The sequence below is a fragment of the Lytechinus pictus genome, chromosome 10, assembly GCF_037042905.1.
Source record: "Lytechinus pictus isolate F3 Inbred chromosome 10, Lp3.0, whole genome shotgun sequence".
In the NCBI taxonomy this organism is placed as follows: Eukaryota; Metazoa; Echinodermata; class Echinoidea; order Temnopleuroida; family Toxopneustidae; genus Lytechinus; species Lytechinus pictus.
The window spans coordinates 13,716,578-14,004,935 of record NC_087254.1 but is presented as its reverse complement, the minus strand read 5'-3'; the positions used below and the strand labels follow the sequence as shown (position 1 = coordinate 14,004,935).

The window sequence follows — 288,358 nt, the reverse complement described above, 5'->3', positions numbered from 1 at the left end:
ATGTCACTACATAAAACAATATATACTCGAAGTGCGAGGAAATATATTTGGTGTATATTGACTTGAAAACGGGAGGTTTCAGTAAAACATGATTATATATTTCGTTAAACAGATAATGCGAGTACCGGGAACAATGAAGACATAAGCCCTGAGCAAATTATTATGTTTCATAAAGTTATGAAAATATAACATAACATAATCAAAATATATTATAACATTATAATGAACAATGATTTCTTCTTTCCCATTACAATTATATTCCTTTCTCCCTCTTTTTCTCCTTTTCCCCGTTTTTTTTGTTTTGCCAGCAGATGGGGGGGGGGGGGGGGAAACGTGCCCCCCTCATGTCCCCGTAGTTACGTCACTGTGCGTGGTATTACACTTTAAGAAATGTACATGTATGTCAGTCTAAGTTGCATGTATAGTGTTATGTAGTATATATTTAACTTTCTGTTATACTCTCAGTCATTCACCTAATTCACTTAACAGAATGAAGAAAGTAATACATTTCTAAACCGTATCTTAGTCTAATGTTGTAAAATAAGATTGAAAATGTAAAATTCTAGGGAGGAAAATTTCGAGGATTCGAGGATATACACGACAATAAAACACGAACGTAAAAATGTAGGCCTTTTTTAGAAAGTGAACTTCAACCTCGAGAAAAAATGTTAAAAATTGGATATCGGAAATACCATTCAGAGTAATTAACAGCTTGATAGGATACCTTTCGTTACATTAAAGGTAGCGTAATGAGCAAAAAAAAAATAAGGGGCACACAGCATTGCGCGTGAGGCAAAAGTATTCCTTAAAAGTCCCGAGTGAAGCGAGTAACAAAATAGACATATACCTTTTTAGGATGATGATCTAATTTGTGATAGATTTTCACGTGATTCATAAAATGTCATATAATTACCTTTTTTTTTCTTTCTCTTTTTTTTTCTTGGTCGTGGGTCATGGAGCTCCGTTTTTTTTATGGGGGGGGGGGTGATGGCCCCGCAAGCCCCATTCCCTACCTGTACCCCAGTGATTATAGTTGACTTTTGAAGTTTACATTATTTTATTTCTTTTCAAAAACAGGATATGTTCAGGGATGGATCTAGGTTTCTTTACCAAGCTACTCGAAGGCGAGTCTTCTTCAAAAATGTCACCATCCTCATTCCATCTCACTGGACCCCAAAATCAGAATATGGATCTCCAGGTCGACTGACCTTTGACACAGCTGACGTCATTGTTGCCGAACCGAACCCAATCTGGGCCCCTGAACCATACACCCAGCAAGTCCTCGGGTGTGGACAACCAGGAAGTTTTATTCATTTTTCACACAATTTCCTTCTTGATGACGGAGTGACAGACATTTATGGAGAATTAGGTATTTATCCGCATTCCCTTGATATAATATCTTTATCCCGGTTCTTAATCTCTCTTTTCTGGCATAGAGTATTGATATTTTGTTTGTTCGTTTCTATAATTTTTCATAATGCATTACAAAAATAAATTTACAGAATAGGGGAATGCGAGGTAAGTTGAGCCACCAGCTCCAAGCAGTGGCGTACCTAGGATTTTTCACAGGGGGGGGGGCAAAACCGTACACCAAAAAATTTGACAAGCAAAAAAAAAAAGTCTTCGATCACAAATTAAGGATTTCGTACCAGAAAAAATTTGACAAGCAAAAAAAAAAAAAAAAAAAAAAAAAAAAAAAAGGTCTTCAAGCTCGTCAGGGGGCATTGAAGGTCTTCAAGCTCGTCAGGGGGGGCAAAAAAGGTTTTTCAAGCCCGTCAGGGGGGGGCAAAGATACGTTTTTGCATGGGTTGTGACTCGTCAGGGGGGGCAGAGTGCCCCCCCCCCGTAGGTACGCTAGTGGCTCCAAGCTAATAATGAATGAGTCAGACATTGTGCTGGTGTTATGCATTGATGACCCATTACATAACCCTTAGCCCCACCACATTGTTTTCAACTTTGAAACAAACAGTACTTTTTTAGAGGGAAAAATACAAATTTCAGCCTAAAAAGTAAAAGAAAAGGTGTGAAATAGATAAGTGCTTTTTACCCACACTCGTCTTTAAATATAATAAAGACATAAGAACAATATTGTTAGTCCTAGTGTGGATTCTCATTCTTGTCATAGTCTTTTACATGATGGATGCATAAAAAAAGTGTGGATGTGAAAATATCGCATTAAGTTCGGACTCGGGTATTTTGAACCGGCCAACATGGGGCAAATTGAGCCATGGTAATTCTTATGGTGATGTATAGAAAAAAAAACTTTAAAAAATATTGATATGCAGGCAGAAAGGAGCGAATTCACATGACAACTCTTTTCCTTTTAGAGGATGTTAGTATTTTTAGAGAAGTAGCAAGTGAAAAGACCTTGAATAAAAAAATGACATGCTGGTTCTTCCCCCATACATTTTGTACATAGTTTTTGTGACTCAACTTACCCCAGAAAGAAGCTCATCTTTTAGTTAGGATATTATCCGATGTGCCCCATTTATGATCCGTAAATCCTATGAAAATATAATACCTTTATCTTAGGGGCAGCAACCATGCAGTGTGCTTTACAAATTTATTTCATGAGAACATATAAATGTGTCCTTCATTTTGAACAATGAATTTCCTCAAATAGATCGGTGATGAATGGAACGTCATTCCGTATTATGTGCTCGTTTATATTTCGCATAAGAAAAAAAAATGCTTGAAGACCGCAGGCAACTAGTATTCTCCGAATACTAATCGAGAGAAAAATTCACTCCTCACAAGGATTGACATTTCAATAGAATAAGAGTGATTTCACTTTCTTGTTTTTAAGTGAATTTAACCGGTTTAAATATGAAATTTGTGTAAATATTAGTATATTCACTCCATATAATGATCCTTGACGTCACTTCCAAGAGGAGTGAAAGGGAGTGAAAATTCGCTCTTATTTTAGAGAGAGGGAGAGATAAAGAGGGGGGAGGCGAATAGAGTGTAGGCCCTAATAATGTAGGTTGATCGTATTAACAACAATGATCATGATGATGGGGAACAAGCTACATAATACCTCGTTCACATTTGCTCTACGGCGGCCGTACGGCGAGTCGAGAACAACCGTTTTCACATTTTGTGTACCAGCTACATATAGGTGGTTTGAATAAAAATGAATAAACGGCTGTTTTCGACTCGCCGTACGGCCGCCGCACAGTGGGCCAGAATGAGTTGAAAGTGCGCCAAAATTATATTCCGTGTTAGATTTTTACTTTAACATGTTGATTATGGGTAATTTTGGGCGTAGAATCGACTGAAAATAATCTAAAGCCGATATTACGTCACCTTGATACCAAATTTTTATTGGTTACTTAAAAGCTATCTGTGAAAAGACAAACTACGCTAAACGATGTGTAGTATATAAATTTTGTGTTATGTGCTACTTTAAGATTGACCAGAGTGAATGTTGGTTGCCTAAAAAGTGTGTATGAGATGCCGAAAATAATTTTATGGCATCAAAATGATCATTAATTAGATTTATAAAAAAAAATTAAAATCTGAAAAATATATTAACCGTGCTTTATCAAGCTGTGTTGACTTGTGTAAAACGCAGAGTATATAACACCACGAATGTATCACTATGAGGAGGGTTTTTGGCTGAAATTATTCTACAAGTAAGTTTTAACTCTGGAAGAGTTGTGGGTATAGCCCTTATTTGCGTTAGCAACCTTTATTTTGTTTACATTATGCCCGGAATTCATGTCATTTTCATGGAATGGAAGGGGAATCGTCCTCGCCGTGCAAAAGCGAACGGCAATGTACACCCATACGGTGCGCTACGATGACTGCGCAGTATAAAAATGACCGTTTTTGAACAGGTTTTTGGGAGTGTTGTGTCAAGTAAAATCGGCTCTAACATGACAACGGGCAAAAACAGGCAGCTAAATTTGGTATCGACTTAAAGCTTAGACATCGGGAAAAATGATGCTTATAGAATTTAGACAGAAATCCACGAAAATCTAAACGTTTCTAATGTAAATGCAAAAAACATGGATTTTCAGCCTATTTCGAGGAATAATCATCCTATAAACCTCCTGAAAGGTGTCTTTTATATACTTTGAACCCTTTCACACGAATAAAAAATATATCAGGATTATGTGGGAGCCATTTTAGATTCCTACATGAAAAACCTCCTGTGAAATGGCCTGTTTTTCAACCAGGTTATCATATACGCGAAATTTCGCAAAATGTCACATTTTACGATTTGAGGTAGGAAATCAACAACCTTTATGCAAATTTCGGAATGAAATATTTTGCTGAAGTGTTCTTCAAAGTGTTGTCTTTCAGCTGGGCATAACAAAAATTAAAAATCTGAAATTGCCCAAAATGACTTTTGGCGCACTTTTGTTTCGCCCCGGCCCACTGTGCGCCGTAGAGCAAATGTGACCGAGGTACGAATGAGCACATTTTTCATGAAAGTTGACACACTCATATGAAAATCCGGGCATTGCAGGTACAAATCAAGAACTTCCAAGAAAAGCGTTTATTTGTAATCACAGACACACACAACCACCCACCCACACACACAAAGATCTTTAAGCCGAAATAATATGAAAGCGTTTATATGATGGTATTATTCTGATCATTTTTTTATTCAGGTCGAATTCTTGTACATGAATGGGGTCATTATCGTTGGGGGTTATTCAACGAATATCCGGATGAGGTAGGGGATGCAGATCACGTGGTACATTTCTACCAATCAATGGTGGATTTGCTATGGAAGCCAGTTACGTAAGCAGTTGACTATCATTATTACCATCATAGCAATCGAAGTTCAAGTCCAATTATAGATTTAATAGGTTAAAGGGCAAGTTCATCCCCCAAAGGTTGATTGGAATAAAAATACCAAAAAAGCACAACACTGACAATTCATCGAATTGGAGACGAAATTTACATGATTAATTAATTCTAGAAAACAGCAACTTGGACATTATATTGTAAGAAATGTGAACTATTTTTTTTTTCATTCTCATTTCTCAATAAAATTTTAACAAGATTTGATTTCTATGTGATTTGAAATTGCCATTATTGCAACCCCCCCCCCCAAAAAAAAAAGACAAGAAGATTGGAAGTTCCTGATAATTATAGACCACAATTTATTCCAAGCTTTCGGCTTTAAGCCTTCTTAATGGGTTCTATATAAGCAAACTAAAATAAAACATATAAATATCATGAATCTAAAACGTTAGAATGAATGGTTCTAGCAGTATGACTTCACATCCAAGCAACGATCCACTTGTCTTATATTAATTCTGACAATCAATATTATGTCAGAAAGTTAATTTTCACATGATTGTTTAATATTATTATTATTATATTGACCTATTTCATGATTTTTTCTCTTCCACTTAAGTCAAAATAAATGTATTTGATCATATCTTGACCTCCCATATTCTAGAGTTAAAGATTCAAAGTGCCCATAAACTCAGTCGGTAAGTAAACTGTTAGACATCTGCAGGGGCGGATCCAGCTTTCAACAATAGGGGGGGGGGGCAAAAAAATGTTCACCCATATTTTCCCCGACCGGCCGCTCAAAGTTGGTTTTTGTTTGTTTCTTTGAAGGGGTAGTCCTAATGGTCACTTCTTAGCTACATGAATTAATCTAAATATTCAATAATCTCATAATCCATGTTTAAATATACAGTTTAGTGCGGGCAGAATTTTTTTTATATTCGTTCTAGTCTAATCGAAAATGGACCTGTTAAGACTGTTTGCAGTTATCCTTGAATACGATGCCTATTTCAACGATCAAATAATATAAGCGCGAGCTGAAAATGTTTGACATTCCGACTTAAAACAATAGACATTCTAAACGCTTTTTGCAATCCGGGATAGGTATAAAACTAAACAATGCAAGCGCGAAGCGTGAGCGGGGGGGGGGGGGGGGGTGAGAGTTAGACCTGAAAACGAGACACTCTATTCATGTTTTGTAAATCATGAAGAGGATGGGTAATTGGGTATGTTCCTAGATTAATAATGCGAGCGCGAAGCGCGAGCAGAAAATGTTTGATATTCTGATCTAAAATGGGTAATATAAGCATGTATTAAATAAAGAACAATTTTCAAATCTCAATAAACATGCTTGCGCGTGTTTTAGATTTAGACTTAAAATCTTGGCATTCTAAATGCATTTTTGATCATGAAAATTAATAATACGAGCGCGAAGCGCGAGCTGAAAATATTTGATATTCTGAAAAAAGGAACAATTTAATTGTTAGGAATTCATGAAAATATTATTGTCTTAATTACTGCTGTAATAGATCTAATTTGTTGATATTAAGGCCTGAAAACTATTTATTGAGCAAGAAATGTATCTCATCGAATATGCAATGCGAGCGCGAGCGTAAATTCTATATTGCGACATGAAAGATTTTTAAAATTATTTTCCAAGTCTTTCCCTCACCTTATTTTATTCACTCGTCTTCCTCCTCTTTTCCCTTATTTTTCTTTCTTTCCCGTTTTCCCTTTTTTTTCCTCCGCAAATAAGGGGGGGGGGGGCGGGATCCATATGCCTCTGATGGTCGGATTTGTACCTTGTTAATTAATCTTCGATATCACAATTTTCTTCTTTCGAGGCTAATATGACTTTCATTGAATTGTACAGTCAGAGGCGGATCCAAGGGGGGGGGTGAGCCGATCGGGGAAAATGTGGGTGATTTTTTCCGCCCCCCCCCCCCTATTGCCGAAAGCTGGATCCAACCCTGACAGTTTTGCAAATCCAGCTAATTACGTTTTGTAATGTTCTTACTTTTAGTTGCTCTCAGGAATACGAATGGAATCCAACGAGAATCGTTCAGATAATGGGTGTCAATTTTTATGGAGTGTGCGATGACAAGTTGGCGAATGGATATGACAACGAATGCATTGTGCTTACAACATCAGCAGGACAAGCCACCGGATCTATCATGCACGGCCCATTAACATTCCCGGAGGTAACTGCTATTGTTAATGAAATTTCTTGGTAGGCCTACCCATTGAAATGAAGGGACTAGTTTCAGTTAAATTCCTCGTAACAATAGTAATGAGATATTCTTAGAAAATGCATTAAAAAGAGATAATATTGATGTATACATGACGATAATATTGATAAGAAAGGTAAACCAAACTTTGGCGTGTTAGGCCTAATTATCTTTACATAGGGACGTACCTGCACGTACCCCCGCTCCCAAACAAAATCCTGTATTCGGTGCATCCTAGCTGGACACACACACACACCCACACACACACAATAATCTATATAATATCTCGGAAGAAATTAAGGTCAATAAGAAAGGATTAAAGGATTAAAACATAAAACTTTTAGGGAATCATTTCTAAACATGGATTTAAAAAAAAAAAAAGTTCACACCTAGTTACCAATAATGCATATAGCATTTCCATTTATTTGAAAGCAGGATAAAAGAGCATTGTAGATTAATTGCCTTGCTCACGGGCATAGCTGCCGCGTCCGGGGATCGAACCCCGGACTTTTTCATGTATATATAGCCATGCAGGCGCTTTAGACCACTCGGCCACGGCACCTCCAGCCAATATGGCTCATTCTACGGTTACGGGCCAACATTTTATTATTATTTTATCGTAGGATTACGCATTCAAACTCCTTCTTGATGGGTATTGACCTACCGGCCCTTTACATCAAAATTATCTGTTGAAAATAACAAGGGTATACCGGGCGGGGCACACCCTGTTATAAAAATAGGAGTAAATCTCCCAGTGTCTTAATCATTTATTTCCAACCGTTTCTATATCTCTATTCCATTTTCTTCTTTTTCTAATTACTATATTCCTTTCCTTTCATTTAGATAATTAATTTCTGCGACGACAATTCCTCTGATACTGGAAACCTTCATAACAGGGAAGCACCAAATAAACACAATCGACTCTGTAATGCAAGAAGTGCCTGGGAAGTCATGAGAGAACATGAAGATTTTACTGCAGGTGCGTCATCACTTCAAACTTTTTTTTTCTTCGAACTTATCGTCTACGCACTGGTGTACAGTGGGGGGGGGGGGAGCTTGGGGCCACGGACCCCCAACATTTTAACGAAAAAGAGAGAGAAAAGGGGAAAAGGGTGATATATTTTTTTCTGAATATTATGTCAAAATCTATCACAAAATGAGATTCTTGATATTTATAGGTCAAAACTTCTGCTCCTTCGATTTGCTCGCTCGCAACTTTTTACAAATTCTGCCCAATACGCCATATCTGGCCCCCACAAAATTTTGAACCCCTCAAGCCACTGCCTCTACCCCTCCAACATTCCTACCCACTTGTCATTCGGAATAGGTGAACGCCGACGACTTAGAAAAGAACGGTGTTACATTATACAATTTTACCTACATATTTCATACACACTTTCCACACTTGCCCGGGAATAGAAATAATTGTCAATATTTCTATTAGATGTTTCCTTTTACTCATGGGCGGAAATCTGTGCCCAAAGGTAGGGGGGCATGCAGGACCTGGAAAATTTGACAACCCCCCCCCCCCCCCCAAAAAAAAAAAAAAAAAAAGTTTATCACCTAAAATTTAAGGTCATTTAGTCCAAAATACATGTATTATTTCGATTGTGAAGTGATGTATTTTGCTCCATCATAAAAGAACAAAAATAGTAGGGGGTACATTTGATATTATGTCCCCCTACTATTTTTGGTAGTGGGGACGTTTCCCCCCTAGGATTTCCGCCCATGCTCTTACTGTGTCCAGAATAATAACCAAGGTCTTTTAATAAGAGGAATGGTGATATAAAGGGGACGTATTTTTCCTTAATTATAAAACAGTTTCCAAATTCATAACTCTGTCTTTTGATAATCTTGTTTCTTCCTTCCACTCTTGTCTATTTTCTAATTAAAAATTATTATATGAATTACTAAATCTGGGCAACGGTAACTTGCATAAAATCCTTGATTCTGATTCGCTTTTGATCATCGTTACCATGGTTGTTACCATTGGATGGCAAAGTTACCACAATAGTAACTCTATATAACGGGGCCCTGATCTTATACTTTTTAAATACTTGAACGTTTCCTTAATCATCTGATCCGGAGAAGATTTGTATCGTTCGATTATGGTATATTTACCTATACATTTAAAAGTACACATTAATACTGTATAATACCTATAATGCCAATGAATCTATTTTGCATATACCAATACATGCTTTTCCTCCTCGTTTATTGTTTCGACAGATAATTATTCTTCCCCTCCTTACCTGAGTGATGCCCAACTTGAGCCTAGTTTTCATTTGGTACAAGCAGGTAGCGGAGATGAATGTCGGGTAGTCCTCGTTCTAGACACATCAGGTAGCATGGGGGTATGTACAGGACCTCTTCAAAATACTTTGTGTGGTAAAATTTTGGAGCAATAATCTAATCCAATGATAGAACTCCAAGGTAAAATCCAATACTTCTAGACTTCTAGACCATGGGGAAAACTAGGGCGTCGATCCATATGTTTCAGATGGTGGGGAGGGCAAATGTGTGTGTGGGTGGGGGGGGGGGAGATGTCCGAAATTTTCGGCGCGCTTCTAGTGATGGATAAAATCCTTCATTGATAAGCACTACATGAAGTTGTATCGGAAATAGAATAAGAAGTGGTGCTAATATTGGCCACGTGTGGAATTAACCGGCACAGTTATAATCTTGGCTCATGGATATGGCATTGCTTGATCTACAGTATATAAATATATATATATATATATATATACCCTTCTTCATGTTCCACTGTGTGCATCAGAGCGCAAATCGAATTGGCAAAGTGAACAGTGCTGCCACTGCTTTTGTGAACCTTGTTGATGACGGGCTATGGTTAGGTGTCGTCACTTTCACACGCTCACCGACGACCGAAAAAGAACTGACACAGATTACAACTCCAGCTGAGAGAGACTCGCTGCGTGGTATCTTTGACCTGACTGCCAATGGAGGAACTTGCATTGGCTGTGGACTTGAAAGAGGTTTGGAGGTAAGACAATATAGAGAAAGACAATAAATGTGCTCTTAATGGATGGAGCCATTAAGTTTAACAGAGTTTGAAAATACATGTGCAGAGGTGATTTAACAACAAGGCAAAGCTCCAGGTATGCCAGAATCGAGGTCGTAAATTTACATGTTGAACTTATTAAAATCAATGATGTAATGAACAAAAAAAGGGGAGAAAGATATGCACGAAATCCTTTAATTTCACTTGACAAAATGCAAAACGGCTCAATTACAAGCTCGGTCTCATTGCTCCCTAGCTTTTGAGTTTTTTTTTCGAAAATGTTTACACATGCTGTCACCCAGCAAAATCATTTTCTGCGTACGGCTTTATATATATATATATATAATAATAATAATTACTTTACATAATATTCAGAAAAAAAGTATCATATTCATTCTTTGCACTTTCATTTTCTCCACTTTTTTGTGAAAAATTTGTGGTCCATGGCTCCACAAGCCCCCTTCTGTACACCAGTCAACGATTTTATCTTTTTTCATTTTGATGTGATCAGGTTTTAATGGGGCATCCGTCTGGAACGGCTGACGGTGGACTCATTCTGTTGATGACTGATGGGATTGATGGTGGAATAGACAACCATCCCGTCCGTCAAACCTTGATGAATATTGGCGTAAGGGTTAATACAGTGGCTATTGGAGAAGATACCAATGGTGAACTCAATATGATTGCACAGGAAACGGGTGACTATCTCCCCACTCTCCGGAATACCTTAATTCCCTGATAGCCTAAACAGGGCACAGCAAGAACAGGGAGACGATGGGCCATCGGGGTTCTGAAGAAAGACACAGACAGGCCTTGATAGCATTAGTCAACTGAGAACAGCCATGCTGGATCGAGAGGTCTGGAAGCGCTTCAAATGGCATAAGCTAAAGCCAAGCCATGCCCTCCCCTCGAATTAGAAGTAGTAGAAGTAGTAGTAGTAGAAGTAGTAGTAGTAGTTAAGGGCATCAAAAACACCGATTTTCAAGAAAAAGGGTGGTTTTGAAAGACTGGTCAATTGCGGGGTCAAACGAATTTAGGGTATGTTTTTCCCCCAAAGCCTTTTTTTAAGACTAGCCAAACGTGTTTAGGGTATGTTTTTTTCCCCGAGGTCATATTTTGGCGACAACTTGTTTATGGGCCAAAATGTGTAAAATAAAGCCCGCGAAAAACCTTTTTAGGGGGTTATTTTGCACACAGAGAAAAACTCGTTTAGGGTGTGTTTGGAAATTCCTTGGTCACGCGTGTGTACAGCAATATATTTGACTGCCCCCCCCCCCCCCCGGGCAGCAGCAGCAGTAATAATAATAATAATAACCAATTTTTATAAAGCACTTTTCCCAGAATGGCTCAAAGCGCAGCAGCAGCAGCAGCAGTAGTAGTAGTAGTAGTAGTAGTAGTAGGAGTAGTAGTAGTAGTAGTAGCAGTAGTAGTAGTAGTAGTAGTAGCACCAGCAGAGTAGCAGTAGTAGCTCATTGACCGATTACAATTATGATTGTAGCATTTAATCATTGTCTTGCCATTCTACAAGGTCTATATTATTATTGTTGTTTTATGTAAATTATTTATATCATTTATAGGTCAGTCCAAAATTAATTTCAAGACATCAGTTTTCCGACCTTCTGCCCATTCTTGCCTCTGTCATTTCCATTCATGCACCACAAAGCCGCCGGCTTTCAGTGTATTCTTCTTATTATGTAATTACTTTGAGTGCAGCTGTGTATTTTCTCTCCATGTTGTATTTTTCCCCTCCCCTATTATATCTCTTTCCATCTGTTTCCCCTTTCTTCCTTTTCTCTCTTCCCTTTCTTTACTTGCCACTCTATGTCTCATTTTTTGCTATACAGTTGACTTCTTTCTTTTCGCTTTTATATGGTCTCTTCCATCCTTTCTCCTCGGTTATCTCTCTTCACACGTTCTTCATTCTGTCGTATGAGTAATTATTTCGCTAACATGTTCATTCATATTCCTTCAATGTTAAATATTTGTAAATTTATACATTAATTTATTAGTGTTTATATATATATTTCATATTTTAATGCACTGCTAGTGGAGGACAAATATCTATGTTTTTAATATGGACCAATAAATTAATCTTAATCTGAATCGTCAACTCTATTTCTTATTGCTGCCTACAGGAGGGACAGCTATATTTTATCCAGATAATGGTAACTCTGACATTGTTAGTGCCCTGACACAAACCGTGGAGATGTGTACAACAGCAAATAACATCGGTATTCAGGTGAATATAATGTAGGTGTATTTCATTTATCTATATTTATTTCTGTATCAAAATTTATTTTAGTATTCATACATTTATCTATTTGTGTATTCATATTTATTAATTCATTTTTTATTTTTTCATCTTTTGGGATTTCATTTCCCCCAAGGTAGTCATACGCAACTCCGAGCCCAGCATATCAAGAATACACTATGAAAGAAAAGTTAATTATTTTTAGGGGTACCTCCTGGAATTGGCAATCTTATTTTACCCAAACCACGAGAGAATTTAACTGGACTAATTTTTTCTTTCTACATGTAGAAAAATAAACAAACAGCAGGGCGCCTTTAGTCAGTAAACCAGTTGATAAACATGATAAAACTGGACAGGCCAACCCTGCAGTATGACATACAGGTGTATATATATATATATATATATATATATATATATATATATATATATATATATATATATATATATATACATATATATATATATATATAAACGATAATTTTAAATAATGATAACAACACTAATAATCAGCCTATCGAACATCTATAAACAAAATGGAAAGTTAAGAAATACTGTGTTTTGCATTGTCTGTCAAATTCTCTGACTCAGTTGGTTGGTGAAGGATTCTCACTAGAAATTGGAGGTATTCAAACAGGCAGTCTTAATTTTGATATCTCAATCGGCAACAGGACGCAGTTCATTGTTACGTATACGTCTTCTTCTAGTTCAACTGCTCCAGGTATACTATTTCTATAAAATACATTTTACAACTTTTTTTTTATTACTTTATACATACGTGTATATGATTGCCACATGCATTTCAATTTGGATTTTGCTTAATATAGCTGATAAGAATGATTATCATGTTTATGAAGGCAAATAAAAAAAACCGCATTGATATACTATTTTGTTTAAAGATAGCATGAACATTGCTTTGTATTTTGCATTCCGATCAAAATGATAACACTTATGCAAAGTCATGCTGTGTTTAGCGTACTGTAGATTGACGAGGAAAACAAGATCCTGAACAAGTTGCGTATGTAAAAAATAATTACTGTAATCGTGAAAAGGATATGTATATAACTGTACAAGTGATGCGAGTGTGAAGCGCGAGCGGAAACAAAATTGAGATTTTCGTCTTTTGTAAATCAAGAAAAGGATTTAGGTATCTTCCAACATGAATAATGTGAGCCCGAAGCGCTTCATATAAAGAACAAGCTGCTATCTCAATAAACATGAGTGCGCGTATTTAGATTTAGAACTAGAATCTGGGCATTTTGAATTTATTTTTTTGTTTGTTATGAAAATCAATAATGCGAGCTGAAAATATTTCATATTCCCATCTGAAATTAAGCACTATTTCAAGCACTGTGTAGGGAAATTCTGAAGTGGATATGGATCGCACTTAATAAATGATGCGAGGGCGAAGCGCGAGCTAGGACCGGAATTCTCAGGATATTTTGTCGTCTTATGAAAATGATGACCATCCTGTTATTTCTAAGCTTGAGATAAAACTTATCGATATTACATTCTGAAAAAGGGACAACTTGATTACTAGGAATCATGAAAACGTTATTATCACTTATAAATCTAATAAGCCTAATGAGAGCGCGGTATTTGTTAATTAAGGCCAAAAAATTGACATCTTAAACACTTTTTATAAATAAGATGCATGGGTTAATATGTTAAAAAATAATAATGTGAGCGAAAATCGCAAAACGAAAATTTGATAAAATGTCATGAAATGGTGGTTTTAAGTAGTTCAAATAAATATAGTTATACATAACTCGCCAATCAAAATGCAAGCACACAGCGCGAGCTGATACGTTTTGACAATCAGACCTGAAAAGTGATTTTTAGAGCTTAATGGAATACACGGAGAGAATAGGTTCTTGACAAATCAAATAATGCTAGCGCACAGCGCGAGCTGAAAATGTTGATATTCAGACCATAAAACGGACATTTTACAGAACACTTTAAAATAATAATTTGTAAATCAAGCAAAATACTGAAAGCCCGATGTCCGAAAAATGTTTTGTTTATTGACTTCAAAACTTGATATTGCTCCATATCAGCCTATTGAGCAAGATAATGTATCTTACAGAACAGGCAATGTGAACACGAAGCGTGATCAAACATTTTATATAGTGACATAAAATATGTCTTCCGTCACCTTATATTGATTCACTCGTCTTCATTCATTCTCTTATTTTTCCTCTTCTGTTTTCTTCTCTCTTTTCCATTTTTCTTTTTCTTCTTTTTTTCTTTCTTTTTTTTGCTCCTTCCTCAAAAGGTGTGTGTGTGTGTGGGGGGGGGGGCGTGCCCCCCTGCCCCCTGTGTTTCTGTCCATGTGTGTTGGAAGAAATTAATTACGGGTGCGATGGAAAGACCTCACATCATGACACGACAGTCCGAGGATTTACTTTTTTTTTCAGGACACATCCTTTACGGAAGGGGAAAAGGCGGGGCCAAAATTGGCTGTAAACTGTATTTACATCAGAAATATTTTTCTCAAATGTTGAAGCGTACAAATCATTTTGAATTATGAGTAAAAGGTGCAGCTTAAACTTAACCAGTATTGATACACAGATGGAAAAAAGGATAATGAATTACACATATTTGAAAAATTTATTAATTCATCAAAATTACTAATTTATGAAATGAAAGCGTTGTAACCTCTCCCAACAACATAGGCGCCATTCCTGCCCATTACATGTATAATGCACGCGTCTGTGAGCATAGCCGGCGCCATGTATAGCTGCATACACATTGAATTCCACCTTGAATTAAATCGTTCCTCTCTGTATAACATAACATCTTCTGTACCTATACACTTCCATCAATCCGATATCTTCATTCTATGTATGCCTTTTTACTCCTCATAATCTTACTGACTAGGCCTACTTTACATTACGATATAAACAAAACGTAACTACAATTTCGAAAAGGAATCGACTTTAACATAGCAAAAAGTGGTGCATGCTCACCTGTAACTAATGATGGAGTGGGGTGAAGTTATAGATGACTCTGATCACTGCAACTTATGGCGGCCATAACGGGGGGGGGGGGGGGGGGCTTTTAAAGAAGAATAAAACACTCAGTGGGTGTTATGCAATTAGCCAGGTGCGTTACTATGTCAGTGCACACTTTATATTTTGTTAGGTACATGTATACATAAAAGCTCCCCAGTGAGAAGGTTCCATAAATCAGCATCCAAACTGAATTGGTTTATTCATCGATGTAATTGGGGGAGCATGCCACCAGCAAACCATTTACGAAGATACAAGCTTCTTGAAATTCATGGATGTTCTAAAATTATGAATATGGTTAAATACTACTAGGGATAGGTTTCTCAATGCGAATCTCATCACTAGACATTTAGAGGAGTAAAGAAAATACTGCCAAAAATGATCAGTTGGACTAGTGCGCACTTTTAAGGAATTCAGGTCATTTAAGCATTTCCAGGACACATCTGACCATATTCCTGGTCTTTATTTTAAACTCAGAATGGAGTGTGTGTGGCCTCAAATCAAGATTGCCTATATCATGTGACTCGCTGACAATTTAACTATTATCCCCTCTTCTTCGTGTCCCTCCAAACATGTAAACCTAAAACCTGTGGAAATCTCAATAAATGAATTAGTTTGTCTATATTACAATATTTATACAAGTTTACATTGCAATGTCAAAAGATGAATGTTAAATCGATTGTCACTGTCGATTTAGTATAAAAATGATTCATCGTTTAGTCTTAAAATACTAATGTAAAGATGGTTATCTTAATTTCCCTCAATAGGAGTAAATGTGGTAATTACACAACCAGACAGTTCGACGATCGCAGAAGATAATCAACAATATACTGTCGACACAAACAGAAATGTCATCACCATAGCAGTCGATGGACTGGCCATGGTAAGGATAACCAACGCTCTGAATTATTCCTCAGACATGTCTAATGAAAGCGCGTCAACACACTGAGAAACTTTTGCACCCTACGTAAAAAAAAGGTTGAAAAATGCACCTTTATCATTTCCACCAATAAATTCTCGTTTGCACCCATATAGATGCAACTTTTCACATTTTAAGGTGCAAAATCCTTGATTTTAATGGTTCATCTCTGCGCCCTATAGGGTGCTTAATATAGCTATGTGAACCCTGAAAAGGTGCACAAAGCACAATTGCACTCATTAGCATCCCGTGAGGTGCTGCTATTTTGTACCATCTTCTGGGTTCAAATTTGAAAGTCTATTTCTTGGTGTGTATGGATTTCGGGTCTTTCACAAATCAGAGTAAGCTGCCAAATGGAAATGAGATAATACATTTTAGAGAAACACTCCACAATCCCCCTAGATTAGCAAAACTATATTCGAAATGAATGGATTTTTGTCAGAATGGAATGAGACACTGTTAAAAAAAACCGATTTTACAGAAAAAAGAGAAGATTTTGCAGAAAGCAATAACAGAATCATTCTGTAAATTCATAAAACAGGATTTTTTTTTGCAATTTAACAGAACAGGTCTGTTTAAAAAGGGGAAAAGGGTGTTTAATTAAAGGAAATTTGTAAGGTTCCATACACCAAATACCAATATCCTGTAATTTTACATGATATAATGTAATATTCCGCAATCTGGTAAGATTACAGGTGTTCTCGAGACTCTACTACAAAACTTCTTTTATTTTAAGGATAAATTTTCTAACAGTGTATGCAAGATTTTCACACAACTCAATATTCATTTTGACTTTGTAGAGTGGCGAATGGTCGTATTCAATAGAGAATGCGTTTTCAGGACTTCAATCTGTGACCTTCTCCGTGTTTTCAAGAATCAATATGGATGTAGATGAAGAGCCAATTGTCATGACATCAGGTGTTGGTAATTCGGTCCTCGATTTATCTGCGGGCGTCAAACCACTGAGCGCCTTCGTCAAACTCAGTAAAGGTTTCCGACCTGTCGTGAAGGCAATTGTTCGTGCTATCGTGGAAAAACCCGGTGGATCTGTAGCTGATCTCATAGAGCTTCGTGACGATGGTGCAGGTATGCCGCCACAAACTCGAGTTCTGAACTGATTTTAAAAGTTAGGATAGCATGCACTTCCAAGTTTATGACAGGATAAACCATAAAATCCAAAGAGTGATGAAACACTAAACAATCTAAAAGAAAATTCATAATAAACCACACCTTATTAATATATAATGCTTTTCCTTTACTGAATATGGAGTTTCTCCAATCACTGCGAAGACCCTTTCTATATCGCAGGGTATCTTTTGTCAAAAGCCCTTCAATCACAATACAGCCTTTGTTGAAAATCGGTGATTCGTGATTCAAACCAGCAGTGTCGTCCCAGACACTGGGCAAACGATATTTGTTTGCGATTTTTTTCCGGTCCGAATTTTAGGATGATCTGCTGCCCCGGCCGGTCCATCAACTTTCGACACAAACTTCTCAGCTGTCCAACATGTCCATTGTGATCTGGGCCCCATCTTACAAAGAGTTACGATTGATCCAATCAATCATAATTCTATGGAAATCCATCAGTGTCATAATTTTTTTCCTACAGGAAATTTGTGCGATGTCCTTTGTAAACAACGAGAAGCACAGTGAATTTTCAAGAAAACAATGAATGCATGAATCTACATCATAGCTAGAAAATATTTTGAACAAACATGCATAATAGATGTTGACGTCGCTGGCCCGCCATAGTTGCGATTGATCGGATCAATCGCAACTCTTTGTAAGACGGGGCCCTGAATTGCATTTTCAAAGGGATTGGTGCATTGTAGAAAATGTCTGCGTTGTGATTGCGAAAATTCCCTTTTGAAAATTTCACGGAGGTGTTTCATCAACATTTATCATCTGACTAGAAAGTTGTCTGATCTGATAAATAATTCAAACAACGCTGTTTTTAAACATTTCAAACAAGTGTTTAAAATCTTACAACAAAGTTTAAATTCAAAGGTTGTTTAAGATTTTAAACACTTGTTTGAACTGTTTAAACAACTACTATGCGATTCACATAGTAAACAGCGTTGTTTGAATTATTTTGAACAGTGTATACACTTGAAATTCCTTTCTGGCATGACGAATGCTAAATACTGTATTTTCCCTGATGTATGCGATGTCGATGTATTATTGAACACACACCTGCCTTATTGTTTACTACGGTTGGTTGGGTGCTCGAGCTATATCTGTCGATCGAATACTGTATTAACAATTTCTCCTCTATTCATTATCCGTCACACAGGCGCTGATATAACAGCCAGTGATGGCATCTACTCCCGTTTCATTACGAACATCACGGGAACAGGGTTCTACGGTATTCGTGCAATTTCTGAGAACGACGGATCAGCGATCATTTTGACCCGTGCTCGAACAGGGCTATCGAGGGTTCAAGCTGCCCTTCGAGTGGCTGATGATGGGACGATAATTTCTCCGGGAACTATTGGTCAGGAAATAAGAGAGTCGATGTTTTAATTATTTCACCGATTCAAAACATAAAAGATATGGGCTTACTCACTTTCATATTTATTTATTCTTCTTTAAGGAACAAATGAATATCAATTGCTGGCTGGGTTTGGGTGATTATTTGTCCCTGCTGCCTGTATTGGTTTTTTATCATCATTATATTGAATTAACCCAAATTGCAATTTTCACATTAGTTCCTTTGAACCTGTGTGGCGGATTTAACATTTTTACAAAGAAACTGTTTGAAATGTGCAGGGTTAGTCAATAATAAGTTTACGCCAACTGGGAGTTTCAGTTGGAACCCGTAATCTTATCTTTGGCCTCAGTTAGGCCAAGCAATATTGATGCATAGATCTAAACGTTCAGGGTCCAGTTCGCATACATAACCATGACAACCAGTTCCTTTATATTCAATGCCTCGGGCGAGTTTTGATGCTTCCAGGAACAAATTTCTTTAAAGGATATAGTTCATGAAATCTAAAATTATTTAATTCTAATAAAGAACTAAATTGCTAGAAATGCTCGCCCTACAATGCTTTTGACACCAAAAACACGTTGATTGGTCCAGATTTTCGTTAATTTTAGAATGTTTGTGGTCTCTGGCTACTGCATGTTTTAAAATAATTGTCGTCGGTGTAGTAGTCAAGGCATGAAATCTGAAGACCTAGACTGAGGCTAAGGCATCAACCCTCGAGGCCAAGGCCCCAAGGCCAAGGGATTAATTAAGACTTTAAAAGAAACGATGAGCTCTGCGCAGCAGATGCATATAACATAGAAGTTAACATTATCGTCTTTGTCATGTTTATGTGCTTATTTTAATAGTGAAACGTACATGCAGTATTATGAAATATCAAAATAGTCTGAAATAGAGTATTTAAGTGAACTGCAATTTGCATATCTCACCTGCGAAAGTTAGTATTTTTTAAAGCTGAGACTCGTTCTTTTAATCTGCACTACAGTGAACATGGTTATTGGGCATGGTTGGCGAAGGAGCATGTTTGTTTTATATTTCACCATGCATAACAAAAAATGAATTGACAAAATATGTTACATTGATAGTAATACTTATAATAATACAGCACAGTAGGAACTAAAATGCATCGGCACAAAATATGTTTGAAGTGCAGATTCTCTAAAATAACATCCAATGTATAGCGACCCAGTGAGCGTAAACAAATCGAATTTTTCTATTTAAAAAAATACAATAAAAAGTGCAAAGAAGTTGCATTTTCAACGATAGAGTGATCGCAGTGACCAAACTTCTTTAGACGTTTTAACCAGAAAAAAAAATCAATCATGCGTGTCATTGGACTAAACTAGCTTTTGTGTTACGATTGATATAGGCGCTTACGAAGTACGTCTTCCTGGAGTTGAGTCCAGCCAGAGCCTACAAGGTGTACCTGCACCAGCATTTACTAGGAGTTCTTCGGTCGGTTCAACAACGATTAGAAACCTCCCTGCTGGATTTACTCCGGGCCAGGACCTGTTCCCACCAGCTAGGGTTCAGGACCTACGGGTCACAGTGACGTTTGTTGGGAACTCGACTTTGGTTCTCACTTGGATAGCTCCTGGCGATGACCTGGACACAGGAACGGGTATGATATTTTTATCTAGAATGACACACCAGGACGGATTAAAAAAATAACAAGGACATTTGTGTTAGTATTCATTTCGTTGCTCTCATTGTCACCTCGTGGATTATTTTTGCAACACGTCATATGTTCTTCTTCTTTTTTTTTTTTTTTTTTTTTTTTTGGGGGGGGGGGGGATAGTTGTCCTTTCCAGACGATTTGTTATGGATGATATCAACTCCGAATAATATGTGTATATATATGTTGTCATCTTTCCATCCTAGCAACATATTATGATATCAGAGTTGGTAACTCTTCCAGTCAGCTCCTAGGTGATTTTTCCAACGCAACTGAAATAAGCCAATCCAGTATTCTCGCGGGAAACTTATCCTCGCCAATGCCATCAGGTTCAGTAGAAACATTCATCATCGAGGTACCGGATATGACCGAGTTAAATTCCTTCTCGTACAGCTTCGCTCTACGCGCAGTAGATGATGATGGGAAGTCAAGCCCGATATCGAATGTTGCTATAGCAACCTTCAGACGCTTTATACCGTCTCCTACTTCTCCTACTCCTCCTGGTCCATGTAACGGTACAGCATGTATGAACGGTGGAGAACTTGAAGAGTCTACCTGCACCTGTTCATGCACAGATGATTTTCAGGGGAACCTCTGCCAACGTACGTAGATTGTTCTAAATCAGGGGCGGTGTCGGGGTATTTATATAGAGGGTTTGACAAGACTGCCTAAAGATGGCGTCATCTTTTATTAACTGAATGAAGCGATATGTGGTTATGTGGTTTTTATATTCCCCATCTACTTGTAGCGCCAGCCCTCAACCATGCGTTATCCAAGTATATATATAGTTCAGTTTAATCATGGCATGAGCTGTAATAGCTATTCAGAATAACGAAAATAATTGCTGACTGTCAGAGATGTGTATGCATGATTGAAATGGAAACTATTATAGATGTGATTTTTAAAATAGCAACTATTGTTTAGTGATCAGTTTAATTGATAAAAAAAATAGCAACTATTGTTTAGTGATCAGTTTAATTTGTTTAATTGATGAAATCGATCTTTCCATCCGGTCTGGGTTTTTTCTACCTAGATAACAAAACGCAGTTGCGGTACGGTGTGCAGATTCATCTTCGAGCCAACATTAGCCAGGTAATATTAATGAATACAACGGGTTTTTTTTAAGAAAAAGGTTTTCTAAATTTCAGGTACGACTAGCTAATTGAATTTATCATCTGTTTTTATGAGAAAAAATACATATTCTATTGTTCGAAATAAAATAGCATCAGCTTAGGTTAAAATGTTATACATGTTGAGGTCATGGTTCCATTTAGGATTTCCAGTTGCCCAACTGGTTCCAGTTAGGATTTCCAGTTACCCAACTGGTTCCAGTTAGTAGTCATTTCCAGTTTCCCAACTGGTTTCAATTGGTTTCAACTGGAAATTGTTAAATTACAGTTAAAACCAATTGAAACCAGTTGAAAATCCAACTGGTTTCAATTGGATTTTGGTCCTGGGAGGTTAAAATGCTATAGATGTTGAGGGAAATTCGTAGAACATTTGAAGTGCGCATATGAAATACAACTTGTTTGACTCACATTGGCGTTCAACGATTAAAGGGATAGAGCCTCGTCGATCTGGCGCTGCAATGCGGCTGCCGGGCCCACGATCAATTCGGCAAAGCAAATTTTCGAAGTATTTCATTTCGTGTCTATTTCGAGCAATAAAATATGGATTTTCATCTTTTTTAAAATTTTCATTATTGAAACATGAAATTTCATTCAGTTTGAGAAAATGATTTGTAGTTTACGGTCGTAAAGATACAAAGAGTGTCATGTTGGAATTTTAATATACCCATCAAGAGTGCCATCGGCATTTTTTGTGATGACTTTGATATTCCAATATAACTTTAAATTTGTGATTCTACCTTGTAACTCTTTGTAGTGTGGCCAGCTTCTAGATTCCCTCCTTACTGCATCGAGTGACCAGCTCAATGATTATTGCCTCAACGAGTTCGAATCTTGCTGCCCTGGAGAAGGGATCGTGAACAGGTATATTCAATTTCATAAGGATCTTTGCCATTACAATGTTTGCCATAATTGTTACAAAAGCCTATTATAGTTTCCACAATAACTACCATAATCATAATTTTTCTAAGATTGATAGAGGGTTCTAGAAAAAAGTGTTAAAGTGAGGTTGAATTCCATGGCCTGGTATGGTTGTATCCCTGCGAAATCTGCTTAAACGTTTGTTCAAAGCGCGCACATGCACCAAATGCACAGCCCCGATGGTAGTGAGGGCTTCAAGCTAAGGTGAATTCTAAATCCTGTTGTCTGTCTAAAGCAGCTTCCACCGACATGGGACGAGCGGTTATGGGTTGAGTTTATTGGTTCGATTCTGGTTAATTATTCTAGGACTCTTGACAATCAGACACAAACCTGAACGAATCAAACATTGCAACAAAATTCTTGTAGTTTTCAACTTCAATGCAGCAAATTAGACATTAATTACCTAGAGCTTATATCAAATGAAATAATTTGAATAATTGACGGACGTGAATACAGTCTAATTATGTTTTAGATTCTATTTCAGATCTCCTTTTAAAATAAAAATAGATACGTTTATAATTGTATTTTTCTAATTAAATTACAGACCTCAAGGAAATTACGTAACTGATGGAGGAATGATGATAGCAGATGGTTATCCGATATCGGCAGACCAATCGGATGGTTGCTATGTGGTTCTTTTCGCCATTCGACCGAACGAACCAGAGTTGTGCGGATCGAATAGACGAAGAAAAAGAAGCAAGATGGAAATACGAGTGAAGAGACAACTGCCAGGTATAGTTCTCGCTTAAGAACGGGTACAAATAATAAAAAGAGGGATGCACTTATAATCATGATACTAGACCAACGGAATAAGATTAATCTCAACACTTATTTTTTTCCCGCTGGTGAAACTAAATAACGAAAAGCACCAAATCCTGTCATAGATTACAGTACTCTGTATTGGCTAATGGTTGAATCCGAGTGGTATTTTTCATGAACTAATGATTGATATGTGTTATTGCTTTCATTCTCAGTACAATCAGTTTTCGTACCCCAGGGCCTGCTCCTTGGTGCCCTTTCTTTACGGGAATCAGCTATAGAGATCGCTATCGGTACATACATCTACAGTATAACATCACCTCACGTAGAAGGTGATCGTGGAAGTACGGTGCCAGCATTCGTGATCGGCGTTGCAGTCGCAGCAGTGATCATCTTCATACTTCTGATCCTCTGTCTTTTCGTTTGTTGCGCGAGAGTGTAAGTAGGACTATTGTAAATCTCACCTCATAAAATAATTAGAGTCAACCATCTTAAGAGGAGGCCGATTTCCATATCCTAGAATTGTTCTCTTCTTGTCTAACAGTGTTGGTTGTGCTCATTTTGAAACCGGATGGGCGAACAAATAATCCCAAATGCAATGACCCTTAAGTCTATAAAGGTTCTAATACTTATAGTTTTGTGAAAACCCTAAAGATGTTCAGCTTCCCGCTCGTCGAATTAATGCACATAACAAGTGACGTACGGGGATATAGACCCGTTGTATAAAAGCTATTATGATAACTTTTCCATCCAATGGTGACATGGTAACGATAATCAACAGCCAATCAAAATCAAGGATTCCAAGCAGGTTACCATTGCCTATTCATATTTGTTTTGTACTATGTTGATTTGTATACTCTATATGAAAAATGGACGAAACGGAGTTTGCGTCAGCATTTTATTTTGTGAAACTAGAGGTTTTCCTTTGTTATCTTAATAGGTCTATCCGAAATGAATATTTGAAGGAAAGATATTACAACCAAGACCGAAAGACGAGACAAGGGCCAAGTGAGTACAAGCGGAGAAGGCGCCATGGTATTTTGATAATGTAGGGGGAGGGGGAACTGGTGACGTCATATTTTTATCAATAGACATTGCGTTTCACAAAAAAAGGAGACCCGTTTTCAGAGATATATTTCACAATTATTGAATATGCTTTTATTATAAATTTGATATGGTAAGAGTGGAATCTCATCCTCAATATGAGACCAACATCTTAGCAAATCGTTCGCGTATGGCAGATTACGAACAATTAAGTATTAAGGCATGTCATAAATGATTTCCGCAGAAACTCACATGTGAATCTGAATCCATGCTCATTTCAGGGACCAGTAACAGAAGCTTATAAACGAAGAATATACAAGAAATGCTAATGACCCAATCGTCAAATTTATAAGCACGGTCGTCGTATCACGAACCAATCATGTGCATTTTTTTCTGCACAACCTGGTTTTGACATTACAATTTCAAACTCGTCTTGCTTATTAAAGCGTGAACAATTCGTCTTATCTCAGGTATCAAAATATAGAGAAATAATTGAATTGCATGATGATGTAAATCAAATATCAGAATTCATTTTGAAGAAAAAAACATGAGATTTCCGTTTTTTTTCTGGGACGCACACGTTTTGGGACACGTTGAACGACCAAAATCCATTTTTTTTAAAACGATTTTTTCAAATTTTCACTCATTATTTCATATTCTTGAATATAAATCACAAATGGGCAACCCTTATAATTAATAAGTCTTGAGTTACAAGTTAACGTACACAAACTATTCTTCAGCAATCATCTATATAAATCTAGAAAAAAAATCTATCACCTTTTCTTCCTCACCTAATGAATCTAATGCTGAAATCTGCTACATATTCATGCCTAGAAGAAAGGAATACACATGTATGGTATTCATTCAATACATTTATTTCAAATTCTCATTAAAACATTTTACAAATGAAAATGGAGACAGAATGCACTTTATACAAATAAATGTCATTAAAAAATGTACGAGAAAAACAATGTAAGTATGATGGAGCCAGCATAGGACAATGGCCTTTCAAAGGCTGGGCTCCCGCAACCATAACATAATCACAATAATAATACAATAGAGAGAAGTTATTATAGACATCTACATATGTGGGTGGGTTATAAGGCATTTTATCATTACATTTCATAGGAGTCAGTAAAGTGTTTTTAAATGCTTTTAAACATATTTATTTTATTCTACACATAAAATGTTATCTGTATGAAATCTATTTGTTAATGGAATTCTATTTACAAGTCCTTGTTACAGTACAAATTTGTTTTTGCAAAAGACAATTGGATTACTCTGCTTGGGGGCCTGTTCCAGAAAGAGTTGCGATTAAACGTAAAATAAATCGCAACTTGATGTTCAACCAATGAAATGCGCTTATTATTATAGCATACATGTGCTTGATTTTCAAGTTGCAATCAAACACAACTTGTTTTGCAAAGGGTCTCAGATCACGTACAATTTTTCCAATCATTTATAATCATATGGCTAACGTGATCTTCCTGCTTTATCCGTGTTTATTTTCGCCGCCCTTCTTATCACATAATATATTCATGTTTAGTTATATCGTTTTTCCTCCCCCTTCTCTTTTTTTATTTGCACTCATTTTACTCCCACAAGGATTCGTTGGCGAAGACCCTACGGGAAGGAATATATCCACGATCAGCGAAAGACCTCATTTACGAATCAATCCTGTCAATTCACGTCGAAAGCCTGATGGTAGTCAATTGCGACATCTAAATGATCCAGGAGAAAATATTTACCGAATGGAATCATACCCGATGTCGATTTACCATAGACCATACGAAATGTGAAATTTCCTCTACGACTAATCAATAGCACATTCAGATAAAACCACTGATTCTGACACTATGTGCACGAAACTGACCGTGATTTCAATATTGACATTCAGTTCGCATTCGGTTTATTTCGAAAGATTTTAACAAACTTAGTATACGATTTAGCATTGAATTAAAAAGTTAAAACAATGTAAAGTTTATATATGTTATTTGCAGTTATATTCCATGTTGTTTAATCCTAGGCTGCAAGCATGCAGTCGTCTATCCATCTTACAATACGGACGTATTAAAATGTAATGACTTTTTCAGGGGCGGATCCAGCCTTCGCCAATAGGGGGGGGGGGGGGGGCCGGAATTTTTTTTCAGCCATATTTTCCCCGATCGGCCGCTCGAAGATGATTTTTGGTTTCTTTGAAGGGGTAGTCCTAATCGTTACTTTTTAGCTTTATTCTTATTAATCAACATAAATATATAGTATCATAATCCTTATTTATATAATGCGAGCGCGAAGCAGAACATTTTTGATATTGTGATCTGAAACTGGATAATAATAATGTCCTTAGGACATGTCATCATAATTATGAAAATGAAGACTGTCTTCCTATTCCTCTTGTCAAGCGCGAGATGAAGCAAAAGGGACAATTCAATTATTAAATTAACATCCTATTCATTAATGCCTAATGAGGGCGCGAAATCTGATGATATGATGGCCTAAAAACTGAACATATCAAGCACTTTTGTAATTATAAATAGGATGCATCAGTTAATATATTATTATCCATTAATTCGAGCGCAAATTGCGAGCCTAAATCTTTTATACACTGTCATGAAAAGGGGATTTTAAGTAGTTTTTTGTATAATCAATATTGAGACATACATAACTCGCCAATCAAAATACGAGTGTGCAGCGCTAGCTGATACGTTTTCAAGTTTTGACAATCAGTCCTGAAAAGGGATATTTTGAAAACTTTATGGAATACACGAAATAGTTACCTGATAAATCAAAATTTGCGACCGCGCAGCGCGATCAGAAAATGTTAATAATCAGACCATAAAACTGGCATTTTTACAAAGCACTTTTTAAAAATCAATTTGTAAATCACACAAAATAATGAAAGTTCGATTTTCGAGATGAAATATGTTTTGTATATTGACTTCAAACTTGATATTTAAACTCCATATTGAACAAGATATGTAAATCCCCTAAAAAGCAATGCAAGCGCGAAGCGCGAGCGAAAATTCTATATAGTGACATGAAAGATTTTCTTAATTATCTTTTAAGCCTTCCCCTAGCTCATCTTATTTTATTCACTCGTCTTCCTCTCATGTTTCCCCTTCTTTTTTCTCCTCTCTTTCCCTTCTTTATCTTTTTTTTCTTTCTTTCGCCTTTTTTTTTTTTTTTTTGCTCCGCCAATAGGGGGGGGGGGGGGAGGGGCCGGGCCCCTCGAGCCCCCCTGGATCCGCCTATGCTTTTTATTGAAATATATGTTGCCAAATATATGTTATAGTGGAATATCACGTGATTAGTTGCCACTCTAAATATTTGATAACTCTATATTGTAACAAGTCCAAGACATTCATTTGGATTGACACAAAAGTCAAGGAGAATGTACAAATACATATTCCACAACCATCATAAACATAGTCACGCATATTTTTTGTTTCTGGGGTGAGGGCAAGACGTGTAAAAAAAATCGAGGAAACTTAAAAAGTGAGGGATCGAAGCGACTTAACTTGCCATGGGGGCACAATCACTATACATTATCATATTGAGATTAAAGGAATTTTGTGGAAATTATCATGAAAAGGGTTTCCAAAATTTCTGGGGAAGGCTAATGCCCTCAGCCCGCCCTCTCCACTGCATACGGCCATAACCATGGGCTATAGCTGAGAATATATCTGTAATTAATGGATGTATGAAAGCGATTGGTCAATATATGTTTTCTTTATTTTATACTGCAGGGTAGGCCTGTTTATTATTATTTATTTGAATTTATTTATACAGGATAAAAAAACATGATCAGCACAGCTGTTTTACATCATGGTCCTGATACAACAGGTTAAAAAACTAAATATACAAAAATCATCAGATTAAAAATAACAAATACAATTCAATTTAACAAAATGACAAGGGAATTTATGATATAAAGCTACAAAAAAATAACATAGTAATCTAAAAGAATTACAAGTAACAAACAAAGTATATATTAATAATTCACCCCCCCCCCCAAAAAAAAAAAAATGTCGAATTTAGACAAAATCAATATTCAGGAGGTAAGGTAACAATTGATAAAAAGAAGAAAACTGACATTAGTTAAAAAAAGCAGCTTTATATACACGTTTAAAAGATTGCAGGGATTGGATATTTTGCGTTGATGTTTGCAAAGAGTTCCAGACTTTTATAGCAGCATATTTGGATGAGAGTTTAAAAATTTCCTTATTGGGTTTTGGCAAGACTGCGCTTAAGGAGTTGTAATTTCTAGTATTGATGCCATGTCTGTCAAAATACATTTCGATTTCATTACACAATCTAGAAGGTGCATGCCCATAAATGCATTGATATGCTAATATATGCTAATATACTAAAACAAATGTTCAGTTATTCAAACTGCTTTACAAATGCGCCCTGCAATAAAAAAAAAAACTCAACATCATAGCAATTCAATGTAGGTAACATATAATCAAGTAAAACATAATACATTATACATACAACGTGAATCAACAAGCATCATGGAATCATTACATCAAGTTATTCAGTGTAACAGTCAGAATTTGAATGATTTACAGTGATTTTTTTAATGCATGGGGGATGTGCATTTTTTTATATCACAAGGGAGCGAATTAAACAAGACGGCAACAACATATTCAAAATGTTTTATTGTATAATCCGTCCTTGGGCAGGGTGTTTGAAGGGGAAATTCATATTTAGACATTCATTTTGGACATTCATTTTTAGACATTCATATTTTTCATCAGTGTCAATAATTATCGAAATACCTCTGTTGAATCATGATGAGGAAAATAAAATAAAGATACTATGAACGGATTGAAGGGAATTCATAGATCAATGCATCCTTGTCTACACGTTTAAACGTGCGTGGAACTCATGACACTTCCAATTTATTGAAATATTTGTTGAAAGAATGTAGACAATCTTTGTTTTGTGGAGGCTTAATCTCTTTTTACTCATTGTCTGAGATATCATTAACCCTAAGAAGACGGGGGGGGGGGGCTGATTCAGCCCCCCTCGACATTTTCGTGATAAATCCGCCGCTCGGAAGTTTTTGACCGCGTCGCTCGCTGTTTTCTTTCAAGTCTCGCGCAACTTTTGAGACCAAAATTGTGATCCCCGGATACGCGGTTCCGAAATCACGCAACATTTCGTAAGTGCATGCAAACCCAAAATTACTCAAAAACGTGAAGTTGTGTACAAATCCAATGCATTAGTGTTTTTAGCCAAAATTCATAAAATGTTTCATTATTTTTTATTTTACTGCTTAATATCAATTAATTTGATCTTGTTCATGGTCAAAATTAAATCCATCGAAAATGCATCGAAAAAAAAAAAAAAAAAAAAAACGTCGAAAAACATAGAAAATACATAGGATATTTAGAAAACGATAGAATACATAAGAAAATGAATGTGATGTTGAAATTTTTGAAACATAAATTTGATCAGATGCCTATCTAGAGTATGTGAAATACAAATTAGCATTTTAGAGGCATTATTTTATTAATTGGAGCAAACTTATGATTTTATGCATAAATTAACATAATTAATGAGCAATGAGATTTTTCACAGCATTTGATATTATAGTTTTGTAGATAATGTCATGGGTAACGCGCGTGCCGATTTTCGTCGCGATCGCGCGATTGACGGCCGAGATAAGGGGGGCTGAATCAGCCCCCAGTCTTCTTAGGCGTCGAAATAGCCTATGCAGTCTATTTAGGGTTAAGTAATGAACATACCTGCATAATTATGTCTTGAGGTAGCAGAGCGGATGTAGAAACGTTAAAATGTATTAATTTAATAATAACTTAAAAGCAATCGCCTAATATACAATTCACGTTAAATGGCACACTGTAGCACTAAATTGACTGGCATTCATTAACGATAAGAAGAATGGCAGTTTGCTGGTAAATTCTTTGAAGTCCATCAACGCTGAAATTGTGATTTATTTTGTTTCATAATGGTTATATTTTTTTGTTTCGTAATGGTTGTATTTTTTGTTTTTGTAATGTATGAATTGTTTTATATTGCATTTTTTTCTAACAACAAAAATTGCAACGTAAGATCCCTGATAAAACCATGTTGTATAAAAAGATCCAATGCAAATGAATAATATTTACAATCAATACTATATATACACTAATTGAATAAAATGTTAGACTTTATATTTTGTCACTTCAAAGTATGTCTCATCGGGCTGATGTTTGTGTGTTCAGGCTCAGATCAGATTTGATTATTTTTTCATTAAAAAATACACATTTTAAAGCTGGTACTACATGTAAAATCCATGTTAAGAGCTGTAGATAGTGTATATGATCTCCTATAAATTTACAAAATCACAAATATTATTGTGTACGTTTTATATACTCAAATACAATTTCTATTCCGTGATTCATAGTATATTTCATAAACATGGAAACTAGTTTCTGATATAATTTATTGATTAAGAAATCATTTCATTTCAAATTTTCAAGAAAATTACAAAGGAGAAATATAATACAACATAATGAAATGAGAATCTCCTGGAAAGCGTAGCTTAATAATGAAGGTTCAGTATTGAAGCAACATATTGATACAAAAATAAAAGGAGTATCTATGAAATACCAATCAAATCTTGGTTTGTGTAAAAAATAAATATATCTTGGATTATGTTATTCAAATATAAATGTCTTAAGAATATATTCATAAGGCTATTTCTCATATTCTTCCAAACAAAAGACAAATGAGGCTATAATTGAATCAGTATGATGATTTACTATACATGTATATTGTATCGTCCTATCATGACCAAAGCTGTAAAAGTTGGAATAATTATTTTTGTGTAATACATGTCGCACTTCTACTCGACTTGTATGGGTTTTCCGTCTTTATTATAATCTAATGTGCTATTGTGATGTGTGCACTACATGTATATGTTTACCCAGACTTAAATTGTATTCTTGACAGCTACATGCATACGAAAATAGAACTGAAAATATATCCCTTTTCGCGTATTTACAGTAGCTAATCTTGTTTTTATTTGTATGTTACAGGAGTTAATCTTGAGATTCGGATGTGAATTAAAGGTCATTCATTTTTGCAACATCTATTGCACGACAATATTTCTTTCAGAGTGTTAAAACGGAAACCCTTCTCTGCTTCCCTATGCAAAGTGAAAACGCGGTTTATAATTTTATACATCGCTGTTTAGTATAAGAGATTTACAGTTACAGTACTACAGTAGTTGGTAAAATCTTGAACAAAACTTTTAATACCAAATCTTCAATAAATTAAGCATGGTTGTTAAAAATTCTAAACACTTGTTTAAGATGTTTTAACTAACTTTAAGTTCTTACAGTTAACAGTGCTATATAAAAATAATAAACTGTGTTTTTTTAATGTATGGGTAGGTACGCATATAAACGGCTACAAGGTCTCTATGAAAACGATTTCAATGATCGTTTATTACCTTGCGATATTATGACACATAGAAGTAGGTAAAGGCTTGGTCCCACTGCACATACGGATGCAGAAAGGATGTAAAACGGAAAAGAATCTTGCCATATGTTGTGTACTGATGGAGAGGCCCTTCCCTTCATCAACACTCATCTTTTACGATGATAACCTGCATGTCGGACCTCCTTGAATTGTTGATCAAGATTCCCAGTTTTTACAAGGATATTACACCTATTCTTGACCTTCTTCGAGATCAGATTTCCTTGCAACGTGGTAAGAAGGGTCCTTCCTCAACCTGTGCCTAATTACAAATGAAATAAAGTCAATAAAATATTCAGTAAAGCGATCGATTGATTTATTATAAGATGAATACGAATGAATCAAATTAACAACAGAATGTTGATAGAAATCTGAATAAAGACCTAAAAAATACCAAGCGTTTAAACTTCATTTATGGCAGTTTTAAGTATCAACAAAGACTAAAAGCCCTCGATGCATTTAGTGCAATAAAGCTAAGCAAAATTGATAACAATAAAAACTTATACATCACTCGGCATTTACCTTTTGTAGTAATAAGCGACTCCCAGAAGAAAAATGGTAATCAAGATGATCAAAATGCAGATAATGACAATAATGCCTGCGGAAAGTCCTGATCCCTGTGGTTTGTTCTCTGTTGGAACAGTATCATCCTCTACGACAGGCAGGGTAATATTACCAATAGAGATATCCCCTGATGAGGCGTTTGCAAGGTGGGTAGATATGGCTAGACGGCCACTCAAAATGGCTTCAAACAACAGATCTTGAGAGACGAACGTAGGCTCGACTGAAATGAAATGTTAAAAGCAATGGAACTCACCAGTCTTTCTGAATTTATGAGTGAATGTTAGGACAAGATACACTGAATTTTTGCCTTCATGCACTATTTTCACCTGAAGCAGTTTAGATGATGCAATTTATGTTTGAACGGTGTGGAAATCACATAATATTCTTCAAATATTTCTTGTTGGTGAAATTTAATTTCTAGATTGGTTATGTACATCCAGTCTTAAGCAAAGATGTAAACCAATAATTTTGGACGTTTTTCACACTACACAATTCTTAGAATAATATCTCCCCGCATTCATGAAAAAATGAGAATACTGACCGGATCGTCTCTTGATATTTGATCTGACTTCTCTTTTCCATTTTGACAGTATTCCCGAAGCGTCAGAACAAATATCTTTAGCAGCTTTAAGAGCATACACAACAAACGAGCACAATTCTCCATCATCTGCCGGTCCTTTGATAACCGGATATCCGTCAGCAAGCTTGACATCACTTCCCGTCACAAACACGATCCTCGTAGTTTCACTGCCAATTGCAAAAGCATTTAAGAATATATGCGTTTATCATAATTATCCCGTCTATTATTAATCCAAGTTAGCAAACTTTACATAATCGTATAATTGATCATTAAAAGGAATAAGAAACAAAATAGTTGTGTTCTAATTATAAAAGTGTTATTCTAATACTGTCTGTGCCCTCCTACCTCATTTTGCTCGGTGTATTTTTTATTCGCCTTGCCAACAATATGGTGAGGGGGAAGGGGGGAGGGGTCGGCCCATTAAAAATTCTGATATAAATGAAATGTTTACATTCAACACGTTAAATTTTATTAATGTTGAATGATACAACTGTGTATATCCATTTGGTCTAAAGCCAATCATTTGGTCTAATTCTCTGAAGAAGTATTTTTTCTAATTGAAATGATTAATCACGAAATATACTGTAATGATTTGTGGAATATGAATAAATAAATGAATGAATAAATTAATTGATTACTAAATAAATGAGTGAATTAATTAAATCATCTAAATTCACACGGGCTAAAACGATCTGGTCTACGATCAATCTGGTCTAAGTGCCACTTGAGCTAGCTGCTATTTTGCCTAATGTCCAGATGGTTAAATTTCATGATTCGTTAATCTTAGAGAGACAGAGTTGATAGACCAAGGGGGCTAAGTGGATAAAAGTTTGATAAGCCTAGATTGTTGTAGGCAAAATGTGATGAGACCAACTGGGAAGAAATCAATGAAAAGTACACAAAGCGAGTGTAGACAAAGTGGCAATTTACTGATACAACTGCAGTAAGATATTATTCATATTTTTATTTCATGTACTCGGTATATATTGTGACGAAAAATCCATTCAAAATGGTTGTATACCTGGAAATATTTGCCCTGCCTTGGCAGCAGACGGCGAAATTACTGTTGCAGAATATGTTGAGCTGTTGTGTCACTGATTCGAGTAGAGGAGCCACAATGTCCGTCCACTGGAGAGATTTTTCCCGGAAGCATAAAGTATGTAAACATGTCCAACGACATGTAATTTAAAGTAAATACAAACATAATTACATAGGGAAACAACGTGAGATTATGATTTATTAATAAGCATATTGTTGACTTTGTATGTACTACTAGATAGGCCTACATGAGACAAAAATAAAACCACACAACCTAAACATATGTTTGATAGTTCGTGAAAAGACATGTTGAGGATATGTTGTAAAGGAAATCTTACCAGGAAATTGGAAGCATTGAGCGGTATTCTGAACATCAAACCTAGCTAGGCTTAACTCTAGTCAAACTAGAATTTTAAACCACACTTCTATGGAATATCGGACTTTTACATCTCTTCCACATCTGTGGCAATTTAATGTATCAATTGATTCTTTTAAATTCATGATATAGTTTTTGTTTTTTCCTACTCTTCCCAAATTCACAGTTATTTTTGTTTACAACTCTTCGCAGCAGGATCAAAATAATTTTAATTGGTGAATGAGTTGACAACTGGCAATCCATAAAAATATGCACTCTTAAAAATGTTGGGCAACATACGGTCCACACAACAATTGGTTAAAACTTTATCCAATTCTGGGTAGTTTTACACCAATACTGTGTAGTTTTCACCCAAAGCACACATTATTGGTGTAAAACTACCCAGAATTGGATAAAGTTTTAACCAATTGTTGTGTGGACCGTATGTTGCCCAACATTTTTAAGAGTGTGGTCTAAGTTAATGCAGGTTTATATAAACCCATTTGCTTTTAGATTTCGTTACGGACTTTGTTTGAAATAATTATTGGCTCAAATCCAGTATTCATGAATATGTCTCATAAATAAATCGATGTCAATTATCTAAATTGCTTATTTTCACGTTTAACTAACATGCTTCATCTATTTTTTAAGACATACAATATATATATATATACATGTATATATATATATATATATATATATATATATATGTGTGTGTGTGTGTGTGTGCGTGTGTATGTATGTATTTATTTATTTACAAATCTAAGAATGGAACGAAGCGAAAGGAACTAGAAATTAAAGGACATCGTTCTGAAATATTGGCTCAGCATTTTCACTAATCTAAATCATTCCTGGTATGTGCATACTATTTTTGTTTTTGTTTATTAAATCCCAATTGTTAATCAATTACTTTATATATACTATGTCATTTGGAAATTGATACCATCATGTCACAAAGCAAACAATAGCAATCACTTTTGAATGCATGTTACTGCTTCATTCCCATTCATTCCAGGTTGTGACCACATATTTCTTCCGGACTGTGCGTGTATTGTAGGCAGTGTTGCAAGGTCCAAGCTGAAGAAATCCCCCCACAGGCACTTTAAAAATCCCCATTTTTTTTTCAATTCACAACAATATGCTAAAAAGTTAGGACTGATATCATGGTTATTGCCCAAAAGTAGCTAATGCACCTCATATGCTCACATCGCGGCAGATTTTTATTTTTTATATTTTTTAGGTTTTGATGCAATGTCGATCGGGCACACTACCATTGCATCGTACAAGTAAGACAGTGTACTGGATTCATTGGCTAAATTGCGGAGGACATGACATTACATGCATTAGCCATAGAGTTAATACCCCCGAATGGCATTAACTATCTACAGTAGACCGTTTACTATTCGCGTTATATTATGAATAAAAAACCTTCAAAAATCTCCTCAAAATGAACGAAAAAATCCCCAAATTTTAATCCCCATATGGTTTTTTTATAATTCCCAAAGCTTTTAAATATCAAAAAAATTTCAAAATTTGGTGATGAAAATCCCAAAATGGCAACACTGATTATAGGCTACATGCATTCATCCTCACAAAGTGTGTACCCACTGCCACACACATATAAACTCACACACCCAAAGCGTAGAGTATAATACGGGCCTTCCTGAAAAAGGTTTGGTAAAAACTTATTAGGGCCTATGTACCTGAGCAGTGTTCCCACGAAGATCGATCTGGACTCCATTTCTGAGTTGTGACTTCACATCTAAAGAAGATAACACCGTGATGTGTAATAAATAAACAGAAAAAACGCCCTTTCCATTTTTTTTACGTTTACCATATGACTTTTACAGTAATATTTGTAACAGTTAAAAGAGTCATGCTAATTCATTTAAGATTTTAAACACTTTAAACTATTAAACAACTATTGGAGAGTTCAAATATTAAAAAGCGTTGTATATATACATATATATATATATATATAAACATGTTTAGTTTGTAGGATATCAGTGTAAATCATACAAATAAGTCCAACATTTTGGACATGGAAAAATGAAATATCCAAATTCAAAGCAGGGGCTGCAAAGTGGTTTTGAATGTAAGGGGATGGGGGGCTAACCATGCAAGTCAAAATCAGATAGCCATTTAACGTTTTGCACGAACATGTTTATTGAAAAAGTGGGGGCTGGGTGCCTGAAGCAACCCAGCTCCCGTTTTCGCGGCCCCTGCAAAGAATACACCTGTATTAGGGGATTGTCACAGGCCACAATCAAATGAAAAATGAGTTAAATGAACAGATGATAACAATCAGGGTTAGATTAAATGAACTATAAAAAAATAGAAAACTCAAATTCTAGTGGGACTATATAAAGAATAATGGATGTATAGCTATCGAACTATGAGACCAAACTTTTTTGGGCTGAAATTTAAAATTGACTTTGGACCTATAACCAACCACACTTCTTTACTTATTTGTTTTCTATGGAACTCTTTGAACATTCCTGTCAACCGCATATCTTTTAGAGTTTGGTCTCAAACCAGGTTAACAATAAAACCATTCAGTGTGTTTAACATGTTTAAAGTTGATTGAATTCAGTACAGGTTGATATAGCCAGTCCCATTTTGGATTCATCCTAAACCATAGTAGAGTGAATGAGACTTACATTGGCAATTCTCCCCCTGTGACTGATCTGAGCAAAAACATGAGCAGCTACTTTCATTCAAAGTGCCTCCATTATGACACAGCATGCCATCGCATGGACCAACGGTTGGGGCAGGTGTTGTAGGAATCACCCTCCTGAATGTTGCCATCACGACATTAGAAACTGGACTAGTCAGACCCGCGTCATCCGTGGCTTGGAGAGCAAATGCGTACGAGAATGATGTGACACCTGGGACGTCCTCAATCCTGATCACGTATTCTTCTACCGATCCAAACGGTTTGGGCCTTGACATGTTCCCTTTCAGAAGCTGATGGAATTCCACTCGGGTTGCATCAGAAAAATTGGTCGAAATCAACGCTGAAGAATGTGATAGTCTGATGTCATAGGAAATAGCTTTATGAAGAAAACGAGTAAGAAAACAACATGAGCAAATTGTAGAGAGAAGTAGCACGATACTTATAAACCTTTCCGATTAACATGGTGTGAACATCCATGAAATGAGAGTTTTGTTATTAACATGAATTTAAAGGATTTCATTTTGATTTTTTTAAACTTAAAATGTTCTTAATGATTTATGCGTACATATTCTAGGTTTGCCATTTTCACATTTTCGCATATTCCTGCCAGGTACCCATTCACCTCCTCTAGGTTGAGAGCAGCAAAATGTGGATCAATTTCTTTGCTGAAGAAAAATACCCATGGCCAACCTACGACCTTCCTTTTCAACATCCGAAGAATAATTAATCCACTTGACTAGAACGCTCCAAAGTATGATAAATTAATTATTAAAAAAGGTTGAAGAGGTATTCTTTTTACCAGTTCCCGTATCTAGATCATCCCCCGGTGCAGTCCAGGTAAGAACCACGGACGAATCATTAAGAGATGTCAGTTTAACCCGAAGATCATGGACTCGGTTTGGTGGGAACTGATCTTGGCCCGGTGTAAAATTCGGTGGAAGAGTCGGGACATTGGTCGAACCGGCTGACGAGCTTCTGGTAAAGGGCGCCGCTTTCTCCAACACCAAGTTATCGAATATTTGGTCTCCAGGAAGTCGCATGGTGTAGTTACCTAGATTAGATGAACATATCCAAAAATGATTTACGTGACAGGCGCATAAAATGTACTGATCGAGAAGTGACTTGTCTTCTAAAAGTACATGATGAGCTTTTTGGTTATCAATCTATAGACAAATATCATGAAGTGATTCTCTGTTTATGATATCAATTAAAAAAAACATATCCAAGTTAGCTGGTAGTTTTCGTTAAGTCTGCGGAGAAAATTTTCTATTCATGATTTATCAAATAATGATTTTGCCTCGAACACTTCCGTCTTTATCATACTTGTATGCATGTACACGCATTCCCTTAAAGATGGTTAGAAACATCATGAAACTATTGTTGATTTAAAGCTTTTCTATTTGAAGATTTGTTAATTTTGCAATGATTACCAGCATTGTCATTCTTACGATTACTTTTCTTGAAAAAATTCTTAACAATGTTAATATAATTATAATCATAATTATCAAAGTTCTTCTGGAAGGGGAGGATGTTGCTCGTCTCGTGTAGCGCTTACGCTGCATTAAAATAAATAATAAAACCTCGCCGTTTAAAAGAGTAACCCTTCTTGTATCACGTCTTGTTTAAATACGAACTCATATAAGACTCAATTAAACACGAAAAAATATATTCTTATTCAGAGTAAGATAGAAGAAAATGTTAAACTATGTAATCATTATTCCCTCAAATCATTTCACATTCGTACATCATGAATGCGGGTTAGCATGTATAGTATTTTAGAGGGAGAATGGCTATTCTTTTAACACGATGTATAACGGCTATCACAATAGGGAAAGGTCCATGACACTGCCCTAAAGACTGTATACTTTAATAATAATACAAAACATTTATAGGGCGCTTAATACGGGCGTTTCTAAGCGCGCTGTGTTCTGAATCTAACTTTACATGGGAAAAAAATTCAATGGGCATAATAATAACTCAAAGTGTGACAAAATCATTAAGAGAGAGAGAGAAAAATACTAACAGATTAAAACTAAACCTGGTGTGCACCTGCAATGACCGACCCACAACTGGAATTCATTGATTGAAAAGGTATGTTTTGAGCAGGTCCTTAAACTGACTGACGGACTTGGCACTATGCATGTGAGAGGGTAACTTGTTCCAAAGAGAAGGGGCAATAGAAGAAAAAGCACGGTCACCATATTTTGTAGAAGTTCGCGGTCCAGGAGTTAACTGCATTGTAAATGATGAACGGAGGGATCTTGAGGAGGTTTGCGATACAAAATAAAAACAAAAATGATAATGTGATATATTAATTTATATTCACCTTGGCAACCGATAAGGCGGTTCATATGGTTTTTTTAATAAGTCGAAAATAAATCAAATTATATCCTATACCTATAGTTGCATCAGAGACCACCTTTCCATCGTCTGTGATGTTGATAAAGGGCGTGGCTGAAGACCCTACTGAATCCGTCAAGACAACAGCATTGCCATCGTTCTCTGCTGTGATTCCGATACCATAGTAACCTTCCCCAGTGTAGTTAACAAATGATCGGCTGTACACACCATCATTTGCAGTGATATCGGCACCTTTAAAAGAATAATCAAACTCAAAAATATCATAAAATCAAATCACAATGCATATTAGAAAATTAAATTGAGTCGCATAAGAACAAGATTTCTACAAAGGGAAGGACAAGTTTAATTGACTTTAACGAAAGCTAACTTATAACAACCAAAACAAAATACTGATGTAAAGTTTGGTGGCAGCATGCACTGATGTAAGATATGGAGAAATCAGATCTAGCCTTTGAGTTATGGAGTCACTGGTTATATGTAGCAACTGCTTCAGGGAACGAAAATAGAACTTAAATTTTACCTGCACCATTGTCTAGAAGATCAAATGTCATAATATCTCCTCCTGGTCGTTCCACGCTTGCTTTGACGGTTGCATTTATAACCGGCATGGACCCTTGGGTGATCTCAGCGTAAGTGAATAGTGGTTTTAAATTTTCAGATTGGTTTAAGATCGAGGTGCTGGTGTAGGACTTCACATTGATAACATTCCCTTCTTCTACATCTTCGAGATTTGGTGTGGAGAAGACGGAAAATGTAACAGACTGAGGGCCAGTGTACACGTTTTCAATTCGATAAAACCATTTGCCAGTCTGTATAAAAAATGAAGGGTAGAGAAATATGGTGTACATTTTTGGGAAATGAAAATTCCTGCTTTGTGATAACGCAGACCTTATGTAAATTTGTATACACCCGTTGATTTAAGGAAGGAAAGCATCATGTATGATTGACATATTTTATTGAAATATATTTATTCTCTAAAACACAAGATCAGCATAAAAACAGTTTTACATCAAGGTCCTTAAAAATAATATTAAAAAAACTTGCATAAAATTCGAAACTGATCAAAAGAGTAGGAACAGCTGCATAATCATAACAATCAAGCAATCAAAAATGACTCAAACAAATCATTAGTTACGCAATTTATTCCTCCTTCTAGCAAATGATGATATTTATTATATCTATTTATTCAGTACACTCTTTTATTTGTTAATATGGCGTTTTGTGCTGGATCATTACTTGCGGTCTTAAAGGGGAATCCAGCCTTGGCCATAAAATGTTGTGTTGGGATGGAGAAAAATAAATTAAACATAGAATGGTGAAAGTTTGAAAGAAATCGGACATGCAATAAGAAAGTTATAGCTGTTTTAAAATTGAGATCACTAATACTATGTAGATTTCAAATTGGCAACTGGGGAAGTAAATTATGACAAGAGGCAAGGACAACTTTCCCATAGGCCATGTACTTTATTATCAGGGATTTGTGGTTTTCTCCTAAGTACCCATTCCCCTGGGGCAGTAATCTAAATGTAACCCAGGTAGTATATTGTTTTATGTCCTCATGAAAGAAAAATATAATTTGAAATAAAACTTTCAGGAAAAATGACATTTTAGCCATAATATGTATTGGAGTACACAAAAGAGTAGTCCTTGCCTTACATCACTATGACATCCCATATGCGGCCAATTTGAAGTCTCCATGGGTATTGTGATTTACACCTTTTAAAAATTCATAACTTTCTTGTTGTTTGTCCAATATTGTTCAAACTTTCACCTATCAACTTGTCTGATTTTTCATTTGGGTTGGATTCCCCTTTAATGTCGGGATGATAAAGAATTGTTCTAGATAGTTAAATCATGTATTATTAAGTCAGTATATTGAATTTACATGTCATAAATTTTCTGTAATGTGTAATTTACTGTGGAAATGGGATATGGCAAATTAAGATAGACCCATACGTAACGGGGGCCGGGGGGGGGGAGCACATCAAATTTACCTCTGCTTTACCGTCGATTACAACGTTGATGACCTTTCGCTGGACGTTGTCATTATATTCAGAACTACCTGGCGATGTAGTCTTGCCACTTGGCTGGGTGATGATAAGTGTAACTCCTAGATAAATAAGGGCAGTAGAATTGCAGTCATGGTATGATGATGATGATGATGTTGATGATGATAGTAATAATAGTATTGGAAAATACAAATGATAACAATGATGGTAATAGAAATTATATTCATGATAATGACAATGGTATTGATAACAACAATGATGGTTATATGGTAACAAATTGATTAATGGTATAAACATGATTATCAGTTCAAATTACAATTGAAATACCCTAATATATGCTTCATTTTAAGGGGAGGGGGTAGGTTGGGCAGACGCAATTTGCCAACCCCTAACCCCCCCCCCCCTGATCGATGCATGTTTTATGCTGGAGAGGTCTCAGTCAGACCGCAGGTCCCTATAGGCCAGATTCATCCAAATCATCTCGTGGCTAAATATTTATACTGCAAAATCTAGTGAATCGTGAGATTTTCTTTTTTTAAGAATTTACCTTCTTTATCATCAAGTGAAATTAGATATAATTGCACCATTTGACAAAGTAAATGTTTAATTTTGTACTATTTTGATGAATAGATTAATTTCAGGCCTGAAAATTGGCCTGAAAACTGAATTTTCTTCCTCTGTTTCCTTTTGCAAATTGTGCAAAACTTTTTATTTTGAGCCTCGATGATATCCATATCACCACAGAGCGGGAACTTTATTAGATTGTTTTAGATCAAAGGTTTCACCTACATTTCCGAATCTTTAAATAAACTCAAACCTGAAAGAATGATTTTTCTTCTTTACAATAACATCAAAATTATGAAATTGATATATATTTAGAGCAGCAATGACATAATTAACTGGCACATCAATGATGTGGAGCTCATCCGGCATCTCGCAACAAAATTTAACACAATTTTAATTTAAGCCCAGTTGACACTGTAGTGAATTATATTGGTGACATAAATTGAGGATATAGAATTGAAATTGATGAAGAAATGACATAGAAGCATTTTTTGTGATCTATAAATAAATTTCATATAAATTAAGCATAAATAATTTTCCAGTAAAAATTTCTTAACTCTGTATAGAACCTTGGTGAACCTCATGTAGCTCTCAGGTGGAACAAAATAATCAAAATCAATCAACAAATAAATAAGTATTTTTTGTGAGTTTAGAAAATATATGAATAAATTAGCATATTTAATGAGTTTCAAAATTTTGTGTTGAAATTTTGTATCACCACCTCGAGCTATCATATAAAGCAAACAAAATTGAAATTGATCAACAAATGAAGAAAAAAAAACATTTTTTGTGATTTATGAATAAATTTTGCATACATTAGCATAAATAATTTTTTAGACAAAATTTCAAAATATTGTGAACAAGTCTGGTGTACCTCATGCAGCTCTTCCAGATGGGAGAACAAAAAATCAAAATCGGTCAACAAATAAAGAAGAAGAGGCATTTTCTGTTAATTTTTTAAAAATACGCATAAATTAACATAAATAATTTTCTACTAAAAATGTCAAAATTCTGTGTAAAAGTTTAGTGAACCTCATGAAGTTCTACCAGATGGAAACAAAAATCAAAATCGGTCAACAATTAAAGAAGAAAAAGCATTTTATGTGAATTTTTAAAAATATGCATAAATTAGCATATTAATGAGTTTCAAAATTATGTGTAGTAGTTTTTAATCCCCCACCTAATGCTATCATATAATAAAAGCAAACAGAATTGAAATCAGACTTGAAGTGACGAAGAAGAAGCATTTTGAAATTCAGTCAACAAATAAAGAAGAGGCATTTTCTGTGATTTATGAATTTCGCATAAATTAGCATAAATAATTTTCTACTCCAAATTTACAAATTCTGTGTGGAAGTTTGGTGAACCTCATAAAGCTCTACCAGATAGAAGAAAATCGGTCAACAAATAAAGCAGAAGAAGCATTTTATGTGAATTTTTAAAAATATGCATAAATTTATTTCGCATAAATTAGCATAAAAATTGTTCTAGTCAAAATTTCAAAATTCTGTGTAGAAATTTGGTGAACCTTATGAAGCTCTACCAGATGGAAGCAAAAAAATCAAAATTGGTCAACAAATAAAGAAGAAGCATTTTTGTGAATTTTGAAAAATGCGCATAAATTAGCATATTTAATGAATTTCAAAATTCTGTGTAGAAGTTTTGAATATCCACCTAGGGCTATCATAATTATAAAGCAAACAGAATTGAAATCGGACTTGAAATGGCGAAGAAGAAGCATTTTGAAATTGTGGACTGACGACAGACAACGGACGCCACGGCACGGCAACTCATCTGGCCCTTCGGGCCGGATGAGCTAAAAAGGTGTTTTAGTCCACATCAAGCTAATTAAATATGCAAAACCTCTCGAGTCATGAACATCACTTGGATAAAAGAAGCTACTTTTTGAGAACCTGCCTACTGACTGGTCTGCGTACTAATAAGCGTTGCCATAGCAAATCTTGATCCCGTTTAATAAAGACGTGTTATAATAACAAAATAATATACATTGTCTAAAACAAATTTACTATCAGCCAACCAGATAAAAATATTTCAGTACTTTAACTGTTACTGTAAATTTGTTATTGTAACAAGTTTTATGAAATGGATCCCAGTAATAAAAAAATGCGTTCCGCTCAATGAAACCGTCGGGAGAAACTTTATTTGAATTTTTTCAACTAAATTGTATTTTTTTTCCGAATACCTCGAAACCCCATGGTGAAGGATGTTTTTGCCTTGAATACTAGCGAAAAATTGGGTTCTTTCATATATTTTTGTCTAAAAGTGATAAGAGATTTTTTAAATTTAATTCTTTAAAGAGTGTAAGGGATAAATTATTGCCATTCATTGTGTACATTCTCGCTTAGTGTCGTGATCTTCCGCGATGATTTAATACCACGTTTGATGTATCCTTTCCGTGATAATACACACCTTTCGCAATCTCGAGTACGGCGCCATTAGATCTGCGGTTTGTGTGCAAAATTCTTGTTAATGCTACATGTATGTTATACAGCGACATCGAGATCAACGCATATGCGCCGACACAATGCATGCCTTTCGCAAGTTGTGAGATGATCAAATCCCCTGCTTTCACGTACGTACGATTACTCACACAGCATGCCCCCGGCCGCTGGGCTGGAGATGTCATGGGAAACACTAGGCCTACATGGTGTATTATGACATGCATAAGAAAGTGGCTTTTCAAACAAATCGAATACATATTAAGTGAGCAGAAAAACTTACTGAATTAAATCTTAGGTATATATATCATTAAAGTCCATCGAATCAATATTGCATCTAACGTAGATTATTGCTGGATCGCTGGCAAGTAGATCCGTTGGTCATATATTCACCTCTTCAGCTAAACCATTTCGCATGCGTTGATATCTGCACAGCAAAGTCTGTCTGAAAACGATACAGATTTTTTTTGTCTTTTGCTGGCTCCTCCTACACAAACGGCAAGCAATCTCGCACACTATGTGAAGAACATATGCCCCGTGCGCATTATGATTTACTTTTCCCCGAAATGGGGGATTAGATTTCAAATTCCGGGGGGCACTTCCATTGACGAGTGGATACCAGGCGCGACCATGGGGTTTCCAAATAACAACTAACGTCGTAAAGGTCATTTCCGGTCGTCCTGCGAAAAGTCCGAAATGGCCTCTCCCAGGAAGTCGATCGATAGTTTCCCTGTTTATATCTTTTTCATTAATTGTATGTCCATGCAACAATTAAACATTCTGCATAAAATGAATTAACAATAACGTTTCATCGTGGTAAAATATGTATTGTGCACCATTGAGTATGCAACTAGATAATCGGCGCCTCATAAATACTATATCATAAACATTACCATTAAAATATTAACAGTCTTTGAATTGGAACGGACTGTTTATTGTGTTAGCGTGACGAATTAAGACAGCGGACGAATCACAATTTAGATAAGCTGTAACGATAATATAGTAACGTATCAAATACAAACGATAAATGTGCACATTACCTGGTGTGACATCTGAGCCTTCAGTGTAAGTTACTATGAACTGGGTCCTAGAGCCTATCGAGGGATCAATATAGATGTGTCCTGATTTCACATCTCCGTCACCAAGAGTAGCACCTATGGCGGAAAGCTTTGGGGGGAAAAGTAAGATGTCTCAGAACTGTGTATTTCATATAATTATACAATGCGTCCCAGAAAAAACGAAACCGAGATTAGGGCGAAGATTTATCATAACTTAATCACAAATACAATAGACAAATGACCTACCAATGTAAAGCTTAAAATCTCCTCTTTCATCTGATATCAGATTATTCCCCATTCACGCATGAGTGAGCAAAAACAAATTGAAGAAAGGATACCAAAAACTCATTTGGCGGGGTATCTGAATTTAAAAAAGAAAATCACATGCCTAAAAAGTTCAATATTTGCTCTTTTGTTTGATACCTTAATCACAAAAAATGGTCACGAAGTAAAAAAGTTATGTTTCCTCGAAACAATGCTTGTATTTTCATAATTTCATTAAATAAATGCAGATACAGCCCGCCAAATGACTTTTTGGTATCCCCTCTTCAAATTGTTTTTGCTCACTAATGCGTGAATGAGAAATAATCTAAGTAATTTCAGATGAAAGAGGAGATTCTAAGCTTTACAATGGTAGGTCATTTCTCTATTGTATTTGTGATTAAGTTATGATAAATCATCGATAAATCTCGGTTTCGTGTTTTGTGGGACGCACTATATAACAATCGATCACACAATCTTTAATAATAAGCGTCTACATTAAACATTTTCGGTTTTTACACTTTCACAATTCAGCACATGCTGCTATTCTGAAATTAAACACTATTTCTAAGAATTTAGAACAATTCGTTCCTTGTACCATATTTGTAATGAACTAGGCCTAGACCCTAATGCCTTTTCAGAATCATAAGAAACTGCTAACCCTCGCAGGAGAACAAGAATTTGTTCTTCTCATACCTATATATAAAATAATCGTCCAAAACATCGGTTCACTGGTTCATTGAGAGGCGCAAAGTGACAAAATAATTACCCCATATGGTTTTCTCCAGGTTAAATTGTATAACGTGCATCCCAAAATACCTGTACGCGTTCTTTGGAACGGTCTCCCAAACAGTTCTGAGCAGTTTGACTTAGAGAAGTGGTCAGACTAGCAGTGCCATCATTATCACCATAAGAAAACGGTCCTCCTCCTATTAAAAAAAAAAAGTAATGAATAGATCAGTTCGCAGTTACCTCATGAGTAAGTTTGTACAATACTACTGTTCCCCTCTTTCATTGGTAGCGGCAAATTTTAAGGCAAACTATTATGTAAGCTAGCTTGGCTTACCATGATGCACTGATTGCATAGATCAGGTGACTAGAATAGCTAATCAATGAAGACTTTATGAAGGTATTTCTTGCATTTCTACTTAGAATGCATTCGCATGTTGCTCAGAGTTGGTGCTTATCTCATTGAATATTATATCGCCATGCCATTCGAGTACAAATAACCTTCTACTGGTCATGCGCACAACGGAACTACGAACTGGCGATTATTGAAAAATGTAAGTTTGTATATTAATATGTTCGTCAGGATACGACATGAAAGTACTCTTTTAATAACTTTCTATTTCCCCCTCTGATTCCTCTCTTTTTACTGACACACACACGCCCCCACACCCTTCCTCATGCTTCACTTTTTTCACACACACACACACACCCTCACGCACCCTACTCCATCACACACACCCGGCCTTTCACGCACAAGCACACCCACATTCACTTACGCACCCACATCCACATACGCGGCTCACACATACACACACACGTACCGCCTCACGTGCGCGCACACGCATACTGTCATCCACATTTGACACTAATTTTGACCCCGATATCCCCTCCCCATCCTGAACAAAGTATGATTGATATTTTCTGGGAAGTTCGCATTGCATTTTCGCACAAATAAATTGTCAAGTAAAATAGCTTAGCGTTCGTTGGATCCGTCCGACTGTTCTGTGCTCTGCGCTGGTTCTGACTCAAGTCGCCAGACCGAACGTCAAGCTACTACGAGTGACGTCATATTTTGCCACTACGCATGCCCGAAAGCTTGCTCTCACGTCGTCCCCCGATTCTGACAACGGGAGTTGGGGGAAATTTCCCTGATTCTACGTTGCGGTGAAAACGACAACGTGAGTGCGATTTCTTCGATCTTTACTTGTCCAAACAATCAAATTAGGTTGGTTTATTTTGTTTTTTCTACTTCTTGCATCATAAAATATTTTGTTGGGAGGGCTCTAGATATGAATCAATCACCATGCGATCATATTTTTCATGAAATCGTTTCTTAGATCATGTGAATTGGAGTGAAAGTTTTCATTTCCATGATAGCGTAAGTCATGTTTCCCAGCGGAAATCGACGAGGCTGGCCGCCGTGGCTGCCGGGCAGCACGTCGGCTGAGTAGCCTATAGCCAATATACTTTTAGCTATCGGTGCAACGCAGGTATTTCGTTCATGAACATTGTTAGGATTGAATTTTGTGTTTATGGGTATTTTAAAGAAAATACTTGACCCTGTAGGCTTAGTATTTTCTTAGCCTGCAGCAATTATATCCCGATTGAGGAGTTTGCCTTGCCTGCAGTAACAGGAAGAAGAAGAAGAACTACTTTAACTTACTTAGGCCTAACAAAATTTAGTATTTTAAAGAAATATCTCTAGCTCTGTGTAAGTTCAGCCTGCGCCGGCTCCTGATGTTCGCCATTTCGGATGGATTCAGCGTATACGATGTAAATTTGGTCACCTGATCTGAACACTTAGTCACGTGATATCGTCGAGGGCCCCGTAGTGAAAATCGAAAGCGCTTCTGCGAGAGAACGAACGAGGTCTGCACAACCTCGATACGCACCAGTTAACTCGTAGTAGCTAACGTTCGGTGTGCGGGTAGAAAGCTCCATATTATCTACAACATCGAGCGGATCCCACGGATGGAGGTGCACGACGGGTTGTAATCAGCAGGGGCCGCAGAACGGTTTTGAAAGTGGGGGGGGGGGGCTGAGCCGAAAGTGTGGGGGCTGACCATGTAAATAAATCACAATCAGATGGTCATTTTTACGTTTTTGTACACTATTTTTCCGTGGGGCTTTAGGTTGCTTTTATACTAAAAAATTGCATAGGCTATGTGTTCGACAACCAATCATTGACGTACTTGAAAACTGTGCCCTGACCAACAAAGAATTTGGTCTCATCCAATGCGAACTGAAACATTGACAAGCGCCGTCGAAATCGTTCCTTCCTACATAATTATGGCCGCGCGTTCCGCATGAGCTCGGGATTAGCAATGAAAAAAGCCGTTTCCAAACTCGTCTTCAATGGCTTCTTTCTCTGTTCGGCCGGGGGACTTAGGTTTTTTTTCTCTGCTTCCTTCTGATCCCTCCCTTTCCTTTCCCTTTTCCCTATCTCACCCTATCCCCTATAATGACAGCAAGGATTCGATGATAGCAGGCGTATATTGATAGTCGTATAAACTGTACTTTTATATACGTACCTGTTTCCAGAGATACTGTATTTAATTCACCGTAAGCGTCATCTCCTATAGCCACTGTGTTGACCCTCACCCCTTCCGCCAGTAAAGTCGGTCTTACAATGTGGGTACCAAAATCGCTGTCTTTTCCATCAGTCATCAATAAAATGTCTGATCCAGCAATGTCTCCTGACGGATGTTCTCGCAACACCTGCAATAATTGCAATTTGCAATGCAAATTTATTAGATAATAATAATAACAACAACGGAATAATTTACTACGATATTTCTGACCATCTACCAATCTTTACGATATGCCGAGATTATAAACATTTACATAAACCACACAATAAAGGAAAAGTCACCCGGCGAAAAGAAACTAAACATAACATAGATGCTCTTAAAACTGATTTGAGTGCAGATGGCTGGGAAGACGTTTTTAGAGAAGATAATGTTAACAGATCATATGATATATTTCTAAATAAACTTCTTCATTACTATGACAAAAATATACCTCTGACGAGAATCAACCCAAGTAAAAAGAAGAATAAACAACCATGGATCACCCAAGGTATAATTAAATCAATATTCACTCGTAATCGATTATATAAGATATCGCTTAAATCTCCCACTCAAGAACATGTACACAAATACAAAAAATATCGAAATAGATTAACATCAATAATCCGTCTAGCTCGTAAATCGTATTTTTCTAACAAAATAGAAAACAACAAAGATAATAACAAAACACTGTGGAACACAGTCAATGAAATGTTAGGTAAAAAAATGCATGATCTTAATAATGTTGATTTCCTTCTAAACGGGCATAAAACGCAAGATCCTTCTGAAATTGCTAATGCATTCAATTTTTTTTTCACCAATGTTGGCCCTGACCTCTAAAATAGTAACTAATGCAAACGACTTTACAAAATATTTAGACAACCACACTGAACATTCCTTATTTTTAAATCCCACTAATGTTTATGAAATTTTAGAAATAGTTCGATCATTGAAACCTACTAAATCTAGTGGTCATGACGGTATCAGTGTACATTTACTTAAACAAATAATTCATTTTGTGGCTTCTCCACTTTCACATATATTCAATTTATCTCTCACAAATGGAATTTTCCCGGATCAACTAAAAATTGCAAAAATAATTCCCATATACAAAAAAGAAGACCCTTGCCAAATCGCCAACTACCGCCCTATTTCATTATTAACCAAGCATATCTAAAATACTTGAAAAAATAATTTACAAACGACTATATTCTTTTTTGGACACAAATAAATTATTAATTCCTAATCAATACGGTTTCAGGTCAAATCATTCAACTGACTATGCAATTTTACAACTATACGACAAAATAACAGATTCAATTAAAAAAAAAGAGCACACTGTCGGGGTTTTCATGGATCTATCGAAAGCATTCGATACTATCGATCATCATATACTATTGAATAAATTAAAAACATATGGAATCAGAGGGATTGTTTTATCATTGTTTAAAGATTATCTATACAATAGATATCAATATGTTTATTTTAACTCTAAATCTTCTGAAGTTTGTAATGTAAAGTGTGGAGTACCACAGGGTTCTATCTTAGGCCCTTTGTTATTTTTAATTTATATGAATGATATAATCAATGCTTCACCCTTACTTACTTTTGTTCTTTTCGCAGATGATACCAATGTATTTTTTTCACACAGTAACTTAGACACGCTTGTAGCAGTACTCAATAATGAATTAAATAAATTGTCCATGTGGTTTAAATCAAATAAACTCTCCTTAAACATTAACAAAACAAATTTCATGTACTTTAAACACATCAATTCTAAGCATATATTTCGTGGCTCCATTAACATTGATAACATCCATCTTGCTGAAAAACAAGAAACGAAATTCTTAGGCGTATTAATTGACTCTAATTTAACTTGGAATAGCCACATTCGTTATATTAGCACACTTGTTGCCAGAGGTATTGGCATACTATTCAAACTGAAATATTGTCTTTCCCAAAGATCACTATTTATGCTTTACAATTCTTTTATTTTGTCACATATATCATATTGCAACATATTGTGGGGGTAATTGCAACAAAACAAAAATAGACTCAATTCTACGCCTCCAAAAGAAAGCACTACGCATTTGCTCCCACTCGCAATTTTTAGCACATACTGATCCTATTTTTCGGAATCTGAAAACATTAACAATTCATGATATTCATACTTTCCAAACTGCCATTTTCATGTACAAGTTCTCAACTAAATCTATACCTACACCCTTTCAAGATATTTTTGTTTACAACAGCAACATTCATTCATATCCTACACGCCACTCATCCAACATCCACCTCACAAACCCGATAACAATATTAGCACATAAAACGATCAGACATCATGGCCCAGACATCTGGAATGATTTGCCCAATGATATTAAACTCACTGCATCTATATTTTCTTTTAAAGCTTCATTAAAAAAAATTCCTGCCAAAAAAAAAAAAATATTTCCGTTGAAACATTGCAATGAGTACACAAATTACATCACTTTCGCAATTTTCTGCCAGTGGCGTAATATGCGGGGGGATTTCACCGGCGGATTACACCGGGAAAATTAAAAACAACGGGAAAAAGAGAAAAGGGAGAAAAAGAGAAAGGGAAAGGGAAAAAGAAAGAACCTAAATAGGGAAAATGGAAGGAAAGCGGGAAAAGGAAGGAAAAAAGGACATGTGAGGAAGTACAAAATATCCTGAAATACTAATACATTAGCATGATTAGCAAGAGGGATATAAAATCAAAATATATGACTCAATGGCACGGGCAAGAATGGCGGGAAAATGAGAGAAAGAGACAAAAAAAAAACGGAAAATGACGGTAGGGCCAGAAGCTAAATTGGAAAATCAGAATATGAAGAAAAGGGACAAGAAACACAAAAAAGAACTTAATAACACGACCGGGCTGCCGAGGAATGAAAAAAATGTTTACTTTGGCTAAATTTTCAAAGCTGCTATCACATAATTATAACATAATTTAATTTCAAAATCATTCTAAAACGCCAAATTTTTCTTGCTTGCTTCGCTCGCTGGCGACTTTCCAAATTTTACCACATAATCATTTGCTACGTTGTGCTACCTCAAAGTATTTTGTTTGCTATCCGCAACAGCAATGAAGTAAATATGTGTTGTGTATGTACCCGCGATTTGATAAAAAGTGGCAATCTGCAATATTTAAAGATATCACGAGGTTCCGGGGGCTCCGCCCCAGACAAGTGACGTCATCAAGGGGGAGGCACGGGGGACATTTGCCTCCAGTGAATTAGCCCCCCCCCCCACTTGCTCCCCCCCCCCCGAAATTTTGAAGAAAAAAAATGCATAGTAAATGTTGTCATTGGCATCCTACTAAATCTGTAAAGTATACAGTAGTCCAAAACAACTTTTTCGTTCTTTAAATTTTGAAAATTTTCTCATCCATTCTTGTCACTAACATAAAACTTTCAGGTCATTATACAAAATTCAAAATTCAAAATTCGCTCGCGCTACGGGGTCGCAATATAACTGTTGATTGAGAGAAGTAAATTATCTGTTGACATAGGGCTTAAAAATCCAATGTTTAAGTCAATATGCTTCTCGCGATTAGAGTTTTCATTATTCGTTTTAGTATTTAGTGTTCATAATTTTCATAAATCAAACATTTTCAACTCGCGCTACGCGCTCGCATCAATTGTTTAGTAAGATAGCCATCCAGTTCATGATTACAAAAAGTGCTTAGAACATCCAATTATCATCTCAAGATATCAAAAATTTTCAGCTCACGCTTCGCGCTCGCATACGCAAATAGCTAGTCCTTAACAGGTCCCTTTTCAAGTCAGTAGGGTCTACATTAAAAAGAATTAATAAGCTCGCGCTTCTCGCTCGATTTTGTGAAATAGGCAAATTATTTGTGTGTTGCCCCCCCCCAAAAAAAAAATATTCTTTTGCCTCCCCTAGGTTAAAACTGAGAACAAAAAAAGAAACGATGAAAGAAAAGGGAAAGAAAGATGTAAGATATGATGTTATTTTCTGAATACCATGTCAAAATTAATCTCAAAGTTAGATTCTCGTGAAAAGGTGATTTTTTTTCTTGTTCGCTTCGCTTGCTCGGGACTTATATTAAGCAACTTTTTGCCGCGCGCGCCATGCTGTGCCCCCTCTTTTTTATACTTATCACGCATTGAGCTTCGTCCTAATGCCCGGGCACAATCATAAAAATCCCTGTTCATACCATTATGACCGGGAAATGTTTGGCACTTGCCCCGTTACGCCCCTGTTTTCTGTCTCCCCCACCTGTTAGCCAGTATTTAAGAACTAAAGTATAATTAGAAGAATCAATTATGTGAGACTGGAATGGAAACAAAGTGACCCAAAAATGGTGATGGAATAGAAATCGAAAAGAAAAGAAATTTAAGACGAAGGAAACGAAAGAATGGGGAAAAACTAGAACAGAACAATAATAGTAAACAAAATTGACAACAACAACAACAAAATATATATACGAATAGTACCTGTAGTCCAGTCTCTAAGCCACATCCGATACATGTCCCGCCAGTGGCGACAAGATTCAAGCTGTCACGTAACGAAGATCTTTCGACCGGCGAAGAGACCTGTATCAATCGATGTATTATATCAGCGGTGTCGGTAAAACCAACGATACCAACCCATGTTCCTTCAGTGACTAAATCAATAAAAGCAGTGGATGCACTCATCGCTTTCGTGATTCGGTCATTCGTCTGAATAAGAGAAAATTAATTTTGAGGTTATGACATTGATTAAAAAACAGCTAGGTTCCGATAAATTTATGTACCTATTGAAACATATCCCGCAAACATTTTATATAGAACAATTAAAATTATAATTAAATCATTATTTTAGCCATTTCGGGGTGTTTTTTCCGCACGTGGCCTGTAGCGTAGGTGATCCGTGCCCCAAATTAAAACAAATTCAAAACAACACAAAAAGAGCAGAATTGTAAAGAAAATGATAAAAAGAATTAAAGCTGGCAAATGGGTAATAGAGTAAACATTTGATACATTTTAAGTAGGGGATGCCAGCTTGCAGCTCCTCTTTTTTCATCATCACTTTATTCAATATTCAAAATCAAACAAAGGAACATAGGAGAATACACAATAAAACGGAATTTAGCCCAGGTCATGAACTAATAAATTACATGCAGGGCAACATATGTAAATTACAGAAAAAACAAATCACAATATAAACAATTACAAGAAAGAAAAACATAACAAAATATAGAAGATCAAGTTTTGAGCAGAAAAAAATATATATATCTCATAAGTTTTGTGTATAATGCTACATAATAGATAACCTTAAAATGTAATTGTAATTTTTTGTTTGGGTATAAAGTTCAATGTAGAATGGCAAGACATTGCATTATGAATAAAAAGTGAGAGAGAGACAGAGATAAGAAAATAATCTATAAAGGAAGTCAAAACAAAAGAAGAAAAGCTGTCCCGTCGGAAAGAGTAAAATGAGAGGAACAATCCAGAGCAAGCCTCATCAGAATCGGCGACGAGATAAGCAAGCCATGGAAGCCCAGAGTCCCGCTGCACTCCCCATGCTTGGGGACCCCCAAACCGACCAACGCGCTCCAGAACCACAGACCCCGCCGACAACTCCCACCCGCTTCGCACACAAACCCTCGTATCCTCCCCACTATCCCTCATTTGGAAGAAAATGAAAAATCCGAAAATCCGTGCACAAAAACAAATGGAGAGCCGCCCACAAAGTCAGCTATTCCGAAGTACGTTCGCCAATCCGAGGACCCCCAGGGAGCACGACGAGACCCTCCAAACCTCCACAGCTCGCTCATCCAATAACCGACCCCGACAAAACAAGCCCCAGACCGCCCCTCCCACTCCACTCCCTCCGACAGGACCCCCTCCCTGTATTTTGGCTTCCTTTAAGTGAGCGGCAGCCGACACTACCATTGGGGCTCTTCCTTGGCTTTGTATATCACAAAGGAAGACACGATAGCGAGTTTGGATAACTCTCTGCTGAAGATTTTGAGAGAGATTGGCCTTTTGCAGAATGACAACAGTTCTTTTAACCTTGCAAAGTTGTCATTCGAAACAAAGCCACGCGAACCAATTTCAACTGGAAGAAAAAAACTTTGACATTTTCTTCTTTCGATGTCCGCGACCATTGCTTTTGTAGTTGTGTGCTTTGTCGATATTCGTTTCAAACGGAACAGACAATTCGAAAATTAGCATTTGGTTTCGTTGCTTAGAGACAATACAGAGATCGGGAATTAGGTCGGTTTGTGTGAACTCAACGGGAATCTGCCACGTGAACCAACGGGAGTGTCGAAGCCAAGATCACAATAAATTGCAATATCGTCAATACCAAATCCTCTCTCTATCCCGCTTGACACAATTGAGAGGTGTATCTACCTTGGTCTAGTTGCTAGGTTACCTTATTACATGTACCTTGGAAAGCCGTCTGGTTTACAAATATGCGATAATTAAATGTAATAACGTAGCCACTACATAGACGAGGTGACATTTTATTTCATTTATTTCACTTTCAACAAAATATAAATCAAATAAATACAATCATAACAAGTCAACATCATAAAAAAATATACCAATGTCATAAAATCAACTTGAGACGTACATGTTATAAGAAAGTTACATACAAAATAATCATATGTAAAGGATTTGTGATTTATAATTTGTGAAAATGGAGGATCCCACTAAAAGGCAAAGCTTGTACATTGTGGGCTCCTCAAAATATGACAAGCGAGAAATAAATTATATATATACAAATCAAAATAGAACCAGGACTTGTAGGTTGCTACAATTTCCAATTGAGAAAGCTTTTAGTACAATTGACACTTTAAACTAATTGGCCATGTGGCATTCAGCCGGTTGCCAAATACCAAACATGACTGAATACCTTGTAGTTTTTCTTTCTATGGAGTAACACGTATATTTCAAACTACATTTGAATAATCATGCTTAGCTCAATCCATGATGTAAAAAGCCCTGTTCTGGTTACGCCCAATGGACCTTCATCTGCTCATGCGCAAATTGTAATTATGAAATTGCTTATAAAACAATAATAATAATAATATAGAGCATTTCTAAAGCGCCAAATCCACATTGATTATGTGCTCAAGGCGCTGCGAAAAAAATAAGAGAAAAATTACATGTAGCAGGAAGGGACAAGGATAAAAGAAGCAGTCATGACAATGAAAGGAAACTACTGGAAGGCAATTTTAAACAAATGTGTTTTTAGAGCAATTTTGAAATTATTAGCAACATTTGGATTACTACGAATGGAATATGGCAACTGATTCCACAAGGATGGTCCAGTATGTGCAAATGACCGATCCCCCATGATTTCTTGGATTTAGGAACTGCAAGCAATTAAAGGACAAGTCCGCCGCAACGAAACATTATTATGAATAAAAAGAGAAAAATTCAACAAGCGAAACACTGAAAATTTCATCAAAATCCGATGTAATAAAAGAAATCTATAATATTTTTAATTTTCACTTAATTTTTGAATACCGGTCGGTATGCAAGTGAGGGGATTGATGACATCACTCACTTACTTCTTTTGTATTTTATTATATGAAATATTCAAATTTTCTCCTCATTTTCATGTGAAACAAAGTTTCATTCCTCACTGAATATGTAATTACAATTCAACATCCTATGGTTCAGTCAAATTGGTCCTTATTGTCAATTCTGTCAACAATGAAATGTTGTATAATTCAAACAATAAAAAAAGGAAATAGTGAGGGACATTATCTACACTCTCATTTGCATGTTAATGAGTTGGGTGCATAAAACTGTTTTGTGAAAAATATACTAAAAAACTTAAAATGTCATAACTTTCTTATTTTACATCCGATTTTGATGAAATTTACAGCGGTATGCTTGATTTATTTTTCTCAGTTGATTTAAATTAAGATTTCACTGAGGTGGACTTGACCTTTAACAAAAGTAGATGAATAAATTAACTTACACTCATGCTCCCCGAAGTATCAATGACTAAGACTATACGGCAATCATCACTACTTCGAGCTTGTGCCAGTGTAAACGATGGCATAATGTCAGCGTCACTCAATTCCCGAGGCGGCGAGTTGTTGTCTGTTAATACCAAATCAGAGCAATCATATCATTTAATTACCAGACCCGTAAAGCCGAAACAATGTAACCGCCATTACTCAATTTATTTTGCATGCATGCATTAGGGACATTGTCATTCGAAATAGTAAACTTCTTTATTTGATAATTCGACAATTCATTATGTTTATTGCATAGGGGAAGGCGGGGTAAGTTGTGACACTTTTTGCATTTTGCATGATAGAATTGATATGACTAATAGTATTGTAGAAATAATTACCTTGCATTTAAGTTTGATTCCTGGGAAATCTTTTTCACCTATGTACAACTTTCTACCCCCACACTGAAAGTCGTTGTGACCTTTGAAAAAAAAACGATGTCAAGTGGCACAACTTACCCCATCTGTGGGGTAAGTTGTGCCACCTTCTATAAGTTGAGCCACAAAAACTATGTACAAAATGTATGCGGGAAGAACCAGCATGTCAATTTTTTATTTAAAGTCTCTTCACTTGCTAATTCTCTATAAATACTAACATTCTCTAAAAGTAAAATAACTACCATTTAAATTTGCTCTTTTCTGCCTTCATATTTAAGGTTTGTTTGTTTGTTTTTATTTACATTACCATAAGAATTACCATGGCTCAACTTGCCCCATGTTTGCTGGCTCAACTTACCCCAGTCCGAACTTAATGCGATAATTTCGCATCCACAAATTTCTTATGCATCTATCATGTAAAAGACTGTGACAAGAATGAAGATCCATACCTGGACTGACAGTGTTGTTCTTATGTCTTTATCATATGTAAAGACGTGTCTGTGTAAAAAACACTTATCTATTTCACACCCTTTTTCACTTTTTTGGCTGAAATTTGTATTTTTCCCTCTAAAAAGTACTTTTTGTTCCAAAGTTGAAAACAATGTGGTGGGGTTAAGGGTTATGTAATGGGTCATCAATACATGACACTACCATAATGTCTGACTCATTCATTATTGGCCTCGGGGTGGTGGCTCAACTTGCCCCTATGCTCAACTTACCCCGCATTTCCCTACTACTTATGCATCTTCTCGGCTATTTCTAGAAATTTAAATTCTATTCATTTTGGCAATGATAATTCATTTATTATCAGGAGTATTTGTAGAAGTTGTAGAAGTAGTAGAAGTGGTGGTAAAAGTAGTAAAAAAAGGTTAAGATTATTATTGCTATTATCATCATTATCGTGCATTTAGTCTTGATTCTGTGTGCAGCTAAACAATCAATAATATATTTTCGCGCAAATTGATTGGCAACACAATGGCTGCTAGGTCACGCTTAGCTAGCATCTACTATTATTGAAAACCACATTTTTACTTTCGCAATATCGTGTTAAGCACTGACGAACGAAGAGCAATCCAATATTTCATTTGTTTTGGAAAAAAAAGCTTATAATTGGCAAAATGCATCGACGTATTAACTTTAATTCAATATTCTATTATTCATTGATATATGCATTTGTGCACACTATGTACATATTATACATGGTATCAAGTAGCAAAATGAGCCCAAAAATGTAAATTGAGGGGGTCTGTATATGACGTATGGGGCAATTTAATAAAATGCTCCAAGTAAGCGAAATGAGCAGCCCCAAAAATGACCTGTTTAATACTAAAATCGTACTTGTGATAGATTTTGACATAATATTCAGAAAATGATATTATACTTAACCTCTTATCTTCTCCTTTTCTTCCTTTTTTCTTGGTCGTGAAAATTTGGGGTTCCATGGCACCCCAAGCTGTATACCAGTGTTATCAAGCAAGCAAAAAGAAAGAAATAAAACACCTACACTATACCTTTAAAGTCTTCATGCTCCCTCATAACTTCCCATGCACTCCTTGATTCACAGAGACGATTGTGTTTGTTGGGTGCTTCTCTGTTGTGAAGGTTACCAGGATCGCTCTCATCTTTGTCGCAGAAGTTGCTTATCTAATAATAGAGTGGGGATAATATACATACATGAATATATATATATATATATATATACATAAATGTGATAAATTATACATGTACAACAGCTTTGGCAACTCTTGTATTTAAATGTGTTGTGAAAAAAATGAATGAAGAGAAAAATGGTAGGCGTAGCTTAAATCAACGTATCAAGCTATCTGCCCTTTGGAAAAATTGGTGATGCCGAAAAATGTATCTGCCGGGAATCTAACCCGGGCCACCAGCTTTGAACGCTGTTGCCTTAACCACTAGACCACAGAGACGGGTTAGTGGCTAGAGCGACCCCGATCCGATTGACCATCAGATCAACATATTTTCGACACCACCAATTAAAATTTATTTTGTCGGGTGTTGGTGAGTTTTGAACAATGACAAGCCGCCATGCCTTAGCTTAACAACAAATTTGTTTTCATGTAAAAGGGACTAAATCCATAATCCAAAAAATAATAAATAGAAAAGAATCATATACAATAAGAGTCATCTGCAGGATTTTTTTAATTGTCATTTTTGTTTGACAACTCTTAAACAAAGTGTAAGACCTTCCTAAAAGAAAACTTAGATTTGGGTGAAGTAAAATAAAATATTAGTTTATGAAGAATGAGCAAAACTGGCTTACGTTCCTTTTGTTTGTAAACTCGATTTCTTCCTCTTTATTATATCAAAGTTTTTTGTTTTCTTTTTGCTCTATTGTTGTTGAAATTTGAGCTATCGCAATCCAAGCTACTATTGAAATTTACCTCTTGAAAGTTTAGCATTCCATACATAATAGATCCAGTGGCAGATCCGGGATCTTTTGGTATTGCCATACACCCTTCTTCGTACCCATCGACTTCATTTCCCCCACATTTTCGATATTCAGAACCATCCTCATCTGATCTGATCAGTGCCCTAATCTCAAGTTCCTGGCTACATCTATAAGGGAAAATAGCCATCACAATTTTAGAAGAAGTCAGATTAAACATGTCTTGTTTTGTAAAAAAAAAATCACAATAGGACTACCTTTATTCATCATAATATCGTATGTAAATATAATTATCATTCTTAATATCATTCATATTACTTTTTTATCGATCATCACCGTTATGATTATTACCATTTTTTTTAGTTTTTATTATTATTGTTCTCACATTTTTCATCACCATTATTATTATTGTCATTATTATCATAATCATCATTATTATTATTTGTTAATATTATTATCATCATTATTATTATTATTGTAATCATTATTATTATGACCATCATCAAAATCAGATTTTTATTGTCATTGTTTATCATTATCATGAATGATTTTGAACATTGATTTTCTGCGCGCATGATGAATGCACGTGTTGTATATTTCATTTTGACAATTGAAAATATTTTTGTCACCTTGATGTTGATAATCTGCTGACAATATTACCCTTCATAAATCTAATTTCCATATAGCCCGGGTTATTATTTTTTTAATTAGATTCTACCCTCGTCAGATCTCGTCTGACAACAATAGCAAGTTTTCGCAACCGCGGCGGGGACCTACTCTACAACATCATCTACAAAGTCAATTCACAATGAACAGCTGAGAGTTCTTTGTCAAAAATCGGTGAACCGGGACAGATCGTAAGAGTTTCTGAGCTGAGGAAACTTGAATATTTAACATTTTTCCCCGAGTCAAGGACGAAACTGCCGTTTTGATTCACCAAGGTCGACAAAAAGAAGGGCTCTTGACAATAGAATTTCTATGTTGTAGAACCCGTCCCCGTCGCGATTGGGAAAAATACACAGCAAAAGCTGTGGTGTTAACCGGTGTACATAAAGGACCACACCAGTTATTTTACATCAGTGTTAAAATGACCTATAGGTGTACAACTCCTTAGGTTGTTGCATTTACACTCTTTGGTGTTATGTTCAATCTCTAGTGTGTAATTCTAACATCTCAGGGTGTGGTCCTCTATTAACATCAACTGGTGTCAGTTTTAACACCAAAGTTTTTTACAGTGTACCTTGCAATCGCCTCGAAATTCAGCATTCACGTCGTCAACGCCGTAACCTACACAATTACAAAATTAATTGTGAACAAGAATATGCATTTTATTCTAATTCAAGTAATTATGTAAAATTATCCATAATTGGCATTTTGTGGGGTTTTGCTTTTCTGCAAGCTCCCTATCCCCGGTATCAACGAATTGAAATACACGTCGCTCAAGCAAAGTACAATTCCAGTAAAGTGTTTGAACAAAGAACAGGTTTTTTCCAATTTAATGGAGGAGTCTTCCAAATGCATTTTGAATAATAAATGGCTCCTGAAACTTACGTCACGGGCTTGTATTTTTCATCCTTCATTGACTGGTAGAAATGAATTATGTCCTTCTGATCACCCACTGCATCCGGGTATTCATTGAATAATCCCCATCTGAGATGTCCCCATTCATGTACCAGCACGTTTCCTAGATTTAAAGGAAAGATGAAAATAAGACTGGTTTAAAAGATTCAACTCATCTAAGTTTTCCCGGATTATACATAAAGCAAACATCGCTATCTGGCTTAGAAATCTATTTAATAAGGAAACGTTTGAAAGCAATCCTAAAATGTTTATCATACGCCAGAATGCCTATTCGAACAACAACGATTAATTAAACTAATTCAGGCTTGATATTTATTTCATTACCATGTCTTTTTCGTGGTGTAATTAACACATGAAACAATATATGAGACCACACTACAGTGCGTCCCAAAAAACTATACACTTTTGAAATGGCTGCCAAATAAAAAATATATCATTTTTGGGGAAAAGACTTATATATATGGAAAGCCAATAAAGTAAACTTTCAAATGACACCAAAAAGTTGGAAAACTATTCATGCTTGAGAGAGCACTGCCACTGAAACAAAGGGCATGAAAATTAGACTGGGCTGGAATTAGCTTTCCAATTTCTTTCAGGTTTTTTGTTTGGAACTTGCAAAGTTGAGGGTTTTGCGACGAATTAATGATCAGTTGTGAACAGTTTGTTGTTTGAGAAAACTTCATTATCAAATTGAAATTTAATGAATGAGTGATCATGAATTGCAATTTTTTGTGAAGCATTTTGACACTATCATGCTTGTGGATCTCAGCTATGTGTTCATGGGAGTCAGGAGAATAGGGGGTAAGATAGGACTTAAGTAGGTGAAGTTCGTTGATGGGATAAAGGTCAACAGAACATTTAGTAACCCCTCCCTCCTGAGAGACTAAGCTCGGCTAGACTGGGCAGGAATTAGTCAGTTTTTTTTAGTGGTTAGTCCTTTAGAACTTGTTAAGCTAAGGGTGTTATGCTAAATTAATGAGTGAGATAAGTTTTGGTTTCTTAGGCAAATTTCATGAGATACTAAATTGAAATTTAATGCATGAGTGAACAGGAATTGTAATTTTAATGTAGGATATTCATCTTGCGGACCTCAGCAGTGTGTTCGTGTGAGTCAGAGTAATGTGATGGTACCTGTTACAAGCAAGATGGCAAGATATGGTAAGACTTGGTTAAAAGGGCATCCCTCTTATTTTTGCCATTTTACAAATTAAAAGTCACATATACCCTCTCCACTCCATTTCCCTGCCCCCCTCTCTCTCTGTCTCACTTCCTGGATTGTAGCCTTTTCAAAACTTAACTGCCAAGTGACCGGTGGCTGATGGTCAGGTTTTTTTTCATTGGATGATTACCAAGAAATTGACTGATTATGATTCATGAAATAATTCATTGAAAAAAAACAGAATGTTTGATTGATCACATTGAACATTGAATGAGTTGATTTATTGATAAATTGTTGATTAAATGACTGATAGGAAAAAGTTGATGGCCCAAATTCAGAATTTATCATTAAATCATTTTTCTGCTCTGGGCTTCACAATAGCAATCAGTTTCTCAACAGGATGGGAGGGCGGGAGAGAGGGGGGGGGGCTAAATGTTCTGTTGACACGTATTCCATCAACCTCCTTCTCCCACTTAAGTCCTATCTCACCCCCTATTCTCCAGACTCCCATGAACACATTGCTGAGAGCTACATGATAAAGTTGAAATGCTGCCCAAATAGTCTAATTTGTGTTCACTCATGCATTAAAGTTCAATTTAATAAATTATGAAATTTGCTTAAACAACCAAAACTAGTCACGGTTGATCATTAATTTATCACAACACCCTTAACTTTGCAAGTTCCAAAGGATTTGCCTCTCAAAAACTGACATAAACTGGAAGGCTTATTCCAGCCCAGCCTAATTTTCATACCCTTTGTTTCAGTGGGCAGTGCTCGCTCAAGCATGAATAGTTGTCCAACTTGTTGGTGTCATTTGAAAGTTGACTATATTGGCTTCCATATATAAAAGTGTTTTTCCCCAAAGTGCTATATTTTTTATTTGGCATACATTTCAAAAGTGTATAGTTTTTTATGAACGCACTGTATAACAGAAGGGCATTTTCAGTGACTTGTCTGATCTTCATCTGCTCATTACTCTGTAATTATACATTTTGCTGAGAATCGTTCGGTGGATATTATTTATTTATTTGTTTATATATTTATTCATTAACTCATTGTATGAGAATGTGTACGTTTTGTTTAATTCTGTGAAAATGTATTTTCTGTTGTTACCAGTACCATAAGATAGGCAGCAGATAAATTGTCCATATCGTTTAAATTCAAATTTGATAAGAAAGGAGTACGTGTGATAAACATCATAACGCAACAATGAATGATCATCACCTAAGGGTCCATATGAGTCTTTGGTTTTAGGGCTCGTCAGGAATTCCTCTATAAAATGAATGTAGCTTCCAGGCTTTCCGCATCCCTGGACCTGATGGGTGTAAGGATTTGGCGCCCAAAGAGGATTTGGCTGTGCCACCCGGATGTCAGCCATGTCAGAGGTCAATCGTCCTGGTGATTGATACTCTGATTTTGTTGACCAGAGTGATGGGATAAGGATAGTGACACCTTTGAAGTAAACTCGTTTTCGGGAGGCCTGGTATAAAAAACGTGATCCATCGACGAACATTTTCTATGAATTAAAAAAATAGGACAGAATACTTCTGTTATTCGAGACAGTGGCATACAGATGGGGGGGGGGGGGGGGTGGCTCCTTTTGCCTCCAAAATGTTTTACGACAAAGAAAACTAAATATAAAAAGAAAATAGAAAAGGAAATAAAGGAAAAGAGAAGGGTGAAATATGATATTACCTTCTGAATATTATGTCAAAATCTATCCAAAGATTTGATTTTTTTAAAGTGTCAAAATTTGTGCTTGCTTGTTTTGCTCACTCGCAACTTTTTATAAATTTTGCCTGATACTCCATATCTAACCCCCTCAAATTTTATGGTTCATCACGCCACTGATATGAGAAAAAATGGAAATAATAAATAAGCAAACTTTTATTACTGAAAAAAATGAGAATGCATCATATCAATATGAAGGAGCAACGAAATCAATGTTTTTTAATGGAATAATAGGAAATAGCTGACCAGATAAGGGTGGATAATTAAATGGATGATTTTGAAAGGGAATGGGGTGAGTTTCCGCACTCTTTCTTCTAGACAACGGAGGGGGTGGGCTTCTGTAGAAATGATGCAAAGAGAGTGGGGTGCTCAACTCGCCAAAGCGTGAAATGCGGGTGAGCAACGGCCCCTCTATCCCACTCAGGTGGTCATCTATGCCACATGCGTGTTCCCAAAATTCCAGGGTAAGGTGTATATACAACGAGCTTACTTCTAGAAAACAAAAACAAAAACAAACACTGAAATAAGGAGTCGTATAACATTTATCTGAAAATATTTGTGCCCGCTCAATCCTTGTGATTTTATTCTACACTGCATTTCGATATTATATGTTTTACCGTATTCCCCCACCCGGGATGGGGGGGGGGGGGCACCTCCATTGACGAGTGGATACCATGCGTGACCATGGGGTTTCGGAGAGCACCCTAAACAAGTATTTCCCATGTTCTGAAAATGCACCCCTTAACAAGTATTGGCATGTAAAACCCTACCCTAAACAAGTATTGGCACACGTGGGAAGACCTTGGAGTGGTTCAGGAATAACCTCTCTAACAGAAAACAATTTGTTTTTCTTAATGATCATTCCTCTAATATTTGTAATATTAATTGTGGTGTGCCACAAGGAAGTATTCTGGGACCTCTTTTGTATATAAATGATTTTAGCAGAGCATCTAAAATTTTGAATTGGATCAGAGCTAACAAATTATCAATTAACCTTTAAAAAATTGAATACATTTTATTCAGTAATACTATAGATTCGTTACCTTTTGGCATTTGTCTTGAAGAAATTCAACTGGAAAGTGTCTCATCAATTAGATTTTTGGGTGTTCATGTAGATAACAAACTCTCCTGTAAATGCCATATTGATATTTGTAAAACAATATCCCGAAATATAGGCATCATAAATAGGTTAAAAACATTTATTCCTGTGACTTCTCTACTTACATTATATTCTCCTCTTATATTACCATATATCAACTATGGGATCCCTTTTTGGGGCAATACACACCAAAATTTACTTTAGAAATATCATTATTACAAAAGAAAGCCTTTTGTATTATTTCATTATCACACCCCCTTTCTCACACTGATCAGTTTTTCCTTGATTATAACATTTTAAAGATGCAAGACTTATACCAATTTCAGCTAGGACAGTTTATGTACATGTATAAGAACAGTATGGTTCATTTCGCATTTCATGATTATGTTTTCTCAAAATAACAATTTTCCTACTAGACAGCCGATAACTTTCATCTACCTATCCTAAAAACTTGTTTTGCTCAAAATACTGTTATTTTCACCGGCCAAAACTTTTGGAATTCCCTCCATAAAGATATTGAACAGGCCCCCTCCACCCACTCCTTAAAGAGAAAACTAAAAATATTTGTTACTGTCTTACCAAAGTAATTAATAATTAGTTTGTATATTTTTAGTATCGTCTAAGCACGCTATTAAGTCACACTCTCTTTGATCCACGTTTGCACTCTCGTTCTTGTCCCCCCCTCTCTCTCTCTTTCTGACCCTTTCTCTCTACATATCTATCTGTGTGTGTGTCTCCCTCTCTGTCTGTCTCCTCCCCTTAGCCCTCAAGTCTCTTCCTCTCTTGCTCCCCCTTCAGTAGTTTATTTCTTCTCTCTCCCCTCTATTCTTCATCGTGACTGTCTTTGTTTTCTTTTGCGTTTTTAGTATCGTCCCGTATCTCTGTCATCTTATTATTATTTCTAGCTATTACTCATCATCTTATTATTATTCTCATAATTCTGTTTTAACTTATTGTATTTTCTGATGCCTACACTTGCGAACGAGTCCCAAATTTTCCATTGTTTGATATATTATCTTAGGGATCCACGCTCCACAGCAATGCTTTTTAGTGGATCCCCTCATTTCCATATTTAAGATTTTGTTAAAACTATTTTACAAATGTTTTGGAATTGATTTGTAATCATGATTGATTTGAATTTGTTTATAATGTTAATGGAAATGAAAATAAAAACTTGAACTTGAACTTTAATAAAACGGTACCCTTGACAAGTATTCTCTGAAGTGACACTTAAACAAGTACAACGATGTCACGGACGTGATCGCCACGGACGTCGGCTTTACATTTACTTTCATTGGGTTCAGTACTACCCCACACAACTCGCTCAAGTCACAACTCGCTCAAGTTGGACCCTAAACCCTAACCCTATGGGCAAAATGTACATCCATAAAGTATATATTTGTATTTTAATACCCTCGCAAATTGGACCGTAAACACGTAGTTTTCCTAACGAAATATATACTTTTTTTTCTTCATTATTTTAGTGTTTTTGACACCCCTCATACACGTGCCCATTCACAGATGTAATTGCACACTCACTCTCCTAACCTGGGTACCTAATTACACATATATCAGTTGAGCTTTATGCTGTTATAGGGATTATAAGGTACAAGGTCCAAAGTATGGATCCTACTAGAACTAATATAGTACGATCCATTGCACAATCGTCTATTGTTTCCTCTCTTTTTTGCCAATTTCCTGTTTTCCTTTCTTTCCCTTTTCTTTCTTGGTTCTTAATCTCTTTACTCTTTTCCCCTTAATAGTATTACCAAAAGAAAAAGAAGTATAGAAGAAATCAAATAAAAAACAGCTCCCCCCTCACACACCCACATTACAAGATTCATCGCTTCCAGTATCCACAGAAATTATTTTCCTTGGTCTAAATTTACTTAAAGGTCAAGTCCACCCCAGGAAAATGCTTGCTTGAATAAATAGAGAAAAATCAAACTAGCATAGTGCTGAAAATTTCATCAAAATCGGATGTAAAATAAGAAAGTTATGACATTTTAAAGTTTCGCTTATTTTTCACAAAACAGTGATATGCACAACTAGGTGAGTCAGTCGATGATGTCCATCACTCACTATTTCTTTTGTTTTTTATTGTTTGAATTATACAATGTTTCATTTTTTAATAGATTTGACAATAAGGACCAACATGACTGAATCATATAGTATTAAACAATGCTAATTCCACATGTTCAGGGAGGAATTAATCATTGTATCACTTGACAATGAGGAGAAAATTAGAATATTTCATACAACGGTTCTTGAACGTGTTTTATTTTTTATTTATTTATTTTTTTCTTTGGGGGGGGGGGGTCCTAAAACTGTTACTAGTACAGCTAGGCATCATATTGGGTTCATGATGTAAGAATCGATGTAAGAACATAAAAAAAATGGTATGCTTTCTGTGGTGCTCCATCATAAAGAACATTAGTGGGTTTTTTTGGTACAACCAGAAACTGTCGTAAAATTATGTTTCCTGTTTCATTAATTAACCTAAAAGGTTCCAATTACGCGACAACGAATTATAATCAGCACCCTGACTTTCCCTTTCCTCTATTCATTATTTATTGTCTTCCATATTAAAGAGAACACCAGCAGTGTCCCGCAGTGAGTGCAACTGCAGTGTATTCACAGTGTGGAACACAACGTGAAATCGCCTCCACACTGTTAAATTTGAGCATTTGAACAGTGTGAAATAAATATTCGCATAGCCGACCATGTGACACGTTGTGAACAGTAACGCTGTGGAGGTGTCCAGGGTGTGAAAATATTGTCACACAGTATAATTTGAGCATTATAACACTGTGGATAATATGTTCACATAGTCTACTATGTGACACAGTGTGTTTCCCAGCAGAGCCACCTCGTTCCTTATTGGTTTGCTCACCCTCTCTCTTTCCATCCCGCACTATTTTTCTTGCCTGTGGGCAACATATTCTCAATGCATCCGTAATACTTTCGTGATAATCGTATATTACATCATTCCACCTGTTTCCTCAATACATGTGTTATACATCAGTAATTATTCGTTACATATCCCCAATGTTTGCAATACATTCGTCAACATTTACCACTTATTCTTCACATTCGAGAGCATCCGCATCGTATTCGCTTTATTTGTGAAATATCCGTGAATACCTTCATGATGTATTACAAATTCTACCCCTGGTAGAACAGTTTTCAGAACCGAGGTGGCTACCCAGGGTTATTATTATTATTATCGTCGTCGTTATTATTATTCCTCCGTCATTCATACGAGGAAATTTGTAATTGTTGGTCAGTTTTGTATGTTTTCTTACAACACTAAGATCCCCAATGGATTGTTTTTTGTAGATCCATTTTCTGCTTCTTTGGTGAACCTACATGTAAAAGGTTCCAAATACGGGACAACAGCATGTGCTAATCAGCACCCTATTAGACTTTTTCCTTCCTTCATTATTTCTTTTCTTCCCCACTGGAAAGAACACAGTGTCCCATAGTGTGTGCCACAGTGTCTATTCACAGTGTGGAACACAATGTGAAATCACCTTCACACAAATCTGAGCATTTTAATAACGTGAATCACATATTCGCATAGCCGACATTGTGAACATGCACGCTATGAACAGTCACACTGTCGAGGTGTCCACAGTGTGAAAATATCTTCACTCTGTTGATCTTGAGCATTTTAACAGTTTGAATTATATTTTCATATAATCCACTATGTAAGCACACTGTGTGCTTTCCAGCAGGGCCAACTCGTTCCTTATTAGTTTTTCTCCTCTCTTTTTCTCTCTCAATCCCGCACTATTTTTCTTGCCTTTGCACTAGGCTAGCTCTTGGGTAAATTGCTAATTCTTCCACTGCCAACTCATCCACTCACCACATGGTCTACCTTCATTAAGTATAATGCTATTCCGTCCATCAATATTTTGTCTAACAACCATTTGGTCCAATAACCATGTGGTCCAATCAACACTTCGTCTAATCACCAGTTCGTCTGAGACCATTTCGTTTCATAACCAGTTGGTCACATATTCGTTTTATTTTCATTCATTTTGCCCAATAAGCACTAAGTCTAATTAGACCAAATGGTATATGGACTAAATTGCTATTGGGTAAACTGGTTATTAGACACTGGCGTAAATCCGTGTTGAGGGGTGGGGGGGATGACTGAAATATTTTGGCATTTTTTTTGCAATCATGTTTTTAGATATGCAAGGAATTGTAATTGATATGTCTACAGTGGCGTACCGTGGGTCACGGCATTGTGGGGGCACCAGCAAAATCTTTGAATCACTGAGTGAGCGCGCGAAGCGCGCTCAGTTGCTAGTTATTCTGACCTAATAGATACATTTTAAGGACAATGTCATTGAACGGATATGTATCTCACTGATCAAATTATGCGAGCGCGAAGCGCGAGCTGAATTTTTTAAATATTCACACATAAAAAGGGACATTATAATCAAATTTGCGTAATCATGATAGTTACCTGTCTCGCTAAACAATGCGAGCGCGAAGCGCGAGCTGAAATTTTCGTATATTTTGACCCCAAACAGCGAGATTTTAAGGAATATATTTTAGGAATCCATTAAGAGTATGCATATCTCACCATAGTCATCTAATGCGAGTGCCAAGCGCTTGCTGATTTTAGTAGAATTACATCTGAACACATGAAACACTTTTTGTAGTCATTGCAATCATGATTATCATACGCATCTCACTAATCAAATATTGCGAGCGTGAGGCGCGAGCAGAAAATTTAGATAAGTTAGATAATTCAGACCTGAAGTGGGGCATTCTAAGGTTTCTTTGTAGGAATTAACTTGGACCATACGTATTTCATTAACCAAATGATGAGAGTGCGAAGCGCGAGCTGAAAATATTTGATATTCATATCAGAAAAAGGGACATTTTAAGGACTGATTTTAGGAATTCATGAAGAGCAGACATATCTCACCAATCCACTAATGCGAACGTAATCACGGACAGGAAATGTTTTTATATATACGAAGACCTTAACATGGGGCAATCACTTTTTGAGTCATGTAAAAGAAGCATAGGCCTATGTCACTACATAAAACAATGATAACTCAAGTGCTAGGAAATATATTTGGTTTATATTGACTTGAAAACGGGATGTTTTAGTACAACAGGATTATCGTTGAACAGACAATGCAAGCACCAGGAACAATGAAGACGTAGGCCCTGGGCAAATTATGTTTCATAAAGTTATGATAAAAATGTTTCTTATGTAATGTAACATAACATAATTATAATATAATATAACATTATAATGAATAATACTTTCTTCTTTCCCACTACGTTTCTTTTCCTTTCTCCCTCTTTTCTCCTTTTCCCCATTTCCCCGGGTTTTTTTTGTCAGCCGATGGGGGGAGCATGTGCCTCCCATGCCCCCCCCCCCCGTAGTTACGCCACTGTATGTCCATATGGCAAATACCCCTCCAATATTATTATTTTTTTACCCCATGATGGTTTAATGGTTTTATTAGAGATTACATTCAAAATTTTTTGACATTCCATCTTAATCCCTTCCCAAAGACCCCAACATTGATGAATTGGAAGAAACGGGGGTTTCTCTTCAATGTTATAATAAGGACATAAGTATATCAATTGGAAATGGTGAACTGGCTCTTTATTTGCATTTTATGATTCAATAATATTGTTTTATTTGTTAAGCGGTATTTTAGGAAGAATTTTCACCAATAAAACAATTATCTCTTGTGATTTTTTTTTATTTCTTTCGTAAAAAGTGGGGGGGGGGGATGATTGTACAGGCCATCCCCCCCTCCTCGAAAAGTGGGGGGGATATATCCCCCCCCCATCCCCCCCGGGATTTACGCCAGTGTTATTAGACGAAATAGCAATTAGACCATGTGGATAGTGGACGAACTGATGGTAGACCAAATGATAGTAGAGTTGGCAATTGGAAGAATTGGTATTGAACCGAATGAAAATAAACCAGCTGTTGCAGGGAAAGGAGAGGAGAGGGCTGGGCAACAGCCTCCAGAGGATCTAGCAAGACTCTTTTTTCCCCTTTTACCCTTTCTCTTGGCTTTCGGTCCGTCCTCCCCCATCCTTCTCTCTCTATACCGCTCTGTGGCCTGTGGGCGAGACCACTTGATTTTTTATTTACTTGATTGGTTTGTGGCATATCTTACGACGCCGTAATATAAATTACCATATCTATGCCGACTACATCCCGCTCTATATCTCCTTCAGGCTGATGCAATAAATGCAATCACCCTTTTTCATTAAAATTCATTCATTAAAATTGAATCCCTCCAATACTGGGCTCCTTCCATTTGGGCATTTGGTTCACGGGCTCAACTCAGGTCAAGTTGTCATCCATCTCTTTTTTTTTCGGGATGTACCATTGATCATGTTAATGCATCCCTTACGTATCGTTACCTATGGGTCATATTAGATTGTGGAATGTCCATGTTAAATCAAATAACCATCACCTGTCGATCTGAAAGGTATCAGCTCCGCAATATTGGGTTTATCAGAAAATATGAAAATCTGCCACTGTTAAAAATATTTTAGTGCGTGCACTGATTTTTTACGACTAGATTTCGGGAATGTCTCGCTTCTACAATTTACCCAACACCCCCCAACACCCAGTTGTCTAAACTCCAAAAGCTCCAGAACGCTGCAGCAAGTATGGTCACCCTATCAACAACAAAAAACATGTTCATATCACACCCATTCTGAAATCTCTTCATTGTTTAAAGGTCAGCGATCGCATCACCTTCAAAATCCTTCTCCTTGTATTCCATGCAATAAAACGATTCTGCTCCACTCCTGTCAGGTCCCTACGTTTATCCAACACTGGTTCCCAAGTTTTTCCCAAATCTGTTAAGACATGGGGGTATGGGCTTTTGCTCACGCTGGCCAAGTTCTACGGAATGATCCTCCACTGGTTATCCGTGAATGCACTTCCATTGACACATTTAAACGTTACTTTGTTCTTGAATCTCCATTAGTACCCTGATTCCTATTGATAGTATACTAGTATTGTAGGCCCCTACTTCTTTTTCTCTCTCTCCCTCTTTCTTTCACTGCGCCTTAGACGCTCAGCTAAGTGGTTTGGCGCACTACATATCCCACATATTATTAGTAGTAGTATTACTAGTATTATTATTTGCACTACTGTAGTTTGTTGTAGGGAGGAGGGCAGGGGGGGGGGGGGGCTGATGCAACAGCTTGCACAGAGGATCAAGCAAGACTTTTTTTCCTTTTTACCCTTTCACTTGGCTTTCGATCCGCCCCCTCTCTCCCCTCCTCCTTTTCTCTCCCTCTGTGTGTGTCTCTCACTGTCTCTACCTATATATCTTCCCCTCTCTGTCTCAGGCGGTTAAAATGAGTTTGTCTATACTGACCTTTATTGCCGATATCAAATCATCATTCTCTCCTACACTTTCATCAATAGCTAGCACAATATTGGTATATCCCCCGTTTTCCAAAACAACAGACGACTGCGATATCATTGCTCCTACTTGAATCATCATCAGACATGCTATTCCAAGGATGAAAATATATAAACCTGGCTTGGAAGCCATTCTGCGTCAGTAATTTGAAGTACCGATGGATATATATATATATATATATATATGAATTCTCAGCCAAAAAAATCAATTCACAGAAATGGTGTGTGTCTCTTTAGCTCCTACGAATGATTTAAATACATTTTCTCTCCATTGTTCGCAACGCCACATTGAAGGACGTCACGTACGCAACTAGCATGACTAGAGTTTGCCATCCCATAATGTTACACACTCGGCGCCCCATCGTAACGTGGATTCACATCCAGAGACCATGATCTGAATATTTACTACGTTCATTGTGCACTGCATTTTTTCTTTCCGAAACATTCAAATTCCCAGGGTTCTTCAATTGCGGGTTCGTACTGTTTATGTGCCCATACTACTACTAGCTAATATGTAATCGGGGAAAACCCCGATCGTCTCTCTCTCTCTCTTCATTTCTTCCACTCCATTTGTAAAGACCAGTGTCAATATTGTTGATCATGTATTCTCTATTGCTGCCCCCAACGAAAGAATAGCATAAGAACAGCACATATGATATCATTAGAAGTTCTACGCTTCTACATGTTCCAGAGTTATATTACTTTCTTTAGTTCACAGAATTCAGTAATTAAATGCTCTTAAGCAGTGCAGCTGAATAGATTTTGTATCAAAGTTGCGCTATGCAAATATAATGGTTATGATTATCATATGATGATTAGTTTTTATACCCCTTTCATAAACCCAATTATGCGGCTAATAGCAGCATAATTTGGTCGTAAAATCGGAGGAGGACCAGAGTTATCCGCATTATTTTGATGCTGCAATTATCCGCATAATAGCAGCATCGGGACAAGATTTTGAGTTTATGAACGTATTTCCAAATAATGCGGATAATTGCCATGGTGCGGTAACAAGGTCACCCTTTTCCAACACAACCGCATCGGAGGGGGCGTGTCCAGTTGTCATGACGATTATCCGCCTTTTTCAGGACGGGCGCTCGTAAAAATAATGCGGATAATTTTCGGAGTTTGTGAACGCAATTTTTATTGAATTATCCGCATTACTATTAGGCGGCTAATTGGAGGATAGGTTTATGAAAGGGGTATTAATCATTATCGTCGTCGTCATCATCATCATCATCATCAAATTTGTTAATGTAACAGTTATTGATGATGATATGTTGATAAATGATGGGCATTTTCATTGCGTCATGAAATTATCTTCTTGAAATAAGTTATGGGGATCATAGCATTTCGGCAATCGAATTATCATTTGAGCCTGATCATAAAAGTGTTTATTCCATTCGTTCATAATACTCGCCGTTAGCTGTGTGGAGATCTTCAGCCGTTTTTTTAATACATAAATTCCAGAATGGTTCATTTTCACGAAGAAATTCTAACATGGGTAGTGTTAAAATGCATATTCTTTTTTTCGAAAAAAAAAATCGTCCGTGACATAAAATTTTCCACTTCCGGTACGAATTATGCCTTTGAATACAGTTTAACTAGGATGATTATGAAGGTTATTTATGTAGACCCTTACTCATGTGGATACAAATTTCAAGAGTCCGAAAATGTCAAACACAAATTTAATCTCTATTCGTCTGTCAGTGACACTCGGTCACTCTTTGATATGCATTTGAAAAGAAAACCATCGCAGCCACCAAACCCCTCTTACAATAGCCATGATAACCATAAATAATACAAGCTACTGTAGTACATCACTTATCTATCCGTCCATGACAAATTGATCACGATCGTCTCCATTAACAAATGGCTTACAGTGGCAGGTTAAGAGGGTAAGGGGTTGAGGGGGGAGGGTCTAGCCTGCTAAGGGTTTTTAATCCCCCTTGGTCTCCCCTTCCCTGCTTTATACGAGGGTCGTGCAAGCAGAACAGGTGCGGATCTACAGGGGATAAGACGCATTACTTTGCAGCTCAATGCGATTTGGTCAAAGCAACTGGTTACCCCCCCCCCCCCTTCTTAGCAAAAAGCTAGACTCGCTACTGGCTTAGGGGGTGTTGCAAGAAAATATTTGCGATCAATTGAAAATATTCTGTTGCAATTTTACAGCTAATAGATCAACGTAAGCTGTAGCAAATCGGATTAAACTTCTTGTTTCAAAGAGCAGATCAGCAATCAATCACTAATTTGCAATTAACTGCAAGACATATGATTGATTTAGGGACCAAAAATAGATCGCAAGTTTCTTGCAACACCCCATTAGTCTTACAATTAAGGAAGTTAGAAATTGTAACAGCGAGAACCCATAAAAAATCAATATCGTATAAAAAATGAATTCATCATTTAGGTACTGATTTATTGATTTTTAACCTTGCTAGTGGCGATTCTGTCCACCACAACACAGAACTGATTGAATGCATAAAGAGAGTGTGGTAAAAGGTACGTATTTGATAGAGTTGATCTTATGAGGCAAAGGGAAGGCATGGCAAGTAACACCAGAGAGGTTTTTTCTTTTTCAGTGTTTTCCCCTCTATAAATGTGAACAGCTATTTGATACTATTGAATTATAAAGCTAATTTTGTGTGTGTATTCTTGGGTAATAGGACGATCATGGATTATATCATCTACTGAAGATGTTAAATTATTCTTCCATTCTTGTTCTTCTTAGGTACAGCATTAGATCAGGTAAGATATATTGTATATGCATCGATATGTATATACATAGGCGTACATCCGTCTCTCATGAATGAAACGAAACCTTATATTCTATAATGCTTGAATGGGCATTAGCATAAATAATGGACAGTGTTTGCCATCCCATAATACACACTCGGCGCCCCATCGTATAGTGGATTCAGTATACACTCTACATCCAGAGACCATGATCTGAATATTTACTGCGTTCGTTGTGCACTGCATTTTTTTAATTTCCAAAACATATTCAAATTCCCAGGGTTCTTCAATTGCGGGTTCGTACTGTTTATGTGCCCACACTGCATAGACCTATCCACGGAGGATTAATATGTTGTTACTGGGGTGCTGAGCATTGTCGCAGCATCCCCAGTAACAAAAGATAACCCTCCGTGGCCAGGTCAATGCATATCTAGCTAAAATGTAATCGGGGAAAACCCCGATCCTCTCGCTCTCTCTTTCCATTTCTCCCTCTCTTCCACTCCATTTTGTAAAGACCAGTGTCAATATTGATCATGCATTCTCTATTGCTGCCCCCAACGAAAGAATAGCATATATGGTATTATTAGAAGTTCTACGCTTCTACCTGTTTCAGAGTTATATTCCCGGGTTATATTACTGTCGTTAGTTCACAAAATTCAGTAATAAAATGATCTTAACCAGTGCAGCTGAATAGATTTTGTATCAAAGTTGCGCTATGCAAGTATAATGGTTATGATTATCATGATGGGTACTATAATGATGATTAGTTTTTAATAATTATTATCGTCGTCGCCACCATCATCATCATCATCAAATTTGTTAATGTGACAGTCTTGATGATGATGTTGATAATGATGAGCATTTTCATTGTGACATTAAATAATCTTCTTGAAATAAGTTAAGGGGATCATAGCATTTCGGCAATCGAATTATCATTTGAGCCTGATCATAAAAGTGTTTATTCCCTTCGATCATAGTACTCGCCGTTAGCTGTGTGGAGATCTTCAACCGTTTTTTTTTTATACATCAATTCCAAAATGGTTCATTTTCACGAAGAAATCCTAACATGGGTAGTGTTAAAAATACATATTCTTTTTTTCGAAAAAAAAAATCGTCCGTGACATAAAATTTTCCACTTCCGGTACGAATTATGCCTTTGAATGTAGTTTAACTAGGATTATTGTGAAGGTTATTTATGTAGACCCTTACTAATTTTTAAGGACTTCATCGAAGTCACTTCATGTAGATACAAATTTCAAAAGAGTCCGAAAAATTCAAACACAAATTTAATCTGTATTCGTCTGTCGGTGACACTCGGTCACTCTTTGATTTGCATTTGAATAGAAAAACATCGCAGCCACCGTCTTACAATAGCCATGATAACCATAAATAATACAAACAACCATAGTACATCACTTATCTATCCGCCCATGGCAAATTGATCACGAACAGTGGCGGATCTACGGGGGATAAGACGCATTACTTTGCAGCTGATCGCGATTTGGTCACACCAACTGGTTACCCCCCCCCCCCCTTCTTAGCAAAAAGCTAAACTTGCTATACTGGCTTAGTATTACAATTAAGGAAGTTAGAAATTGTAACAGCGAGAACCCAGAAAAAAATCAATATCGTATAAAAAATGAATTTATCATTTAGGTACTGATTTATTGACTTTTAACCTTGCTAGTGGTGATTCTATCCACCACAACATAGAACTGATTGAAATGCATAGAGAGTGTGGTAAAAGGTACGTATTTGATAGAGTTGATCTTATGAGGCAAGGGAAGGCATGGCAAGTTACACCAGAGGGGTTTTATCTTTTTTGTTTTTCCCCTCTATAAATGTGAACAACTATTCGATAGCATTTAATTATCAAGCTAATACCGACATTTAAGTTAGTTATTGTGTGTGTATTCTTGGGTAATAGGACGATTATGGATTATGTCATCTACTGAAGATGTTAAATTATTCTTCCATTCTTGTTCTTTGTAGGTACAGCATTAGATCAGGTAAGATTTTTTTTTTCTCTTTAAACCTCTTTCGATGGACTTTATTTACATCTCTATAATACAATTTACAAATCACAAAGTATATACAGTAATCAAATTAATCAATCAATAAATGAGTTCCAGCAATTTGTCAATTTCTTTTGTATTCTTAGTTTTGGTAACATATTTTGAACTTAAATACCATCTTAGTTTCATTTTCAAATTCATCCATAATCTATTAACATTAACAAAGTAATAACCTTTTTTCATACTCGTTTCAATATAATTTCTGTAAATGGTGTATTGAGTAAAATTCAACATGATATTAATTAACCAGTATTTCGGTTCCTGTATATTCCAACCTAAAATTACTATGTTTTCATTAACACAGACCTGTACTTTAGAAACAGAAAGAATTGTGTCTTCTACCATTTTCCATAGAGGTTTTATATTCTCACATTTTATCAACATATGCATAATTGTTCCCTTAAGTAAACAAAGATTACATTTATCATCATTTTTTAAACTCCATTTAAATAAATTTGATTGGGACGGAAGTATTTTATGCAGGAGCTTAAAATTAAATTCTCTAACCTTGTTATCTTTTATTTGTCTAACTTTAAAATACAGGACTTTGTCCCAATTAATTTCTATCTGAAGTCCCAAATAATTTTGCCAAAACATAAAGAAAGATGCTTCTGTTTTGTTATGTTCTAAATAATAATGATAATAATGCCTAGCTTTCAAGATATTTGCATCAATTAAATCACCATTTGATATTTCAATAAGATTAGGTATAATCGTTATTTCCTTTTGTTGTGCATTTGATCTATTTTCCAGCCAGGTGTTGGGAAATGCTTTCTTCAACTTTTGTAGTTCAAAATTGTATAATAATTTTCTGTTTTCAAAATCATCAAATACCGTATTGAGGTTTTTCCATTTACCTTCTTTTATAACATGATTTACCATCAATACACCAGATTTCCTCCATTTATTAAAACTTAGTGTTTCATTTTGTATTTTTATATCACTGTTATTCCATAAAACTTGTTTTGGAATATCAGTAATTTTTAGAAAATTCTGGTATCTCAAATTTGCCCAAACATATAGAAAATCGATAAAAAGGAGGGTAGATTATAACTTTTCCCTAAATGAACAATGTCTACACTATTACAATTATAATGTAAACATAATGGAAAACCACCAATCTTATTTGTCCAATAGGTAAAAAGAGTTTTCCATGCTCCCTTTATTTCATCCATATATTTATAAATCCATGCTAATCGAAGTGATGAAAATTTGGCTTTCATATCAACCATGTTTAACCCACCATCAATTTCTTTGTTTAAACATACATTTCTCTTAACTTTATTTTTTTTTGAATTCCATAAAAATGTATATAATTTTTTATTCAATGCCTTTGAAATATGATCGGGCATAGGAACTGCCGAAGCAACATAAACAAATTGTGATGCAATTAAAATCTTAATGACAAATATTTTCCCAAAGTAAGTCAGATTTCTCATTTTCCATGAATTAAGTATATTTTCGACTTTTCCAGGTCTACCTTCCCAATTTCTTTTTTCTACATCAACATGGTTTTTACCAACATATATTCTAAGACACTTTACTGGATCGACCGTGCATTCTAGGTCATTTAACTCTATATTTTTATCTAACTTCATTATTTTAGATTTAGACCAATTATTGACTAGCGGCCCTGCTATATTTCCAAATCTATTAATCTCAGTCATTATATTTTGTACAGAATTTGTTCCATTGGCGAATACTATAGTATCATCGGCGTACTGGGCTAGAGATATTTCTTTAGTTGGTACAGCTATACCTGTAATCATTGGATTTTGTTTAATTTTTTGAGCTAATATTTCAGAAATTACCAAGAACAATAAAGCCGACAACGGGCATCCCTGCCTTACACCTCGATTAAAATAAAAAAATTTGTGACAACCAACCATTGTTCAAGACATTACCATTTGCATTTGTGTAAAACATTTGTATCCAATGAATAAATGACTCTTTATATTGCATCTTACGTAAAGTAGTGAACAGAAAATCGTGTCTAACGTTATCAAACGCTTTTTGAAAATCTATGTACATGATAACACCTGAAACATCTTGTACAGGTCGCACATTCTCTAATGCCGACCTATGTTTCCTAAATCCCGATTGATCATCCGAAATAATATGCGGAATAATTTGTTTCATTCTTTTTGCCAATGCACCTGCAGCTATTTTATAATCAATGTTAAGGAGTGATATTGGTCTCCAATTTTCTAATAAAGCTTTGTTACCCTTTTTATATAACAATGTGAGAACAGCTTGACTTTGGGAGGATGACATTTTTTTCTCCTCATAACCAGTATTTAAACTACTAATTAACATATCTTTTAAATCATTCCAAAAGCACCTGTAAAACTCTGCACTCAGGCCATCGCTACCTGGGGCTTTGTTCGTGTTCATTGACATGAGTATATAAAAACACTCCCTTTCCGTTAATAAACCTTCAGGTAAGATATATTGTATATGCATCGATATGTATATACATAGGCGTACATCCGTCTCTCATGAATGAAACGAAACGTTATATTCTAAAATACTTGAATGGGCATTAGCATAAATAATGTACAGTGTTTGCCATCCCATAATACACACTCGGCGCCCCATCGTAAAGTGGATTCAGTATACACTCTACATCCAGAGACCATGATCTTAATGATATTTACTACGTTCGTTGAGCACTGCATTTTTTATTTCCAAAACATATTCAAATTCCCAGGGTTCTTCAATTGCGGGTTCGTACTGTTTGTGTGTCCACACTGCATGGACCTGTCCACGGATGATTAATCTGTTGTTGCTGGGGTGCTGAGCATTGTCGCAGCATCCCCAGTAAGATAACCCTCCGTGGCCAGGTCAATGCATATTTAGCTAAAATGTAATCGGGGAAAACCCCGATCCTCTCGCTCTCTCTTTCCATTTCTTCCACTCCATTTGTAAAGACCAGTGTCAATATTGTTGATCATGTATTCTCTATTGCTGCCCCCAACGAAAGAATAGCATAAGAACAGCATATATGATATCATTAGAAGTTCTACGCTTCTACATGTTCCAGAGTTATATTACTTTCTTTAGTTCACAGAATTCAGTAATAAAATGCTCTTAACCAGTGCAGCTGAATAGATTTTGTAACAAAGTTACGCTATGCAAATATAATAGCTATGATTATCATGATGGGTACTATAGTTTTTAATCATCATTATTGTCGTCATCATCATCATCATCAAATTTGTTAATGTGACAGTCTTGATGATGATGTTGATAAATGATGGGCATTTTCATTGTGACATAAAATTATCTTCTTGAAATAAGTTAAGGGGGTCATAGCCTTTCGGCAATCGAATTATCATTTGAGCCTGGTCATAAAAGTGTATATTCCCTTCGTTCATAATACTCGCCGTTAGCTGTGTGGAGATCGTCAACCGTTTTTTATACATGAATTGCAAATGGTTAATTTTCACGAAGAAATTCTAACATGGGTAGTGTTAAAAATGCATATTCTTTTTTTCGAAAAAGAAAATCGTCCGTGACATAAAATTTTCCACTTCCGGTACGAATTATGCCTTTGAATACAGTTGAACTAGGATGATTATGAAGGTTATTTATGTAGACCCTTACTCATTTTTAAGGACTTCATTGAAGTCACTTCATGTGGATACAAATTTCAAGAGTCCGAAAAAATCAAACACAAATTTAATCTCTATTCGTCTGTCAGTAACACTCGGCCATTCTTTGATTTGCATTTGATTAATAGAAAACCATCGCAGCCACCATCTTACAATAGCCATGATAACCATAAATAATACAAGCTACCGTAGTACATCACTTATCTATCCGCCCATGACAAATTGATCACGATCGTCTCCATTAACAAATGGCTTACAGTGGTAGGTTAAGAGGGTAATGGGTTGAGGGGGGGGGGTCTAGACTGCTAAGGGTTTTTAATCCCCCGCCTTGGTCTCCCCTTCCCTGCTTACGAGGGTCGCGCAAGCAGAACAGTGGCGGATCTACGGGGGATAAGACGCATTACTTTGCAGCTGATCGCGATTTGGTCACACCAACTGGTTACCCCCCCCCCCCTTCTTAGCAAAAAGCTAGACTTGCAACTGGCTTAGTCTTACAATTAAGGAAGTTAGAAATTGTAACAGCGAGAACCCAGAAAAATCAATATCGTATAAAAAATGAATTTATCATTTAGGTACTGATTTATTGACTTTTAACCTTGCTAGTGGTGATTCTATCCACCACAACACAGAACTGATTGAAATGCATAAAGAGTGTGGTAAAAGGTACGTATTTGATAGAGTTGATCTTATGAGGCAAGGGAAGGCATGGCAAGTAACACCAGAGGGGTTTTATCTTTTTTGTTTTTCCCCTCTATAAATGTGAACAGCCATTTGATACTATTTAATTATCAAGCTTATACCGACATTTAAGTTAGTTATTGTGTGTGCATTCTTGGGTAATAGGACGATTATGGATTATGTCATCTACTGAAGATGTTGAATTATTCTTCCATTCTTGTTCTTTGTAGGTACAGCATTAGATCAGGTAAGATATATTGTATATGCATCGATATGTATATACATAGGCGTAAATCCGTCTCTCATGAATGAAACGAAACGTTATATTCTATAATACTTGAATGGGCATTAGCATAAATAATGTACAGTGTTTGCCATCCCATAATACACACTCGGCGCCCCATCGTAAAGTGGATTCAGTATACACTCTACATCCAGAGACCATGATCTGAATGATATTTACTACGTTCGTTGAGCACTGCAATTTTTATTTCCAAAACATATTCAAATTCCCAGGGTTCTTCAATTGCGGGTTCGTACTGTTTGTGTGTCCACACTGCATGGACCTGTCCACGGATGATTAATCTGTTGTTGCTGGGGTGCTGAGCATTGTCGCAGCATCCCCAGTAAGATAACCCTCCGTGGCCAGGTCAATGCATATTTAGCTAAAATGTAATCGGGGAAAACCCCGATCCTCTCGCTCTCTCTTTCCATTTCTTCCACTCCATTTGTAAAGACCAGTGTCAATATTGTTGATCATGTATTCTCTATTGCTGCCCCCAACGAAAGAATAGCATAAGAACAGCATATATGATATCATTAGAAGTTCTACGCTTCTACATGTTCCAGAGTTATATTACTTTCTTTAGTTCACAGAATTCAGTAATAAAATGCTCTTAACCAGTGCAGCTGAATAGATTTTGTAACAAAGTTACGCTATGCAAATATAATAGCTATGATTATCATGATGGGTACTATAGTTTTTAATCATCATTATTGTCGTCATCATCATCATCATCAAATTTGTTAATGTGACAGTCTTGATGATGATGTTGATAAATGATGGGCATTTTCATTGTGACATAAAATTATCTTCTTGAAATAAGTTAAGGGGGTCATAGCCTTTCGGCAATCGAATTATCATTTGAGCGTGGTCATAAAAGTGTATATTCCCTTCGTTCATAATACTCGCCGTTAGCTGTGTGGAGATCGTCAACCGTTTTTTATACATGAATTGCAAATGGTTAATTTTCACGAAGAAATTCTAACATGGGTAGTGTTAAAAATGCATATTCTTTTTTTCGAAAAAGAAAATCGTCCGTGACATAAAATTTTCCACTTCCGGTACGAATTATGCCTTTGAATACAGTTGAACTAGGATGATTATGAAGGTTATTTATGTAGACCCTTACTCATTTTTAAGGACTTCATTGAAGTCACTTCATGTGGATACAAATTTCAAGAGTCCGAAAAAATCAAACACAAATTTAATCTCTATTCGTCTGTCAGTAACACTCGGCCATTCTTTGATTTGCATTTGATTAATAGAAAACCATCGCAGCCACCATCTTACAATAGCCATGATAACCATAAATAATACAAGCTACCGTAGTACATCACTTATCTATCCGCCCATGACAAATTGATCACGATCGTCTCCATTAACAAATGGCTTACAGTGGTAGGTTAAGAGGGTAATGGGTTGAGGGGGGGGGGTCTAGACTGCTAAGGGTTTTTAATCCCCCGCCTTGGTCTCCCCTTCCCTGCTTACGAGGGTCGCGCAAGCAGAACAGTGGCGGATCTACGGGGGATAAGACGCATTACTTTGCAGCTGATCGCGATTTGGTCACACCAACTGGTTACCCCCCCCCCTTCTTAGCAAAAAGCTAGACTTGCAACTGGCTTAGTCTTACAATTAAGGAAGTTAGAAATTGTAACAGCGAGAACCCAGAAAAATCAATATCGTATAAAAAATGAATTTATCATTTAGGTACTGATTTATTGACTTTTAACCTTGCTAGTGGTGATTCTATCCACCACAACACAGAACTGATTGAAATGCATAAAGAGTGTGGTAAAAGGTACGTATTTGATAGAGTTGATCTTATGAGGCAAGGGAAGGCATGGCAAGTAACACCAGAGGGGTTTTATCTTTTTTGTTTTTCCCCTCTATAAATGTGAACAGCCATTTGATACTATTTAATTATCAAGCTTATACCGACATTTAAGTTAGTTATTGTGTGTGCATTCTTGGGTAATAGGACGATTATGGATTATGTCATCTACTGAAGATGTTGAATTATTCTTCCATTCTTGTTCTTTGTAGGTACAGCATTAGATCAGGTAAGATATATTGTATATGCATCGATATGTATATACATAGGCGTAAATCCGTCTCTCATGAATGAAACGAAACGTTATATTCTATAATACTTGAATGGGCATTAGCATAAATAATGTACAGTGTTTGCCATCCCATAATACACACTCGGCGCCCCATCGTAAAGTGGATTCAGTATACACTCTACATCCAGAGACCATGATCTGAATGATATTTACTACGTTCGTTGAGCACTGCAATTTTTATTTCCAAAACATATTCAAATTCCCAGGGTTCTTCAATTGCGGGTTCGTACTGTTTGTGTGTCCACACTGCATGGACCTGTCCACGGCACTGGCGTAAATCCCGGGGGGGATGGGGGGGATATATCCCCCCCCCCACTTTTCGAGGAGGGGGGGATGGCCTGTACAAACATCCCCCCCACGTTTTACGAAAGAAATTGAAAAAAAATCACAAGAGATAATTGTTTTATTGGTGAAAATTCTTCCAAAAATACCGCTTAACAAATAAAATAATATTATTGAATCATAAGATACAAATAAAGAGCCAGTTCACCATTTCCAAACGAAATACTTATGTCCTTATTATAACATTGAAGAGAAACCCCCGTTTCTTCCAATTCATCAATGTTGGGGTCTTTGGGAAGGGATTAAGATGGAATGTCAAAAATTTGTTGAATGTAATCTCTAATAAAACCATTAAACCATCATGTGTTAAAAAAGATAATAATATTGGAGGGGTATTTGCCATATGGACATACAGTGGCGTAACTACGGGGGACATGGGGGGCACATCCCCCCCCCCCCCCATCGGCTGACAAAAAAAACGGGGAAAGAAGGGGAAGGAGAAAAGTGGGAGAAAGGAAGAGAAACGTAGTGGGAAAGAAGAAAATATCATTCATTAGAATGTTATATTATATTATAACTATGTTAAGTTACATTACATAAGAAACATTTTTATCATAACTTTATGAAACATAAATTGCACAGGGCCTACGTCTTCATTGTTCCTGGTGCTCGCATTGTCTGTTTAACGAGATATATAATCCTGTTGTACTAAAACATCGTTTTCAAGTCAATATAAACCAAATATATTTCCTAGCACTTGAGTTATCATTGTTTTATGTAGTGACATATGCTTCTTTTTCATGACTCAAAAGTGATTGCCCCATGTTAAGGTCTTCGTATATATGAAACATTTCCTGTCCGTGATTACGTTCGCATTAGTGGATTGGTGAGATATGTCTGCTCTTCATGAATTCCTAAAATCAGTCCTTAAAATGTCCCTTCTTCTGATCTGAATATCAAAAATTTTCAGCTCGCGCTTCGCGCTCGCACCATTTGGTTAATGAAATACGTATGGTCCTAGTTAATTCCTACAAAGAAACCTTACAATGCCCCACTTCAGGTCTGAAATTAAGTTTTCAGCTCGCGCTCGCATTGTTAAGCGAGACAGGTACCTATCATGATTACACAAATTTGATTATAATGTCCCTTTTTAGGTGTGAAAATAAAAAAAATTCAGCTCGCGCTTCGCGCTCGCATTATTTGATCAGTGAGATACATATCCGTTTAATGACATTGTCCTTAAAATGCCTCTATTAGGTCACTCACTCAGTCATTCAAAAATTTTGCTGGTGCCCCCCCCCCAATGCCGTGACCCACGGTCGCCACTGTGGACATATCAATGACAATTCCTTGCATATCTAAAAACATGATTGCAAAAAAATGCCAAAATATTTCAGTTATCCCCCCCACCCATCAACACGGATTTACGCCAGTGGTCCACGGATGATTAATCTGTTGTTGCTGGGGTGCTGAGCATTGTCGCAGCATCCCCAGTAAGATAACCCTCCGTGGCCAGGTCAATGCATATTTAGCTAAAATGTAATCGGGGAAAACCCCGATCCTCTCGCTCTCTCTTTCCATTTCTTCCACTCCATTTGTAAAGACCAGTGTCAATATTGTTGATCATGTATTCTCAATTGCTGCCCCCAACGAAAGAATAGCATAAGAACAGCATATATGATATCATAAGAAGTTCTACGCTTCTACATGTTCCAGAGTTATATTACTTTCTTTAGTTCACAGAATTCAGTAATAAAATGCTCTTAACCAGTGCAGCTGAATAGATTTTGTAACAAAGTTACGCTATGCAAATATAATAGCTATGATTATCATGATGGGTACTATAGTTTTTAATCATCATTATTGTCGTCATCATCATCATCATCAAATTTGTTAATGTGACAGTCTTGATGATGATGTTGATAAATGATGGGCATTTTCATTGTGACATAAAATTATCTTCTTGAAATAAGTTAAGGGGGTCATAGCCTTTCGGCAATCGAATTATCATTTGAGCCTGGTCATAAAAGTGTATATTCCCTTCGTTCATAATACTCGCCGTTAGCTGTGTGGAGATCGTCAACCGTTTTTTATACATGAATTGCAAATGGTTAATTTTCACGAAGAAATTCTAACATGGGTAGTGTTAAAAATGCATATTCTTTTTTTCGAAAAAGAAAATCGTCCGTGACATAAAATTTTCCACTTCCGGTACGAATTATGCCTTTGAATACAGTTGAACTAGGATGATTATGAAGGTTATTTATGTAGACCCTTACTCATTTTTAAGGACTTCATTGAAGTCACTTCATGTGGATACAAATTTCAAGAGTCCGAAAAAATCAAACACAAATTTAATCTCTATTCGTCTGTCAGTAACACTCGGCCATTCTTTGATTTGTATTGATTAGAAAACCATCGCAGCCACCATCTTACAATAGCCACGATAACCATAAATAATACAAGCTACCGTAGTACATCACTTATCTATCCGCCCATGACAAATTGATCACGATCGTCTCCATTAACAAATGGCTTACAGTGGTAGGTTAAGAGGGTAATGGGTTGAGGGGGGGGGGGTCTAGACTGCTAAGGGTTTTTAATCCCCCGCCTTGGTCTCCCCTTCCCTGCTTACGAGGGTCGCGCAAGCAGAACAGTGGCGGATCTACGGGGGATAAGACGCATTACTTTGCAGCTGATCGCGATTTGGTCACACCAACTGGTTACCCCCCCCCCCCTTCTTAGCAAAAAGCTAGACTTGCAACTGGCTTAGTCTTACAATTAAGGAAGTTAGAAATTGTAACAGCGAGAACCCAGAAAAATCAATATCGTATAAAAAATGAATTTATCATTTAGGTACTGATTTATTGACTTTTAACCTTGCTAGTGGTGATTCTATCCACCACAACACAGAACTGATTGAAATGCATAAAGAGTGTGGTAAAAGGTACGTATTTGATAGAGTTGATCTTATGAGGCAAGGGAAGGCATGGCAAGTAACACCAGAGGGGTTTTATCTTTTTTGTTTTTCCCCTCTATAAATGTGAACAGCCATTTGATACTATTTAATTATCAAGCTTATACCGACATTTAAGTTAGTTATTGTGTGTGCATTCTTGGGTAATAGGACGATTATGGATTATGTCATCTACTGAAGATGTTGAATTATTCTTCCATTCTTGTTCTTTGTAGGTACAGCATTAGATCAGGTAAGATATATTGTATATGCATCGATATGTATATACATAGGCGTAAATCCGTCTCTCATGAATGAAACGAAACGTTATATTCTATAATACTTGAATGGGCATTAGCATAAATAATGTACAGTGTTTGCCATCCCATAATACACACTCGGCGCCCCATCGTAAAGTGGATTCAGTATACACTCTACATCCAGAGACCATGATCTGAATGATATTTACTACGTTCGTTGAGCACTGCAATTTTTATTTCCAAAACATATTCAAATTCCCAGGGTTCTTCAATTGCGGGTTCGTACTGTTTGTGTGTCCACACTGCATGGACCTGTCCACGGATGATTAATCTGTTGTTGCTGGGGTGCTGAGCATTGTCGCAGCATCCCCAGTAAGATAACCCTCCGTGGCCAGGTCAATGCATATTTAGCTAAAATGTAATCGGGGAAAACCCCGATCCTCTCGCTCTCTCTTTCCATTTCTTCCACTCCATTTGTAAAGACCAGTGTCAATATTGTTGATCATGTATTCTCTATTGCTGCCCCCAACGAAAGAATAGCATAAGAACAGCATATATGATATCATTAGAAGTTCTACGCTTCTACATGTTCCAGAGTTATATTACTTTCTTTAGTTCACAGAATTCAGTAATAAAATGCTCTTAACCAGTGCAGCTGAATAGATTTTGTAACAAAGTTACGCTATGCAAATATAATAGCTATGATTATCATGATGGGTACTATAGTTTTTAATCATCATTATTGTCGTCATCATCATCATCATCAAATTTGTTAATGTGACAGTCTTGATGATGATGTTGATAAATGATGGGCATTTTCATTGTGACATAAAATTATCTTCTTGAAATAAGTTAAGGGGGTCATAGCCTTTCGGCAATCGAATTATCATTTGAGCGTGGTCATAAAAGTGTATATTCCCTTCGTTCATAATACTCGCCGTTAGCTGTGTGGAGATCGTCAACCGTTTTTTATACATGAATTGCAAATGGTTAATTTTCACGAAGAAATTCTAACATGGGTAGTGTTAAAAATGCATATTCTTTTTTTCGAAAAAGAAAATCGTCCGTGACATAAAATTTTCCACTTCCGGTACGAATTATGCCTTTGAATACAGTTGAACTAGGATGATTATGAAGGTTATTTATGTAGACCCTTACTCATTTTTAAGGACTTCATTGAAGTCACTTCATGTGGATACAAATTTCAAGAGTCCGAAAAAATCAAACACAAATTTAATCTCTATTCGTCTGTCAGTAACACTCGGCCATTCTTTGATTTGCATTTGATTAATAGAAAACCATCGCAGCCACCATCTTACAATAGCCATGATAACCATAAATAATACAAGCTACCGTAGTACATCACTTATCTATCCGCCCATGACAAATTGATCACGATCGTCTCCATTAACAAATGGCTTACAGTGGTAGGTTAAGAGGGTAATGGGTTGAGGGGGGGGGGTCTAGACTGCTAAGGGTTTTTAATCCCCCGCCTTGGTCTCCCCTTCCCTGCTTACGAGGGTCGCGCAAGCAGAACAGTGGCGGATCTACGGGGGATAAGACGCATTACTTTGCAGCTGATCGCGATTTGGTCACACCAACTGGTTACCCCCCCCCCCCTTCTTAGCAAAAAGCTAGACTTGCAACTGGCTTAGTCTTACAATTAAGGAAGTTAGAAATTGTAACAGCGAGAACCCAGAAAAATCAATATCGTATAAAAAATGAATTTATCATTTAGGTACTGATTTATTGACTTTTAACCTTGCTAGTGGTGATTCTATCCACCACAACACAGAACTGATTGAAATGCATAAAGAGTGTGGTAAAAGGTACGTATTTGATAGAGTTGATCTTATGAGGCAAGGGAAGGCATGGCAAGTAACACCAGAGGGGTTTTATCTTTTTTGTTTTTCCCCTCTATAAATGTGAACAGCCATTTGATACTATTTAATTATCAAGCTTATACCGACATTTAAGTTAGTTATTGTGTGTGCATTCTTGGGTAATAGGACGATTATGGATTATGTCATCTACTGAAGATGTTGAATTATTCTTCCATTCTTGTTCTTTGTAGGTACAGCATTAGATCAGGTAAGATATATTGTATATGCATCGATATGTATATACATAGGCGTAAATCCGTCTCTCATGAATGAAACGAAACGTTATATTCTATAATACTTGAATGGGCATTAGCATAAATAATGTACAGTGTTTGCCATCCCATAATACACACTCGGCGCCCCATCGTAAAGTGGATTCAGTATACACTCTACATCCAGAGACCATGATCTGAATGATATTTACTACGTTCGTTGAGCACTGCAATTTTTATTTCCAAAACATATTCAAATTCCCAGGGTTCTTCAATTGCGGGTTCGTACTGTTTGTGTGTCCACACTGCATGGACCTGTCCACGGCACTGGCGTAAATCCCGGGGGGGATGGGGGGGATATACCCCCCCCCCCCCACTTTTCGAGGAGGGGGGGATGGCCTGTACAAACATCCCCCCCACGTTTTACGAAAGAAATGGAAAAAAAATCACAAGAGATAATTGTTTTATTGGTGAAAATTCTTCCAAAAATACCGCTTAACAAATAAAATAATATTATTGAATCATAAGATACAAATAAAGAGCCAGTTCACCATTTCCAAACGAAATACTTATGTCCTTATTATAACATTGAAGAGAAACCCCCGTTTCTTCCAATTCATCAATGTTGGGGTCTTTGGGAAGGGATTAAGATGGAATGTCAAAAATTTGTTGAATGTAATCTCTAATAAAACCATTAAACCATCATGTGTTAAAAAAGATAATAATATTGGAGGGGTATTTGCCATATGGACATACAGTGGCGTAACTACGGGGGACATGGGGGGCACATCCCCCCCCCCCCATCGGCTGACAAAAAAAACGGGGAAAGAAGGGGAAGGAGAAAAGTGGGAGAAAGGAAGAGAAACGTAGTGGGAAAGAAGAAAATATCATTCATTAGAATGTTATATTATATTATAACTATGTTAAGTTACATTACATAAGAAACATTTTTATCATAACTTTATGAAACATAAATTGCACAGGGCCTACGTCTTCATTGTTCCTGGTGCTCGCATTGTCTGTTTAACGAGATATATAATCCTGTTGTACTAAAACATCGTTTTCAAGTCAATATAAACCAAATATATTTCCTAGCACTTGAGTTATCATTGTTTTATGTAGTGACATATGCTTCTTTTTCATGACTCAAAAGTGATTGCCCCATGTTAAGGTCTTCGTATATATGAAACATTTCCTGTCCGTGATTACGTTCGCATTAGTGGATTGGTGAGATATGTCTGCTCTTCATGAATTCCTAAAATCAGTCCTTAAAATGTCCCTTCTTCTGATCTGAATATCAAAAATTTTCAGCTCGCGCTTCGCGCTCGCACCATTTGGTTAATGAAATACGTATGGTCCTAGTTAATTCCTACAAAGAAACCTTACAATGCCCCACTTCAGGTCTGAAATTAAGTTTTCAGCTCGCGCTCGCATTGTTAAGCGAGACAGGTACCTATCATGATTACACAAATTTGATTATAATGTCCCTTTTTAGGTGTGAAAATAAAAAAAATTCAGCTCGCGCTTCGCGCTCGCATTATTTGATCAGTGAGATACATATCCGTTTAATGACATTGTCCTTAAAATGCCTCTATTAGGTCACTCACTCAGTCATTCAAAAATTTTGCTGGTGCCCCCCCCCCCCCCCCCCAATGCCGTGACCCACGGTCGCCACTGTGGACATATCAATGACAATTCCTTGCATATCTAAAAACATGATTGCAAAAAAATGCCAAAATATTTCAGTTATCCCCCCCACCCATCAACACGGATTTACGCCAGTGGTCCACGGATGATTAATCTGTTGTTGCTGGGGTGCTGAGCATTGTCGCAGCATCCCCAGTAAGATAACCCTCCGTGGCCAGGTCAATGCATATTTAGCTAAAATGTAATCGGGGAAAACCCCGATCCTCTCGCTCTCTCTTTCCATTTCTTCCACTCCATTTGTAAAGACCAGTGTCAATATTGTTGATCATGTATTCTCAATTGCTGCCCCCAACGAAAGAATAGCATAAGAACAGCATATATGATATCATAAGAAGTTCTACGCTTCTACATGTTCCAGAGTTATATTACTTTCTTTAGTTCACAGAATTCAGTAATAAAATGCTCTTAACCAGTGCAGCTGAATAGATTTTGTAACAAAGTTACGCTATGCAAATATAATAGCTATGATTATCATGATGGGTACTATAGTTTTTAATCATCATTATTGTCGTCATCATCATCATCATCAAATTTGTTAATGTGACAGTCTTGATGATGATGTTGATAAATGATGGGCATTTTCATTGTGACATAAAATTATCTTCTTGAAATAAGTTAAGGGGGTCATAGCCTTTCGGCAATCGAATTATCATTTGAGCCTGGTCATAAAAGTGTATATTCCCTTCGTTCATAATACTCGCCGTTAGCTGTGTGGAGATCGTCAACCGTTTTTTATACATGAATTGCAAATGGTTAATTTTCACGAAGAAATTCTAACATGGGTAGTGTTAAAAATGCATATTCTTTTTTTCGAAAAAGAAAATCGTCCGTGACATAAAATTTTCCACTTCCGGTACGAATTATGCCTTTGAATACAGTTGAACTAGGATGATTATGAAGGTTATTTATGTAGACCCTTACTCATTTTTAAGGACTTCATTGAAGTCACTTCATGTGGATACAAATTTCAAGAGTCCGAAAAAATCAAACACAAATTTAATCTCTATTCGTCTGTCAGTAACACTCGGCCATTCTTTGATTTGTATTGATTAGAAAACCATCGCAGCCACCATCTTACAATAGCCACGATAACCATAAATAATACAAGCTACCGTAGTACATCACTTATCTATCCGCCCATGACAAATTGATCACGATCGTCTCCATTAACAAATGGCTTACAGTGGTAGGTTAAGAGGGTAATGGGTTGAGGGGGGGGGTCTAGACTGCTAAGTGTTTTTAATCCCCGCCTTGGTCTCCCCTTCCCTGCTTACGAGGGTCGCGCAAGCAGAACAGTGGCGGATCTACGGGGGATAAGACGCATTATTTTGCAGCTGATCGCGATTTGGTCACACCAACTGGTTACCCCCCCCCCCCCTTCTTAGCAAAAAGCTAGACTTGCAACTGGCTTAGTCTTACAATTAAGGAAGTTAGAAATTGTAACAGCGAGAACCCAGAAAAAATCAATATCGTATAAAAAATGAATTTATCATTTAGGTACTGATTTATTGACTTTTAACCTTGCTAGTGGTGATTCTATCCACCACAACACAGAACTGATTGAAATGCATAAAGAGTGTGGTAAAAGGTACGTATTTGATAGAGTTGATCTTATGAGGCAAGGGAAGGCATGGCAAGTAACACCAGAGGGGTTTTATCTTTTTTGTTTTTCCCCTCTATAAATGTGAACAGCCATTTGATACTATTTAATTATCAAGCTTATACCGACATTTAAGTTAGTTATTGTGTGTGCATTCTTGGGTAATAGGACGATTATGGATTATATCATCTACTGAAGATGTTAAATTATTCTTCCATTCTTGTTCTTTGTAGGTACAGCATTAGATCAGGTAAGATATATTGTATATGCATCGATATGTATATACATAGGCGTAAATCCGTCTCTCATGAATGAAACGAAACGTTATATTCTATAATACTTGAATGGGCATTAGCGTAAATAATGTACAGCGTTTGCCATCCCATAATACACACTCGGCGCCCCATCGTATAGTGGATTCAGTATACACTCTACATCCAGAGACCATGATCTGAATGATATTTACTACGTTCGTTGTGCACTGCATTTTTTTAATTTCCAAAACATATTCAAATTCCCAGGGTTCTTCAATTGCGGGTTCGTACTGTTTATGTCTCCACACTGCATGGACCTGTCCACGGAGGATTAATCTGTTGTTGCTGGGGTGCTGAGCATTGTCACAGCATCCCCAGTAACAAAAGATAACACTCCGTGGCCAGGTCAATGCATATCTAGCTAAAATGTAATCGGGGAAAACCCCGATCCTCTCGCTTTCTCTTTCCATTTCTCCCTCTCTTCCACTCCATTTGTAAAGACCAGTGTCAATATTGATCATGCATTCTCTATTGCTGCCCCCAACGAAAGAAAAGCATATATGATATTATTAGAAGTTCTACGCTTCTACCTGTTTAAGAGTTATATTCCCGGGTTATATTACTGTCGTTAGTTCACAAAATTCAGTAATAAAATGCTCTTAAGCAGTGCAGCTGAATAGATTTTGTATCAAAGTTGCGCTATGCAAATATTCTGATTATCATGATGGGTACTATAATTATGATTAGTTTTTAATCATCATTATCGTCGTCGTCATCATCATCATCATCATCAATTTTGTTAATATGAATGTCTTGATGATGATGTTGATAAATGATGGGCATTTGTGGAGCGTTGTGGCCCAGTGGATTAGTCTTCGGACTTTGAAACAGAGGGTCGTGGGCAGGGACCTGGGAACGATTTTTTCAGTGGGGGTGCTGAAATCTCTCCTCAGAGGTGGGGGGGGGGGGGGACAGACACAATTGAGTTTAACATTATTACACACACACACATTATATATATATAAATATACATATATATGACAGTCACTTCTTGGCTTTCTTCTTATAAAAGAACATAAATAAATAATTAGATGATTCGAGCGCGAAGCGCGAGCTATTTTTTGTGGAAATTTCATGTATTTTGTCCTGAAAATTGAACATTTTTAGCAATGTTTGTGGTCCAAGATGCGTATGTAACAAATAATAATTGTGAGCGCGAGCAGATATTTTTTTATATACGCTCTGGCCTGATCGAAAGGGACGTGTTATAAGGACTGATTTACAGTTACCCATGAAGACGATACATATATCAACAATCAAATAATGCGAGCGCGAAGCGCGAGCTGAAAAATTTGACATTCCGACCTAAATACTGGACATTCTAAGCACGTTTTTTTAAATTATGAGCAGGATAGGTATATTTACAATTGATGCGAGCGCGAAGCGCGAGCGGAAACAAAATTGAGATTTCATACCAAAAAAGCGAGAGATTCTTAGTACTTTTCTAATCATGATGAGTATAGGTATAAAACTATACAATTGATGCAAGCGCGAAGCGTGAGCGGAAATAAAAATGAGATTTCAAACCTAAAAACGAGACATCAGTGCATTTTTCTAATCATGAACAGGATAGGTATGTAACTATACAATTGATGCGAGCGCAAAGCGCGAGCGGAAACAAAATTGAGATTTCAGACCTGAAATGTAAATCAAGAAAATGATGGGTAATTGGATATATTCTTAAATTAATAATGTGAGCGCGAAGCGCGAGCAGAAAATTCTTGACATTCTGATCTGAAACTCCACACTGAATGTAAAATGGTTTGAAGAGATAAGGAAAACTCAGACGAACATAAGAATAAAGATTTGATCAAAATCAGACAAAGAATCACAGTTATTGCATTTTAAAGATTAGCATTATTCCCCACTTGTTCTTTTGTATTTTATTATATAAAATTAGGTTTATTCAATTTTTTCCTTTCAAGAACCAAAACAGTTGAATTGACAACTGATTTAGTCCATTAGATATTCTCTGCTGCAACTTATTCCATTATAAGGGAGACATATCATTCATTCTGGTATGAAAAAAATGAAACAATTTTGATTCCACAAGGAACACCTAGGATAGTGGGGATGTGACAGCATTGATCAGCCCACCTATTAAATATTCATGACGACATGCATATCACCATTTTCATAAAATATTGCTAAACTTTAGAATTAAATAACTTAAGAAATCGTTATCAGATTTTGATAAAATGCATTTATTTTGATAAAATGTATTTGATATAAATATTTTCAGCCCGGAGTACACCCCCCCCCCCCAAATCAAGCTGCGCATCTGAATAAAACATGCGTGCGCGTGTTTAGAGTTAGACCTAGTATCTGGGCATTCTAAATACATTTTTTATGATAAAAATAAATAATGTGAGCGCGAAGCGCGAGCAGAAAACATTTGATATTCCGCTCTGAAAGAGTGTGAATTTAAACACTATTTCAAGTAATGTGTCGAAAAATTCTGAAGTGGGGGGGGGTCTACAAAACGTCGTTCATTTTCATTAAATTTCTGTCATTTATCATACCTACCACTAGATTTCTAGGAGGTGCGCTGCCTATATATATGGAAAATAACACACGCAGCACCCCCAAATTTTTGGGGTGCTTCACCCCGAACACCCCCGATTCCCAGCCCGTAGGGCCATGGGGGCAGGGCGAAAAAGACTGTGAAATTTGATTTCTATTACTTGTAATTTTTGTATACAATACACGGGCGGTCGGGCGCGCGCTCACTAAATTGATTCGACATAAAACCCGGAAGTTTCAAGTCCAACCACCCCAGTGTGTATCACGTATTGCGCGCGACTACGTCTGTATCGGAGTGCTGCCCCGCTGGAGCTTGATTGAGTCGCGTTATATAGGAGGGATGTTATTGGAATATGTGAAAGACTATGTAAATGATTTGCGATTGTCTGATGTGATAATTATGTATATTATAACATATAAAAAAAATACAGGGGGAACCTGATTTCGTGGGGGTGCTGCCTATGGAAAATAATACACGCAGCACCCCTAGGATAATTTCTGGGGGTGCTTCAGCACCCCCAGCACCCCCGCTTCTCAGGTCCCTGGTCGTGGGTTCGAATCCCAGCCATGGCGTAATTTCCTTCAGCAAGAAACTGATCCACGGTGTGCTGCACTCAACCCAGGTGAGGTAAATGGGTACCGGTAGGAAGTAATTCCTTAAAAAGCTGTGTGCGCTATGAACGCCTAGCTTAGCCAGGTAATATAGGAGCGCCTTGAGCACCTAACAAGGTGGATATGTGCGCAATATAAATATCCTATATTATATTATTATTATTTTCATTGTGACATAAAATTATCTAATTGAAATAAGTTAAGGGGGTCATAGCATTTCGGCAATCGAATTATCATTTGAGCCTGATCATAAAAGTGTTTATTCCCTTCGTTCATAATACTCGCCGTTAGCTGTGTGGAGATCTTCAACCGTTTTTTTAATACATAAATTCCAAAATGGTTCATTTTCACGAAGAAATTCTAACATGGGTAGTGTTAAAAATGCATATTCTTTTTTTCGAAAAAAAATCGTCCGTGACATAAAATTTTCCACTTCCGGTACAAATTATGCCTTTGAATACAGTTTAACTAGGATGATTATGAAGGTTATTTATGTAGACCCTTACTCATTTTTAAGGACTTCATTGAAGTCACTTCATGTGGATACAAATTTCAAGAGTCCGAAAAAATCAAACACAAATTTAATCTCTATTCGTCTGTCAGTGACACTCGGCCATTCTTTGATTTGCATTTATTAGAAAACCATCGCAGCCACCATCTTACAATAGCCATGATAACCATAAATAATACAAGCTACTGTAGTACATCACTTATCTATCCGCCCATGACAAAATTGATCACGATCGTCTCCATTAACAAATGGCTTACAGTGGCAGGTTAAGAGGGTAAGGGGTTGAGGGGGGGTCTAGCCTGCGAAGGATTTTTAATCCACCGCCTTGGTTTCCCCTTCCCTGCTTACGAGGGTCGCGCAAGCAGAACAGTGGCGGATCTACGGGGGATAAGACGCATTACTTTGCAGCTGATCGCGATTTGGTCACACCAACTGGTTACCCCCCCCCCCCCCTTCTTAGCAAAAAGCTAGACCTGCTACTGGCTAATTAGTCTTACAATTAAGGAAGTTAGAAATTGTAACAGCGAGAACCCAGAAAAAATCAATATCGTATAAAAAATGAATTTATCATTTAGGTACTGATTTATTGACTTTTAACCTTGCTCGTGGTGATTCTATCCACCACAACACAGAACTGATTGAAATGCATAAAGAGTGTGGTAAAAGGTACGTATTTGATAGAGTTGATCTTATGAGGCAAGGGAAGGCATGGCAAGTAAACACCAGAGGGGTTTTATCTTTTTTGTTTTTCCCCTCTATAAATGTGAACAGCTATTTGATACTATTTAATTATCAAGCTTATACCGACATTTAAGTTAGTTATTGTGTGTGTATTCTTGGGTATAGGACGATTATGGATTATGTCATCTACTGAAGATGTTAAATTAGTCTTCCATTCTTGTTCTTTGTAGGTACAGCATTAGATCAGGTAAGATATATTGTATATGCATCGATATGTATATACATAGGCGTACATCCGTCTCTCATGAATGAAACGAAACGTTATATTCTATAATACTTGAATGGGCATTAGCATAAATAATGTACAGTGTTTGCCATCCCATAATATACACTCGGCGCCCCATCGTATACTGGATTCAGTATACACTCTACATCCAGAGACCATGATCTAAATGACATTTACTACGTTCGTTGAGCACTGCATTTTTTTAATTTCCAAAACATATTCAAATTCCCAGGGTTCTTCAATTGCGGGTTCGTACTGTTTATGTGTCCACACTGCATGGACCTGTCCACGGAGGATTAATCTGTTGTTGCTGGGGTGCTGAGCATTGTCGCAGCATCCCCAGTAACAAAAGATAACCCTCCGTGGCCAGGTCAATGCATATCTAGCTAAAATGTAATCGGGGAAAACCCCGATCCTCTCGCTCTCCCTCTCTCTCTTCATTTCTTCCACTCCATTTGTAAAGACCAGTGTCAATATTGTTGATCATGTATTCTCTATTGCTGCCCCCAACGAAAGAATAGCATAAGAACAGCATATATGATATTATTAGAAGTTCTACGCTTCTACATGTTCCAGAGTTATATTACTTTCTTTAGTTCACATAATTCAGTAATTAAATGCTCTTAACCAGTGCAGCTGAATAGATTTTGTATCAAAGTTGCGCTATGCAAATATAATGGTTATGATTATCATGATGGGTACTATAGTTTTTAATCATCATTATCGTCGTCATCATCATCATCATCAAATTTGTTAATGTGACAGTCTTGATGATGATGTTGATAAATGATGGGCATTTTCATTGTGACATAAAATTATCTTCTTGAAATAAGTTAAGGGGGTCATAGCATTTCGGCAATCGAATTATCATTTGAGCCTGGTCTTAAAAGTGTTTATTCCCTTCGTTAGCTGTGTGGAGATCGTCGACCGTTTTTTATACATAAATTGCAAATGGTTCATTTTCACGAAGAAATTATAACATGGGTAGTGTTAAAAATGCATATTCTTTTTTTCGAAAAAGAAAATCGTCCGTGACATAAAATGTTCCACTTCCGGTACGAATTATGCCTTTGAATACAGTTTAACTAGAATGATTACGAAGGTTATTTATGTAGACCCTTAGTCATGTGGATACAAATTTCAAGAGTCCGAAAAAATCAAACACAATTTTAATTTCTATTCGTCTGTCAGTGACACTCGGCCATTCTTTGATTTGCATTTGATTAGAAAACCATCGCAGCCACCATCTTACAATAGCCATGATAACCATAAATAATACAAGCTACTGTAGTACATCACTTATATATCCGCCCATGACAAATTGATCACGATTGTCTCCATTAACAAATGGCTTACAGTGGCAGGTTAAGAGGGTAAGGGGTTGAGGGGGGGTCTAGCCTGCGAAGGATTTTTAATCCACCGCCTTGGTTTCCCCTTCCCTGCTTACGAGGGTCGCGCAAGCAGAACAGTGGCGGATCTAAGGGGGATAAGGCGCATTACTTTGCAGCTGATCGCGATTTGGTCACACCAACTGGTTACCCCACCCCCCCCTTCTTAGCAAAAAGCTAGACTTGCTACTGGCTTAGTCTTACAATTAAGGAAGTTGGAAATTGGAACAGCGAGAACCAAGAAAAAAATCAATATCGCATAAGAAATGAATTTATCATTTAGGTACCGATTAATTGATTTTTAACCTTGCTCGTGGTGATTCTGTCCCCCATAACACAGAACTGATTGCAAAGAGATTGTGGTACGTATTTCGATGGAGTGGATCTTATGACGCAGGTGAAGGCATGGCAAGTATCACCAGAGGGGTTTATCTTTTTGTTTTGTTCCCCTCTATAAATGTGAACAGCAATTTAATACTATTTAATTATCAAGCTAATACCGAAATTTAAGAAAGTTTTTGTGGGTGTATTCTTGGGTAATAGGGCGATCATTGTTTATGTCATCTAATGAAGATGTTAAATTATTGTTCCATTTAATAGACGTACAACCGTCTCACATGGCACGATATATTACATTATATAATACTTAAATGGATATTGGTATATATATTGCTGTTTGCTATGCGGTTTGATTTATGTTGGGTCTAATATAGGCCCATGTCTGATTCAGAGTCTAACTCCAAAAATCAAGCTTAGAAAAAAAAACTACGCGCATATCACTGCTTGAAAGTCAAGTTGAGATATATTTTGTTTTCGTGTTTCGTTTGATCATTCTTCAACGACCCAAGCAAATCCTGTAAATTATCTCATTAAAAACACCGTCATTCAGTCAGTCACCATGCATGCATGCGTTTTTTGTAATCTGCTTTAGGTATTAATTACATTACAAACTAATCAAGTTTATATCGCACTAACTTGTTCACCTTATTCGGAGTATATTGTTATACACCTGCAGTCTATGGCCTCATGGTGTGTTGTTTTTCCGCATCTCTACATATGCAACGAAGATGAGTGATGGAGGGCGTTAGAAACATTTACCTACCACTATTGGTGTTTTCAGGTACGTTACACAATCGTAAATTGCTTGATATTGTTTCCTTTTATTTTTCAAAAATGATATTATAACAGCAGAACCAAATGATAAAATATTACATTCAATAAGCTTGTTTCTCTGGGCTTGCCCAACATTGTAGTGTTGTTTTCTACATTCAACACTAAGCATGGAGAAAGGCATTTTGTGGTGGGGTTCACTGACTTTTTTAGCACAACTGTGATTTGTTAATTTGACTATTTGTCAATCGTTTTATTTTTGTTTGGTACTTTCCAATTAAAACCAAGCTCATAAAAAAAAGAAATTTCAGCTGTGCAAGTATGAAGATGATGTCAAAATGTCGGAAAAATCAATATATTCCAATAACAAGTCATATTCATTTATACTAGCATAAAAAGACATAATGTGACCTCTGGATATGAACCTCACTTAATCCAGATAAGATCAAGGACATGTTTGATATAAAATATTATAACAATAGATTTGCAAAAAAAAAAACAATTTAAATCGACTGAAATCATCGAATTGGATTGGCTGATAGTAAACTTGTTATAGAAATTATGCACGTGTTATCATAACAAGCCTTTATGAAACGGGGCTCTGATCATCATGATCATTACTCCACTGCACTTTGGTAGTGGCCCGTTGCAGAAAAGGTTGCGTTTAAACGCAAATCAAAAAATCAATCGCAAGTCAAAAATGCGCGCTGTTGATTGGTTGAAAATCAAGTTGCGCATGATTGTCTGAGTTGCGTTTGATTGCAACTCTTTCTGCAACGGGCCCAGGGCTCTCAACGCTGAGTAGTATAGTAAATGGCGGAGTTACACTTACATCCTACAAGCATGAGGCAAGTTTGAAGTTGGTCCCTAAAACAGTTCATCTTTGTAAAACAACAACAAAGACTTAACAAACCTAAAAGATGTTTAAATTTTCATCGAACCACACAGTCCCTCTTGCTACGATAGTAAACGGAAGCAATTGTGGAGATGGATACTTTCTCAACTATACCTTACCAATCTTCGGTACGTGCTTGGAGAGAGAACATCCGAACAGTGGCATGTGGGGGACCATACCAAAACTTATCCCATTTTCATCCGCTATCCCTGCCCCGGCCAAAGGAAGGGACGCAATGGGGATACCACCAGGCTTTCGCATCTGCAAATTTCCCGGTAGGCTTAAGTCTTGAAATTTGATCGCATATTTTCAAAGTATTTGAGTCGTCCACCTTTGTTAGATGAGGATTTATTACTTCAGACATTTTGAAGGTGATTATTTCCAAAAAAAATCAAACATCAATTTGTGGTGATGAAACCCACATCATATAAAGCAAATGGGTGAATATCTCGCAATGTCATGAGTGCGAGGATATACATTTCATGCAGCGCAGAATAGTAACGCGCAAAAGTCATAAGACAAAATGGTTTGAGATGAATAATTAGACCACATTAAAATGGAGTTGGAAAATAGACCAGGGCCCCGTCTTACAAAGAGATACGGTTACTGGAAAATCACAAAAAAAATCGGGAAAATTTGCAGGATTTCCTTTGTGAACAAAGATAAGCACACTGAATTTTCAAGAAAACAATGAATGTATGATTATGCATCACATCTGGCAAATATTTTGAACAAACATTCATTTTAGATGTTGGCGTCGATGGCTTGCCATGGTTGCAGTTGATAAGATCAATCACAACTCTTTGTAAGACGGGGCCCAGTGGTCCACATGGTAAATGGGTGAGATCCCAATTAAACGAAACGATATCAGACTCAGTGGTTATTGGATAAAATGGTCAAAAGTGAAAATATGACCGTTTGTGACCCGCCACCCCAAAGGATAAGTATAGTGTAAATAGCCAAAATAATGATTTGGTCCCCAGAATGTAACAATTGGCTGATCAATCTTTTTCATTATACTGTCAAAATTTGAAGTTGTAAAGTTGGATAAAAAAGGGAAAATAAAAGATACATATTTTGTTGTTTGAGATAGACATTTGAAGTAGAGAAGAAAATAGATACAGTTGTTTGCAGACTCCTTGGTGTTGAGTTTCTCTGAGGCTGCACAATGGGCTCATTTTGAGTGAACCTCGAACTTCAAACTGTATTTTGTCGTTTTTCTTTGAAGTTCTCATTGAATTTCTGTTTGGTGATCACATAAAGCGTAGGATGTTATTGTTGGTTTGGGGTGTCAGGTCACACTTGTACGTTTGACGAAGCGACGACATAAATGATGTGTGTAGGCCTATATTACAGTGGGCCGGATGGCATTGGACCCGCCAATCTGCATTATACCGGATTCAACTTGTTCACCATATAAGCGGTCTTACCTTGGTAGTGAAATATACCCCGGTAAACATGGTAAAACACTTTATTTACACTCTTGTCATAACGTACAGGCATATGTAGCAAAGTGGGCGCTTCAAACAAATATTTTTTGTGAGGGGAGGGGTGGATTTAAGGAAAACAAATGAATTTGGGGATTTTTTTATCACATTTCTTGATTTCGCATGAGACTGCATGATGGTTCCATGTAAGCCTGGCCGGTGTGAAGAGACGATGGAAAGCTTTGTCTGTCACTGCCCAAGTGGAATTACAGGGAAAACATGTGGAATGAGTAAGTGTGCAACGAAATCATTTTTCACGAAATAGTATACAAATATACCAGGCTTTGAGTAGGTATAGCGGGAACTATATCCTACATAAAGTAAATCCTGTATGCTGATTGGTTTAAATAACAAATTATGTGACCAAACATATTCTCACTATTTTGCGATGATGTTGAAAATCAAAACGCCCACCGAAGAAAATTGACTATTCCGCGACGTCAATGATGGAATAGTGCACTATTCCATTATTGACGTCACAGATCATTGACACAGATCATGCAATATCTCGGGCGCACTGCACCAGACAGCGAGATGACTCGACTATATACCGGGCAAGTCCCGTGAAAGGACGGCGCAGGCACAAATCCACGTCTGTAGGTCAGTCAGCGCAGCGCGTTATCTATATTTTGGTTCAGATTTAAAAAAAAAGATGAACTATGTGTACAAGAACTAGATTATCAAGATCAGTTGTTCGAACTTATTAAATGTAGGATATAAAACAAATATACCGGGTATATTTCGAAAGTATAGAGGGAATTATTCACCCTCGGTTGTAATGGCAAAATTACTATTTTCCCTCGATAGTAATGCCAGTCCATCCTCGGACAAATCCGGCTATACTTACTCAAAGCCCGGTATATTTGTATGATATACTAGTAGCAAGAATTAATGGCCAATAATGCTGATATGGGCTTGGTTCTACGAGGAAAAGTGTTGACGTTCATGTGCAATCACAAAAATTAATATATCAATTACATTGGTCGGCAAAAGGGAGGTTTTGAAGGGTAGTCTTTAACAAAGTAGCAGGTATATAAGTTCTACACAAATGCCTATTTCGTTTCTTATATTCTCATAATAAATATGGGAAGGGAATGACGTAGTCCTATTATTTTCTCAAGATATAAAACTTTTAAGCCATATTTTGTCAGTTTATTGAGAGAAAATAATCCCAATTAGGTCTTCCCTGTGCAAATCAAATACTTCGTAAAAATATATATTATATACAACTGTCAAGATATGAACAGGTCCTGTCTCGTACACATACAATGATGATTCCTTTTTCTAAATTATTTGTGTGGACATTTTTACAGGTACGGGGAGAGAAACAAATTCTCCTGAATCAACCGAGACTCTGGTGACAGAAGGTTTGTAATAAGTGCATGGTGTCGATCCACTTATATCCCGATGAAAAAAATACGGGGAAGGGATAAAGGTCAAAAACATTTAGAGGATAAAAAGATGAAGCTTAATAAAAGAAATACGGGGTATATCGTTCGTAAGTAGGGGGGGGGGGCAAGTCGTCTGAGTTACTGAACTATGTCATGCATAATTTTATTGACAGAATAAAAATCGAATTAGGTCGTCCCCCCGTGTAAATCAAAGACTTCGTAAATATATATATATTGCAGGCGTTAATCCTCTAAAAGTGTCGAGATATGAACAAGTCTTGCATGTCTCTGCAAATACAGACAACTTTTAGATTTTGAAATATTGGTGTGCCCATCTTCTTTTACAGGTACGGGGGTAGTAACAAGTTCAGCTGATCCAACCGAGACTCTGACGACAGAAGGTCAGTAATAGGTGGGGTCGACCAACTTATATTCTGATAAAAAATACGGGAGGGGTCACCGAACTCCAAATATTTTGTGGTCATAATCCATTTGTAAAGGATAAAAGGATGAAGCTTTAAAGAAGAACGAGGAGCATATCGTTCGTAAGGGCGGGGGGGGGGGGGGGGCTAGGTCACCTTGGTTTTTGAACTATATCATATATTATTTCATTGACAGAAAAAACCCAATTAAGTCGCCCCCTTCCCCCGTGCAAAAGAAAGATTTCTTAGAAAAATGTAAGCGTAAATCTTGTCGCTTTGCATAGAGACGACTTTCAGATTGTGAAATATTGGTGTGGTCATTTATTACAGGTACGGGGAGAGAGACAAGTTCGGCTGAACCAACCGAGACTCTGACGACAGAAGGTCAGTAATAGGTGGGGTCGACCCACTTATATTCTGATAAAAAATACGGGAGGGGGCACCGAACTCCAAATATTTTGTGGTCATAATCCATTTGTAAAGGATAAAAGGATGAAGCTTAAAAGAAGAACTAGGGAGCATATCGTTCGTAAGGGCGGGGGGGGGGGGGGGGCTAGGCAGCCTTGGTTATTGAACTATATCATATATTATTTCATTGACAGAAAAAACCCAATTAAGTCGCCCCCTTCCCCCGTGCAAAAGAAAGATTTCTTAGAAAAATGTAAGCGTAAATCTTGTCGCTTTACATACAGACGACTTTCAGATTTTAAAATATTGGTGTGGTCATTTATTACAGGTACGGGGAGAGAGACAAGTTCGGCTGAACCAACCGAGACTCTGACGACAGAAGGTCAGTAATAGGTGGGGTCGACCCACTTATATTCTGATAAAAAATACGGGAGGGGGCACCGAACTCCAAATATTTTGTGGTCATAATCCATTTGTAAAGGATAAAAGGATGAAGCTTAAAAGAAGAACTAGGGAGCATATCGTTCGTAAGGGCGGGGGGGGGGGGGCTAGGCCGCCTTGGTTATTGAACTATATCATATATTATTTCATTGACAGAAAAAACCCAATTAAGTCGCCCCCTTCCCCCGTGCAAAAGAAAGATTTCTTAGAAAAATGTAAGCGTAAATCTTGTCGCTTTACATACAGACGACTTTCAGATTTTAAAATATTGGTGTGGTCATTTATTACAGGTACGGGGAGAGAGACAAGTTTGGCTGAACCAACCGAGACTCTAACGACAGAAGGTCAGTAATAGATGGGGTCGACACACTTATATTCTGATAAAAAATACCGGAGGGGGCACCGAACTCCAAATATTTTGTGGTCATAATCCATTTGTAAAGGATAAAAGGATGAAGCTTTAAAGAAGATCGAGGCAGCATATCGTTCGTAAGGGCGGGGGGGGGGGCGCTGGGTCGCCTTGGTTATTGAAAATGATATTGTCGCTGCACATACAGACAACTTTCAGATTTCAGATAAGGGGGCATCGAACTCCAAATATTTTGTGGTCATAATCCATTTGTAAAGGATAAAAGGATGAAGCTTAAAAGAAGAACGAGGAGCATATCGTTCGTAAGGGCGGGGGGGGGGGGGGCTAGGTCACCTTGGTTATTGAACTATATCATATATTATTTCATTGACAGAAAAAAAAAACAATTAAGTCGCCCCCTTCCCCCGTGCAAAATAAAGATTTCTTAGAAAAATTTAAGCGTAAATCTTGTCGCTTTGTATAGAGACGACTTTCAGATTTTGAAATATTTGTGTGGTCATTTATTACAGGTACGGGGAGAGAGACAAGTTCGGCTGAACCAACCGAGACTCTGACGACAGAAGGTCAGTAATAGGTGGGGTCGACCCACTTATATTCTGATAAAAAATACAGAAGGGGGCACCGAACTCCAAGTATTTTGTGGTCATAATCCATTTGTAAAGGATAAAAGGATGAAGCTTTAAAGAAGAACGAGGCAGCATATCGTTCGTTAGGGCGGGGGGGGGGGGGGGCTAGGTCGCCTTGGTTATTAAAAATAATATTGTCGCTGCACATACAGACAACTTTCAGATTTCAGATAAGGGGGCACCGAACTCCAAATATTTTGTGGTCATAATCCGTTTGTAAAGGATAAAAGGATGAAGCTTAAAAGAAGAACGAGGCAGCATATCGTTCGTAAGGGCGGGGGGGGGGGGGCTAGGTCACCTTGGTTATTGAACTATATCATATATTATTCATTGACAGAAAAAACCCAATTAAGTCGCCCCCTTCCCCCGTGCGAAAGAAAGATTTCTTAGACAAATGTAAGCGTAAATTTTGTCGCTTTACATACAGACGACTTTCAGATTTTGAAATATTGGTGTGGTCATTTATTACAGGTACGGGGAGAGAGACAAGTTCGGCTGAACCAACCGAGACTTTAACGACAGAAGGTCAGTAATAGGTGGGGTCGACCCACTTATATTCTGATAAAAAATACGGGAGGGGGCACCGAACTCCAAATATTTTGTGGTCATAATCCATTTGTAAAGGATAAAAGGATGAAGCTTTAAAGAAGAACGAGGCAGCATATCGTTCGTAAGGGCGGGGGGGGGGGGGGGCTAGGTCACCTTGGTTATTGAACTATATCATATTATTTCATTGACAAAAAAAACCCAATTAAGTCGCCCCCTTTCCCCGTGCAAAAGAAAGATTTCTTAGAAAAATGTAAGCGTAAATCTTGTCGCTTTGCATAGAGACGACTTTCAGATTTTGAAATATTGGTGTGGTCATTTATTACAGGTACGGGGAGAGAGACAAGTTCGGCTGAACCAACCGAGACTCTAACGACAGAAGATCAGTAATAGGTGGGGTCGACCCACTTATATTCTGATAAAAAATACGGGAGGGTGCACCGAACTCCAAATATTTTGTGGTCATAATCCATTTGTAAAGGATAAAAGGATGAAGCTTTAAAGAAGAACGAGGCAGCATATCGTTCGTAAGGGCGGGGGGGGGGGGGGGGGCTAGGTCGCCTTGGTTATTGAAAATAATATCGTCGCTGCACATACAGACAACTTTCAGATTTTGAAATTTTGGTGTGGTGATTATTACAGGTACGGGGAGAGAAACAAGTTCGGCTGAACCAACCGAGACACTGACGATAAAAGGTATGTAGTAGGTGGGATCAACTCCCTCTAATTTTGTTAAAGTCGTGCGGGGAAACAGGGGCATTGATCCATTTTTCAGATGAGGGGGAGGGGGGCAAAATCATGAATAAACGTTCCAAAGGCGCTCGATCACACAACTCACCCCCCCCCCCACACACACACACACATAGATTTATAAAGAACAAGTTGTGTATCTCAATCTCGCCTGCCGATTTCTGTGTCACATTACAATCTTATTTTATGTTTTCACATCCGGAATTATGGGGGGGGGGGCAAATCGATATGTTTGCCCCCCCCTCAATATTTTCATTGGTGGGGCGATCGCCCCCCCCCCCCTCGGATCGACGCCTCTGCGTGGAAACATGAAATGATAAACCACGGAAACCTAGGCACTAATATAAAGCCGAGATAATACATTTTTGTGTATATTCCAAAGAACAAGCAAACATGTTTTCTCCTTGTATTTTCGTTCCCGAGACATATAAACATGGGGAACATACGCTGGGTTCCAAAGGAAACTGAACAAACTATACGAGGGCACTGCATAAATTCATATCAGTCAAAATTATTTTATTTTAATGTTCATTTAGTTTGCCACTTTATTGTTACATTTCGATCATTCTATCTATTATGTATTTTAATTTGATATGTATGCTTTTGAATTTAATTTCTTTTATATTGCATGTAGTTTTTCTTTTTAATTGCATTGACGCCATCAATGGAGACAATGCCTTGTTGTTGTTCCGTATTCCTATTCCGTCGTCTTCTGTCTGCTTCTTCTTCCACAGAATCCCATTCGTTTAACACGTGGTTCTTGGAAACCCTTCCCAGGATCCGTCCCTTATCTAAATTCTCCCAAATTTGGTAGCCATGTTCTCCATGACCCATTGCTGTGCACCTTTTATTTCATTTTCCAAAGTCACTCATGCATGACCGTGCAGGCGCCATTTTGTCCATTTTAAGTATATTTGCATACCATTTTTTATTCTTTCATATCTCCGTTATCCTGCATGCTATAGACTTTTAACAAATTGCTATAGATAGGCAAAGAGTTGCTCCATCACTTGCGACCATAACCTGCTCTTCAAAATGACACCTTCATGCCCTTAATTCAAATACAAGTCTTCCTTTAAAAACTGCAAATTTATTGAAATGTAAAGTCAGAAAATCATAAAATGGCCATAACTTTCTTGTGTTTATTCATTTCGATCTCATATGTACAGGAATTGTTCATTGCATTATATCATGCTAGTCAATTTACGCATCAATAATTTTCCGTTATCGAGATAGCGCCCTCTAATATTTATTCAGTTCAATTCATTTATTTCCAATTAAAAATCACAATATAAAAATTCATAAAAATACATAATTGAGCAAATGTAAACCATATTCATGTACATGTATTACAAAAGTCTTCCACATAAAATATATATGTATACAATAAGTTAACATTTTAAACATCAGAGGAAATAGGGAAATTATTTTTTTTTAAATAGAGTTTGTCTAGATAACCTCCCCTAAAGGAATTAGACAAAATATAATTGACAAAGTAAGATATAAGAAACTTATTTGCCCACAATAAAACACAAGATCAAACAATAAAGGGGAAAAAAAACCTACACAAAGGTAAAAGGTGGAAAATAAATCTACACAAGTTGAAGATTGATTAAATGCTCCTTTATACTTATTTTAAATGCATTATAATTCTTTATTGATGTTATATTACTTGGCAGGTCATTCCAAACTGTTGGTGCTTTGTGACTGAATGAAAATAGCAGATAGGAATTTTCGACTGCCCATAAATGATATTTATTTTTGTTCCTTGTATTATAGTTATGTACTGACATATTTAATGAAAGCATATTATTAAGTAAACAAGGTAAAAACCCAATTTTATGTTTGAACAATAAAATCAAGATGCAATATCTATTCAACTGATAAATGTCTAGAATTTCGAGTGATTTGAACAGAGGCCTACTATGGGCATAATGTGAATTCAAAGAACATATTCTAACAGCCTTCTTCTGTAATAAAAAAAAGGGACTTCAACTTAGATTTGTGTTTGCCCAAACAGCATTACAGCAAGTCAAAAATGGTAAAATAAATGTATTGTAAAGCAGTCTCAGTATATAATTTTAGGAATACTGTTCGCAGTTTACCAATGATACCAACACCCTTTGACACTTTATTTGCAATATACATAATGTGATCAGTCCATGGCATGTTTTCATTTATAAAAATACCTAAAAATTTAACAGAGTGGACTCTCTGGATAATCTTGCCGTTCATTGATATCTTTAGTTGTTCAGAAATATTTGTATGAAATTGAGATTTTTTACTATGAAAGTAGATTAAATTAGACTTTTCAGCATTCAATGATAATCTGTTACAATTAAACCAGTATGAAACATTGATTAATTTGTCATTTAAATTGTTGTTTATTGATAAGTAATTTTTGTTGAGTAAAGAATGTTGGTATCATCGGCAAACAAAATATATTTCAACTCATCAGAGCAACTAGGAAGATCGTTAATAAATAGTAAAAACAACAGGGGGCCGAGGATTGAGCCCTGCGGCACGCCACATGTTACGTTTAGTGAATCGGATGTGTTTTGATACAGAACGTGTTGACTTCTACCATAAAGATAATTCTCAAACCAAGATAAAGATAAACCTCTGATTCCATAAAACTTAAGCTTGTGTAATAAAATTGAAAAATCAATAGAGTCAAAGGCCTTTGTTAAATCTAAGAAAACCCCAATAGTATGCGCTTTTTTACTAAAAGAACGGGTAAAAAAATCATATACATCAATTAATGCCATTTCAGGAGAAAGATGCTTCAAGAAACCATATTGACAATGAGTAAATAGTGACTGAGAGGAAATAAAATCATTTTTGAGAAGGAAGAATTGATATTGGTCGGTAATTTGCTATATTATGAATATCATTTTTCTTATGTATGGGCACTACTTAAAAATATGACATAGTGGTTTTGAAATTACATGAATAACATTTTTTAATACTTTAGGATTCATATCATCTATTCCACAACTATTTGTAGCCTTTAACTTTTTTACAATATCTACAATTTCACTCTCAGTAACCGGCTTGAAATAAAGAGATTTTGAAAAAGATTATTTTGATTCGTCGTCATTGCGTTATGGATGGTCAAATCTGTAACCTTTCTTGGATTTAGGTACTTCAAGATATGCCCTTTCAAGCCATTATATACATATACCTTACTGCTGACGAAATATCTGAAAAATGCTCCCGAATATCACCAAAATACGCAAATATACACTATAATGTAAAAACAACTTCAACTTGCTCTTATTTCTTAATTATTGAAGCTAATTCTTCCCAACTTGGCAGATATCAGTATTGCCAGGATTAAAAGTATCACTCTCGATCATTGTCAGGATTAAAAGTATCACTCTCGATATCACTGTCAGGATTAAAAGAATCACTCTCGACCATTGTCAGGAGTAAAATTATCACTCTCGATCATTGTCAGGATTAAAAGTATAACTCTCGATATCCTTTTCATTATCAATACTATCATTCATCATGTTCATGTCATAATCATCGCGATTTATTGATAACAATTTTCTTTCCTAGATTATGCCGTGACCCCTTCAGTTATTGATTGTCCATTAAATATCAACCAGTCTACAGAACTGGGAAATGTCGGTTCAGTCGTTACCTGGGCACCACCGAGGGTCGCCCATGCATCCGGTACACCTACCGTCATTGCCAACATCAACCCAGGATCTGTTTTCAATGGCAGTGATGAGAACGTGGAAGTTTTCTATACAATATCTGATGGGAGTGGATGGATCGATGAATCGTGCTCATTTCGAGTTTCGTTGTATTACGGTAACAACCTCTAGACTTTCCACTTCGATTTCCATTTTCCCTTCTGATGTACTACTACTACCTCAACATTGATTTCATTTCTATTAGAAAGTGGGTCTACAGTGATATGCTAGGGGTTCTTTTTTCTGATCAATATCCAGATATTAATAGATAATGAACCTACAATTAAAGCAGAGCCGTTTGATGATTAATTCATGCCTTTGAAAATAATCAAGTGATGGCTTGTTATAGATGTAACAGAGCACTATATTTGATCGATGAATTTTACAAAGAGTTGTGATTGATCTGATCAACCTCAACTATGGAAAGCCAGCAACGCCCACATCAAAAATGCATGATTGTTCAATATATTTTCTAGATATGATGTACTGTATATTACATAAAATCTGTGTTTTGTGTGAACATGATAAAACACGTAATTATGAGCACTTACTGCATGCTCCTGTTAATGGTGAACAATGCTGTGCAGTTTACAAGTTATACTTACTGAATTTACATTAATGATTCAAGTGAAAGATTTCATTCCCTCTCGCAATAAAGACAGCAACGTTAGCGTGGTACAATGTAAATGAAACGATGGCATACGAAATTTTGTCATCTTTTTAATTCAATAACGAAGGGGTTTCTGCTATTTTTTTAAAGAATGAAATGTGGACGACTTAGTCCCCCCGGGGGGGGGGGTACTTTCATTGACGAGTGGATACCGTGCGCGACCAAAGAAACGCGTAAAAAAGATCTCGGGAAGGAGGATCTCTTTTTCAAGATTGGGCACGTTATAGGTATAGGGGTGTCAAAAACACAGACACAAAAAGGTATACATTTACGATATTTCGCTATAGAAAAGCTACGTTTTATTCGGTCAAATTTGCGAGGATATAAAAAACTAAAATGTTCTATAGATGATGTACTTTTTACCCAACACTACGTGTTTAGAGTCAGATTTCAGCGAGGTGTGGGAGGTGGGGCGGCAGGCCTACTAAACCCAATGTAAGTAAAGGTAAACCCGACGTCCGTAATCACGTCCGTGACATTGTATAGGGGGTAAATTCAGGGAATACTTAAGGGTACCGTTTGTTTCCAATACTTGTAAAAGGTGCATTTTCAGAATGGAAAATACTTGTTTAGGGTGCTTAGTAATTTCGAAATTCCATGATCGCGTCTGGTATCCACTGACTCGTCAATGGAAGTGCATGCCCCCCCTCCAGACTTATATCAGTGGTTTTGAAATCGGTTTCATAAAGACTCCAAGGCAGGTCACAAACAACCGACATACAGCTATTTTATTGGATTAGAGTCAATTTGCCTGTATATTATATATTTATTTTTTAAAGGTAATCAATCAATTACTGTATATATGATACAAATACAAGGGATGCATAGCCGTTGCAATAACCCTGCTTAATTTGTCTCCAAAATCGGCCTATAAACCAAGATTGCAAAACGAATGACTTTTACACTTTATCACTTTTTGAAAATAATTGTAGTTGGCAACCATGGTAGGCCTAGCAACCAAAAGTTAGACTTGCAAACAACCAGGAACCCGTTACTCGTCTTCTGTATGCAGTAGGCTATCGTACCTTTGTGAAATAAATTCTGACTCGGGAAGCTTACCACTTTATTAGATCTGGATTATTTATCAATTTATTCGCATTCCACAGTGGACACCACGCCCCCTTTAGTTACCTGGTGCCCAAGAAACAGGACAATCCTGGCTAGTGTTGATACTGTCACAGCCCCAGTTTACTGGGAAGAACCAAATGCAACGGATGCGGCTGGTATCGCCTCAATCACCTCCAACCATGAGCAAGGATTTGAAGTCGCGGTTGGAAGTTCCATTACGATCACATTCAATATTACGGACAGATCTGGATTGACCAATAGCGACTGCTCATTTACTCTAGAGGTTCTTACGGAAAGTAAGTCCTTAAAAGCAAAACTATCGTGTTATAAGGCCTGAAAGCTATCCCCAAAGACTTAAGACACTTGGACCATCGATCGGAATAAGCTCCTTAGAGATGTCTAGCTGTAGGCCTTGAAAGCAGGATGGGATTTTAGGTGCATGGAGAGGTATTATGTTGAAATTATGATGTAATTTATAAAATCATGCCAATGTTTTTCTGCTTGAATAAATGAATATCAAATTTGATGTCAATCAATATAGTTCACCCACAGCATAAACACACTCGCGGCCACATATATGACTTATCTAATAACAGTTTCTTTTGCACTTTCACTTATCTTTAAATATGATTAAACCTAGAGTCAAAATCACGAATGAATAATCATATGTCCCAAATTTTTTCTCTATCGTGGTTACTAAATCATTTCACTCTTTTGATGCGAACATTCAGCTCAGGAATGGAAATGCACGTCATCAAAATGTTACAATCTGGACGAGCAGCAACGTAAGTGGGCAGTTGCTAAGGCATTCTGTTCAGGATTAGACCCGGTACTTACCGTTTCTGGGTACAGATCGCCATCGCTTCTCTTTCATAACTCTAACGAGGAGGCCGCCGATCTACGGAACCTGCTCAGTTCCCATAGCGAATGGGTGTGGATCAACTGTAACGACCACTTCAAAGAGGGAGATTTCATCTGTGATGTGGATGGTGCCGGAACCAAGCAATCCTCAGAGTGTAAGTGCAACTCCATAATCAGATAATGGTGGCGTATCGTAAGGCAATAGCGCCCTGTCTCCTATTTCCCAGGATTTGAATATTTCGAGCGACTTAAAGGGATGGTCCAGGCTAAAAATATTTATATCTAAATATTAAATAGTGTAAAATTCACAGAGCGAAATGCTGAAAATTCCATTAAAAACGGACAACAAATAACGAAGTTATTGAATTTTAAAGTTGATAAATATTTTGTGAAAACAGTTATATGCACATCATCATGAATATTCATTAGGTGGGCTGTTGATGTCATATCCCCACTTTCCTTTTTCTTGTGTTATTACATGGAATCATAATTGATTCATTTTTTTCATACATGTGTAAATGATGTGTCTCCATTATGATGACTTGCGGCAATAAATAACTAATGCAATGCGATTTTTTTTTTCTTGGTAGAAAATTTTTGAATAAACCTAATTTCATATAATAAAATACAACAGAAAAAGTGGGGATACGACATCATCAGCCCACCTAATGAATATTCGTGAAGACATGCCAAGAACTGTTTCACCGGAATAATGCAAATCTTTAAAATTCAATAACTTGTTATCCGATTTTGATTAAATTTTCAGCATTTTACTCTGTGCATTATACTCTTTTTAAATATCTCCAGCCTGACCATCCCTTTATAGAAATCCTTGACAAAATACCTAATATCTGATTTTCTTTAGCAACGGCAACAAACCACTGACCTCTACAACCACTAGCGTACCTACGGGGGGGGGGGGGGGCAGAGGGGGCAGTCTGCCCCCCCCTGACGAGCAACAACCCATGCAAAGGACGTATCCATGCCCCTTCATTTGTGATTGAAGACCTTTTTTTTTTTTGCTTGTCAAAAATTTTTCTGGTACGAAGTCCTTCATTTGTGATTGAAGACCTTTTTTTTTTTTTTTTGCTTGTCAAATTTTTTGGCGGACGGTTTTGCCCCCCCCCCCCTGTGAAAAATCCCTTATAAAAAATATACGTGCGAGCTAGGAAACGGGCTCATGAGCTTTTGTGGTATTTTACACTCTAAATAATATCAAACAATCCAAATGAACTGTAGTTATATAAGGACCAATCAAATTCTGGATTTAGTTTTAATCATGATTCATTTTTAAATTTCAAGGGAAATCCCAATCTTAATTCAAATACCTTGAGATATAAAAATGAATCTTTCGGATTAAAAACATTTCAAATACCTAACTTGAGATACAAAAATGAATCTTTAGGATAAATCAAGAATTCGATTGGTCCCTAACTACAGTCCATTTGGATGTAATTTAAATTCCTGCAATTTAGAGTGTTGACCTCGGGGTTAACCCTAAATAGCTTCGTTTTTCGTGCATTTATCTCATGGGTTAATTATAACGATTCTTTTCTTCATTCCCTTTCCCTTTTCCTCGTTTGTGTTTTCTTCCCCTTAAAGATACCCGCACTGCGAGGTTATATTAATCTAAATTTGGTGCAGAATATACTTATCCCAATAGTGCATAATGAATGTGTTCTATACGAGCAAAACTATGTGGTTCAGGCAGGAGTAATGCGTTGAAGCGAAGCGAACAATCTTTACATAACTATAGTCTATAACTCCCTCCATGAACTGGTTTTAACATGTTGATATTCCTTTTGGGAGGAGGGGCGGGGCGGATTAAATCCCTAGATACCCCTTTTTTTCTCGTGACACCCGCTGCACTTGCCCAATGTCCCCCTAGATACGCAACTATCGATTGATATATTTGGAGCATGATAGAAATTCTTCTCTCTCGTCTCATGCTTAAATCGAACTCAATCGAACACCTGTCCGATTTTCGATATGAGATAATAATAGACTACCGTGAGATGGAAAATTAAGCGAGGGTAGGGAGCAAATTATGCTGCTAAAAACGGAGCTTGTAGAGTGCAGCCCCCTAGTAAAACAATGTTATAAACATTTACAATTTCAGACCAGAATATATTTTTCAGCTCGTGCTTTGCGCATTATTTATGAAGGAAGATACCCAAATTACCCAACCTTATACTTTACAAAACATGAATAGAGTGTCCCCTTTTTTAGGTCTGAAATGTCATTTTTTCCGCTCGCATCAATTCTTTAGTTATATACATCTACCTATCCCGTTTATGATTTTTAGGTCGGAATAAAAAAAAATTCAGTTCGCGCTTCGCGTTCGCATTATTTAATACTTGAAGTACGTATCATTTTCATAGCTAACTGTAAATAATGCTTAACAGGTCCCTTTTCGATCAGGCCAGAACGTATATTAGAATTTCTGCTCGCGCTTGCAGTAATTATCTAGGAACATACGCATCTTGCTCAGGATCACAAAACATTGCCCGGAATTTTCAGAACATACATGAAATCCCCCCCCCCCCAAAAAAAAAAAAAAAAAAAAAAAAAAAAACGTAGCTCGCGCTTCGTCACTCGCACTATTTAAGTAGGGATTATCAGATTATTACATATTTATGTTGATTTAAAAGAATATAAGAAGCTAAAGAAGTGACTGTAATTAGGACTACCCTTTCCAAGAAACAAACAAATATCAACTTTGCGCGGCCGATCGGGGAAATTAGGGGTGAAATTCCCCCCCCCCCCCTCATTGGCAAAAGCTCGATCCGCACCTGGTGGTTCACACTGTTGACATTTATCAGTGTGAAGGTGAATTACATTTCCACACTGTGTTCTTTCCAGTATGGATGTTTAAAGGATGTAAAGTTTTCTTGAAATTAATATTTTTTGTGATTTGTTATATTTACCAGGGTGGCATAACGGTGAACCAAACAATTTGCTTGTCTCTGAGGACTGTGTAATAGTCAACTATCCGCTGATAACTGATCGTCTCAAATGGTTTGATGTACCATGCTCATCCCAATGTCTCACTGTTTGTCAGTTGATACTCGGGCAAACCAAGACCTAGGAAAGCTTTAAAGTGCCAACGAATTGTCGAGATGCCGACTTGATAACGATATGTTATTTTGCCAAGTTGACAAAAAGTTTTATGTCAACATGGCGAGATAGCGAATATGTTCATGGTGACATGCATATAAAAAGTAAATGACACGATTTGATAAAGTAAATGACACGATTTTATTTTATATTCACATCATGCACGCACCCTATACAGTTGGAAACGAATCCAGGTTATGTTTTGTTTGTCGACTTGGCGAGATAATATACATGTATGTCAAATGATAGCATTTTAATAAAACCAAGGGAACAAGAGTCGTACAGGGTTTCAGGAAGCCTGTCATCACTGTTTGAATTATAATTATAGAGCGATTATTGAAAGAGTCAATGACTTGTCCTTCTCATTCACTATCGAATTGTAATCTGGAGTCAATAGCGTATTCTTGCAATCACTAGGCAGACGCTTTCTATAACGCACCAATTCCTTTGAAAATGAAGGTTGAATCACAAGCGACAGCTGATAGACTATTGTAGAAAGTTGGTGGACCGGGATAGCAGATTGTCCGAAGATTCGAAAGTGACGAAAAATTGCAAATATGTCGTTTGCCCACAGCCCAGGACACTACCGTTTTGATTCATCGATATTCGACAAAAGCCGTTTGTCATTGAAGGGGTTTTGACAAAAGATTATCCGCATTATAGAAAGTGTCTGCGTAGTGATCGATGCGTAGCAAAAAATGCCTTAATACTACTAATACTCAGGAGAACAGATTCAAGAACATAGAAAATGTATTGTTAAAGCCCTTCATAAAAAGGAGCATCCAAGAAAATTGATGGACCATACCTGTTCTGACCTGGACAAACGACAAATTTGCATTTTTTCGTCAGCTCCAAAACTCACACATTTTCGACAAAGACCTCCCTGCTGTTCTGTGTCATTTGGCGAGCAATCCCAATATATTTATCGTGTTCTTGAATCCGTTCTGAGTCGCCGTGTGAAAAATCCCTACTTACAATAGATACAAAGTTCTCAATTGCTAGGCTAGAAGTGATGAGGATTAATCAAACTGATACTGTCATCCGAGCCGGACATTTAATTTTCTTGATGTCAAAAAAGAGATCAGCCAAACACGTTAATAATCATTTTGGATATTTCATTTCATTTTTATTGCACCTGATTATAGAACCATCCGTAGATGAAAGTACTGGTGTTCTTTAAAAGTTTTTAGAAACCCCTTCAAATCTCATAATGTTGTATTTCTCCCATCTCTAAAATAAATCTTACGGCATAAACTAATACTTGTGAAAGTTTCATGCTTTAGTAAAATTTGCACAATTGTTTTTTTTTTTGAGCTTATCCGCTCTACTATATATGGTCCAGTAGGCCCTACGGTTTATCCTACGTTGATGTACTTCTTATTTTTGTATTCGTTTTAGTTGGTATTTTTTGCATTGAGTGGTTTAATACGCACAATCCTTCATTTGAAAGTAGGGCTGTCAATTTTGAAGAAGTAGAACATTTGGGATATCGCCTGCATACCCATTGGATTCCTAATATGGTAACCATTTGTCTCATTTAAATTCTAAATAAATAATTAAAACACCTTTTCCAGAGAATTTATTTTATACAATTAAGTGACTTCAAATACTATTTGAATACTAATTTTTCATAAAAATTGAAGGCTTTGTTCAGTAGAAGTAGTTCGAGATTAAGAAAAATATGCCAGCCTGTTTACTGGATTTGGAGATGACATAGTAAAAGTAGAAACAGATGTATAAAGAAGTGTTGTTCCCTGTAACTAAACGAGATGAAGAGATGTGTGAAATAATTGTGGTTGACAAGATGTTTTAAACAAGTATTCTTTCAGAAAAAAGGCAGCCAGTTAGGTTTCATTCTACCAGGGAAAGTAGGAGACTTTTCGGTTGTACTATTAGTGCGTTCCGGTAATACTGTTGCAATTTTCTTTTTGATGAAGCAATGGAATTAGCATAGGCTAATGCATTAAAGCACATTTTAAGTTTTGTTAAGTCTATTTAAAGTGCATTTCACAACTCAAATTCATACCTTGATTTACAATTTATGCCCTGAAACAATTACAGATTGGATGAAGACTTAACCCTATCTAGACCAACTTTCAAATGTTCAATGGCTAAAAAAACAAAACAGTTTTGACGGTCACTAAACTTTTGTAGAATAGGATTGTTAGCTGATATTCTGTTATAAGTCACATTATTGTCTCTGTACCATAAGTCTATATGGGCAATCCAAGATGATGAGGGTATTTCTTTCATATTTCAAATGACTCCTTCATAAATGAGTTATGTTTTCAAAGTTCACTGCATTTTAAAATGTGTAGGAATTACACGGTTTACTATATAACTACCTCATTTTCTTCTGTTATGTCTCTGTTTAAGAGTATCAGAATGAAAAAAAATAAATAAATATAGGGCTTTTGCATTGGACAGCGGACAACCGAAATGCATTCAAACTGGAAAGTCTTGGTAATGTATATATTTTTCAGTGTTTTTTTTTTCATTTTGGTTATCATAAGCAGTCTAAAATATGAGACATCAGAAATAGAACTTCTTACTCGCCATGGCTGTGTGCAGGGACGTGTCTAAGGGAGTGGTTACACGGGCACCACTTTCAGGGGGGCTTAAAAAGGGAAAAGTGTTTATAAATCCTACAACTAAAGTAAATGTAACGTCATTTACTGTATTTACTGTATTCAGTGAAAAGTTCATATCTTTAAAAAAAATATCCAATCGATGTATTATCAGGCACAAGTATTCTCTGGGACCAACTGTCATGCCAAAATATGATTCCAATAAGTTTGGGACATGAGCCATTGCACTTTGATTCTACACCAGAATTTGTATGTTGTTTGACTAAATGTAAATAGATATCTGAATGTTTGACTTGCTGTTGTAATTGAAATGCTCATTTGGCCAAATTTTTCTCACTAGTTTCCGTCTGTTCATCATGTCCTTTGTGTTAAACTTAATCAATGTTTTATTGTTGCGTGAATATCCGTAGACGATCATTTCATTAAAGATCACTTATCCCATGTGTATTCACCATTTCATGGATTGCGATGTAATTTTGTTGTCTTCAATGTTCTATTAAAGTATGAAAAACGGAAAATAAAAATATCATTGTCAAGGAAATCAATGGAGGAACTAGAGATGCTCGGCGGGTCGCGCAGCCGAGCACATGTATCCCCCGAACCCACCGGGTCATCCATCATTGCGATATATAGAGCTCACACAGAAATTTGACAAATAAATACAATTATCATGGCGACAATGACCTTAGCATGCAGGTCCCCCAAGCCCATCTACCATCCAAGTGTGGTTGAAAAGTGACTTATGGTTGCGGAGAAAGAGAGTCTTGCATGTAAACTTCAACGTTGACCTGAAAATGACCTTTGACCTTATCATGTGACCTCCGACTGCAGCATAACATGCAGGTTCCCCAAGTCCATCTACCATCCAAGTTTGGTTGAAAAGCAACTTACGGTTGCGGAGTTAGGTGTCATAAGACAGTCTTGCATGTAAACTTTACTGTTGACCTGAAATTACCTTTGACCTTACCATGTGACCTCCAACTGCAGCATAACATGCAGGTTCCCCAAGTCCATCTACCATCCAAGTTTGGTTGAAAAGTGACTTACGGTTGTGGAGTTATGTGTCATAAGGTTTGTGACGGACGGACGACGTTTGGATCCCTCAGTCTCGACAAAAAACTCTTGTTACCATGGCAACAATGTCTCCGTCCACACCAAAATCAATAGGCGACTTTGCTTTACCATAATGGACCTTCATGCCAAATTGGAAGATGATCGGAAAAGAAATGCAGCTGATAGAGCGCTCACAAGGAAATCTCTGCGGCGGCGCGACGAGGCCAAATCCATAGTATCCTCCGAACTCTGTTCGGGGGATACAATAAGGCAGTTCTCTAACACTTCACAATTTAAGCATCAAATCACGGTCGAGAAAAAAGCCTTTCCCTCATGAGATAAGATTAAAAATATCACAATTAAAAAGGACAAAAAAGCAGAAGGGGCTAATGATAGTGTGGTGATGCCGAAACGTCCAATTCAAAATGTTTAACGTTCTTTTAAATAGGGGCTGCAGAACATTAATCAATTTTACTTACAAACAAAAAGCACAACAGATATTTTCACTGAATTATATTTCATTTATTTATTGGACTAAGCGGTCATCATACATACAAGACTTTAAAAAGGAATAGTTTTTCAGAGTGTCGTTGTAAACTAGTGTTGTTTTGTTGTTTTGTCTCTCAATATAAAATTTATATGATCAGAGGCTTTTAATGTAAAGCTTTTTGTATCTTCTTTCAAAAGTCTGTTTTTGGATGTTTAAACAAGTGTTCACTAACTCCCTTCTGTTTGACAGATTTCACAGTAAAAAACACCTATATCTACAGTCCCTATGTTAATTTCAACAGACACTTCATCTATAAGATCAATACTAAAATATTTGAAATAATCATCATAACAACAACAAAAATAAATTAAATATTTTTGTAACAACCCATATGCAACCAATTATGTCAACCAATTATCAAATCTCCATGCATCAACAGTTAAGATGCTGAAAATCACAGGATCGAACACTGTTATTTTCAAATATTTGTTACTTGTAGGTTTGCAGGCAGTACCATGACTACATTGTAATTTGTTTCGATGCATCGGCCAAACACGCCAAAGGCTACTTAAAAGTAAAAATTGCATTTCAAGTTGTTGCTGATCTCAGCCAACGTCTATTGACTACGTATACCCTTGCTGAAAAATCAGCTTCTAGGCACAAGGAGGGGTGATGTATCAAGAAGATAATCCATCCATAAGACATGTGATACGAAGAAGCTTAAACGCGATAGATTGTAGACAATTAGTGAAATTTTTGGAAAAAAAGTATTTTTCAATAGCATACATGCACACGGCTTTTATTATTGTTGAAGTATAGGACACTGACAATGTTATAAAACAGATCTATATATCTCTCCCTATTGTTAGAAAGTTTGGAATATATGGTATTTAAACACCACATGTACAAATCCACTCAAGACAATCGATCTCTGTGCTACTTGCCGATGTCATTTCCTTGTTACGTGCAAATGCAAGCCCTTGACTTTAGTTGGCACGGATTGTATCGATAATGAAATCCATAAAACTTGAGACACGGGTCTGACCAGCAGGCTTGTACCTTCCGCCGCAGACCTCACCCCAGCTGGTAACACCAACAAGAGTCCATCTACCACCAAACTGCTGAACGACAGGTCCACCGCTGTCCCCCTGCTTGGTTGAATCATTCAATGTTTAGTTATTAACAGCAGAATACTAGGCATATCTGAATTGGAGGCAGTGGGCGAAGGTTTGGGGGTTGCCCCTTGACAAAATTTTGATGGCCCCTTTTTTTATTAGTTGCCCTCTTGACAATCATTTTACAAGTATGCCCCTGTATCAGAACCACTGAACTTGTACAAATATTTTCAAAAATCTTGAGTCCCATGTACGTCATGACTAATGATGGAGCAGTCGCATTCCCCTTGCAGTGGCCATATGGCGAGTTGGAAAACATCAGTTTCAACATATTTTTACCAGTAACATGTAGGGGGTTTGAATAAAAATAAATAAATCGGTTGATGTCAACTCGCCATTCGGGCACCACGAGGGAAATGTAACAGAAGCATAAGGGGAAAATATCAGTCCAATCATAACCCTGGAACGGTTCCAGTTTAATTTGAAAGGGGACACCGTCACTACTTGATGAAGGGGATTATTGCCGCCGCGGTTCATGATTTTTTAAGTTTCTTGAAACTACATGTATGCTTAACTAAAGACACAAATTCATCTATTATATCTTTTTTACTTGATAGGGTGGAATAGCAATTCAAATCTTCATACCAAATAATATATTATGTTTGTAATAATATTGACCAAAATTTGATAGTAGGCTAATTGCGTACTGTACGATCTTCTTGATGGTCTAAAGAGGAACAGTGAGTGATAAGTGATGAAAAAAAAAGCGCCATCTTACCGTACAAAGGCCATTGTATCCGTCCGGGTACATCATACAGAACATTGAAGGTAGGACACGTAAAATATCAATGTTTCTCTGACAAATGTCATTTGGTATCACAGGCATACGAGCTACCTGAAGATAGTCAGGTTGGGGGCCTATGAGATGAGAAATCAAAGGTTTATGCCTATAAGTGTATTCACTGTGTTGACTATTATCAAATAAAATAATAGTGACATCTATATAGCGCTTATCACATTCTGTTTCTAAGTGCTTTACATTGCGATGAGCATTACCCCTATCATCGGATCCTGACATGCCGGCACACAATGTATACCCTTTCTCCACTCCCTGGGGAGCATTCCAACAAGAGCTCTAATACTACATAGGCTTTCACATCCCACCAGGTACCTTTTTAACACCTGGGGGTAGAGTGTGGGTTGACACCTTGCCAAAGGACGCAAGGCCGCTGTGAGATTCGTACACGTACACGTTTCCACAAAATATCTTCATGTATTCAAGAGGTAAGTTGGGTCAGGCCTATCTTGCGCGTCAATCATGGGACTAATATCTATTTGTCTCTGTACATGAAAAATGATTAATGACATGACAAGTCTTTAAATTTCTGAGGAAAGAAAAAAACGACTCGCAGCAGAGAAATTATGCTTGTGTTGAAAGTCTCTTCACAACGAGCTTTTATTTACCTGCTGCTTAGATACGTTTCCAAATGCATCTACATACTTTTGAACGCATTGGCACTCTGTATAAGCCATACATAAAGTGTATGTATGTGGTGGTGGTTGTGTGGGTGTGTGTGCCTGTGTCAGGTGGGGGGAATAGAGGGAAGAATTCCATCTCCCTGGGCCAATGAGAATCACCAGTAAAAATATATCTGATACACCACTCAAGTGCATCCAATATCATATAAACAACCAACATTTCTCTTCATCCTATGCTTATTGTCTTTCATTTTTTGTCTACTTTATTCAGCAAGTTTGAGACTTGACAGTTCAAGAGCTTTGTACGTTCCAATACTTTCATATAAACTTGCACATGTATTTCAGTCTGGTATGAAGACAGAGGGAGTCTGTATAATGGATCATAATTTGTTACAATACAAAATGAGAACATTTTTTCTTATCACACAATCACAAAAAAAATTTACGGTCCTATTCCCCATCATGCTGCATCAGCAACAGCGCCAGCGACGACAAAGGTTTTAAGAAGCATGCAGCATAAGCAAGTGAAAGCTTGCAAAGACGGGCAATTTTTCATGACTGTGGAATAAAGAAATTTTGTTCATGTCTACACACCGATGAGATGAACCTTTTCAGTGAACAAACATACCAAGTTACGGCTAAAAACTTAGTAATGATGTTTTCAAATGTGAAAACTTTGAAAGTGAAAGGTTGTACTCACTGTATCGTCTGGTGTAGCTACCCCATCCAGTGAAGGTGACATAAGAACCCACTTCTAAAACATCATCAGGAGACGGGAGGCACACCGGTCCAATCTCATCGGTAAAAGTAAGCGGTTGCTTTAACTTGATGACTGCAATGTCATTGATCAATCCTTCGCGGCTGTAGAGCGGGTGTTGGAAGAATTGCCCAACCTCGTGGATGGCGCCACCAGAGTTCAGTAGGGGGGACAGGGATCCTGCTTGGATTGTGAAGTTACCAGGTGGTAAATCACTGGAAAATGAAGAAGCAAAAGACGAAATAAACCCCATCGATTTGATCAACGGGATAATTTCACAGAAAAAGGTTTATTGACATGGCTGAAGGATTTATCCACTTCTAACAGTCTATCTGTTATAAGTGTAAATTGGGCTGACTTTTCGTATGATGAATGGTACACTAAATGATTCTATTTAAGTAGATATTCTGGTACTGTTCAGTAAACTGGCGAATGAAAAGGGAGACCACCATGACAAACACGACTCGTATTGATTGAATCATTCTTAACGTACAATGAACTTCTATGTTAAAATGTTTACACCGATAGCTATTGGATTTAAAATTCTCTGTTAAGGCGTTTGATGCGTCCCCCCAAATTTGATCCACTATCTTTGATATTGTATCTGTGATAAATTTGAATGACCAATGGAAGAATCAGGGGGATGTTTCATAAAGTTGTTTGTTGAATGAGAGTGACTTAAAAAACGACTGGTGAACCTTTCTTACATGCTACACCATTGCCAATGAACATTTTGGTGTATATCATATATCACAAGAAATGATCACCAGTCGTACTCAAATTCGCTCTTAACTTACGAACAGCTTTATGAAACACCCATCCGTATTTGTAATATTGAGGGGTAAATAACCCCAGACTTACACACAGTGAGCAGCAGTTACTATCCAGTCTGGACTAATGATGCTGCCAGCACCAAGAAATATATCATTCCAGTAGAGAGAAATCTGCCACGGCCATGCGCCTAGACTGGTTACGTCCTGTCCATGTGTTATCCGATGCAATTCGACAGCCGGCCGACGACCACAATCTTCAAATATCAAGGAAAAAACAAAATTGCTTAATAATTCCCCTAAAATGCTAATTTTTACTACACAGACTCTTGGTTTGGTCCCAAGAGTTGCGCGAGTCTTGAAAGTAAGAAATCTGTGAGCGATGCAATCAAAAAATTTTGCACGGCAGATTTATCGTGAAAAATATCGAGGGGGATTCAGCCCCCCCAGTCTTTTTAGGGTGAAAGTGATTTCTAGTATCTTCGTAGGTGAGGTTTAAAACCATGCATATACCTTGTTCAGGTGCCCAAGTGGGCTCGGATACTGGTTCGGGTTCGGGTTCCGGCCCCCATGTTGGTTCAGGTTCTGGTCTCTGCGTACCTTCTGGCCCAGGCCCCCATGTTGGTTCTGGTTCAGGTTCCCATGTTGGCTCCACTATGGATGCTGTTGTATGCTTCGGTTCTGGTCTCAAAGTGGGTACTGATTCTGTTTGATTAGTGATTGTCCCATTCAGAGTAGAGTTACCAAATTCTGACTCATCGCTACCATCAATGCAATTAGGATAACCATCGTCGATCAGGTCAACTGACAGACAACCCGAAAAATCCAGGCACTGGAAATAATTTCCAGGACAGTCTATAAAAATGAGGTAAAAGTTAAGGATATTAAATATCACACATTATTTGAAAGTATACAATCATGGAATATTTCATAATGAATGCATTAAACACAAACTTACTATAAAATAATTATAACATTTAATGGCATTCCACTGAAAGAATGCTTCACAATGAATGTGTTTAGCAGAAACTGTATAGGCCGGTACTATAATAATAATAATAATAATGCTCAATTCTTGTATAGCGCATCACACATAGCATAGCATGTCCCTATGCGCTTAAAGAAGGAATAGTGTAAGGTAAGAATAAAGTAATCAAGATATTGATATTGGACCATTAGTTCAAAGTTGGTATTTTATGCATTGAATAGATATGTTTTAAGGGATTTTCTGAACCTGCATAAATCACTCTGATATCTCATTGAATTAGGTAAAGCATTCCAGAGGACAGCAGAGACATGAGTAAAAGCACGCTCACCATATGACTTTGTAGAGACAGAGGGAACAATGAATAATGCTTTTGAGCTTGATCTAAGATTTCGGGATGGCTGGTAATAGGATACTAAATCGAGTAAATAGGATGGGGCAATTTTATAAAAACAGTTGTGTGCAAAAACTAAAAGCTTGAATACAATGCGGGAACGGACAGGGAGCCAATGTAATTCTCTGAGAACTGGAGTAATTGCTTCATACTTGCGGGTTCGTGTTACTAATCTCGCAGCTGAATTTTGAATGGTTTGCAGTTTTTTAATTTGTTTAAGAGGTAATCCTGAAAGGAGACTATTGCAGAAATCAATGTGACATAAAATAAAAGCATGTACCAATTTTTCAGTGGTGGGTTTGTCCAAGAATTCACGAAGTTTACCAATTTTGTATAAGGCATATGATGCAGAGCGACATTTTTGGGATATAAATTCATCGAATGTCAATTTATCATCAAATATAACTCCTAGATTTCTACAAGAAGTACTTGCGCGTATGTCCATTCCACCAAGTTCTAATATCTGGATTGATTCTGTTTCTCGAAAACGTGAGGAAATGTGTAAAAACTCTGTTTTTTCACCGTTTAGTTTGAGGCTATTCATCTGTGACCATTCTTTGATCTCTTGAATACATTGTGTAATTTCAGCAGTGGGGTCAGAATCCTTACACTTATTAAGGGTAACATACAGTTGTGTATCATCCGCATAAAACATTTTTTGTATATTGAACTTATCAATTATTGCCTCAAGTGGGGAAGTGCACAGTGTAAATAAGATCGGCCCCAGTACAGATCCCTGAGGAACACCTTGAGTTAAAGAGTGGAAAGTTGATTTCTCACTTCCAATGACGACACGATGGCTTCGACCTAAAAGATATGAATGAAACCATTGCAGAGCCAGATCACGTATCCCAAATCTGTACTCTAAACGTTTCAGTAGAATGTCGTGTTTAATGGTATCAAAAGCTGACGAAAAGTCTAGTAATATAAGAATTACTTCTTCACCTTTGTCTAATGATATCAAAATATCGTTTGTTACCCTAAGAAGAGCTGTTTCTACACCATAGTATTGGCGATAACCTGACTGAAATTTGGCATGTAAATTATATTCGTTAAGATAAGCTTGTAATTGAGAAGCAGCTAATCTTTCCAAGATCTTGGCAAAGAATCTTAGATTTGAAATGGGGCGATAATGTTTAAGCTCTTCCTTGTTCAAAGAATTTCCTTTTAATTTGGGAATGATGTTAGCACACTTAAATTTACTAGGGAAGCAACCAGATACAAATGATTCATTTATGATTTCTGTCATAATAGGCACAAGCTCAGGTAGCAATTGCTTAAGAAATGATGTCGGGATGGGGTCGAGATCACAAGTTGATGTAGAGGACTGCATGATTACCCTACGTACTTCTTCATCTGACACTGTTTTGAAGTGTGTAAATGATGACTTGCAGTTGGAAAGCCCCTCACCAAAACAGATGCCACTCGGCGAAGATGTAGCCGAAGATGCAACCTTTAGCTGATCGGTTATGCTTGTCACTTTCTCTTTGAAGAAATTAACAAAACATTCAGCTACTGAGTCACAGTTATTTATACTGGGAATGACTGAAGAAGTGGTAGGCTGCGTTAACCGTTCAATCTTCTTGAATAGTTCACGCGGAGTGCAGTCTCTGAGCTGGTTTCGATGATACAAACTCTTTGCAGATATCAGCTTGTTACTGTAGTGATGGGCTGCTTTTCGGAAACGCTCCCGATCGATCTCCAAACCACGTGGGAATGCTTTACGTTCTAATACCCTTAGTTCACGCTTAAGCTCTCGCAGGTCATCACCATACCAAGGAGATTCAGGTCGGCTTGTAATGACGCGTGTAACCACCGGGGCATGCTTATCTAGGAGAGTAGAAAGCGTAGACTCAAACCGGTCAACCTTTCCATCTATGGTGTCCGAGGGGGTAGAGTATAGCTCAGACACAAGAATGTCTTGACGAAATGCCTCAAGATCAATATTTTGGATTTTGCGAGTTCTGATCTGTACCTTTTGGGGCTTTGGTTTACGAATGTTCAAAGAGCAAGTGACGGCTACATGATCGGATGGTAGATAACCTTCTTTTGATACATTACTAATGAGGGCCTCATTTGCTCGTGTAAGGACCAGATCTAATGTGTGTCCATTTTTATGTGTTGGGAAATGGACGTGTTGCTGAAGGTTAAGAGCTGCAATATCATTCAGGAAGTTGACAGAGTTTGAGTCCGTAGCAATGTCCACGTGATAATTAAAATCACCAACAATCAGCAACTGATGTGTTGAAGATACAAGCTGCTCCATAAGTGTAGAAAATTCTTGAAGAAAAAGCTGATCAGTAGACTGTCCAGAAGCGGTTCGTTGTGGGCGATACACGACCAGAAGTCGAACCGGAACATGTCCATGAGCAGTAACGAGTACATCCATGTATTCAAATGATGTGAAGATATTGGCTGATTGAAACCTCTTGACTTTGAAGGATTGATGTACACATACAGCTACACTATAAAATCATATCAAAATTTAATGACATTCCATTGAGAGAATTAAAAGAAAATGTTTGCTTTACAATGTAAATGTTAATATCAATTCAAAGAAATGGAATAGAAACCTACACATCTTTTTTTCCCCTGAAGATGACGATGATCCACAGCATTTATATTGCGCCATATTTCTGTTAAAAACATTCATAGTTGCAGGCTCATTCTACAAGTTAACTACTACACATCTGCTGAAATAAGTGAACTTACCTCTCAAAACCTCTCAAAATTTCTGATATGAAAAATAGTTATAAGGCTTACATCTGCAATTTTCTCGTTGTTCATCCGAGATGTCGTCTTCACAGTCATATTTCCCATCACATAATTTCCAGAAAGGCACACAAGATCTGTTCCCATGGTTCCCACATTCAAACTCAAAACTAGAACAAACTGCATTGGGAAGATGAAGGCAAGGAGAGAGGATTAGAAATGTGAAGATAAATGGAGAAGAGTCAAATAGAGAGCGAGTAAATAGAAAAGCATATGATTGAACAAATGACTGAGATAGTAAAAGAGTGGGGAAAAAGAGAAATGCTCTTTTGATGTTTTTTATACATGTACATTGTATATCACTCTAACATAAAAAGATAATAATATTATGATAATAGATGAAGTCATGGTCAAATGAAAGTAATCTAAGACATAGTCAAACTTAAAGTGGGTACACATCTAAAAAGAACACTTCTATATTAATCTACTCACATTTAATATTATATTTCAATTATCTTGGGGCTCTTTTCCGGAGATGATCACCTAAAACTATTGACCTTTGAGCATGGGTTTTTCAAGGCTATGACTTCGTAGGAGATGGACATGTTTCAGCAACCTCTCCAACTTTACAGTTATGTGAGGAATATACTTATCAAGCTACAAGGAATTTTTAGACATGAGCCAAGGAAAAATAATTACAACTAATGTAAACTACCAGATCCAAAGAAATCAGTGAAAAACTCTGCACTTTCGAACAAAATGGAATATACTCCCACCAAATTGGTCAAGAGAAAGCTCCCATAAATGACGCCAGACCCACAAGATTACAATCACGTGATTCATGACCCGCCGAATGCTGACTGATTTGTCATTCATCGAAGCTATTGGAGAGTTAAATCCATGTTCACCGGATTGACGATGGAAGTCAACAAAAGTCAACTCTAAATTAGATAATGCAATCGACAAACTAAATGCCATCAAATGAGACCTCTCATCTACCAAGGACAGTCTCCAAACTCAAAGTGTTTCATTTGCTCATGACAAAATAACTAACATTGAAAAGGATAACCTCCCAGTACTCAAAAGTGAGATAGACAAAATCATGGAAAATTTGGAAACTAACCTCAATTTACTGGAGATACATGACAGAAAGCAGCATTTATTGTGCTACGGTGTGCCAGAAAAGAAACCTGAAAATATATTTGCTGTTGGTCAAGACATATGTCATTTTCTAAGGATAACCCGGGAAGAAGCTGCCCAGATTCCCATTGCAAACGCACATAGGATACCATCTTCAAAACATCACAATGGAAATCGCAACGTTGCTACGCCTGATCCCATCATCATCCGATTCGTGAAGATGCCGGAACGTGATCGCCTCAACGCTTTCGAATGCCAACCTAGACGAGCCCGATCGGATCGCACTGGAGAACAGATGCTCGTGGACGCCTCAACCGACGCCCCTGCCACACCCCTTTCAAGATACACCACCGCAGTTTCCGCTTCCCATTCTCCTCCACAGGGTCCAGTTCCCAACGCCAACCCTGCCTTTTCCCATGTTACCATTTGCACAGACCTCCCACCAAACCTGAAGAGGGAGAGAGGGAGAGAGGTCGCCTGGCTTCTATTGCCTGTAATCATCGACGCTAGCAGAATGTATCAACTAGAATACGGCTAGTAGGAGCCAAATTATTCCCTCAAACGCGAAAAATCAGCAGAAACAGAAACCCTCATCAAACAGCATGGAGTAACTGGTCACCCTTAACACAGATCAGCCCAAGGAATTACATTCAGACAGAAGTTAGCGGGCTCTGTCATCTATTGAAAATAAAAAGATGCCACCACTATGTTAGCCTGCCTGTATGAAATTACAATACCATCCCATTTTCTTTAAAAAAAGGACGATGTCTTTCCATACTTCAATCATTTACCATCTCTTTATAGTCATTTTCTAAAAACATTTTATGAAACACTTTCACAAATAATGTCAATATACATGTAGGTAGCTATTGTGTTACCACCAAACTAGAAATACTGTCTTTGTATTACTTACAGCAGTCCTCTTCATCTTTGCCATTGGCACAATCCACATAGCCATTGCATACATCATTCTTTAGGATACATCTCTCTCCACAGTCAAACTGATGGGAAGCACAGGCTGTAAGAGTAACAATTGATCACGATAACATTATAACCCCATCAAAATAAATGACAATGATGATTGTACTGTATTTGTTTTGGTCAATTGAAAAAAAATGATGAGTTTGATAATTACTATAATGATGCTAATGGTAAAAAAGACCAATGTCTACTATAATTTTGGTAGTCATAATGATTTTGTTGAATAATAATACATCTAATAAGAGTTCCACCAACTATAAAGTAACAACAGTGTCTTTTACTGACATAAGTTTATACCTGTATTCCTATTCTTATGTATGTCTGATTCAAATAAATGCTGGGAAACAATGATAAAGATTTAATCTCTTCTCTTTTAGAAAAATACAGCCACATACCCAAGCTGTTCATTAAAACAAGTACACATTGTCAGTCCTCAAATTGGGTATTAAGTAATTAGACAATATAGATTTATGGCAGTCACTTGCAAATTGGAAACAGGGAGCCAACAACAAAGACAGTATCTTTTGATTAAAACAAAAACAAAAAACAAAAAAACCTTAAATTTCAATATCTTGAAACCAAAAGTAAATTGGGTTATAATACAGCATTCTATTTCTCGGTAATAGATGGAGCTGAACAATATTTTCCTTTAATTGACTTTATTTTCAGTTAAATAATATTTATTTTATATTTTATATTACATGTATATTATATCACATTATAAAAAAGGTAAAAAGTCATGTAGGCATATATAATAGAAAAGTTTTTTCTCTGATTGCCGTTCATATGCTCAAAACCCTGAATGAATAATCAAACTGATTGATACCACAATTCTGATGTTCATCCGTGCTGTCTCCACAGTCATTGAATCCATCGCACACAAACCTCTCTGCAATAATCCTCCCGTTGTCACATTCAAAAGCTATATGAGATAAAACATAAAATTGCTGATTTTCATATTCTGTTTTAAAAACATCGGGCAATTTGAGAATTCAAACGATTGTCTCTTAGGAATGTTGTTGAGAATCATATTTCTGAATTAGAATATAATTTTTTTTCTTTCTTGAATCTTTATTGCTTCAATAAAACAAAATATATGTACAATATTCATCGTGTATAACAAGATACATCAAGGTACATCAATATTCATCGTAAAGTACATCATTAAATACATAACAAATAAAAACAAGTCTCAACTTAGTTTAAAAATTAGTAAATTAGAATATAAATTGAACGAAATAACCATGGTCCATCGCTTACATTATATTGCTTAATTGTCAAATATAACGATATGTACCATTTATACAGCGCAGCTACCATACTAACATACTCTACTGCAATTTACATTTGGTATCATAATATAATCACCCCGGCTGTAGCCGAGCCGCCATATAGGCGCTCAAGCATTCAAGGAATTTCTTCCTACCGGGCACCCATTTACCTCACCTGGGTTGAGTGCAGCACAATGTGGAAAGAGTAAAAGAAAGAGAAAGTGTAAGAGAACAAAAAAGAGTAAGGGAAAAGGAGGGAGACAGTTTTTGAAAAAAAGAAGACTTAAAAGATGACCAAAAATCAATATGCCAAATATCTGTCATCAATAGCAAATTTTAACTACTAGAAGAACATCATGAACATCTTGCTTGGAATGCACAGCTTGGTTGATATTTTCCCTGCCATGTAGGCACACATATCCAGATGCAAGATGCAAGAATTATCAAAAGGAATCACTGAGAGGAATGTTTCCATACTAATCATAAATCCACAAAGTATTCTTAAGCTCATTACAAATAACTAGAGTATAATCATTATGATTAAATTGGAGAATACAAAAATATCCAATCACCCATTACGCGCATGCATAATGGAACGCCTCAGTATTATGTCTTCCTATTGGGCAATGAAATTTCTAACATTGCCATTTTTGCATGCTTTTTTCAGTCTTCGTTATCCTCTGATTCCCATCGTATATCACATATTCCCTATTCATTTAGAGGATCCTAAATCTACTTCTACTGTTCTGCTCTTTCCACAGCTGTGGAAAGGAAAGGGCCTCTGATTTGAAACACTTACTGCAATCAAATTCATCATCAATGCACTGAGGATGTCCATCGCAAAAGTCAAGACGGTGAAGGCAAACACTTCCTAAGGTCGGTAGGGTGCACCTTACTTCCCAAATACTTGGACACTCTTCAGGAATAGGAATGAAGAGATAGAATAAAACACATTTAATTAGGTAAGAAATTTTAACAGGAGGAAAGAGTAAAAAAAAATACAAAAATTATCATGTAGGGGTTCAAAATATTGCAATCACCAAGAAGCTTGCTTAGGCATGCAGATAACATGTAGCCCTTAACTTTAAAGAGACTGAATTATCTCTCAAGTTTCTACTCTAGAAACATGAGAAACGATATCTTTCAGAGCTATCAGCAAATGGACTTATAGGAAAAAGGAAGAAAGCATATAATGAATAATGAATAATAGTAAACTTATTTCAAACAGTAAAGAACTCATCATCTCTAAAATGGGAATTATTGTCATGATTCAAAACTTACCACAGCCATCTTCGTCCTGCCCATCGAAGCAATTGAAAACCCCATCACATGTATCTTGCTCATTGTAGCATCCTGCGAATACTCCAGAACACGGTATTTGATCAGCTTGGCACATATCTGTGAGTTTATCAAGTTTAGAACGAATAATGGTCCTCAAGAATGCATGAAGAGAGACATCATTTCCATTTTATGACTAGCTAATATTCAGGTCACAATACATGTAGGTTATGACTAAAGGCCATCGCACAACTTGCGACTGGTCTATGATCCGATTTTGAAACAAATCGCATTTTCTTTATTTTGAGAAAATATGAATGAAGAGAATGTTTATGCTCGAGGTTCAAATTAACTTTAAAAATACCAATTCCGAAATTCTGGATGATAGCAAGGCTTCAATTTAGATTGAAGGCCAAATATGTTTCCAATTGTAGCAAATCGTATGGTTGCTGGATGTGATGTCATTGCCATTAGATATTTAATTTACTTTTATTCTTCTATAAGAAGAGTACTATTGTCACAGATTTGAACATCAGTGTACATTTGTAGATAATGATTTAGAACTTTCCAAAGTAAGATAATCCGATTCTGGAGATTCGGCATGAATGATAGACGCTTTATTCTGAAATCAGTTCGCAGCTAAATAGTAAGGTCTGCGGTGCCCTTAACGGTCCTTATGAATAGTGGTTATTTTAATTAATCACTAGTGGCAATGACCTTTGATATTTAATTATAATTTTCAAAGGTGTTTGGGAGTTTTGAAAAAATATAAGACCTGAAATTAAAAAATTTAGTGATGATTACTTCATGCTGGGTAATTTGTACATTGCTGTAACTAAGACCAGAATTCGATTGGCAAGATACATGTACGTGAGTTTGTCACTGTGTATCCCAATCAATATTTATTTCTATGAAGTATAATGTAGATCTACAATAACCACTTGAGTTGTAAGCAGTCATTTCATTTCATTTTATCTATCTACCTATTTTTTTATTCATATAATTTTTATTACTTTCAATGTATATAAGGGGGGGGCTGACTGCAGAAACACATATCACACCGATAATGGAGTAATCAATTCCTTCAATATTTCTGTACTATTCTGGTAAATGAAAAAGAAAAAGTTATTACATCTACAAAAGAATTACAGACAAATAGTGATTTACATGAATCAGCGCTGACACCGAGGACCTCAAAGAAAAAGCTGTCTACTGAACAGCCTCCAGAGAACCTCTCATATCGAAGCCAAAGAGATTGAAGTCGGAGTACAATATCCGGTAAGGATTCTCTTGAGGCATTAAAATACGTTGATTCAAGCTGAAAATGGAATGTTCATATAAATAGTAGGAATCAACATTTGTTTTTCAATAAGATATCAGTGCAAATTGTAATCAAACTGAATTTTTTTTAAAAGATTAGGAAAAGAGTAATCATTCCATGTGTATCCATGTTAATAACATGTACATTGAATATGTCCATAAAATATGATGTTGATACATTGCACTTATTTCTTTCTATGGTTATTTCATCAAATTATGATTGAAAGTAATGCCAAATTTAAAGTAAGCAAAGGTAGGTTTTATATCCTTTTATCACCCGTATCAGACATCTAAGCTGGTCATTTACAAAACCGTATTTCCCTGTATTTTATTATTATCAGGAAGGGATAGGTATATTGTTTGTATTTTCCTCGGTCTCAATGCGCGTATTGACTTTGCATGCAGAGACGACGCAAAATATACCTTTGTATTTTCCCTGGTCTCACATCCGGGTCTTTGAGGATGCGAATGAAGTGATACGCTTCATAATGTTCCGCGCACCAACGATCTACGTCATAATAAAGACAACGCTGTATCTGAGCGCTTGCAAGTACGTCATAATGGTAAAGTGCAGAGCCTAGACACTGATATTATCATGACACAACAGAACTCTATTCTTAAAAGATATCACTGTTATCATAATTTTTGCTCTAGATATCTGATTTGGATGATAATAAAAATATTGACTGCCCTTCTTTCTGGGAACATCAAATATATTGCCCTTAATAGACCCATATTGCCCTCATCTAAAGACTCGGGCCAATATGATTCTTTTGCTGGCAATATATTTGATGTTCCCCTCAAGACCAGTCAATATTATATAAATATTAGCATGAATATATTACTTATTCTGCATACAAGATACACTATAATATTGATGAGATTATAAATTATTTGATGTTTACAAACTTAAAACAGAATTCAATCCCACTAAATTTTGTATTTGCTATATTTTTTGTCTTTAAACAATCATAAATTGTGATCTAATATGCAATCACATCTAAGCGATTGTTCTATTTACATGTATAATGATAAAATGAAGAATTTTATTATGAACTCACACCAAAAAATCTAATATTTCAATTTAAATGATTTATTTGATATTTCATAAAATGAAACAAACAGTAAATAAAAGATGTTTGACTTTAGTGGTCCTACTTTTGTGATTACTTTTTTGCTAAATTGAACAAATCCTTTGAAATAACATCATACCTTAAAAATGATGCTTTCATGGTTCTGTAAATCAGTTCCTGAACCTAATGTCATTGTATCCTCAGGCTCAAGAACGAGACCCCGAACCTTGATAAGTAGATTCATATTAGGACTTGCTCCTAAAAATCTCCAAGTGATCTGGAAAGGTTTGGTCGATTCGAAGTATTCATTAAACCATGTCGGCAATATGATAAACCTGCCCCCAATGCCAATTTTTAGTTCTGTCGTCGGATCTGGATTTGCAAGTGACAAAAACATGCTTTTTTTAATGTCAAATCTTAAAGTTTCCATGGCGATGAATGACCCGGTACAGAGATTTCAGGGCACACAGTGTGATCTTTTGTGGACGTGTGTGTAGTCTTAAAAAGGACCACCAAAATTTGACGTTTTGACTGAAGTGTGTTCTTGACAACTTCAGGAGAAGTCCCCATGTTCAGGAGAGTGCATATCTTTTCACATGTATAAAATTCAAGTGATTAATTTCAAGGAGGGAAAATATCAGTCATGATAAGTTATGAAAGAACAGAAAAGTAAATTATGGCATATCAAACGGCACCTGGTTCACATAACACCAACTTACTGAACTAGAGATGCTCGGCGGGTCGCGCGGCCGAGCACATGTATCCCCCAAACCCACCGCGTCATCCGTCATTGCGATATATATAGCTCACTCAGAAATTTGACAAATAAATACAATTATCATGGCGACAATGACCCTCCCCTCATTTTGCCTGTGGGTACCAAATTTGATGACAATAATATGAAGCAGCAGCGTGACTCTGCAGAACCTAAAGTATTGTCCAGTATCACCTGTTGGGGAATACAATTATAGAGTAATCTGGATATATTTTGTAAACCTAACCCTAAGACCCCCCACCAAAAATGATAGGCATCTTCGCTTCACCTTCTAATATTGCTTCTGAGTGCCAACTGTTATGACAAACTGGAAAAAAAGCAGAAGTTACAGGTTTTACCAAATTTCCACATAAATATGGTTACCATGGCAACCATGTCTCCACCCACTCCAAAATGTTTAGGCGGCTTTGCTTAACAATAAAGGACCTTAATGCCACATTTGAAGATGATCGGAGAAGAAATGCAGCTAGTAGAGCGCTCACAAGGACATCTCTGCTATTCCACAAAAACTCTTGTTACCATGGCAACAATGTCTCCGCCCACACCAAAATCAATAGGCAGCTTTGCTTTACCATAATGGACCTTCATGCCACATTTGAAGATGATCAGAGAAGAAATGCAGCTAGTAGAGCGCTCACAAGGACATCTCTGCTATTCCACAAAAACTCTTGTTACCATAGCAACGATGTCTCTGCCCACATCAAAATCAATAGGCGGCTTTGCTTAACCACAATGGACCTCAATGCCACATTTGAAGATGATCAGAGAAGAAATGCAGCTGGTAGAGCGCTCACAAGGACATCTCTGCTATTTCCACAAGAACTTGTGTTAACATGGCAACGATGTCTCCACCCATACTAAAATCAATAGGCGGCTTTGCTTTACCATAATGGACCTTCATGCCACATTCGAAGATGATTGAAGAAGAAATGCAGCTGGTAGAGCGCTCACAAGGAAATCTCTGCGGCAGCGGCGCGAAGAGGCTAAATCCATAGTATATCCTCTGAACTATGTTCGGGGATACAATAACCATACACATACATCTTTGTGATCTTTGATGTGTGAAATGTCCTACATGTATATTAAGCTAGTAACTGCAGTACAATATAAATATCTATATCGTTTAATAAAAGAAAATAAATAACTAGCTTTTTCAAGTTCTTTACCTCTTGTTGCACTTTTTACTGAAATTTTACCAAGTGTTCTAATTCAAAATGACTGCAGAACCATTTCCCAAATAACTGGTATGCTTCCTTATTAAGCACTGCACCTTCCTATCATGTTATATCTTAACAATGTCACAAATAAGAATGAATTATGCTGAATTACTAAGGAACTGCGTTTTCAATTCAAACGATATATTTAAAAATATGTTGATGCCAGCAATGAAATTATGCAAGCAAATAAAACAAGTGGAATGCCTCTGGCGGTCTCACCTGCATCACGCGATTCAATATTGCAGCAGTGCTGACTTTGAAAAACACCATTTAACTAATTATTCACAAGAAACACCATTCATATAATGATACAATACTGTACGTTCATTGACATTGGACCTTGATCATGTGACCTAAAACTTGTCAGTGATACTTGATTACCCCTATATCCACATTTTATACACTATATCTATAAACTTTGAAAGTTATGACAGCAATCTAATAATTACCTCTAAAATGGCCAAAGTTCAATGACCTTAAATGACCTTTGACTCGCATGAGATGTTCAGTGATACTTGACGACTCTTATCTCCAAGTTTTATGAACTAGACCAATATACTTACAGAGTTATGATGGTAATTCAACATATACCCCCAACATGGCCAATATCCATTGACCTTTGACCTTGGTCATGTGACCTGAAACTCGCACAGGATGTTCAGTGATACGTACTTGATTACTCTTATGTCCAAGTTTCATGAGTCAGATCCATAAACTTTCAAAGTTATGATGGTAATTCAACAGATACCCCCATTACGGCCAAAGTTCCTTGACCTTTGACCTTGGTCATGTGACCTGAAATGCACACAGGATGTTCAGTTATACTTAATTACTATTATGACCAAGTTTCATGAGTCAGATCCATAAACTTTCAAAGTTATGATGGCAATTCAACAAATACCCCCAATTTGGCCAAAGTTCATTGACCCTAAATGACCGTTGACCTTAATCATGTGACCTGAAACTTGCACAGGATGTTCAGTGATACTTAAATTACTATTATGACCAATTTTCATGAATCAGATCCATAAACTTTCAAAGTTATGATGGTAATTCAACAGATACCCCAAATTTGGCCAAAGTTAATTGACCCTAAATGTCCTTTGACCTTGGTCATGTGACGTGAAACTCATGCAGGATGTTCAGTAATACTTGATTAACCTTATGTCCAAGTTTCATGAACTAGGTTCATATATTTTCTAAGTTATGGTGACATTTCAAAAACTTAACCTGAGGTTAAGATTTTGATGTTGATTCCCCCAACATGGTCTAAGTTCATTGACCCTATTAAAATGACCTTTGACCTTGGTCATGTGACTTGAAACTCAGGCAGGATGTTTAGTAATACTTGATTGACCTTATGGCCAAGTTTCATGAACTAGGTCCATACACTTTCTAAGTTATGCTGTCATTTCAAAAACTTTACCTTCGGTTAAGATTTGGTGTTGACGCCGCCGCCGCCGTCGGAAAAGCGGCGCCTATAGTCTCACTCTGCTATGCAGGTGAGACAAAAACAAAAAGGGCAATTAAAAAAAATAAACACCAACCCCCCTTCCCCCAAAAAAAAAAGAAGGAAGAAGAAAATGAAGTTCACTGAGGTTATAATCTCATTGATCAGAACATACCGCATGATTCTTCATCTACCTTGTCCGGGCAGTTAAAAGTTCCATCACACTGGTTGGTTTCAGTGATCAGCCGATCACCACAGATGATGATGTCTGAAATCAGAGCAAGGAATAAATTGTCAAGGTTTAGCAGTAACACAATACACCAACCATCCACATACCTATCCATCCAACAATAAAATAGTAATGATGATAACAATAATAATAATGATAATGATAACAATAATAATAATGATCGGAAAATGAAATAATCTGTTGTCTCACGATGCGGCAAACTGAAATTGTGACGTTTCGACTGCAACTGCTAGTCTTCGTCAGGCAATGAAGTGGACAATCGCTGCATGCGCCTTTTATACCGTACGCTGCGTGCCATTGGTGCCGGAACCGCCGCGCTATGATTGGTCGGAGCAAGCGACCAATCAGAAGCCACGGACGGTGCGACAACAGATTATTTCCTTTACCGATTCTATACTACCACGACGATCAACATCTTCCGTACTAATAATGATAATAATAATAATTATAATACTACTAATAATAATGGGGGCATCAAGGTCTAGTAATTACAACTCTTGTATTTCAATCAGAGGGATGTGGGTTTGAATCCCAGCCATGATGTGCTTTTGTTCAGCAAGAAAATTACCCATATTGTGCTGCACTCAACCCAGGAGAGGTGAATGGGTACCCGGTGGGATTCATTTGTTGACACCTTGGCAACGATATGGTGGATCAGCTAGGCCGGGGTAATAACATGATACCTAGTATCAAAGCGCAGTTGAGTATATGCACATGTTTTTAACTAAATGAGACACATCTGCTATATTCTCTCAGGGAACCTATAGCATAACATATACCTCTAATATGATCATTCATCATCAGAATACATTGAGTACTTGACCAGGCAGAAAGTCATATCTTTAAGTCTTTGGAATAACCCATCTGGGATCAAACCTATTATGTCCCATTGATGGGGTGTATCAAGACACTGGTCGCTATTAAATACTTTTTTAAAAAATTACAGATCCATCAAAATTAGTTGTAAGAATTTAACGACATGTATGTGGACTATCCACTACATACAGTTGAAATTAACGCTTCTGCCATTGCTCCACTAAAATATATTACATGTACACAAACTAACTTCTCCTCTGGCTACCACCTGCAGTAGTCAGGTACAGGCGTACACAGAACAGCCAATAAAGTGTATGAAAATGTAGGAGATATACATGTATACACACTGGAGTATACAGAAGACTAAAACTAAAATCTTTCATTGCAGATGGCGAAACTTCAGCCTCTGTTACACCACCCACCTTCCTTTGCCAATGTTGCTATTTCCATCTTGAACGCCAACCCAGTGTATGATCCGCGTGCCTCAACATGAATCTCGCCGGACGGGAAGACCTTGTCTGCGGCCTGGAAGTAGTCCTGTTCCAAATAGCCTCGAAGTAGCCAAGATTCATATTTTAATGTTCTGGGATCATCTGATATAACTTCTAGAGAAGCCGAGGGATCCCCTAAGAAAACCGACTGCAGGCTGACGATCAGAGCCGAAGACGTTTCATCAGAGGATACACTCCAAATCACGAAGAAATCCCTTGAGTAATGTATCGATGGATAACCATACGATGCCAGCGTAGCGGTTTCACCTTCCTTCACCGTCACTATGGCTACAAAAAGAATGAGGAAATAAATACATTGATTAATAAATAAATTATTTTACGTTAAAAAGGAGCTCATTTTACTCAAAGGGAAAGTTGAAATTCAACGATCTGGAGCTATGAAAAAATGGAGTTCGAATCATATGAGACTGCTACAGTTGCAGACACACGAACTACGAAAAGGAGTGCAAATATGTCCAGTATGCAAAAGATTGATATACATTCAGTGTCTATTTTGGGGGCAACAGTGTTGTCCTACTAAGCCCAATTGCTATAACACTCTACCCCATTCACATCATACATATTGTTGGAAATATCTGGTCAAACTGCAATCGTTAATAAGCAAGCAACTATCGTCATTGTTCAATTTCTTTCCCATTCTGCAGGGTACAGATGCACAAGAAAACATTACAGGTTGAGAAATCATAAATTCTTCCTTTACAACTGTTTGTTCCTCCTTTTCATCGGATATACAGTCCATAATTGGCATTTCATGGTGAAAAAACCCTGTCACTCGTTCCACTTACGACAATAGCGTTCATCACTTCCATCTTCACAGTCGATGATGATATCACAGTGTTTGTCCACTCCTATGAATTCCCGGTTTGGGCACAGGAAACTCTCTACGGAATGGTGACAGACAAAACCATGTAATAAAAAGACTAGTTTGACTTTTTATTGGTTAAAGGTTTGAGAAATATGTTTTTTTTTATAAATGAAGCCACAGAAAAAAAAGAATCTTAAGGAAAATATCTTCATGCGTAAACATAACAAATGGTTTTAACAGATTTGCTTTTTGTTTTATTATTGATGAAAGAGTTCAAATTATTTACCCACTGAATCATACATGACTGACAAAAGGAACTATTTTTTAATATCTATTTTTAATTTTATTTATTTTTATTTATTTATTTCGTTTTATTTATACAGGGTAGCCCCATCAGTAGTCTTGTACTGTTTTCCAGGGGGCCCTGTAAACAAGTAGTTACAAAATAACAGACAAGCAATTCCATAAGGAAAAAACAAATAGGACATGCAAAAAAATCAGAAGTGAATACATAGAAAAAGAGATGATGGTACATAAACATAAGTACAAGTAACGTTATTTCATCTAATCAGGGCATAATTCATGCACAAAATTAAAGAAAGTCTTTAAGGACGTTGCACAGTTATGTTTGTGCGCATTATGATCTGCCTATAGATTACACTCTACGCGCTTACGTCACAATGGATGAACAGGTGATTAATTAGCTCCGGGTATGAAGCTGATTTTTCTCATCTTCTGCACTTTAACTGCAGATCCGATGCGTTATTTCATGAAGCTAAAAATGGAATTATTCCATTAACCATTCAAACTAAATTCTCTACAATTTCCAAATACTTTACTCTGCAGTGCTGCCAAGAATCATGAATACTACCCCGAGTTTGAATAAATGGTAGAGTGGTTTTGATTTTTTCTTCACATAGATACAAGGCATTCGGCGCATTTTTGGTGTTTTAAAAAGCACATTTGCTCTAATAAAAATGCCGATAGTTTAAAAACAAGCACATGAACCCCTATTTTTTAATGTTTGTACCTTTTAGGTATATCCTCCTCTACAACTCTGCAAATTTTGGTGAAAATGACATGGATTTTGAATAAAGTGCAGCATTTATTGTACGTTTGTAGTTTGTGGTTGAAATTTTACATTTTTTAGATTTGGATTTTGTTATCTTTTACGACATTTTTAAGAACTGACAGTGCTGTTAAACTTAACATTGCAAACAAATAGCACTATAAATAGATTCTCCATTCTAACGATACAATTATTAACTATCTCGCCAAATTTGATGACTTTTTAATGTATTTTGACTGAGTAATACAGGTTTAACCTCACTGTAGTAATCTTGGGCGGTCTAAAAATGCCAAATTCTTTTGAATGCGCAATTCTTAAGAACATAAATTTGGGTGAACTTTGAAGCTCTGTAGCAAAAAATCAAGCACATGGACCTATGTTAATTTTTGCATATTCCGAATATTAAGGTTCTAAAGTATCTATGTGCAAAGTTTGGTGAAAATGACATGGATTTTACTTTAACTGTGCAACGTCCTTAAATGAAGCTAAAAAAATAAGCTACGAGAAACGGGCTGGATAGATTAAATTCATTAGGGATTCAGGCCTATCTGGGTTTGTATTTAAAATAAACTCTTGTTAAGGCCAAAATATTGACTGGTATCTATTATTTCAAAAGGATTGTTGCCACTGATGCGGGAGGATACTGAAGCCTACCTTCTATTTCCAAGACACTCAGGAGTAATCTGAAACCCCGGGCGGTCAATATCTCATCAGTGGTGAACCTTATCCAGATGTGAGGTCCACGAGATGTCACGTTCAAAGGAACTGATGTCCCTGTCAAGCGAGCCACTTCTAAACTTTCCTCAAATCTAGGATCGAGGCCCACATGAACAATCAAGCAATCATAACCATCCGCAAGGCTGAAGTCTGTAAAGTGCGCCCTCACCCCATAACCAGGTGGCGTAGAGATTACCCAACGTATCGAATCGTTATTGTAGTAATTGTCAGGGTAATTATGTGAGGTTAATACAGCAGTGTCCCCGGGGTCCAGCTGGAGATGATGTACTGTAATTTAAAGAAAAATATGAAAGGTTGAGCGTTGGGGAAAGAGAAGGTGTGAACATGTGTGTGTGTGTGTGAGGGTGAAAATGTACAGTATGAGTGTGTGCAGGAGGGAGATAAGTATTTTGAACGCATATGGTAAAAATAATAAGAATACCTACATAACAAATAAGTTTTATTCAGGGTAACCATTTTAATTATGATAGTGCTCTTCTAACGGACCACGCATACAATAATCACTACTTTTCTCAAATCTAAATGGTGAGTGCCTGTCTTGCATGATAGTAGAAGGTCCTAGGGTATTTTTTTTACTTTGTTTGTCTTTGGCATATGACTCTGTCATGGATCCAACCCATGTCCTCCCTTAAATGAAGCAAGGGCTTAACCACCAGCATGACTCAATTTTTTCAAAATAATTCCTCAAGATCATCACGCAAATAGGCGTCCATTTCCTCTTATGAGCCTGAACGCAAGACATGTTGCCACGCAAGGCGAGAGGTCGGGTTCAAATGAATACATCCAGTTATCTCGTCAATAAGAAAATAACGGTAAGTATTTTCATAATTTACTGTCAATAATTGGGATATATTCATTTGAATTGCTAGACCAACACGGATTCAACGTAAGGGGAGGCATGTCTAGATTAAGAAAAGTGCATAAAAAATAGGGAGATGAAAACACGAAGGCCGCTGCCTTAAGGACTGAGGAGGCAAATAAGGCCTCATGCGAAGTAAAGTCCTTAAAGTACAAGGAAATGAAGGAATAAGGAGAGCGCCAAAAGGTGGTCCTCAAGATGTCGTCTATGACGATTCCATTGAAAAGAGCCCAAGAAGCGATACTTATAGTATCATGGACCTAGTGTCAGAAGGAGAACATCATCACCAACTGACTTGATCGTTTCAACAATCCAGCGTGAAATGATGTCTCGAGAAGCTGCCGCAAATGGCTCGCGCTATGATACAACCAACTGAACAGAGTTGGGAATTGTCTGAAGAATGGCAAACAAAGAATAGGGTCGAAACAGCGAACCCACATTGTTTGATTGAAAAACCGTTTCAAGGACCCGAACACCAGATCCTATTACCAGGGGTTAAGGGATCTGGAGGGAGTTAATGAACTCCAGTGAAACAAGACTGGGTTAGATAACAAGGCATAAAAGTCGCGCCTAATCTACGCCAATCCCGTCAAATGTCCGGGAGCGATGCATAAGTATGCAAAGCTACGTACTGTAAATGATTACAGATAAACGGATACAAAGAGGGATCTCGACTGATAAACAGATAAAAGATTGATTACCGACCCAAGAAGGAGTTAGTCAAGCGTCAAGAACGACCGACAGGCGCCATGACGGACTAACCCATACAAGCTCAACGTTTGAGAAGAAACTCAAGAGTTTGTAAGATTTGGATTGGATTAATTAATCAATCAAGAACAAAAGATTGATTGAAACACAAAGAGAACAATCAACCGACTCAAAACAAGAACAACAACAAAGTTGAAAACAAGTTTGAGAACAAACAAAGGACGACGCTCCTACCTGTCCAACATATAGCCTAAGCTGTGGAGAGGGAAATAAAATCAATTCAAGACGAGGCTAAAGAGCAAGTCAAGAATTATAAAGAATTATAAGGATTATAAAGAAAAAGGGAAGCGTCGCATCAATGCCTGCGGCACGCAGGAGAAGGCGGAGCTGCGGGGAAGGGAAGCAGAGGCAACCCATCTGTGAGAAATCGAAACTGACGGTTCGGAACTCACAAAGTTTATTTGAAGAAAACGTGAATAAATAACACGAAGGCTCCGCGCAGAGAAATATATATGAAATCAATCTAAAGCCGAAAGGCAAAGGATCAAAATAAGCAGTAAATGCAAAGCTAAATATGTCAACAACGGACACTTTAAAAAGCAAAGTGGGAGTGTACTTAGCTAACGTCTGATCACGGCGGCAGGCGAAAGTAAAAGAGGAAATGGACGCCTATTTGCGTGATGATCTTGGGATAGTGCATGCGTGGGGAGATGCTGCGCACGCGCAGGAAAAATTGTGTACTTTTATTCAGTGTGCAAGTTAATTGTAATGAACTAGCTAATCAAATGAATATATCCCAGTTATTGACAGTAAATACTTACGGTGGGACAATTTAAAGAGAGAGTGTTAAGGATTGAACAAGAGAGTCGCTAAGGTGAGCACATAATATGCCCGGAAAATGGAGTTATCGGTCAAGCAAGAAATGTGGAAGGTGGCGACTTCACCTTTCAAATTCTGAGCTCAAAATCAATAGAATTGCTGGGATCTATGCTAGTATCCTACACTACAAATTATATGAGCCTAGGTTAAGTTAAACTGAGTTATCGTGTTTACAAGGACTTCAGAAGGGTAAAATAAAAAGATGTCACTGTGTCCTTGACCTTTGACCTTTTGACCCTCAAAATCAGAATGATTGATTCTGTGAAAAAGAAAGAGACATATAGATTTGAAAGTTGAACTCACTTTTATCAAATGAATAATAGGGAAAGAAATAAATACAATTGAAAATGATAGATACGTATGACACAGCAACAAAAGTTTAACCACTGGTCACTCCACAAATTACTTGAGGTAAACATGTAAACAATGATCCAATATGTAAAAATTATTGATATGTTTAAAAAATTCACGATCAGCTAAAATTTAACAACCTTCAGCATCCCGAATGCGACATTGAACATAATTGAGTTTTGAAACATCTTTAAATTTACTCTCGCAGTGGATTTTACAAAAGCAGGTACCAGAATTGACCTTTCTTGTTGTTTGTCAAGCTGCGCACTAAAGCTGTGCTAACCAAAGTGGGAAATATAAAGATGATCGACAAATAGTCAGCTTTATATTTTTTACACTGAACAGTGCAGCGCTGATCGTGTTTGTGTTCTGCGTTTAGTAGTTCAGTTAGTTAGTTCAGTTCATTGTGCTGTTTAAATTTGAAAATTGACATTGAACACACCCTTTAATTAGTCAGGAGTGAAACTTACAACCTCCATTTAACTTGATCACTAAACACATTCACAAAGCTTGTTCGATGAAAGACCCTTAGAATTCTTGCTCTTGCAAATGATAAGGAATATACTCTCCATTGATTAAACAAAAAATTCATTAATTTCATTTATTGAACAAATCCCTTTCTTTGCACTTGCCACAATTAGATTCATCTGATGTATCCACACAGTCGACGATACCATCACAGACGAAGTTTCTTTCAATACATTGGCCATTCATACATTGGAAAAGAGTGTTCTGATCACAAACTGGGAATAGAATACAAAGTGATATGAATATATTATGATAACATTCTCTTAATAACTTCTGTAAGAATTATTCAGCCGCCTCATACTTGAGTGGCACTATTCAATTAGATTATTCCTTGTACTTTAGCCATTATGTAATTTATTACTGTTGTTTAATTGTAATATGAAGTAATTTCCACTGTTTCAATTTGAAATGTATAACTGAAGAGTGCATCGCTTCCTTACAGGTCTGAAATCTGCTATAAACACTACATCATTATCATTATCCTATAATTTTGTCACTGTATGTGGTATTTTGTGGTGTGACACTACAAGGGGAAAGAAAAAAAATTATCCCATGACAAAAATGCAACCCCTTTTGGGAACTAACTTCTATCATGAGGAAAGAATTTTGAGCTAATTTCTCACCAAAATAAGGACGATACTGGAAGTAGATCTCAAAACCCTTATGGGTGACAGAGCCATCGGTGACAAATTGTAGCCAAACATAGCGATGCACTGATAAATAAATGTTTGGAGGCACACTCTGTTCTGATAGAATGCCACTAGTGCCGTTACCAGTCAGGTGGAATATCTGTGTACTTTCATCAAAGGCATCCAAGTTCCCAGTAAAGAGCCGAACATAATCACAGCAAGGCTCCATATCCAGACTTCCAAAAATTATCTGCATCATGCCACGTTCAACCGGAGCTACTACACGCAAAAGAATATTCTCCATATGGTTGTAGTTTTGGGGAAAGTTAGGTGAAGTAACCCTGATGACCTCACTCCAGTGTAGATTGAAGGTTGAATTTACTAGGTCCACTTCTGCAAATGATTACAGTACTTTAAAAGAAAAATGCTTAATCTTAAAATACAAGATTCGAGCAGTGAGCTAGAATGTCCCATACAGAGCCGGGTTATTTGGACCTATCTCACATCTGAGAGGAGGGTTGGATTACGCCCCCTCCTGATATCTCTGCTGCAGATCTCGCGAGAGAAGCAAAAATTTGAACAAATGTAGTGTGAGATAAAATCTACAAAGTTGTATGGTTATTTTCCCAAAATGATAAGACCTTACATGTATTTCATATGAAAAAATCATGCTAACTTTTGCATAAAATAAACACAGCCCCTAAAAAGCTAAGTTTCAATTCAGAAACTCTTTGCAGCATTCCGATCAATGTACTTTATGTATTTTGTTCTTTTTTACTTTTTTGTTTTTTCATTGCTTTTTCAATGGAAATTATTGTTAATCAGTAAAAGCACAAATAATGATGGCTAAAAACACACTTTGCATTGGATTTGTACATGAATTCAAGTTTTTAGGCTATTTTGGGTCTGACATGCACTTACATAATGATGCATAATTTTGTAACTGCATACCCGGGCATCACAAATTTGGTCTATAAAATTTTGGGAGACCTGAAAGTAAAAAGTCAGTGAGTGGTGCAGTTTGAAAAATTTCTTGCAGCGGTTTTATCGCAAAAAAATGTTGAGGGGGGGGGGGCGGTCCCAGGGCACTTTATGGTTAATGATTAGGATCACATATTTTGATGATCTTTCTTTCTTTAAAGTCTGACCAAAGCTCATATTGTGCATGTATTGATTCAGCTTTTTGAAACTGGGTTAATATCTGAGATATTTTACTATGAGTAAACTGTAAAAAAAATTGTTATCATAATTCATATTTCAATTCCTCTTGTGTATGAAGGCCTGAATTACTTCAGTTTTGACAAGAACTACATTCTATGACTCGAAATGAGCATATAATCTGTGTGCGTGTTTATATGGGAGCCTCTTGAATACATCATCATCAGCATGACACATACATTTTTATAGAAAATTAAAATGCGCCGATTCGAGAGGTATAACCTGACCTACTTTGAAAGACAGCAGGCAAAATAACTGGCTACTATATCCGGGCTATTACAGAAGTAAAACTCAAGAAGCTCTTTTCTATCCTCTTGCATCCGCAATAATCCTGCAAATTCAAGAGTTTAAATCTGCATGCTCTGTATAACCCCCTAGGGGAGTCATTGTGACCAGGTATGACTGAATGAATGAAAGTACATTTATTTCCAACGATAAAAGCATCAATACATTTTTAAGAACTTGAACAAAACAATGAAGGTAGCAACTCAGAAAGCACAGCTTGTGATGAGTGCACCGTGACATAAATACATAATACATGAAAAAAAAAAATTAACTAAAATAAGCACCAAAAGCACCCATGTGGTAAATTTGCCACATATTTTATAAGGCCATATACCTGTGAGATTTGTCGGAAGAGGTACTGTCCCAATCGCTGGGGGCATGGCTGTCCCATTCACTTGGTTAGTACATACGGAAGAGTAGTCGTAGCAGCAGTTTCCATTATCACCACACATGCTGTCACAGTAACAACCCTCTGGGTTGCAAGAATTCTCTGAATTCTCACAGCAGCTATTCATGCAGGACCCGTTACTTCGCGTTGAAGGGAAATCTGGAGATAAAGTTGAGGTGGATGAATGACGTAAACTGCCACTTGGTCTACCAATACTTTGTATTTTAATTTCATGTCTATTTTGATCAATAATATATGGATTAAAAAAAAACTTTTTGTCTCAGTCATGTTCCTTTGCAACCAATTCGTCTACCAACCATCTTGTCTAATTGAAAATTATCCAAGTTACCATTCTGCCTGATTTTCTGTTTGGGTATCACCATTTGAGCTTATATCCTTCTGGTATCCTTTTTAATTGAATATATTTGAGGTGAAATGGTACGTGCTCTATGAAAAAGCTTATACATCAAAATATTAAATATAACAAATATAGTCCTGGCACCTCTAGTTGTATTATGGCATTTCGCTTTGTCACTTATTAAAATCTATTCAATATTTGTGTGTGAGGGGTGTAGGGGTGTGTGTATATAAAAGAGAAACAGTACAACTTTGTGAGATAATGTACGTTTATCCCATCTAAATTTTTGATGGGTCCCTGAAGAAGACATGGTGTTCCATTTTAAATTTGGAAGGAATCCACTTTTTGTTGGAATAAAATGCATCATCTCGCAAAGATGAAATCTTTGTCTCTTCATCTGCATCCAACACATTGACTTTCTTATCATTATTTATACAAATATATATATATATATATATATACATGTTTATACATGTGTATCCATCTTTTTCTTAATCACATTAGTACTTACCATCGAGAGGAGCAAGAGTCAACCATGCTCTGAAACCCTGTTGAGTAACAGATCCATTGCTATAGAAATGAAGCCACATATTTGAATGAACTGTCCAGTAATCATCTAGCAATGAAGAACCCACTGTGGAATTCCTTGTGCCAGTCAGCTTGAATATCTCCAGGCTTTCTTCAAAGTGAGCTGTCCTTCCAACGTGCAAGCTAATGTAGTCACAACAGGATTCCGTGAACACTGACCCAAAACGTATAACCATGGCATAGCCCTGTCGACCTCGTATGTGCATGACTATGTCCCGAGAGTTGGGGTAGTTGTTAGGAAAGTTAGGCGATGTCACGGCTATGACGTCATTGTAGTTCATGTAGTATTGTGTGTCCAATATTGCGACCTCTGTTTAGATGTGTAAAAAGGTAAGTCTGTTATTATCAATCCGATAAATTGTGCAGAGAAAGGCCAAGCAACTAATATATAACAACTTCTTTGCAGAGGTAGATTCTGTAAATAAATAGGAAAAGTGTGAGTGTATCTTGCTTGTTATCATCGGTAGTTACATGTATATTGGAAGAATATTTTTTACCGCTCTCAGATATACATGCATTGTCTGAGCAACAACATTTACAATATAAAATACCAAATATGAACAAGTTGAATTCGATCTGGTCAGGACAAAGAGGCATATCAATAAAGTGACCCAAATACTAAACAAGACAATTTCTTTTTACAAATTTAAGAACTTACAGAAAAATTTTCATAAGATAAAAATTCTTTTGAAAAATGGGAAACCAAAGCAATGCAATATCAATAGTGTAAAAGAATATGTGTATTTAGAATCCTGCTTTATGCACAGAACTAACTGATGCTGGTAGTATTATTGTAAAAATGAATTACAGCTTGGTAATTCTACATCCATGGAACTGTAAAGTTAATTTCTGACGTTTACCATGATTTCAATTCTAATTGATTTTGTATTGGTTTTTATTGACTGAAGTGAGACTTTTGACTATTACACAAATTACAAAATAATGGTAACAGATCCAGTCTGGCTATGACAAACTGCACTGATACTTTTCAAAATGCAGCCAATACACTCATGAGTTCAACTTTCAATAAAATAAATGAATTAGATAACCCATATGTTCTGAATGTTAAAAAATGAACATTATAATAAACAGGTAATTCAATAATATTCATTGATAAGTCTAGGGTTTGTTGACTCTGAAAAGTTCTTTGGAAGGAAGGGAATGAAAATTGCTTCTGCATTTAACATAATGATACTCTATTAAACATCCTTTCTACATGTACATGTATATCCAATGACTCTTTGTGAAATATCCTGGTTACTTGTATTGTATTGACAATCGCAGAAAAAAACTTTCATGCAGTCATGACAGACTGCTTTTCAGCAAGTCCGTGAACATTATATATATAAAGGGAATAAGTGAGACAATACAAAAGTATTTAAAAGTACATGAATTTCAAGTAACACATGAAATGAAATATATAAAAGAGAAAAACAATGAGAAGTAAACACCAAATAAACCCTCAATTCAAAGAGACTTTATAGAAATTCTATAAACATTTTACTCATATTTTTAGCCAGAAGGCAGCTCTCCTAACTAATATTGTGTTTCCATTACTGCCTCCTCTATCTTTGAGTTATGCTTATACTTTTTTTTTTAATGAAAAGTATCAGAAAAGAAAAAATAGAAGAGGGAATTCAATTAATGTCTATACTGCAAAAGTTTTGTGAAGCTGAAACTTGTACTTGCCCTTGGTTTCCGCAAGACATAGTCCTGTTGAATCCCTGCGGACATCGGTGAGCCCCTGACAACTGATTAGCCAGGTTTGATTGGTAAATGTCTCATATAGAGAAGCGCAATCAGCAGTGACAGACATGCAATCACTGAAACACTGCTTTGGAATGGTACCTCTCTCAAGACAGACCTGGTAGATCTCACCACACAGAGATGCATTCAGTTGTACATTACACTGAATCATGATGAAAGGCAGCTTAAACGAAGAAATATGATGGCATCTTTCATTAATTCATTAATCATATTCAAACATATTAGGCCATAATTGAAAGTTATAGTCGGCTGTTCAAAACAAAATACTTCATTCACACACTCCACAGCATATATAGCCTCATCTTATTTGTCTGAAAATGCAGGTACAAGTGAGAATGCCAAATTTTGTGATGCAGAAAGAACAAAATCAAGAAAATTATCTTTAAATTCAACCTTTGCTACATGTATATTGATTCCTTTATATAATTGCATGACCTCACTTCAAGTCAATTCAATTTGATCAATGTCATGCAAAGCATACAATTTTTTTCAAAGCCTGATTTATACAGAGTATTGAGAAATACTTCACAACAGCAGAGAACAAAAGTTTAATTTATGCATCAAAATGTGAAAACTACCCTTTCTCGCAAAATCCCTATGAGGGGATTTAACAAACACCCTTAGAAGTTTTAAATTGGCACATATTAAAGAATGAAATTACATAAAATGGCGCCCCCCATACAAAACAATAAATAAATAACAGAATTGAAGCTGTTACTTGAAATACAAAAACCTACCAATTCTTGAATAATCAATTCTGCCTCTTCCTTGCTTCCAGCATTCTTGTTTGGAAAGAATGTAGAGTTATATTGCAAATGATTTTGGCACATTTCAGGCACCAGTACGCAGTCATCTAAGATATAAACAAACAAAATGCTTTGAAATTAAAGGGAGGTGAAGATTAATAAATGTATCATAACTAATAAAATGTCTTCTCTTTTCCTCCACATCAGGAAAAATAACACCATTGTAACTGATTTCGATATATTATACAAAATGTTTTTATAAGCGTAAGAATTTTCTTCAGTAATTATGATGAGCAGCAAATTGAAATCGAATCTAGATAAAGTCTAGGATATCGCACTTTACCCATTTTACTACATGCAACATGCCATAAGTTCTTTGATGTCTCTTTGGGAAAGGAAGAATTATATTTTGTTCTTCCTACTATTAGCCAACAATCACCACCTCGAAGGCTTGTTCCCCTAACCTATCACTTTGAAATAGGGGTGAAGTATTTTCATTATCAGTATCATTGATAACTTCTCAATGCAATTACATCTCCTCTCCAGATGAATAAACTTTTGTTAAATAAACAACAAGACCAAGGTTTTTTGTTTTTTTTCCTGAATGCATCTAGGTGTTATATGATGGCGCCAAAGCTAAGTAACATTTCAAATAGATACTGCTGATTCCATTTAGAGGTACCAAATGTGGGTGCGTTGTGGTCTAGTGGTTCTGACTCTCGCCTTTGAAACAGAGGGTCGTGGGTTCGAATCCTAGCCATGGCATGTTTTTCTTCAGCAAGAAATTTAGCCACACTGTGCTGCACTCAACCCAGGTGAGGTGAATGGGTACCCGGCTATCTAGCTATTATTATCCTGTTATTATTATTATTATGACTGAGGTGCCCTGTTTTAGTGTACATACACTGTAGTATGTCATTCTAGACTTGGAAAATTGGCGATGTATTATGTGCCATTCGGAGTGTACTTCTAGAGTGGTCAGATGTTTTTGGGAAGCACTTGAGCAAAAAGCGTGCCATGTAAAGATGTCAGACGGCCAGTAAGTTTGAAATAAAAGTCAGTATTCTCTTGTTACTCAATTTAATAAGCTTAAACCAGCATTAATAACATAGCATAAGTTACTTAGATGATGAAATTTTTCTGAAATGCTTCATGGGTAAAAAGTGCTTCTGACAAGGCATTTAATAAGCTTTAATACTGTCAGCTAGTACTGCTTTGAGAATACCGGCAAAATTGTATTAAGATTTTGAGATTTCCTTACTGCAGTATTGTTCATCAGCAAAGTTTCCGCAGTGGTTGAAACTGTCACAGGTATGGTTTTGAAAGATGCATCTACCATTGCCACAGTCAAATGTATCATCATCACCACAATCTGAAACAAAAAAGTAGAATTCACGTAAGCAAAGACAGGCAAGTTCTTCATCACAGACATGTAAGTGAAAATAATTGTGATTGTTTTTATGTAGATGTTGAAGTCCTGTGCAAAACAATTTATCAACATCAATAAAAAATGGACCTAACTTTATTGCGTCTATATACTACTACTTCTACTACTACCATTGCTATTCTACTATAAATATCAATACTACCAACTAGTACTAATAACATTATGATTACTCATGTTACTTCTACAGTAATGCATAAAAAAATATCCTAGTACTATAACTGAGATTATTTGACTGTACTTCTACTACTTTGTAAATATTCATGATGATTTTTACCCGTTAACGGATTGATGACAGAAATATTATGTGGTAATACTACTAGGTATTGTGGGAATGATTGCAGATACAAAATTTTAACAAAAAATAAGATAATAATACAGTATGCCTTTATATATCTATTACGACAGTGCTGATGTGAGTGTTGCAGAGTAGGGGAACAAGCACTTTGAATTAAAAAAAGATATTTGTTGAAAACACCTTCTTTATGACCATCTTTATAATCTCATTCATTTTTATTGCAAAAGTAATCAATAAAAACTGGTAATGTATACAATCCGAGAGAAAGAAAAGTGTGTAGTACTCACCTGGCAAGACAAATGTTGTGATTTCTACTTCATAACCTCGATCAGTTACTGCACCATTGGTGACGAAATGCAATGACAAATACCTTTGATATATTACAAACGTTTGAAGATTGGAAAGGTTTCCTCTTAGGTTTGCCACCTCAACCTTTAAATCAAAACTTGAATCATCCGCGGTGTACATGGTAAGAGAATCACAACATTCCTCAGTTTGAAAATCAGTGAAACGCAGTAGCAAACCAAAATAAGGAAGCTGCACTACGAATCGGTGAATAACGTATTCAGAATTGTTGTACCCGCTTGGATAATTTGGTGATGAATATACAATCCTACTTCTCTCATAGAGATAATTGGTGCCAATAGGGATATCTCCTACACAGGGAAATCAAACATAATGAAAAGAAATGAAATCATGAATGAAAATATATGAAGACCATTTTGATTAGATTAAATCACTTTATACATGAAGGCTTATCAACAGTAATGTGATCAAAACAGTATCTACCCCATAGATTTGCTAGAATAGTATAATCTTCAATGAGGCTAAAGCCATTTTTTAAAGAAATTGATTACTTATGAAAATCAATCAAAGTGGGAATAATATAGAATCCTAAACACAAACACATCTTTCTCCATTCTATTGAGAACTAAGAGAATTAAGGAAGGGCAACACAATTTTCATGCATTAAATTATTGGAAATGCCTTTCCCCTCAGGGCATTAATAAGTTATAAACCATTTAATAATAAAATAATCAATGTAACACATTTGAAAACCATATATGTAGTAAATTTTTTTTTGGCAAATGAAGGTAATGTCCATACCCTACATTACAACGGTACATGAACCTCATTGATATGCTACTTGATAGCCCAATTGGTATAGTGATGAAAACATTACAGAAAAGGGAAATAACAATTTGCTTAATTTTTGTCCAGCTTTCTTCAAATTTTTACCAATCTATGACTTATGATTTTTCTCTTTCATTTTCAAAGAACTTGGCACTTGGTTAGGACTTTCCTTTAAAATAAAAATGATAGAAAAAATAAGGGCAAGAATCTGCTTGGTTTGATGACAAGAGATGAATCAAGCCCCTCCCCCCCCCCAAAAAAAAAAAAAAAAAATGACTGAAAGCAACAGAAAACAAGTGGAACGCCTCTGGCAGTCTCGCCTGCATTACGCAATGCGATATAACAGCAGTGCTACCTTTGAAAAACAGCTAATTAATAATTATTCACAGAAGAAAACATCAATAAGATAATAAAATATAATGTCCAAAAAAAATGAAAGAAAATGACCTTTGACCATGATCATGTGACCTAAGGATTGTACAAAACTATTATTCATACTTGATTACCCTTATGCCGATGTTTCATGAGCAAGTACCATAAACTTCCTGAGTTATGAAGCCAATTCAACACATACTCCCAACATGGCCAGAGTTCATTGACCTTTAAATGACATTTGACCCTGGCCATGTTTCTGAAACACACACAGGGTATTCAGGGATACATTGCTGCTCTTATGTCCAAGTTTCATGAACTAAATCCATAGACATTTAAAGTTATGATGACAATTCCACAAATACCCCCAACGTGGCCAAAGTTTGTCGACCCTAAGTGACCTTTGACCTTAATCATGTGGCGTAAAACTCAGGCAGGATATTCAGTGATACACTATTCCCCTTATGTCTCTAAGTTTTATGAACTAGGTCCGTATACTTTCTAAGTTATGACAACATTTCAAGAACTTAACCTTGGTTAAGATTTCGATATTGATTCCCCCAACATTGTCTAAGTTTATTGACCCTAAATGACCTTTGACCTTAGTCATGTGACCTGAAACTCAGGCAGAATGTTCAGTAATATTACCTTCATGTGCAAGTTTCATGAACTAGGTCCATATACTTTCTAAGTTATGATGACATTTCAAAAACTTAACCTTGGTTAAGATTTCAATGTTGACGACGCCGCCGTCGGAAAAGCGGCGCCTATAGTCTCGCTCTGCAATGCAGGCAAGACAAAAATGCAGTATTTACTTTTTCTTGTTGTGCCGGGACCAGGATCAGGCGTTGTTCTTGCAACGGAAACTATAAAGAAAAAGGAGACAGAATAAAACAATTTTATGACTAGATTCTTACTATTTCCCTCCGCAGAAATTTGGACACCCATCAATATTACTGTGTTTGGAAATTGTCTGCTGGGAAACCAGGGGCTGTGCCACAGTATATTGAAAGAATGCCAATTAGACAGCCAACCGTCATCTGCAACGCTAGTGTAGCATTGCCCCTTCTTGCAACGTTCTGGATTTTAGTGTATAGTGTGTATTCCCTTAAGCTTCACTTATTGGGACCAATGACAGATCCTACCTTGAGCAGCCCCCACCCTGCATTCATAACACATTTGTCTGTTCCTTAGCTTTTAAACTTTCTGCAAAACAATGACACAATTCCCATTCAAGGATGTTTTTCAAAACAATTTCCTAACAATATAAGCCCCCCTTGCCGCTATTCTTTAAAATCCATGAATCTTTGCCTGATGTAAACACTAAAGCCGTATACATCTCTAATAACTTAATCATGTGTTTAGGTCAATCTAGTCACTCTTTAAAAGTAGCTGCAAGCTAATGTGAAGAGGCAACCTTTCGGAGGGGAGTTTGTAAAAAGAAGCACCTTCTCAGGAAACTTTACTAGCAAGTAATTAGCCCTTAAAATGACATCTTTCAAAGTTGCAATAATTTCTTCTTTTTGGAATGAGAGGTGATCAAATAAGGCAGAAAATCAAGGGAAATATGATGTTATAAATAAAAGATATAGAACATTTAAAATTTACATTTTGGGGAAGAAATTTCCGGCACAGATCCAGAGCTGGACTTCTATTGGGTGTGAATTTTTAAGAAAAATTTGGCCATCAAAAAAATAAAATGAAGGTACAAAAATGAAGACATATTTACCTCCAAAATTCCCAAAATATTTGAAAAGCAAGAAAAATGGTAGCCATAGATGCATTTTAAGGGGGAGCACCAATATATTCTAACCATTTACCTGTGTGCTCCTGCACCTTCCACCATCCCCACCCCCTGCAGCAGAGCCTGAATTTGTATTACCTTGTTCTCCAACACCTCCCCCACAAAAGCAGGCAATTATCCACTAGATTGTCAACTACAGCAAACTGTGGTACCATGTTCCAAGTAGGCAATGATTTGAATGGTAGGAACATTTGGGTGCAACTGCAGCAACAGAGGCCTGTACTATTATGGAAGTTATGAGGTAAAATGTATGCTACGTAATTGTCTCAAATGGCTCTGACTTACAATTGAAATTATGGTCTTACCTGTTACAGAGTCTGTAGCATAAGAATCTGTAGCATAAGAATCTGTTGCATTAGAATCTGTAGCATTATAATCTGTAGCATTCAAATCTGGAAAATAAAATATTTACTAGTTAGAAACTTAATTAAAGGGGAATCCAGCCTTGGCCATAAAATGTTGTGTTGGCAAGGAGAAAAATAAATTAACTCTTTAAATGCCGTTGGCAGCTATACGTGCCCTTAGTCCTCTAATGCCATTGGCACGTATACGTGCCCAGAGAACTTTTTTTTTAAAACGAATTTTACAGCCAGAAAATCAACACCATATTTTCTGTTTTTTATGTTGTTATACTGGCCAGGAATTCACAATTCATTTTATCATATAAAAAATAGTGGTTTACATAGACATTTTTTGAGTAAAATTGTATTTTTGCAGCATTATTTTCAAGAGTTGATTTCGGATATTGCTGCGATCTGAATCAAGATTTCCCCTATTGACACGTGTGATATAACGGTTGTGTGTAGCAATACACGTACTTCTATGGGCAGAGCAAAGGCGAATGTGCGAAGACATTCAGCTCGGAATTGACCAATGACCGAGCGGTACGATGTTCCTCACCCAACACTACATGTACTCGCCCATTCGCTATTGTTACATGAATATTCATGAGCTATCGATCGGGTCTTTTGCAGGCCAGTATGGTAGTATTCTTGTGTCAAGGCTTTTTTCTGCCTGCAAATGTGCACGGTTTGGGGGAGATTTTTTTTTGGGGGGGGGAGTGCGGGGGAAAGGTCTTATACATTGTTTTTAGCATTGTCGCAAAATTGTTCTCGTTATAAATATATGAGTAAAGAAGCCTGTCATTTCCAACTCTCGTCTGCGCACTGCAATCATCACACTCATTATTTATTTATTCATCTATTATTGTTATTAATATTATCATTATTAGTATTACTATTATCATAATCATTATTATCATTATTGTTATTGTTATTATAATTATTATTATCATTATTCTTCTCTTTCACCTTCTTCTTAGTACAAAAGGGATGGTCCGGACTGAAAGTATTTATAGTTTTATATACAAAGCAGAATTCACTGAAAGCAAAACACCGAAAATTTCATCAAAATCGGATAACAAATAACAAAGTTGTTGAATGTCAAAGTTTAGTAATATTTTGTGAAAACAGTCGTGAATATTATGATTATATATTATGTCATAAAAATTATTGTAATCATATCAATTGCATTTCTCCTGCAGCCAAACTCTCTCTTCATAAACTTAAGATCATGTAAATAATGGTTCATGTTCGTTTGTGTTTTTATAGCCCATACCATTATAAAAAAGAATGATTGATATTGTTACGCTTATTAATATCATCTTCAAACTTCTCGCAAAAATATGAATCGTTCAATATTGTCGACATGATCTGATGTCACCTAAGAAAAATACGTTTGTCAACTATGCCAGTGCAAAAGGAAGCAAGATTTTTATTTTATTTCAATGATGACGTTTGTTTTATTGCTGGAAGAAGTATAATACTCAAGAAAGAAAGTATGCGTTTTGTTTTTAACTGTCAGGTTCAGATCTGCAGAAGGGGAAAGAGTGCGATGGAGAGGCGCTAGTGCCTACAAAAATGAAGCATGCACATTTGACAGTTTGTATCAACGTGGGAGTCACATTATATATATAAAGTATTCTCATGATGAAATCTGAAAGCTTCTACGACAAAAAAAAATGATTATTCATGTTCCTCCTTTGCTCCTTTTCGTCGCATACAGGGTTGTAAGCCGGTTTTCTAAATCTAACAACACCAAATTACGTACCAAGTTCGGTGGAAAAAACATCAAATTTACGGAAATAAACCTAAATATTATTTTGATCATTAGCAAAATGTATATTGTCAATGTGGCAAGGGCAAAATAAAAAGTATGATGTGTGTAAGGAAGGAAAAAAAAGAGAAAATGGGAGTGAGCGAATCAAGTGAGTAAACGCACTTTTCATGATCTTTTATTTACAAAATTCTGTGAATTTCATGCACTTTCCGCAATGCGTTTTTTTCCCATTCTTCCTCATTTGTTTTATTAGCGAGATATAATTTATATTAATCAATGTATCATTTCTTACGATTATCCGCTTTCTTTTGTTTTTCCCTTTATGCCAGCAAAATGATGATGGGTAAATCTGATATCATATACTACTAAATGAAAAAAAAATTGATCAAGCAAATTTGATAACAACACCAAATTACGTACCAATTTTGGTGGAAAAAATCAACATCAAATTTGCATCGGTTACGGAAAGAAACCTTAATATTATTTTGAGCATCAACAAAATATATGTTGTCAATGTGACAAGGGTGAAATAAAAAATATGATGGGTATAAGGAAGATTTTTAAAAAAAAGTGTGAGTGAGCGAATCAAGCGAGTAAACACACTTTTCATGATCTTTTATTTACAAAATTCTGTGAATGTCATGCATTTTCCGTAATGCGTTTTTTTTAATTCTTCCTCATTTGTTTTATTAGCGAGAAATAATTTATATCAATCAATGCATAATTTCTTCCGATGTTCCGCTTTCTTTTGATTCTCCCTTTTTGCCAGCAAAAAGATAATGGGTATATTCCCCTACACGCTAAGCTCATATGGCAAATCTGGAAGCATAAACTTGATTACTACTAAATGGAAAAAAAAAATAATATATCAAGCAAATTTGATAATTGGAAATGTAAATTGTACTAACATATCGAGTATGTTGATTGTGCATAAGTCCTACTGCATGAATATTGACAATGCACGGTATAAAGAAATTTAGTGGTGTCACTTATATATCATTTGAACAGCAAATAATGTCCATTTAATTTTTTATTTCAGGGAAGGGGAAGTAAAATTAATCCTTACTAGATTGATATTTTTAATGACGGGGTAATTATAAATATCACAAATAAAGAGGTTTAGAAAATATAATTTCTGATATTGTCGCAAGCAATAACTTACTTTTCTGATAGATGATCCATTACAAACATATTATTTGAATAAACAATCGTAAGGTTCAACAAATTATAAAGATCTAAATTTCTACAAATTGTTAGTAATTTCTACCTTCACACCCCATTGCTTCGTTATTTATGTTCCCTCTTTTATCTTTCAATTTCCTGTATTTTTGATTTGTCAAGGATTATATAGCCTATACATTTCTTCAATCTTAAATCTTATTTTTATCCTTTATTTCTAAATATGCAAAATAGGCTTCAGCTACAAGTTAATTAAATTATTTTGAACTATTTGTTTTTCTTTATGCTTTTGATAAGTAGAAGTAACGATGCCAGTGTTTGTGCTGGTGGTCGTGGTGGTGGAGGTGTACTGTTTTCCCCGTGATTTCTTGTTATCATTCTCGACATTATCCATGCCATCTTTACCATCATCCCTATCATCATCATCATCATCATCATCATTTACATTACAGGAAATTTGACGTATATTGTCGATGCTAAATGTCTTAAAGTCGAAACAAATATTTGAATAAAAATTATGTACTTTAATGGCAATAGGTCAATGGAAGGTGTTGGGGAAAGAGACAGAGGAATCTTAATCTTGATCTCAACGGAGAGAAAAACTATTGTGCGTATCGGAACCTTTGAAAGTATTCAATTGTCAAATCAAAAGACGCGCGCGTGGCCCGATTTCTATGAACATCCTGTGCTAAATTGCTCTCCTCGATAATAGGTCAGGAAGGAGTGCGGATTAGACATTCCTCATGAAAGGGAGTCTGGGCATCTATTGTTCATGACTTGGTGGCATGAACAATAAAAATGCAGTCGCTATCAGACAGGTGGCTACTTTGCTCGCTTGCGGAATGAATGAAGCCTAAAGTTTGAAAATAATCAATTATTCAAAGACATAATATGCAATGGGGCCCTTTTCTTGTCTAAAATTGCCATTATATTTTCATATTTATATTGCATTATATTATCCACACGAAAAAGAATATCCGGCATGTATTGTCCATTCCTTGGCATGTACGAGATGCATAGTTGGCCCAGATTACAGTGTGTAAATTGTCAGAATACCAGTCTTATAATGACTGTAATCACAAAATTCTAATTGCGTAATTATTCATTATATTTATTTTAATTTTGGTTACCCTGGAAGCCGGGGGGGGGGGGGGTCTATTACTTCAAAACGGCTCAACATTAACATTTTTTAGACAGTTTTAAAATGAGTGTTCACAAATATCAACGTTCATAATATTTTAAGCGATTCATTTGACCGACCAGGACACCCAGTTTTTGTACTGCTGTAAAAAGTAGTTGTAGTTTAATAGTAGTAGTAGTAGTAGTAGTAGTAGTTTTGTTACTTTCATTATAATTATCGTTTATCATTAAAGCACAGAATCTATGCAAAGATATAAAAGTAAAATAAAAGTGAAAAAAAAACACGATATGAAAAAGAAAGGAGAGAGAGTCCAGAGATTACGAGAGATGGATAGATATATAGATGGAAAGAGAGAGAGAGAGAGAGATGTGAGATCAGTTAGTTACGTAAAAATGATAACGTATGAATATTATGCTAGAATTATGTTTTGTAATAAATACATTTAATTTTGTATTCAACCTTGGTCACCACAAAAAGGGCTAAAAATCAACATAAACATTTCCACCTGACCTCACATTTTTTTAGGCGAGGGGGGGGGGGGATCAGACCAGAAATACAGAACAAATAGGCCTATTTTCTTTTTGAAAATTTGTATTGAATTTTTAGTTTGTAACTGATCTGCATTTCCTCTTCTTGATTCACGAAAAATAAACATTTTTTCTTAGTTCTGTGTACTTTGCCAAGAACGCCCATATTATTTTGTGGGATTTTACACCCCAAACCTGTTAGTATTGAATCTGTCCGATCCCTCTTTATCTATATTTCAATATATCATCTTTAGTTTTCTATATTTTGTCTCCTTCTGACTGGCAATAACTTTGTTACAGTACGAAAGCCCGTATAGTATGTACGACGAATCGACCCTGACAAAATATGACTAAACTTTACACTGATTCATGCTTTAGAACGATAGTTGAGTGGGTCGCAAATGTTTTTTGCCGACACTGGATATAAATCGCCTACATTATCCAAAACAGTATATAGTTGTGTGTATCGCACACCACAAATCGTATCCAGGTTACGATTTTTCTAAAACATGTTTTTCATTACGACAATATTGACAAGAATTGAAATGACATAAAATTCACACTGCGCTAATAATTTTGTTTCCCCCATAGCGGTTGTTTCGGAATACCGCGCATTCTGAAAAATTACAGGGTCTTGTTTTAAAGACTACACGAATGTAAGGGTACGGTTGGCTGCACTGTGAAGATACATGGCTCTAATATATTATTGTGTGTGTTTGCGTGGGGATCGCAGCTGTGCTGTGATTGGTCACTTGATCGACGACAATGCCCTTTTTTGGAAAGGTCGGTTTCAATTTCGTGTGTATAAACCCTCTCACATTTCAGAGGAAATAACTTGAATAGCAAAATAGTATTTCATTAAAGAGAGCATTATTTTTCATATTTCTGTTTATTCAATTTCATCAATAGATACGTCATTTGAAAGGGTAAACATTGAACTTTCATTTTATCGTCTTAATTTGTTGGTATCTCTCCAATTACTCAGGTTATTTACTCTTTGAAATGTTCACGAAATCATAATTTTCTAGGTTTTACTTATTGAAAAAAACGATGTAAAATATTTCATCTTTTCTCAATTTTTCCGATTGCAAATATGAAAGGTCATAACATGATCATAAAGTCCATGAACCATGCATCATTTCTTATGTAGAAGTTTCATTATACAACGTACGGGTAAAGAGTTATGACCGTTTTAAAATCGGTCTCTGCTTACGTTTCGGTCAATTTAGGACTCCCTCGAATATCCCTGGCACTAGAGGGGTATTGGGCATGGCATAGTAAGAGTTACATGTAAATAGAATGGCGAAAGTTTGAAAGAAATCGGACAAGCAATAAGAAAATTATAGCTGCTTTAAAATTGAGATCACTAATACTATGTAGATTTCAATTTGGCAACTGGGTGATGAGTAAATTATGACAAGGGGCACATTACGAAAATACCCCGTTTGGGGTTTCACCGCTGTTGGGGTCGCAAACTGCGGTAATAGACCCCATTTTTCGTTTGAAACTCTCATTTCTCATTTGAACATTTCCAAGCCCCGATAAACCCATCTTGGCCAGGTAATCCCCGTTGTCTCAATTTCACCTCCACAGGCCAGTAAAGCCAAGGACGAAATGATAAACAACAGCTGTGCTATTACGTAAGACTTCTCTGCCTGAAGAAGGAACTTCGGAATTAAATTATTGTCTTCGATATTTAATCACGTTTTCAAAGGCATATTGTATTCAGACATCCAATATTAGTCCTTTTTCAATTTCGAACGAAGAAAATCGACCTCGAAATAAGGAAAATAAGCGAATAAAAATTAGGTTATGCTTTGCATGCAGGGACTGCCCTTAAAGTGCTGCGCACACGATGCATTCACCGCGTGTATACACGGAACTCCATAGCAGGCTCTTAGACACGTTGCAATCCATCGTGTGTGACCCCCTGCTGTGCTGGGCTGTCGCGTTATCTTCAGACCGAGGTCAAGAAACAGGTGTTTTGATACTTAAATTTCTTGCTTGGGGGCAGTTCGGGATTATAGTGGTTGGAGAAGAGAATTGGTGAAAACGATCTGGGGTATAGCCTTCTCAAACGGAGGTATTTCGTCATGCAAGGACAACTCTCCCATAGGCCATGTACTTTATTATCAGGGATTTGTGGTTTTCTCCTAAGTACCCATTCCCCTGGGGCAGTAATCTAAATATAATCCAGGTAGTATATTGTTTTATGTCCTCATGAAAGAAAAATATAATTTGAAATAAAACTTTTGGGGAAAATGACATTTTAGCCATAATATGTATTGGAGTACATGGAAGAGTAGTCCTTGCCTTACATCACTATTACATCCCATATGCGGCCAATTTGAAGTCTCCATGGGTATAGTGATTACCAATATTTACAACTTTTAAAAATTCATAACTTTTTTGTTGTTTGTCCAATATTGATCAAACTTTCACCTATCAACTTGTCTGATTTTTCTTTTTCTTATAAAAGCAAGTTTTTATTTGGGTTGGATTCCCCTTTAATGACTGGATGCCACTGGATTATTGCAACCTTATGAGAAAATAATGAAAACAGGATTTCCCTCACATACTGCCAAAATATATCATTAGCTTATCAATAAATCGCATATTACACTTTCAAAAATTTGCATCATTCATGACCTCCCTCCAATGTGATCAATGTATGTGCTGAGTTTCAAATAGCATTTGAAGAAAACTGAGAAAGTGGAAAAATTTTCCCGATTCATTGCGATATGTAATCAAAATGGTAACTTAGTTACAAGAAATGAATTTGGAAATGTGTCTTCAACGTCTTCACTTCATGAAAAAATTATATGGGCCTATGGACTCTCATGAGATTTGGGAAATAATTTGCTATGCAATATTTGAAATCAATGGAATAACGACCAATCCACATAAACCTACACCTTTGCATTAATTGTATTCCCTTTAAACTTTGTTCCGCAGAGTATGAATATATCTAAATACAGAGTGCATTCCACAAAAACATGAAACCAAGAATATTAACGATTTATCATAATTTAATCAAATGAACAATAGAAATATGACCTACAGTATAATGAACTGTAAAGCTCAAAATCCCCTCTTTCATCTCACGTAACTTACAAAAGATTCCTCATTCATGCATTAGTGAGTAAAAACGATTTGACAGATACCAAAAAGTCACTTGGCCGGCGGTATTTGAATTTCAAAACTAAAATAACATGTTCACAAAGTCAATATCTGCTCGTCAATTTAAATACCTCCCTGGGCAACAAGAACCAAAGTTCTGGTTTTTTTAATGCTTGTGGTTTCAACATTTCATTAAACAAACATGATTAAATGGATTTCTCACTACACAGTAGCTAACGCACAGTTAACAGAAGACTTCATGCATGACTGATTGTCAAGAAAAAAGAGTGTTGGATGACAGCTGACAGGTAGCCTGTAAAAACTCTTTTATCTTATAAAATTATTGGAACTCATGAATTTAAAATAAACAGAAGTTTGTTATTTTTCTACCCTTTTCTTTGATTGAGGTTTCAAATCAAAGAGCAGATATTACTTTTTTACAATCATGTGATTTTCTTTATAGAAAACAGATTCCACCCTCCAAGTGACTCTTTGCCATCCTTTCAAAAAATTGTTTTTACTCGCTCATGTGTGAATGAGGAAACACAAGGCAAATGAGGGCTTTACAATGATAGGTATTTGTGTTAATGCAAACTAACGTTTTGTTTCTCTGGGATGCAATATATACGAAATGAGATTTTAAAACCTCCCGGAGATTAATTGTCTCACAATAAGTCATACATGTGGAGCGTTGTGGCCCAGTGGATTAGTCTTCGGATTTTGAAACAGAGGGTCGTGGGTTTGAATCCCAGCCATGGCGTAATTTCCTTCGGCAAGAAATTTATCCATATTGTGATGCACTCGACCCAGGTGAGGTGAATGGGTACCCGGTAGGATTTATTCCTTGAATGCTTTTGCGCCTATATGGCCTCTCAGCTACAGCCAGGGTAATAATAATATACCAAATATATTTCAGCGCCTTGAGCACATAATCAATGTGGATTTGGCACTTTAGAAATACTCTATATTATTATTATTACATACTATTTATGTATAAAGATACATCTGAAAATGGTACCAAAACATGTGGGGTGCATAAATCTTCAAAAACGTATCATTGAATCCATGATTAAATGTTCATACTTCAGACAAGATAATGTCAAGCTGACGAGATATTTTTTTCTGTCTCACTTGTCTACATGTATAATAATCCGATGCTGCACCCAACACACACACATGGCAAAAATATATATATCTATGTATGTATATGCCATTGTATATTTACCACAAAACTCATCCGATGAATCTATACAGTCGTTTACTCCATTACATATGGCAGAACTGTAGATACATTGACCAATCTTGCACTCAAAGAAAAATCCTTCACAAGCTGTAAATACAAAATATAAAACAAAAACAAACATACTTAAGAGTCAGTTGTGGCGATGCAGTGTATATTTGAGAGTATTTGTAATTGATGCCCATCAGAATCCTTGCCGCTGCCCTTTCTGTGAAAGAGAATGTATTTCTGATATCGTCTTTCTGCCCTATGGGTAAAATAATGCACACAAAATGCACAGATCTGCACACAAAAAATGCACGGCTGGGATGGTGCGTAGAATTAAAGCATGAACAGGTGATGAATTGCATATAATTCTCTGCACTTAAATTATAATTAGAGTAACTTGATCAATAGTAATAATGCCAATTATCACATTTAATATTCAAAATCAAACATCCCATCCATCTTCCTTTTTACATTAGTATACAGACTGAGTCATGGTAACTGTTCTAACTAATTTTGTTTATTCTACAAAATTGTTTAACGTGTTGTAAGATTCTGGTAAAATGGTGATCATTAATGTTATGTTTTTTATAAAATTCTATGATCAACTTCTTCATAAGCCAACATTGAAAAGCTTTGGGATAAAAATGTAAACTGATGTCTTGCAAGAGCACGTTAATGCAGTTACCAGGATTCAAACCATGCACTAACTTAATGACCTATATGCTGTCTAGAAACTTATCTGCTAGAACAGCGCTTCTCAACCTGATTTAACTACAGGACCACTATGACCCCCAGATATTTTTTTAGGCCAACCTACCAAAATTTAAAGAAAAGATCCAGCTTGATGCAAAAATATTTCATGAAATTTGAGCACAAGTTCTGAAGCACATTTGAAACAAACAAATGCAGAACTAATCTGAAATTGCTAATGTCCGGTAAATGGGCGACAATTAACTAAATACACAATATGCATGCACATGAGGTTCACATTAAAATTAGGTCGAAACCATCATGGTGTGCGTGTGCATGCTTTGCAACATGAATGATATACCTAAGCGTGCATTGGTTTTGTTTGACCCACATTGACTGATCAGACAAGTCTGTGAAATATACCGTAGTTTTCACCCTCTCTGGAGCTTCTTGCGGCCCACCTGAGAGAGCTTCGTGGCCCATCATTTGAGAAGCGCTGTGTTAAAAAAACATCTTCCTCCTTCCATTACATAACTATATTTATAGTAGAGCGGATAAGCTCAAAAAATCACAACAATTGTGCAAATTTTGACTAAAGCATGAAACTTTCACAAGTATTAGTATATGCCGTAAGATTTATTTTAAAGATGGGAGGTAAATTTTAAAATGCCATTTTCGGCCGTTGCCATGGCAACGGATTAATTTATAAAAAATGACATACATTTCCATGTAAATGGTAAATAAACAGATATAGATGACGAAAATGATAATTTTCAAGCTCCCAATTGAATACATATAAAATTTAGAAATATTAAAGATCACCAAGATAGTTCCAATTGGTCCGTTGCCATGGCAACGGCTTGTTTTTCCCAAGAAAAATAAAAATTTTGATTAAAAAAACGTTGTAGAAAATGATTTATCTTTAATTTACCCTAATTTTACAGTGTTAAACAAATATATTTTTGTTCCTAAACGTATAAATTACATCTCAAGCCATTGCCATGGCAACCAAATAACATCTAATTTACAAAAATAACATGGTTGACAAGACAATGGACAGGTGGAAAATACAATTAGAATTGACTTAATCTGTATGCTTAAGTTTTGACCCCTTTATTTGAACAAAAATACAGAAATTGTTCTACAGGAGTTCGTTATAAAGATAAAAATTATGTTGCCTTGGTAATGCTTGAATTTATTTTAAAAATTAAAATATTGCAAAGGGCCCGTTGCCATGGCAACAGCTTATTTCCCTCTAAAAACCTAAAAATATTGAAAAAAATGTAAAATACATGTATGATTATCATTTCATTTGAATAATTTTAAGGTACTAATCGAGATATGTTTGTGACTAAATTTATAATTATAACATCTTAAGCCATTGCCATGGCAACCAGATAACATTTAATTTTACAAAACAACAACGTGGATGACAAGGTTATGGACAGGTGAAAAATACAATGAAAATTAACTTAATGTACATGCATAAAGGTTTGACCTACGCAATTAATTTAGGGGAAATAATACAGTGAGTGTTCTGCATGAACTAATTAGAATGATAAATATTGATGTTGCCTTGGTAATACTTGAATTCAACAATAAATATCAATGTTGCAAATGACTTGTTGCCATAGCAACGGCTCATATACCCAAGAAAATTAACAATTTTTTTTTATTAGAAAAGGGACTGTAGAATCTGATTTTTTAAAAAATTTCCCCTAATTTTAGGGTGAGAATGAATATGTTTGCTGTTAACATATAAATAACATCTAAAGTCATTGTCATGGCAACCAAATAACATCTAATTTGAAAAAAAATACAACAACAACATGAATGACAACTTGACAAGGTTATGGACAGGTGAAAAATACAATGAAAATTAACTTAATGTACATGCATAAGGTTTGATGTACTCAATTAATTTAGGGGAAATAATACAGTGACTGTTCTGCATAAACTTATTAGAATATTGAGGTTGCCTTGGTAATACTTGAATTCAACGATAAATATCAATGTGCAAATGACCTGTTGCCATAGTAACGGCTCATATACCCAAGAAAAGTAACAGTTTTGATTAGAAAAGGGACTGTAGAATCTGATTTTTCTTTCATTTCCTCTAATTTTCAGGTAAGAATGGACATCTTTGCTGTTAACATATAAATAACATCTAAAGCCATTGTCATGGCAACCAAATAACATCTAATTTGAAAAAAAATAACATGGTTGACATGATAATGGACAGGTGGAAAATGCAATCAATAAAATTAACTCGAGGTTTCACCCAGTCAATTGATTTTAAACAAAGATTACAGTGTTTCGCATTAGTTCATTAGAATTATAAAATTTGAGGTTGCCTTGGTAATGCTTGAATCTAATGATAAATATCAATGTTGCATATGGCCCGTTGCCATGGCAACGAATCCTTTTTTCCCAAGAAAAGTACCAAATTTGATCGAAAAACAGTTTAGAATCTACATTTTGTCATACATTTCCCCTAATTTTAGGGTGCAAAGCATTATGTTTGCTGTTGATATACAAATAACTTAAACCATTGCCATGACAACCAAATAACATCTTATTTCAGTGGCTTAATTTTTGTTTCTATGCAATGGTTTTAAGGGTGAAGTAGTACATTGGGACTAGTTACAGGGACAGCCAGTGGTCTGATGTGTCCAAAACCCTAAGACGGCTTCCAAAATGGAGTTTGAAATGGCTGTTGATATATACATATAAATGGACATAGCTCATTTCATATCCGTCTGGGATATATGATTTTGGTGTCTAGACCATGGTTTGACTAGAATGGTCAAGTAATACACTATGACAAGTTACATGGACAGTCAGGGGAGCGTTTCATCAACATTTTCGTCCGACAAGTTGTCAGGTCTGACAACTTTCCTTGATAATGATTGGCTGAGAGGCAATGTTACCATAGTAACTGTCGGATAAAACAGTACTTGTCGGATAAAACGTCTGACAAGTCCTTTCATGAAACGCTCCCCAGGTGTCCAGTATATTAAAAAATCCAAGATGGCTTCCAAAATGGAGTCTAAAATTGCTGTTGCTGCTTTAAAAAAAAACGTAGTTTGTTTAATATCCTAGAATATGTTTATGCCATGGTTAAATGGGTCAAATATACATTAGGACAAGTTACAAGGACAGTCAGTGGTCAAGTATGTCCAAAAATCCAAGGTGGCTTCCAAAAATGGAATATAAAATAGCCCCTGTTACTAACAAATGGACATATTTCGTGTAATATCTGCCAGAGCATATTATTTTGATATCTAAACCATGGTTTGAAAAGTCAGTAAATACATCATGTACATTGGTACAAGTTACAAGGACAATCCAGTATGTCTAAACATCCAAGATGGCTTCCAACAATTGGAGTCTAATCGGAGTCTGTTACTTAAAAATTGACATAGTTCATTTAAATTCCATCGAGGAAAAATGATTTTGGTGTTCACACTTTGGTTTCAAGGTTAAAAAAATATATTTAGACTGGTTACAATGATATCCAGTTGTCCATTTTGCATGAAAATCCAAGAGGGTTTTCAAAATGGCATCTAAAATAACTTTTATCACTCAAAACTTATCAGAGTTCATACAACATCCACCTGTGAGAAACAATTTTGGTGTCTACAATGTGGTCTAAAGGGTCCACTATTCCATAAGGACAAGTAACAAGGGTGGTTTGTTTTCAGTTTTGTCCAAAATCCAAGGTAGATTCTAAAATCACATCGAAATGGGTGCTGTTACCAACTCTTATCTGCTTGCATTTTGAGTGTAGGCACCAAAATTATTTCTCACAAGTGGATATTATATCCACTTCAAAGTGACAGTCGTCATTTTAGAACCCATTTATGGAAGTCATCTTGGATTTTCAGGCAAAATGGACAACTATACATTGTTGTAACTAGTCCCAAAGTATCATTTGATCCTTAAAACCCTAGTGTAGACACCAAAATAACACCCCAGGTGTATTTTTAATGTAGTATGTAACATTAAAGCCCCCATTTTTCAAGCCATCTTTGATTTTTGGGACACAATATTGACACCTGACTGTCCTTTCATCAACTTGACACAATGTACAGTATTAGCCTTTAAACACTAGTGTAGACAACAAAATCATATCCCCAATGTGTATTATGTCCATTTTGAAGTAGCAACAGTCAATTTAGACCCCATTTTGGAGGCCATCTTGGATTTTTTTAACATATACCAGTCCACTGACTGTCCTTGTAACATGCTCTAATGCATTAAACCATGGTTTTATGATTATGGTTTAGACATCAAAATCCTATTCCCCAGACAGATATTGAACAAACTGTATACTAATTTATTATTTGGCTCTTGAAAGTATATGGTTTAGACACCAGAATTTCATCTCACAGGCGGATATAGAATGAGCTATGTCGATTTTTAAGTAACAACAGTCAATTTTAGACCTCATTTTTAAAGCCACCTTGCGTTTTTTAACATACCAGACCACTGATTGTCCTTGTAACTTGTCCTAATGCATTACTTGACCCTTTAAACTATGGTTTAGACACCAAAATCATATTCCCTAGACAAATTATGTTTATTTGTAAGTAACATTAAACTTGTTTTACAACTTTTTTTAAGCCATCTTGGAATTTTTGGACATACTGTACTATACCACTGGCTGTCCGTTTGGCTTGTCCTAATGTATTATTGACTTTTGAAATCTATTTATTATTTATTTCCGTTTTATTTCAGCAGGGTAGCGCTTTCAGTTACAAAACTGCTCTACCAAGGGGCCCTGCACAATAAAAAAACAAATACATATAAATAACAAATTTACACACAAAAAACTTAAAACTAAATACTTAACTACAAAAATTTACTGAAGTAAAATCACAATTAAATTAAAATTAAAAAGCTAAAATAACATACACGCAGAGTTTTTATATTAAGTTAAATCTAAAATAACACAACTATAATATTTACATTAAATCAAAGTTAACACTGCTTTTTAAAATTCGGAGTTAAGAGTTAAAATTCTAGATTGTTTATTAAATATTGTAAAAAAATGTTATAGTTTGCATACTCTGGGGAAAACTGTTCCATAGATTTGAACCATAAAAATGTACAGATTTTTTGTAATGCTCTAATCGTAGTTTAGACACCAAAATCATATCTCACAGGTGAATATAAAAGGAGCTTTTCCACTTTTAATTATCATTTATCAATGACTAATTATCAATTAGCCATTTTAGAATAATATTTAGAATCCATACTGGATTGTCGAACATACCAGACTGTCGTTGTAACTTGTCCTAATATTGTTAGACTCTTGAAACCAATGATTTAGACACCAAAATCACACCCCAGACCAATATGAAATGAGCTACGTCTGCATCTTTAGGTATCAGCAACCATTTTAGATTCAATTTTTGAAGCCATCTTGGATTTTTGGACATTCCAGACCACTGGCTGTTCCTATAACTTGGACCAATGTACTACTAGATCCTGAAAACCAATGAATAGAAACCAACTTAAAGCCATTTTATCAAGTAATAGATGAATTGTGGATTTATAGCCTACGGCAGCCAGTGAGGGAACCATCTTGGATTTTCCTGTTACCCTGGAGTGTATTTTTGATCGTATATTGACCAGTCTACTTTTCATGTAAAATAACCAGTGAATAGATTACACTTCATGTTGTATAAATTCATATGTTACTTTAAAGATTATCGCAGTATTTCAAAATTTTCTTCGTAAAAATCAGTCGTGTAATTTTGAGGGGGTCAGATATGACGTATCGAGCAAATTCTATTTTCAAAAGTTGTCAGCGAGCCCAGTGAGAGAGCAAAAATCATTACGAAAATGCCCCATTTGTTGTTCTACCGCTGTTGGGGTATCAAACTGCGGTAATATACCCCAAAATACGTTTGAAAATCTCATTTCTCATTTGAACATTTCCAAGCCCCGATAAACCCATCTTGGCCAGGTAATCCCCGTTATCTCAGTTTCACCTCCACAGGCCAGTAAAGCCAAGGACGAAATGATAAACAACAGCTGTGCTATTACGTAAGACTTCTCTGCCTGAAGAAGGAACTTCGGAATTAAATTATTGTCTTCGATATTTAATCACGTTTTCAAAGGCATATTGTATTCAGACATCCAATATTAGTCCTATTTCAATTTCGAACGAAGAAAATCGACCTCGAAATAAGGAAAATAAGCGAATAAAAATTAGGTTATGCTTTGCATGCAGGGACTGCCCTTAAAGCGCTGCGCACACGATGCATCCCATAGTTTTTTTCCGTCCAGCAAGAAAATATGGGATGCATGCCGTTCACTCGCGCATTGATACAGTCCTGACGTTCGAAAAAAAAAGAAGTAATGGCATACCAACATACACAGTAGATATGTATAAAAATATGAAATCATTATTTTTTTTACCCCCAAAGTCTTATTCATAATTTAAATACAAACTATGACTGTAACTATCTTTTTAATCGCAAAAGTACCATTGTACCATATGTGGTTCTCCGGTAAATTGAACATGTGCGCTGCATCGTTTCCACTGTTTGTTTTGGATAGTTTCACTTTTAGTTTCCACCATTAAATATTTAACGTAGATATGCTGTGCTAATTTTTTTGTGAGTCAAAATGTTCATCGTTGGAGAGCGAGTTCAGGCGATTGATGAGTTGGGAAGGTGGAGTGTGAGGTGATTAAAATTAGCGCCCTGTCCTTTCAGTTGGGAGCAAGAGAGAGAGAAATAGAGAGGGGGGGGGGGGGTGGAAACAAATCTCAAAGAAAACCTGAAACCAAGAAAGGTATTTCAGAGGGAGGTTTACCGTATAGGCCTACACAGGATATAGGCCTACAAAATAAGAACAATGATGGAGAGAAAGAACAACACTCAAAGAAAAGATCATCTGCTAATAATGCCTGTGAATTATAAAACGTTCTGATATAAATAGAACATTGAAATGCCATCCAAACTTTATTATTCATAATGCTGGCCTGTGTATTTTAATGTTCTTTGTATATACCTCAACTTTGAGAAAAGGACATTAATAGGCCTACAGATATGATTGGCAAATGCAGGTTCTTTAGAGGTGTAAAAAGGGGGTGGATGAATAAAAATAGTCCTAGAAAGAAAAAAAAACAGCCAGACAGAAAGAAAGAAGGAAAGAAAGAAAGGAAGGAAGAAAGAAAGAAAGGAAGAAAGAAGAAAAAAAGTTGCACTTCACCGCGTGTATACACGGAACTCCATAGCAGGCTCTTAGACCAAGGAGTTAGAGTGATATATCTCCTTGCTTAGACACGTTGCAATCCATCGTGCCGTGTGACCCCCTGCTGTGCTGGGCTGTCGCGTTATCTTCAGACCGAGGTCAAGAAACATGTGTTTTGATAATTAAATTTCTTGCTTGAGGGAATGGAGAAGAGAATTGGTGAAAACGATTTGGGGTATAGCGATCCTAAATGGAGGTTTTTCGTCATGATTTCGAAAGTTTTCATTTTGGGTATAGCATTCGTAAAATAATCATATTTCATCCATCTCTCTTTCACTTTCTCTTTATTTTTCCTAGGTAATGAACTTTTTTTCTTTCTTTTTTTTTTGGGGGGGGGGGTAGGGTTGCAAAATTCCCGGGAATTTTCTTGATGGAAACTTTCCATGGGAATAAACGGGAATTTTGTGGGACTTTTCGGAATTTCGGCAATTTTCAGGAATTTTTAAGAAATGATGGGAATTTTCAAACAGTAACAATTTTCTGATATTTATATGCAGGAATTGAAAGGCTTATCCTGTCAGATGATGCTTGATAGTGCTTTGCTATCAAATTTCAATCGAAGTATTAGGCTAAAACAGTCAGACAAGGCATAATTTTAATGATTTCCATGTACAAGTAGATTTACTTTATTTACTTTGATTAGGAGGTATGAGTTCAAGACCATGTAAACTCCTCAAATAGACTTAAGATTTTGATATATCAACCTCTATAATCCCCTTATATATTGATATGATGAACAGTTTTAAGGCACAAATCACCCCAAGACGCTTTCTTCAAAATGGCCACCTGCGAATACTTTAAACGAAATTGTCCAGCATCGAAATTAAAGTTTCTGGAAATTATTTGAGCCCAATAAAGTCTGATTTGATTTTTGTAGATCTTATCTCGATGCCATATAAAATGAAATAAGATGGTATTTATCATTAAGCCTATTTATGTTCAGCACCCTCAAATAAGGGAAAAGGAAATAAAGTAAACATATTTTTATCAAAATTTGTCCTTGTCTGGGGCCATTTGCAACATTGATATGTATCATTATGTTCAAGCATTACCAAAACAACATTAATTTTTATCATCCTAATGAAATCATGAATGACACTTAACGTAAATTTTGTTCAAAATCAAAAGAGTAGGTCAAACCTTAGGCATATTAAGTTGATTTTATTGTATTTTCCGCCTGTCCATTATCTTGTCAGCCATATTATTTTTTGGTAAATTAAATGTTATGTTATTGCCATGACAATGCCTTCAGATGTTATTTATACATTTAACAACAAACTTGTACGTGTATGTTTGGCACCCTAAACTTAGTGGAAATGAATGAAAAATAAGATTCTACTGGGTATCTTTTTTATCAAAGATGGTATTTTCTGTCGAATAAAATGATCTGTTGCCATGGCAATGAAACACAAATTGGCAAACATTGATATCATTAAATTCAAGCATTACCAAGGCAACATCGGTTTTTATCATGCTAATGAACTCATGGAGAACATTTATAGTAATTTTTGGTTAAAACTTTGGATAAAATAATGACTGGTCAAACATTATGTAGATTATGTACATTTTTATTTTTTTCATTCCACCTGTCCAATATCATTTTAACCGTATTATGTTTTTGTTTTATGGATTATATCTTAATTGGTTGCCATGGAAATGTGTGAAAATGTTATCTATATATTAACAGCAAGCATATACATTGTATATGCTTAGCACCCTAAAATTAGGGGAATTGAAAGAAAAATGACTGGTCAAACATTATGTAGATTATGTACATTTTTATTTTTTTCATTCCACCTGTCCAATATCATTTTAACCGTATTATGTTTTTGTTTTATGGATTATATCTTAATTGGTTGCCATGGAAATGTGTGAAAATGTTATCTATATATTAACAGCAAGCATATACATTGTATATGCTTAGCACCCTAAAATTAGGGGAATTGAAAGAAAAATCAGATTTTACAATGTTTTTGTTTATCAAAGCTGCTGATAGTTTTCTGGGGGAAATGAGCTGTTGCCATGGCAACGGGACATTTGATACACTAATATTTATCATTAAATTCAAGTATTACCAAGGCTACATCAATTTATTATTCTAATGAACTCAAGCAGAATACTTAGTTATTTTTTTGTTAAAAGTTAAATGACTGGCAAAACCTTTCGCACATTGTGTTATTAGGTGGTCTGTCTATGACAGATCACCTCTTATGTTTGTCCGAATTTTCTTTCTTTATTATTTATTTATTTCTTATTTTTATTTCCTCCATTTCTTGTGGACAGCAAATCTCAGAAAGTTCATATTCAATAATCATCAAAATATCACCACATATCAACATCAATAAGACCTCAATTCTGCAAGAATCTTAATGTCATGACGTCATCATGACGTCATCTAGACGCCATTTTGTAAAATCACATTATCAATCATATCTCCATTATCAATTATCAAAAATAAATCAAATTCACATGACATAAACTTCAGATCAAGGGTCATCAGGTCATGTCATCAAAGGTCACCTGAAGGTCACGACGCGCGCGTACGCGCGCGTCAAAATTTTAAAATGCTCAAAATCACTTTTTGACCAAAACAGAGTACGTTTTAGGTCATTTTAAGCATTTCAAAAAATTGCGCGCGCAAACGTATGCGCGCGCGTTTCCGCGCGTAACGCCTCAATGCAACTCAGAAACACCGTTTTTTTTTATTTCATTGCATTGATCATATAATTTTGAGCAATTTGATACCTTGATCAACCTTCTACGACCATTAATAAGGAAATTAACACCCGTTAAAGTTTGCAGCACGTGTGCGCGCGAGCTCTCACTATAGGCCATATATGGGCAAAAACATGCCTATAGAAAATCCGCTGTAGCTCTTCAGAACGCATGGGGACCCCCAATTTTTTTTTCATATTTTGATAGAGTATGAACTAGAGATATAATTTCATGTCTCATTTGACCCTCAATTATATTATGACGTCATCAAAATGGCGTCGGAATTCAAAAAATCCATTTTGCCTATTATGACGTCATTATAATTATGCAAATCTTGCTCTAACTCCGTGAATATTGGTCAATTTTCACCCAATTTTTGATATGTTGTAGCTTAGTTCTTACTCTTTCTGAGTTATTGCCTTTATTTTTCATTTTGATAGACAAATCATCCTCAAAAATTGCAAATAATAATGGCATGTCATTTTTACTCATTTTGCGTGTAATCTCTATGGGACATGACTTTTTCTCAAAACTAGATTCTACATTCTTCTATTTCGTAAGCCATATCTCCAATTTTTGTTGCTAGTTATCCCTGAGCTTTTAGTATGTTGTAGCTGAGATTCTAAGCTTTCGGTTGCGTTTCCTTCATTTTCCGATCAGATGTCGGGATCATGCCCGTAATTCACTTGCAAGATTGGATTTGAGATTCTGGTGTTTTGCTTACGTGTTAAGTCTATGGGAAATATTCTAGCTCAATCGGTTAGGCGTCAGACTTACTTCTCATTCCATCATGCAGGCAGGGGTTCGAGTCCGCGGGTGAACATGATTTTTTTTTTTTTTTTTTTTTTTTTAGCTATCTTGTACGAAAGACCATTAGTGCCACGGAGAAAAAAAAATACTATTTCTACTAATCTGTTATAACAGATTACGGTATTTCTACTAATCTGTTATAACAGATTACGGTATTTCTACTAATCTGTTTAAACAGATTATAATCTGTAATAACAGATTACGGTATTTCTACTAATCTGTTATAACAGATTACGATATTTCTACTAATCTGTTTAAACAGATTATAATCTGTTATAACAGATTACGGTATTTCTACTAATCTGTTATAACAGATTACGGTATTTCTACTAATCTGTTATAACAGATTACGGTATTTCTACTAATCTGTTATAACAGATTACGGTATTTCTACTAATCTGTTATAACAGATTACGATATTTCTACTAATCTGTTTAAACAGATTATAATCTGTTATAACAGATTACGGTATTTCTACTAATCTGTTATAACAGATTACGGTATTTCTACTAATCTGTTATAACAGATTACGGTATTTCTACTAATCTGTTATAACAGATTACGATATTTCTACTAATCTGTTTAAACAGATTATAATCTGTTATAACAGATTACGGTATTTCTACTAATCTGTTATAACAGATTACGGTATTTCTACTAATCTGTTATAACAGATTACGGTATTTCTACTAATCTGTTATAACAGATTATAATCTGTTTAAACAGATTAGTAGAAATATCGTAATCTGTTATAACAGATTAGTAGAAATACCGTAATCTGTTATAACAGATTAGTAGAAATACCGTAATCTGTTATAACAGATTAGTAGAAATACCGTAATCTGTTATAACAGATTAGTAGAAATACCGTAATCTGTTATAACAGATTATAATCTGTTTAAACAGATTAGTAGAAATACCGTAATCTGTTATAACAGATTAGTAGAAATAGTGTTTTTTTTTCTCCGTGGCACTAATGGTCTTTCGTAATCTTGCCCACGATCAATTATAAGAATTCTAACAAATAATAGCTAAAATATTGCAAAATAAAACAGATTATAATTACTTTTTTATATCATATCTATTTATCTGTCTGTCTATCTACCTACATGACATATCTATCTCTCTGTCTAATATATATCTTTCTGTTTGAATACGTCCCTCTCTCTCTATCTATCCATATGTCTGTCTGTCTATCTACCTACATTGTATATCTATCTGTCTGTTTATCTCTCTCTCTCTCTCTCTGTCTAATATATATGTATCTATCTGTTTAGATATGTCTATCTATCTATCCATCCATCTGCCTGTCTCTATCTATCTATCTATATATCTATCTATCTATCTGTCTGTCTGTCTCTCTATCTATCTATCTATCTGTCTATCTATCTATCTATCTATCTATATGTCTGTCTCTCTATTCATCTATATGTCTGTCTCTCTATCTATCTCTGTCTCGATCTCTATCAATCTATATGTCTGTCTCTGTATCTATCTATATGTCTATCTATCTATCTATCTATCTATCTATCTATCTATCTATCTATATATCTATCTATATGTCTGTCTCTCTATCTATCTATATTTCTGTCTCTCTGTCTATCTATATGTTGGTCTATCTATATGTCTGTCTATCTATCCATGAAGCTATCACGAGAAGGAGAACCATCTTCCAATTTCTCTCTTAATCCTTTGTTATCGCTTCCTTCGGGCGAAGGAACGATATCTAACATCAATTGGCGAGCCGCCAGGCGAAAGTTAGAGCCCGCTTACATAACGCGATAGGACCACGCAGCATGAAGCTATTACGAGATAGCTCGTAATAGCTTCATGATATGTCTGTCTCTCTATCTATATATATGTCTGTCTATCTATCTGTCTATCTATCTATCTGTCTGTCTCTCTTTCTATCTATATGTTTATATATGTTTTATTAATATAACCACCAATCATCTCTCTATCTATCTATATATCTATATATCTATCAATCTATCTCTCTATCTATAAGTCTGTCTCTCTATCTATCTATATGTCTGTCTCTCTATCTATATGTCTGTCTCTCTATATCTATCTATATATGTCTATGTTTTATTAATATAACCACCTATAATTTATCTTTCCATCCATCACTCCATCCATCTAATATAATTATCTTTCTTGTATGTATCTGTTTGATTATGTAAATCTGTTTGTCTATCTATTTTTCAATCTAATATCTGTTTAAATATTTTTTTCCTGTTTATCTATCTATACGACAGACCACCTAATTCGTCCGCATGACGAATTAAAATCTAGTTTGTAATTGTATTTTCCACCTGTCCATAATCTTGTCCTCCAAATTATTATTTTTTTGTAAATAAGATATTATTTGGTTGCCATGGCAATATCTTCAGATGTTATTTATACATTTTGTATTGTATATCTATGTTTAGCACACTAAGATTTGGGGAAATGCAAGAAAAATCAGATTCTACAGTCCTTTTTTTAATCAAAAGTGGTACTAAATGATCCATTGCTATGGCAACAGGCCATTTGCAACATATTTATCGTTGAATTCAAGTATTACCAAGGCAACATCAATATGTATTATTCTAATTAGTTCATGTAGAACCCTCACTGTATTATTTCCCCTAAATCAATTGAGTAGGTCAAACCTTATGCATGTACATTAAGTTAATTTTCATTGTATTTTCACCTATCCATTACCTTGTAATCCATGTTGTTATTGTTTTTTAATTAGATGTTATCTGGTTGCCATGGTAATGGCTTAAGATTTTATGTTTACAAATTTAGTCACAAACATATCTCAATTAGTACTTTAAAATTATTGAAAATGGAAAGATGACCATACATGTACATTTATTCTACATTTTTATCAATATCTTAAACTTTCTAGAGGGAAATAAGCTGTTGCCATGGCAACGGGTCCTTAGCAACATTTTTGTTTTAGTTTAATTCAAGCATTACCAAGGCAACATATTTTTTTATCTTTATAAAAAACTCTTGTAGAACACTTTCTGTATTTTCTGTAGTTCAAATGAGGGGGTCAAAACTTAAGCATACAGATTAAGTCAATTCCAATTGTATTTTCCACCTGTCCATTGTCTTGTCAACCATGTTATTTTTGTAAATTAGATGTTATTTGGTTGCCATAGCAATGGCTTCAGATGTAAATTATACATTTAGCTACCAAAATATCTTTGTTTAGCACTGTAAAATTAGGGAAAATTTAAGATAAATCATATTCTACAACTTTTTTTTAATCAAAATTTTTAATTTTCTTGGGAAAAACAAGCCGTTGCCATGGCAACGGACCAATTGGAACTATCTTGGTGATTTTGAATATTTCTAAATTTCATATGTATTAAATTGGGAGCCTAAAATGTATCATTTTGGTCATCTATATCATGTTTATTTACCATTTACATGGGAATGTATGTCATTTTTTATAAATTAATCCGTTGCCATGGCAACGGCCGAAAATGGCATTTTAAAATTTACCTCCCATCTTTAAAATAAATCTTACGGCATATACTAATACTCGTGAAAGTTTCATGCTTTAGTCATAATTTGCACAATTGTTCGGCTTATTCGCTCTACTATTACATGAAAATGCATGGAAATATATTTACCTTTACCGTTTCCTATTCGCACGGATTGAATAGTGACAAAAAACCCTGGAGCAGTTCCAGAAGCATCGGTGGAGAACTGCACCCACATATTGGAATGGACAGTCCAATATTGACTAGGTGGGTTCGGAATGAAGGTACTCTCTTCAAATACATCCGAGATCCCAGTGTAGAGTCGAACATAGTCACGGTCTGAGTGCAGCGACACAGGTCTCAACCCAAATAGAAATCGGCGGCCACGGACACCTCTAACGTGCCAAAGAATGTTCTCAAGATTGTTATAATCATCAGGGTAATTAGGAGTGAATAACGACATGATCTCACCCCCACGCATATTGTAAGTTGAATTCGACATGAATACGTCTGTAAGTAAAATGAGAGAGGTGTCATGCATGCTTGAGTCTGAAATTTTGAGTACTATACATGTAGAATCAGTTAACAACTACTGTAACAACGACCCAAAGTAAGCCATAATTAACAAAATCGGTTCATGAACCATGAGTCTCGCCTGATTTCGCGAGCAATGAATATGCACTATGATCTTTTGAACCCTAGATGACCTTTTACCTTATCCTCAAGTGCAAAGAACACATACATGTACATGTATGTTCTTATTATTTAATTGTACCAAATAAATACAACTGATTCAGATATAAAGAAATGAGAGCAAGTTAAAAAGAAACTTGGAAAAAGGATGTACATGGCCTCACATCATTTGACCTTTTGACCCCTAGATCACCTTTGATCCGATCATACTCATGAACACAACCGAGGATCAATTGAACCAAGCATAAGCACAATTGATGCAGAAATTAAGATATGAGAGAAATTTGAACAAAAAATTGACAATTTGACCCCTAAATGACCTTTGTCCCCATCATCCTTGTGCACAGACATGTGGTATTATCCAAGGATCATATGAACCAAGTGTGAACATTATTCATGCAGAAAAAAAGAAATGAGAGCAAGTTGAACAAAACTCGACCTTTTGACCCCTAGATGACCTTTGACCCCACCATCGTCAACACGTATGTGGTATTACCCAAGGATCATTTGAATCATGTCTACTCAAAATTGATGAAGTAATAAAGTAATGGGAGCAACTTGAACAAAAGCTTCACTGAAAATAGAGGATGAAAAGAAGTTCAGTCAAATTACCTTTGCCCTTAGATGAACTGTCACCCCATCATTATCATAGGCTCACACGTGGTATTACCCAAGGATCATATGTACCAAGTATGAACACAATTGATTAAGACAATGTGTTAAAGAAAACTTCCATTATTCATTTCAGAAAAAGAGAATGACCCACCTACATGTATAATACAGTGTGGAAAATTATACTTCATATGAAATGAGGGTTGAAGTGCAGGTCAGAAGCCCAGAACCTAATTGACTCGGGGGTGGGGGATTAACTAGAGACATCATCCAGATGTCCAGATATATATATTTAATATATATATTTATATATATATATAACATATACATACATATATATATATATATATATAAATATATATTCACTTGATAAAGACGTAACATACTCGTCGAAAATTTGTGGACTTCAATAAATTTTGTTGGATTAAAGCATGAAAGTTTCAACCTTGTTTCTCTTATATGTACATGTATACATATACATACATGTACATACACGCATAGATACATACATACATACATACATACACACACACACATGCACACCCACACATACACACATATATATACAGCAGCATACTATCAATATAATAAAAAAGAGGCAACATACATGGATAGGTTTCCTGTGCGGTGCATACTGCATCCCTGTCATCACAACAGTTGCCATCTAAATGACAAAAACTGTCACAGTAGCAACCCTCTGGGTGACAAGAATACTCAGAGTTGGTACAACAGCTATTCAAGCACGAGCCATTTACCGTTGCTGGTGGCAGTGATGATGCAACTGCCGGAAATGGTGTTGAGGATGATGCTGATGATGGTGGATGTGATGGAAGTGGCAGTGGCGTGGTTCAGTGTGTGAAAGACAAAAAAGTCATATTAATTTGAAAGCAATTGTACTCATTTGTATGAATTGAAACGATACACAGTGAAATGCTACATGCCGTACATTCAAAAATTATGTAACTCAATAAGTGAAATTTCCTTTTACTCAAAAAAGGAAAACAAATCACAAACAAATTACAATAAAGGGAATAGACATTGTAATCATAAGGTATTATTGTCGAACTTCAACACATTTCTTGCTTTAAATGTAGGCATGAACCCTATAAAGCCCAGGTTATAGGGGCATGAGAGCATTTATTGGGACTGGGATCTTCTGCAGTAAATACATTCATAACGATTAAGCAGCGAAATGAATGTAATTCATGTGTAGACCAGAATATCCTAGTTTGCTTCTTCACTTCCTACAACATGCCAGCGATCCCTTTAATAATTTGGGGAAAGTAAACATTGCATTGTTGTTCTTGCACCTACTTGCAATCATCATTTGCAGACATTTCGACCTGTCCCTTCAAAATAAAGGTGCATCTCTTCTCAAGATGCATGTATAAATTCTTGTTGAACAGGACAATTTTAATGATTTATTACAACTAGGTATATCATTTGAACATATCCAGGGTGTTAAATGCATGTTTTGACTGGGAAAGACAGATGCCTAACTTATAGGTATCAAATAGGTACATGCAGTTACTACTGACTCCATTTTGGGGTGGCATATATAACTGAATTCCCCCGTTCTAGGGTACACTTTATACATAATGCAATCTATAATTGCAAAACTGACAATGAATGTAGTATAGGCCATTTAGGATGAATTTTGATATATGGTCAGACATCAATTAGTACATATGGGTAGCGCTTGAGTGAAACAAGTGCCATGCAAAGATGTCGGTTTGTCAATTCTAAATACATATACACTGAATTTGGGTTGTAAGATTTGCTTACTGCAATATTGTTCATCAGCGAGATTTCCGCAGTGGTTGAAGTTGTCACATGTATGGTTTCGAAGGATGCAGATACCATTGCCACAGTCAAATGTATCATTTCCACCGCAATCTGAGACAAACAGGCATAAACATTGATAGGACATTCTTTTACATTACACAGATGAAAGTGGCTGATTGTCTTGTAGATATCAAAGTCTTGTGCTAATTAAACGAGCTATCCAGCATGGTGGTTCATGAACCCTGTGCCTTGCCTGACTTTGCAATCAATAAAACATGAAATATGATATTTTGAACCCCATCATCGAACTGAACCAACATATGGTATCAACCAAGGATCACTTGTACAAAGTGTGAACATAATCGATGCAGACATAAAGAAATTAGAGCAAGTTGAACAAAAACATTAACATTTTTTTACAGACCAACGAGACAAAATCCTTAATACAATTTTCTTCTACTACTGTTACTACAACTACAACTCATATACCATTACTACTATTACTACTGCTACTATAGGTACATGTACTACATGCGCTGTCTTGCATTTGGCCTTTTTAAAGGTATTTGTTGAAGACACCTTCTTTAATTGTGCCATTCTTTAAAATTTCATTGACTTTCTCTGCAAAAGTAATCAATCTTTCCAAACATAATACAAGCCAAATGACAGGAAAGTGTATACTCACTTGGCAAGATAAATGTTGTGATTTCTACTTCATAACCTTGATCAGTTACTGAACCATCGGTGACGAAATGCAATGACAAATACCTTTGATATATTACAAAGGTTTGAAGATTGGAAAGGTTTCCTCTTAGGTTTGCCACCTCAACCTTTAAATCAAAACTTGAATCATCCGCGGTGTACATGGTCAGAGAATCGCAACATTCTTCAGTTTGAAAATCAGTGAAACGCAGCACCAAACCCAAATAAGGAAGCTGCAATACGAAGCGGTGAATGACGTATTCAGAATTGTTGTACCCGCTTGGATAATTTGGTGATGAATATACAATCCTACTTCCCTCATAGAGATAGCTGGTGCCAATAGGGATATCTCCTACACACGAACATCAAGCAAAATTAAAAGAAATAAAATGAAATTATCAACAGTGGTATATACATGTAGACAGCTTTCGTTACATTAACCCATTGCTGACTGGACCTGGGTGATACTTGTTCAAAGCCTATAGGAATTATAGAATTCAGTAGTCATCATATTAAATAACTTATCACATGAAAGTCTTCAAGAATAATCTGTGATCAAAATTTGGCTTCAATATAAAAGAAATCCTCAGTGAACCTAATCTGAATTCAACAAACACATTTTGGTGCATCCCACAAAATCAAGAACAAAATAAAAAAAACATTAAATGATGTGCAAATGTGGTCATGTTTATGAGATGCATATAAATATTTAGAGCTCGTGGAAGAAGTCCATTTTCTCTCAATGTAACAAGAGTAACCGTGGAATTGTACAGGGGATTTATACCAAACATCAAAATGGGATCTTCTTGGTAGCCAATTTGAAATCCCTATCAGTACTGTGATCAGAACAATACTTACACAACAGAAAATCACAAATTGCTTACTTTTTGTCCAACTTTCAAATACAATCAAATACATGCGCCATCTATTATTATTAAATAATAATCAGATAATAATTATTACATAATGTGACTTAGGCATTCTGCCGAGTGGATTTGGCACATAACAAATCCCATCTATTATTATCATCATCATTATTATTATTACACTGGATGTAAACATATCTGTATTTTGGTAACTTTTTTACTCCTGTCATTTACAAGCTTTTAGTAAAAGCTTTCTACAGGTTTTGTTTTTCCATTTATTTTTTTACTTATAATCTTAAATTGCTATGCTTATGTATTTGATTTCTTTTTCTTGTATACACATGTATATTTCATCTGTTTATATCATGGATGTACATATTTTGATGTTTTTAATGAAAAAGAAATAACAAATTGAATTGAACTTTCATACAACTTTTTTCCAATCTCTTCCTTTGATTTTTTTTCTTTCTTTATCAAACAACTTTGCACTTTTTGTCAGACTTTTCTTGAATAAATGAGATTGAGAGGAAAATTAATAATAAAGATAAAAACCTGTGAAGTTATAAAAGACAGGAAAAAATATTAAGAGACATAACAGACAGTGACTGAAAAAATATCAATGAAGAATTTACTTTTGGTTGTTGTTTCTGCAGCAGGGCCTGGCGTTGTTCTCGCAAAGGAAACTGCAAAAAAAAAGAGACGGAAGTGGGAATAAAAAGTTAAATCTGTTTATATTCCTCAGCAGAATAATGTGTTGTAAAATTGTTTGCCTTGAAACCAGGAAGGTGGCACAGTATATTGATAGGGGAAAATATGGCCTAAATTTGAGGCTCCGAAACTACTGGAAAGGAGAGAATGTGATTTGATATTGGTTGTCCTATTATCCATGTTCAATTTAGCATTTGTTCTAATTTCCTCACTCTAGCTTTGGGAATTTTTTGGCTCAAATGGTACTGTGAGCTCAGCTATTTAACTTTTAATGTAACTGAATTCCCTCGTTCTAGGGTACACTTTATACATAATGCAATCTATAATTGCAAAACTGACAATGAATGTAGTATAGGCCATTTAGGATGAATTTTGATATATGGTCAGACATCAATTAGTACATATGGGTAGCGCTTGAGTGAAACAAGTGCCATGCAAAGATGTCGGTTTGTCAATTCTAAATACATATACACTGAATTTGGGTTGTAAGATTTGCTTACTGCAATTTTGTTCATCAGCGAGATTTCCGCAGTGGTTGAAGTTGTCACATGTATGGTTTCGAAGGATGCAGATACCATTGCCACAGTCAAATGTATCATTTCCACCGCAATCTGAGACAAACAGGCATAAACATTGATAGGACATTCTTTTACATTACACAGATGAAAGTGGCTGATTGTCTTGTAGATATCAAAGTCTTGTGCTAATTAAACAAGCTATCCAGCATGGTGGTTCATGAACCCTGTGCCTTGCCTGACTTTGCAATCAATAAAACATGAAATATGATATTTTGAACCCCATCATCGAACTGGACCAACATATGGTATTAACCAAGGATCACTTGTACAAAGTGTGAACATAATCGATGCAGACATAAAGAAATAAGAGCAAGTTGAACAAAAACATTAACCTTTTTTTACAGACCAACGAGACAAAATCCTTAATACAATTTTCTTCTACTACTGTTACTACAACTACAACTCATATACCATTACTACTATTACTACTGCTACTATAGGTACATGTACTACATGTACATGCGCTGTCTTGCATTTGGCCTTTTTAAAGGTATTTGTTGAAGACACCTTCTTTAATTGTGCCATTCTTTAAAATTTCATTGACTTTCTCTGCAAAAGTAATCAATCTTTCCAAACATAATACAAGCCAAATGACAGGAAAGTGTATACTCACTTGGCAAGATAAATGTTGTGATTTCTACTTCATAACCTTGATCAGTTACTGAACCATCGGTGACGAAATGCAATGACAAATACCTTTGATATATTACAAAGGTTTGAAGATTGGAAAGGTTTCCTCTTAGGTTTGCCACCTCAACCTTTAAATCAAAACTTGAATCATCCGCGGTGTACATGGTCAGAGAATCGCAACATTCTTCAGTTTGAAAATCAGTGAAACGCAGCACCAAACCCAAATAAGGAAGCTGCAATACGAAGCGGTGAATGACGTATTCAGAATTGTTGTACCCGCTTGGATAATTTGGTGATGAATATACAACCCTACTTCCCTCATAGAGATAGCTGGTGCCAATAGGGATATCTCCTACACAGGAACATCAAGCAAAATTAAAAGAAATAAAATGAAATTATCAACAGTGGTATATACATGTAGACAGCTTTCGTTACATTAACCCATTGCTGACTGGACCTGGGTGATACTTGTTCAAAGCCTACAGGAATTATAGAATTCAGTAGTCATCATATTAAATAACTTATCACATGAAAGTCTTCAAGAATAATCTGTGATCAAAATTTGGCTTCAATATAAAAGAAATCCTCAGTGAACCTAATCTGTATTCAACAAACACATTTTGGTGCATCCCACAAAATCAAGAACAAAATAAAAAAAACATTAAATGATGTGCAAATGTGGTCATGTTTATGAGATGCATATAATTATTTAGATCTCGTGGAAGAAGTCCATTATCTCTCAAATGTGACAAGAGTAACCATGGAACTGTAATGGGGATGTATACCGTACATCAAAATGGGATCTTCTTGGTAGCCAATTTGAAATCCTCATCAGTACAGTGATTAGAACAATACTTAACTCTTTGTGCGCTGGACCATGAACCCATCTGTACTGAATTATTTTCAGGGAGGGAAACAATGCATTGTTTAATCGCTAGAGGGTATTCATTTGTCTCGCAATCTACTATGGTCAACAAGGAAATTCGTGATCACTCTCGCAAAAAGTGTTCACTGGCTTTCTAGGAAATTCGTGATCACTCTCGCAAAAAGTGTTCACTAGCTTACAAGTTCACGAGCTTTCGAGTGCCGCTGCAACTCTTTATCAAGTGACGAAAATTATCTGAAAACGTACTCTATTTATACTAATCTCCAGGACCGTACGCACGAACGCGAGAACAATAGGTGGGCATTGATCCGTTGCGTCGGTATGCGGTGCGGCCGGTAATCCGTATATGCAAATAAGCCGGGGGTATATGCAAATACGCCGTGGGTCGGCAATATGCAAATTAGACAAAATTGGCGGGCTCGCTAGTTTCCCGTGGGCGGGGGCTGACTAGCTGAGCGGTCCCTTGTTCGGGGCCGGGAACGATCGGGTCGGCGTGCACTGCCAGGTAAGGGGGTATTGTGCTGTCGGATGGTTCGCATCCAGAAGTCGGGGATGTCGATCCCGCTGTCTCTGTTGAAGTTGTTAGGACAAAGACGTATACTAATAGCCTCCTTAATCCTGCGTGTATACCAATGTCTCTCTTTGGCAATGCAATGTACACCCTCCCAATCTGGGTGGTGTTGCTTCTCCCAAGCATGTTCTGCCACCGCGGATGTGTCGGTTCGCTGTAACCGAACATCGCGCTTGTGTTCAGAAATGCGTTCAACTATCGGTCGGGCTGTTTCTCCGATGTAAGACCCGTCACATCCCTGGCAAGGAATGTTGTATACTACGCCATCACGTCTGTGATCAGGGATAGGGTCTTTGGGGTGTACAAGCTGTTTGTGTAAGGTGGTGTCCGAGCGGAAAACCGTTCGGATACCGTGACCTTCTAATCGGCGTTTAAGTTGTTGTGAGAGGCCATCTATGTATGGCAAGACTGTGCAAGTCTTGAAAACCTTCTGATCCCTTGGTGGTTGTTTTTTCTTGAAAGTGTTCTTGATAAAACGGCGTGGGTAGCCGTTGCTGTACAAGGCGCCACGTATGTGTGCTCTTTCTTTCGGGAGTTCAGGTGGGTGAGTGATGATACGTGCTGCTCTGTCGAACAGGCATTTAACAAGACCCTTCTTGACCGATTTGTCGTGATAAGAATCATATGGTATGTATTGGTCTGTATGAGTGGGCTTGCGGTAGACAGAGGTGGAGAGTTTCCCGCCCTCGTGTCTTTGGACTAGCGTGTCAAGGAATGCTAATTTCCCTCCTTGCTCAGTCTCCAGAGTGAACTGGATGGACGGTTGCTGGCTATTCATGTATGAGAGTAGGCCGTCTGTTTCGGATCTGTTTACGATTATGAAAGTGTCATCGACGTATCTCTTCCACACCCGAGGGTGGCATGTGGAAGGACACTTGGGCAAAGCGTTCTGTTCAAAACCTTCCATATATAGGTTAGCCACAACCGCTGAGACTGGGCTACCCATTGCTGCTCCTTCTGTTTGCTCATAGAAAGAGCCTCTGTACAGAAAATATGTGGATCTGAGGACGAACTCCAGGAGTTCGGCTATCTGTTCGGGCATAAGTGTGGAACGTTCTGATAATGTGGGATCGGATTGCATGCGTTGCAGGGCCGTACTGCATGCGCCCTCTATCGGTACGTTAGTGAAGAGGGAGACTACATCAAAAGAGATCATGGATTCCTGTTCGTTAACTGTCTGCTCCGATGTGAATTCAGCGAATTCAGCGAATGCATTGTTTGTTAAGTGTGAAATGCGAAGTTCGCACGGCACCGAGTGTGCATTGGTACGAAGTACGCGTGGAAAGGGTTTAATAAACAACAGAAAATCACAATTTGCTTACTTTTTCCAACTTTCAAATACATGTGCCATCTATTTTTATTAGATAATAATCATTAGATAATATGCCTTGGCCCTCTGCCGAGTGGATTTGGTGCATTACAAATACCATCTATTATTATCATCATTAATACTATTATTACACTGCATGTAAACATATCTGTATTTTGGTAACTTTTGGACTCCTGTCATTTACAAGCTTTTAGTCAAAGCTTTCTACAGGTGTTCATTTTTCCATTTATTTTTTCTTATAATCTTAATTTGCTTTGCTTATGTATTCAATTTTTTTCTTGTATATACATGTATATTTCATCTGTTCATGTCATTTATGTACATATTTTGATGTTTTTTAATGGAAAAGAAAAAACAAATTGAATTGAACTTTCTTACAACTTTTTCCAATCTGTTCCTTTGATTTTTTTTCTTTCTTTATCAAACAACTTTACACTTGTTTTTCTCAGACTTTTCATTGCTTAATGAGATTGATAGGAAAATTAATAATAAAGATAAAAACCTGTGAAGTTATCAAAGACAGGAAAAATATCAAGAGACATAACTGACAGTGACTAAAAAAAACCAATGCAGAATTTACTTTTGGTTGTTGTTTCAGCAGCAGGGCCTGGCGTTGTTCTCGCAAAGGAAACTGCAAAGAAAATAAGAGACAGAAGTGGGAATAAAAATTAAATCTGTTTATTTTCCTCAGTAGATTAATGTGTTGTAAAATTGTTTGCCTTGAAACCAGAAAGGTGGCACAGTATATTGATAGGGGAAAATATGGCCTAAATTTGACCCCTACCCTGGAGGCTCCGAAACTACTGGAAAGGAGAGAATGTGATTCGATATTGGCTGTCCTAACATCCATGTTCAATTTAGCATTTTGTTCTTATTTCCTCACTGTAGCTTTGGGAATATTTGGCTCAAATGGTACTGTGAGCTCAGCTATTAAACTTTTAATAACGACTGGTGATCCTATATAGTAGTAAATGATACACATTATATGACACCTAGATAGATCCTTGTCATTTGATTGGTTGGTCGATATCGATCATTCAGCCCGTTTTACAATGACATCATCAACCATGCAATTTTAGATCCATTCATGGTGCAATTTTGGATCCATACAATATTGTCCATTGCACGTGCGCACCAGTCAGCAGGCACCACAAATTATCGCGCATGTTGTATTTACTTGATAATCAACAGACCCAGCGTGCACTGCATATGAGCATATTTTGCATCGAAATTCACAAATTTCATATGAAAAAGAATCTATTTTTAGGTGTCATATAAACCAAATAATGAATGTTCTTTTCATTCATGCAATGGACGAATACTTATTTCGGTGAAAGATGAAATGAATGATCCATTCAACTCGGCTACACCTCGTTGAGTGGATCATTTCATCTTTCACCTCATGAAGTATTCTGTCCATTGCACTCATAAAACATTCATTATTTGTATACTATATTCTGGTGTTGAAGAGGTTCCTAAGAAAGGATCACCAATCGTTCATAAAGTCACTCAAGACTTGTGAACAGCTTTATGAAGCACCCACCAGGGCCCCGTCTTTCAAAGAGTTACGATTGATCCAATCAATCACAACTATGGTAAGCCAGCAAAGTCAACATATAAAATGCATGTTTATTTTTCTTAAAAATTCTAGATATGAATGCATATCTATAAATTCTTAGATTTCTTGAAAATTTGGTGTGATCTCCTTTGTTAACAAAAGACATTTTGCAAATTTCCTGAGGAAAAATTATGACACTGATGGATTTTCACACAGTAACGATTGATTGGATCAATTGTAACTCTTTGTAAGACGGGTCCCAGGTCCATTTTTCCATAGTAGATATGATATCAGGAGAGATTATTTCTCTACCCACTTTAAGACAAAGGAGATCTGCAACTATAATTATTGCAGGAACTCTTTTCTTTATAATGTAATGCAATACACTGTTACGTCGATATGTAAATATACCGTTTGGAAACTACTGAGCATGAATTTATGATTTCCACAAGTGAACCCCTACAGCTGCATGAAAACAGCCTAGTTTCTTGCCACAGTTGCAAGTTTTCTGGACTTGGAAGACGATCAACTGCTGCCCAGTTTCACTTCGGAGAGGACTACACATTTTTGATAATGTGGACGGTTGTGATAAAGTGTGACATATATTGGAGCTACAACATTAGCACAAAGAATCGATGATGTCTCAGCACATTGGAGGATATTCCACCATTTCAATCATCTATTTTTGAGAAGAATAATTCTAATTCAATTGGGTATCATTTTTATTATGGACAGTTATACCTGAGATATGGCTGACCATACTGAATATGAATTAAATTATTTACAATACTTTCTCAATCAAGATTATCAAGATTAAAATCTAATAATTACAACAATGTAGTAGTGCCAGAACGTTCTGAGCAGACAAGCTTTGAGAGTCAAACTAGTTAAAGTGCAATCGCTCATCCTCTCTTCCCTTACTTTGACCAGCTCGTTCCAGTGCGACTGCAGCAATACATACATGTAGACCTAATCATATGGAATTTATGGGTTAAAAATTATGCTACCGCATCGTCCCGTTGACTTCTTTGCGTAATAATTTAAATTTCTGCTCTTACCAGGTACAGCATAAGTAGTATTTTCCTCAGCTGAAGGTGTGGATAAATCTGAAAAATAACACGATACAAAATTCAGTAAGATAGTAGCCAAGTACTATTTTTGTTGTTGCTTTTTATTATTAAGTTGCCTAATATTCTGAATTACTTGTTTCTATTGGCTTTTTTCACAAATATACTGAAGGTTAAGGGCCAAAAGTCTTACATGTAATAAACACATCTTGTGTTCACGCCTACATGTATTCTTCACAATATATATTGTTCAATATGATTTCTGAAATGAAAAAAAGGTGAAATGAATATCCAATTGATGTTAAAAATCATGGAAGAATCTCATGGATGAATAAATCTGAATAAATCTCAACATACAAAATTAATATAAATACAATTAACAAATCCTAACCCATGAATAAATACAAAGAAGATCAATTAAGTATGCAATAAATGTATTATTATTATCATTGAAATAATGGTTTGCTGCTGTAATTATTATTCATTGCAGATTTATATGACTGAAAAATCCCAGGATTATTTTGGGAGATCTTGTATACACGTTGGTAGTCAATTGATTTATCCCTCAATTCCACACTGGGCAGGCACACTCTAAGAGGAGTCTTTATTAACTCTTTGCCCACCACAGACAGAACAACTCCAGTGCCACATTAATTTCAAGGTGCAACCTTATGAGTGGTGTTACATGGACTATGCTACTTCAGCTACTTGGCTTTTGATTGGTTTATTGTAAAGAAAAGCTTTGTGTGTACACAGTACAATGCAAAGAACACATCACTATTGTGTATGTGTGTACGAACAATAGACTTAATACACTCAAACTTGGCAGTCTGCTGTATGTAACTCTCGTCGAACAAAACAGGCAGAGTTAAAGTGGATTGTCTTTTGATATAACTAAACCTTTGTATGGAATACAATATTCAGATTTCTTTCCATTTAGCATAACAACATGTAAACTGTGACCAAGACAAGTATTTATTTCTCTTTTGGGGTAAATCAAGGTAACTGAAGCAACAAATTACTTACTTCTTTCGGTGGGGAAAAGTACATCGTTGATGAATGGGAGTAGATGTGAGACATTGGCAAACACAAGTGGCTCGAAAGTGTTGACACAATTAGGATCATTCCCCCAGTTTTTCACCCCAACAAGATGCCACCGTCCATCCACTCCTTGACACACCAATGGTCCTCCGCGGTCAGCCTAAAATAAGAGAAGGATCGATCACAGAAAAATAACCACTCCCCGCAGATGAAACAATTGCATTTCCTACCAAACTAAATTCACGACAATCACTCAGCTGTATATATATATAAGTACATGGTGTTTGCATTATTACAGCGTAGGGTTTAAGCAACCAATCCCAGCTGTATTAATGTGTGACATAGTTCAGGCGAAGTGTATTGTTAGTATAAACATATGCAATAACATACACTGTGGCTGTTTTAACCATGGACAATGGTGGCTTGACTTAAGTTTCTATTACAATAACACAATTGCGAAATAAAATGCTCAGGTCCAAAAGATTTGTCATAATTATTCTTGTAATTTTAAACATTTGTATAGTGGCTCTGAAGGTGAACGAGGGCTTGTCATATAATATTAAATTCATTATGCCAAATAATTTCAATCGAAAGTTAATTTATTGCGTCATTCTAAAACATCATTTATCTCTTAAATTCAAATAAAGAAATTAGCCCTGATATGACTTTTTTGTGTCACAGCTATCTTATATCCAATTTTGTGGGAATTAGTGTTATGCTTTTTATCCACAAATTAATTTGTGTTCAGATAGATTAAAACATCCATATTGTTGGTCAACAGCAAGAGATAATCGATTCCCAATTTTCATACATGTACATATACAATAATATTCAAATAAATGTTACCTGGCATCTATCAAATCCACTCTGTTGGTCGTATTCAGCACATACCATACGCTCTGTGATCCGATGGCCCGACAAGCTGGTACTGCAGTACCTTACATCAGTGAACATACGAACATTGGATCTTTTCAGATGGTCATCGGAAACTGTAACAGGGTAATACAGGTGGTATTAAAGAAATCTGATATAAGTTTAAAATGATCAATTTAGTCATTATATTACAAAGCCCTTTATCAAAGTAACACAACTGAAAAATTAGTCATGAGCGAGTGTTTATCAAAGTAACACAACTGAAAAATTAGTCATGAGCGAGTGTTTGAGCAGATTGCTGATATTGAAAACAGAGAAAAATGGAAGCAAATAATTTGTTTTATTTTATTCATTATCATCATGGGGTAACATAAGCGTCTGTTTAAATCACTTAATCATATAATTTCTTCCAGTGTATTCCTCTGATAATGGTCTTTGACTGAAGCTTTCAATAAATCAATAAATGTTATCCATTTTTTTTTACATTATGTTCCTTATATAAATGCTTTGTAGAATATAATGACTAAATTAGATGTATTCATTTTTAGCATCAATACAACCTTATGTTTATAACCTTTGACCTTGACTTGGAAACACAGGTTGATCATTTAATATCATTTGTGATATTTAATGACCATTTCAAGCAAGTTTCTTTTTTTTTTACTCAAGACAATGAATGAATATTAATTTTCATCAACAAAAACTTGGTCTAGAAAACTTTGACCTTAAACCAGTGATCAAACAATATAATTATGATGGTACCTGGCAGAAAATATATCCGAGTTAAACAGAATAAAGGCTTTCAATTTCAAAATTGTCTTCATAATGTAAATCTTCAACTTCAGTTAAGCTATTTTATTAGTTGCTCCCAATCCCGTGGCCCCAAAGGGACCTTTGATCTTGGTCTTGTGTCCTCAAATTACGTTTTATCTATTTCCCATACTTGATAAGCATTACATGTACATTTCATTCAAATGAAGTTCAAAACTTTTCAACTGAAGTTTTTTATATTGATACCATCCCAGGTCGAAATTCCAATAGGGTCCATTAGGAGACCAACAGAAGATTTCTATTGATTTCTAATGGTTTTTGCTGGTTTCTAATTATTTCTAATGGACCATTTTATATATATATAGCAAAATACAAGGTGAATAAAACAACCGTAGATAGAAAAGTTAGATAAAATTTTCGCCCATAGAGCTTCATCAGGAAATGATGAAGTTATTAGGCAACAGCATCAAGAAACGCAGTGCGCAAAACGCAACGAGTAAAACATCGCGCTAAAGTCCGTGAGGGATAACTTTCACATCTTAACTGAGCATCCTGCCACTACGGAAATTTTCTCCGAACCTCCTTGACTTCTTTCCGGAAGGACAAGAACCTACGCCAGCTCCTCATGAAATCTGAGCTCACTCTGATCAATGCTACATGTGGTGCCGGAAGCAAACAATGTAGAAGACCTCGCTGCAACACGTGTGGGGTCATTTCACCAGTGACAGAGATATCCGGACCAAAGGGTACCTGGCATATCCACGGCTCTTTCACATGTGTCACCAAGGGTTGCATTTATTGCATCTACTGCTCCAAGTGCAAGGCAATCTACATTGGAGAAATGAAGAGGAGGCTTGCTGACAGAGTGACGGAACATCTTCGCTCCATCAGGATCAGGTCAGCAGGGTTGCCTGTAGCTCATCATTTACCCAACCAAACCATAACATCGGGTACTTCAAGGTGTGCGTTCTTCTGACTGGTTTTCGTTCAGATGGGGCAAGGAAAGAGAAGGAGGAATGCTTCATCCACTCTCTCGGCTCTCTCCAACCTGATGGAATGAATGTGTCTTTCCACTCCTTTCCCGTGGTTTGATTCTCTCTCTTTCTTCCCTTTCTTGTTTTCTTCCTTTCTTTCTGTTTTCATTCCTTTTGTTTCTCTTTTTTTCTCTTACTTCTTTCTCCCCAGCTGTCCTCTATTTCTGCCCCCTTCTCTCTCTCTCTTTTCTTCAAGTTGTTTTCCTTTTCCTTCTCTTCCTTTTGTCTCCCCGGCTTTTCTCTCTTTTTTTTCCTTCCCCTTTCTTTCTTTTCTTTTTTTTTCTTTCCCCCTCCCCACTCTCTCTCTCTCTCTGTCTCTCTCTTTTCTTTTGTACTGTTGCGCTTCGCGTTTTACCTTTTAGCACTATGTTTTTACGCTTTGCGTTTTGCGCACTGCGTTTCTTGATGCTGTTGACTAATAAATTCATCATTTCCTGATGAAGCCCTATGGGCGAAAATTTGATCTAACTTTTCTCTCTACGGTTGTTTTATTCACCTTGTATTTTGCTTTATACTACCACAACCGACACAGGACCTTCATTTTCACATATATATAAACAGTATATACAGTATATATATATATATAGGATAGGATGGGAAAAGGGTGTACATGTAGGTCACAAACACACCACAATATAAACTAGGATACAGTTTATTTTATTTTAGTTCATTTAAATTTATTTATATTAATTGGCCTCATATTGCTTAGATTTCTGTTAGACCAATAAACATTTCTATTGAACTTCCATTCGCCCAGTAGAATTTTCTAAAGGTTTCCAAGGGTCTAATATTTCATTTTCCATATTGAAACCAATAGAGACCAATCGCTGTAATGGTTTCTGTTTGTCTAGTAGCCTATTGGAATTTTGACCTGGGATATCAATGGACAGTGACTCTTGATTACTCTTGTGTCCATGTTTCCTGAAATAGATCTATAGCCTACTGTTTAAAGTTATTGCACATTGTCTGCCACTTCCATCAGAAAAGTGGTGCCTTTGTCTTGCTTCTGATATGCGTGCATGACAACAAAAACATTTCAGGTATTCTCCTTCCCCCATAATCGGAATCCAATCTCTAGATTGTGATAGATTATCTGTATCATTCATATCAGACCTAGGTTCCGTAGCACAAATCGTACGTTTGATTTTAATGATTGATTGTACAGTGTAGTCGATGGAATCCATTATAGAAAAATATTCTATGATCATTGCCAAGTTTTGTGTTACAGGCCCCTGAAAATCCTTTACCTGAGATGTCTCTGTCTCCCCATCCTGACACCATACATCTGTGATAAACCTTCATCTCATTAACAGTCTTCGCAGGAAAACACACTGGCCTCACAGTGTCAGAGAACTCAACAGAGTTTTTCAACTTTACAAGGGCAATGTCGTAATCGTTCCCATCATAAGCCGGATGTGTGAACACCTGACTGACATCTCTGCTGATGTGATGCTGTGAGAAATACCGACGACTAAGGTCGCCCAGAACTATGGAATCCAGGTTATATGAAAGGTCGCTGAATAGTGATATGAAACAAAAAGGAATATTCCAAATAAATTTAAGTTATTTAGTAAGGTGTCCTTCATTAAGAAAGCGAACTGTGCTCCACTAGTATTGACTTCAATTTCATAATTTTCTTGATAAAGAAGTGTACCAAATCTCAGAAAAGCAAATTTCCAATAATTGTATTAAAACATGAAAACAATGTAAAGAAAGTGTAAAACTTCAAACAAAATTTCAACTACCTACACTTGTTGAGGACATTTATCAAAAAACTTCTCCAGCACCATGACTAGGATGTGAATGCGTCTAAGAAATAATTAGACTGGAATGAATGTCAGGAGAGCAACAGCTTTATTACAGCCAATCCCTCTTTCTCTTATAGCTTTGAGCAGTGACTATTCCGTTGCTCCTTTTATAAAGAAAACTGACTATGTCATCAAGGTTTTATTGGAGATCAATGAATTTAAGCATGCAAGCTAGTTACTAGCAGGTGGCTCAGTTACATGTAATAAGCAATTGCAAGCTAGTAAACAGAAATGCTCGCTGTAAAAAGATTGTTTATTTTTCTGCATGCCTATTTCAGGCTTATTCAGCTGTCTGCTACATGTACATGTAGGTATTCACGAGTTAGCCGCAAGCTACATGTATTGACTAGCTATAGTGGTTAGACTGAAATTTCCATGAGGGAATGTACTCACCTAACGCAATGTGCAGACGTGATAACCCACTCACGCCCTAGCAGGGTACCACTACAGAACTGTCCTGCATGCTCGTCGTGCAGGTAAACCATCCAAGGAAATTCACCATCCTCAGCATGAACACCGCCCTCTACCCTCACCGAGGATTGGAATGGCGTGTATGCAGGTCGGGTGCCACATATCGCTGTGTTAAGGAGATCTGAGCACAGAAAGAATAAGCATACTATTCTGGTAACGTGGTCATCATGACTGTGGTGATTGTGGTTGTCTGTAATAATCTATCTGAAAATCATCCCAAATGTTAAATGATGCTTGTTTACTTGTCCTGGGGGGTGTTTCACAAAGATTTAAGTATGACTTAGAGTCGCACTTAAATAACGAGTTGCGTACGGTATGAAAGGCTTGACCGCATTGGTCAGATCGTGTCATGAGGACGTGCACTAATGAGTATCTATCAATAAGATCGCGCGTTGCATATCATGTACGCATCGGCATTTAAGTGCGATTTAAGTCATACTTAAATCTTTGTGAAACACCCCCCAGACTCATTAAGTAGATACATATACTTTAACATTATGATGACATAAAAAACCTAACCTTGGTTAAGAAACTTGGTTATGATTTCAATTTTTACGCTGCCGCTGTCGGAAAAGTGGCACATGTAGTCTAGATCTGCTATACAGACGAGACAAAAGAGCAAAAAAGAAAGGGATAAAAAACTAGCACATCAATGATGTGGAGCTCATCCGGCATCTCGCAACGAAATTTAAGACAATTTTAATTTCAGCCCAGTTGACACTGTAGTGAATGATATTGGTGACATAAATTGAGGATAAAGAATTGAAATTGATGAAGAAATGACATAGAGGCATTTTTTGTGATCTATGAATAAATTTCATATAAATTAGCATAAATAATTTTCTGCTCAAAATTTCTAAACTCTTGTGTAGAACCTTGGTGAACCTCATGTACCTCTCAGATGGAACAAAAATAATCAAAATCATTCAACAAATAAATAAGTATTTTTTGTGAGTTTTGAAAATATATGAATAAATTAGCATATTACTGAGTTTCCAAATTCTGTGTTGAAATTTTGTTTAACCACCTAGAGCTATCATATAAAGCAAACAATTGAAACTGATCAACAAATGAAGGAGAAAAATAATTTTTTGTGATTTATGAATAAATTTTGCATAAATCAGCATAAATAATTTTCTAGACAAAATTTCAAAATTTTGTGCACAAGTTTGGTGTTCCCCATGCAGCTCTACCAGATGGAAGAAAAAAATCAAAATTGGTTTACAAATAAAGAAGAATAGGCATTTTCTGTGATTTATGAATAAATTTCGCATAAATTAGCATAAATAATTTTCTACTGAAAATGTCAAAATTCTGTGTAAAAGTTTGGTGAACCTCATGAAGTTCTACCAGATGGAAGAAAAAAAATCAATATCGGTCAACAATTAAAGAAGAAGAAGCATTTTATGTGAATTTTTAAAAATACGCATAAATTAGCATAAAAAATTTTCTCGTCAAAAGTTCAAAATTCTGTGTAAAATTTTGTGAACCTCATGAAGTGCTACCCGAAGGAAGCCAAAAGATCAAAATTGGTCAACAAATAACAAAGGAGAAGCATTTTTTGTGAATTTTGAAAAATGCACATAAATTAGCATATTTAATGATTTTCAAAATTCTGTGAAGAAGTTTTCGATCCCCCACCTAATGCTATCATAGAAAGCAAACACAATTGAAATCAGACTTGAAATGACGAAGAAGCATTTTTAAATTCAGTCAACAATTAAAGAGGCATTTTCTGTGATTTATGAATTTCGCATAAATTAGCATAAATAATTTTCTACTCCAAATTTCAAAATTCTGTGTAGAAGTTTGGTGAACCTCATGAAGTTCTACTACCAGATGGAAGAAAAAAAATCAAAATCGGTCAACAAATTAAGAAGAAGCATTTTATATGTAAATTGTTAAAAATATGCACAAATTAATTTTGCATAAATTAGCCTAAAAATCGTTCTAGTCAAAATTTCAAAATTCTGTGTAGAAGTTTGGTGAACCTCATGAAGCTCTACCAGAAATTTAAAAAAATATCAAAAAAAAAAAAATTCAAAATCGGTCAACAAATAAAGAAGCATTTTTTGTGAACTTTGAAAAATGCGCATAAATTAGCATATTTAATGAGTTACAAAATTCTGTGTAGAAGTTTTGAATCCCCCACCTAGTGCTATCATATAAAGCAAACAGAATTGAAATCGGACTTGAAATGGCGAAGAAGAAGCATTTTGAAATTGTGGACGGACGACGGACGCCACGGCATAAAGCTCATCTTGCCCTTCGGGCCGGATGAGCTAAAAACGATAGTTAAGAATTAAGGTAAATATAATTCTACCTCCATCAGGGCCTGTACAGGAGCCGTCGGATGTCTCCATTGAGTCTGGAAAATCGTTGCAGTCAAGAGGCCATTCCAGCCCTGTCTGATTTTCATACTTGAAATGGTATTTGTTTTCCAGTTCCACGCATGCCGATCGACAGGGTCTCGTAGTGGGTCCATTGTGGAAGCATTGTGGATAGAAGATTTGGCATAACGACTCAAGATTACTGAAAGACACTGATGTACCAATAATTTCTTGAATCTAATAAAAAAGCAGATCAAAGGTATGAAGTTGGGAAAAAGAAATGATTGTTAAAAAGTTGTTACAGAAATTCATTGTGTTAAGGATGATATGTTGCTTATCTTTGTATTGATGATATTCTAACCAGGTGTTCAAAACAACAGGAGGGGAAAAGGGTATAAGGTGGTTTCTTTATCTGGTAATAGAATCTTAACTGGGTGTTAAACAAAATGCTAGGATTATTATAATGAATCAAGGGGGTTCAAGACTCTAGGTAATAGTGAGTGTATAATTATGCAAATGTGTGTCTATGCTTTAATTTGATGCAACCTTCCAGTGTGTGGTGCATTTTTGGGTGCAGCATTTGCATGCATCGTATTAAAAAAAAATGGTGTAAACCAACTTCTGTATCTTCCAATTTTGACAATATGAAGAAGACTTACTCTTCTAGATGAGCTAATTTTCAATTTTTATTGTTTTTAAATACAAAATTATTGTTCTATCCTTTGATAGAGAACATTCTCGGCTGGCGACCAATTGCTAGTTCAGGGGTGGATGGTCACATTTACTTGACATGAATTTGATTAATATACCTGGGACATTTTATAGTTGGCTTCTTGTATACTTTCAGCGTATTTGTGAGGAAAGAAGGTATTGTTGTACTCCACAAAACTTTTACATGATGAAGGTACCGGAGTGCAAGATGCTGGAAATGGGAAACAAATATGGTTCAAAATTTATTTCATGAAATGGTGACATTTCAAAATGCAAGGATGAAGTGTGAAATTAAACTTAAATTTATTTTGACATCACTAGGAGTGAGAAATCTAGTCACTGTGAACCAAGATACAAACGTTCATTATAATCCATTGATCAAAATTTTCATTCAAGCATGGTTTTTTTTATTTAATTAATTTGCAATGTATGCTATCATAAATCCACCCCAAAGTTTTTGGCACAAATTATGAAACAATTGTTACATAGGATGAAATGTTAAAAAGACATGTCCTTTGTATCTAATTGATCTATAGGCAAAGGCACTCCTTGAAGTAGACAAATGGAAATCAAAAGAAAGCTATAGTATTGGTGCAATTCAGGAAGTGAGAGGGGACAATTTATCTATAAACACAGAAAGATGTTTTACTCACGACAATTGTCTTCATCACTTAAATCTCCACAGTCATTGATTCCATCACACAATTGGGACGGGCTAATGCATGCACCTGATGAACAAGCAGTATTATTGCCAGTGCAACCACCTATACAGTTAAAAAATAAAATAAATGAAATCTATAATAAGTAATGGTGGAGATTATAATTGATAACAAGGATAGAAAATTATGTCATTAATAATCCAAATAATCCAAGGCAAAACAAAAAAATATATATGTCAGTATTAAAATGGCAAATTCAATGGCTAACATACTGTAAATAACAAGGACTAGAACAAACTGTTATGATTAGGCTTCTTATATTGGAAGATGCCGTATATAGGTGGTCCCATCTAATAAGAGTAAAACCAGGGGCCTGTTTCATAAAGCACGTTATAATAATAAATTTGCAATGACAGTTTAAAGCTACTGAAATTATTTGATTTGAGTAGATGGTAGTAACAATTTTTATAGAAACTGTACATTTGTTATGATTAGGACAAGCTCTTATGAAATGCGACCCAGTATTGCAATGTTTCAGGCTATGAATTATTTACCAACAACTACTGTTACGAAATTCTGATGACAATATAAAAGAAGAACATGTTCGATTAGCCATAACATTTTTCATGAAATTGTTTGTACGAATGATGATATATTTTTTCTTCAAAATCAGATTCTTCATGATGAATATGTATTCCCATTGGCTAAAGTAAATAGTTTATATGACACATTTCCTTGTTTAACAATCACTTGAAGTTCACAAGATTAGACAATAATTATTGAAATTCACTCCAATGATGCAAAACAATGGGAATTTTAGGGTATGTCATTTGGGCACGATGATCAACAGTTGAATGTAAAGTCATAAAGTTACTTGAGAACAGCTTTGGGACAGGCCTGTCAAAATTGAAGCTCTATGACCAGTATTCAGAACTTGGGTTTAGTTTGAAGTTGAGGTTTAACTATGGATGGCCAATCGTGACAAAAACTCTGTAACAGTACATGTTCAACTTAACTGGCTCATTTCTTACAAAAGTAACTAAAAATTGTTATGTACCATTCTAAAAATGGAGAGAGAGAGCACAGTGAATAAAACAAAGACATATTAAATGTAAATAACATTGACATTCTGGCTTCCCATAGTTTTGGCATAGCCTTAGACCAACCTTTGGTTAAACTGGACTTCAGAATACATGTATGCACCTATATGTAAGGGTTCATTTTTTAGCACAATGTTCTGATTATCGACACAAGGTGCAGGTAGATTATGAGGTAGAAATGCAACAAATGTAATGAATAAAAAATTACGTAACCTGGTATTGATGTAACCTTGAACTGGAAATATGACCACTTGGTTGATGGGTATTCACCGATATAATGTACTTGTAACAGCCCAACGTAGACATGGATATTTCTCAATGCAGAATAACGCGTGAAAGTTGCAATCAATCCATACGATCGGAATGAAAGGAAACCCCTACTGTGAAAAAGCCAAGGTTCCATCAGCAATCCAGTTCCTTGAGGGCCTAAGATGACCCAATATACGTCAGAGAAGCTCGAGGTGAAATAAACATTTTCTGGGCAGTCAAACCAATGATATTCCCCAGGGTACAGTCCAATGATGCCTTGTGGCGGGGAACTATTGATTACGGATGATTCGTCAGATTCTACATAATTGACAAGCAATAAAAATATAGTAAGATGTGTCAGTTACTGAGGTAGTGGGTGAGGAAAAGTCCACCCCAACAAAAATTTGATTCACATAAAAAGAGAAAAATCCAACAAACATAACACTGAAAATTTCATCAAAATCGGATGTAAAATAAGAATGCTTAATGCATAATGCTTGTTTGATTTTTCTCTATTTATTCAAATCAACAGTTTTCTGGGGTAGACTTGACAAGTCCACCCCAACAAAAAGTTGATTTGAGTAAAAAGAGAAAATTCCAACAAGCAAAACACTCAAAATTTCATCAAAATCGGATGTAAAATAAAAAAGTTATGACATTTTCAAGTTTTGCTTAATTTCACAAAACATTTATATGCACAACCTGGCCGGTATGCAAATGAGGAGACTATGATGTCATCCACTCACTATTTCTTTTGTATTTTATTATATGAAATATGAAATATTCTAATTTTCTTCTCATTGTCAAGTGATACAACGATTAATTCCTCTCTGAACATGTGGAACTAGCATTGTTTAATACTATATGGTTCAGTCAAGTTGGTCCTTATTGTCAAATCTATAAAAAATGAAATATTGTATAATTCAAACAATAAAAAACACAAAAGAAATAGTGAGTGATGGACATCATCAACTGACTCACCTAGTTGTGCATATCACTATTTTGTGAAAAATAAGCGAAACTTTAAAATGTCATAACTTTCTTATTTTACACATGTACATACGATTTTGATGAAATTTTCAGCACTATGTTAGTTTGATTTTTCTTTATTTATTCAAGTCAGCATTTTCCTGGGGTGGACTTGAAGTAATATTTCTATAGGGTGTTTTAACGGTGAAGCAAAGACGTGTATTTTGTTCTGCCCGTGCATAAATCGATTGAGCAGTATGAGTACTTGATACACAAAGCACCAAAATCTGAAGAGAATTATATCCTATAGGTTCATGAAAAAAAAAATCGCTATTAAATATGCATAGCATGGTCTATAAATGCAAAGGCCCGTATTCTGAAGACAGGTTTAATTTAGACCATGGTCTAACTCTATGCTAAAATTATGGGAAGCCAAATGTGTCAAAAATGTTATTAAGTTGTATTATTCTTTATGTTTACTGCGGCTCTTTCCTTATTCGTCCATGGTGAAGACAATCATCTTTTTATACTTCCTAGACAATTATGAATGATTTGAGAGCCAATTGAGCTGAAATATGATATCTCTACTGTTAGTGATTTATGTAACAATTGGCTATCCATACTTAAACTACAACTTTAAACCCAAGTTTAAGTTAAACCCTACTACAGAATACGGGCCAAAAGATGTAAGTGTGTGAATAGACAATGGCCCATATTCTGAAGTCAGGTTTAACTCAGACCACGGTCTAACTCTGTGCTAAAATTATGGGGAGCCAAAAGTTCAAGATTTCTGTTTATATTGTATATTTCTTAAGTTTACTTTTTTGTTTCCTTTTGCTTTCATAATGAAGAAAAATACTTCAGTTATCATTCCCAAACAATGATGAACAATTTGGTTGTCAAATGAGGTAATAAACTGAACGTGTACTGTTAGGAATTTGTGCCCCAATTGGCTATCCATAGTTAAACCACAACTTTAAACCAGGGTTTAATTTAAACCCGACTTCAGAATACAGGCCTATGTGTGTACAATGCAAAGCAATGTGCCATGAAACGCCATGAAATTGCCTCAGAGTAGTGTGGCATGTACATGGAATAGTCACATTTATATGATCAAAATGATAGCATGAAATGGGGTTCTATACTCACCAAGTGTAATAAGAGAAATAATTTGCTCAATATATTTTTGGGGAGGGGGTGAAAGAGGGCACAGTATAGATGATAATTTTATTGGATTGCTGATACCACTCTTTATGGCCACTATTGCACTCATCTATGATTCTATGATCTATGATTCATACAATAATGGCCCTCTGAGATCCCATAATGAGTCATCCAACATAACATAATTAGCTGGATTTTACTTGATCCATAGATACATGTAGGTGAAAGACTAATTATTACGAACATCTTTATTGATAGATTCAAAGGGTTTGAGGATCCCTAGCTGTAACATTAATTGCGCAATGCATGTGCGCATGGGAGTTTGTGTGTGTTGGCGTGTGTGCATGTAATTGCAAAATGTATTAGATGTGGTGACGTAACCATCTGTATCATCAATCTAATTAGTAACTTAACAATCATGGTGCAACAAAGTACAAGGTATCATCATCAGCATGATAATCCCCCTTTTCTTTGGTAATACAATACACAAAATCAAAGGGAAATATCACACAAACTTTGTACATTGATACTTTAGAAAATTCATGAAATTAAATCATGGATCTGACAATGCAACTTACTTTGATCAGTTGCCATTAACAAGGCTTTGAATCCATCTCCTGAGACTGTCCAATCGCTCTTGAAAACAAGCCAGAATTCCTGGCTAGGAATTACACCAGAGATGAGTCTTTGGTTCAGTATTTGAGAGAATTCATACAACATGCTGCTCTGATCAGTGGGGTCGGGTCCCAGTCCAATAGTCAACGTGTCGAACACGGGCTCCAGAGAGAACGATTCAAACATGATGTGAGCTCCCTTTCGATTCTGAACACGGAACTGTAATGTTCGTGTTATGTTACTGGGGTACGGCTTTGGGAAGCCAGGCGACGTCACGTAAATGGGTGAATCAGGAAGGAGCGCTATATAACTATCGTCATCACCTGAGAAAAATGACAAACATCATGAAATAATCCTACGTCAGAACTTATTACGGGGAAAATAAGCAGGTAATGGTAACTGATGAAATTTTAACTCGATCCGCAATAACATTTCTCAAAAGTGCAAACCATATTTTACAAAAATCTCTTGACACAAAATATTATTGTCAAAGAAGTAATGAAATGATGCTCTATTGAGTATATTACTCAATAGACAACACAGTTTTGATTTAAAATGCTAGTTGGCATATGTCTCAATATGTTTTATACATGAATGACACTCAAAGTGGTTTCATTGAATCTATTGAGACTGTACTTTACAAGAGCTTTACCCTTTTTAAACCGGGGAGGGGGTCAATTTGACCCCCCTCAACAAATGTTGTCACTACGCCGTTGCGCAAAATATTTTGACCACGCCACTCGCTGACTTTTTACTTCCAAATCCTGTGCATCTTTTGAAACCAATTTTGCAACACCCGGGTTTGCGGTTCCGAAATTACGCAACATTTTATAAGTGCATGTCAGACCCAAAATTGCTCAAAAACGTTATTCTGTGTACAAATTAGTAAATGCAAATGTGTTTTCCAACCAAATATCATAAATGTATGATTATTTTTACTTTTGTTGATATAAATGGATTTATTCTATGCTAATTATGATTGCAAACAGGTTCTTGACAAAGTTCATCGTAAAAAAACAACAAAAGAAAGGTTCGAAAAAACAAAGAAATACATAAGAATTTTAAAAACAATCAAATACATGTACATAAGGAATCAACTACATTTTTGCATTTTTTTTGTAGATATTTGTTGGAAATGTAAAAATTGATACTATCATCAAACATTAGCATTCTACTAGCTATATAAATTGAGTTAAAGGCAAAAACTAATTAATTAATCTAAAAATATGAACAAGGGGAATGCCTCTGGCGGTCTCACCTGCATCACACGATTCAATATCGCAGCAGTGCTGACTTTGAAACCTACAGTACTATAACTCGCACAAGATGTTCAGTGATACTTGGTTACTCTTATGTCCACGTTTTATGAACTAGACCAATACACTTACAGAGATATGATGGTAATTCAACAAATACCCCTAATTTGGCCAAAGTTCATTGACCTTATATGACCTTTGACCTTGATAATGTGACATGAAACTTGCACAGGATATGCAGTGATACTTGACTACTCTTATGTCCAAGTTTCATGAATCAGATCCATAAACTCTCAAAGTTATGATGGTAATTCAACAGATACCCCCATTCGGCCAAAGTTCATTGACCTTTGACCTTGGTCATGTGACGTGAAACTCATGCAGGATCTTCAGTGATACTTGATTAACCTTATGTTCAAGTTTCATGAACTAGGTCCATATATTTTCTAAGTTATGATGACATTTCAAAAACTTAACCTTAGGTTAAGATTTTGATGTTGATTCCCCCAACATAGTCTAAGTTCATTGACCCTAAATGACCTTTGACCTTGGTCATGTGACATGAAACTCAGGCAGGATGTTCAGTAATACTTGATTAATCTTATGGCCAAGTTTCATGAACTAGGTCTATATATTATCTAAGTTATGCTGTCATTTAAAAAACTTAATCTTCGGTTAAGATTTGGTGTTGACGCCGCCGCCACTGCCGTTGGAAAAGCGGCGCCTATAGTCTCACTCTGCTATGCAGGTGAGACAAAAACCAGAACGGTTAAACAATGAATAAAATGAAAGAACAAATTAAAACACTTAATTGCGGATGCTACAATTTCATTAGATAAAAATAATTTATTTTCTCTCATTGTGACAAATAGTAATCGGTAGCATGGTTATTTTGGAGGGAAAAGGGAGAAATGAAAATGAAACGTATAACGAGACGAGGAGAGCATTGGGAGGTATGATTTCAGATCCACTATTCGAGTCACATTTACTCCCTTTACTCTTTGAAATTGCAACACTGAGGAAAACAAATCGAATACTGGTATGCAATCTTCAGGAACAAAATTATTTTTTTACTACAGCAGCTCTGCGTGGAAAAATAGACTGTAAAGAAAACTATAATTTATGAAAAGAAGATACGAAAGGCGATTTTTAGTGAAATGTTGAGGCCACCGTCTTGAAGCCCAGAAGCCAAAAATCACAAAATAGTTTCGGACTTTCGTTGCGCAGTGTTAAATTATCATCGTACTTGCAAGGGAATATTGACCCTTTTTTATTCATTCTGGAAAATAAAGGTATTTGATATGCTGTGATTTCACCCAAAACGGATTATCTTCGTAATTATACACTTTGCAAATGATCTCTATACAAGGAGGTAAAGAGACCAGTCCGCACGTGCCGATTGCCCTTACGCATTTTTGTACACTGTGCCTATTGACTTGGGGGAAAGCGAAGATTTGACAAAATAACACGACCTTTTCCTCGTAAATTTCTTAACAATTCTGTTGATTTGAAAAGCGAAACCTTTATTTCTAGAAAGAAAAATGTCTGATCTTTCATCTTTACATTTACTAAAAATCCTGAAAACACATCAGTTTGGCGCAATTAGCAATTGATTCGGAAAACACCGCAACAGATCCAAATACCAGCAATGTACCCAAAATGGCTCCGCCGCAGGGAGAACTATTCAGATTCGCGAGCCCGCACCCAAAGGGTTAAGTACATTATGGGAAAATAAGAAAAAACTGGCTTGCATATATTATGTTTCAATCTGAAAAGTTAGAAACATCTTGGAACCAGAAAGAATTCAAGTCATTAATTTCCAACAATGCTCTGATTATCTTATAGCTACCTTAAAAAAACAATACATTGGAATTTTAAAGGTTCCGGGGGGGTGTTGTGTAAATACAACAACATTTTTGTTTTATATCAAAGTTTTCCAATCTTGTTTTAATAACACACTTTATATGATATAAGTTAAATGCAAAATTTTTAAATATCACTAGGCATGCGTAAACAGATTTCTTACGTACCAACAAATGGTAAAGAACTGTCAATGAGACTGACATCATCGATGGAGATGCCACTTGTGCCCTCAATGATGATCCATCCTGAACCAAACTCACTGATATCGACTACGCCAAGAAGCCAACTGTGATGAGTAGCTGCAGATGGCAGGCTCCATATGATTTCTGAAGTCATGTTGGCTTTGTGTAGATATCTAATGTTGAATGTCAAATTGCCATTTTGTCGTAGGCAATAATAGAATTCGAAGGTGAGGGGTTTATGAGGAGAAATCCTCGGGCTAATGAGCCCACCAACTAATCTGATCTCAATAGTGATATAATGTCCACCTGAAATAAAGGCAAATAATTTCAATCTTTTAAATAATCATGTTTCCTGAAAAATGTAAGATCAAAGGTTTCAAATATATATGGTATAGTAGGTTCAATATCCCTTGTATTACAATCGTTGCATAAACATGTAGTGTGTACACATGGAGAAAAAGAATTGTTTTACCAGGAAAAACGTTTCCCATGAAACAGTTCATTTTCCTTGCTCACATCACGCATAGTCCACTTTTTCCCTAGGGAAAAAGTGAACCATACGTTTTTCCGACCCCCCCCCCTTACATGCATCGCTCTTAAGAAGCTTACAATGTGTGCCTAGGGATTGACTGAACTAAACCTATAATCAACTTAAAGGTCAAGTCCACCTCAGAAAAATGTTGATTTGAATCAATAGAGAAAAATCAGATAAGCACAATGCTAAAAATTTCATCAAAATCGGATGTAAAATAAGAAAGTTATGACATTTCAAAGTTTCGCTTATTTTTAACAAAATAGTTATATGAACGAGCCAGTTACATCTAAATTAGAGAGTCGATGATGTCACTCACTCACTATTTCTTTTGTTTTTTATTGTTTGAATAATACAATATTTCAATTTTTACGAATTTGACGATTAGGACCTCATTGCCTGAACCACAAAATGTTAAAATAATGGAATTCTACGTGTTCAGGGAGGAATGAAACTTCATTTCACATGACAATGACAAAAAAAATCAAAATATTTCATATTTCATATAATATTATAAAATACAAAAGAAATAGTGAGTGAGTGATGTCATCGGTTCCCTCATTTGCATACCGACCGGGATGCGCATATAACTGTTTTGTGAAATGAAGCAAAACTTTAAAATGTCATAACTTTCTTATTTTACATCCGATTTTGATGAAATTTTCAGTGTTATGTTCGTTGAATTTTTCTCTTTTTATTCAAATCAAGTTTTTGTTGGGGTGGACTTGTCCTTTAATAGAATGAAGTATACAACACACATCATGCCTTACTTGAGTTTCCAAATGTATGATCCTCTGATGCTACACGATACCAGTCAGCATCACCCCGTTTCATCCGGGACCAGCCGCACATCGAATTCTCAAAATCACAGTTGACTGAATAATCGATGTAAGAATCTATGATTCAAAAATGAAGAAAGAGGGAAAGTTGCACAAATATGCAAGAAATTGTTTATCAGAGTGTGTGATACATCAACTCAATCTTGGAGTGCTTATACATTTCAAGAGGAACTAACAAATTTAACCCACGCTCTCACAATTATATTTATAGTAAATAATGAAATCCATCGGTACAAGTACCTCAACTGGCAGATAAATCTTTACCACTTAGAAAAAGTTGTGCACTAACTGAAAATACTTCATGTCTACAGCCAAAACATTAAAAATTCCCTGCCTAGATAAACATTGGAACCTAAAAGCCTAATAAGTCTAATAAAAGGCCACTCTCAAATATAATCGTTAACAAACAAGAGTGTCGCTGGGGTGAGCACATAATATGCCCGCCTGTAACGCAAAAATGGAGTTATGGGTCAAGCACGAAGAGTGGAAGATGGTGACTTGACCTTTGACCTTTTGACCTCAAAATCAATAGGCTTCCTGGGATCTATGCTGGTATCATACACATCAAATTATATGAGCCTAGGTTAAGTTAAACTGAAGTTATCGCATTTACAAGGACTTCAGAAGGGTAAGATGAAAACATGTCACTATGACCTTGACCTTTGACCTTTTGACCCCAAAATTGATAGGCTTCCTGAGATCTATGCTAGTATCATAGTATCAGGCGTATGAAAATTGCATGATTTTTTTGTCCTCCCTAGTGAAAGACAAGCATCAGTTTTCACATTCTTAAGAGATACTTTTTCTAGCGATTGTCAACGATGCTCTCCAATCATCTGCATGCTCTAGGTGGAAGTATGTAGGCCTAGATGACCTACATGTAACTGTTGCAGAAACGCGTCGATTAACTTCACCAAGTTCTATCAATTCCACATTGTCGGCACTCGAAGAGTGGTGTAAGGTATCGAATGTGCGTCTAAACCCATCCAAATGTCAACTCATGAGGGTGTCATTCACTCGTGGACAACTCCCACCAGCGGAGATTAGGATTGGCGATAATGAGATCTCGGACAAGCAACAAGTGTTCTGAGCAGCGATCTGCGATGGACAGAGCATGTCAACTACATTACATCAAAGGCAGCCAAGAAACTGTATCTACAGTACTACGGATGCTGAAACATTTCTCCATGCCACTTCCTGATTTGATTACAGTCTACATTTCGTACATAAGACCGGTTCTGGAGTATTGTTGTGTAATCTGGCATTCTTCACTGACTCTATTAAAACCAGGAGGCTCAAATAGAGTCAATCCAAAATCGTGCTCTACGTACAATATTAGGAATAAGATATGAATCATACCAACAGGCACTCGAAGCATGTAATCTCACTTCTATGAGAAACAGGAGAGAATCACTTTGCCTGAACTTCGCTAGATCACTTATTGTAACTTCCGTGACTGGTTACCCCAAAGCCAGAGTTCTTTGAGGCAATTGAGACACAGTAAGAGGATACGTGAAATCAAATGTAGAACAGAACGCTATTAAAAAGAGCACCTTACCCTATTTGGTAATGCTCTTAAACCAGCAATGATATATTAAACATAATTTTAATAATTCAATTTTTTACCACTTTTTAAATTCATGATTACATGTGTTCTTATCTAGTGTTTATGTCCTTACATCTTACAGGGCTATACCATTTATAACTTTTTGCCATATTCTAATTTCTGCTTTTGTTTGTCAAACTATTTTTCATATTGAAATTCGGTCTATGTTTTAACAATGTACATACCATAATTCATTATTGAAATTGGCAACATGATTCTAAAGTAGAAAACAATCCTTGTAGCGGCCGCGATTCAACTAATTTTTAAATCATACTGATCAAGAAAACTGACTGGTAAATGAACTTTACCCTTACGTAATAATTCTATTTCTAAACATGTCTATTTGAAATTTTTTAATGAATTTTATAATTGCCTTTCCATGATCATGATGAAAACCAAATTTAAAATTTCACCTATTACATATCAGTACTTTGTATTCTCTTTTTGCAATATATTATGTGATCTTTTATCTTCTTGTTATTCTGCTACAACTTTCTTTTTTTTTCTTTTTCATTGTCTTCTTCTTCTCTATCTTCTTTTCTCCTCCTTCTTCTCCCCTTCTCCTTCTCCTCCTTCTTTTTCTTCTTTTCTTCCTCTTCTTCTTTTTTTTTTCTCTTCTTCTTCTTTTTCTTCTTATTCTTCTTCCTCTTCTTTGTTTTAATTATAGGTGTGTTTTACATTACTCTTTTATCGTAAATAATATGTATGGTTTGATACGCAGTAGTATGTTATTTATTGCATTAAGTCTGTGATATAAGTGTACTTTTTAATTATGTAAATAATTCCACTGTTTTGAGACTGTACATTTTTAATAATGTATATCCATGTGCAATTCAGTCTTTGTAACTGCGATGCATGATTCAATAAATACCATACCACAAAAATATACTTGGCATTTCTATCATGTACTTTTCAGAAAATAAATGTAACAGATGGCTGTTTTACAAACATAAACATGTTCATACAACATAATACCTACTTTTCTTGTATAAGTTTAGAGCAGAATTTTTGTTTTGCTCTGCAGGATAAGCGATTTGACAGTTCAGATGGTCGTCAACGATAATCAAAATTATCATGAAAATAATGGAGACCTTATTGGAAAAATACTGAGTGGTGGGTACTTTATCTTCAATCACTCAGAATGCCCAATGACAATTTATTTTATTATTCACTTGAATGTAAATCGTGGTAACCAGTAAGGTAGTGCAACATTCAAGATTGACTAATTATTTTTTCTTACGTTATTCATGTATGCCATGTGACCAGCAACTAAAAATCAGACAAAAGTAAAACCAAATTTAACTCTTAAAAACAGCGATTTTGTATTCCGAAATTAAGACTTGGACACTCACCAAAGCAAATATATCCAAGTGAGAAGTCTTGGCAATCGAAGCATGAATCATCCGGACACATTAACTCTGATCGATCTGGTAAAAAAAAAAAGGATAAATTGTGAAATCCTACTCCTCTTTCCAACCACAGCCCATCAAATTATGTAAAAATGTTAAGAATATAATATTTACATTAATTCTTTTCACTATACTTTATTTCAAAAATACAATGACAATGATAAATTCAGTGAAAATGATCAAAACAATTAAATAGCAGTGATCAATGATAAAGATCAAATAATATAAAAAGAATTGCGAAAGTAATGGAAGAGGAAGAAAGCAAAACACAAAGAAAATTACACTAATGCCTACGAATTACCAAATGAATCAAGCTTTTATGAAAGGCCTTCTTCAGTAAATTCTGAATACAGATATCTTAAAAATACAGTACAAAATTATTCAGCAGTAAAATTATCTAATTAAAATCAAATTAGGTTTGATTATACTGTAAGTCAACTTGAACATGTTTTCTATATTTCATTCACTTCAATTCAATTCATTTATTTTCTCTTTCAATCTTTTTACATTTACAATGATAGTTCAATGTACATATTTACAAAATATAACATTTAAATCATTTTTTATAATACAATAATACCATGAAATCGAAAGGGAAGGAGACCAACTAAAAAGCAGAGCTTGTAGGGTGAAGGCCCCCTTTTACAAGTAAATTTTATGAATAAAAAAATAAGATAAAATAAAGAAAAAAAATATATATATATATAATGAATAAAAAATAAACAAATAAAAATAAAAATAAATAAATAATAATAAAAATAAATGATTCAGTATACACTGTATACAAATATCATAAAACGATTAAACATATATACAAAGAGAAATTAAAAATTAAAAATCATTAAAAATTATTTTAAAAATGTAAGTGACCAGCCACCTCAAAACCAGCAATGAGTTTCGCAAAGTGAATTTTATAATTTTTAAACAAATACTAAACTTTTAAATGATACATAATTTTATTCATTTATTTTATTATTTATTTGGCAATTCAAACATATTCAATGTTACAAAGGCAATATCAATCATTAGATAAAATGTCATATAACATTATACAGGTACGTGCAATATTTGATAGCAGTTTGCCCAGTGCATCAGTTGGTGACCAGGGAAGAGGAGAGCAAACTTAAAGGGATTATTTCACTTTACATGCGCTGCATGTAAAGTTTACAATTCTCAGTGCATGCCAGCCGGAGTGGCCCTGCCCCCAATTCACTGTTGGTTGATTGACAGTTCTCGCTTGCGTGTCCGTTAAAATGAGTAGGCCTACCATCTCAACGAAGAGGGAGGCATACAATTTTATTTTCAAATCGGGTAGTCACAGTAATTTGGGAAATCGTCTGGTAGACGGGTTCCAATATAATCACATTTTCCCACCTACATGTACTAACAACTTTTCATCCAAAATAAAGATGATTTCCAGGGTTTCTTAGAACAAATACATAAACTCATAAACATATTTCATCTTAATTTGATAATTTTTTTAATCAGCTTCTCACAAAGTTAAACAATCCCTTTAATCACTGTGACCTGATGGTCCCTCTGCCCAACTAACCGATGCACTGGGAATACTGGTAAAATATAGCATAAAGAAAAATACAATGACAATTGTGGAGATTATGATACATATAAAGGCAAAAACAAATCTTAGAAATTTATGCTTGAAAAAAAATATATATTCAAGATAGAAAATCATAAATTAGAAATATAATGTTATAAAACAATATGTGAAATTGTGCAAGGTATGCAAGTACTGAAATTAGATAAGCAGTGTTAAGAGGATTCCTGATATGAGCAGCCGGATTTATACAGAATTAGAAACATTGAATTAGGAGTTGCATGAAAATAATGAAATCAGAAAATGAATAGGGATTATCAAATCTGAAAATGATTTCACTAAATTTAGATATAAGATTTAAACTAAATATTATATTCAAAGGGGTCTAAGGATAAGGCAATCAGTATAGGGGTAAGCAAATGTAGAACTGAACTTTAGGAATATATCATAACAAAAATGAAGGTAATTATTAGTGAATATACCTGTACATGTACAAAGTCTTTATATTGGAACTGAACGTTGATAATTATGGCACTAAAAATCACTCAAAATGAAAGGATGAACATACTGTAATATTTAATGACCATGACTCTTCAAATAGAGTATAGATGACCATAGTAAGAAAGCTTAATTTGGCAAAAGTTAATCACCATTAAGCTGCATTCATACATTATTACAGAGAAGCTTCCCAGGCAAAGGTTTTTGAGTGGCTGATCACATAATCAGATCTTGACCAGATTAAAGAATATGCATGCAAAGAACTGTTCCATGACTGTGTCTCACCTGTTATGTATTTTCCTTGAAAAGTTACATAAGAACCTTCACCACCTGTCTCCCCATCTGATTTGAATCTCATCCAGACTTTCTGAGTCGCGATGCGATAAAATGTTCCCATTTCTCCGTCCGTATCAGAAATGATCGAGTCAAAATCATATGGATTGTCACCAAAACCTATGTATAGTTTGTCAAATGGTTGCTCAATACTGTAAATGTAAATGTCTACTTCAATAATGGTTGCAAACTCCGTTTGGACAGTCAGGATTTCTTCATAGTCGTTGCGATAATGCCTTTCCCAGCCTAGATGGTCAACTCCGTAGAGCTCATGAGGAAAAAACCTTGCAAAAGTCATCCGGGTGTAATCTAACTTAACATCTTGACGGTAGAGTGACGCATCATATGCTAAAAAGGGAATTCAAAAATTATTTTAACCAAACATTTACGAATTTCAGGTGAAATGTCCACTGATAAGAACCAATCATCCATACAGACAGTTCAAATATCCATACCAATCTTAAAGTTTCACGTATTGACTTAAGGGGGAATGAAACGTTGGGAACAAGTGGGCATGTGTTGAAAAAGAAAAATCAAAGGATAATATCAAAGAGAGTATGAGGAAAAATCAGGCAAATAATGAGAAAGTCTTGAGCATCTGAAAATTGCGATCACTAACACTATAGAGATCCTCCTATTGACAATGCAACAAAGATGTGTGATGTCACATGTGATGGACTATAAAATATCCTCAGTATGTCTCTTTTTGCTCTTTCTTATGGTGTTAAAAACTCTTCATCCATAATGTATTCTTTGAAAATCCGTATTACGAGCCCTCCTATAGAAAGAATACATGATAGATGTGATAAAATAGGCAGTATATATGAAATATATACAAACGTAATAAGAAAGTTGTTCACATGTGACATCTTTGTCACATTGCTAATTAGAGGATGTACATTACAATAATGATCTAAATTTTAAATGTTCATAACTTTCTTATTTATTCAATTTTCTCAAAATTTTGTTAATCTCTTTCTTTGATTTTTCTGTTTTCACACAAGCTATCTTGTTCCAAAGGTTTCATTTTCCTTTAAGTGATAACAAAGAAAATCCAGTTTATGTTTTTTTTTGCCCATCAAACTTTTATTAAAAGGCATAAATTTTTGACGATCCTTCATCATCTTCAGGAGTGAATGATAATGATCATTTAAATCAAAATGAGAGGGCGCATCCTCAGAAAGACAATGCTATGACTGACTGAGAATGCGATCCCTTCACATAAATAACAATAGCAATAGTATTAACGCATGTTTAGTGATTTTCAAATGATAATTATAATTGATCTGATTATTGTCATTTACTCCTCAAGAATAGGAAGGATCATAAAAAATTTGAGGCTTCTAATAAAGGTGTGATTGGCGTATATAAACGCACAAACACACGCATGTTATATGTTTATATGTAGATACATTATCAATTAGGAGGGAGCTAAAACCCCTAAACAAGAATGGGTGTTTTAGACACCTAAAACGACGGGGGGAGGGTCTCAAACTACCCCCCCCCCCCCATCTAGGTCAACATTTGAGTGATTGCACTGAAAATATGCAAGAACATTGCCAATGATATTGTCTCCATAACCCCATAAGTCTTTCCAAAAACAATGTACATGTAGTTTCCTTTACTATGCAAATGATACCAATTGAAGCTACATACATGTATTGACCCTTTTCCTTAAATCACTGATGCTTTTGATAAGATATTTTTGGTGTTTATTATTATTTATCATATTCTCAACAAATTTACCAGAAGAAACTAGCAGCATCAGAATTGATTGTAACATATTTAAATGTGATTTTTATGTTTTTTATTTCTTAAGACTATTATTTGCATTGATTTTTTGATGTTTGACGTAATTTGTATGGTTGTGGGGTGATCATGCAATACAGAGAGACTGTACGATGCCCCTACATTGTACAATGCATTTGCGATAATCATAAAATTTGCTTGCAATGTTTTAGGGCTATGATCTTGCAGCGAAAAAAAAAAATGTATAACCCTGCGCTAAACATTGGAGCGTATGATGATCATGAGCCTGCACAAAATCGCATGAAATATGAACACAGCACTATATTAGTCATAAATGATTACTCTATCGGCATCCAGCGATGATCATTGACCAAATGTACATGTAATGGGGCATATTTATCGTTTAATCAACCTATCCTTGACCTTATTAAGAATTAAATTGAATTTATTGGAACATCAAAGACATCTGCCGATAATCTGTTCAAAACAAATATGCAAAGCATATACATGTATATATAACTAGAGCCTAATACAAAGTGAAACAAGGAATAACAAAAATTAAGTAAATCAAAGTTATTCAAAATGGAGCATAACAGTATACAAATATGTACACATTCAACACTGACATTTGAATAATATTAACAGATATACCCATTATTATTACTATTATTACTATTATGATCATTATTATCATTATGATTATGATAATTATTATTGATATTATCATCATTGTAATTAATATTATCATCATCATTATTTTTAATATTAGTATCATCATTATTATTGCTATCATTATCATCATCATCATTGCTATCCCTATCGATATCATCAATAGCACTGTTGCTATTATTTTTAAAATAAATATTTACAATATTACTAAATGAGGTAGGCGTACTCACCATCTGGTTTTTTAAAATTCGTCGTGGTTATAAAGCGATTGTAGTACGAGACCTTGGTATACACACCAGGATAACTTGGCCGTCCGCATCCGTAACCAAAGCTTGTGATACCAACCAGGTGGAAACGGCCCTCTTGATCTTCACACTGGAGAGGCCCCCCAGTATCACCCTTTCAACACATGAAGAGAAGCAAAAAAGTATAAAATACTGAAGCTCTTAAGGGAGGGTACAAGTGTTGAATTGTGAGGAAGATGGAACGAGTTCAATATTGCAAGATTGGAATATTTTTGTTCTTCCTTATAGATATGGAAAGATCCAACCTTCTTGGTGATTAATCCTCCCCCCTTCCCTCTCCCCCCCCCCCATCCAAAATATAAGAGAAGAGAAGCATCTGACAATTTAAGATAAATATTCTATGTGTAACTATTATTTTTCTCATAAGTGGATCACATTTTCATTACACAAAAAAACATTATTGACCCTTGAACTGCTGGAGTAAGACAATTTGAAATAACTAGAGATGAAATTATCATGGCGACAATGACCCTGCCCACATTTTGCCTGTGGGTACCAAATTTCATGACAATAATATGACACAGCAGCGCGACTCTGCAAAACCTAAAATATTTCCAGTATCACCTGTTGGGGAATACAATTATAGAGTAATCTGGATATATTTTGTAAACCTAACCCTAAGACCCCCCACAAAAAATGATAGGCATCTTGACTTCACCTTCTAATATTGCTTCTGTGTGCCAACTGTTATGACAAACTGGGAAAAAAAAGTTGCAGGTTTTAACAATTTTTCCACAAAAATATGGTTACCATAGCAACTATGTCTCCACCCACTCCGAAATCATTAGGCGGCTTTGCTTTACCATAATGGACCTTCATGACAAATTTGAAGATAATTGGAGGAGAAATGCAGCCAGTAGAGCACTAACAAGGAAATCTCTGCTATTTCCACAAAAACTCTTGTTACCATGGCAACCATGTCTCCACCCACACCAAAATCAATACGCAACTTTGCTTAATGGACCTTCGCTCCACATTTGAAGATGATCGGAGAAGAAATGCAGCTGGTAAAGCGCTCACAAGGACATCTCTGCTATTTCCACAAAAACTTGTTACCATGGCAACGATGTCAATGCCAACACTAAAATCAATAGGCGGCTTTGCTTTACCATAATTGACCTTCATGCCAAATTTGAAGATGATCGGAGAAGAAATGCAGCTGGTAGAGCGCTCACAAGGACATCTCTGCTATTTCCACAAAAACTCTTGTTACTATGGCAACGATGTCTCCGCCCACACCAAAATCGATAGGCGGCATTGCTATACCATACTTGACCTTCATGCCAAATTTAAAGATGATCGGAGAAGAAATGCAGCTGATAGAGTACTCACAAGGAAATCTCTGCGGCGGCGGATGCGGCGGCACGACGTGACCAAATCCATAGTATCTTCCGAACTCTGTTCGGGGGATACAATTATGGCAAATATGTCCTCTATCCCAAATGCAAGGGGATGTACACTTAGCATATGTATCCATTGTATTTATATAATGCACAGAGGCTGAATACATAAAATACATATGGATATTATTATACATAACTTATAAATAGAACATAAATGAAGGATATTATGAATACATTCATAACTCCCTGAGTAATCGTGATTGACAATTATCATGAAGAGTTTCATTCAGTTGTCATGTACAAGGAGGTCGTCCATATAAAGAAATAACAGAAGCCAACAGCTGTATTATAAGAGGATGGGAGTTGCTTTTACACAGGCATTCCATGATATAAAGGAAAGAGCTACGTTGAGCTGGGGCTGCATAATGGCTGTCGGGCCCACAATCAATTGGACAAATTATTTTTTTGAGTATTTTTATTTCAGATTTCTATTTCTAACAATAAAATATGGGTTTTATGGATATTCATTTTCATGGAATAAAGTACCAGCACACCTGACAGGCATCCGTCTGACCGGATAAACTTCCTGCACACAGCATGCCCTGAGTGAGCTGGCGATCATGGTAGAATTCTTGGCATGCCGAACGATTGAACAAGGTAACAGTGGCTTCTTGAAGCGTGTCTGAAACAACACCTCCTGTAATACAGAAAAAAGGAGTTTTCAGCACCGTGGAAGAGGACAATCACATTCATCATCACTCAAAACAAAATTCTGAACTATATATCTCTCAATTGAGGTGTTACAGAGCACAAATGAGAAGTTTTGCTCACTCTCATGTGCTTTCATAATTGTGAAGTATGAGTTTTTTGTCAAATGAAATAGGATGAAACAATACATTTACAGAGGTGTGCATCGGTCAATCACAGTTGGGGAGAGAATGATCAAACATCAAAATGTTCTTGGTTTCCTTTTATTCTTGCACGCATTCTGTAGCTATCGTATTGCATTGTCAGCAGCACAATTTGCATAACTCCTTTTTAATATACCAAATGTGCTCAGTTCACATTGTTTTGCCTTCTTTTTTCTCTCAGTAAAACAAATGAAAATCACAGAATGATTGGAGGAATTCTTTATGCATTTTGTTTTAAAGAATCTTTTTTCTGTCTGTCATACAAATTGCACATTTTTTTTGTCATCACACTCCTGTTTGCTGGCAAACAGAATTTCTTCCATTCTCGCATTGCCCAGTCCCAAATATATTTTCAAAAGTTGGCCTAGGCACACCACAGGTAGGTAAAATGATACGATGCATGAAGAGGCTTAGTTAATTTATCAATCCACTGGCTTGTAGAACTGTGGATATAGTCCAGGTTATAAATGAGCCAAAAGGTGCCACTCGGAGAAGGAGAAATTTTCATAAAGTGCCTCTAAATCAGTTTTTTACGCTGAATATGAATATATGAGGTAAACAGGCTGTATCCTGAAAATTAATCTGTGAGGGCGCTTTTTTCAAAATAGCCTCCACATGTTCGGAAAAATTTAATTTTCATACATAGATTTTGACATAAGCATTCAATTGCCATAAAATTGGTGTCATATGAAAGCCAAATAAATTTTCTACAATTTGGTACTATTTATAAGGGGTAAGTAGGTCATTTGATTGAGATTTTAAGTAGAAAACTGAATTTTTTGTAATTTTTTTCCAAAAAACCTGGAAATTTTGGCAATACATAATTTTACATAATTCTTAGAAAAATAAAGCAATTGCCTTGAAATGTTTCAGAAAACTTTATTAATATACTATTATTATGTAAATAAATTTCAACTCTGTATCATTCTTTTTAGCAAATTTATAAGGTATCAAACTTGAATAATCAAATTTCAGAAATGTCGCTTTTTGTATGCATTTCCGTAGACTTATATGTATAATATGCATAATGTACGCCTATAGTTAGAAATTCCATGCAATTATCTACCCTTTTTTAACCACTCGGAGAGTTAAGAGTAGGTTTTTTCTATCAGCTACGTAAAAAAAGCTAGAACATCGAGGCCTACCCCTCTCGGTGGGGCTGTTGAAGTCACACCTCCCCCCCCCCCCCCTCTTGGCTATATAATGTTGTATAATGCCTATTTAATGGAAAAGTCACTATTTTGGAGCACCCATTGAGCCGGCAAGAGGCAAATGGCAGTTCTGCTATACATGTACAGAACAGTCACTTTGCTTTGAAACCACTTGGAGAGGTTTTGTTCGACCAGATACCTTAAAGGCCAAGTCTACCCAAGAAAAGTGGTGATTTGAATCAATAGAGAAATATCAGACAAGCATAATGCTGAAAATTTCATCAAAACCAGATGTGAATAAGAAAGTTATGATATTTTAAAGTTTTGCTTATTTTTCACAAAATAGTTATATGCACAATTTAGTGATATATATGCCAATGAGAGAGTTGATGATGTCCCTCACTCACTATTTCTTTTGTTTTTTATTGTTTGAATTACACAACATTTCAATTTTTCACAGATTTGACAATTGAAAACCAACTTAACTGAACCATTAAATGTTAAACAATAGTAATTTAATATGTTCAGGGAGAAATAATTTCATTTCTGTTATTCATATTGTGTTTTGTTCCTACTTACTTTGTCAATTTGTTTGAAATGAAGAAAAAATAAATTCAATCAATCAATCAATCAAAATAAAACTTTGTTTTACAGGACAATGAGGAGAAACTTAGAATATTTCATATAATAAAATATAAAAGAAATAGTGAGTGATGTCATCAGGTCCCTCATTAGCATACCGACCAGGATGAGCATATAACTATTTTGTGTAATTATGCGAAACTTCAAAATGTCATAACTTTATTTTACATCCGATTTTGAAGAAATTTTCAGTGTTATTTTTCTCTTTTTATTCAAATCAACTTGTTTTGGGGGGTGCCTAAGAAGTGGCACATCGAAGCCTACAACCCCTCTTGGGGGGGGGGAGGGGCTGCCAAAGTCACCCACCTCTTTAGCTAATATCATCGTATTGCCAATTTATTTGAAGATTCACCATTTTGGTCCAATATTGAGGCCAAAAAAACGTTTGTGCTTTATACACCCCATTTTAGTGATTTAAAACCACTTATAGAGGCAAGAGAAGAGTTTGTTCTACCAGCTACATAAAGAAGCGCTGGCACATCAAACCCCTAGTCCTCCAGGGGACTGTCAAAGTCGCCCTCTATATTATGTAAATTACCCATTTATTGGAAAATTCACAATTTTGGAGCCCCCAATGAGGCGAATAGGCATTTCTTATTTAGGGTAAAGTCGCTTTTATTCTTAAAACCACTTGAAAGAGTAGGCTTTGCTCTATCAGCTTCATATAAAGAAGTGCTGGCCCATCGAAGCCTAAGGCTGTCGAAATCACCCAACCCCTTTTGGATTATTGCCAATTTATTGGAAAATTCTCAATTTTTGAGCCCCCATTGAGGCAAAAAAAGTGTCTGTGATATATAGTTCTGCCACTTTTACTGCCTCAAAACTACTTAGAGAGGAAATAATAGGCATTGGTGTATAAGCTACATATGAGGAAATGCTGGGAAATAAAAGCCCACCCCATCCGGAGGGCTGTCGAAATCACCCCACCCCATCCGGAGGGCTGTCGAAATCACCCCACCCCTCTTGCATTATTGCCTACTTATTAAAAAAAATCCACCAATTTGGAGCCCCATTGAGGCAAGAAGTCATTTCTGATATATAGTTATGCCACTTTTACTGCCTTGAAACCACTTAGAGGAAAAGAATAGGCTTTGTTCCATCAGCTGCATATAAAGAAGTGTTGGCACATTGAAGTTTATCCCTCTGGGCGGCTGTCAATGTCACCCCACCCTGTTTGCATTATTACCTAATCATTTGAAAATTCACCATTTTGGAGCCCAATTGAGGCAATATGCATTCCTGCTGTATAGAATACCCAATTTAATTTTCTTGAAACCACTTGGAGAGGAAAGAGTAGGCTTTCCTCTTTCAGCTACATATAAAGAATTGCTGCCATATCAAAGCCTACCCAACCCCCCCCCCCCCCCCATTTCAGGGGGCTGTAGAAGTTACCCCAATCTTTTTACAAATTTAGCAAATTTATTGTAAAAGTCACCAATTTTGGAGCCCCCAAAAAAAGGTGTTTCTGATATATAGTAGAGCAACTTCTTCATATGTAGCTGATAAAGGAAAGTGTACTCTTTCCTCTCCGAGTAGTTTCAAGGCTGTAAAAGTAGAAGAACTATATATCAGAAACAACTTTTTGCCTCAATGGGGGCTCTAAAATGGTAAATTTTCAAAAAAATAGGCAATAATGCAAAAGGGGTGGGGTGATTTCAACAGCCCCCTGAAGGGGGTAGGCATCGATGGGCAGGCACTTCTTTTATAAAGCTGATAGAGCAAAGCCTACTCTTTCCTTTTCAATTTGTTTTAAGAATAAAAGTGACTATACCCTAAATAAAAACATATTTTAGCCTCAATGGGGGCTCCAAAATTGTGAATTTTCTAACAAATAGACAATATACATGATATAGGAGGCGACTTTGACAGCCCCGAGAGGGCTAGGTTTTGATGTACCAGCGCTTCTTTATATGAAACTGGTAATAATACTAATAAGTATTAATAATAATATGACTTGTAAAGCGCCAAATCCACTCTGTAGAGTGCTCAAGGCGCATAAAGAGCTAAGACTTAAATAAAAGTGTTTTCAGAAGTCTCGACAGAGGTGCATTTTTTATTTCTTTAGGAAGGCTTTTCCACAAAATGCGGCACACATAAGCAAATGATCTTTCCCGACAAGTTTTTTAAACTTTTGGAATAACAAGGTAACCAGAAGTGGATGAGCGCAAAAACCTCCTTGGTCTGGTAGAACAAACTCTACTCTTTCCTCTCTAGGGGGGAGGGTGACTTTGACAGCCCCCCCCCCCCCCCCCCGAGAGGGGTAGGCCTCGATGTGCTAGCATATTTTTTATGTAGCTGATTGAGAAAAGCCTACTCTTAACTCTCCAAGTGGTTAAAAAAAGGATAGATAATTGTATTGAATTTTTTACTATAGATTATACATATTAGTCTAGGGAAATAAATTCAGAAAGCAACATTTCTGAAATTTTAGTATTCAAGTTTAATACCTTATAAATTTGCTAAAAACATTGATACAGAGTTGAAATTTTATGAATATAATGATATTATATTTATAAGATTTTCTGTAAAATTTAAAGGCAATTGCTTTATTTTTTCTTAGAATTATGTAAAATTTGGTATTTCCAAAATTTTCAGGTTTTGGGAAAAAATTACAAAAATGCAGTTATGTACTTAAAATCTCAGCTAAATTACCTACTTACCCCCTATAAATAGTACCAAATTGTAGTAAATTTATTTGGCTTTCATAGAACACTAATTTTATGGCAATTGAATGCTTATGTCAAAATCTACGTACGAAAATTCTAATTTTCTGAAAATTTGGCGGCCATTTTGAGAAAAGTGCCCTCACAGGTAATTTTCAGGATACAGCCAGTTTACCTCATATATTCATATTAAGCATAAAAACTGGTTTAGAAGCATTATATGAATATTTCTCCTTCTCTGAGTGGCACCTTGCTCAATTATAACCCAGACTAATAGCCCCTGCCCAATCCTACACAAACTTTTTTTACAGTCAATAAGCTATAAACTCATGAATTTCCCAACAATTCTACAGCTAACTGACCCCATTTCCTATTTAAAATCCCTTCTTTTCCCATATCCATCTAACTTTCTATATTCAAAATGTTTTCTAATGTCCCACTCTAATATTTCAATACTAGGAACTCCCAAGAAGTACATTAGTACTTAACATGGCAACAGTTAGAGGGAATGAATGTGTACGAACCTTCCTCTGAATGTCCCCATCCAGTCAAATAGCACTCCTTGTACACGGTACGATTCTCGTTCTCTAAGCAGATTGGTCTGATATAGTCATTGGTGAAGTTGAGTGGAGTCTTGAACTTGATGATCCCGATGTCGTTCTCTATGGTTTCACTGTTGTAGTCCTCATGCTGGGCTCTTCCTTCTATATCCAGCTCAAGGTGATACACTGAAGTGGTAGAAAGTTTCAGGTCACCCACAACTGCCGTTTCAAATTTGTCTCTGTAAACGAGTAAAGTTAATAACTGAAGGGTTATCTGGTAGAGAGCGAAGGAACTCGAAGGCCCAAATATCTTAATTACAAGAACATCAATTAAGAACTATCAAATAGATTTTTTTTGCATCGCCGGGGCGTATTGAAAAGCAAACTTACATGCAGTGTGCAGCAGTAATGGCTGTGTTACTGTTAATAATCACCGCAGCACAACGATGAACATTTGAGCGGTCTCTGAGAGATACCATCCAGGGCCAATCTCCGAGCTGAGTCAGTGAACCACCGATGATGCGAGGAGTGGAAGATGAATGGGCTGGTCGGAATCCACAATCTGTTATGGCTACACAAGTGCAAACATGGGAAATCAAAATCAAGCTTCAGTATTGTTCTCCACCAAAAGATGACAAGTTTGTTCTGTATTTACCATTTGATTATGTCATATTATCACTTTCTGAAGCCATTTCTTGGTTCATTATTTTCATATTAAAAAAAAGCAGTTTCCTCCTCATGGATTACGTTGCATAGTGCATACAAAATAGCTAATAGTTATGATGGTAATTCAACAGATACTCCCAACATGGCCAAAGCTCATTGACCTTTGACCTTTGTCACATGACCTGAAACTCGCCGCACAGGATGTTCAGTGATACTTGATTACTCTTATGTCCAAGTTTTATGAACTACATGTAGACCAATTAATTTTCAAAGTTATGATGGGAATTCAACAAATACCCCTAACTTGGCCAAAGTTCATTGACCTTAAATGACCTTTGACCTTGATCACGTGACTTGAAACTCAGGCAGGATGTTCAGTAATATTTGATTACCCTTATGTCCAAGTTTCATGAACTAGGTCCATATACTTCTTAAGTTATGCTGTCATTTCAAAAACTTACTCTTCTGTTAAGATTTGGTGTTGACGCCGCTGCCGTCGGAAAAGCGGCGCCTATAGTCTCACTCTGCTATGCAGGTGAGACAAAAATCACACCATTTAAAAAAATAATCCAATAGAGCATTCCTGAGAACTGATCTTAATATCAATACAAGCCCCGGGTGTGTTTCACAAAGATTTTAATATGACTTTAATCGAGTCACACTCCAATTTTAGTTGTGTGTGGTATATAACCCTTCACCGCATTGGTCAGATCATGCGCACGGGACACACATTAACGTGTATCCATCAGCTGACGCATTGAATAACAAGTGCGCTTTGGTGTACAGAGATGACAACCTAAAGGGATGGTTGTCAGGAATATTTACCATATTTGTCAGGAACAAATGGGAGTTTCTCAGGAACATCCCGCGAAGTAGCATCGTTTATACGCTCAACCACCCAATCGCCATTGAGATTGTGCATGCATGAACCGCGGCTTGCACTCCGCACTTCGCTGTGTATTCAGCAGCAGCGCGCGGAGGCGCTTGCAATAGAAATCTCAGTAGAGAAACTCCCGTTGGTTTACCGTTGGCCACACACACGCTGCATGCACGATACATGTATACACAATACACGCATATACATGCACAATACACAATACACGCATATATACACATGCACAGCAAAGCAATACACAATACACATGTATTATAGTTGTTTTTTCCGTAACCTTTTTATTGTTGCCGTAACACCGTAATTGGAGGAATAAAATCGGAACAAATACGGCGAATCCGTAACGGTTGGCATCTCTGGGTGTATAGCATGACTCTAAGTCACACTAAACTCTTTATGAAACACCTCCCAAGATCAACCAATTCACTGTCGTCCACAACTGTTAATGCCTACTGTGAAGTGGGCAGTGAACTGATTTTCTATCCCACTCTCCACATTTCCTGCTTTGCATCATCGTTAAAAAATGCACTGAAAAGATAGTAAGTACAGCCTCAACAGAATATTTATTATTTCAATCTGTCTGGTTGTTTACAAGTGTACAAGTCTCTTTGTCATCATGGCCAAAAATGTTTGCTCAGCTTCTTACACTTAACTTTGTCACTTTGCTGTGCCAAAGAGAAAATATGTATGTATAGATAATGGGTGCATGTGTCCATTAAGAAGACTAAAATAATATATAGCATTTATGAGGCGCCGATTTATCTAATTTCCTTTTCAATGTAACACTATATTACCCCGGCTGTAGCTGCAGCGGCGAGAGGCACTTGGTGCATTCAAGGAATTAATCCTGCCGGGTACCCGTTCACCTCACCTGGGTTGAGTGCAGCCCAATGTGGATAAATTTCTTGCTGAAGGAAAACACGCCGTTGCTGAGATTCGAACCCACGCCCCTCTCGTTGAAAGACAAGATTCGTAACCACTAGACCACACCCCCAACAATAATTAGGAAGTTTTCACTCCACAATGCAGGGTAGATTCAAGAACACAGAAAATGTATTGTCAAATTCAAAAACAACCAAAAAGTCTTTGTCGAAAATTGGTGAATAAAAAACAGCAGTTTCGTCCAGTGGACTCTGGACAAAGCGACAAACTTGCAATTTTTCATCAGATCGGAAACTTAGGACGAAATTGCTGTATGTCAGCATACAGAGAGTTGTGATTGATCCAATCAATCGCAACTATGGAAAGCCAGCAAAGTCAACATATAAAATTTGGTGTGTTCTCCATTGTTTTACAAAGGATATTTTGCAAATATCCTGTAGAAAAAATTATGACACTGATGGATTTCCATAGAGTTACGATTGATTGGACCAATTGTAACTCTTTGTAAGACGGGGCCCTTGTTCACCTATTTCGACAAAGACCTCCCAGCTGTTCTGTGTCATTTGACAGGATTTTGGATCCGTTGTTCGTTGCGGGGTGAAAACTTTCTAATGCACACTTCGCAATCAGTTACTTACCTGTACCACAGTCTTTTCCTCCCCATCCTCCTTCACATGAACACATGTAATCCCCATTGGTGTTATTACATACTCCACGATTGCTACAAGCACCTTCTAGGCTGCATTCATCAATGTCTATGGAATAGTCAATGAAATGAAGAAAATGCATGCAACGTTCAATCATTTCAAACAACGAGGAGGAATGTTTACAATATGGATAAGTATATTGTATGACTAAATGCTGATAGATGTACCAACATGATGGTCAGTAAATTGAAGATTTTTCTTGTTTTTTCAGGTTTATCCTTGGTCCGCAATTATATTTTTTCACATCGGTGAAATTAGAGAATTCAATAAATTTTCATTCACTATTTCAAAATTTATTTTTCATTAAGATTGCAAGAACTGTATGTTCTAAACCTTTAAAGACTCGACAACTTATTTTCAGCCACATAAAGCATGAGTTTATGTATTATTACATTCTCTAGCTGACTACTATAAAGTACAGAATCAATGACACCCAAAAAATAGTCTGACATTTCAGCATTTTTATTTCATTCATGTATGTCGGCTACGCATGATGAAAACATAACCATCAAAATGTGGTGGGAATTAGTCCATAGGCCACACAATATGTTGCCATTTAAATACCAACTTAGCCCCTTTGGCCCATATTCTGAAGTCAGGTTTAAGTTAGACCATGGTCTAAGGTTTTGGTTTAACTATGGATAGCCAATTGTGACATAACTCTTTAAAAGTAGAGGTTCTATATCCATTTGACTCTCAAACTGTTAACTGTCTGAAAAAATAACGAGAATATTGTCTTGACCATTAAAGAATTGGGAAGGAACATGATAATCATAATAAACATAGAATGTATAACTTTTTTTTTGCTTCCGAAATTTTAGCAGTTAGATCATGGTCCAAGTTAAAACCAACTACAACCAACAAAACCAAGAATAAGGGCCTTTGAAATCAGCCCTAGTTGGCCTGATTCCAAACAATTTTGAATGAAGCCAATTTACTCAGATTTTAATGGGGTACAAAAGGCATTCATTTATCCATACCTTGGGCCACCATGGATTCATGTCAAATATGACATGACAAAAAAGGGGTTTTGATTGTATTCTGTGCTCTGAAATGCATACTTTGGTATTAAAACAATCATCGGCATCGGCTTATGAGCTCCACATTACTTTGACTTTAACAGATCTTCCAACCTTAACAAGAACATTTCAATATTTTAAACCCTAACCAGACAAGGCTTTTTGGGTGTTATATGACAGGGGGAAGGGGTTGAATCAACCCCCCTTGATATCTCAGCCGCTGATCACGCGAACGCCGTGAAAATTGGCATGATAATAGTTTGAGGTGTGATCTACAAGGATGTATGGTTAATTTTTCTGAAATAATATATTTATATATGAATTAATTATGCTAATTTATGCATAAATCAAACTTTTTGCTCTAATTCACTAAAAAAGCTCCTAGAATACGAATGTCTGGTGTTGATATGCTTCATACCATTGCTAAAAATTACAAATTCTGGTTTGAAAATGAATTTCTTATGTACTTTATTAATTTAGGAATTTCTTATGCACTTTTATGTTTTAAACCTATTTTTTTGTTTTGCCAAATTCATATCATAGTAGCTAACCTTTTGAAGCATAATTATGTTATAATCGATTAATTTCATCAGATGAAAGTAGAAATAATCATATCTTTCTAAATAAGATGAGAAAACTCAATATACATTGACTCTGCACACAAAATCACATTTTGGAGCAATTTTTGGTCTGACATCATCACTTACGTAATGTTGCATAATTTTTCAACCGAATACCCAGGCATCATAAATTTGATCTAAAAAATGCACAAGACTTCAAAGTAACAAGTCAGTGATGGCCCAGTCGAAACATTTCGTGCAGCGGGATGGTCAAAGAAAATGTTGAGGGTTGATTCAACCCCCACCCCGGCGGTTTTAGGGTTAATCATGCACAAAAAGAATGCGGTTCATAAAGTGCGCATAATCCTAATTTAAAAGCAAAAGATGTAAAATTTATGACAGGGTCTAGCTGTGTTATTTTTTTCATTTCTTTTGATACCATAATATCCCAATACCATGCTGAATTTAATGTATTTACTGTGGTAATATTTATATACGTTGTATTAATTTCACTCATCATCCATGACTATTTTCAAAAATATTTTCCATTTTATAAGTACTTAGGCCCTACATTTGAATTTCTCCCTTTTTTCAATCTCTTTATCTCCCTATCTCTCTTTGCAATTAAGCCAACCAATATACGCACATTCGCGGGATGCCAGCTACTTCATTGAGGATATGCCCCACATGCCCCCAGACATTCCTATTGCTTAGAAGGGCTCCCACTCAGAACAGTGATTTTGATTTGTTTGCCTCCCAAAAGACTTACGAGAGATATGACAGGGAAAAGACAATGTTCATAATAGCGATTTGTGACAATCATAACGCTGTCAAATCTCAGAGAGAAATGGCAAAATTTATGACAAAAGTTATGACAGTGTTCCAGAAAACTGGGCCTGTCTTTTGCACAAAACCACCAGCATTCTTCTCATTTTTAAATACAAATTATTGAAAATCAGTACTAGTTGGCAACTCTTTTTCAATTGTTTAAATGACTAAGATGACTCACCTAATTCACAGTGTTCTCCAGTGAATCCACTTGTACATGAACATACATATGCTGCCGTTTCATCAAAGCAATATGCGCCATTCATACAAGGGCCCGATGCACATTCGTCAATCCCTGATGCAAAATAAATATCAAAGAACATGAACAAATCGATTCAAATCATTGAAGATGAAAGTGTTCCTTGCTATTGGAACTTTGATATTGTGCACCGTCATCTATTGACAATGACTAAACAAATCTGCATTCAATGGAACGAAGAAAGCTACTTAACATTACTATGATTTTTGAAATGGTATTTGCTTTGCAACTTGTACGATATATTTCACTTCTTAATCAATTCATCCATCTAACAACCCATGGTCAGATTGATACCAAAGCTTTCATAATATGATACCTAGAATACCAGCGGGAATCAATATATAGTAGTTACCACTGCTTGCGCTCAGTTATATGACTTGATTTCTATGTTTTTAAGAAATACCAGTATAGATAATCGTAGTTTGGACAAGTCCTGAGTTTCCACAACCAAATGCAATAAATTGCGATTTATCGATTGAGTCCGAAAGTAGTTGAAGTAAATGCCACAGTATGATATGCTGTTAGATTTTATATGTAGTATATTTCTGACTTACTTTCGTAACATGTGGGTCCATCATAGCCAGGAGGGCATTCACATCTGTAGGAACCAGGTTCATTGACACAGGTAGCTCCATTTCGACATGTAAAACTTTTTTCACACTCATCCACATCTGTTTAATACAAAATATATTTGTGATCACAGTGAAAGCAAGTACATAATCAGTCTATGAAGAGGCGGAAAAAAATCAGGGCTTTAAATTTCAATGAGAAAATTAAAATTAAAAATTAGAAAGTTGTCACTCTTTGACATGTACAATTGTATCATTCAATGTTTAACATGTTGCAAAGCCTGGATTAAATATACACAAGATGAGTAATAAATAATAAAAATAGGCATTTATATATCACCCCCCCCCCCTCTCAACTCTGTTTAAAAAGATAAGACTTCAGTTTAGATTTGAAAGACTTTAGTGATATAATTCTTCAATTCAATGGCAAATTATTCCAAAGAGAAGGTGCAGCGGCAGAGCAAGCTCGCTCACCATAGGCTACTGGGAGTCTTAAGAAGAGATTGGTGTGATAACCTCAGGCTGTGAGCTGGTGTGTAAGGCATGACAAGGCCAACTAAATAAAGAACATACATTTCCCAAATATGCAATTCCCTCATGACATCTTTTTTTCCCCACTTACCCATTTCACATTGAATGCCTATAAACCCTGAATCACACAAACAACTTATAGCATCGGTGTCTTCCATGCAGGTTCCTCCATGCAGACAGAAATCAGCAGTACACTCCATGCTGCCTGTTTGTAAAGAATAAAATAGCCCCCCAAAATGATTGAATATTAGAATGATTTAGATGAATATGTTATCCATATAGGTATATTGAATGCATCTTATACACACAAACTTTAAATAGGAGCAGCAAAACGGGGCGGGTGGACATGTGCGGAAAATCATGAGAAGATGGTAATTTTTACACTTTTGTACTGCACCATTACTGAAATAAATTGGGGCTGAAGCCCCCAAAGCTGCCCAAAGACCCGAGGGGTTGTATAGATTGAAATTGGAAAGAAAATACTGAAAAAAGATATATTGATCATGTTGTTATAGGAACAAAATGATTTAAGATTGCATTGGACTGGAATTGAATTTATTAAATGCATACCCTCTAAATTCTGAAGATTTGAAATCAATATCTAAGATTGAAGTGATGACCGAACTCAAAAAGATTGTAAAAAAAAAGATTAACTACTAAAACAATTAAATTGGGATATTTAATCTAATTCTAGGTTGGTCTTTCATTGTAATCTACAGAAATATGTAGAGTCACGGCTAAAGAAACATCTCTAAACATCTCCTTTGAAATGGCATTGAAATGTTTATTGTCAAATCATCCTCGGAAACACAACAATGTATCAATCATTGCACAATGCAAATTAACCCATCCTTCCAATAACCTTTGATATAGCATGCAATAACAATTCAAGGGTCATCCAAAGGAGGTCATATCACCCTGATAAATCACGATGTGCTAATTAATACTACATCGGATGCCAGTGAAGCCATGTGAACAATTACAAGTATACGATCCCCGTCCATCAATACATGTCGCACCATTGAGACAAGGCTGCATTTCACATTCATCAATATCTGAATCAAAACAGGAATATATAACTCTTTAAATCATTCATACATAAAGATAGGTAGGTCTAAGGGTTACAGAGAGCATAATTCTTATTCAACCATTAAAAAGACATCAAAAAAGCTTTACAATATGAAGTTGATATAGAAGAGAAATAGAAATTACGGAATTGACTAGATTGTCTACCATCTTTCCCTTATAATTGACCTAATTTATGACAATGTGATAAACCTTTTTGTCGCTGTAATAATGAAATATGTGTATAATCTTAAAATTGTGTTGATATTCACTGCAATATAATTCAAATCAAACCATATTTTGTTTTGATAAAGCATTATTTCTTGTACCTTGATCTGAAAAATAACAAATAATCTGATTTTTTTTTAATGTCAAATCAATATATATTTTTTCATTTCAAAATTGAAAAAATATCAAACTTTGTTAATTCATTGTTTTTAATTTAAAGAATGTTTGTATTAACTATAATAGTTATCATTTGATTAATCCTGATTATACTTCAATTGGAAAATCCTTAATTGATATACCTATTTCACAATTGGTCCCAGTAAACCCGACTCCACACAGGCATGTGTATTGATCTCCACTGCCTTCATTGAAGCATTGGCCATCGTTTTCACAAGGGTTGTCGTCACATGGCTGTCCCACTTCTACGAATTTAAACAAAAATGTTAATCATCACTGAACAACCATTGCAGTAGTGTGTAATGAGGATATAAATGAATGTTTAGATGTTTACAGTACCCCATGGATTTCTATACCTCGGTTACATAAAGCTAGCGTTCAGCACAGTGGCGTACCTAGGATTTTCCACAGGGGGGGCAAAACCGTCCGCCAAAAAAATTGAAAAGCAAAAAAAAAAGGGGGGCAGACTACAGTACATATCCGAAATAGAAACTGACCACAGCTTCAGGGTTGACTTATATTCTATTCACTTGGTCTACAAACAATATAACCGGTGTGTTCGCTTGAAACCGGGAGTTCAAACCCTGACCACATCAGACCAAAATATGAGAGTTGCTGCTCGTTGGGGTCAAATGATTCAAAGGGTATCAGGTGCTGCACAGTGGCTGCTGCGCCCATAATCAATTGGGGAAAAAAAGAATATTCAAAATATTTCCAATTCAGATTTCATTTTGAACAATAAAATTTGGATTTTCTCCAGGCCTACTTCTCATATACATGTAATCTGATACCGCATGGACAAAAAAAAATGAACAGAATCAGAAAATTATGTTCATAAACAGTGCATCTGTAAAACAGTGTAAGATGAAGGTAATATCAGACAAAATTTGTAAAGAATATCGTTTGTTCCACGGTACGATTGAGACCCGCTTTAAAAATACCGGCCCAATTGACAATTTGTTATTATTCACAATGGTTATTTCGTGGGGAATGACTTACCCACTTCACAGTCTTTGCCCTCCCAACCAGCCTCGCATCTACATTCATAAGACCCTTCTGTGTTCCTACAAGCTCCATGGTTGTTGCAGACACCATGCATATTGCATTCATTGAAATCTTAATACGAAAAACATATATAGACAAGTATTCATTCGTATGAAGAACGTATAAAGTTATGCACAAAAAAAGACGATGTCTCAGGAGGCGAACATATGCACATATTTTTAATGTTATCAAAAATTACATAAAGTGAGGAAGGAAAGAGGAAAGAAAGACACCTATTTTTAGGAAAGGATGGCTGGCTAGAAAAAAAAAATTAAAGGCCATCTTTCCTGCTAATAGAACCAGGTTATTTGGACTCATCTGACAGGCGAGGGGGAGAATTTCAGCCCCCGCCCCCAACCTCTTTAAGGTTAACAGTCACTGGCGTCGTCCCTGATCGGAAGATTATGTAAATGTTACAGGCCATACTTCCTCAGCTTTCAAATAGTACAGTGATAAAAAAGTTTTAAATTATCCTTGATACAAACTTCTTTACCTTCTTCACATTGAGTGCCAATGTAGCCTGATGGACAAGCACATGTTACAGAATTGAAGTCTTCAATGCATGTCCCTCCATTCTGACAGAAACCCTCTGGACAGCTCTCAATACCTACAGAATTGTTAATGTAATCTCCACATCAAAATAACATAATCATACATCCTATTTGTGGTGGTTGTCGAATGTTAAAAAATTGCTTCAAATAGAATGCCAGTCTTTTCCTCTAAGGTTTTCGGTGTAAGAGCAAGCCAAACCCCTGAAAAATTTATCTGATTAAAAAGTGAGAAATGAAACTGGCATAAAACTGATAATTTCATCACAATTGGATGTAAAATAAGAAAGTTGTGACATTCAAAAGTTTCACTTAACTTCATATTATATGCAACATCCTGGTTGGTATGCAAATAAGGGTACCAATGTATTTTATTTGATGGAATATGAAATATTTTTGTTGGTTCCTTATAACAATGTAAAACAAAGTTTGATTCCTCTCTGAACATCTTGAATTAGTATATTGTGATTCAGTTAAAAGGTTTCAAATGGTTTAAAGGGTATTTTAAGGTTCATTACCTACTTGTTTAGGAACACAAAATGAAAAGGTGAGCAAATTCAAGAGGGCTGGCTGAAAATAATCTGGAATTTAATAAATGATCTGATTTATAAAAGATATGTAATCTACTTGGTTAACATACCAATTTCACAGTGAACACCGGTATATCCTTCGTCGCAATCACATCTGTATGAACCTGGTTCATTGATGCACTCTGCCCCGTTTTCACATTGGTTAAGATCGAGAGCCCCACACTCATTGACATCTGTATATATACATAAGAGAAAATTCAGAGGCAACAGCCAAGTTCTTGTTAATCCTATTTGTTTTTATTCAGATATTGTTTTGCTTCTGGGACCAGGTGATATTGTTCAAGTAGACACAAGATGATCACCAAAACTGAGATTTTCACATCAATAGAAAGATTTCAACCCGTAGAATAGCATCTAACTCCATCCACGTAACAAAACAGAAAGAAAATACAGAATTTAACGAACGAAACGCCACCCAAAACTGAGAGCTGGAAACGCAATTTCACTCAAGGAGAAAGGGCCCGTTCATGTGACGTCACGCAGTGGTATTGTGTTTCTGGGTTTTGTACAAGCACAGTACAAACCCACGTACTCTCCCAACAGCAGAGGCTATATTTTGCCCTGGAAGCGTGGTTATTTTTAAGATTTTTACTTTATTTAGAAAAAGAATAACAGAACAATATCATGCAGTCAACGTTTCTTTGTATTTCATCAGTAAGATTATTAACGATTGCTGATGGAATAAAATGGGAAACAAGGTTGGAAATGTTTACACAAAAGTACATACGGTGTATGTATGAGGGATTTGGTGAAGTGTCTAGTGAATTGATGACTGAACTGTGATCATATATATATATGTATCATAAAATATGAATAAACCCAACTCAATATAATAAAATACATTAGAACAAGTATGACATCATCAATTTGCTCATTAAATATTCATGAAGACATGTCTAGAATTTCACCGGAATAATGCAAATCTGTAAAATTCCATAACTTTGTTATTCCTTGTCCAATTTTGATCAACTTTTCAGAGTTTATTTTGTCTGATTTTTCTTAATCTATTCAAATCATTTTATTTTCAGCCTGGAGTACCCCTTTAAAAGCAGTAACTTGGGCTAATTGATAAGTACCTGATTCACACTGAAAACCAGTATAACCGTCAACACACTGGCAAGTGAAAGAGTTGATACCATCCACACAGGCTGCTCCGTTCTCACATGGGTTAGTATCACAGTCATCAATATCTACAAATATACAACAAATAACACAAATGGGTTTTTATGGCCACCTATTAAAAGAAAAATTTGAAGGAAACAAAGGTGTGTACATGTACATGTTTCATTGCTTGTATTTTTTCTTGGTCTACACACTGTAAATTGGTTGGTTTCTCAAAAGGACATGGGCTAGACACATCTACCAGTAGCCTACAATTAATTTGGAATATCATAATGGAAAATTATCCATGAAAACAAGGGACAGTCAGAGATTTGTGCATTTCTGCATGTTTAAACTTAATAAGAAATACCTGATTCACACTGAAAACCAGTATAACCGTCAACACACTGGCAAGTGAAAGAGTTGATACCATCCACACAGGCTGCTCCGTTCTCACATAGGTTAGGATCACAGTCATTAATATCTACAAATAAACAATAAATAACACAACTGGGTTTTTTATGGCCACCTATTAAAAGAAAAATTTGAAGGAAACAAAGGTGTGTACATGTACATGTTTCATTGCTTGTATTTTTTCTTGGTCTACACACTGTAAATTGGTTGGTTTCTCAAAAGGACATGGGCTAGACCCATCTACCAGTAGCCTACAATTGATTTGGAATATCATAATGGAAAATTATCCATGAAAACATGGGATAGTCAGAGATTTGTGCATTTCTGCATGTTTAAACTTATTAAGAAATACCTGATTCACACTGAAAACCAGTATAACCGTCAACACACTGGCAAGTGAAAGAGTTGATACCATCCACACAGGCTGCTCCGTTCTCACATGGGTTAGGATCACAATCCTCAATATCTACAAATAAACAATAAATAACACAACTGGGTTTTTTATGGCCACATATTAAACAAAAAAAATTTAAGGAAACAAAGGTGTATACATGGACATGTTTCATTTCTTCTACTTCTTCTTGGTCTGCAAACAGTAAATTGGTTGTTTCCTCAGAACGACATGGACTAGACCCATTTACTAGTAGTCTTCAATTAATTAGGGATATCTTAATGGAAAATTATCAATGAAAACATGGGACAGTCAGAGACTTGTGCATTTCTGCATGTTTAAACTTATTAAGAAATACCTGATTCACACTGAAAACCAGTATAACCGTCAACACACTGGCAAGTGAAAGAGTTGATACCGTCCACACAGGCTGCTACGTTCTCACATGGGTTAGGATCACAGTCATCAATATCTGCAAATAAACAATGAATAACACAACTGGGTTTTTTATGGCCACCTATTAAAAGAAAAAATTTGAAGGAAAAAAAGGTGTATACATGGACATGTTGCATTTCTTCTACTTCTTCTTGGTCTGCAAACAGTAAATTGGTTGTTTCCTCAGAACGACATGGGCTAGACCCATTAACTATTTACTAGTAGTCTTCAATTAATTTGGGATATCATAAGGGAAAATTATCCATGAAAACATGAGACATTCAGAGACTTTTAACCCTCCATGAAATCTCAAAAGGGAAAGGTTAGGAGTACATGTTTTCTCAGTCACAGAATAAAGAATAAGATGGACGAATATGACACGTGACCTGTGACCTTTTACATAATTAGTTAAAGAAATGTACCTTGTTATGTATAGGATGACAGGAATTTTACTTTTAAAAGAAATCTTTCTGAAAGTAGCTTAAATAATATGTTTAAGTTGGATGGGAGGAAAAGTTCAATAGAGTAGTATATGGAACTCCTTAATATCATATACATGTATACACCATGTACCTGATTCACATTGAATACCAGTATAACCGTCAACACACTGGCAAGTGAAAGAGTTGATACCATCCACACAGGCTGCTCCGTTCTCACATAGGTTAGGATCACAGTCATTAATATCTACAAATAAACAATGAATAACACAACTGGGTTTTTTTTATGGCCACCTATTAAAAGAAGAAATTTGAAGGAAAAAAAGGTGTATACATGGACATGATTCATTGCTTCTTCTTCTTCTTGGTCTACAAACAGTAAATTGGTTGATTTCTCAAAACGACATGGAATAAACCAATTTACTAGTAGTCTACAATTAATTTGGAATATCATAATGGAAAATTATCCACATGGACATTTAGAGACTTGTAACCCTCCTTGAAATCTCAAAAGGGAAAGGTTAGGAGTACATATTTTCTCATCCGGCCCGAAAGGGCCAGATGAGCTAAAAATTGATCGCATTCATTTCATCTGTGTTATCTTAAAGGGCAAGAACACAACAAAAACTTAATTTGAATAAATTGAGAAAATCAAACAAGCATAACACTGAGAATTCATCAAACTCGGATCAGGATGTGTAGTATCTTTAGCTTTACAGATATGTGTATGAGTTGGAGTGAGAAAAAGTTTATTACAGTTGTATATGCTACTAAAGTAAAGTGAATCTCATACATGTATACACCAAGTACCTGCTTGACACTGAATACCAGTATACCCGTCAACACACTGGCAAGTGAAAGAGTTGATACCATCCACACAGGCTGCTCCGTTCTCACATAGGTTAGGATCACAGTCACCAATATCTACAAATAAACAATAAATAGCACAACTGGGTTTTTTTTATGGCCACCTATTAAAAGAAACATTTGAAGGAAACAAAGGTGTGTACATATACATGTTTCATTGCTTGTATTTGTTCTTGGTCTATACACTGTAAATTGGTTGGATTCTCAAAACGACATGGGCTAGACCCATCTACCAGTAGCCTACAATTGATTTGGAATATCATAATGGAAAATTATCCATGAAAACATGGGACAGTCAGAGATTTGTGCATTTCTGCATGTTTAAACTTATTAAGAAATACCTGATTCACACTGAAAACCAGTATAACCGTCAACACACTGGCAAGTGAAAGAGTTGATACCATCCACACAGGCTGCTCCGTTCTCACATAGGTTAGGATCACAGTCATCAATATCTACAAATAAACAATAAATAACACAACTGGGTTTTTTATGGCCACCTATTAAAAGAAAAATTTGAAGGAAACAAAGGTGTGTACATGTACATGTTTCATTGCTTGTATTTTTTCTTGGTCTACACACTGTAAATTGGTTGGTTTCTCAAAACGACATGGGCTAGACACATCTACCAGTAGCCTACAATTGATTTGGAATATCACAATGGAAAATTATCCATGAAAACATGGGATAGTCAGAGATTTGTGCATTTCTGCATGTTTAAACTTATTAAGAAATACCTGATTCACACTGAAAACCAGTATAACCGTCAACACACTGGCAAGTGAAAGAGTTGATACCATCCACACAGGCTGCTCCGTTCTCACATAGGTTAGGATCACAGTCATCAATATCTACAAATAAACAATAAATAACACAAATGGGTTTTTTATTTGCCTATATTCATTCAAAATTCTGAGAGAAAAAAACCTTATTATGTACATTTGTAATTGCTTCTTCTTAATAAATATACTTGCTTATATAGTGCTTTAACACTTTCTTTATCAGAAGTCAGTGCTCTAAAGTAATACAGTATAATTACTCTGGTTTTGGCAGGGCAGCTAGCACAATCATGCATTTCAAGGAATAGATTTCTGCCAGGTGCCCATTGACCTCACCTGGGCTCAGTGCAGCACAATGTGGGTAAATTTCTTGCTGAAGGAAAACGTGATGTGACTGAGATTCAAACCCATGTCCCTCTGATTGGAAGACAAGAGTAAATAACCAACAGACCACAACGCCCTCATTCTTGGTTGAGATATCCCAACCAACTTGCAACTAACATTGAGCAAGATTTCAGCCCAAGGACCTACATGTAGGCCTTGCCTTCTTGGCTGATGTCATTCTGTCAAGAATGAGAAATATCATCCCAATTTGAATCTGATTGTTGGTTACTGCTCACTGCATGCCACTGACTTGACCATGTCATGGTCACGTTTTACGGTATTTTAAACAACTTATTCAAGATCCTCTACATCATTCTTTGGTCAATTTCTTGTGAGTTGTGACGTATACCAATATGAATTGATATTCCATTCTAATTTGAATCATGAATTGATAACTATTTTTCCAAAAATCTACTTTTCATTTTATGTCCTTTGAAATTTCTCAACACATTATTTATCATACTGTAAAGTCACTGATAGAGGCTTTCATCATATTTGGGAGATTAAGGGTAATTGTGACCTTCAAAGGGCTGAACTATACTGTCAATAAAAACAACAACCATGGTCACCCTGACAATAGTTTAAAAAGATGGACTGTGTGGTATGGTTTCGGTTACACTTCGTAATTTCGAAGGTTTGTAATTCCGAAGGTTCGTAACTCCGAAACAAGTAAATTGCCTATACCTCGATGTTCGTTAATCCGAAAACGTAAAAGGGTTCATTAATCTGAACATTTGTGGCGTTATTCCGAAGGTTCGTTTTTCCGAAGGTTCGATAATCCGAAAACTAAATAAGGTTCGATGTTCCGAAGGTTCGTTAATCCGAAAACGAAATAAGGTTCGTTGTTCCGAAGGTTCGTTAGTCCGAAAACGAAATAAGGTTCGTTAATCATTTCGTTTTCGGACTAAAGAACCTTTGGAATTACGAACATCATTTCGTTTTCGGATTAACGAACCTTCGGAATTACGAACCTCATTTCGTTTTTGTATTAACGAACCTTCGGAATTACGAACTTTCGGAATTAAGAACCTTCGGAAATACGAACCTTCGGAATACCCGAACCTTCGGAATAACGAAGCTGAAATTACGAATGTATGTGATGGTTTCAACAGTTTCACTTTCAGTAGCTAAGAAAGAGAAATTAAACTGGGAAGAATGGCCCATTTACAAAGCCATATACTATAAAAATTTGTAATTAGCAATTTACATTTTTAGTGCCCTTTTTTTTAAATGAACATTTACTTAGATTTTTCTTATTGTACATGATGAAATAGAGTAATAATTACACAAAATGCGAGGTGTACGCATGTATCGTACACCCCATTTCCACCGGGATTTCTTAGTGTGTACAATTGAACTATATCTCTTTTGAGAATACAGTTCCATGACATATGCTCCCGCAACAATTGCTCCAAAGGGAAATCTGCACCCTTAAGCCAAACATAAAACCTAACTTCCTGAACTATAGATACCCCCTTCCACTCACTTCTTCTATAAAGCAAATTAATTAAACTTACTCTTCTCACAGGTATCTCCAGTAAACCCGGCAGAGCATCTACAACTATATGCTCCTTCTTCATTGACGCATTCTCCATCATTTAAACATGGATTGCTCTCGCATTCGTTTATTTCTGTTTATAAGAAAATAAACACATTTTACTTTAAAATATTCAAAGTTTGAATTATATATTTGAGTAAATATAAAAACAAGCAGATAAATCCTTTCATTGAGATTGACTGTAGACATGTTTGTCTAACGGTGTAAATCCAAGAGGAATGGCAAAAATTGTACTCCAGGCTATCGGGGAAAAGAGGAGACCCAAAATGATACACCTTATTTTTAAGAAGATATTGTAGTTTTCATATCAGTAAATATATACATGTATACATACATCATTGTTTTCATTTTAAGAATAAATATGTTGTTAATATAGATTTGCTCCATTTTCTATTCAACAGATGCAGGATTTCTTGCTCGGTTGCTCATATTCCTCCTTTGCTTCTTTTAGCTCAGTAAAGTTTAACACATTTTGTCCCTTTAATACAATGATATAAGACACCTCATCAAGGTAGTAACATTATAATCAATAATATTTGAATTGTGTTATTCATGTTCTTTTCAGAAATATTTACTTAATCCTTTAAATCTAGGAAAATAAAAAATAAAGCTCCATTTACATTGGCGCGAATAGGAGGAGTTATATCAAATGAAAGCTGCCTATGTATTCCCTATTTAAAGGAGAATGAAACTTTTGGAACAAGATAGTGTGTGTGAAAACAGAAAAATCAAAGAAACAGATCAACAAAAATTTGAGAAAAATCAGACAAATAATGAGAGTTATGAGCAGTTGAATATTGCAATCACTAATGCTACGGAGATCCTCACATTGGCAATGCGACAAAGATGTGTGATGTCACTTGTGAACAACTCTCCCCATTACTTTAGTATATATTTCACTTAAACTGCCTCTTTTATCACATCTATCAGTAGATCATGTGTTCTTTCTATAGGAGGGCATGTAATACAGATTTTTAAAGAATACATCATGAATAAAGACTTTGTATCATCATGAGAAAAAGCAAAAAGAGACATTTTGGGAGTATTTTATAGTCCATCAAAGGGAAAGTTGTTCACATGTGACATCACACATCCTTGTGGCATTGCCAATTGGAGGATCTCCATAGCATTAGTGTTTGCTATATTCAAATGCTCATAACTTTCTCAATATTTGTCTGATTTTTCTCAAACTTTCGTTGATCTGTTTCTTTGATTTTTCTGTTTTCACACAAGCTATCTTGTTCAAAAGGTTTCATTCCCCTTTAACTCTTTGCCTGCCACGTACACTATCCCCCTGCGCCACATTAATTTTGGGGTGCCACATTCAGAGGGGGTTTGCGTGCACTGTCTTGTTCAACTCGCAATAACTTTTTACTGGTTTGTCGTAATGAAACAAATTGTGTAGCAAAGTTTTAGAGAAATGAATACTCTTGCCAATGGTATCATTTTTGCTATGTATAAAATAATAGATTTTGAGAATTTTAACTTTACATTCTGTTTCCAATTTTTCGTTTAGGAGGGTATTTTATACCTCTTATATTCAATACTTTCTAATGAAGGTTAAATTTCTAAGTTAGTCCATTGAAAAGATGTGTTCTTTAGCTTTCATTACATACCAAATCCATGTCTTTATGGTCATTATGAGCTAAGCAGTTTAGGATTGAAATGGGGCATTCAAAAAGAGTAAACTGACAATGAACTAAACTCTTCTATTGAAATTGACCATGGCTACTTCTCAATAGACTTCCCATCCTGGGAGACTTCCCGTCTATTGATACTTTGATCCCCTTATTGTTATAGGGAAGTGGCAATTTGTATCATTCTTTTATTACAAGGAAAGCAGTGCAAGCTATTGAAAGCTCATCGAAATATATCCTAAAGCAGTTAAAAAAACTCAATTTTACGCGAAAAATCTCTATGTAAACAACGTCGGCGAAAGCTATAACACAAAAGCTAGATTTGTAAACAATGCAATACACGCGTCGCTATTGTATGTGTGTGCACACAATTACAATTAAATGCGTTCCGTATGCATTGTCTGCGAACTGTGACTTGAGTCGTCGTTGGCAGTCCGCTGTATGTGCCACGAGTCGTCCGTGGCGGGCAAAGAGTTAAGAAAAACTGTAATGAGATATTGGTGATATTTATTACCTTCATGCTGCTGAAACACATTACACATAATATTTTTCAATCAACATAGCACCTAAAAGCCTAATTGAAGCGTATATTGGAGATAAGCTTTTAGTGTTAATATTCATAACAATTTTTTTAATTTCTTTATCATATCTTCTAAATTCTTTCTAATACACGAACAATCTCAGAAGAAGCCATAAACTGTTCCATGCTCCAAGGTTAATTGGCCCTAAACTGTTCTGAGAAGTCTTGTTCTTGTAATTCGGCCTCTAAATTATACATGCCAATACAGAGTTTACTGTTTCAGTTCTCCACATTAGTGTAGGCAGTATAGGCTATCTATGTTCAAACCTTCAACATGACAAAACATATCTTAGCTTACAGTAATTATGCTGAGAAAAGTCAAAGCAACTTACCAAGTTCACAAACACTGCCAGTGTATCCGGGAGCACATTCGCAGTCAAATGACCCTGGTATGTTATTACATACCGCACCATTTCTACATGGACTTTCAATCTCGCATTCATCAACATCTAGTGTCAAACACAAGATAACATTTGGAAGAAAGATTGAGGCATCATATTTTTCTTAATTTTAGATTACAGACTCAATTCTTAGCAGTGTGTCAATCACATGCATTAGGCCCTAAATATGTAATGCCTTTTTGATCAGGCTCTACAGTTTGCGCAAATTATATTCCATCAAGAAATGTTTTCACTAACATAAGAAAAATAACAAAGAAAACAGAAATGAGGTCTAATTATATAACTGACCAAAAATCTATAGTAGGCCTACTGGCAATTATTTAAAATAATGTACCGTAGTTTCGATTTCTCAAAGAAGAAGTCTTGATTCATTATTGATGGCCAGTCCAAATGTAAACTGATTGTTTTATTTCAGAACATAAACTATCCACAGTTACAGAATGTTCCCTCATCTAGAAATAGGCTTTAACCATAAATGCACGGGCGGCAGAACGTATTTTCGTTTGGGGGGGCAAAGCCCAAAACGTGCATTTTGGTGCAATAGATATTTTCACCATGAAATTATCATCTGTGTGAAGAAGTTGCGTGTTATGTAGTAATTAAGTTGAGCAAAAAAATTGTTTTTGGAAGTGATTTCAGACTGATAAGATATATATTTAGGCTTTACTTTTTGGCAAGCGAGCGTAGCGAGCAAGTGGTTTGGAAAAAATTTCAAATCTGAAGTTGTAAAACTCGCTTTTTGGTCAATTATGGACCTAATGCGTGTTAAAAGGGCATCCTTGCAAGATGTTGCGAGTGCAAATCACGAGCTCAAACTTTTGGAAATTTCACTTAATAAGACATTAAAAGTCAACATTCCAAGCAGTTTTTGTAATCATGAAAAAAGGATGAGAATCTAATTAAAGAATTAACGCGAGCGCGAAGCGCGTGCTGAAATTTTTAATACACTGACCAGAAAAGGAACCTTTTAAAGACTGCATTTAGTGACTCATGAATAGGATACGGGCTACATATCTCACCAATGGAATGATGCGAGCGCGAAGTGTGAGATGAAAATTTGTGATATTCTAACCACAAAACTGGACATTCTAGGCATTTTATTTAATCAGGAACAGAATGACTACCTCAATAAACAATAATTGGTATGAGCGCAAAACACGAGCCAAAAATATGTGATATTCCAACCTGAAAACTGGCCATTCTATTAAAGCATTTTTGTATGAACAGGATGAGTATCTTATCTTACTAAACAATTATTGATGGAGAAAATTGTGATTTTCTCAACCTGAAAACTGGATATTCTAAGCACTTCTTCTAACCAGGAAAAGGGTACCTTAATAAAAATAATTTACGCGAGCACGAAACACGAGCTGGAAATGAATGATATTCCCACCTGAAAAATGGACATTCCATGCATTTTTGTAACCATGAATAGGATGAATACAATACAAAACAATAATTGATGCGAGCAAGAAGCGCCCCTGCATACAAGATATAATTATTCTTACCATTATCGCAGTCTGTTCCCTGCCACCCTGATATACATTCACAGGAATACGATCCAATCGTATTATCACAGACTCCCCGATTGCTACAAGCTCCAACAATTGCACATTCATCAATGTCTGTTTAAAAAAATATATCCAAAGATTATCATAATGTATATTCAAAGGAATATACTCACTGCAGATTAATTTCATAGCAATATTGAACTTCGGTAGGGTAGAATAAAGTGTATAAAGTATATGTATTTAGTAAGAGGACATTGCAAACAATCCCTTTATACATACATGTAGTAGCCTAGTACTTATGATATCACTGGCACACTATGAGTGAAGGGTGCATTATTTATTATTGCCTGTTTAAGGACGTTCCACAGTTAAAGTGAAATCCATGTCATTTTCACCAAACTTTGCACATAGATACTTTAGAACCTTAATATTCGAAATATGCAAAAATTAACATAGGTCCATGTGCTTGATTTTTTGCTATAGAGCTTCAAAGTTCACCCAAATTGATGTTTTTAAGAATTGCGCATTCAAAAGAATTTGGCATTTTTAGACCGCCCAAGATTACTACAATGAGTTTAAACCTCTATTACTATTTCGCAAGAGAGTTAATAATTGTATCGTTAGAATGGAGAATATATTTATAGTGCTATTTGTTTGCAATTTTAAGTTTAACAGCACTGTCAGTTCTTAAAAATGGCGTAAAAGATAACAAAATCCCAATCTAAAAAATGTAAAATTTCAGTAACAAACTACAAACGTACAATAAATGCTGCACTTTATTCAAAATCCATGTCATTTTCACAAAAATTTGCAGAGTTGTAGAGGAAGGTATACCTAAGAGGTACAAACATTAAAAAATAGGGGTTCATGTGCTTGTTTTTAAACTATCACCATTTTTATTAGAGCAAATGTGCTTTTTAAAACACCAAAAATGCGCCGAATGCTTAGTATCTATGTGAAGAAAAAATCAAAACCACTCTACCATTTATTCAAACTCGGGCTAATATTCGTGATTCTTGGCAGCACTGCAGAGTAAAGTATTTTGAAATTGTAGAGAATATTTTTTTGACTGGTCCATGGGATAATTCCATTTTCTTATATTCATGAAATAACGCATCGGATCTGCAGTTAAAGTGCAGAAGATGAGAAAAATCAGCTCATACCCGCAGCTAATTAATCACCTGTTCATCCATTGTGACGTCAGCGCGCAGAGTGTAAATTATGCGCAGATCATAATGTGCACAAACATAACTGTGGAACGTCCTTAAAAGAAAAAAATTATTATGCAAACCATGGTTGGTATGCAGATGAGGGAACCAAAGTCTGTCACCTAATCCCTTTTCTTCTCTATATGAAATACTGTAATTTTTTCTGAATTTTAACATAAATGAAAGTTTGATTCCTCCAGGACAAAGGCAAGTCCAAGAATTCGCGCGTGTTACATATGAGACATTTCAGAGGCTTTAATGATCTGAAAAATAGCGTTGAATGACTTTGATTAGATTGAATACCCTCATGATGGTAGACATCTAGGAGAAGAATAATCATCCAAATAACGGCAACACATGGCCTTGACCTAGAGAGAAAAGATGTGTCGTTACGTATGGGATGCAGAAAAAAGACAATTTTTAAAACATTTTTTTCAAGTTGAAAATTCTCTGAAAGTATTTCATTTGACAACTTGTAATTTAGTGTGATAGAAGTCACAACAATCTAAGGCAAGTTTCATGTAAAAAGACAAAACCCTCAAATTACATACTCTAAACAAATTAATGACAAGTTACATATGGGACATTTTGTCCCCATAGAGAATGTACACAATTTTCCCCATAATTTCAAAAATTGAAATAATTTGAAATATGGAAATAACAAAAGAGTTTTTTTTTCTTTCAAAATGGTCTATTGAGACATATTTGATATGACTGAAAAGGAAATTAGCCATTTCAACAATTTTTTTCTTGTTTTTCATGGTTTCAAAAATTTCTTATGTATTTCTATTGTTTTTATTTTTTTCATATTTTCTCATTTTCACAATTTTTGTGCTTCAATTGTTTTCATTATTAACAAAGAGAAAAGGTAAATAACCACTTTTTAGAGCATTCCTGAAATTTGTTTTTCTCCATTCACTTTGTACACAAATCTCCCCTTGACATTGTGTGTAAATGTCCCATACGTAACATATGTTGTCCCATACGTAACAATTTTTTAAATTAACTTTTAATTAAAAAGTAAGATATATTTTTTAAACTTTTTGTGGTATAACATTTTCATACTTAATAAATTAGAACATCCCAGAGATGCAATAATACAAATATTGTATCATGAGAAATAACTTTTTAAAAAAATCCTCAAAATGTTACGTATGGGACATTCTATCCTTGGACAAGACCTAATTTGCATATTTAATTAGATGACACCACTTTTTTCCTCCAAAAGCAATAAGATGTTAGGGGTCCATGTCCCACCTATGACTAAATCTCACAAGTTTTGTTTTTATTTTCTGAGTTTTTATAATTGTCCCATACGTAACCCCCATTTTACCAATTATGCAAATTAGGTGCGCCAAATTAGCATAAATATGCATAAATATTATCAAATTTATCTTAATGAAATTTTAAAATTCAACACTTGGGCTTTCATACCCCACCAAAGATAACTTCTTAAATTAAAGATGAAATTTTGCCTTCTAGGGTGACCTTTTCTTGGACTTGTATACAACCAATAGCCAACTAGCAATTAACCTATAATTGCAATTTAATGAAGTCTTTCATTCCTGACTTCTTGTCATATTGGCACAAATTTAAATATTCTCGAATTCTAATTAATTTAACAAAAATACTAACAAGCATGTGTTTGTAATATGGTTTTCTTTTTCTCCTTATTCATATTAAATTTTCATTGGAGTGGTCTTCCACTTTCAAACCATAGGCCTACTATATATACTATATCCAAGTACTTTGGAAGCGCATAGAGACGTTATTCATAATGTGTTATGCGCTATACAAGAACTGACTATTATTATTATCATTATTATATTGGCAGTGTTTCAGACTAATTATTAATAGATCTAGTGGAATTCACTCTTACTCTACTGGACAACATCAAGGGCCTTACTTCACAACAGGTTTGGACTCAATTACAAAGAAATAGATCAATCACGTAATGAATGTTTTTTCCAGGAATTGTAATTGTAATTTGTAAATGAAATATTTGGAGGGAAAGTAATTGTAATTGTAATTGAAAAATTGTAATTGACTTCAATTACTGTCAATTACTTTCAGTTACATTACTTTATTATTTGAAGGAAACCAAAACCCAAGAAGGGAAGCAATCTTATTGGAAAGAGTAAAATGAAAGGAACAATTTAAAAAAAGTTTCATCAAAATCGGTTATGAAATAAGCAAGTTATGGATGTTTAAAAAGTTTTGTTGTACTTTCTATGGGGATCCTCAAATTGGCAAACGTGCTTCAAAATTGCTGATTTTGTGGACAACTCTCCATTTGTTTTGTACACAAATTTTCAGATTTTCCCCTTTATTTTACATATTTCACATTATCCTCCTGACCTTGACATATGTGGTGTGAATTATATTTTCACATGACATATGTTATGCTCAGGAGGCAAGATGGAAATTGGAAGATGAGGAAAATCTGAAAATTTGTGTACAAAACAAATAGACAGTTGTCCACAAAATCAGCCATTTGAAGCACATTTGCCAATTTGAGGATCCCCATAGAAAGTACAAGACGGAGCATGGAATCAAAATTTTGTATGAATTAGAGAGAAGAACATCTCGTTTAGATTTTTATTCTCTTGACAAAAAAAGGGAACGAAGCTATATCTTTCTTCCCTTTTCTCCTTTCGCCTTTTCTCCTTTTTACTCTATTAGGGAGTGTTTTTTTTGGGGGGGCGTCCATCCTAACCGCCACCCCCCCCCCCCCTGTCTACGCACCTGCCTTCATTTTGTCAGTTTCTCTCTAACTTAGAATTATGTTGAAATGGTGGCAATACATACAAAATATAAATTCATATCATTTATGACTTTATAGAAAGTAATTGAAATTGTAATTTTAACTGACAAAAGTAATTCTTCCACTGGGCAATTTGTTACCGATTACCAATTTTACCGGTTATTACCGGTAATATCACCCGGAAATTTGAGTAACACCAAATATTACCGTTATTACCATGTTATTACCGAAATTATAATTCCTGTTGATACCTGTTACTGTTATCACCCTGATGAAACCTACATTTACCTAGTTACAACAGGGTGATGAGGGGTAATAAGGGTAATGTTGAATGACTTTGATTGGTTATAACATTGCAAACTTTAGTAATAAGAGCAATCTTACAGCAATCCCAGCGAAATTTTCAAAGTCCAAAAAATTACTGTTATCACCCTGATGAAACCAACATTTTACCCAGTTACAAACAGGTTGATAAGGGGTAATGGGTAATGTTGAAACGCTTCCATTCCCAGACAGCAAAGTATCTGGATCACATACGGTTCTTATCTGGGATATCTGGGTCCCATATGGGCCCACATGGAACCCAGATGAAAACATATACTTGAACCCACATGGTGCCCAGATAGGACTCAGATGGAAACGAGACCTCCAACCCATGCGGAACCCATTAATATTGGGTAAATGGAGTAATATCAGATGGTAATATCAGGAAAATGCTGGAAATATTAGTTACTCATGAATATTCATTACTACAATAAATGGCCAAAATTTTAGCTAATATAGCTGTAATAATTAATGTGTTTATGTTTATGCAATTATTCCACCCAGAAAATTTTCAGAAAAATGTGTAGTTTATATATCATATTAGTCATAATCATGACATTAATTTTAGAAAAATGTTTTAGGGTTGAATAATTGTTAACCATAATTTGTCAAGTGTTGTAAACTCGCTCAATATATAGAAGTAAATGACAGGGTTTGGTGGATAGGTGTAGGATAGGATTAGGATTAGGATGTAGGATTTTAGGATAGGATAAGATGATATGGCTTCGAGTATGGAGTTGTAAAAATGTGCTTCAATGACCCTAATGACACTAATTGTTTTTTTAATGAGCCGACATTAATTGGGTAATATTGGGTAAACAGAGTAATATGAGGTGGTGATATCATTAAAATGCTGGAAATATCGGTTACATCATACTGGGTAATATTGGGTAAATGGGGTAATATCGGGTCCGGGTAATAACGGGGAAAGATTGGTCTACTATTTCCCCGTTACTACCCACTGGTGTTACCGCGTGGTAATAACTACGTTATTACCTGTTACAACCCGGGTAATATCGGGTAAAATGCCCAGTGGTAATTGTAACTGACAAAAGTAATTGTAATTGAAAAAAAAATAATTTAATTGAAAAGTAATTGTAATTGTACATTTCAATTACGTAATTGTAATTGAAGTAATTGAGCCCAACCCTGTTTCACAGCCAATTAATCAATGAGCCCTATAAATCAATTAATCAGCATACATGTATATCCAAATATGCCCCCCCCCCACCCTAGTGGCATTTTAAAAAAATGTTGAGGGTGACAACTGAAAACACAAGTCTTGGCAAATCGGATCTAAACACCAACTCTCTATAGATATCACAACCCTGCACGTTTAATGATTAAATTAGCCTACGTCGTCATAGGCTAATTTAATCATTAAACATGCAGGGTAGGATTTGGTCATGTCGAAAACACTTGGTTGCAGTTTCCGTGAAACGTCAACAGAGAGATCACGACGGAGGCGGAGCTTCCACCGCCAAACTCTGATGAGTCGCCCCGAAGCTTCGCGGCGGAGCTCGAGCTCACCTGAGTAACTGCACCAGCAACTGCGACATGAGTATCACAAACCTGATAAGCAGGAGCTCCCCATGTAGCCAGCTGCACACGTGCACGTGTATTCCACTGAGTTAGATCCCACCGCTGTACACTCTCCGCCGTTTGCACAAGGTTCAGTCTCACATCCAGCTGTATTAAAGTCATAAATGAATAAATAATACTGTATACATAGGCTAGATTAATAAAGTCCGAGGTTCCATGGTATACTATAGGCCTAACTGTTTTTATATTCTGCTAAGGACGAATCTCGCTTCGCGATTGGTCAAAAGTTTCTCACGTAGTCAAGGGTAATGTCTCCAATAGCGTGGCAGTGTCGCAGTGATGGAATTTCTGTGTTTCGCTGCCCCGAATTCTTATAGCGCCCCGTTAGGCGTTACGTTGAGTACGCGCGAACAAGACAGTGGTAGGCCTACACTGGTTATCATGGTACTGGTAGTATAGTATTGGTGGTGGAGGAGGTGGTCGTAAAAGGAGTGGTGGTGGTGGTGTATAGTCTTGAGGTTGCAGGCATAGTAGAAGTAGAAGTAATAATAGAAGTAGTCGTATAGTAGTAGTAGTAGAAGTATCAATAGTAGCAGTAGTAGTAGTAGTAGTAGTAGTAGTAGTAGTAGTAGTTTGAAGTAGTGATGGTGAAGTGTAGTGCTTGTAGTAATATAGTATTTGTTGTTGTGTATTAAAGTTGCGTGGGATCATTAATTATCAATATTTACCATCGTTACAATATTATTATCATTATTATTACTTTTATTATTGTTATTGTTATTATTATTATTATCACTATCATCATCTTCGTCATTATTATTATTATTATTGTTATTATTTAGTGATCGTATATCAAACTGGCGAGCGTTTCATCAATATTTTTATTTGACGAGTTGTCGGATCTGACAACTTTCCTTTATTTTAATTGGCTGAGAAGCGCTGTTACTATGGGAACTGTCGAATAAAGCAGGACTTGTTGGACATTTCATCCGACGTGTCCTTTCATGAAACGCTCCCTATATAGGTTTCTTACATGTGATGACTTCCACGGATGTATCATTTGAGATCGAATTAGCTGCTTCAATCATATTGTTCTGAAGCTCAGACAATATAACTGTTATGAGTTGAACACGTTCTTCTTCTTCCATCGGCACTTGAAACAGCACAATGACGACCACTTGAATGCTGCCAGGGCTAAAGAGCAAAACATATAGAACGGAGAGTATGAATTATTGCACATTATCATGATTACAAAAATGGAATATTCGACACCTCGTTGCGTATGGGGGATGTCGTTTCGTACGTTAGTTCCCACCCTTAAAACTCACGGGGTGAAGACCCATCGAAAAAGAAAAATGATGACAGAAAAGTAAGTACTGAATCATAATTCATGTTTATGTTCTTTCTGTAAAATCGGAGAAGAAACATAAATTGATTTGTTCTCTGAACGTCCTATAATTTTAATATTTTGGAACAAAGTTATACAATGGTTAAGAGAACTTTCAAATATTAGTTTACAATTTGATCGAGAATAGTGTTTATTTGAAATTCAATCATTTAATTTCTGTTCTTTAGATACCATCCTTTTAATCTCTTGCGTCCAAAGAAATAAAATGAAAACGAATGATAAACGACCAAATTTTGATCTCCTTAAAGGTGAACTTCATAGATATTTTGTTCATGAAACGTAGTCTGAAAAACAACCAACGGGAGAACTTTCACCAGAAATGGGGGTTGTTTTTGTTCATAAATTATTTCATGAAGTAGGCATCATTGGTACTCTTTCATTCATCATGTCAATAAAGAGACGTTTTGCAGAAAATATGTAGAAAGGATTATGTAAAATAATTTGATTCGTTATTATTTTTGTTTATATGAAATTAAGTTTTCTTTTGTTCTCTGGAATACAAAAATATGTAAGTACTCAATCAGCACTATATTGCTCTTTAGATCACTATTAATTGGTCATTCTTATTCACCTCGGAAATGGGCGTCCTCTGTTGCTTTTTTTTTGGGGGGGGGCCTTGCACTTTAAAAAAAATATTGGGTAAAATCTTAACCAGCACAAGGGTAATTATGTGTCCAACCAATTTGGGACAGTATTTTACCCAATGCGGCAGGGATATTTTCCAGTAAGTTTAAAAAGTATGCAGCAATTACTTTAGAATTGGCAAAATTTCCATCACCCGATAAATAAAAATGCCCAAAAGAAATACCCAATGTTGGTTGGACACATAATTACCCTCATATTCCCCCAATATTTATTAGAGTGTATGACATTTACTCTGTACTGTAAAACATCAATTAATTGCAATAATTTCATACGCTTTACGAAAATCATGATGATTTAATAAAGCAATAAGACAGAGGTGAGCAAAACGAAATTAAAGCCTTTTCACATTGACATTATCTCTCTTTTAGATCTTAACATGTCCTGGTTGCAGAGGCCTGGAATTATTTGCCAATGTTGCTGTTAGTAGCAATGAACTTGCAGAAGGAAATTCATCAAACGTTTAATAACAATTTACCTTATGCGTAATATCGATGTTCCAACGTAAGATGTATCGTTGACATACTGCTTATCAACCTGCAAAATTGGCAAATACAAAAAGAATAACAGACTAATTTGTAATTTTGAGCGAATGAAAAGTCGACTTTTGTAACATTTTTTACTGACTAGGGTAGATATGCAAAACAGCACCTGATATTTCTTAATACTGGGTAACTATCGGGAAAAATATAAAATCTGAATATCTACATCTGTAATTATGTTAGTTCGAATGCGAATTCGAATTGTACCACCCATTATGTTCATGCAAGGGCCAGCTGAAATTACAGCTGAAGAAGCTAACCTGGGTAAATAATTATATTAATGATAATAATAATATCAATAATAATAATAACAACAATAATGATAATAATGATGATAATAATAACTTTAATAATGATAATAATAGTAATAACAATAATGATACTACTAATAATAATAATTATAATAATAATAATAATAATAATGATAGTAATAATAATTGTATTATTATTATTAATAAATCATCATCATCAAACATCAGAAAGCCCTATACATTCTCGATACTTACAGCGTTGATAACATTATTTGATATTTCCACGTAGGCCATAGATGTATTATCGTTGAGATCTGAGGTGAAGTTACGATCGTTTAGTGAGATCATTATTTCAATTTCCGTTGTATTAAACCCTGGAGGTATGCCTGTATTATCAGAGACATAATTAGCTATTAAGATTAGTAAATATCTTATATATATATATATAATAGCAGAAGGTTTTCATTCATTAATAATGCAATGTCATTTAACGTCCAATGTATACATGGTATACACTTGGTTTGTATGAACATACACTTGGTTTGTATGAACATATATATTATATATGTTCATACAAACCAAGTGTATACCATGTATACATTGGACATATGTTCATACAAACCAAGTGTATACCATGTATACATTGGACGTTAAATGACATTGCATTATTTTTAACCGATGTCAAAAATAATTATACAGAGGAAGTGCTTCATATTTTTAAAGTTATATTTTAGTACCTTTATGTCTATAAAAATATAACGTTTTTATAATGTGTACTGGTATTTATTGCCCCCAAATCGAATTCTTTCAATTTCCATTGTGCTCTGCGACTCTATCCTCTGTAGGCCTTGTTGCATTGTCTAAAACAAACATATTTTTAATAAGTTCCTAAATGATCTATGTCAAATGGAGATAATTTCAATTAGCATTAATGTAATGGATCATTGAATGGTATACTGACCCTTTGGAGTAGTCAGATAGGTTCCGGATGTTGTTCCCAGCATGGCACCTGTTGTACTCTCGATGGGGTTGGACGACTGGTCTATAATATTTATTAAAGGTCAAGTCCACCCCAGAAAAAAATTGATTTGAATAAATAGAGAAAAATCAAACAAGCATTATGCTGAAAATTTCATCGAAATCGGATGTAAAGTAAGAAAGTTATGACATTTAAAAGTTTAGCTTATTTTTCACAAAATAGTGATATGCACAACTCAGTGACATGCAAATGAGACAGTCGATGATGTCCCTCACTCACTATTTTTTTTATTGTTTGAATTATACAATATTTCATTTTTACAGATTTGACAATAAGGACCAACTTGATTGAACCATATAGTATTTAAAAATGCTAATTACACATGTTCAGGGAGGAATTAATCGTTGTTCCACAAGACAACAGGGAGAAAATTTGAATATTTCACATAATAAAATACAAAAGAAATAGTGAGTGAGTGACGTCATCAGTCTCCTCATTTGCATACCGACAAGGATGTGAATATAACTGTTTTGTGAAATTAAGCGAAACTTTAAAATGTCATAACTTTCTTATTTTACATCCGATTTTGATGAAACTTTCAGTGTTATGCTTGTTGGATTTTTCTCTTTTTATTCGACTCAACTTTTTGTTGGGGTGGACTTGTCCTTTGAAGAAGAGAAAGATCAAGTATACAAAATGGTTAACGATCAAACATAAGGAAACAATTTCAACGAGAAGGAATTAAAGGAAAGACAACATCATTAAGAGAAGTCCCGAATGCAAGACAGAAAGGGGTTGTAAATGCACAAAATAAGAAGAGAAATAACGACTCATAAAAATATGGAGACATGTGACAAGGAGAGAAGAAAATAAGGGAGGATCGGAGGGAATTATGGGAGGAACCGAGACAAGAAATGGAATATCCATGAGATCATCAACACCAAGCCACATATGGTTTATTGTTTTAATAATCAGTGATCGAAATCATCTGATAAAATGAAATAAAGTGCCGATTGATTATATTTCACCCAGGATGTATTTTTTTATCATTCTATCAAAGCTTGGGATTCTGAATTTAATTTTGCTTACTACAACCATGAAAATATCCTGTACAAAGCTTGATATTAGAAGTAAAGAATGGGGTATAATATTGGATAGTTAAACCCTTCCATCAATTTGATTGCTTTTGGGGAGTTTCAATATTCTTACCCAAAATATGTGATATGCGTTAGTTTTTACATCCTCTCCGTATTTGTGAAGACAGGCCTACCAAAAGATCTTTGGAATCACTTTTTACAGTGCACGACTTTTAAAATTTACCTCTTATGGTGAAGTAAAGTGCGAGGCCAAGAGCGATCACGGCACACACCATCAGTGCCAAACCAGCAAGCAGGATACGCAGTATGTCCCGTTGTTTCTTGGCTCGTTTCTCACGCTTCTTAGTTTGCAGATGACCCCACTGTATGCCAAGGTTTAACTTCTCTTCAACGTTTGGGTCGAGGGAGCCATCGGCCGCGTATCGGGACTCCCGCATCGGCATCGCACCATCCATTACGTAACGGGACGTACTTGAACTCTGGGACGAAGGTCCACTGATATACCTCCCGATGTCATCTCTAGGTCGGAAGTCGGGATCGAGGTGACGATGATGGCGGCGGTCGTCGTCGTCACCATAGCCATGGTTAACATGGCTAGTTGCACGACCCTGCAAATGACAATGTATTAGGGTGTTTCGCACAGCGACGCAGAACGCTTTGAAGAACATAGAAAAGGCATTGGAGAGCAACCAATTCAAGAAGTCTTTAACGAAAATCAGTGGTGAATAAAAACAGCAGTTTCGTCCAGGACTGTGGACAAACGACATGTTTGTATATATTCGTCATTTTCGAAATTTAGGATGAATTTAACTGCTCTTCCTGATCACCAATTTTCGACAAAGATCTCCTAGCTGTCGTTGGCGTTTGGTGGTCATTATTCAATATATCTACTGTGTTCTTGAATTGGTTCTGCGTTGCAGAATCGAAAACTCCATATCATTATACCTTGACAAAAGATTCAATGAATTAAAAATGACACTTTAGTGGGAATCTTACCCTTCCTTTACACCTTTTCAGTCATTACAATTTCATATTTTTGGAACAGGGTTGCTTAAGCCGCAAAAAATTCCACCTATTTTGCTCCGGTATAGTTTGCAGATTTCTGAAAATATCAAGCTTCCGTGGGTCAAAAGCCAAAAAGAGCACGGGATAAACTATAACTTGTATTCTGTCAGGGGGCATGGGAACACTTGATCCCCCCCCAAAAAAAAAAAATCACCATCAAGAAAAAAAAAGAGAAAAGGAACGAAAGGGAAAGAGAGAAGCGTGAAATATAATATAATTTTCTGAATATCATTTCTAAATCTATCTCAAAATTTGATTTTTGTAATAAAAATGTTTAAATGTTTGCTTGCTCGCTTCATTCGCTCACATTTTTTTTTAAAGATAAATTTTGCCTGATATAAGCCATATCTGCCCCCCTCAATTTTTTTAAGCTCATTGTAGCAACTGTATTGGCCCCCTCAATTTTGTTTAAGCTCATTGTAGCCACTGTATTCTGTATACCTTATAGGACGTTTTTCAATAAAGTATTTCAACATTTTCAGGGTATTCACAACGATAAATGGCGGCACACTCCTTCAATGTCGAACAAGAAATAATTCACTGTAGTAGCATAGTAATAGTAGACAATTGATATATCGCATTTTCCTTTTGGTTACAAGGCGCTGCACACACACACACCACTTCATGTTTGGACCACTAAAACAATAATTCAACACCTCGGGATAATCAGCAAGTCAAATCATCTCTTACAGCTGTATTTATTTTTCTGATTTTCTTTTAATTTACCTAATATTGGCATCATATGTATGTTTCAGAACTTAAACAGTTCCAACCAAACATATGGTGCTTTTGTTTCTGTTCTACTGTGCTATTTCTCTACGATCGTGAAGCCAAAAATGAAATTAAGTAAAGCATCTTATTTCTTTCTACACTGTATTTTCTTTGAAAAAAGTGTGATTGCACCTACATACCTCCATTTATCAAAAAAAGAAATCCTGGTCCTATGACGGGGTAATCTTTCGCCATGAGCATGAAAATAAACCAAAGATGAACTTAGTTTGAAAATACTGTTAATAGACTTTCCTGAAATCTCTCAAAGGCAGATAGATCACTTGGAAATGACTGCGGGTGTGTGTTTTGTATGTGTGTGTTTGTGTGTGCGTGTGTGCGTGCGCGCCTCTGCAATGAGTGCCTGACTTGTGTACATTGTCGCAATATTCCCGGTCTGAACATGATTTTGTTTGATGTTTGCTCAGAAAGAAAGTAAATATTAACCCTTTCTTTCATTTTCAATTGTTGTTATGATGAGTGATATGTGAATGTCAAAGATATAAGAATCAATACTTGAAACGAAAGTGGGTAAGAGGTAAACGTACTTCAGATATCGAGAAAAAAAAATCCGGTTTAGAATGGTCAAGATTAAACTGATTAACACATTGGAGACTGCGCTAAACTAAAATTTTATTCAGTGAAACCTTTACAAACAACAAAAAGAAGGATGCAATCTTGCCCCCCCCCCCCCCCCGTCTTTGGAACAAACTCCATCCATGTATTCAAAACCTCTCTTCTCTTGACCTCTTCAAAAAACATCTCAAAACACACTTATATAACCATAAACTTTAACTTGTCTTATGCCATCAACAGCGCTTTGTTTCCTCTGGAAAAAGCGCTATATAAATCCAATTATTATTATTATTATCAATATCACATATAATCAGGAAGATGATACGATTTAAAAACTAGGTTCAATTATATGAGGCATTATTTCTGGGATTTGATCTTTAATAATATTTTCTTGTTACCAAATATATATGTATACACTCCCTTTGAATGACTATCCGTCGACATTACAATTTATACATTTACTCCTATTTCATTATGATCTGTTATTCTAAACAGTTTCATTTACATTTTACCACATACACTGTTAAAAAACCGTGATTTTACAGAAAAAAGAAGATTTTGCAGAAAGCAATTACATAATCATTCTGTAAATTCATAAAACAGGAATTTTTCTGCAATTTAACAGAACAGGTCTGTTTAAAAAGGGGAAAAGGGTGTTTTATTTAAGGAAATTTGAAAGATTCCATACACCAAATACCCATTTCCTGTAAGATTAGGCAATCTGGTAGGATTGCAGGTGTTCTCGAGACTCTGCTGCAGGAACTTCTTTTATTTTAAGGATAGATTTTCTAACAGTGTACCATTGTAATCTTGCTACATTCTTGAAACTTATATCGTATCTGATTGCATAAATACCAATGACTCTGTGCAAAATTTTCAGGCAGAGGGTAGGGTTTGATAGCCTTGAAACATATTTCTTTTGTCAAAATGTTAAGCTATATTCATATTGTTTCGTTGTGTTATTACATTGTCGTTCATTTGGTGATAATATGTTTTTTTTTACAGATTTTACAATTTATGCCGATCTATTGCCATATTCATCTCAGAGGGACGAGATCGTGGTAATATAGAGAATTGGATTGAATGTATCTTTTATTCAAAATAAAAGAATCAGTACTCAATAATATAATTTTGAATAATAAAAATAATTCAAAATACTAAGCAATGATAAATAGGCCTACTTTCTGGGTTCAATATCAAGATATAATTTAGTATTCCGTGGTATAATGGCCAGGTCTCTGACCGATTACTTTTTAAATCATTATAAATACACTTGTAAAGTATAAAGACCCTACAAGCATCATGTCTAAAAATAAACTGGTTTCGCCAAATAATCGTTTTTACCTCCTCTAAAGATTGTTGGAATTTCAATATTTAGAGTCAACATGGCAGGAGGGCCTACGGGCCAAAGTCTCAATCGTGCATCCGATACCTTTTACATGTTGCTATAAATTCAATTTTGTCCGACACGTCCAAGTGTCAACAAATAAATTTTAGTAAAAAAAATATGAAGTGAAAATTGAAGGAAAGAAAAAAGAACAAATCATCAAAAAATACTATAAATTCAACATGATTAATAAGAAAAGGAAATAATTTAAAAGATGACAAGATGGCAAACACAAGCGGGAAATGAAGAAAGAATGGAATGGCCGAAGAGCTAAATTGAAAAGGAAGAAAAGGGACAAGAAAAAAAGGGGAAGAACTTAACTTTTTTATGACAACTGTTTCAATGTTATTTTCTTTGAATAAAGATTTCTACATTGCACCATTGATACTTATGATTGCTATACATGTATATATGTTATCGGAGAACTATTGCAATTTATAAACTTCTCTAACATGTATGTAGAGGAGAAAAACTAATTATTACAGTTGCTAAATTTAATTGTACGAATGTGCAAAATCGCAACATCAGCGCACAATGGGTTAATAACACGACCGGGCTGCCAAGGATTGAATAACGGGAAGAAAGATGCATGGCATACTACATTATAAAGTCATATCATTAGCTCGCTAAATTTCATTTTGTACAGTGGAGGGGGTGTTCCACAGCCAAGGGGAAGTAAAAGAAAATAAGAGAGGCAACGAAATTAATGGAAAACAATTAAATATGACTTATTTGCTGAATATAATGTAAAAATCAATCACGTAAGCAGAATTTCATTACAAAAGTCCAATTTTTTCTTGCTTGTTTCACTCGCCGGCGACTGCTAACAAATTTCCCCACATTTGGTAGATTGTGTCCCCTCGAAATATTTGCTTTATAACGCAACAGTACTGCGTTGAATTAATGTATACCTGCGTTTTGATTAAAACTAGCGGCCATCTGTAAGGTTTAAATGGCTTTAACATCAAGAGGTTCCGGGGGCTTCGCCCCCAGACCCCACCCGCATAGCACTGACGCCAATGGAATGGTTTGCACCAAGAACAAACCAGAATAGAGGAAAGAAAGAAAAGCCAAGGAAAGGTGTGAGATTCTCATGAGAACGTGATTTTTTCTCGCTCGCTCGGGACTTATATTAAGCTTTTGCCACACGCACCATACTGTGTCCCTCATTATTTTTCTTTTTTTTACTCTTCACGCTACTGCCGCATAGAGCCGCATAATGCTTGCGCACAATCGTACAACCCCCCCCCCCAAAAAAAAAAAGAGAGAAAAGAAAAAGGAGAAAGGGGAAATGTGATAATATAATCTGAATATCATGTCAAAATCTATCACAAAATTTGACATTTGTAATAAAATTGTCGAAATTTTTTGCTCGCTCGTTTCGCTTGCTCGCAACTTAAAAAATAAATTTTGACCGAAATGTCATTTCTGGTCCCTCAAAATTTGTGCCTCATTACGCCACTGCCAGTTCATACCATGATATGACCGGAAAAAAATTGGCTCTTGCCCCCCCCCCCCCCGGTCACCAACCCCTGTACGCCCCTGATGTCATCAACATTCGCAGTACATAGCGGTACCAATCAGAATGTTACAACTGATAATAATGAAAATAAATGATGATAATAATGATAATAAAAATAATAATTATAGTAATAACAATAATATTAATATAGTGATGATAATGAGTCCGAATAAAAGGCTCTTACTAATGGCCCCCACGGAATGGAAAACTTTCAAAGATCGAAGAAAGTCCGATAATTGGCAACGTCCAAAACAAAATAAGGTTCGTCATTCCGAAGGTTCGTTAATCCGAAAACGATATAAGGTTTGTTATTCCGAAGGTTCGTTAGTCCGAGAAAGAAATAAGGTTCGTCATTCAGAAGGTTCGTTAGTTCTAAAACTAACTTTTTGGTCAATTTATTATGGGGCTTATCAGGCCATACTGTTAAAAGGGCATCCCGCGTGAGATGTTGCGAGCGCTAATCGCAAGCTCAAACTTTTGGACATTTAAATGAGAAATGAAAATTAAACAAGATGTTTATTTAAGCAAAGAATTATCGGGAGCACGAAGCGCGAGCTGAAAATTCATGATATTCCAAACAGAAAAATTGACATTCTAAGCATTTATATAGCCAGAATAAGGGTGAGTTCCTTTTTACATAATACTTTAGGCGAGCGCAAGCGCGAGCAAAAAAAAGTGATTTTCTATCCCGAAATGTATTTATTTTGTTGTACTTCAAAAAGAGTATTTATTTCCGAAAATGCGCACATTTCATTTTGGAAAAAAGGCATGTTCCCTTCTGAAAATTGAAAAAAGGGCATTTTTTACTAACGGGGATTAAAAAAAAAACATAACCAGCAGAAGCTGTTTAAAAGACACCTCCCCTAAAAAATCCCCATATCGTGGTTATTAATCACATTTGACAAGCAACACACAGTACCCAACATTCTTAATCCATTCGCTCGATCAGGCAGCAATCGCTAAGAGAAAATCAAAATTAAAAAAAATGTTTGATCCAAGTATCAATTCTTGATGCAATACATGCTTTGACCACAACATAAACACATGTACAATCCTCCGTTGAAACCATTACTGCATAATAACCGTTTTTGTTACAAAAATGAATTAATTTCGTTTTCGGACTAACGGACCTTCGGATTAACGAACCTTATTTCGTTTTCGGATTAACGAACTTTCGGAATTTTCGAACCTTCAGAATGACGAACCTTCGGAATAACGAATGTCACCAATTCCACAGAGTGCAAGACTCGTGTAAGACCATGCACTGAATGACTAACTTCGTGAATCTTTTGCTGTTCTTTCAATGAACTTTCAATGATCTCCAACATAATTTGAATCAATAGAGTAAAGTCAAACATCAACATAACGCTTAATATTTCATCAAAAATCGGTTGTACAATAAGAAAGTTATATGATGTATCTAAATATACCCCAAAATGTGCACAATTCAGTGATATGGGAATAAAAAAGTCGATAATTCAATCACTATATATTCTATCTTTAAATAGATATATTGTATGAATTATATAATATTTCTTTTTTACACATTTGACTACAAAAACCCTTTTCATTGAACGAATAAAGGTTTAAGTAAATGTGGCAATAGCACATGCCACATGTTCAGGGGGGAATAAGCTTTGTCTCACATAACAATGAAGAGAAAATTAAACTATTTCAAATTTCATATAATAATTAAAAAAAAGATTGGGTGCTGTCATCGGTTCTATTATTATACTGACAAAGGTGTGCATGTCATGAAATTGAGCAAAACTTTGAAATGTCTTTTCTTATTTAACATTCGATTTTGATGAAATGTTAGCGTTAAGCTTGGTTGATTTTTGTTGAGGTGGACTTCAGCTTTAAATGTATACTTTATAACATTCCAATATCCAGTAACATTCGCCCAAAATAGGCATGATTGTGCTCATAGTCATGATAAAATAAATATGCCTAACACAATGAAAATAAACATACAATAATTCGATAGGAAAGGTCAACTTATTTTATATCACATTGAGCAACCTACATATTTGAGAGGGGAGTGTAACGTAAATGGGACGTTTGAATAAAAATAAGACGATATATCCTAAATTATTATAGAAGAATATGGAAGAGAAAGAGAAAAGACAGACTAAATAAAGAACGGATGTGAAAAATGAAATAAAACACTGCAGGGAGTCTTGAAGACGAATAATAAGTCGTATTCATCGCCTACAACATTGGACTGAACAAAATTGGGGGCGTTGCCTCTGAACAACGAACGGATCATAGATCTATTGATTTGTTCCAACAAAAAGTTTGCTTTGTTCTTGTGTATCCAGCGAAAATATGCATACGCATATTGGCACAGTTCCAATAATAATTTACGTATAGAAAGAATATTACTTTTTTACATTTGAGAGATGATAAAGTCAAGAGAATTTCATATCAATGAGATAATCAAATTAATATAATTTTGCCGAAATTCAATTTTTTATTTTTATTTTTTGTTTTGTTTAGAAAGGTTTCATCCCGTTTTAAACGTTATGATGAAGTCATTTTCTAATAGTGGCGTTATACCGTATTCGATATGCAAATGAAAAAGATGAGCTTTCCAAGAGAGAGATAAGGGTGATTTCTACACACCCGAGAAACGCTTTTTCTCATGGAATTGACCCGTACCTTAATTGCTTATGATTATACGATAGCTGTAAACGAACACAATCGTAACTCTTTTCACTCGATCTTTCTCTACTTTCTTCTTTCTCTTTCATTCTTTCTCACTCTCTCTCTCACGAAACATATCATCCCTCACATACAACGCATTTTGGGAAAGAAACAGATTTCATGATAGACATTTTATTTATAAAACATCAAGGTTTCCCCTTACTCAACATTATTTGATCAAGATATTTGAAAATGCCCGAAAAAGGTTATATTGATCATGTCGTGATTTTTGAAAGTCATGTCTTTATTGCGAAATCAGTGTCAACAAAACCTCCTACATTTTATGTTGTTGGTGCCGTCTAGTCTTTGGTATTTATCCAATCACAAAGGTTTTGACTGAGAGAAGTGGGGAGAATCTCATAACCAGAAGCTTGCATTGTAGGTAGCCAGCAAGGTGATAGCAAGCGATGGCGAAAGAAAAGGTATGATTATTTCTTTATTATTATTATAATTATCGTAATTATTATACTTATTTTTTTAATGTTTGATCGTACATTCATCCTTGGGTCACTATTAAAGATTATTCAAGAAATTGTGAAATTCAAAGCATCCTGAATGTCATAAACTTGGGGGTATCAAGAAGTTTAATTCCATTGTGTTAACATAAATACTTTTGATACATAAAATAAAAAATAAATCGTAGTTTAACATGACAGTACTGCTCTCACACAATAAATTTATGAATGGTTATGGCACGGTGGTCATACCAGCTCATAGTGTCGTTTTTACTTTTGCATTTGCAGCTCTACCATTTTTCCTAGGTTACCACACCCACACCCTCAACACATACACACTTCACGTATCACCTGTAATTCTTATTGCTTACTTCAATGTCATTACTTTTGTTATTCTAATGTATTTTTTCTTTAACTATCATGGTAAATATCATGTATCACTTTTTAGTATTATTATATCAATATCACATTCTGTTATTGCTGTACTCATTACCATTAGTATTTATTTTAATATTTAATTATAATCATCATTTTTATCGTTATCATTTTTTTCATGATAATATTAAGTCTTAATGGAAGGGGAGGGAATAAACAAAATAATTCTTAACATGATTATTTGTAATAGTGTTATTTTTGCTAATGTTAGTTTAATTATTATCATCATCATTGTGATCGTCACTATCATAATCGTCTTCATCATTATCATCTTCATCGTAATTATCATTGAGAACACTTTTAGTGTCAAAATCGTATTAAATATTTATTTTTGCCTTTTATATAGGGCTTTAACGGTTATGACAACCATGGATACGATTATCAAACTGAAAAAGGGGTGGATCCCATATCGAAGACCCCGGGAAATGAAAGAAATACGAATCCCTTTCTCGAAGAGAACTCAGTCGGGACATCTTCGAGTCTGAGGACGAATAACCGTACTCCGTTCAAGATCCTGCTTGTTTCGCTGTTTTTCCTTGTGGCCGCTATAATCGCTCTTGGGATAACTCTTTTTATCGTCATTAATGGTAATTTATTATTTTAATTTTGAATGGCGGTTGAACATCATAACCAATTACTTCAGTTTGTGAATGCTTACTATATAGCCAGATTCACTATGTAATTTCTCTTGGGGGGGGGGGGTTGTGTTAGAAATGGAAAATTATTCATTTTTTGAAATATTATTGTATAAGGAATTAGAATTACAATGTTTCCATTTGCCCCGATACCTATATGGCTGTCATCGTGGATTTATACAAAATGGCCGCCAAAAACGGGGTTTTCGACTATATCTTGGCTTCTAAGTAACCTAGAATCATAATTTTTTCACCTAAACCACCATTTCTGAGGTCAAGAAATCCATTGGTGTAAAGTTTATCAACTTTATTCAACAAAGAAAATTCTTTTTCTAGGTATTTCCAGACTCGAACTCCCATTAAAGGTCAATTACATTAAGTGTTGCAAATTAAGTGGGTACCTCACAGTATAGGAAATGTTAAACCAGTGTGTCATACATGCCTTTTTCTAATCATTTAGCATGTGTATCAAGTTACGTGATCAAGTTCAAATGTCACATAGGGTCACTGAACTTTGCCCATGTTGGGGTATTAACTTGAAATCTTAAACAAAATTTAAGTTTTGAAAGATCATCATAACATAGAGAGTATGGGTAATAAAGTATCAATAATAATAATAATAATAATAACTGAAGTAGCCACTTCAGTTCCGAAAAATGGTCTTCCAGCGGGCCCTGCTATTATCATTACCATCAATAATCATCTCGCATGAGTTTCAGGTCACATGATCAAGGTCAAAGGTCATTTAGGGTTAATGCAATTTGACCATTTTGCGATTTTGCAAAACATAAGTTAACCAAGGTTAAAATTTACCTTTCATACGATGGTCATCAAGTAGGCCTATCACAAAACCGATGAATGACTTTGGGGTTACTAGGTAAAGGTCGACGGTCAATCGTGTGTCAACTCAATTAAAATGATTTTAAAACGATTAGGATATCATTTTTTACACATAATCTTTAAATCAGTCAGAATAAAAATGCACATAACGGTTAAAAGATATCAGAAACTAAATGAGTATAATTTCAAGTTACTGGTATAAGGCCAAAGGTCATTCCCGATCAATTAAATTGGATAAGATTTATATTTTATTAATTGCCTGCAAAAATACTTAATAAATATATATGAAACTTGTACGAGATCGGTACTGAATATCACAAATGATATTAATTGAAAAGCATACTTTTAAGTCAAGGTCAAGGGTAGTCTCAAGTCAATAAACTTTATTATCAAATAAATGGAGGATTTTAAGATTAAAAAAAACTAAGTACAGTGGTTGTGTACTGCAGGCGATCTGTCAGAGTTCCACTTAGTATAACTTGACAACAATTTATTGACCCAAAATGACCATTAATCTTCATTAAGTGCCCTAAGTGACAAAAATTCCATTCGATTTGGCGATACTCCATAACTATTATTTGTAATATTAATCAAATATGTCCATATACCTTCAGGATGACATTTCAAAATATTATCCTAGGTTAAGATTGAAATGTTGATTACACAGCATGATATTGATAATGAAGTATCACTAATCATCTTCTATGAGTTTCAGGCTGTCACATGATCAAGGCCAAAGATCATTTAGGGTCACTGAACTTTGATTATGTTCGTGGTATCAACATTTAAAGTCTTAACAAAGGTGAGGTTTTGAAGTGTCATCGTATCTTTGGAAGTGGAAATACATATTTCATGAAAAAAAATATTAAGTAAATCGATGAATTACATTTCAGGTCACCAAATATTCAAAAGTTATTTTTGGGTCAACTGTTTTCAACTTAAACAAAAAGTGGAACACCTCTGGCAGCATTACTTGCAATTAATGATTCAATATAGCATCAGTGTTGAATTAAAAAAAAAGTAACTTCATGTAAGATGAATGATTCTTTTCAAAATGAGAAAAAATTACATTCATCTTAAATCCAAAGTTCAAAGACCCCAAATTACCTTTTACCTTGATTGAAAAAGTTCCTTTTCATTTCATAATATTTGTGATATCCCAAAACCATATTTTATACAAGTTTTATTAACTGCAATGAAATGTTTAAAGAAAATGAGCAAAATATACATTCCTATCCATATTAATAGATCTGAAATGGCCTTTGACAATGAACCAGTAATCTAAATTCCTGATACCTGTTATTCGTTATGTTTAACTTAATACTGATTGATTATTTAAATGCTTTTGAAATGTAAAATCTAACCTAATCTCTTTTTAATTGACCACTTACCTTCACATGAAGAACTGGAATCATTAATCCATTTTTCTGATACTTGATGACCATTATATGGAAGTTTTAAAGAATGCTCTCTTAAAAATTTCGGACAACATACTGTCCAAACAACAATTGTTAAAAACTTTATCCAATTCTGGGTAGCTTTAAATCAATAAAGTGTGCTTTGGGTAAAAAACTACACAGTATTGGCTGAAAACTACCCAGAGTTTGATAATTTCTTTGACCAATTGTCGTGTGGACAGTATGTTGCCCAACATTTTAAGAGTGTAGGGACTTGCTAAATTCGGCCTAGCTTGAAAAATCAAAATCTTAGCATTGGTTTAGTTTTGAGTACTGAAATCATAACATGGTCAAATAAAGTGCATTAACCCTAAATGAACGTTGACCTTGATCATGTGACTTGTAACTCATGCAAACCGATCTGTGATACTTTATTTCCTATACCATCTCTAAGTTATGATGATCTTTCAAAACTTAACCTTGCATGTTTAAGATTTCAAGTTCATACCCCCAACATGGTCAAAGTTCAGTGACCCTATGTGACCTTTGACCTTGATCACGTAACTTGAAACACATGATAAATGATTAGAAAGAACACGTATGACACACTGATTTAACATTTTCCTCACTGTAAGGTATGTTCAGGTCACTTAATTTGCACCACTTAATTTGGCCTTTAATGTGAGTTCGAGTATGGAAATATTTATCATGAAAATGATTTTTCTTGTTATATAAAGTTGATTATTTTGATACCAATAGATTGCTTGACCTCAGAAATGGTGGCTTATGTGTTAAACATCATGATTCTAGGTTACTTAGAAGCCGAGATATTGTCAAAAACCCCGTTTTAGGCGGCCATTTTTAAATCCAAGATGGTGGCAATGTAGGTCACGGTCTCGGTGCAAATGGAAACATTGTTATTCTAATTCCTCATACAATAAAATTTCAAGAAATGTATAATTTTCATTTTCTCCAAAAACAATCAGGCGAAAGCTCAAATATGAACATATAGTGAATATGACTTATATTGGGATCGTTACAACTGATATCCATGTTTAAACCTGTCTATGTTTTTATACCGATAGACGACTCTGCAGCTGCATTTGAAGCGATCAAGGTTACAACGGAATCGCCAGTGGAGACAACTACAAAACCACCTACGACTGGACCTACGATAGCCAAGACTTCCAGAACTATGTCAAGAGGTTAGTTTAATAACTCTTTATTTTATGATTCATAGACCCCGAGTAAGAATTGAGAAAAAACGAGAGAAACAATGAATGAAAATCAAAGCTGCTCGAGTTTCCTGCATATTAATTTACAATCAAACATGTTTCGTGAAATTTTATATCTTTGATCCCTTGTCCAAGGATAGCATTCATGATTAATATAAAAATGCTGCAGCTCTTGATGTTACTCTGTCAAACAAATATTCAATATTAATCCGATTTTGTTGCCCATCTTTCACTGCATTCATGGATCAACGCCCTATTACAATCTTCCTTTTGTCAATTATTACATATCAACCAGGTCTCTACGCTCTTCTATATCTCGTTCGCTGAGTCTTTTTTGATCGAATGGAGTAATGAGAATAATGATACGGCCAAATGTTTCTAGGAAAAAGAAATATGTCAACAATATATGTCCAATACATTGCTCAAAATCTTTTAAAATTATATATGACTCTGTATCTGTCTTTGAAGTGTCTGAAACCACCACGAAATTGTCTTGGGAAACCACAACGCAATCCCCTACGACAACATCAACAGGTCAGTAATCAAATCCTTAAATAATTCATGATTACTATTGGACAGTCATACGTGAAATAAGTAAATTAAAAAAACGGAAAGTGGTATATACTGATAGCCATGGTCAGGGGCGGATCTAGCTTTACCTAGGATGGGGTTTTACCAAAACATTTGACACCCTCCCCCCCCCCAAAAAAAAAGGGGGGGGGGGGTGGCTTCACTACAAGTTAAAAAAAATACCCAAAAAAAATACAAACTAAAATCACTACCAAATGAAGGTCATTTTGTTACCGAGAATTTTGTTTTACAAGCCCCAAAAAAGGGTTCACTATAAAATGATGTTAATTTGGGGTTGACTCCAAAATATAGGCCACTACTTTTTTTTTGTCTTGGCAGCCAAGGAGGGGGAGGGGTGGTGGGTTTAAACCCCTCCCCCAGTAGATCCGCCAGTAGATGGTTTCGTTAAACCTGGGTTAACTGGAGTGCCAGTTGTCAAACTTATCACAAATTAAACATTATTTTATCCTGCTGCAAAAAGTTAGCAAATAATGACATTGGCAGTCATAAGAAGAAAAAAAAACAGTATCATAATTTTTGTCTCGCATGCGTAGCAGAGCGATTATACGGCGCAAACGCGACGGCGGCGAAAAAATATTAAGTTTATGAAATGACATCGTGACTTAAAAAGTACATAGGCCTAGTTCATGAAACTTGGACATAAGATTTACTGAACATCCTGTATGAGTTTCAGGTCTTTTGAATATCCTGCCCGAGATTTAGGTCACATGACCATAGGCAAAGGTCATTTAGGGTCAATGAACTTTGGCCAAGTTGGGGGTATTTGTTGAATTACCATCATAACTTTGAAAGTTTATGGGTCTAGTTCATAAAAGATGAAGAGTAATCAGGTATCACTGAACATCCCGTGCGAGTTTCAGGTCGCATGACAAAGGTCATTTAAGGTCAACGAACTGTGGCCATATTTGTGTTTTTGTTGAATTGCCATCATAACTTTGAAAGTTTATGGATATATTCATGAAATGTGGACATAGGAGTAAGTATCACTGATCATCTTGCACAAGTCTTAGCTCACATGATCAAGGGAAAATGTCATTTAGGGTCAATGAACATAGTATTTTATTATCATAAAGTGTGTTTTGGTAAATAATTATTTTATAGTAGTTTTCTAATGCAGGTGAGACTGCCAGAGGCGCCCCACTTCTTATTGAATTAATTGGTACGTTATAATTAACATGGATGAAATATTATGTAGCCAACATTCCATAGAAGTGTGGTTTTAAAATCTAGTTTAGACTAGGGTTTAATTAACAGAATACCATCTAGAGAGTTTAAGATCACCTTTTATAGCTACTTTACCGATTTCAAAGTACAATCTTCACTTATAATCAATGGTAGTTTCCACGGATTTTCGTGTTTTTTCTGATTACTGTTATTTCTGATTGTTCATGTGACATTTTATTATAGATTTTAATGTTTATGTTTATTATCATGGCCATTTTTGTATCATTTCTAAACGTAAACTTTGTACAAACCAGACAGTGGCTGCAAGATACAAATTTAAATAAACCACGGATAATGATAAAACAATCCCCGTTCTCATATATTTCGAAATCGATAAAGTTTAAGCATTGAGTTTTTTCCTTGTTTGTAAATCTATGGATAAAGGCAATTTAAATGTGAATTTCAAACATCACCACGGTCATTCTGTCAATTCAAATAAACGTCATTCATATCGGTATCACTATTCCAGAAGAAACGAGCGTTGTTGAAATTGGGGTAAATGTAACCCTCGTTGATCGAACATACACTGAAGATCTTGGAGATAAATCGACTCCCGATTACGTGACTTTCGCTACTGAAATCATTTCCTCGGTGAGTATAAACCAATAAAAGTTATTACTAATGCAAGAAGGGTTGTAGATTATTTTTTACTTGGACACCAGCTTTATGTGGCTTACAAGCTGTCGGTTACGGTCATTTACGTATTATGAATATCTTAAGAAAAACACGGTATATCGTCGACCTTTACATGATTTTCATTAGGGAACGAATGATAATAATAATAATAATAAAGATATACTTTCTAAACAAACAAAAACCAATGGATAAAAGTTAATGTAGGTCTGCAGGTTCCCCCAGTGTTTGCAAGCGGCAGGTAATATGGTCGTATTCGATCGACCTACTTGATGACAAACCTTTAGGATATCCGCTAATAACGTCTGAATTCTGAAAATAAGATACTATAATTCTAAAGGATATCATTTGATTTTTTTTCGGTTTGTTGTAGAGGCATTGTAAATAATTTTTTTTTTCTTGTAGATCGATGCGACATATCAAAACGACATTTATTACAGAGAAGCCATCATTTTATCAGTGAGGTAAATATACAATTATTCGATGTGGAAAAAAATAAACGAAGAAATTTTGAGGCAAATGATTGACCTTTCCAATACAAAAAATGTATTTGTGGTAGATTGGAGATAATATGAAAGTAATTTATATCAATATTTGCCTTTTCTATTCTTTCCTTTTCTCTTTTTATTGGTCGTATTGTTCTGTTTTGTTTGGGGGCATGGCCTCTTGAAAGCCTCCTCACACACACACACACACTTTTTTTCTCAACACACATACACATATATATGTATATATATCTATATATATATTCATATATATATATATATATATATATATATATATATATATATATATATATATATACATATATATACATACATACTAGAGGAAAAAATGCAGGATTACACTCAAATCATGCCTTCGTCAGGCATGCTGCATGGAAAATAAAGGGGTGATGATAATAATGAAATGGATGATAATTATTTGATACTTATGCATTTTACTCATCAATAATGTGCATCAAAACTTTAAAGAATTCAGATTCTTCATTCCGTATGATATGTCACTACAAATTACACAGTATTTGCAATATTGCATTCATCCCATTTAATTACAGTAAAATAATTGCATGTCATTGTGACAATACAGCATTAAAAAAGACGACTTTTTTCTATTGGTTATTGACGGGACTTCACGTAGTTGGGATGGTAACTATAAAGGAGTTCCAGAAATTGTAATGCAAGGGTGGTAAAAAAAAGAACTTTCTCTGTAGTATTTGCTATTAACATGCATCAACGAAATGTGCCTAATACTAATCGACTGAAAGCGTTCCTCATTTGCGTCTTAAATGGGGTGGAGTCAAATTCTAGTAGATAACAGATCTCTCATGCTTTTTCAACAATCACTTTTCAACTTTGAATTCAATCACCTCTAAATAGCCCAGGGAGTATAAAGTTGGATCTAATGATAACGTACAACATACCTGTGACTGAAACCGAACGGAGCAATGCACTCGAGTTCATGCTTGATAACCTGACACCAAATATGCAGAATGCAATGGGTAGAACTGCCAACATCAACATTTTAACACGTACGTAATTTATTCATTTAGTTGTGCAGTCTTTTCGCCGTTAAATGGGCATAAAGTTGGACTAAACGATGTAAGGAATGACTTTCATTCTGTTTTTTTAAAATAATTTGTTTTGTTTTGTTTGTTTTAAATTTGAGACGCAAGTACTGCGGTCACAATATTTTTTTTTCTGGTAGTACCTCGTCTCTAATTTTTGTGAGATTTACAAACTGGTATGCGTTTCTAAATTTATATATTACAAATAATAGTTAAGGTAATGGTGATGGCATTAACACTTACATCTATAATCTTACACTTGTGTATGGTTCACTTACCCGTGGAAGATACGAAAACTCTGAGTGATCGATAATAATGCTGCATTAATGCGTAAAATATTGGACCTCTTTTTTACATCAATACTGATTGCTAATAGAGGCCCAGGGGAAATTATGATCTCATCGGAACTCTTCTTGCAGTCATAAAAAAAAACAATATTCAAACAAGATTGTCCAAGTAAAATTTACCGTTTCATTTTCATTCAAATATAATTGACATAATACCGTTTACTTTAATTTGTATATAACAGCTGCGTGTGACATCGATCCGTGCAGCAATGGAGGGTTATGTAATGACATCCCTAACACATCGGATTACACGTGTACATGCGAGGAAGGATATACCGGAAAATCATGTCAATATGGTAAATAATATTTAATTTCATCCGTTTTTCTGCGTCTAAGAACTCCTACCCCCAATACAAATGGTACAAGTTACAAAAGGTCAAGTAAAAATTTATTATAATTTTATTGTATGGCAGAGGCGTCGATCCATTTCTCAGATTGGGGAGGGGGGGGGGCAAAATCATGAGTCATAAATCAGCATTACAAAGGCGCTCGATCGCACAAAACAAACTCACATACACGCACACCCTCACACTCATCCACACACACATGTATATGTATATATATATATATACACAACAAAAAAAGTAAGTCCCCCCTAAATCAATTTGCTTTAACTTTTGAACGGAATAATTTTGAGATATGATATTTCGTAGGTGATTTTTTACACTCATTAAGCAACTCCTGGAGGAAAATGAGATTGATCAGTTGAGTCATGCATGAGTAATCAAAGATTGAATTAAAAATGACCATTTTTGAAAGTCACAAGAGTCGTTTTTCAGATTGTGTAAATACAAAGTTGGGCAAATGTTTTTTTTAGGTGAATTTCATGGTGTTATTGTTGTTTAACTATCCATCATTTAGCCACTCCATACACCATTTTGATATCGTATGTTTATGGTTGAGTGAGCACAGTGTATTGTGACGTATCATCATAGGGGTTTATGGTAGTATTCTCTACAACTTGTTAAAACATGTTAAAATTGGAAAATGTTGGTGGCTCCCCCAATTACTCTGCCCCTCCCCCATTTTAAAATTCTGGATCCACCACTGATTTGTCCATAAATTCAACTGATCCTGAGAAATTGCTCGGAAAATAATACATTTATGCAGTATAACGAGTATTCATTCCCACGTTTTCAAATGTGCTCGCTCAACCATGATAATGTTGAAAGTTCGGAAAGTGTGTGGTGATAGAAATGATGGATGATAAAAATAACAGCAATTAAGTCACATTTGAAACCGAATGTGCCCCCATTATTCACTTTATTACCCTTCAAAAAGAGTCTGTGACATTAAAAATGCCCATATTCCCAGTTTGATGCGTGCTCACTCATCCTTAAAGGACAAGTCCACCCTAACAAAAAGCTGATTTGAATAGAAAGAGAAAAATCAAACAAGCATAACACTGAAAATTTCATCAAAATCGGATGTAAAATAAGAAAGTTACAACATTTTAAAGTTTCGCTTAATTTCTCAAAACAGTAATATGCATATCATGTTCGGCATGCAAATGAGGGGACCGATGACATCACCCACTCACTATTTCTTTTGTATTTTATTATATGAAATATGAAATATTTTGATTTTCCCGTCATTGTCATGTTAAACAGTTTCATTCCTCCCTGAACACGTGGAGTTCCATTATTTCAACATTTTGTGGTTCAAGCAAGGGGGTCCTAATTGTCGAATTCGTAAAAATGGAAATATTGTATATAATTCAAACAATAAAAAACAAAAGAAAAAGTGAGTGAGTGACATCATCAACTCTCTCATTTACATATCACTGAATTGAGCATAGAACTGTTTTTGAAAAATAATCGAAACTTTAAAATGTCATAACTTTCTTATTTTACATCCGATTTTGGTGAAGTTTTCAGCGTTATTCATGTTTGATTTTTCTCTATTTATTTAAATCAACTTTTTTCTGGGGTGAACTTGACCTTTAAATAAACAAATCGATTTAATTTTTGCACAGAATTCTGCCCATATGTTGATACACATTACTGCCAAATGACATTGCTAAAGACAGCCTTGAAAAAAAGTTCCACCGTATTGAATAAGGGGTTACTTATTCTTAAACATATGCACCCGTAGTGTACACAATGTCTATGAGAGAGGAAGTCAAAATTTTAACAAAAGTGAAATGAGGGTTTATTCGATACGGCACTGAGTGGGGCCAAGGTCCTGAACTTTTTTCTCATTGCATAATTTTCGAATATTGTGTGCTCACTGATGCATTAGACATCGGGATTTTCAAGAAAATCAAATCAAATGAACTATGCAAGGAGGCTTGTGACAGATATCAATAGTTAGCAATTGCGTTTTTTCCAATAACGTAAAAAAGAGCTAATCACATTCCACATGTTCATTCAAGCGTGAATATTTAATTAAACGCCTTTGAATCATTACTATGAAAGCATGTTAATTGGTCATGAACACAACACACACAGTTGAGAAAAGATCACTTCAGTTACCAAAATGAAGCAATACTTCCCTATGATATTTGAAAATCGTATTTTTGGTCTTCATAAAACGTTCATTGAACCGTGAAACGACGAATATTGTTGAAGATACTCTTCCCAAAAATAACTGTCATCATATTCGATCATTTTTATCGATAGAAATGTGTACAAAACGCAATTATAGCAAATTTGGACTTGTGTTTATTCGCCCGTGAAATTTAGCCAAAAAAGCTGTATCGTGTTTTAGAAAGTACCTTTTACAAGCCTTCTGACTATTTTTCATGATGAGAATGTGGAATTCGTTCCAATAAAGTGGAATCAAAGTAATGATATTTGGCTTGTGACTTTTGAAAAGTGACAATTTGCCTTCTGTCGGTGCTCACTGAAGCATGAAATAAAATACGTCCATAACATTTACTCAGAGGGTAGCTTATAATATTACCTACACGCTCATGTAAAAATATATTAAAAACTCGCATTGGTTCGGAAATTATGGATGTTTGTTTAAGGAGGGACTTACTTTTTTTGTTGTGTATATATATATATATATATATATATATATATATATATACAGTATATATATATATATATATATATATATATATATATATATATATATATATATCTAATAATAAATACAAGTTCACAAGGTTGACTGGATGTTCATCAAATTTAACTGCAACTCTGAATTTCACGCAACCTACTTGAGGTGCGATCTTCAGGCCTGAAGATCGCATGATCTCATGATTATATATATATATATATATAAATGTGTGAAGTTATACATGTACAACAATACCGCATACAGTATATGAATTTTCCTCACCTCTGGTCTACCAATGGTACTGTAGCGAACCCGTTCGCTACGGTTTTTGGTTATAATGCAGTAAACGTAGATGGCGCTATAGCTTTTGGTGCGTTAGAACTCAATGATCGACTTACGCAACGCAGTGCGTAAGGCAGCTCTCGGAGACTATAAATAGCGGAGTATCGCAGTGAGTACGTCACTTCGACGCTGGCAAAGGTCGGAGTCGGACGAAGAACTCCCTGCGCTCCTCTCCAACTGGACTGAATCAAGAAAAGGTTTGGAAATTAACATTGCTCGCTTAATTTCTACTACTGCAAATACAATTCTGGATAATTGGTGACGGTGTTAATGGTGATAACATGTAAGAGATGCTGAATGTATAATTAAATTATGACCGTTGTCATAAACCAAATGTAATCATCGTCTCCAACCTGTGTGATCTATGGAATCCGATTGACTTCTACAGTATAAGCCTTCCCATAGAGATTATACAGCTCCAATAGAAATCCCCTGTAATTCTATATTTCACCTGTTCACACTACCTCTCAACACTCCACCCCCATATATTTTGGGAAAACGGAACACGCCCGGGTCTCTACATAACGCCATACGGAAACCGCTCGAATTAAGGATGGCTAGCAATTCATCAACAAATGAAGGTGATAGAGGCAAGGGACAGGCCGGCCCCCCAGCATCCAAAACCCGTTCCAAGAAGGAGGGCCGCCACACAAATGGTGTCAGAAGTGGGATGGAGAACGTGAGGACATCTGGAACAAATGGCAGCAATTCTTCAGGGGATGAATCAGTTTCTACACATTCTGGAATCAAGTTATCTACTAGTAGGAGGAGGAGGCAGAAGACCGAGGCTCTAATGCAGATCGTCGAGATGATGAAACATCAAGCCAAAGCCCAGGAGGAAATGATGAAATACCAATCGAAGGCTCAGGAAGAGATGATAAAACATCAAGCCACGGCTCAGGAGAAAATGATGAAGCATCAAGCCAATGCTAATGACGAAATGAAACAGCAAGCCAAGGCACATGTTATGATGATGCAACAGGCTAAATCTATGCAAGCACAGATGGAGAAGCTGCTTTTATCATCCTCTAATGAGCAGAGTAAACCTACAAGGCGAAGACGAAGAAAACTGAGCACTCGGGGGAGCACAGATAGGTCTACACAAACAGCATCATCAACTGAGGAGGAGGAAGTCCAATCCAACACTACGTGGCGGAATAGCAGAGGCAATCCTATTAATTCGCCAGTACAAAATGCTGCCAGGAAGACGACATCACCAGCGGTGCAACCAACTGCTGTGCGAGACCCTCCAATTGATGACAATAGGCTCCAGGCCATAATCCAGCAAGCATTGGAAGATACACTCCAACATGGGCAAACGTTAAAACCAAGGTCATCACAGGATGCCCAACAGAAGCCTAGGGGTACCCACTTTATCAAGCCAGACAAATATGATGGATGTTCATCATGGATTGATTACAGCCAACATTTCGACTCATGCCGAGCAGTAAATGGCTGGGATGATGAAGAAGCAGGGAGGATCCTGGCATCATGCTTACGAGGTCAGGCACTAAGGCTGCTACGGGAACAAAGACATATGGTAGGCTTCAATGATCTGAAGAGAATGCTGGCCAATCGGTTCTCAGACAATAAACAGGCTGAGAATCATCTACTAGAGCTGAAGCAAAGACAGAGACAGGAGGGCGAGACACTCAAGGAGCTTGCACAAAGCATCAGAGAGCTCACTGCATTGGCCTACCCAGAGCTGGATTTTGATGTCCGTGACAGATTGGCGAAGGGACACTTCATGGATGCCCTTGTGAAACCTAAGCTCAGAGAGGCAGTGTTCAACAACCAGTGTAATACATTGGATGATATGGTACATGCTGCAGTGGTAGCTGAGGCCTTCCATCATTCTGAAGACCAGCGGAGCAGCAGGAAACCTAAGTACAGCAGGGCAATGACAAAGGAGAATGAGGAAGATGAATCAACCTCCGAACCAATTTCAGAAGTGAAAGCTATGGTAGCTACCTTGAAGGAAGAACTCTCCAAGCGTAATGCTGAGATGACCTCATTGAAGGAAGAATTGGTAGAGGCCATCAGGACTGCACTACAGCTACAACCTCAGACTGTGGTACCTAGTGACAAGCAACAGCAGAAGCAGGGAAATTCAGACAAATTTGATGGTAGCTGCTACTATTGTGGAAAGAAAGGCCACATGAAGAGGAAGTGCAAAAAGAGGATGAGAGACGAGGCTCAGATTCATCAAGCCGAGCAACAATATCAGAGCTCAACAAACGAAGTAAGGTCGCCCCAGGGGGGCATGGCGCGGCCGTGGAACCTGGAAGCACCAGCCCCTCAATACCAAATGCCACACAGCCAATAGTTACAACCAGGTACAATGGAGAAATCAACAAGGGAATTCTGAAGGGCATGTATGTGCCAGTCACTATCGGTGGGACACAGCTGAGTTTTCTGGTAGACACAGGAGCAACAGATACATACATCTCCAAGTCAGGCTATAGGAAACTACAAGAGAAGCCTACAATTCAAACTACTACAGAGAAGGTTATGCTTGCAGATGGCTCACAACTAGAGGTGGATGGAAAGATCCACACAGAAGTGATAATAGGCCAGGGGAAGGCAAGGATCACCCTGATTGTCGCTGATATCTGTAGCGATGGAGTCTTGGGCATGGATAATCTTCTGCAGTTAGGAGCAAGGCTTAACTTGGAGACTGCTACAATGGAAACTAAGTGGGGTTCAGTTCAGTGTCGCCATGAAGACAACACTAGAACTTCCTTCCGCATCATAGCTACTGAGATGTACACTATACCGGCAGGCCAAGAAGGCATCATTATAGGAAAAGTACTGGATGGGGTTTCAGATGACGTTACAGGCATGGTCGAAGCATCAAATGATAGACGTCAACTTACACAGAAAGGCATCATCTTGGCCAGGACCCTCGTCAGAACTAGTAATGGAGCAGTCCCAGTTAGAGTATACAACCCTACAGGATCACAACGTGTGATAAAGAAGGGGACAGAGCTAGGATATTTGTTGGCAGTATCAGAACCAGATATCCAAGCATCTCAGCTTTCCAGTGAGGAAATTGATCTACCAGAGTACTTGACTGATTTGTACGAGCGGAGTATACTAGAGGTGCCAGAGCAGTACCATGCACCTATTGCTAAGCTTCTGACTACATACCAGGATGTCTTTTCCAAAGGAGACTATGACTTGGGGAAAACCAACCTGGTGAAACATACAGTTGACACCGGACAGACCAGGCCAATCAAACAGAGGCCACGGAAACATCCGTTTGGACAGAGAGATGTTATCAGGAAGCATGTCAATGATCTTCTGGACAGGGAACTCATCGAGCCTTCAGACAGTCCATGGGCAGCCAACATCGTCTTAGTTAAGAAGAAAGACGGCTCCCAGCGCTTCTGTGTTGATTACAGGCAACTGAATAGTGTTACCATCAAGGATGCATATCCTCTTCCTCGGATCGACGAGACCCTTGACGCACTCTCTGGAGCCAAATGGTTTTCAACGTTGGACCTTGCTAGTGGGTACTGGCAGGTAGAGCTTGACACGGATGCTAAGAAGAAGTCAGCTTTCCTAGCAGGTGGGGGACTGTATGCCTGGAAGGTCATGCCTTTTGGCATGTGCAACGCCCCAGCAACGTTTGAAAGACTCATGGACCAGGTATTGAGAGGACTGCACTGGGAGACGCTATTGGTCTACTTGGATGATGTGATCGTGTTCGGGAAATCCATTGATGAGGAGATGGCGAGGCTGCAGCAGGTGTTTGAACGTCTAAGACAGACAGGGCTGAAGCTGAAGCCAAAGAAGTGCAACTTGTTCAAGACTTCTGTTTCATACCTCGGGCACGTCGTCTCTGCAGAAGGCATTTCGACTGAGAAGGACAAAACAGAAACAATCAGGACATGGCCCAGACCCGAGTCAGTGAGGGAGGTCCGTGGATTCTTAGGCCTTGCATCTTATTACCGTCGCTTCGTTGAAGGCTTTGCCAGAATTGCTAGACCTCTGCACCAACTGACAGAAAAAGGACGGAAGTTTGAGTGGAACCAGGACTGCCAAGAAGCCTTCGAGAAACTGAAGCATAGACTAGTCACGGCTCCAATACTGGTATACCCTACCGAGGAGGGAAGGTTCATTCTGGACACAGACGCCAGCAATGATGGTATCGGTGGTGTACTCTCCCAGATACAGAATGGCCAGGAACTGGTCATTGCCTATGGAAGCCGAGTCCTAAGCAAACCGGAAAGGAACTACTGTGTAACCCGTAAGGAACTACTTACTGTGGTAGTGTATCACAAACACTACAAGCAGTATCTGTATGGTCGCCACGTCCAGGTGAGGACTGATCACGGAGCTCTGAGATGGCTGATGAATTTCCGGCAACCTGAAGGTCAGCTGGCAAGATGGCTGGAAGTCATATCAAGCTACGACATTAAGATTATACATAGAGCTGGAAGGATTCACAGCAACGCTGACGCTCTATCACGAAGACCATGCAGGCAGTGTAAGCGAGAAGGAGGCTGCATCTACGGAGGAGACACTAGGAATATCAACGTCATCACGTTGAGGAATGACAACCTAGCTGACATCCAAGAGGCCCAACAGGAAGATCCTAACATAAATCCAGTCAGGAATGCACTGGTGGAAGGGAGGAAGCCATCCCGGGAAGAGGCGACGGCATATCATTTTAAGGTCAAGGTTCTCCTGGATCACTGGGACCAGCTAGATGTCAAAGATGGTGTTCTCTGCAGGAGGTGGGAATCAGGAGATGGACGTGATGTCAGGTGGCGTTATGTACTACCTAAAGCTCTGATACCGGAGGTGCTACAGGACCTACACTCTTCTCCCATGGCAGGACATCTTGGTATGACAAAGACTCTTCACAAGGTACAGGAACGCTTCTACTGGGTAGGAATGAAGGAAGATGTCAGATCCTTCATTAGGCAATGTCCAGACTGCGCTCGCCGACAGAAGGCAGGACCAGGGAAAAGAGCTCCGCTACAGCAGAGGCAGAGTGGGTATCCAATGGAGAGGATCGCCCTGGACATTATGGGACCATTGCCAGTTACTGATGACGGGAACAAGTACATTCTTGTGGTAGCTGACTATTATACCAAGTATGTCGAGGCATATGCAATACCAGATGAAAGAGCTGAAACAGTGGCACGGAAGCTAGTGGACGAATTCATCTGCCGCTATGGAGTTCCTAATGAGATACATAGTGACCAGGGCAGGAACTTCGAGTCCAACATCTTCCAAGAAGTTTGTCAATTACTGGGTGTCAGAAAGACAAGGACGACACCGTACAACCCAAAGAGTGATGGGATGGTTGAAAGGTTCAACCGGACACTGATCAACATTCTTGCTACCCTACTGGATCCAGAGAAGCACCAGCGGGACTGGGACAGGTACATACCCTACGCCACAGCTGCATGCAGAAGCTCCACGCACAACACAATCAATGAGACTCCAAACATGATGATGTTTGGCCGAGAGGTTTCAATGCCTATCGATTTGCAGTTCTCCAAACAGGATGGAAGTGAGTGGACTGACTATGCTCAGCAGCTGAGGGAAAGAATGGAAGAGACATACCAGAGGGCCCAGCAACGTAAGGGTGTTGAACTGCGACGCCAGAAGAGGAACTATGATCGGAAATCAGATGGGAAACTCTATGAAGCTGGACAGTTCGTATGGCTCCGCAACAATGCCAGGAAGAAGGGAGTCAGCCCTAAATTAGCACCTAAATGGGAAGGTCCCTACCAAGTGGTGTCTAGACTTTTCGACGTGACCTATCGTATCCAGAGATCCCCCAGGAGCAAACTGAGAGTGGTTCACTTTGACCGTCTGAAACTCTACAACGGATCTGATGTACCAGATGCCTGGAGGACTCAGCCAGCAGACAGAACAGACGAGGTGACTACCGATCGTGAACCAGATGTTGTGGATGATGGACAACCTACTCAGGCTTCTACTGAGACTACCGTAGAACTAGGAATTCCATTACCAGATGATTCTAGTGACTCAGACGTCAACCCTTCACGCTATCCAAGAAGGCGGAGAAGACCTCCAGACTATTTCTATTGAACATTCATAACTTTCCATTTGCAGATAGATGTGAAACTGTACTGTAGCTGTTTCTATGACTGACAAACTATTGATATAAATTGGTCTATGGATCTACTGCGTGGCATAACAGAAGACGCAAGGATTCTAATTGTTGAAGAATGAACTAATCAGATAGAAGCACTATATCCACACGAACTGCTGAACCAATGTGGAAAACAACTTAATTTCCACTGGACTTGTATATAAATGTTTCGCCATATTTATGTCGTAGTGTAAGTAATTTATTTGTTTTGTGAAACACCGCACCATTATCTTTTCGGATAATATTGTTCAAGGAGGTGTCCTAGTTGTACAAATACTTATGAAAATGATTTAATATAGGAAGCACTCGCTGTAATGTTTATATTCAGAGTTAATGTCCATAGAGAGAACACGTTTCATACAGCTAATGAGAATGATGATAATGTTGCTATCAATGAGAGCTTACAGAAATAAGTTATGGAAGATGTAGAGAGATTGATTGTACATAGTATCCATATAAGGAGTGTATACAAGAGGACATAACTCTCAGTATGATTAATACAGCGATGCATATAATTCAATACATTTTGGTTCCTTTGTCAAATTGTTTGGAATCCCTCTGCTAATGTGAGGATAAAACAAATGTGAGGACACATTCCTTGAAGAGGGGGGCTGTGTAGCGAACCCGTTCGCTACGGTTTTTGGTTATAATGCAGTAAACGTAGATGGCGCTATAGCTTTTGGTGCGTTAGAACTCAATGATCGACTTACGCAACGCAGTGCGTAAGGCAGCTCTCGGAGACTATAAATAGCGGAGTATCGCAGTGAGTTCGTCACTTCGACGCTGGCAAAGGTCGGAGTCGGACGAAGAACTCCCTGCGCTCCTCTCCAACTGGACTGAATCAAGAAAAGGTTTGGAAATTAACATTGCTCGCTTAATTTCTA

The 288,358-nt window shown here is 36.1% G+C and overlaps 7 protein-coding genes across 9 annotated transcripts in view; 3 read left to right on the top strand and 4 right to left on the bottom strand.

Moving 5' to 3' along the window:
* The window catches only part of LOC129270216 (calcium-activated chloride channel regulator 1-like), a 30,166-nt gene extending 1,965 nt beyond the window's left edge, over window positions 1-28,201 (top strand). Inside the window, exons 2-21 of the mRNA XM_064105373.1 lie at window positions 1,078-1,369; window positions 4,620-4,752; window positions 6,776-6,953; window positions 7,824-7,959; window positions 9,210-9,334; window positions 9,757-9,981; window positions 10,511-10,697; window positions 12,135-12,238; window positions 12,839-12,968; window positions 16,026-16,141; window positions 16,978-17,263; window positions 18,471-18,671; window positions 20,035-20,286; window positions 20,547-20,942; window positions 21,374-21,432; window positions 22,225-22,331; window positions 22,933-23,120; window positions 23,363-23,585; window positions 24,088-24,155; window positions 25,797-28,201. Of these exons, the coding sequence (XP_063961443.1) occupies window positions 1,078-1,369; window positions 4,620-4,752; window positions 6,776-6,953; window positions 7,824-7,959; window positions 9,210-9,334; window positions 9,757-9,981; window positions 10,511-10,697; window positions 12,135-12,238; window positions 12,839-12,968; window positions 16,026-16,141; window positions 16,978-17,263; window positions 18,471-18,671; window positions 20,035-20,286; window positions 20,547-20,942; window positions 21,374-21,432; window positions 22,225-22,331; window positions 22,933-23,120; window positions 23,363-23,585; window positions 24,088-24,155; window positions 25,797-25,990 (3,600 nt within the window). The 3' untranslated portion in view covers window positions 25,991-28,201. The remainder of the gene's footprint in view (window positions 1-1,077; window positions 1,370-4,619; window positions 4,753-6,775; window positions 6,954-7,823; window positions 7,960-9,209; window positions 9,335-9,756; window positions 9,982-10,510; window positions 10,698-12,134; window positions 12,239-12,838; window positions 12,969-16,025; window positions 16,142-16,977; window positions 17,264-18,470; window positions 18,672-20,034; window positions 20,287-20,546; window positions 20,943-21,373; window positions 21,433-22,224; window positions 22,332-22,932; window positions 23,121-23,362; window positions 23,586-24,087; window positions 24,156-25,796) is intronic.
* LOC129269139 (calcium-activated chloride channel regulator 1-like) lies at window positions 27,906-73,055 on the bottom strand. Its single transcript, XM_064105374.1, has 20 exons — window positions 72,649-73,055; window positions 63,655-63,946; window positions 61,242-61,374; window positions 59,686-59,860; window positions 58,795-58,927; window positions 56,867-56,991; window positions 53,383-53,607; window positions 48,866-49,052; window positions 46,425-46,534; window positions 45,327-45,453; window positions 41,249-41,364; window positions 39,775-40,063; window positions 39,291-39,485; window positions 37,693-37,944; window positions 36,877-37,269; window positions 35,920-35,978; window positions 33,845-33,951; window positions 32,785-32,990; window positions 32,202-32,463; window positions 27,906-31,941 (listed from the first exon to the last, which is right to left on the bottom strand). The coding sequence occupies exons 1-20, from the start codon at window positions 72,826-72,828 to the stop codon at window positions 31,872-31,874; spliced, it is 3,636 nt and encodes a 1,211-aa protein (XP_063961444.1). The 5' UTR covers window positions 72,829-73,055; the 3' UTR covers window positions 27,906-31,871.
* A 26,438-nt stretch (window positions 73,056-99,493) lies between these two features.
* Window positions 99,494-120,326, top strand: LOC129270214 (hyalin-like). 3 transcript variants are annotated; one of them, XM_064105370.1, is made up of 16 exons: window positions 99,494-99,827; window positions 100,435-100,539; window positions 101,478-101,699; window positions 103,040-103,141; window positions 104,225-104,278; window positions 104,650-104,703; window positions 105,055-105,108; window positions 105,461-105,514; window positions 105,864-105,917; window positions 106,453-106,506; window positions 107,041-107,094; window positions 107,758-107,811; window positions 111,430-111,687; window positions 113,346-113,603; window positions 114,039-114,323; window positions 117,099-120,326. In XM_064105370.1, exons 2-16 carry the CDS (start codon window positions 100,494-100,496, stop codon window positions 117,254-117,256), a joined length of 1,761 nt encoding a protein of 586 aa, XP_063961440.1. In that variant the 5' UTR covers window positions 99,494-99,827; window positions 100,435-100,493; the 3' UTR covers window positions 117,257-120,326. The 3 variants fall into 3 exon arrangements, with proteins under 3 accessions (XP_063961440.1, XP_063961441.1, XP_063961442.1); XM_064105371.1 differs by lacking the exons at window positions 99,494-99,827; window positions 107,041-107,094 and having other exon boundaries at window positions 100,450-100,539; XM_064105372.1 differs by lacking the exons at window positions 99,494-99,827; window positions 106,453-106,506; window positions 107,041-107,094 and having other exon boundaries at window positions 100,450-100,539.
* A 1,104-nt stretch (window positions 120,327-121,430) lies between these two features.
* Window positions 121,431-168,280, bottom strand: LOC129270213 (uncharacterized). Its single transcript, XM_064105369.1, has 27 exons — window positions 168,131-168,280; window positions 158,985-159,071; window positions 157,691-157,741; window positions 155,657-156,025; window positions 154,889-154,999; window positions 153,619-153,734; window positions 152,804-153,044; window positions 151,038-151,424; window positions 150,115-150,327; window positions 148,272-148,670; window positions 147,753-147,863; window positions 144,240-144,590; window positions 142,497-142,592; window positions 141,622-141,978; window positions 140,309-140,401; window positions 136,831-137,063; window positions 135,466-135,616; window positions 134,302-134,418; window positions 133,820-133,936; window positions 132,576-132,671; window positions 131,682-131,786; window positions 129,680-129,808; window positions 126,051-126,392; window positions 125,629-125,794; window positions 124,711-124,982; window positions 123,310-123,449; window positions 121,431-122,564 (listed from the first exon to the last, which is right to left on the bottom strand). The coding sequence occupies exons 4-27, from the start codon at window positions 155,835-155,837 to the stop codon at window positions 122,403-122,405; spliced, it is 4,686 nt and encodes a 1,561-aa protein (XP_063961439.1). The 5' UTR covers window positions 155,838-156,025; window positions 157,691-157,741; window positions 158,985-159,071; window positions 168,131-168,280; the 3' UTR covers window positions 121,431-122,402.
* On the bottom strand, window positions 156,662-243,263 carry LOC129270210 (uncharacterized). Its single transcript, XM_064106022.1, has 42 exons — window positions 243,245-243,263; window positions 242,944-243,057; window positions 242,267-242,380; window positions 241,617-241,730; window positions 241,220-241,333; window positions 240,824-240,937; window positions 240,429-240,542; window positions 239,403-239,525; window positions 238,708-238,821; window positions 238,170-238,286; window positions 237,293-237,415; window positions 235,792-235,905; window positions 235,155-235,271; window positions 234,523-234,636; window positions 231,866-231,982; window positions 229,178-229,358; window positions 228,770-229,026; window positions 223,433-223,575; window positions 221,461-221,629; window positions 218,765-219,160; window positions 216,370-216,444; window positions 213,343-213,468; window positions 212,026-212,346; window positions 208,703-209,062; window positions 205,956-206,309; window positions 204,637-204,747; window positions 204,082-204,194; window positions 203,266-203,509; window positions 200,865-201,063; window positions 199,911-200,179; window positions 196,832-196,974; window positions 195,971-196,145; window positions 194,936-194,983; window positions 192,900-192,950; window positions 189,516-189,884; window positions 186,049-186,159; window positions 184,871-185,071; window positions 183,109-183,468; window positions 167,990-168,094; window positions 158,985-159,071; window positions 157,691-157,741; window positions 156,662-156,672 (listed from the first exon to the last, which is right to left on the bottom strand). The coding sequence occupies exons 1-42, from the start codon at window positions 243,261-243,263 to the stop codon at window positions 156,662-156,664; spliced, it is 6,672 nt and encodes a 2,223-aa protein (XP_063962092.1).
* Window positions 243,264-243,330: 67 nt separating this feature from the next.
* LOC129270208 (fibropellin-1-like) lies at window positions 243,331-261,062 on the bottom strand. Its single transcript, XM_064106021.1, has 11 exons — window positions 260,831-261,062; window positions 259,493-259,573; window positions 258,787-258,917; window positions 258,217-258,275; window positions 256,722-256,882; window positions 255,719-255,835; window positions 249,848-249,964; window positions 248,271-248,387; window positions 245,681-245,794; window positions 243,738-243,851; window positions 243,331-243,455 (listed from the first exon to the last, which is right to left on the bottom strand). Exons 1-11 carry the CDS (start codon window positions 261,060-261,062, stop codon window positions 243,331-243,333), a joined length of 1,368 nt encoding a protein of 455 aa, XP_063962091.1.
* Window positions 261,063-268,996: 7,934 nt separating this feature from the next.
* On the top strand, window positions 268,997-274,706 carry LOC135155760 (uncharacterized). Its single transcript, XM_064105960.1, has 3 exons — window positions 268,997-269,053; window positions 269,868-270,108; window positions 273,479-274,706. Exons 1-3 carry the CDS (start codon window positions 269,039-269,041, stop codon window positions 273,601-273,603), a joined length of 381 nt encoding a protein of 126 aa, XP_063962030.1. The 5' UTR covers window positions 268,997-269,038; the 3' UTR covers window positions 273,604-274,706.
* Window positions 274,707-288,358: the final 13,652 nt, after the last annotated feature.

Bases quoted from the DNA above. Each gene is read 5' to 3' on its own strand.
- LOC129270208 (XM_064106021.1), bottom strand. From the start codon at position 261,062: ATGGATGGTGCGATGCCGATGCGGGAGTCCCGATACGCGGCCGATGGC. The intron at 258,918-259,492 runs GTCAGTATACCA...CTGATAATACAG, and splicing joins CTATCTGACTACTCCAAAGG to GCATACCTCCAGGGTTTAAT. The intron at 256,883-258,216 runs GTAAATTGTTAT...TTTGCTCTTTAG, and splicing joins ACATCGATATTACGCATAAG to CCCTGGCAGCATTCAAGTGG.
- LOC135155760 (XM_064105960.1), top strand. The intron at 270,109-273,478 runs GTAATTTATTAT...TTATACCGATAG, and splicing joins TCTTTTTATCGTCATTAATG to ACGACTCTGCAGCTGCATTT.
- LOC129269139 (XM_064105374.1), bottom strand. From the start codon at position 72,828: ATGGCTTCCAAGCCAGGTTTATATATTTTCATCCTTGGAATAGCATGT. The intron at 61,375-63,654 runs GTGATGATCATT...CTTTAAATCTAG, and splicing joins AGACTCATATGGACCCTTAG to GAAACGTGCTGGTACATGAA. The intron at 32,464-32,784 runs GTCAGTATTCTC...ATTTCATTTCAG, and splicing joins AAATATCAAGAGACGATCCG to TCGAGCCTACGTTCGTCTCT.
- LOC129270213 (XM_064105369.1), bottom strand. From the start codon at position 155,837: ATGTACACCGCGGATGATTCAAGTTTTGATTTAAAGGTTGAGGTGGCA. The intron at 153,735-154,888 runs GTAAGGAAATCT...TTTATATCTTAG, and splicing joins TGCTGATGAACAATACTGCA to ATGACTGCGTACTGGTGCCT. The intron at 137,064-140,308 runs GTATGTTCTGAT...TTGCAAATCCAG, and splicing joins GGTAGATGAAGAATCATGCG to ATCCGACGACAGAACTAAAA.
- LOC129270210 (XM_064106022.1), bottom strand. The intron at 235,906-237,292 runs GTATATCAATTA...CTTTACAAACAG, and splicing joins TGGGACCAATTGTGAAATAG to GCAGCATGGAGTGTACTGCT. The intron at 206,310-208,702 runs GTAAGTTGCATT...TCAATTATGTAG, and splicing joins GTTAATGGCAACTGATCAAA to AATCTGACGAATCATCCGTA.
- LOC129270214 (XM_064105370.1), top strand. From the start codon at position 100,494: ATGGAGGGCGTTAGAAACATTTACCTACCACTATTGGTGTTTTCAG. The intron at 106,507-107,040 runs GTCAGTAATAGG...CATTTATTACAG, and splicing joins CGAGACTCTGACGACAGAAG to GTACGGGGAGAGAGACAAGT. The intron at 107,812-111,429 runs GTATGTAGTAGG...TTTCTTTCCTAG, and splicing joins CGAGACACTGACGATAAAAG to ATTATGCCGTGACCCCTTCA.